We start from the raw sequence: 273,893 nt of genomic DNA on the forward strand, positions 1-273,893 counted from the left end.
TTGCCATCTCCTGTTTGACCACTTCCAATTTACCTTGATTCATGGCCCTAACATTCCAGGTTCCTATGCAATATTGTTCTTTACAGCATCAGACTTTACTTCCATCACCAGTCATATCCACAACTGGGCGTTGTTTTCGCTTTGGCTACTACGGAGGTAGTTTGCCATTCCCTTCTCCAGTGGTACTTTTAAACAGATGCTATCTAATCTGGGGCCACTAATTAGGAGCCCAGATCATTCTTTTTCAAGGGGTGGGAGGCAAGGAATAGAGCCTTTCTTTGGAATGCCAGCACACTAAAAAAATCATGGACTTGTGTCCAAAGAACCATCTTACCTGGTTTTGGAAAGCCCAGATCATTCTACTAGTGATTTTTGATTGAAATAGGATATTTCTTTGGGACTGAGCAATGAGTGGGCTTTAGAATTTCAACCCTAGTATGCACAGAAATTACCATGAGCCTTTGATCATGTTGCAATAGTCATATGAGAATTCCATGGCTTCTAACACCCCTGGGAAACTATTGTGTGTGTGTGCTCAGTCACGTCCGACTCTTTGAGAGTCCATGGACTATAGCCTACCAGGCTCCTCTTGTCCATGGAATTTTTCAGGCAAAGAAAGATATTGGAATGGTTTGCCATTTTCCTTCTCTAGAGGATCTTCTCAACCCAGTGATGGAAAGTGCACCTGCATCTCTTGCATCAACTGCATTGGCAGGTCGATTATTTACCACTAGCGCTACCTGGGAAGCCTGTTGCAGCTCCTGGGAAACTGCTGGTTTATTGCTAAAAGTAAGTAACTCACTCAGTTGTTCACTTGCATCAGACTCTTTTGCCACTCCGTGGACTGTATCCCACCAGGCTCCTCTGTCTGTGGGATTCTCTAGGCAAGAATACTAGAGTGGGTAGCTATTCCCTTCTCCAGGGGACCTTCCCAACACAGAGATTGAACCTGCGTCTCCTGCATTGCAGGCAGATTTTTTACCACGTGAGCCATCAGGAAAGCCCAGCTGACCCCTATTGGAACCAATCTTAAATATGTGTTTGAATATTTACCTTAGCTGTGTTTGAAAGCTTCAGACCTTTTTTAAGAACATACAATATCTCTTTTTGAATAAAACCTTCTAATCTGTTGTGTCAATGTGATGTGCTCAGAAATAGGATGCTCCAGATGGCAGCAGTCTTTGGAACATGATGGTTGACACAGGTGACATTGTAAGAGTCAAGATTTTGAAAGGGGGCCTTTGGAAATCTCCCAGATTACATAGCTCACTGGGAACCTACCATATGGAATTTATGAGCCTCTGTCCTACACAGATGTTTTCCAGCTGGGATAGCTGTGACAAGGAAATGCACCCAAATGTTCCTAATGGACAGATATCTGCACACACACACTCACTCACTCACTCCTACAGACACAGAGCTTTTGAAGAATTGAAAATATTTGGATGGCTTAAAAACACCCATTGCTTAAAATTAAAACTTCCATCATCAGTCACCACTGGTTCATCTTTTATTTGAAATACTAAGAAAGTTGGAGACAATTTTGTATTTAATGCTATTTATTTATTTTTAAATTTTTATTGGAGTATAACTGTTTTACAATGTTGTTAATTTCAGGTGTACAGCAGAGTGATTCAGTTATATATATTCTTCTTTTTCAGTCTTTACCCATATAGGTTAGTGCAGAATACTGAATAGAGTTCCCTGTGCTATACTTACCATAGATCCTTGTTGATTACGTATTATATATATAGGTGTGTGTGTATGTTAATCCCAAGCTCCTAATTTAGTTGATGAGCAGACATAAGGAAAACTTTACTTCTTGTCAGCATCAAATCCCCCATCATCTGTGAGAGTCTTTGAGACTAATGAATTAATTTCAATTGCAACCAAGTCAGTGGGTTTCCCAGAGGACTCAATGGTAAAGAATTCACCTGCCCATGCAGGAGACATGGGTTCCATCCTCAGGTCGGGAAGATTCTGTGGAAGAGGGCATGGCAACCCACTCCAGTATTCTTGCCTAGAAAATTCCATGGACAGAGGAGCCTGGTGGGCTACAGTCCATGGGGTCACAAAGAGTCAGACACAGTTGAGCTCGCACACAACTGGTCAACGTCATCCTTGAAGTTGTTTCGATAGTAGCTTCTGTTTGCACAGTATCTTAAGAATACCAGTTCGGTAGCCTCTAACTTCTGGAGCTTTCGACATTTAGCCACCAGAGGCTGCTCTGAGATCATTATCCTCCTTGCTCTCTTGGGCCAATCCCAATGGGTAGACTCATAAAGACAGGTTTGGCTTCCATTGTTCTGAATTGTTCTCACTCAGCACAATTTCCTGGTGGCCAGCTGTTGGTGTAGGTGATTACTGACAGTAAAGAAGAGACACTAAGGAAGACAAAAACTCTGCATTACTGTTTCATCTTTCTATTTTTAAATTCTTTTTTATATATTCAGAAAATCTTGTTCTTTTTCAAGTAAAAGAGAACTGGGCAAGGCTTTCCTACTGACTTTTGCTAATTTTTCATCATTTCCCCCCGTTACCATCTTTTCAAAGTAGGTTTCTGAAGATTAAAAAAAAAACTTTATTCCACAATACTTACTTCCATGTGGTTTCTATTCTACATTTTTACCAGCATTTTATAGTGGCTTTCATGCTGTTCCATCTGTTTTATTTTTTAAATCTTTGTCTTTCTCCTGTAAGTCATTTTCTTTATCTAACAGAACAAACCAAAAATTAAACATTGGTGTATGTGTCATTTAGTAAGATGATTAAAAATGGTTTTGGTGCCTGTAATGTATGTTGTCTGTAATCTCAGACAACTGAGCACTGATTTCAGTTGTTAATTGAAGAATGACACTAGTTTCTTCATGTAAAATTGCTTTCAGTCTTCTTGAGGAAAGGCCCAATTGTGGTAGACAACCATCAGCCCGTGGAGAGCAACGGTTTTATGTCATCTTTACCTGTCACCCTAATTAGTATACTCCCATGAGAATAAGTTACTACACAAAGATGTAAGGTTTTACAGCCAGCACAAATACCAAATTAATAGTTCTGTGGCAGGCAAAGTCATCAGTACATAGATGATCTGGACAATTTCAACACCACAGTTCTTTAATACTAGACTCTCTTGGGGGCGGGGGCACAAAATTCTATGTCTGATTGAAAAGGGTGTCATTTAAGTATGTGTCTTCTCACATTTAAGTATGTGCTTCACTTTCTATAGATTACAGAGAAGAACTTACTACACTGAAGGAAAATGAATATGTATTTTATTAATTTCTATTTTTAGTAACAGATGAAAGTTTCAAGATTTCTTTTGCTCTGAAAAGAAATTCTTGCAATACCAGGTGACATTCCTGAATGTTTGGTGCCATTGAATATTCATAGAAATGTTTGCTATTTCCCTTCTATGTAATCATAATGGTAGAGATCCTTACTTAATAAATTCATGACTAACAAAGGATACATCGTTACTTATATTTTCAGGTAGAATAATGACAGCCACCATATGTAAACTGGGGCCAATTTCACTAAATGTTTTGCATCTTGTCTCAACTCGGGAGAGAACCAAAAGTTTTTTGCCCACGAGTAGAGCCTTATTAAACTGTTATGATTTAATGTGGCATGTTTTTCTCTCAATTTGCATGCCTGACAGTCGACTTCCTAAATGTTACATTCAGGCTGAGCCGCGGAAGAAAAAGAGACCCAGTGAAGTAGCATTAGGTCAGCTTTGTGGGTTGCATTAGTGGCCTGTCTGAACAAAGACGAGGGACTTAGCCACAGAAAACCATCACGTGGCCCTGGGCCTTGGGCGCCTTGCAAATGCATTGCATGACTCATTATTAAACATGCCAAGAACAGACAAATTCCAGGCAAGTGAAACATCCACTGATTCAGCAGCAGTTAGGTGGGTCGTGTGATATTTGTCTTCTTGGCTTTTCCTGTACGAAATCCCACGCCATCTTTCAATCCGTCTTGAACACCACATGTCAAAGGCACAGAGCAGCTGTATTAAGATAAAACTGTGAGCATTAAAGACAGGCACTTAAATTAGTATAACCCTAAGGCCAGGTAGACTTCACTAAATTGCACAGGCTTTAAAATACCAGCACTCAATTAGAAAAAAAAAAAATGTATCCATAGCAACCTCTTTGTCAAGGGAATACTTACCTGAAAGGATACACATCTTTTCAGAGAAACAGGGAGAAATAAAACCATATCTGTTAACTGTGGATGATATTATTTGGATCTAAATTTAATTAGGGGCATGATTCAGGAGAAGGGGCTTTTAAGAAAGTTATACAAAGTAGGTGCTTATTTCTAGCAGAATGTGTTTTCATGTCTTCTTTATCACCAAAGCATTCTTACTTATGGGATTATTTAATTAAAATGCCATGAAATAATTTTAGGTTTCAGATATTTAAGAAGAAATGGCAGTGCTCCTCTTCTTTCTGGCCATAGCATGCCTACCATTTTTAGAAAGACCTTTCATTGAGCATCCACAGTGAATATTTGCCTGAGGTTTTGGCTGCATCTGGATCTTTGGTGGTCATTTCATGGGTGTTTGTAGAGAGGACACAAGATCATGTAAAAGTCTACAATCTTTCTGTTGTGACGTGACCTGACTTAAGCCATCCTGTTTCCAAAAGGCTCTCTCTCATGAAGTAGCCTTTTACTGGGTCACGTTGTATGACATCAGTTGCGAGGAGAAGCCAATGGGCCTTTTGATCATCTCTGGTGACAAAGTGACATAAGGAAAAGGGGTGCTGTAGAAATGAGAGCCTGCTAACTTCACCTTCTCCTGTCTCCTTGGGAAGGAGGGTCAGGAAGGAAAAACTTCCTGTATTCTCTTAGGGGCCTGTGAATTAAACTAGCAAAAGCCAGATTAACAGGATAAACCACACCCAGTGTTAACAGTATTTATGTGCACTGGAGTTCAGAGCAAAGGAGTAAAACTCAAAGACTTGAGGGCTTATGTACTCTTATCACAAGGAAAAGAGGATATGGGCTTCAAAGAACAATAAAATATAAGGAAGTGGCTGAGAGATATATATAGAGGAACTCATAGAAGATAAGGGCTGTTTTACTGCAGTCTGTTTATGCAAACTCATCTTGGTGTTGACACCCTGTTTTCCATGATAAGAGTCGCTCTTCTCTGCATCAGGATTGGAGGAGAGGGTAGAGACCTTACTCAAAGGGAACTTTATGCCCTGATGTTAGACAGATAAGATGGGGGCAGAGAACTCTGCCTACATCTGTTGGTTCTCAATTGTCTTTAACTCAAAATAATTCTGATAGTAAAGTGGTATATTTGGTGGTGGCCTACTTTGATCTGCTTCAGAAGGTAAACACATCAAGCCTGGAGCCTGCAATAGCCAGTGTCATTCAGGGCTGGTTTCGTAAGCAGCAAGACAATCATGAAAGGCCTGAGCTTGGTTTAATGATCTGTGGCTGCCTTCCAGGAAAACTTTATTTATGGACACTGAATATGGGTTTCCTATACTTTTCACCTGACAGGAAATAGAATTCTTTTTATTTTCTTTTCAACCATTTGAAAATGTAGAAAGCCATCCTCAACCATTGGACCATACAAGAATAGGTAGACTGTGGCCTGAGGGCAGGAGTTTGGAGAGGATGCTGACCTAGAGAAAGTGAAAGTCACTCAGTTGTGTCCCACTCTTTCCACAGACTAGTCCATGGAATTCTCCAGGCCAGAATAATGGAGTGGGAAGTCTTTCCCTTCATCAGAGCATCTTCCCAACCCGGGGATCGAACCCAGGTCTCCTGTATTGCAGGTAGATTCCTTACCAGCTGAGCCACAAGGGAAGCCCAAGAATACTGGAATGGTTAGCCTATCCCTTCTCCAGTGGATCTTCCTACTCCAGGAATCAAATCGGGTCTCCTGCATTGCAGGCGGATTCTTTACCAACTGAGCTATGAGGGAAGCCCTTGACCTAGAGAAGTGGTTCCCAAACCAGCAGCATCAGCAGCACATGGCAACTAGTCAGAAATGCAAATTTCCAGGCCCCACCTCAGACTTGCTGAAACTCTGAGGTGGGGCTGGGTAATTGTGCTTTATTAATAAAAATCCCTCAAAGGGATTCTGATGCCTATTTGAATTTGAGAACCTCTGATCTAGACCTCTGGTTCCCGACTGCTCAGTCTAATTCCCTCAGGGAGCTTTTGAACCATCTCCCTGCCCAAGCCCAGCCCAGATCAATTAAATCAGAGTCTCTGCAAGTGAGACCCAGTCACCAATATCTTTTATTTTTTTAGTGAAGTATAGTTGATTTACAATTTTGTGTTAATTACTGCAGTATGGCAAAGTGATTCAATTATATATATACATATACATATATATATATATATATATATATATATATGCATTCTTTGTTTATATTTTCCATTACGGTTTATCATTGTTGTTGTTGTTCAGCCACTGAGTTGTGTTTGACTCTTTGTGATGCCATGGACTATAGCACACCAGGCTTCCTCTTCCTTCACCATCTCCTGGAGTTTGCTCAAACTCACGTTTGTTGAGTCAGTAATGTCATCCAACCATCTCATCCTCTACTGTCCCCTTCTCCTCCTGCCCTCAGTCTTTCCTAGCATCAGGGTCTTTTCCAATGGGTTGACTCTTTGGAGGTGGCCAAAGTATTGGAGCTTCAGCTTCAGCATCAGTTCTCCCAATAAATATTCAGGGTTGATTTCCTTTAGGATTGACTGGTTTGATCTCCTTGCTGTCCAAGGGACTCTCAAGGGTCTTCTCCAGCACCACAATTCAGTTCAGTCACTCAGTCGTGTCTGACTCTTTGCAACCCCATGAATTGCAGCACGCCAGGCCTCCCTGTCCACAATTAGAAATCATTAATTCTTTGGCACTCAGCCTTCATTATGGTTTATCCTAGGATACTGAATATAGTTCCTTGGGCTATAGAGTAGGTCCTTGGTATTTATCCATCCAATATATAAAACATCTGCTAAACACAACCTCCCAGTCTATCCCTCTCCCAACCCCCTCCAACTTGGAAAAACACTAGTCTGTTTTCTATACCTGTAATTCTGTTTCTGTTCAGTAGATAAGTTCCTTTGTGTCATATTTTAAATTCTACATATAAGAGATATCATACGGTATTTGTATGTCCATAGCAGCACTATTCACAATAGCCAAGACATGGAAACAACCTAAATGTTCATCAACAGATGAATGGATAAAAAAGAAGTGGTACATATATACAGTGGAATATTACTCAGCCATAAAAAGGAATGAAATAATGCCATTTGCAGCAACATGGATGCAAATAGAGATTATCTTACTTGTGAAGTAAGTCAGAAAGAGAAAGACAAATACAATATAACTTATATGTGAAATCTAAAATAAGGCACAAATGAATTTATTCACAAAACAGAATCACAATGTGATTTCCATGGGCAGACAAGGTGATTCATGCTTTCATTGTTGAATTAAAGACACTGAAGTTCAGAGAGTTTGACTTGCCTGAGATACACAAGAAACAGGCATGGTGTAGTCCACTTACACTTTTTTAGATGTGTGAGCATTAAAATAGAATATTTGGTAATGGGATGTATTTGCCCGCAGCTTCAGGGATCCTATTGTCTTTTATTAGTTGCACTGATTAATTTAAAAACACATCTGAAAACATGCCATCAATAAAATTAAAACTGGTTTTAGAAACTATAATTGGAAGAAATAAGGTGCAGAGGCATAGGGCAGGCCCATGTGCAAGTATTTTGGGGCGGAGGCCAGACCTCTGAGATTCAGAGAGAGGGCAAGCTCTGAGCACTTCTGAAGGTCATTTGGAGCTACCTGTCACTGTTTCTGAGCCACTGTTTCCTAGTCCATATCTGGAATGCACAAGTAAGTTACAGTCTGGAATGTCATCAATGATAGTGAGAAACCAACATTTGCACACTTGTGATGAGTTTGTTTTGTTTTGTTTTACTTTTAAGGACTCCTCTGCCTTGGATGTTTTGAAAGGCAACTTTTTATTAAACTGAAGTATGGTTGATTTACAATGCTGTGTTAAGTTTAGGTAGACAACAAAGTAATTCAGATTTATTTTTTTCAGAGTATTTTCCATTATAGGTTATTACAAGATACTGAATATTGTTCCCTGTGTTATATAGTAAATCCTTGTTGCTTATCTATTTTATATGTAGTAGTGTGTATCTGTTAATTCCATAGTCCTAACTTATCCCTCCCTTCTCTTTCCCCTTAGGTAACCATAAGTTTGTTTTCTATGTCTGTGACTCTCCTGTTTTGTCTAAAGGTTCATTTGTCTTATTTTTTAGATTCCACATGTAAGTCATATGGTATACTATTTGTCTCTGTCTGGCTTAATCTCTGGAGAAAGAAATGGCAACCCATTCCAGTATTCTTGCCTGGGAAATCCCATGGACAGAGAAGCCTGGAAGGCTACAGTCCATGGGGTCTCAAGAGTTGGACATGACTTAGCAACTAAACCACCACCAGTTTATCTATTAAAAAAATAATAATTTCTTGGTCTATCCATGTTGCTCCATATGGCATTGTTTCATTATTTTTTATGGCTGAGTAATATTCTATTGTATACAGGTACCACATCTTCTTTATCTATGTTGGGGGGAATTAGATTGCTTCCATGTCTTAGCTGTGGTAAATAGTGTGGCACCCCACTCAAGTACTCTTGCCTGGAAAATCCCATGGATGGAGGAGCCTGGAAGGCTGCAGTCCATGGGGTCGCTAAGAGTCAGGCATGACTGAGCAACTTCACTTTCACTTTTCACTTTCATGCATTGGAGAAGGAAATGGCAACCCACTCCAGTGTTCTTGCCTGGAGAATCCCAGGGACGGGGGAGCCTGGTGGGCTGCCGTCTATATGCTCGCACAGAGTCAGACACGACTGAAGCGAGTTAGCATGCATGCATGCATGAACACTGGGGTACATGTATATTTTCAAATTAGAGTTTTCATCTTTTCTGGATATATGCCCAGGGATGGGATTGCTGGATCATACTGTAGCTCTATTTTTACTTTTTTTTTTTTTTAAAGAAACCTGTTTTCCATAGTGGCCACACTAATTTATATTCCTACCAATAATGTCAGAGTAATCTAAAGGGAATTTTCAATTGATGCATCCTTTGTTCTGATTTTCTCAGCAAAGGCTTCAGCATACCTGCACATTCCACAGAAGGAAGAACACAGGCTATGTACCCAAATTAGGGATGGAGAAAGTGAGGCACGGTAGAAACCAAGTCATATGATGTTTACAAGTGGAGTTACACAAGTGACCATTCAGTGTTTTCATTGTTTCAATAGTCATGTCATCATAATACAAGACATGATTTGTTGGTGTTTATTACATGCTGCATTCTCATAGTTCTCTGATTAAGAGCATGTTCTCAGGGGCTAGTCAGCCTAAGTGCATCAACAAGGATCTCTGCCTTCTTAGCTTTGTGACCTTGGCAAGACACTTCTCTTCTCTGTGCCTCAGTTTTCTCTCAGAAAGTGGGGATAGTAACATAAGTGCCTATACTCCTAGGGGCAAAGGATAATTCAGCAGGCTTACAAGTACATGGCATTACCATCTGAGCCACCAGGGAAGTCCAGTGAGTACTTGAAGTGAAGTCACTCAGTCGTGTCCGACTCTTTGCGACCCCATGGACTGTAGCCTACCAGGCTCCTCTGTCCATGGGATTTTCGAGGCAAGAACACTGGAGTGGGTTGCCATTTCCTTCTCCAGGGGATCTTCCCGACCCAGGGATTGAACCTGGGTCTCCCGCATTGTAGGCAGACTCTTTACCGTCTGAGCCACCAGGGAAGCCCTTGTGTGTGTGTATGTAACTGATTCTCTTTCCTGTACACCTGAAAATAACACTCAGATTGTCACACTGAGTGAAGGTGAAAGTGAAAGTTACTCAGTCGTGTCCAACTCTTTGCGACCCCATGGACTATACAGTCCATGGAATTCTCCAGGCAAGAATACTGGAGTGGGTAGCCTTTCCCTTCTCCAAGGGATCTTCCCATCTCAGGGGTCGAACCCAGGGCTCCTGCATTGGGGGTGGATTCTTTACCAGCTGAGCCACCAGGGAAGCCCTTGTGAGTACTTAGTAAAAGTTAAATAACATTAACTGTAAACAAATCACTTCATTCAAACACAACAACTTTGAGGGAGAATAAGCAGATGGGCCATATTCAGTTACTAAGTGTCAGAGTTGATATTTGGACTGAGGCTGTTTCCAGCATCAGTGCTCCTAGCCAGTGTGCTATACTGTGTTGAATGGGATTAATAAGCCAAGTATTTATAGGCAGTGGTTTTTTCCATGTGTAGCATAAGCTTTTTGGCTTTGTTCACATATCCCTGGACCTTCTTTCTTTGTGGACAATGGATATTACACTGCCTCCAGACTTCCTCCTCCCATAGGAGACTGAGGCAGAGGGGTGGCCCCTTCTCCCCACAGCTCCCCGTGACAGCCTTCTGTCATCTCAGTCAATGGTGACTTCATTTTTCTAGTTGTATCAGCAAAGAAGTTGGAAGTCATCCTAGTCTCCTCTATCTGACACATTCACTCTGCAAATCACATTGGCTCGACCTTCACAATCACCATCAAGAGTCTAGCCAGGTCTTCCCCCCTCCACTGCCATACCCATCAAGTTCACCACCATCTCTTACCTCGTTGACCACAAGAGCATCCTCAAGGACTTTGCTTCTGCCAACAGGCTACCATCCTCTCATCAGTCACATTGAATGCTACAAAGTCAGCAGGCTGTCATCACTTCTTGGCTCCAAACCATCCAAGCCTCCCCATCTTTCTCCAAAGGAGACCCACAGCTCTTCCTATGATCTGCTGCTGTGTCGCTTCAGTCATGTCTGACTCTGTGCAACCCCATAGACGGCAGGCCACCAGGCTCCCCCGTCCCTGGGATTCTCCAGGCAAGAACACTGGAGTGGGTTGCCATTTCCTCTGCCAATGCATGAAAGTGAAAACTGAAAGTGAAGTCACTCAGTTGTGTCTGACTCTGATCTACTAGACCCAAAATGACCCACAAACACTACTCTCCCAACACACTTACACATACTCACTCAGACACATTCCTAAAGCCCTAGTTCCTACTGTAGTGGGAAGGGGGACCCCTTTCAGACCCCAAGAGTGGGCTCTTGTCTAACACTCAGAAACAGATTATCTGAGGAGACACATGTGCTGACAAAGAAAGAGACATTACTGGGAAGGGGCACCCAGGTGGAGAGCAGCAGGATAAGGGAAACCATGAGGACTGCTCTGCCACATGGCCCAAAGTCTTGGATTTTATGGTGATAGGGTCAGTTTCTGACTGTCTCTGGACAATCATTCTGACTCAGGTTCCTTCCTGGTGGTGCGCACGTTGCTCAGCCAAGATGGATGCGAGCAAAGAGGCTTCTAGGAGGTGGTAGGACACATGGCGTCTCCTTTTGACCTTTCCTGAACTCTTCCAGTTGGTGGTGGCTTATTAGTACTATGTTCCTTACCAGGACCTCCTGCTGTAAAATAACTCACACAAATGGTTACTATGGAGCCTGAGCAGGCTGGACAATTTCAGTCCATGTTTCCCGGAACACTACTGCTTTCCCCCTTACCCACTCCAGCCACCACAGGCTCCTTGGCTTGGCTTTGCCCTGGCCTCAGAGCTTCTGCACTCAATGTTCCCTCTGCCTGGACAACTCTGCCCCATCCATAGTCATAGCTGAAAGTATTTCTTCCTTTCACTTCCTTAGAACTCTTCTCAAATATCACCCTGTAACATATCAACTTTCCTACACCACCCAACCAGCACTCCCTATCCGCCTTTCCCCATCACCATCAGAGCCACTTTACATTTATTTGTTGATTGATCTCTGTCTCCCTCCACTAGAAGATATGCTCATGAGGGCAGCTTTCAGCCTGTCTGCACCTTTCTGCCTGCCCGTCCACCACTTGGAACAATGTCCGACACACAGTAGGCACTCAATAAATACTTGTTGAGTGGTTGTTTGGCCGTTTGAGCATAAGAAAGGTGTACCAGTGCATGTTTGTTAGCATAAGGTTGATGTGTGCCAACCTCAGCCTCTTTTTCTTATAGGAGGTCCTTGTCTTTACACTTGAGAATTCTGGATGCCCTGAGAGTAATAAAAATCAATTCATAGAGTGCTACAGATACTATATGTTGCTAATGAAATCAATGGTTAAAGCATTGATTGTTAACTTTAACATGGTTAAAGTACAGGTTGACTTTGAATAAGAAAAAAAATGCTTCGTGGACTGCATTCCTAACTATGGAAATGAATCACAGGAATGCATTCCATTGAGAAAGCCATTGGGGAATTCTGAATAGAGAAGGGAAACCTCATTCACAGTTCTAAAGAAATAGCCATTAAATCTACCTACATCCTGCCCTTCATAGCACAACAGCAACATCTTTTTCCATGAGAGATCTCCCACCAGTAGACATATATATGGGTTTTCCCGTAACTTCAAATGTTCAGATGAATACTGTCTAAATTTAGAGAACCATTGACGGTAAATACAAATCATGGAAGTGCTTCCTCCATTTGATTTCAAATGTGATGGTAAACTCCTAGCTTATCTTAAAGGCAGTATGACAGGTGGATCTGGACCAGGGTGGCAGCATTGTGCCAGGAAGAGCACAGGTTTTGGCATCAGAGAGGTGTGTTCCAAATTCCCATATACAACAGTAAACTGGCTTCATCATCAAGAGGGTCTGATGCATCACTGGTCCATGACAGATGAGGGATCCTTTCATTTCCTCCCCTTTCCCTCAGCATAAATACTCATGACATAGCTTGTATCCACTTTTTAATTTAAGATTTAAAGACCTCTTGAGTGTTAAATCACTTCAGTCGTGTCCAACTCTTTTCGACCCCATGGACGGTAGCCTGCGAGGTTCCTCTGTCCATGGGATTCTCCAGGCAAGAATGCTGGAGTGGATTGCCATGCCCTCCTTTAGGGGATCTTCCTGACCCAGGGATCAAACCTGTGTCTCTTATGTCTTCTGAATTGGCCACTAGTGCCACCTGGGAAGGCTGTAAGACCTCTTAGTGTGTGGTCTATCAGCAGGTTTTCAGTTCAGTTCAGTTCAGTCACTCAGTTGTGTCCAACTCTTTGCGACCCCATGAATCACAGCAGGCCAGGCCTCCCTGTCCATCACCAACTCCCGGAGTTCACCCAGACTCACGTCCATCGAGTCAGTGATGCCATCTAGCCATCGCATCCTCTGTTGTCCCCTTCTCCTCTTGCTCCCAATCCCTCCCAGCATCAGAGTCTTTTCCAATGAGACAACTCTTCGCATGAGGTGGCCAAAGTACTGGAGTTTCAGCCTTAGCATCATTCCTTCCAAAGAAATCCCAGGGCTGATCTCCTTCAGAATGGACTGGTTGGATCTCCTTGCAGTCCAAGGGACTCTCAAGAGTCTTCTCCAACACCACAGTTCAAAAGCATCAATTCTTCAGCACTCAGCCTCCTTCACAGTCCAACACTCACATCTATACATGCCCACAGGAAAAACTATAGCCTTGACTAGACAGACCTTTGTTGGCAAAGTAATGTCTCTGCTTTTGAATATGCTATCTAGGTTGGTCATAACTTTCCTTCCAAAGAGTAAGCGTCTTTTAATTTCATGGCTGCAGTCACCATCTGCAGTGATTTTGGAGCCCAAAAATATAAAGTCTGACACTGTTTCCACTGTTTCCCCATCTATTTCCCATGAAGTGATGGGACCAGATGCCATGATCTTCGTTTATTGAATGTTGAGCTTTAAGCCAACTTTTTCACTCTCCACTTTCACTTTCATCAAGAGGCTCTTTAGTTCCTCTTCACTTTCTGCCATAAGGGTGGTGTCATCTGCATATCTGAGGTTATTGATATTTCTCCCAGCAATCTTGATTCCAGCTTGTGCTTCTTCCAGTCCAGCGTTTCTCATGATGTACTTTGCATATAAGTTAAATAAGCAGGGTGACAATATACAGCCTTGACTTACTCCTTTTCCTATTTGGAACCAGTCTGTTGTTCCAGTTCTAACTGTTGCTTCCTGACCTGCATACAGATTTCTCAAGAGGCAGGTCAGGTGGTCTGGTATTCCCATCTCTTGAAGAATTTTCCACAGTTTATTGTGATCCACACAGTCAAAGGCTTTGGCATAGTCAATAAAGCAGAAATAGATGTTTTTCTGGAACTCTTTTGCTTTTTCCATGATCCAGTGGATGTTGGCAATTTGATCTCTGGTTCCTCTGCCTTTTCTAAAACCAGCTGGAACATCAGGAAGTTCATGGTTCACGTATTGCTGAAGCCTGGCTTGGAGAATTTTGAGCATTACTTTACTAGCGTGTGAGATGAGTGCAATTGTGCGGTAGTTTGAGCATTCTTTGGCATTGCCTTTCTTTGGGATTGGAATGAAAACCGACCTTTTCCAATCCTGTGGCCACTGCTGAGATTTCCAGATTTTCTGGCATATTGAGTGCAGCACTTTCACAGCATCATCTTTCAGAATTTGAAATAACTCAACTGCAATTCCATCACCTCCACTAGCTTTGCTTGTAGTGATGCTTTCTAAGGCCCACTTGACTTCACATTCCAGGATGTCTGGCTCTAGGTGAGTGATCACACCATCGTGATTATCTGAGTTGTGAATTTTAAATTCCTTTAATTAGGTTAGATTAATTTGCCAGGTTGAAGAGAAGTGTCACCAGTAGGTTGGTTTCTAAAAGATGCCCATAAGAAAATGATCTTTTCCCCTCATAGAGACAGTTCAGGAAAAATATCAGTAAGTCTTTTTGATACAACATAGATAATACTCCAAACAGGAGTATAGCTATCTTGTTCATTATATTATGTTATTTAAGTCACTCCCATTAAAATGATTTCAAATAACAACACTGTTTACAAAATAGGCAATATAAGTCCTTCTTTTTGTAAATTAATAAGTTAAAGGAGAAATATAATGAAGCCCCATTTGAATGCAGTTTCTTGAACATTTAGAGCTCTTTAATAAATATGGAGAAAGCTAAGGCACTGATACTCAATTTTTTTTTTCTTGCTACAGCTCAATATATTTATCCTGCATCAGAGGATGAGTATAGGAAAGGCTATCTCAGTACGTGTGACTTTTCATAAGTGGTTTCCAGCAGAGGAAAACCTCGTGATAAGCTGTCTAGTTATAAAGAAATAAGGGTAAATATTATTTCCTTGGCTATTAAAATAGAGTAAAAAGATACCCTGATCTGTGTCTAGCAAAGGAAAGAGATATGTAAACCATGATTCTTAAGTAGTTTTCATCTTTACCATCATCTTGAAGCCAGTGTTGATATTATATGTGAAGTGGGAGAGGGCTTTCATCAGTCAGAAAACAATACAGCAATTTTAGCCATCTTTCTGTACATCTGAGAAGTGCCAATCTAAAGGATAATGCATTGTCTTTGTACAAGCAAGGAGCGCAAATCCTGCTCAAAGCTTCTTTTGATTAAAATTTCTATTCGCCTTCTCTCCATGTGATTATCGATAAACCAGCCTGATTTGCCTGCTTCTAACATATGCAAACTGAGATCTGATTCACAAACTTAATTTTTTTTTAATCTCTAAGGTTAATTTAAGAATCAGCCTCTGGCATTAAGATGTTAAAGGTTTGAGAGATTAATCCTTTTCATATATGAGACAAGTAAGAAATCATTTTCATGTATAAGAAAAATAGCAGATAAAAGAATAAGGAATAAAATGGTAATAATAGGAAGAACAGTAGGCAGATATTCCTAGCCATACTTAAGCCCACAAAAAAAAACCAAAAAGGATTTAAATTGAGTGATGCCAATTAGGAGTAAGAAGAAAATGTGGGTTTTAATTAGCCTAATGAATTATTTAGGCATCTGAGTTATAGAATCTTCATTCCTGGAGCTCAAGAAGAATGTTAGTTGAAAACAGTTTAGATTAGGGCTAATATATATGATTCTTGCTACATGTGGCAAATCAGTCATAAACTCTGAGCACATTAAATCTGTGGTGGGAGAAAGAGGAAATGGCAATCAGATCTTATGTGCATCATATGATGACATTGCACCTGGGGTTCAGAATTGGCCAGAGGGTGCGTAACTTCTCTAAAGCTTTACTCTGACTCTGGTCAATTACGGGCTGCTGCTGCTGCTAAGTCACTTCAGTTGTGTCTGACTCTGTGCGACCCCATAGACGGCAGCCCACCAGGCTCCACCATCCCTGGGATTCTCCAGGCAAGAACACTGGAGTGGGTTGCCATTTCCTTCTCCAATGCATGAAAGTGAAAAGTGAAAGTGAAGACGCTCAGTCATGCCTGACTCTTAGTGACCCCATGGACTTCAGCCTACCAGGCTCCTCCATCCATGGGATTTTCCAGGCAAGAGTACTGGAGTGGATTTCCATTGCCTTCTCCCCAACTATGGGCTAGATAATCATAAAATATTGTTAGTTTACAAGAAGTGAATTTGAGGACAAGAAATTGAGTTAATAACCAGTGAGTATCTTTTTGTTTATTTTTAATTAGTTTTAATTTTTATTAAAGTAAGACATGTTCAAAGTATAAATATATTAAAGACTTTAAGTGAAAAACAGCAATTCCTACCCCATCCCACTCCTTTCTAGGAGTAATCACTTTCAATTTGTAAATTTCCTTGGTATGTACTTTCACATTTTCCATTATGTACTTTTACTATTTCTTGGTTTATGAATTTTAGACATTAACATCCTACATACATCAAAAGTGAATTACCTCTCATATATCCCCACCCCAGTCCCTCCTAATATAATCATTTTGGTTAGGGATTTGTGTTCATCTAGTAACACAAATTCCAAAACATTGGCTCAAACAAATTCACAGTTTATTTTTCTCACAGAATATGAAGTTCAGGGCTCATTAGGAGACTCCCAAGATGCAATCAGCAATCCAAGATCCTTCTATCTTTCCTGTTTTCCATGTTTCCCATCTATTGCATCCTCATGTTTACAGAATGGTCCCCCTATGTCAAGCATTGCAGTCCTACTCCTGGTGAGGAAGTCTTGGAAGGGCAAAGGGCATACAGTGTGTGTTTCCTTTAAGGAATTTTCCTAGACGTCTTACACAGCCGCTTCTATTAAAATTCCATAGGCCCTAAAAGTTTCACATGACCACTCACACCTGCAAGGGAGGCTGGGAAATGTTCTTCAGCTGAACACATTTCTGGCCCCAAATACACTGAACTTCTGTTGGAAAGAAACAAGAAGATGAATATTGGATTGATTACCAGTAGTCCCTGCCACATGTAATGCTGTGCTTCCTTTTTTGAGCATTCTTTCGTTTATCCTAGAGTTAATAATGGCCTCACCTTTAGCTTACATTTATAGATACCTGTTGATCTTCAATGTGATCTATCAGTGTCATTTTCTTCCCTGGTAACCTACCTCCAAGAGTCTTCCATCCTCCTAGTACAGTTTATTTACTTATCTATTTTTAAATGTTTTCTTTGGCTCTACCAGGTCTTCCCAGGTGGTTCAGTGGTAAAGAATCTGCCTTCCAGGTTTGATCCCTGGGTTGGGAACATTCCCTGGAGGGGGAAATGGCTACCCACTCCAGTATTCTTGCCTGGAGAATCCCATAAACGGAAGCTTGGAGGGCTACGGTCCATGGGGTCATAAAGATTCGGACACAACTTTTAAACTGACCACCACCCCCCCCCCATACACACACACACTCCAGTCTTAGTTGCAGCACAATTCCGAGAACATTTTCATTGACTAATTGATCCTATCCTCTGTACTAGTTGTTAGAAGGGATATACAACAGGATCTTCATCTTTGTTGCAGCATGCAGGATCTTTACTTGTGGCAAGTGAACTCTTGGTTGCAACATGTAAGATCTAGTTCCTTTACTAGAAATAGAACCTGGGCCCCTGCATTGGGAGTGCTGAGTCTTAGCCACGGGGTCACCAGCCACCAGGGAAGTCCCCTCCTGGTACAGTTTAGCGCTGGGCTTTTCTAAGACTGCTGCATCTATCCTCCTAGACTTTATTGTCTTTGTGTTGGTTTCTGTCTTCTGAGTCCCATTGTCTTATTTTTCTTGGCTATTTCCCTCCTTGTGTGAAAATGTATCTTGGAGTAGATTCCAATGAAAGAATACATGGGATGCAAAAATGTTGAGTCTTTCTATGAAAATAATTGCATTCTATCCTGACATTTGATGAATAGTATAACTTGGTATACAATCATCAGTTGCAAATCATTTTATTACAGAATTGTATAGCTCTTACTTTCTACTGTTGCAGTTGATACATGTATAATAAATGTATTAGAAAATTTAATTATTTAGAAAGAAAAGGGCCTTCTATATTAGTGGTTTTATTTATTTTTAAAATTAATTAATTTATTTTAATTGGAGGCTAATTATTTTAGGATATTGTAGTGGTTTTTGCCAAACATTGACATGAATCAGCCATGGGTGTACATGTGTTCCCCATCTTGGACCCCACTCCCACCTCCCTCCCCATCCCATCCCTCAGGGTCATCCCACTTCTCCGGCCCTGAGCACCCTGTCTCATGCATCAAACCTGGACTTTAAAATTATTATTATTATTACTATTATTAGCAACAATTCCAAGAACATTTTTTATTGACTAATTGATCCTATCCTCTGTACTAGTTGTTAGAAGGGATATACAACAGTCCCTTGGCTAGGCTATAGTACAGTTATTCAGTGAAACAAATCTAGGTGTTGCTATGAAGGTATTTTGTAGACTTAGGTAACATGTATAATTGGTTGACTTTAAGTAAAGGAGATTATCTTTGATAGTGTTGCTGGGCTTCGTCCAATCAGTTGAAGGCTGTAAGAGCAAAACTGAGGTTTCTCCGAGGAAGAAGAAATTTTGCCTGAAAACTGTAAATTCAGCTCCTGTCCACGTGCCCTATGAATGTCAGACTTACCAGTACTCAATCATGTAAGTCTAGTACTTGTAATACATTTTAATATATATGTTAAATATCCCATTGGTTCTGATTCACTGGAGAACTCAGACTGATTAGGACCTCAATGACCTCAGTAACTAGAAAAGGGGTTAATAAGACAAGTCAAAAATACTCTATTACAATAATTTTTCTCTTACAAATTTTAATGTAAGATTATAGTTTAAAAAAAAGTAGATGATTGAGAAATTGAAGAATTACTCTTGAGAAGATATTATGATGTTGACATGAGGCAAAAGGTTGAGTTGGGAGTGTAGAGAATTTTTGACAGTGGGAGGATTACACAAAAACCATTGCTACATTCATACATAAATCTTTATCAGATCACTAAGAGGAAGATAATGACAGATCAGTCTTATTTAATCACCAAAAACTAAACAGTGTCAAAATAGTTCACCTCTAACAGCATAGAATTATTAAATGGTAAGTTATACTTAAAATTTTAAGATAACATGGATTGCTTTAACTCGTTAATTTTCAAGTGATGAAATATCAAAAGCTCAATTTATTCAAAAGCTTGACTGGTGACTATCTGAAAGTCTGCCCTTTAGGATACATTCTCCTAAAAATTTCCTCATGGTGTCTTATTCTGTTCTGTATCCACAGATTTCTCCCTTTCTTTTCAGCCTGTCATCCAAATTCATGCTGTAAGCAATAGTTGCAAAAAACTTTCCCGTATATGTTTTCATTTGTCTTAGTCCATTTGAACTGCTGTAAGAAAGTACCATAGAGTTTGTGGTTTCTAAACAACAGAAATATATTTCTCACAGTTCTAGAGGCGAGGGGTTCCAAGTTCAATGTTCTGACAGATTCTGGTGTCAAAGAAGCCTACTTCCTGCTCCAGATGGCCGCTGTCTTCTGTGTCCTCACATGGTGGAAGGGTCAAGAGACCTCTCTGGGATCTTTTTAATAAGGGCACAAATCCCATGCTTGAGGGTTCCTCTAAGGTTAGGATTTCAACATATGACTTTGTAGAAGGACATGAATATTCAGTCCATAATTTGCCCAACTGTCCTGAAAACCCCTGAGCTCAAAGATGTCATCTGGTTTACCTGACACCTATCAGCCAGTTCTGTGGCCACATGCTTTGTCGCTCAGTCATGTCCAACTCTTTGCAACCCCATAACTGTAGCCCACCAGGCTCCTCTGCCCATGGGATTCTCCAGGCACGAATACTGGAGTGGGTTGCCATTTCCTTCTCCAGGGGATCTTCCCAATCCAGGAATCAAACCGGAGTCTCCTGCATTGCAAACAGATTATTTACCGTTTGAGCCACCAGGGAGGTCAACTCCAAGAATGGATTCCAAATTGTATTTGTAACCCATGCTTTCCTGTAAGAAAGCCTTCTTCAGCAATCAGTGCAAAGAAATAGAGGAAAACAACAGAATGGGAAAGACTAGAGATCTCTTCAAGAAAATTAGAGATACCAAGGGAACATTTCATGCAAAGATGGGCACAATAAAGGACAGAAATGGTATGGACCTAACAGAAGCAGAAGATATTCAGAAGAGGTGACAAGAATACAGAGAAGAACTGTACAAAAAAGATCTTCATGACCAAGATAATCATGATGGTGTGATCACTCACCTAGAGCCAGACATCCTGGAATGTGAAGTCAAGTGGGCCTTAGAAAGCATCACTATGAACAAAGCTAGTGGAGGTGATGGAATTCCAGTGGAGCTATTTCAAATCCTGAAAGATGATGTTGTGAAAGTGCTGCACTCAATATGCCAGCAAATTTGGAAAACTCAGCAGTGGCCACAGGACTGGAAAAGGTCCGTTTTCATTCCAATCCCAAAGAAAGGCAATGCCAAAGAATGCTCAAACTACCACACAATTGCACTCATCTCACACGCTAGTAAAGTAATGCTCAAAATTCTCCAAGCCAGGCTTCAGCAATATGTGAACCGTGAACTTCCAGATGTTCCAGCTGGTTTTAGAAAAGGCAGAGGAACCAGAGATCAAATTGCCAACATCCACTGGATCATGGAAAAAGCAAAAGAGTTCCAGAAAAACATCTATTTCTGCTTTATTGACTATGCCAAAGCCTTTGACTGTGTGGATCACAATAAACTGTGGAAAATTCTTCAAGAGATGGGAATACCAGACCACCTGACCTTCCTCTTGAGAAATCTGTATGCAGGTCAGGAAGCAACAGTTAGAACTGGACATAGAACAACAGACTGGTTCCAAATAGGAAAAGGAGTACGTCAAGGCTGTATATTGTCACCCTGCTTATTTAACTTATATGCAGAGTACGTCATGAGAAACGCTGGACTGGAAGAAGCACAAGCTGGAATCAAGATTGCCAGGAGAAATATTAATAACCTCAGATATGCAGATGATACCACCCTTATGGCAGAAAGTGAAGAGGAACTAAAGAGCCTCTTGATGAAAGTGAAAGTGGAGAGTGAGAAAGTTGGCTTAAAGCTCAACATTCAGAAAACTAAGATCATGGCATCTGGTCCCATCACTTCATGGGAAATAGATGGGAAAACAGTGGAAACAGTGTCAGACTTTATATTTTTGGGCTCGAAAATCACTGCAGATGGTGATTGCAGCCATGAAATTAAAAGATGCTTACTCCTTGGAAAGAAAGTTATGACCAGCCTAGATGGGTTTGGATATTCAAAAGCAGAGACATTACTTTGCCAACAAAGGTCCATGTAGTCAAGGCTATGGTTTTTCCAGTGGTCATGTATGGATGTGAGAGTTGGACTGTGAAGAAAGCTGAGTGCCGAAGAATTGATGCTTTTGAACTGTGGTGTTGGAGAAGACTCTTGAGAGTCCCTTGGACTGCAAGGAGATCCAACCAGTCCATTCTGAAGGAGATCAGCCCTGGATGTTCTTTGGAAGGAATGATGCTGAAGCTGAAACTCCAGTACTTTGGCCACCTGATGCGAAGAGTTGACTCATTGGAAAAGACTCTGATGCTGGGAGGGATTGGGGGCAGAAGGAGAAGGGGATGACAGAGGATGAAATGGCTGGATGGCATCACTGACTCGATGAACGTGAGTCTGAGGGAACTCCAGGAGTTGGTGATGGACAGGGAGGCCTGGCGTGCTGCGATTCATGGGGTCACAGAGTTGGACACGACTGAGGGACTGAACTGAACTGAACCCATGCATGTGGTATGTCACGGTGCTCTGGTTAATCAAGTGACAGAAACTAACTTAATGAATGCTTGTACCCAGTGAGTAGCAACTTGTTTCTTTTTTATGACATCCTAGAAGACCTATAGGTGGGGTTTTCGTTTCTTATTTTTAATTTCTTTTTCTAAGTAGGGACTCGTGTCACTGTCCATGTAAATCACCTTCACTAATCACCTCAACCTTTTCATGGCCACCATAAGTATACAACTGGATTTCTGGAACTTCTGAGGGAGAATAAAATCTTTCCATAGGCCCTCAGGACTGTGCCCTTGCATCAGGCATTTCCCAGGTGACTGAATTAGACACCTTCAGCTAGGTTTTCATTGACTTCTGATGTGTCCTGATACATATTTCAATAAACTAGAGGAAGTTACTAATAGTCGACCATTTTTTACATACACATATTCCCATATCCTTTGACCTAACAGAACACTGAAAGAGGTGGCACCATTACCGCTAATTGTCCTCTCGGGTGTCACCCCAATGTCCATCCATGTCTAGTAGGGCCTGTCCAGGATCACTGGCCCAGGAATTCATGTTGTGTTTGCTGTAGAGGTCTGTTTATATGACCAAACCTGCACTAAACTACACAGGATTACCACCTCAGCTGCTGTCTTAAGAAAGATCTGCTAAGACTACCTCATCCCTTCAGCTGATGTTTGCAAATGCTGTTAATCACAGACCAAGAACAGAACATCCGAACCTTTAGTGAAGTGTGTTTCTTTCTTTGCTTCAATTTACTTGCTTATGCTGTTTCCAATAAGTGGATCTTATGCTCACTTAATGGATGACCCCTAAAGTGCCGTTTATTGGATTTGAAATGTTGAAGAAGTCTGTTTATTGGTAAATGAAAAAGTAGACTTCATTTATTTACATTGTTCCCTTTTCTTAAGAGTTTTAGGGATGATTTCTGGAGATAACATATTTTATAACACAAAGCAGGGTAGGGACTTCCCTGGTGGTCCAGTGGTTAAGCTCTGCGCTTCTAATGCCTGGGGTACAGGCTTGATCCCTGGTCGGGGAACTAAGATCTCTCATGCTGTGCCACGTGGGCAAAACATAAAAAAGAAATTTAAAAAAAAAAACTTTTTTAAAAAAGCAAAGTAATTCTCACTTCAAACACTTAAGTTTAATTCCTGTAGCAATTGGTCCTGATCAGACCTTTGGTTTTTTAACTTTGCTTCAACGATCCTGTCTGTTCTTATATTTTGGTGCAGATGAAATGGTGCATATTTGTAAAGTGCCTGGCAACATGCTTGGCTCATAGTAGATACTTACAAGGAGTGTTTGTTAAAAACACCCCTGTAGGCATTCCTGTCCTTCTGCATAATGAGAAGATGGAAGAGAGAACTAGCAACCCATCATGGTATCTCTTACTGGTGGAAGTGCCCTTTTTTTTGGTTTTTAATTGCTTTACAGTGTTATCTTGGTTTCTGCCATGCATCACCATGAATCAGCCATCAGATCAGATCAGATCAGTCACTCAGTCGTGTCTGACTCTTTGCGACCCCATGAATCGCATCAGCCAGGCCTCCCGGTCCATCACCAACTCCCGGAGTTCACTGAGACTCACGTCCATTGAGTCAGTGATGCCATCCAGCCATCTCATCCTCCGTCGTCCCCTTCTCCTCCTGCCCCCAAATTCCTCCCAGCATCAGAGTCTTTTCCAATGAGTCAACTCTTCACATGAGGTGGCCAAAGTACTGGAGTTTCAGCTTTAACATCATTCCTTCCAAAGAAATCCTAGGGCTGATGTCCTTCAGAATCAGCCATAGGTATACATATGTCCCATCCCTCTTGAACCTCCTTCCCCGCTCCCATCCCATCCGACCCCACTAGGTTGTCACAGAGCACTGGGTTGAGTTCCCTGTGTTATACAGCAACTTCCCATCAGCTGTCTGTTTCACATATGTTCATGTATATACTTCAGTGCTACTCTTGCAATTCCTCACCCCACCCCCCACCGCTGTGTCCCTAAGTCGGTTCTCTGTGTCTGAGTCTCTGTTGAAACTGCCCTTTCATATACCTCCCAGATATTATCGAACACATTTCTCCCAGAGACCTTGTCATCTAGAGCTGATGTTTTTTATGTAGATGCAGAACTGTGTGATGGCTTCATATAAAAATGTAGAAAATAGACTGTCTCACAAATATGTCCATGAAGCTAAGATTCTGTTTTAGGAGGCTCATCTCTTCTCTTGCACTCTGACTTTGGTTGGACATGGGAGTATTAGAATAAAGATGGTATTATGGGGACTTCCCTGGTGGTCCAGTGGTTAGGACTCAGTGCTTTCACTGCCATGGCCGCAAGTTCAATCCCTGGAGAGGGAGCAAGGTACCGCAAGCCACATGGTATGACCAAAAAATAAATTAAAATGGTATTATGCTTATTGTTTTCATAAGTGCAGGACAGATTTTGAATTATGGTAAAAATAAAAGGTAACTGTAATAGTTTAATTTGTCAAGAGATTCTTTTCCCTTTAGTAATGTGGCAGTGGCTGCAGTCCCGTTGATGTCCATAGCTCAGGAAAGCGTTTCATTCCCTTTCCACACACGTTTTGTTTGTTGACTTCCTCCTGTGCCGTTGGTGCATGGGTACAGTGAAAGTATCTGGGGTTACAAAGATGAATAGGACATCACTCTTGCTCCTGAGAGTTTTCTAGTCTCCTAGAAGAGACAGACTGAAGAAGATGTGATTACAGTGCCACATGGAAGTAAAACAGCAGAGATGTAGCATGGTTTGCTCAAGCTGGTGCTTACCGTCTCCTGGCTCAGTGTACCTCCTCTAACCTCTGTGTTTAGGGTCCTTACTGCAGAAAAGGAGGGAATATTTACACTACAAAATTTGGCAAAGGATTCAGACAAGGTGAAAAGTGGTGCTGTCCCATAGAGTAAAAATGCAGCATAATTATAAACTCTAATTTGTGAAAATATAGGCTGCTGCTGCTGCTGCTAAGTCACTTCAGTCATGTCCGACTCTGTGCGACCCCATAGACGGCAGCCCACCAGGCTCCCCCGTTCCTGGGATTCTCCAGGCAAGAACACCGGAGTGGGCTGCCATTTCCTTCTCCAATGCATGAAAGTGAAAAGTGAAAGTGAAGTCGCTCAGTCGTATCCGACCCTCAGCGACCCCATGGACTGCAGCCTTCCAGGCTCCTCCATCCATGGGATTTTCCCCTTTCAAAGCTAAAGTTTAGATCATGACATATGTGCACCATGACTTACTTTAGGATTTTAAAGAAAAAAAATATCTGGGTGTAAGCCTGTTCCTTGGTGGCTCAGATGGTAAAGAATATGCCTGCAAGGCAGGAGACGTGGGTTCGATCCCTGGGTCGGGAAGATCCCTAGAGAAGGAAATGGCAACCCACTCCACTATTCTTGCCTGGAATATCCCATGGACAGAGGAGCCTGGTCGGCTACAGTCCATGGGGTCGCAAAGAGCCAGACACAACTGAGTGGATAAACAACAGCAATGATGACAAATCTTGGCTTCTTTTTGTTTTTTAAAGAGCTGGTTGTTAAACATTTACCAGCATACCACTGAGTGTCTATAAACTACAGAGTGAAGAGAAGGGATTACTTTGTTTTGGGACAATTGGGGAAGCCACAAAATAGTGCTGACATTCTGACCTTGTAGGATGCAGTAGGAATGGGCCAAAGGAGAGGAAAGATGGATGAAACTTTGACAGGGCACAGAGCCTGTGAGAGGAAATCCCAACTCATATTTTCCTTGGAGGTAATGACAGCAGAAGGCAAATGCAGTCGTGAGAAGCTTCTGTTGAAGGTGATAAATAGATATGCCTTGGGACTTCACTCTGGTGATATTTAGAGGCAGCAGCCCTGGGTAATTTCCTGTGTCCTGGGGCTCAGGGTATACCTAGGGAGGGAACAGGTACAGTATTTTTTTGAAGTGAATCAGAGCCCTCTGCACCAGGATAATATGCAGATTCCCAGGCTCCTCCTCAAACCTATTGATCAAATTCCCTTGGAGTCACAGGCCCAGGGACTGACATTTTTCACAATGTCCCCAGAAGTTTCCTGGACAGTTAAGTTGGAGAACCAGTATTTTTGTTTTGTTTTGTTTTGTTTTTGAAAACGAGTATTTCAAAGTCCATCAGTGATTCTCCATTGGGCATGATTTCTCCCTTGGTGTTGTCTGGAGACATTACTGATTGTCATGACTGTGGAAGGGTTCCTTGTATCTGGTGGCCTGAGGCCAGAGACACTGCTCGACATCCCCCAGTGCACAGCACAGCACCCCCCAACAGAGAATGATCTGACCCCAAATGTCAATAGGGTTGAGGCTCAGAAACCCTGGTTTAGGCTCTGTAGTAAATACATGAAGAGGACTGAAGTCTGGTTGTGTCACTGGGTGGTTCCTTACCTTGCTAAGGTGGGGGGCTGGAATGGGGTTATGGACCTCCATGTCCAGATATGGGGCTGCCAAGTTTTCTTGGAACCGGGCAGAGCTGACATCTACTGAATCCATTCAGATGATAGGCTGGAAGCTGCTCATTCATTGATTTGCTAAGGGTTTTGTTTTTTTTTTTTTTTTTCTCCCCTCTGATACCAATTTTTTTTTCTTTATTGAATTATTCTCACAAAATTTTTGCCACTTCTTTGGGAAAAAGCTTTGCTCAGCTTGTGCTGGTTATTTTTCCTTTCCATCCAAAAGACAGAGTGACCTTGAGACCATATTGATTAAGAATTGAAAAGCGTTCCTGTGTATAGAAAATACAGAAAGCAAACTTTGGAAATTCTTTTTCAAAGAATTTACGTTTAAATCACAAACTTAAAACTCCAGGGTTTAAGTGTGTAAGAAGATCTCTTACTGAGATCCTGTCCAGCTTGTCTCTGAATAAGTTCATCAGATCAACCTTGTAGGTAAGGTGAACTTGAGTGAAAGGTAGACACACGTCTTTAATTTTTTTTTTTCTTCTTAACCAAACCTCAGTGCCTATTTTTCTAATAACAGTTTTATTTAAAATTGTGCTTTGGGCCCTTATTGGGTAAAGATTCTCATTCATTTGCCATGTTTCAGCAGACTTGTGTGCCCTTTACCATTAAGATCTGTCTCTTAGACAGATGCACAGTTCATCTATATGGAAGCGAGGTGGATGACATCCTCCGCCCCACCCCGAGTGCTGGTTTCGGTTCAGGTGTTCTGAGTAACAATTAGCTTCCCTCCCCAGTGTTCGGTGCGAGATACCCTTTTCGAAATCCGCCTGGGTCCTGCGTGTGACACTTTTCTGCTTGCAGTCGTTTTGTCCCTCTCAAATGCTTGCGTGCTTTTAGGGAGCTCTTAAAAGGCCAGGCCTTAAACTAGTTAAGCTTTGAGGCGAGCCGGAGCTGTGAGATAAGAATAGAACGCATCTTTTACTCCGGGAGCTGGGGAGGCTGTTTCCAGCTGCTTCCAGTCATTGAAATCCTGAAAGCTCTCTAATCCTCGCGGAGGCAGCCCCTCCGGCTCCCAGGGCCCACCCCCTTCTCCTGATTGGCGAGGCTCCTCCGGGGCCCCCGCCAGCCACCTACGACGTCTCTGAGACCCAATTTGAAATAAGAGCCAGGCGGTCCCCGCTTCCCTGCGCCCGACTTTTCATAGGCTGGGAAGCGAAGCTTGAGAAACTTGACGTTGTCTTGGGCAGAGTGCGTGTAGCAACAGATCAAAGGAAAAAGGGGAAGAAAACGTGTTCTCAGCTGCCTGGCGAACTCGCTGAGTTGCTTTTGTCTTGCGGGCTTCTGCTGGCTTTGGTGTTTCCCCTCGGAAGACCGCGGCGTGGCTTCCAGGCGGCTCGCTCCCTGCTGGATGGGTGATGGAACTCTAAACATGAGGCAGGTGAGCTCCGGGGGCTGCAGGGGCGGGTGGAGAGGGAGGGCGCAGCGTGGGACCCCTGGGATGTGACTCCGGAGGGCTGGCCGGATGAGCAGATGCCTGGCCGAATGATTCCATTTGGCGGAAGAACGAGGCTGCCTTTTCCTAAAGTAACCCGTGAAGCAGATCTCCTGAGGTTCCCCCCACTTCTGCCTCTAATGGGGATTGGCGATGTCAGGCAGTCATTGTAAAAGGCTTAAACGCGGTTCGTAGAACATGTAAATCACTTCCAGTTTGCGGTGGCTGGAAGGTATTGTTCGGGATCCATCTGAAGCTCTGAGCCTCTTTCCTGTGCTTTGGGTGAGAATAAAGACAACGGAATATCCTGAAAAAGAATTGAGGGAGGCCTCTTACCTCGTTTGGGCTCCCCATCCTGAGCACTTACTGTGTTTATGGCTGCGAAGGTGGCACCAGCCCGAAGTGAGCAGACAGTCCTTCCAGGAAAATTGTGTTTTTCTGTTCTAGCAGTTTTGAAACTGTTATTGCTTCTGGACAGGAGAGGACAGCCCTGAGAGTAGTGAGCCGAGAAAGGGCTCGGGGATTACTTCCATGAGTCTTTGAAAAGAATTCTAAACCAGCAGCTTCTTCCGTGGCTGCGGGGCATGATGATAAAATTTCTTATCAGCCTAAGTCGAGGTTTATAGCTCTGCCTGTAAGAAAAGCAAAAAGTGAGTGTGTACAAAGCCAAGAAAAGGGTGTGATTTATAACAACCAAAGTTATAGAAGAATCTTATGTCAATATTTCAGTATCAAGATCTGTACTCATATAAGGGGCAGAGAAACTGGAAAAACATGCTAGTAGGCTGGCAAGGGCAGAAAACTCCAAGAGGAGTGATTGACTTTGCCAGCTCTAAGTAAATGTGGGTGGGAAAAGTTAGCATCCCTGTTACCACTAGGAAAACTCTGCACTTTTTTCTTCTAAGTGGGTTGTGCACTCACCACCCCGTGCGCTTTGGGGTAAATGAGTTGCATTAGGAGCAAACTTTCTGTTTCGGGGCTGGAGTGAGGGGGTTAGAACTTTCCCTTTCCTGTAGTCTAGGGCAGTGAAGCAGAGCCCCCTGTGTACAATCAGGTTTCCATAAGACTCTCTGCCTTCTTGCCTCCTTGTCTGCTCACTAAGCAAGTGGCAGTGAGTGCAGAAAAGTAGGCTTACACTCGCAAGCACTTGTGTGTTTCCAGTGAATTGCTCTTCCTCTTGCTGGAGACTGGGGCGTTGATCAGTTTCAAGTTCTGCAAACTCACGGTTTGACCCCCCTTCTTTTTCTGTTGAGCAGTCCTGCCCGATGGGATGAGGGAAAGAAGCAAGAAGCCTAAATGGAAAGGATTTAGCCAAAGGAAAAAGGAACACAAAACATTTTTGACAAAGGTCCTGGGCTGGAACAAAGAAGTCATTTGATCCGTTGCAGAGCCACCTGTCCTCTTGGTATCTGAACTCACTTTTCAGAATCCCTGTTCCCACACAATTCCTTGATGCCAGAGGCATGCTGTCCGAAGCTTGGCACGGGTTTTCCCATGCCTTGCTCCTTGTGGCATTCACATAAATTGGACTTCAGCCCAGTCATGAAGTTTTAAGGGTACACATGGAGTAACTCAGTCATTTAATGAATGGGCAGCTTTTCATCCCATAACTGTATGTCCAGTAATTTTTTTGGCCTGTTTGGTACTTGAAAAGAGGGTGGATTGGGGTGGGATGACAGGGAGAGAAGTGGGGTGGGGGGTGGAGTCAGGGCTCTTCGGAAGAATCTAGGCAGTTCCAGCGAGTCGGGAATCTGACACATTGTTCTGCAACAGGAATGTGGAGGGGAATGAGATGGTGGAGTTACCGGCTTGGATTAAGCCCAACTCGATTTGAGTTTCTCTTCAGGAGAAACTCGTCCAGGTGGGGTGACTCGCACCCACCCGCAAATTTGTCATCTCAGCCCGGCAGCTCCAGTTGGGCTTGCAGGGTTAACTATCAAAGAGATCCATGTGTCACCAGCTCAGCAACGAAATCCAATCTCTTCCCCGAGGAGTGATCCATCCCCAGGGCTGCACAGACTCTGAACAATGGCGTGGCAGCCAAGAGAACCCCGCCCGTGACTAGCCACAGTGGGTAGCCATAAGTAGCCAGCAGAATTAGAAAGCTGCCTGACTGGCCATGAGATTCAGAGGGGTTTTGCCTTCTGCCAGGTAGGAGGAAGAAGAACTGGTGCAGAGAGATAGTGTTCTTTGAGGATTCCTAAGGTCACACTGAGTTGAGCCAAAAGAAGAGGGTGAACCTGATTTGCCTCTATCAGGAAGTCATTTTAAAGCATGTGCCAACCTTTCTCTGCCCACTGATCATAAATGGGAAACTTCTGAAACTTCCTTGAGCAGGAATTTGCTGTGTTCCCAGGCAAAAAGAAAGGCACGGCCACCTGTTCAAGCAGCCCAGCCAAAAACAACAGGTTTGCCTGTGGCATTCCCACAACTGCAGATGCCCTCCTCAAATGGCACACCACCCATTGTCCCTGCAAATGAGAAGACCAAATAATTGTCTCTCGAGCTAGGGGGAAAAATCAGGTTCTTCAGACAACGTTGCCTACCAGATGTATTTTGGGTTTTTAATACGTGATGATTTTAGGAAACACTCCAAGAAAAGAGGGTGCTCACTCTATTTCTGATGGACTGAAATCATTGCAGTTGCCCGTAGCATGAAGGGAAAGAATGAGGTATTAACCAGCGCTTTAAGCAGCTGCTAAATTCTTGCATGGCTGGGATAGTGCTATTACAAGGAAGTTGTGACTCAGTTTGATCAGTTTTGCATTCTTCAGATTCCAATTAAAATGCCCAAGGACATCTGGTTTAATAATGAGTGTCTTTGTATTAGTCTTTCCTTTGAGGATTAGAGAGTCCTTTACAAACACGATCTATTTATTCTCTGCCATATCCCCAGGAGAGAATGAAATGGCAATTTGATCCTCATAGAAAAAAATGGTGAGGTGAAGGCAGAGAAAGGTGAAGTAGAGAGATACAAGGCAAAGTAGGTACAAGCCTGAGATGAATGCTACCCAGCCGGAAAGACAGACAGCTTGCACAGGCTCAGAATGGCCAGTGAGTGGAGGGATTAAAGGCAACTCTCTTACAGCTTCCCTTTTCTTATTCTATAATCAGCATATATTGTCCCAAGTATGTTTTATGGTTTTCTTCATTTGAAAGTCAAGTCTATAAAAGTGTAAAAGGCATTTCTGTTCTCATTTGTCCCAACATTGACATCACCATTGTCATTTTCATGACATCACCTAGACAGATACTGAAACTAACCAGAATTTAAAGTCTGTATCTGAGACATGGTCCTTTCACCAGATACCATAGGGTTTTTAAGTTTTTGCACATGGTTTGGAGGTCCAGTATCTTCAACACACCTTAGAATTTTCATTTATTCTCTACTGTCTCTCCTTGGCAGGGAATTTTATAATCGTGGCTTGTTGTCAGATTAAAGATCTTTATTGGTTGTGTTGAAATAGTTTTTTCGAGTTGGCTTTTCCTTGCCATTCGTTAGGACCTGTGCTTGTAGTTTGCTTGACTAGGGACTTCATAGGCTGTGAGCAAATCCTTTAATTGATACTTGCATGTTATCCTCAGACATTCCAGCAAGTTTTAAGGCTAAGTGTGTATGTGGATATCTCCTGGCTTTGATCCCTTGTGTGGTAAATAGACATTCAAGGTAGCCATGGCAACCTGGGCTGTGCCTTGGTGAAAGAAGGGGATTTGGTCACTGGACAAAGAGTAATTTGTTTGATTAGAAAAAGGTGGGACCGATCAGGGCATTTTTTTTTTAAACCTGCGTGATTTAGGGATCACAGTTCATCCAAACCATTTAGATTTTTCTCAATAGGCAAAAAGAATGACTGGCTAACTGCGACGAGCGTATGTTGCCGACGTAATTTAAATACTTTTTTATCAAGTGGTTGCTACTTTCAAAAAGCTACTAATAGAATGAAAGGGAAGTCCAAAGTATTATATCAGTTTTCCTGTTGTACATAGTATGAATTTTCAGAGCTTGGTGGAATTTTAAAAAGAAATACCCAAAGCTGATTGGGCAGTGTGCATTTCAGTTATCCACCTGCAGAGGTCAGGCTTGAAGTGTCTATGGTGGAAGGCCAGGCGGTGGACGCTGCTGCTGGGAACTCGGATCAGTCAGAGAGAATTATTCAGCTTTTTTTGAACAGTTAGTTAGCGATTCTTTACTCTTGTGACCAAAGCCACAGATGAAACTGAGTTCCTTCAAGGAGGAGAATATCAAATACACCGTGATTAAAGAAAGGGCTCCAAAAGCCAGGTCAAATGGGAATCTAATCTCCATTAAGATACGGGACAGTTTATCAACACAGTGCTTTTTGGCTCATTATCAACTCCTTTTATTTCACATGAAACCCATCTCCGAGGTTTTGTTGTAGAAGATTGTTTGCCTCGTTTTATGAAGTGGCATAGAAATTCCTTTAAATGGAAGGACAAAATATATTAGGGACTCTTCCAGATCCACATGAACTTTTTTCCCTCCAGGGAAAGATATTTCATTGACATGAGCAGGGAAGTTAATGCCTACAGAAGGTCATGTGATGTTAAAGAGGTCAGAAAATTTGAGGCACGGAAAAAAAAATAATGCTAAGGGAGGACTTGGCTGTAAAACAAAGAAAACCCACAAAACCTTAATAACTTGCGTGCTTTGTGCTATAAAAGAGAAGTTCTCAGTAAAAAGAGCAACAACAACAACAAAAAGGAAGAGGTGCTGTTCATTAGCAGTAGATTTTTATATATAGTCAAATATTTATGATGTTGTTTAATCGCTAAGTTGTGTTTGACTCTTTTGCAACCCCATGGACTGTAGCCCACCAGGCTCCTCTGTCCATGGGATTTCCCACACAAGAATCCTGGAGTGGGTTGCCATTTCCTTCTCCACTATCTATGACGAAATAGTACAAAAAGGAGAAATAATATACAGATTCTCCTTCATTTCTTATATTATTCAAAGACATTTACTGAATACTTACAGAATTAATGTATTCATTAGTTCATTCAGTAAAACTATCCTAAATGATTCCCTGGAGACTCAGAGGTAAAGAATCCACTTGCCAATGCAGGAGACTTGGGTTCCATCTCTGGGTCGGAAAGATCCCCTGGAGGAGGGCATGGCAAACCACTCCAGTATTCTTGCCCAGAAAATCCTATGGACACAGGAGCCCGGTGGGCTATAGTCCATGGGGTCAAGAAACAGTCAGATACAACTTAGTGACTAAATGACAACAATAATAAATGATTATTATATGTCAGGCCACTTTTGGGTTGCAAACATGATTTTGATACAGGCCCTGCACTCAAAGAACTTTTAATTTTATGTCTACTTTATTATACCAATAGCACAGTGTAAGTTATGCATGGGTAAAATGCCTGCTCATTAATAACTATATTTATATGATTAAGAATCCACTTAATAAATTGGTGGTAGCCAAAACTTTACTGAACTGAGAAAGCTTGAGAAAGGATTTGTAATTGTGAGATTTAATTTTTACCCACATATCCATTTGTGGGACTGTATGAAATCCTAGTTTAAATAAATGTATGCTAATTAGTAAAGTCATTTAATTCATTTTTCTCAGTAGAGAAAAATAACTCATAGGTGGTGGTCCCCCAAATCTAGGAATGCGTGATGTTCTCAGAGTTTGTTGTTTGAAACCCAGAACACTTTCCAATGAGAAATGGTGCCTAATTGGGACTAAAATACTATTTTAAAAAATAACCAGTCTGATTAATGACAGATGAAGTTCTGCATTTTGAGGGCACGCCTCCACGTTGTACAGGATGGAACATAGAGAAGGTGTTGTATACTTTCAGTAATAGGCCAGTCTTAAAATACCTGAGGTAGGAAAAGTTTGCACTAGTTTTCACCTTTTCCCACGTTTCTAGTATCCTCTGGGTCGCACTGGGATATCTGTCCCAGACATATCCTAATACCCAATCAACCGAGCTGCCGTCATTGCTTCGTCTTCCCTCGCTCCCCTCCCCAACCTCCAAACCACACTCTTGTTTCCTCTAGACAATGCTCTTGACCAGATGTTGGGAGAAAAGTGATGTGAATGTGCTAAAGCTCATGACTCTTTGCCCTCTAACCCCCAGGATGAATCTTTTTTTTTTTTTTTCTGGACAAATCTTTAATTGGGGACATAGCAGGCTCTAGAGCCTGGAGCTGCAGAAACCACAAATGCCCTTTCCGGGACAATGTTTGTGGGCAGGGTCATGCCTTGGGCAGACAGGACTTGCTGGTGTGTGTGCCCATGGGTCAGACCTCTTCGCTAGTTCTTTTCTTAGCATCCTGCCTGAATTTCTGGACTCCCTGGGGTCTTTGTGAGTGACACCTGGGGGCCAAGTGAGGGGAGTGATGTCATTTGTGGGTTTGTTGTTTGTAAGTACAGGCTTTGTACACTGAGCACTGTCTACTTGGATCAGAGTAAATGGAAAGGATATAGCTGCAACTTTCTCTTATCCACACAAGTATTGGAAAGGGTGTATTTATTTCCAATTATTCCTTTGTCTGCCTATCTTGGGACTGAGTTAGTCAAGAGCATGAGTTAAAATACCTCTTAACACATTATTGACCAGGAGATTTTTTGCAGAAGCTAATGCCTGTGGCCGGTGATTTGTTTTGTAAGTGAATGTTGAAACATCTCAAGTCAATAATGTTTGGGTAACAATAGATGTATTCATACATCTCTGGTCAGTAAGTTGTTCATTACCTTGAAAGCTCAAGTCCAAGCACAGTGCCTGACTCACAATAAGAATCCATAAATATTTTTTTCCATTTGCAGCAACATGGATGAACCTAGGGATTGTCCTATTAAGTGAAGTCAGCCGGACAGAGAAAGAAACATCATGATATTGCTTACATTGTGGAATCTTAAAAAAAAAAAAGAAAGAAAGAAAGAAATTATATACAAAGCCAAAATAGGCCCACAGACATAGGAAACAAACTTACAGTTAGTTACAAAAGAGAAAAGGAGGGGATGAATTAGGAGTTTGGAATGACTGTATACACACTACTATATATAAAATAGATAATCAGCAAGGCCCTACTGTATAGCACAGGGAACTATACTCAATATTTTGTAATAACCTATAAGGGAAAAGAATCTGAAAAAAAAATAGTTGTTTAGTCACTGAGGCATGTCTGACTCTTTGTGACCCTATAGACTGCAGCATACCAGGCTTCCCTGTCCTTCACCATTTCCTGGAGTTTGCTCAAACTCATGTTCATCGAGTCGGTGATGCCATCCAACCATCTCATCCTCTGTCGTCCCTTCTCCTCCTGCCTTCAACTTTCCCCGCATCAGAATCTTTTCCAGTGAGTCAGCTCTTCGCATCAGGTGCGCAAAGTAGTGGAACTTCAGTTTCAGCTGAGTCCCTTCAATGAACATTCAGGATTGATTTCCTTTAGGATTGACTAGTTGGATCTCCTTGCAGTCCAAGGGACATTCAAGAATCTTCTCCAGCACCACAATTCGAAAGCATCAATTTTCTGGAACTCAACCTTCTATGGTCCAACTCTTATATCCATACATGACTACTGGAAAAACCATAGCTTGAACTGTATGGACCTTTGTTGGCAAAGTGATGTCTCTGCTTTTTAATATGATTTCTAGGTTCATTATAGCTTTTCTTCCTGGAAGCAAGTGTCTTTTAATTTCATAGCTGCGGTCACCATCTGCAGTGATTTTGGAGCCCAAGAAAATAAAATTTGTCACTGTTTCCACTGTTTCCCCATCTATTTGCCATGAAATGATGGGACCAGATGCCATGATCTTAGTTTTTTAAATGTTGAGTGTTAAGCCGGCTTTTTCACTCTCCTCTCTCACTTGCATCAAGAAGCTCTTTAGTTCCTCTTTGCTTTCTCCTATTAGAGTAGTGTCGTCTGTATATCTGAGGTTATTGATATTTCTTCAGGCAATCTTGATTTTAGCTTGTGCTTTATCCAGCCCGGCATTTCACATGATGTACTCTGCATATAAGTAAAATAAGCAGGGTGACAGTATACAGCCTTGACATACTCCTTTCCCAGTTTTGAACCAGTCCGTTGTTCCACGTCCTGTTCTAACTGTTGCTTCTTGACCTGTATACAGGTTTCTCAGGAGGCAAGTAAGGTGGTCTGGTATTCCCATCTCTTAAAGAATTTTCCGCAGTTTGCTGTGATCCACACAGTCAAAGGCTTTAGTCAGTGCAGCAGATGTAGATGTTTTTCTGGAATTCCCTTGCTTTTTCTATGATCCAACGGATGTTAGCAATTTGATATCTGGTTCCTCTGCCTTTTCTAAATCCAGCTTGTACATCTGGAAGTTCTTGGTTCATGCACTGCTGAAGCCTAGCTTGAAGGATTTTGAGCATTACCTCAAAAAAAATAGTGATGTGTGTGTGTGTGTGTGTGTATGATTCATTTGACTGTGTGGCTGATACTAACACAACATTGTAAATCAACTATACTTCAATAAAAAATACAATTTTAAAAGTAATCAATAAATATTTTTCAGGTGCATCCTGGGTGAATTTTGACAGGAAAGAAAATGGAAAATGCTCTTTAAGATCAACAGAGTATGAGAAAGAAAGGGCATTAGACAGGTTGGGGGAACAGCATGAACTGAATAGACTGCCGCCAGAGAAAAAGGAAAGTGGTTTGCCATTGCTTAACCATCTAGTCCTCTCGGTTGTGTTCTGCGTGAGGCCACAACTCAGAGTGTGGCAGGTAGCTTGTCTTATGTACTCCATGATGGGGCTACAGAAGTGATTAAGAAAGGGGACATGTCCTCCAACAGCTCAAAGCCTAAAAACAAAGATGGAATCTGCTGCTTGCACTTATTGAGCCAAACCTGATGTTTTAGCCTTTGGTCCACGTGCAGTGGGTTTATTTTGCCAGGTGAGTGGCATGTCCAAGGTGACTCAGCAACTGAGAGCCTATTTCCGGAAGGACTCTGAAGTCTTCCACTTTATCTCATGCATATGGCAGCCACATTTTCTGCAGTGAAGCTTGAGTCATATGCTGGACACATCATTTTCACTGTTTCTGGTGTGACAGACTATCTGAGAGTTATGGTTAAAATGGTGAAATAGAAATTTCTGAGAGATTGAGTGGTTTATGGAGACAACAGGACTAATACATTTTCCAAGGGTCCATATGGTAGACTGTGTTATCTGTATCTATCCAGTTGTGAAGTGTGCCTTCAGTTGTATGTATTTTAAAGTGATCTTCCCTAAACAATTAGGAGAAAAGGAGCTGTTTGACAAATGGAATTCATTGAGTGCCCTGCTGAGTTCCCAGTAGCTAGATGAGTGGCCAGATAAGGCAAAATGTAAATGAAAGACGTCACCCAATATTAGAAGTCTACACAGGATCAAGTCTCCTGTAGGAGATATATTAGGAATTAAGACAAAAAGTGCTGATTAAAAGTTTAGCATTTGTGGGATAAAGTGTTAGCACAGAGGAATGCATTACGTTCTATGAGGGAGCAAAGTTTACATTTAGAATGGGTGTCTCCTAGATTCCCCATCTTATTCTCTATTGACTGTACCACATGCCTTCTAATTTGGATGTTTGGAGATCACGTGCTAATTTAATGTGCTAATAAGTTCCAACAAATTGGCTAATAGGTTGATGGTTTATAATGAGTCAAGAATCAGCAAAGATTATATCACTTTTAGGAGAAAATACTATCCAAAAAATCCAGGTAGTATTGTTCTTTTTTTTTTGACCATGCCACAGGGCATGCGGGGTCTTTGTTCCTAGACCAGGGATCAAACCTGTACCCCCTACACTGGAAGTGCAGAGTCTTAACCACTGGACCACCAGAGTCCCCCAAGTAGTCTTATATTTAATTTTGTGCTATTTTGTCTATATGGTCTTGGCTCTGATTTTTGATACATATGAAAATGTCAGAGAGGAACAACTGGGAGAATTATGTTTCCAAAAGAAGAAAGTTTAAGGAGTGAGATGAGTCCTTGTATGTGTGTGTGTGTGTGTGTTTTAACAAATGAGTCAGCTGAGCTTTGTGGAAATAGTTTAGGAAAGTGAAATGGGAACAATTAGAAGGGAGAAGAAAGTGTGTGTTGTTTCAGTCAACCTATGGGGAAAGTGGAGTAGAAAAATTGTCTATTCAGTAAGTGACTGGGTTTTTTTCATTGGTCAGTGTTTCATGCAGATTTCTAAAGAAATAGTGATGAGGCAGCCCTTTGCGTATGGCTGTGAGCTAAAGAAGGAAACCAAGTTGTAATAACTGATAGAAAGAAGTGTGGCTTTCTGAGTAGAGAAAAACATGATAGTAGACTATTCAGTAATGAATATTTATTGCTTAATGCTTCTTAGCCTGGAGGAGACACTTTCTGAATATTTTGAACAGTTCCCCTTTCTAACATTTAAGCTGTCAGAATTGAATAGTCCACATGTAAACTACATTGTTTTGGTTTAACTAACAAAGAGTGATAAGACGTGAATAGTTTGTGACAGCCCGAACATTGATAACAGAAGACATTAATGCCTGCAGACACAGCCTACATGGTAAGATTCTGGAAGCAAAAATGCTTATTATGTTAGGCCAACGTGCTTTGACCTAGTTTTGCTTTTCTGCTTGGAAATTATGTCAGAATTCGTTACATCATCCCTGTGGATGAGCAATTGCACGTTCTTCTTTATTTCAGCATCATTTTATTCACTTGTGTATTTAGTTCTGACCTCCAAGAAGCCAAACTAATCCTCACTGACTTGCCTTTTCCTTTTGAAATGAGTCTCCTGCATGCTAAAGAGAGAGGATTTTATGTATTAACAAAACAATCTAGGATGCAGTCTTCAAAGATGAATTTCTCTTTGATGGGAGCCCCAACTGCTCTCTTGAAGGCTCTAAAAGGCCAAGTAGTTTTCCTTTCTTTGTCTTATGGGGATGGTTCAGATTACTGTGCCAGAGTTGAATAACAAAAAAATTAAATAAGACAGGGAGGTTGATGGGGTACTTCTCAGCCCATCATCTTTAAGTGTGTCCATTGCATGTTTCTGCTTTCTTCATCCAGTCAAAACTGGCCTCACATATTTTTCCTATTTAACATTTTTATTGAATAATTTTCGAAATGAATTATTTCTTCAGTTGATTTCAAACACATTTCCCCCTTGCCATTTAATACTTTGTATCACGAGGGGAAAGAACCGTTTAATTCTTTCATACATTTATGAATTCCAGTCTTCAAAGAGTGTGAGTTCTTCCACTGATCCATTGACGTCGAATTTACAAGTATAATTTGCTACCAAAAGACCTTGAACGGTTTTTGGTGTGCACGTTTTGGCATTCCTTATTAACAAATGTAATCAGGCAAAAGCCTGCCAGAATATGTATTTGTGGTTCCTCTTGAAAAATCGACCATTTGCTCTTGTTTTCTAATGAAATCCCTTTGTTGTTAGCTCCTTTGCAAATCCGGTGTCTGAAGGCAGAAAACCTAAGAAGGGAGTGTCCCCTTCAAAGCATTCCCAAACCCACCGAATTTTAACCAGGTAAATTGCTGATTAGCTATGGATCATTTAAAGAAACAGTATGAAAGTAATTGGGACAGGCACAAGCTCTAACTGTGATCCCAGGGCGCTTCAGAAGTTGATTGAAACAGTAAATGCAGAGGATTCTTTTCCTCAGCTGGTCCTTAAGCTAATTTGAATACAAGCGTCTTGAAGAAAAACTTCTTTAGAAGATTTCTGGAACCCCTAATTGGTATACAAACACTGTCACTTCTAAGCTACCTAAAATGTGAAATAGACTCTGCAGCTCCTATGGTGATACTCATTTCTAGGTGTGGATGGTATACTCCCAGCATTTTGTTGTTATTATCACAGGCAGATGCAAATATTTCGCTCATCTTACAGAAACAGTGGCCTCTTGTATAGCCTTTGTGCACCCTATTTTTTTCTGCTTTGTAATTTATCCTGGAGATGTTTTCATAACAGTGGACTTCAAAATGCAAGAGACATGGGTTCGATCCCTGAGGTGGGAAGATCCCTGGAGGAGGAAATGGCAACCTGCTCCAGTATTCTTGCCTGGGAAATTACATGGACCGAGGAACCTGGTGGGTTACAGTCCACAGGGTGACAAAGAGTCGGGCACGACTGGGCTCACACACATGCACACACATACTTGTTTTACAGTGTTGTGTTGGTTTCTGCTGTACAACAGTGTGAACCAGCCATAAGAAGGCATATAACCCCTCCCTCTTGAGCCTCCTTCCTACCCACCCCACCCTCCCGCCATCCCACCCCTCTAGGTTGTCACAGAGCAGCGAGCTGAGTTTCCTGTGTTATGCAGCAGCTTCCCACTAGCTAGCTATTTCACACATGGTAGTGTATATATGTCGGTGCTACTCTCTTGGTAGCACCTTCTCCTTCTGCGCTGTGTCCACAGATCCATTCTCTACATCTGCATCTCTATTCCTGTCCTGCGGATGGGTTCATCAGTACCATTTTTGTAGATTCCAGTGTGTCCAGTCTTTTGCCATGAAAACAGTATATACAGAAAAGCCTCATGCAGTGGTCAGTTTGTGTGGGACAGATGTATCTGTATTATAAATCCCTAGAAATGGAATTTCTGGGTCAAAGGCTACATTGCAGTTTCTAATTTTGATCAGTCAGTGAAGTTGCCTACTCAGGGTACGCGCGTGCTTCCTCAGGGCCTGCTCAGGACAGTGCGTTGTCCGCCTTGGGCATCTTTGTCTGTTTGCTACTGGAAAAGAGGTCATGCTGTGTACATTTCTCTTCTGAGTGATGTTGAGCATCTTTGCATATACTTCAGCACTATTTGCATTTCTTGTGCGATGTCTGTTCACGCCTTCCACTTCAGATTGGTTTTGATGTTCATTTTTCAGGCTACGTACCTTTGTTGTCATTCACCAAGGAGATCTAGCTTGTTGACTTTCTCCGAGTATGTTTGAAATAAGCCAAAAGGGGATCCTGTAGTCATGTAGCTAATTCTAATGATTTTCTCTGAATGGAAGTGGGGCTGGTTCACAGCAAACATTCATCCGAGAGTCTGGATTTCTAGGCCTGTTGGTCACTTCCTCTTCCACTCTGTAGCCAGCCACTGTCAAGAGGCTGAACTTTGTAAAGCAGAGATAACCTCCAACATGTGGAAAGCTTGCTACTGAGGGTCTACTTTGGGGAGGATGCGTCTGTCGTTGGTACTCAGTTTGTTGGAATTGTGACCATTTTCCAAGGAAATGAGGGCTTCCACTTGCAATACTTAAGACCTTGGAAAGTCTTTAAGGAAATAGTCTCCACTTTTCCTGTCAGATTGCTAAATGTCAAGATGCATCACTGATAAGAATGGTTTTACTATTTCTGCGCGGCGTTGTTCTGTACCACCCATTTTGAAGACTGGGGCTTTATAATTTAGACCAACGAGAGAACTTTTGCGCTGGTCTGAGATTTCAGTGTATGTTTTTTCATTTAGTACAGAAGATTATTTAGTGCTTAGAAATATGGACAAAAAGTCTTTATCACTTTATGGAAATGATCCTACTATTCAATCATGTGTGATTGCCGTTACCGCCCCTGTAAAATGGAAATAAAATACAAGCAATAATTACAATACCTATAAGTTTGTTGTAAAGATTGAGTTGCTATTCATTTACCACTTAGAATAGCACCTGATACAGAGTCAGTACTATATGTATGTGTGTAGTTTTGAAAAAAATATTTATTATTTATATGGCTACGCTGGGTCTTTGTTGTGGCATGCGGGATCTTTAGTTGCAGATGCAAACACTTAGTTGTGGCTTGTGGGGTCTAGTTCTATGACGAGGGATCAAACCTGGGCCCCCTGCATCGGGAGTGTGGAGTCTTAGTCACTGGACTACCAGGGAAGTCCCACGTGTTTGTTAACTAAAGTTAAAGAATGGTGGTTGTCAAGAATCGTGAAGAGTCTGAGACGTTATCGCACTTGCCCACCAGCACCTTAGCCTGCCACTGTTTCTTGGTTTTTGGCAGAAAACTCCTGGGTCAGAGACAGTGGACTTACTACTCACAGCACAGCAAGTGGTATGAGTGTCGTGTTCATGTCCTTGCCCCGCAAGTTTCTCAGAACAGGACAGAGGACCCCAGATGGATGTCCTGTGCACGGAAGAATTGCCTCCCAGATGGGGCTCCTGAGCGGAGGAACTCTGGATTTCTTGTGATTGATAGGAAGCACACGCCTGCCCATTGCTCTGGGAGCAGACATGACCTCTGCGTCCCTGGGTCATTAGATAAAAGATGTTGAAAAGATCATCTGGAACAAAAGCCAGCAGCAGCGCCTTTGCTCCTAAGATGTGCAAAACGCAAGGGAGCCCTGGAAATTTTTTTCCCAAAAGCAGTCCAGTGAAGTATCTGGATTTTTGCTTCTCAGAGCCCTGAGAGTTCTGCAGAACTACCCAGAGCTGGAAGAGGGAAGAGGTACAAGAGCAAGAGCCATCCTCTAGTTCCCTGCTTTTCCAGTAAGAAGAGCTTGGATGTGTTCTTCTGCTTTTCTCCTCTCCCACAATGTTGGGCTTCCGGTTAAGACTTCCTTGGAACAAAGGGATCTTTCTTTAGCGGGGGAAACAAAAGAAAAAGAAAATGCCAGGTCCAGTACAGTGGTGTTTGACATTTTGACAGCAATAAAGTCATCGAGAGAATCACTCCAGGCAGCAGATTGGGAAGCACAGTATCAGAGATCCTTCGGGTTGCCCCTGATGTACCACTTCCTAGCTCTGTGACCTTGGGCTGATGGCTTAAGCCTCCCAAGTTTCCTTACATATAAAATGGAGATGCTATTACCATCTCCTGGGGTTTATGTAATAACTAAGTGAAAAATGATATATAAAAATGAAGTATAAAGCACTTACAGTCTCTATTTGTTATATATCAGGCATTTAAGAAACATTCGGTTACTTTTTCTTTTGGTGGAAACAAAGAGGGTTTCAGAGGAGTCTTAGTTTTATGGACATTTCCACTGGCTTAGCCATGGAATGAATACATACCTAGCCACACAGAGACATGCATATGTAGACACATGTACAGGCAGTAAGGTAGTGTGTTATATGGATGTAATAATGCTCTCAAGGCATCTCTTCAGGCAAGTATCTACCTCTGTGTGTGCATACATATATAAAAATATCCCTTTAAAGTGTGAGGAAACTCATTTCTTGCTGAAAAATATTCCATTGTAGGACCAACTGTCCTAATATGCTAAAATAATACCAAATCTCATTGATGAACGTGATCAATCATCATTAGTTTTCATAGGTTAAAGAAAATTACTCTAACATTTGTTAAAACAGTAAGGAAGACTTTATTCAGGACTATTGCAATAGCTGTAGGGGAGGCAAATCGGAATTCAACTCTGAATACAGCAGAGACAACTGGGAATTCATAGCCAATGAGCAGAGCAGAGGGATCAGTGGATGGAAAGGTGACTAAGAGGGGACATCAAGGGTAGGGGGATTCCTGCTAAACCAACTTAACAGGGTTCTTATTGAAGGCAGGCCATGGTGATCTGGTCTCAAGGGTAGGGGGTTACCTCTACATGGACTTAGCACAGGATCCTTGCTAACACTTGTGACGTACAGGCCCAGCCAGGACAGAGGTCAAGGTTGAGGCTTAGTCAAGAGGAGGGCTCAGTGGAGGCTGACTAAAGTTTGGTTGAGGAAAACCTTTGTCACAAAGTATCATCTAAGAAAGCTTTTCTTCCTCATCTTTTCTATTCTTAACAGTGGTTAGATTCTTTTGTGTATTATACATCTTATATTTAAAACTATCTCAGAAATGAAATACTAACACTCCTGTTTATGTAGTTATGTCCTGAAAACAAAAGTGAAATACTGAGTGGAATAGTAAATACAAAAGGTAGAAATGGAAAAGAATATATTTTACAGGGCAGGGTGCCTAGAATTACCACAAATTAGAGCTGAGACTCAGACACTGATCAACCCTACAATTGTGAATGTGGTTTTTGAATGCTCTTGCTTCCCAGGGCTTTGTTGATAAGGAAGATAGTTTTAAGGTTTTTTTCTGTTTTAAAATAATTCTAGAGCCATAGGAAATTGCAAAACAATATACAAGGAAGTTCTATGCACTCTTCCCCCACCTCATCCTCCATCTTTAACCTCTGGCAACCAATAATCTGTTCTCCATCTCTCTAATTTTGACCTTTCAAGAATATTATATAGATATAATTGTATATAAGATTGGCTTTTTTTCACTCAGCATAATTCTCCAGAGGTTCATCCAAGTTGTTGTGTCTGTCAGTGGTTGTGGTTTAGTCGCTGAATCATGTCCAGCTCTTTGCAACCCCATGGACTGTAGTCTGCCAGGTTCCTTTGTCCATGGGCTTCTCCAGGCAAGAATACTGGAGTGGGTTGCCATTTCCTTCTGCAGGGGATCTTCCCAGCCCTGGGATCGAACCAGGTCTCCTGCATTGCAGGCAGATTCTTTACCCTTTGAGCCACCAGAGAAGCCCTGTTTACTCATTTATTTATATGGCTGTGCCAGGTTTTAGTTGTGGTGCAAGATCTGGATCTAGTTCCCTGATCAGGAATCAAACTGGCTATTTTTATTTTAGCCATTCTAGTAGATATATAGTAGTATCTCACTTGTGTTTGTTTTTTTAAAGGTGAAGAAATATGTCATAATCTAGTGTAGGTGTGTTCGTGTCTCCCAGGTAAAATTCTCACACCCAAATGGGCCTATTTCCCAGGTTTGGCTGTCCATTTGGGCACTGCTGCTAACTACTAATCTCTTCAAATGTATTTTTTCCACATTATGGTGGAAGATTAGTGCTTCGTGGAGAAATATAACAGCCCTTGTTTCTTAAGTAGCTTATACTCAGTGCTTTAAAATATGAATTGAACACACAAAATGAAGTCAGACTTCATCGTGTGGTTTTTGTTTTACTTTGTATTGATGTTTTATCACTTATGCTGATTATCATGATTATTTAACAGATATACAATCGAACAGATAATAAAATATCTTATAAAATGAGTTATATCTGTAAGTGCATAGAAAATTTTACTGAGCAATTAATTTGAGTTTCTGCTTTGACTTGTTTCTCTTAATTCTCTAATAGAGGTTTTAAGGCATTTAAAGAACTTTAAAGCAGGCAAGAGAAAATGAAGTTGGTTTTTAAAATCTGAATCATACTTACATGGTAAAAAACAATTTATTATTTACCATACTCCATTACAACTATGTACTTGTTTCTATTTTACTAACTTTTGGCTGTGCTGGGTCTTTGCTGCTGTGCATGGCTTTCCCTAGTTGTGGAGACTGGGTGCACTCTCCAGTTGCGGTCCCCGGGCTTCTTACTCTGGTGACTTCGCTTTCTGTGGAGCACAGGCTCTAGGGCTCACGGGCTCCGGTAGTTGTGGCACACTGGGCTTAGTCGCTTGGCATCATGTGGAATCTTCCCAGACCAGAGGTTGAACCCATGTGCCCCGCGTTGCAAGGTGGATTGTTAACCTCCAGGGAAGCCCATACTCCATTTTTTCCCCTTTAAATTACATTTATAAGGCACAAGTATGCTTTATGCTTATTATATCTTAATATATTACATAAATCTATTTTTCTATTTTAGAATTAAAGGATAATAAAAATGATTATTGTATGAAATACTATGAATGGTAGATTCTTAGTATTAGAATTAAAATATATATTTATATATACGTATAAATTACAGGGGACCTTAGAATAGGATAAACTATAACCACCTGTGAAAATTAAATGTTCCTCTATCAGTTATACCATTTCAATTCAACTTCATTCTTCACCCTTCCTTAATTTTATTGGGCTTCTCTAGTGGCTCAGATGGTAAAGAATGTGCCTGTAGGAGACTTGGGTTTGATTCCTGGATCAGAAAGATCCCCTGGAGAAGGAAATGGCAACCCACTCCAGTATTCTTGCCTGGAGAATTCCATGGAGAGAGGAGTCTGGTGGGCTTCAGTCCATGGGGTCACAAAGAGTGAGACATGACTGAGTGACTTTCACTTTCATTTTATTAGTAATAGAATATAAGTTGTTGCAGTGTGCTTAAGAATTTGGACCACAGTCCAGTTCAGTTCAGTCACTCAGTTGTGTCTGACTCTTTGTGACCCCATGAACTGCAGCACACCAGACCTCCCTGTCCATGACCAACTCCCAGAGTCCACCCAAACTCATGTCCATTGAGTCAGTGATGCCATCCAACCATCTCATTCTCTGTCGTCCCCTTCTCCTCCTGCCCTCAATCTTTCCCAGCATCAGGGTCTTTTCCAATGAGTCAGCTCTTCGCATCAGGTGGCCAAAGTGTTGGCGTTTCAGCTTCAACATCAGTCCTTCCAGCCCAGGACAGATCTCCTTCAGGATGGACTGGTTGGATCTCCTTGCAGTCCAAGGGACTCTCAAGAGTCTTCTTCAACACCACAGTTCAAAAGCATCAATTCTTCTGTGTTCAGCTTTCTTCATAGTCTAACTCTCACATCCATACATGACCACTGGAAAAACCATAACCTTGATTAGACGGACCTTTGTTGGCAAAGTAATGTCTGTTTTTTAATATGCTGTCTAGGTTGGTCATAACTTTCCTTTCAAGGAGTAAGTGTCTTTTAATTTCATGGCTGCAATCACCATTTGCAGTGATTTTGGAGCCCAGAAAAATAAAGTCAGCCAGTGTTTCCACTGTTTCCCCATCTATTTGCCATGAAGTGGACCACTGCTGCTGCTGCTAAGTCGCTTCAGTCGTGTCCGACTCTGTGCGACCCCATAGACGGAAGCCCACCAGGATCCCCTGTCCCTGGGATTCTCCAGACAAGAACACTGGAGTGGGTTGCCATTTCCTTCTCTAATGCATGAAAGTGAAAAGTGAAAGGGAAGTCGCTCAGTCGTGTCCAACTCTTAGCGACCCCATGGACTACAGCCTACCAGGCTCCTCTGTCCATGGGATTTTCCAGGCAAGAGTACTGGAGTGGGGTGCCATTGCCACAATTAACATTAATTCATAGCTACTGTGGCTGTGCCTGTAAATGATGCCACTGAGCTATATGGTAATACAAATCCCTCAGAAATGGTGCAGCCTTCCTTTCTCAGGAATAGAGATTTATAAACTGCCTGGGGATATCGCTATTTGTAGTGAAGGCTTGGCCTGAAGTGTTCTTGTTCTTTTCTGTGCTCTTGTGTTCCCCGCAGACTAAACTCAAGTGACACTTAAATACTGCAGAGGCTCTTGGGGGAGTGTATGAGTAGTTTTTAATTATTTATTTTTAATTGGAAGATAATTGCTTTACAATATTGTATTGGTTTTTTGCCATGTATCAACATGAATCAGCCCTAGGTATATGTATGTCCCCTCCTTCAGTGTATGAGTTTTAACAAGAAAATTTACCAAGAAAATATACAAGTAAAAGCACATTGACCATTGACTCCCCAAATAATAGAATACATTTGCAAATGTATTTGTTTCATAGTATGACAAATTATACGCAAAAATACTTGAAGATGCTTTACTCTATTTAAAACCTGCTCAAAGGGCTTTGTAGATTATGTTGAGAGAAGGCTTTGGAAGAAGCAATATATCTGCATGAGCCAAGAAAGTGAACCTCCTTGGTTTATAGGATTATAGAGAGGAATTTTTACACCTAAAGAGAGAATACAAATTCTATGTAGGCCAAAATCGCCCACCTTGTAGAAAGTCGTGCCAGTGTTCTTTATGTGTTATTCTTTCAGTGAGTGTCTTTAAAGTTACAACATTATAACTTCTGGTGTCCTTCATTTAACTTTATTTAAGATCTATATTATGATAACTTCACGCACACTTCCTTTCCTATACAGTCCTTATGAATAGAGCAAGAGATTCATTTATTTTGGGAGTTACATAGCAAAGAGTTGCTGAATCCAAAATAACATCCCTATAATTTCCAATATTTTCTGGCAAGCTCTATTTTAAACATATGATGCCATGGGATAAACCTAATCATGTGACCTTGGTCCCCAGCATTCTCATGTTTGCCTTCCCTTCTTTTATGTGACTTCCCTGGTAGCTCAGATGGTAAAGAGTCTGCCTGCAATGCAGGAGACTAGGGTTCAATTCCTGTGTCAGAAAGATCCCCTGGAGAAGGAAATGGCAACCCACTCCAGTACTCTTGCCTGGAGAATCCCATGGACAGAGGAACCTGGCGGGCTACAGTCCATGGAGTCACAAAGAGTCAGACACGACTGAGTGATTTCACTTTAACTTCTTTTATATACATGAAGTGTGTAAGGTGACTTTTTAGGGTTACATTATGTTCTTCAGTCAGTCAGATCAGTCGCTCAGTCATGTCTGACTCTTTGCGACCCCATGAATTGCAGCACACCAGGCCTCCCTGTCCATCACCAACTCCCGGAGTTCACCCAAAGTCATGTCCATCGAGTCGGTGATGCCATCCAGCCGTCTCATCCTCTGTCGTCCCCTTCTCCTTCTGCCCCCAATCCCTCCCAGCATCAGGGTCTTTTCCAATGAGTCAACTCTTCGCATCAGGTGGCCAAAGTATTGGAGTTTCAGCTTTAGCATCATTCCTTCCAAAGAACACCCAGGACTGATCTCCTTTAGGATTGACTGGTTGGATCTTCTTGCAGTCCAAGGGACTCTCAAGAGTCTTCTCCAACACCACAGTTCAAAAGCATCAATTCTTCGGTGCTCAGCTTTCTTCACAGTCCAACTCTCACATCCATACATGACCACTGGAAAAACCATAGTCTTGACTAGACAGACCTTTTTTGGCAAAGTAATGTCTCTTCTTTGTATTATGCTATCTAGGTTGGTTATAACTTTCCTTCCAAGGAGTAAGCGTCTTTTAATTTCATGGCTGCAGTCACCATCTGCAGTGATTTTGGAGCCCAAAAAAATAAAGTCGGCCAGTGTTTCCACTGTTTCCCCATCTATTTGCCATGAAGTGATGGGACCAGATGCCATGATCTTAGTTTTCTGAATGTTGAGCTTTAAGCCAACTTTTTCACTCTGCTCTTTCACTTTCATCAAGAGGCTTTTTATTTCCTTTTCACTTTCTGCCATAAGGGTGGTGTCATCTGCATATCTGAGGTTATTTATATTTCTCCCGGCAATCTTGATTCCAGCTTGTGCTTCTTCCAGCCCAGCATTTCTCATGATGTACTCTGCATAGAAGTTAAATAAATAAGCAAGGTGACAATACACAGCCTTGATGTACTCCTTTTCCTATTTGGAACCAGTCTGTTGTTCCATGTCCAGTTTTAACTGCTGCTTCCTGACCTGCATACAGACTTAGGAGGCAGGTCAGGTGGTCTGGTATTCCCATCTCTTTCAGAATTTTCCACAATTTATTGTGATCCACACAGTCAAAGGCTTTGGCATAGTCAATAAAGCAGAAATAGATGTTTTTCTGGAATTCTCTTGCTTTTTCCATGATCCAGCAGATGTTGGCAATTTCATCTTTGGTTCCTCTGCCTTTTCTAAAAGCAGCTTGAACATCTGGAAGTTCACGGTTCACGTATTGCTGAAGCCTGGCTTGGAGAATTTTGAGCATTACTTTGCTAGTGTGTGAGATGAGTGCAATTGTGTGGTAGTTTGAGCATTCTTTGGCATTGCCTTTCTTTGGGATTGGAATGAAAACGGACCTTTTCCAGTCTTGTGGCCACTGCTGAGTTTTCCAAATTTGCTGGCATATTGAGTGCAGCACTTTCACAGCATCATCTTTCAGGAATAAAAATAGCTCAACTGGAATTCCATCACCTCCACTAGCTTTGTTCATAGTGATGCTTTCTAAGGCCCACTTGACTTCACATTCCAGGATGTCTGGCTCTGGGTGAGTGATCACACCATCGTGATTATCTTGGTCATGAAGATCTTTTCTGTATAGTTCTTCTCTGTATTCTTGCCACCTCTTCTTAATATCTTCTGCTTCTGTTAGGTCCATACCATTTCTGTCCTTTATCGAGCCCATCTTTGCATGAAATGTTCCCTTGATATCTCGAATTTTCTTGAAGAGATCTCTAGTGTTTCTCATTCTGTTGTTTTCTTCTATTTCTTTGTATTGATCGCTGAGGAAGGCTTTCTTATCACGCCTTGCTATTCTTTGGAACTCTGCACTCAGATGCTCATATCTTTCCTTTTCTCCTTTGCTTTTCGGTTCTCTTCTTTTCACAGCTATTTGTAAGGCCTCCCCAGACAGCCATTTTGCTGTTTTGCATTTCTTTTCCATGGGGATGGTCTTGAACCATTATCTTCTTACAGATTGTGATTAATTTGCAGAGGTGATCACAGCAGCTGAACATTTACTCAGATCCTTAAAATGTCAGTAAAGAAAAGAAACCTTCAATTTTTGGCAATTCTTTAAACAGCTTTTTGCATTGAGTCCTTGAAATCTGTACAGTAGAATTTTCCCCAATGTTAGCCTGAAGCTTATTTGCCTGTTGAATAGATGGATTACTGAATTAATTAATGGAAAGTAAATTGTTTAAATGTAAAGTATTGGTTATTTGGAATAAAGTCTCACTATTGTTGTTCAGTCGCTCAGTCTTGTCCAACTCTTTGCGACCCCATGGACTGCAGCACACCAGGCTTCCCTGTCCTTCACTATCTCCCGGAGTTTGCTCAAACTCATGTCCATTGATGCATCTAAAGGGTATAAAGGGAATATTCCCACAACTGTAGAGAATGGAGGTCAACTCTACTATTGGGTACTTTCTTCCTTCCTCATTCTCCCCAGATTAGGAAATGTGTGAATGTGTAAAAGTTAACAAGGGCAGTAGTGCTCAGAGCTAGGTCATGAGACTTCCAAGATCTATGGACAACCCCAGAATCCTAGGGGAGCAGAGTTTTGAAGTGTTTGCATCATCTTCATACCACCTAAATCTAGGCCAGGGATCAGCAAACTTGTTCATAAAGGCTGGATAGTAAATATTCTGGGCTTTGTGGGCCATGCAGTCTTTGTGTCAAAACTACTCAACTCAGCCATAAACAGTCGGTAAGCAATCGGAGGTGATTGTGCTCCAGAAAAGCTTAATGTTGTTGACTCTGACATTTGACTTTCATATCATTTTCCTGGATCACAAAATATTAGTGTTTTTGATTTTTTTTAACCATCTCAAAATGTAAAGACCATCTGTAGCTTCTAGGATACAGAGAACAAGCTGAGGGCTAGACTTGGCCTCTGGTGGGCCTCTGGTCATCCTCTGGTCATGGTAATGCAGAGTCTAGGGTAATGGGTTAGAAAGCAGTTTGTTGTGAAGCATGTTAAATTCCTTAAGCCAGTGTACATCTTAGAGCAACAAATAATGCCATGTGATTGAAGGTTGAAATATTAAGAGACTTAATTGTCACAGTCAGCTTGTTAGCAAATGAAGAAAAATCAGCAAATAGGATCTTTACTGAAGTGTGTTAAGACTATACTAATGCTGTGTTGTGCGGTTTTGAGATTTTTATTTTAAAGTCAGAGAAGGTATGGATATCTTGAATGCAGGCCGTTAAGAAGTCTGCCAAGGCCATGAATTTAAAGTCCTAGGAATTTTTCATTGTCCCTGGCTGCTGAATTGTAACAGCAGTTATTCATTAAGTTCACATTTTAAAAAATGTCAACAATGCTTCTTTATAGTTTATCTGCATTTGATACACTTCCAGAAAGATGATCCTTAATTTGGCTAATGAGTACATCCATTGTTATTTTAATGACAAGTAATTTACAGAAAGAATAGCTCTTCAGCAAGTATCCTTAAATCTGGAAGTAAAAGTCCCCAGTTTTCCAGTCCAAGAAGGAGCAGTTGGTGTTAGATGGCTCCTGTAGGATGTGGCCACTGGAAATACTTCCTGAGTAATGAACCGGAAATGCAAAAGGAAGAAAACAACTTGAAATATGTTGGACATTTTATATCATAATTTTTGAGTTTATTTTCTGATTTGAGCACAAGTCACAAGTTGCAGAACATGGAGATTTGGGGGAGGTCTGGCCCATTTCCTGCAACCCCATATAACCCTCCTTGGTTCTGTCATAGAAGTTTTTAGATCTATTAATTTGAAGAAAATTGAAACCCATATTCACTAGGATTGTAAATAGAAAATTCAGGAAAATAATCAGTTTTTGAGCTCACCACAGTTTTCTGCAGAAATTTCACTCTTTAACTGAATTTTTTTGTGCATAAATAAGTCCCCACTGAGGCCAGAGTTCTAAGCAGACCTTATAGATATCTAAGATGAAGTGAACATGGGTTCTGTCCTCAGGGGGCTTGTGGTTCACTGAACCAACAGAAATATCCTAACAAATATACCAACTGCAGAACTTTCTTCCTAATCCTAGAACTCTTTTGTTGTTATTGGTTGGAGTAATGAATGTGGCATCCTAAGGTCAAATGTAATGATTGCCACATCCTACCATGCTCTGTTGCATGCTCTGTTGTCAAGGCTGTTAGTCACTCAGTCATGTCTGACTCTTTGTGACCCTATGGACTGTAGCCCAACAGGTTCCTCTGTCCATGTGATTCTCCAGGCAAGAATGTTGGAGTGGGTTGCCATTTCCTCCTCCAGGCAATCTTCCCAACCCAGGGATCGAACCACAGTTTCCCACATTGCAGGCAGCTTCTGAGCCTCTAGGGAAACCCATTGTCAAGGCTAAAGTCTGTTTTAAAGAAGGTTAACTATGGCTTTGTTCTTGTGGTAATAGAAGAGATAAAGAGATCATTTACAAAGCTACCTCCTCAAAAATTGAAAGTATCTCATGCCAGCCATTGCCTGAGTTCATCTCACAGTGATTTTCAGCTGTTTGCAGAATCCAGTTTCTGTTATTTCGGCTGTCACTGTTTTTTTTTTTTTTTTTTCTTTCTTTCTTGAAGCTTCATGAATTAAATATTACTATTGTGTGCTGAGTCACCTCAGTCATGTTAGACTTTTGCAACCCCATGGACTGTAGTCTGCCAGGCTTCTATGTCCATGAGATTCTCCAGGCAAGAATACTGTAGTGGGTTGCCATGCCCTTCTCCAGGGTGTCTTCCCGACCTCAGGATGGAACTCATGTCTCTTAGGTCTCTTGCATTGGTAGACAGGTTCTTTACCAGTAGCGCCACCTATTACTCTTTTACAAATGGGTAAAATGAAGCTTCTGAAGATTAAAACATACAACAAGTACAAAGGTGATAAAAGTACTGTCAGCATTCACTTATCTGGCTTCCATGGGTTCAGCCAACTGCTGATTGAAAATATGCTGGAAAAAGAAAATTCCAGTAAGTTCCAAAAAAGCAAAACCTGAATTTTCCAGGCAGGCAACTGTTTACATAACATTTACATTGTATTTTCGATTATTTGCATATCATTTGCATTCTATTAGTTATTATAAGTAATCTGCTGTTGCTGCTGCTAAATCGCTTCAGTCGTATCCAACTCTGTGCGACTCCAGAGACGGCAGCCCACCAGGCTTCCCCATCCCTGGGATTCTCCAGGCAAGAACACTGGAGTGGGTTGCCATTTCCTTCTCCAATGCAGGAAAGTGAAAAGTGAAAGTGAAGTTGCTCAGTCATGTCCGACTCCTAGCCACCCCATGGACTGCAGCCTACCAGGCTCCTCCGTCCATGGGATTTTCCAGGCAAGAGTACTGCAGTGGGGTGCCAGTGCCTTCTCCGTATAAGTAATCTAGAGATGATTTAAAGTATATCATAGGTCGTACAGTAGGTTATGTGCAAAAAATTGGTGTTTAGAGGCTTGAGCGTCTGTGGATTCTAGTGTCTGCCAGAGCCCTAGAACCAGTCCCCCTCAGATAATGAGGGCTGTCTGTACTGGGAGAGCTTCAAGTTCAGACACTAATGTTGCCTAATCTCTTTCCTTCTCTTTGTAGCTTAGCATATGACTTAACAGTCACTGCTTCTGTTTTTCCTACAGAAAATTTAGGCAAATGAAGGCATTGACGAGTATTCTGACTTCCACTTAACTTCTTATATAATCCTTTGAGCAACCCATTATAGGAGAATGAAGTCATTGGGGACTTAGCGAGATAGATGAAACATTCTAGATATAGGAAAAAAAGTTCTAAGCAGCTAAAAGACAATTGGAGTGAAATACATCAGATGGATGCATGAGATGGCGAAGATGCTGAGCATTTAGTTAACCAGGTAGTAGAGGGTAGGAAGACAGGTGAGCACTGAGAACTTGATACTTGATCATTATCTGGAAGGTAATGAAAATCTTCCTAAAGGACAGTTGATCAGAGCAGGGATCAAGAGCTAAGACTTGAGTCGCAGGATTGATTCTCAGAGGGTTGAGATGGTCGGCATGAGACCCAAGATTGGAAGCTGTATTTGAAATGGTTGTTATTGACCAGGGTCTGTGACCTAGGAGACAATTGTTGCAAGGATGCCATTTGTTGGTATGATTGTAGAGAAAAGTGTATTAGCTTACTATGGCTGTGTAACAAATTACCACAAATTTAAGGGTTAAAATCACACCTATTTGTTAGCTCTTGGTTTTGTAGGTCACAGGTCTGGATGGCCTGCTGTGTTCTCTGCTCAGGGTCTCATGAAGCTGAAATCAAGGTGTTGGCCATGCTAGGCTCTCATCTGGAGGCCCTGGGGAAGAATCTCCTGCCAGGGTCACTCCGGTTGTTGGTAGAATTCATTTTCTTGCAGCTGAAGAACTGAACTCTCCATTTCCTTGACAGCTGTCAGGTGGGGTCCACTCTTTCTTCCTAGGGGGCACCTATGTTCCTTCTCACATGGCCACTCATTCTCAAAGCAGCAATGGCACTGTTAATCTTTCACATACTTAGGATCTCTCTAAATTCCTCTTCCACTCTTGAGTTGAAAAATCTCTCAGCTTTTAAGGGCCCGTGTGGTCAGGTCAGGCCCATCTGGATCATCTCCTTCCCCTGATGTCAACTGTGCTTATAACACAACACAACCAGGGGAGAGATATCTCATGGCCCTAGGTTCTGGGGATTAAGGCAGACATCTTTGGCCACCATTTCCAGCATTCTGCCTCCCACAGAAAATGACGAAGGTTTTCATCTCCTACTTTACTCCTTTGTAAGCTGTGCCAAAGAATTGATGCTTTTGAACTGTGGTGTTAGAGAAGACTCTTGAGAGTCCCTTGGACTGCAAGGAGATCCGACCAGTCTATCCTAAAGGAGATCAATCCTGGGTGTTTGATTGGAAGGACTGATGCTGAAGTTGAAACTCCAGTACTTTGGCTACTTGATGCGAAGAGCTGACTCATTGGAAAAGACCCTGATGCTGGGAGGGATTGGGGGCAGGAGGAGAAGGGGACGGCAGAGGATGAGATGGCTGGATGGCATCACCAACTCGATGGATATGAGTTTGGGTAAACTCCTGGAGTTGGTGATGGACAGGGAGGCCTGGCGTGCTGCGATTCATGGGGTTGCAAAGAGTTGGACACGACTGAGCAACTGAACTGAACTGAACTGAACTGAAGCTGTGTTGCCTCTGATAAAAGTCAGTCTACTCTCTCCCAGGGTTAAAGGGCAGGTGAGAAGCACTGTAACTTTTCCTTCCATCCCAACACTTGCTTCTTCCTGCATGGAAATCTATGTCTTTGAGCGTTCTTTGTATGACTGCCTCCTGGATGTGGGTGCCATGAAACACCCAGAGGGTCCATCAGTTTGGTGCATCTCAGGGTTGTTGGGAAGAGACGTATTGGAGGCCCAGATAGCACAAGAGGGCAGCACAGAGCAAGAGCTCATAAATGTTGAAATGCAGACTCCTCTGATCCTAGGCCTTTCAGATGTGATATGTCCTGCTGCTGCTGCTAAGTCGCTTCAGTCGTGTCTGACTCTGTGCGACCCCATAGACAGCAGCCCACCAGGCTCCCCTGTTCTTGGGATTCTCCAGGCAAGAATTCTGGAGTGGGTTGCCATTTCCTTCTCCATCTGTCTTCAAAGCATCATGTCCCCCAACATGGCACATATAACATGAGCTGACCATAAGTGTACCCCAAAAATCAGCTCTCAAAAAATCTGCTTCTTGGAACCTCGTTTTCTCCAACTTAGAAATGGGCAGATTTCATTCAAGGGTGAGACCTTTAAAATGGAAAAATTCATTTTTTGAATTCCAGCTATGTAAAGGTCCCCATTTACAAGCCTGATGGTGTGGTACAGTGTTTCACAACCTCTTTTCATTACTAATCCACCATGGAGCCTTTTCAAGCATGTTTTCCTAATTTCCCCCTCCGTGGAATTTTAACACTACAACTATACTGTATGTCTATTTACATATCTGTGATTTGTCCATAAAAAGTAGAAGATTTTTTGCTGCTAAGAACTAATTTTCTTTCCCTGGGGACAGTACCTCTCTCGCTGACAGTGCATGTTGTAATGGGAAAAAGGAAATTGCTCAGTTTTTAATATTTATTAAATCTTCAGTATTCATGGTCTATTTGAGTTGGCATTTGGCAATAATACTAAAACATACTTAAGATTAATCCTGAGGAATCATAAGAATCTCTAAACATGAAAAGTCACCCAATATTTTATATTTAATGTAACAACTTGCAAAATCAAATGTGAAGTATGATTCCATTTTTGTGGATAAGATGTATAGAAAACTGGCTGGGGAGATTGATCTACCAAATGCCACTTCTTAGTGGTTACATTCTCCTCCAGGCATTTTGCTTTGGGGGAATTTTATAAATGAATTCATCTCACAGTTGTGTCAAGAAAAGTATTATTAGAGAAGGGTTCACCCTTCTTTTTTTTTTTTTCTTTTCTTTCAACATTTAAAGTGAGTGGGCAGGATCATCCACATGTTAGCAGAAAGAAAAATTTTTTGCATGGTCCACATGACTCCTTTAGCTCTCAAGAGGGCCTTGTGCCTCCAAGTTGATTGTTGTATTCTTCTTATTTCTGCTTGAATGCATGTACATTATTTTCTGCAGAGAAATACCACCTACAAGGGAGTATTTCTTCTCTCCTCACCAGGTTTTGGTATCCCCAGAGTCCCCTTAGTCCTGTTTGTTTTAGGTGTTTCAGGACTTACTGTAGGATTATATGTGGTGAGTTTTTAAGCCCTCTTTTTAAAGTCATCAACTGCTCCTAATCTTAGCAAAATGTCAGGTTAAACTTTTGACAGGTTTGGGAACTTGATATTTTGTAGCCCACTTGGAGTTATAGGCTGCTTCCATTCTGAGCACCTTGTTCCAATTTACATCAGAGGGAATTATGTGCAGGTCAGGGCTGAGAGTAGGTTATAATTAATGGGATGGACAAGTGGGTTTTTTGTGTTTCATAAAATAAAATGGAAATCACATGTGCTTAGAACATTTGCGTGTTTTTATATATTTACATTTATTCTAGTAAACATTAATTATAACTGATATATTTCTCCTGTGAACTTGATAACTGGGAGGTCAAAGCCATTGTTCACTGCTTAGAAAGGATGGATGACAAGCTGGTTATACATTAGAAATGAGTAGTTGGGGAGATACTGGTGAGCGAGCTGGTGGAAGTAATTCAGTGTTAGGTTTTTGTCCTAATTTTCTCTCATGTTTAAAGCATCCACTTGCCAATATGATCCAGATGTCAGTCCTTCTCAGGGAGACTAGGGAGTGCTTAGCTTGTGAAATTGGTGAGGACACATGACCACTGCATAAGTATTAGTCTTCTTTTGTTTAAGTTCAGAAGTAGTTGAAGCACTACCCGAATTTACAGCATCCAAATTTTCTTTATATTTATACATCAGAAACTTCCAACTCCTGGTGGATGTAGCAGTAGTATGTTCCTGAGGAAAGCAGTCTTTTGAGTCAGAAAAATCCAGATTCTAAACTGGACTCTGCCCTCTGCCAGCTGTGTGGCCCCAGGCTGTGTGCTGTGTGCTTAGTCACTCAGGCATGTCCGGCTCTTTGCGACCCTGTACTCTGTAGCCCGCCAGGCACCTCTGTCCGTGGGGATTCTCCAGGCAAGAATACTGGAGTGCATTCCCCTCCTCCAGGGGTGGCCTGGGGCAAGACGCCATAATTCTGAGCCTCAGTTTCCCCATCTGCAAAATGGGGGAAATGATACAGACTATTTAGGGATTAGAGACACTTTATATAAAGTATTAGTCATTCAGTCATGTCCGATTCTTTGTGACCCCATGGACTATAGCCTGCCAGGCTCCTCTGTCCATGGGACGCTCCAGGCAAAAATACTGGAGTGGGTTGCCATTCCCTTCTCCAAGAGATCTTTCCAACCCTGGGATTGAACCTAAGTCTCCTCCATTGCAGGCAGATTCTTTACTGTCTGAACTATAAAACATGCCAGTAATGTGTATGTGAGGGAATGGAAGAAAAAAGGAAGCTCAACAGAAACCCTCTGTAAATTGCATTACCTGTCAGACATTTGGGTGTTAGGTGTATTAATGCATTCTTTATTATTGTCTTGAAGTCTCCAGCCCCCCCACATAAATGTTATTTCATTAAGTTATTTCCTTTTACAGATGTTCTTTGTACAGAGGAATCAGTACAAGGACCCTGTCCATCAGGGTTTGGTGTTGTTCAGTTGCTCAGTCATGTCCTACTCTTTACAACCCCATGGACTGCAGCATGAGTCCTTCACCATGAGTTTGCTCAAACTCATGTCCATTTTATCAAGTTTGCTCAGACTCATGTCCACTGAGTTGGTGATGCCACCCCGCCATCTCATCCTTTGCTGCCCCCTTCTCCTCTTGCCCTCAATCTTTCTCAGCATCAGGGTCTTCTCCAGTGAGTCGGCTCCTTCATCAGGTTCCCAAAATATCAGGGTATAATAAAATAGCTAAGTAAGGCATCATGAAACCTTTCTGCCCTGGTCTAAGGAAGCCATTTAAGTATTTAATGAAAGAATAACTTTGCGTGTAGATGCATGGTAACAATCTACAGGATTTCCTGATGCCGCTTCCACAAATGAGCTGGAAGAGTGTTTGTCGGTTTTAAATGCAATGAGCCGAATTGCCCTCGGGTTCCTTAACACTGCTTTTGAGTATCCCAGTTTACTTTTTCTTTTTGGAGTTTAATTGTTGTACAAACATCCCAGTTTAGAAAGTTTCTGCAGAGCTCTCCAAGGTTTTAGGTCTGTAGTATTCCTTGAGGGGCCCTTGGGGGACGGGAATGTTCTTAGGTTTTGGGTATTAGTACCCTTCTTCAATGCAAGCCTTGGTAAAAAGATACTGAGAGAAGACAGTATAGATAGAAAGGCAAAATGAGCAAGAAGAAAATCCCACTGATCATGGGCAAAGTCTCCACTGAGTTGCAGGTTGGGATCTAAAATACATTTACTCAGTGTACATGTCCTCAGTATATACTCAATATATTTGTGCCAAAGACATATTAGTTGGTAAAAGTAACACGTAAATGAGTATATTTATGCCTTACAGTAAACTCTTTTAGGGTTTAATGACTATACCATTTTCAAAACACTGTCACTATTTTGGCATCATTGATCTACCTATAAGGATATGTTCTGTAGCTCCATGAGTGAGGTGTGGCTGATCTCTTCAGCTTCATTCAGTCCTTTATAGAAACCTTTACAAAAATCATTGTGTGATTGACATGTATATGGTACTATGTATAAAATAGATAAATAATAATAGCCTTCTGTAGAGCACAGGGAACTCTACTCAGTGATCTTTGGTGACCTAAATGGGAAGGAAGTCCAAAAAAGAGGAGATATATGTGTATGTATAGCTGATTCACTTTGCTGTACAGCAAAAACTGATACAACATTGTAAAGCAACTCTACTCCAATAAAAATTAATGGAAAAAACACCCTATGAGCCCAGTAATTAACAGAGTTTCTGACAAATAATAGGATGTCAGTATGCTTTAGGTTTTGCCTAGTGCTGCTTTGACAATAAGTGCATGATAACGCCTCTTCCTTCTCCCCAAAGGTGTGAGGTCAGAGAAAGAAAAGGAGAGGGAAGGGGAGAGGGAGGGAGGAGCATGAGCCCAGTCTTATCTTCCCACTCAGTGTAGAGCATCTGGAATTGGAAATGATCTTAGCTGACATTTTCTAATCTCCTACGCAATGCAGGAAAATTCCTTCTAAGATAATTTCAACAAAGGGCAGGAAGCCTGATGTAAGACGAGAGGTCTCTTTCTGTAGGGTGGTGATTTGGTTCAGTATGGTGGTATTATTTGTAGGTTGAGGTGGCGTGCTGTAGAGTTGGTGTGGGAAATTGGGGTGAGGCCTGGACTGGTGGTGACCACATTGTGGAGGGCCGTTTGGGACCAGTTTTGAGCTGCCATTTTGTTCCATTGTGGAACCTAAATCCTAGTGCTTTCTCAGTGAGTTTAAATATATCCATCAAAGGAATTTATGTGGTCTTTTAATATATGTTAATAAAATTGATTGAAAGCATTATATTAAAATTATTTTTTATACTTATTGAACATCAGGGAGAGAAGGAAGAATTTTTGCCAGTTTCCTTTGGCACAAAAACATGCAAAAACCTTAACTTACCCGAATTTTGCCAAAGGAATTCAACCTATTAACCACAATTTTCTATATTATACTTTTCCAAGAGATCCAAAGAAAAAAAAGCAACATTTTGGATTAATGTGAAAATTGATTGTCTTGGATACAAATATACATTCAACTTTGATCTCTTAAATCTTCTCTATTTACTATTAAAGGGGAAAAAAGATCTTTTTATAATAATAATCATAAGGAACAATGAAATTTGGGATTACCTAAGAATCTTCCAATTAGATTCAGGATACAGTTTGTAAGTTATGCAAGTAAAGTGGACTCAAGCATTTTAGGAATGTTTCGACAAGGACTTTTTTCTAAAAAAGGTTTCTGTTTGGAGTTCAGTTAACCAGAAAATTAAATTAACTGGAACTCTTCTATTTCCAGAGAATTTCAATTACTTGGAGTTTGACTGTACTTTTATTGTAGTCTTGCTTCCCATGCAGATGTGAATTCCATGTTCTTTTTTTAAAATGTGTTTTATTGAAATATAGTTGATTTCCAATGTTGTGTTAATTTCTGCTGTAAAACACAGTGATTGTTATTTATTTATACTTTCTTTTTCATATCCTTTTTCATTATAATTTATCACGGAATACTGGATGTAGTTGCCTGTGCTGTGCAGTAGGACCTGGTTGTTTATCTCTTCTATATATGGTGGCTTGCACCTTCCATTTTCTGATTTATTTCTTGCAGAGTGCTTAAGGACAATGAGTACTCGAATGAGCAGGATAGTGGTGGCTTTTTGGTTTGGGATTTTAATTACTACTATTAATATCTATCCATCTACATTGATATCTATAATCTGTATGTAGAGAGATAGAAGCAGAGCTCCCTGGCAGCACTGTTTATGTTTAGAGAAATATTAGTAGATAATACTTTCACTATGACTTGACTTCGATCTTTCTCTCCCAAGTATACTTTTTCCCTTTCAAACCTGCCATTTAGAACCGAGGAGTATTTTTTTTCGAGACAGAACAATGTTTTCATCTCTGTTTCTTGAAGTAGTACACAGAAGGAAATGGCATCATGGTAAAAAGAATTTATAAGTGAAATTGGAATGTTTTGCTAAAGATAACCAGGAAATAAGGAGTGAAAGCCCTCAAGTAGCACAGAGGCCAGATGGTCTTTTTTTTTACTGCAGTCACTAAGCAGGAAATTCTGCTTGATTAAGAAGACGCTGGTCTTGATTTTCATTCACTGATTTTGAGGTCCCTTTTTTTTAATGGGTATATGTGTACACACACAAAACCCACAGATTTTATTCAGCCAGTTGATTGTTGGTGTCATTGTTAGCAGGACTCTTCTGATGAGAATGCGAAGTCTTAATGATAAAGAGGGAAATGGGTTCCCAAGTCTCAGCTCTGAAAGAACTTGGGATTGACACACTCTACCCCAAACAAGCCATCATTACCATCTCCAGCAAATTGTTGTAGGGTCTGGTGTTTTGTTGTGTTTTCTTTTGATAACCCAGAATGAGAAAAGCTGCATACCACAGTGGCTAAGTAGGGTTTTGTGAGATACAGGGTAGACTCAGGGGAGAAAAATAGAGGTTTTGGGGTTCAACACTCCAGGGGGCTAATGTGCATAAAGGACCTGAGTTTAATCCTCAGAGCTGCCAGTCAGGATCATGATGAAGAAGCACCCATGCAAAGAATTGCCTCTGGATGCTGCTAGGCTGGGGTGGGCACGGGATGCTGGGCACCTCTCTTTGGACTGTGATGTTTTAGCCATTGATATTGAGGGGAGCTTGCCTGGCATTGACTCGGACACAACAAAGCACCCTTCTGAAAAGTCACCCTGCCCTCGCCTTACACCTATTGCTCAGCACCCCAGGAGTGAGCAATTTTCCAATCTGTAGTCTAAGGAAGAAAATGAATAGAGTTGCGAAATGGAATACTTGCATCCATTCACCAGGGAGAGTCACTTGGTGGAATTTGTAATGGAATGAATAGATGTAGACAACAGGCAGAACTGTTTGGAGCCGTGCCCTGAATCCGGTGTCTGTTGATTTAAATAAGGAAACTACGTAACAAGCCAGCAGTCCTTACCATAAAGCTGATAAATCAGACAGCAAAAATTATTTTGTATTTATTTTCAAAAGAAATATATCACCACTTGAAGATAGCTTAGCCACCTGGAAAGGTCACTGTTCTCAAAGCTAGACATTTTTTCATAAGTGAATTTTTAAGCCCTAGGTTGCACCTCAAGTACTGACCCCTTGAAATGTCACCTTATCTTATATTCAAAAAGCCAGCTTCTTAGAAAATTTGATCCAATGAAAAGATAAAATGTGCAAGATGAAATGCACACTTACTAGCTTAAAATGGACCTTTTTCCCCCCCTTTAAGAGTCACATAATCCTAAAGCACAAACAAACAAGACCCTAAGATCACAGCATTTGACATTATTTCCAGGGTAATATAGTGAGTTCCCATTTTATAAATCACATTTATCATCTCTCTCTGAAATAGGACAAGGAAACCTATTTTGATAATGCAAGAAAAATCTCAGAGTTTCACCGGCCTTGAGAGAATTTTGGAAGAGTTGTTAGAAGCCTGATAGCATTTATAGGATTTGTTTTCATATGGATCACAAATATGTATATACTTTACATAATTTTGTGCACAACTATCAAGCTGTAAAGAGTTTAAATCTTGGCTTTTAGGCCAAAAAGTCTTTGGGGTGGGGATAACACACTGAGAATTGCTGGCTACATAACCCCCTCTCTGCCCGCCACTCTGTCCTCTCCTAAACCTTGTGTGCTTCCAGGTAGAGTGGTCTGCACCCACCACCCAGACTCCCCAGACCCTTGCCTTGGTTTCTGCTGCAGCCACAGTAGCAGCTCTTTTTTTCTCTCATGGGAGTTCCGTCTGTAGTCATCTCCCTTCTGGCCTCTTCTTGAAGAGATGAGCTCTGATGATCATGATCTGATGGCCATTCCAATTCTCCCTAGCCAGTGAGTTTCTTTCTGTTGAGATGCCTTTTGTTAATGCCCTTATTGTCAGCAAGACCCCAACAGAGCTCTCAGGCACTGGGACCATTTAGTATTAATTCATCTTTGATCCTTCAGTCATGAAGCCCTGGCTGTTCATTTCCCCTGTGCTGTTTGTCTACTTCTTTCCTTTCCTTTTTGAAATTTCTTCTCCTAGAGAGACAAAAACAGGTAAGACCAGAGAAAACCAATGAGTCTTGAAATGTCTCAATTTCCTTCACACCCTTTTGTGAAACCCTAACTGCGTGTCCATGGTTCCTTTCAACTTTGAGTTAATATCCTGCCACTAAATATTCAGATATTCAGGGAATTCTAAGTACTGTAGTTCCTGTTATTGGGTTTTTTTTTTTTTTTTGGTCCACTGTGTGATGGCGACTTTCCTCTCTCAAATGGCCTTGCCCAAGTAAACAAAGAGGTCACTGATTCCCATAATTTATCATTTTGTCTTTTTATGTTAGAAATAGTCAAATTTGGACTTTAATGTCCTTGAAGAAGAGATCATTCCTTAAGGAAATCTGAAACTAAATATTTAACAGCCTGAGAGACTGAATCATAAGTCTCTGGTCAAACGCTGGAAAGTTTTATCCTGAAATCAAGATGTTCTTTGCTTGTTTACTGGCAGAGGAAAAAGACAAAATATCAGCCAAAAGCCTCCACAGATCTGAGCAGAAATAACTCCTTAGCTAAAGCTGACCTGCACTCACCCCTCTGCCTTCTAGCAAGTCATCCTTTCCGTTTCCTTTGTTTTATGTATGGTTCCTTGAAATTACCAGGTTTTCTCACCAGTTTCCCAGTTTATTTTAAGTCTACCTCATTAAAATTCAGCTTCTTCCAGGGTATACCTTTGGTGCCACATTCACTAGTGCATTCCCAGGGCCCCATCAGTGCCTAGTACACAGCAAAACCTCAGAAATACCCATTGATGAAAAAAATAATCAGAGAAATGACTTTCTCTCTGGGTGTGCTACAAAATCATTTTAAAAGAATTTTTTTTAATGCTTAAAGAAAGCCAAGTGAATGTACATAAAGGATTCCTAATGTCATAAAAGTATAAAACTAGCTTACTCTTCCAATCTCTTAAAATGAGTTTAGGTTAAGAGTAGGGAAGAGTTGAAGTTCTAGACCAGTTAAAGGCTGATTTGGGATAAATGAGGAAGTTATTAAGGATTAATGAAAAAGTCTGTTTGGGCTTCCCAGGTCCTGCAGTGGTAAAGAATCCACCTGCCAATGCAGAAGAGACACAAGAGACACTGGCTTCAGTCCTTGGGTTGGGAAGATCCCCTGGAGTAGGAAATGGCAACCTGCTCCAGTATTCTTGCCCGGAAGACTCCATGGACAGAGGAGCCTGACAGGCTACAGTCCATGGGTCTCAAAGAGTCAGTCACAACTGAGTATGCTCACACACACTGGGCAAAACCTATAGGTGGGGCTTACCTGCTCTCTGCCAGTTTTCCTGGTGTCAGCTGACCTTAGAGGATGGTGGGGATAAAAGACATGGAACACTGTCTTGTGAGCTCTTCTTACTTCTGGTCTTCCATGGTACAGGAGTCATTTGTGTCAAGTTAGCTGGCTAGAGAGGACAAGATGGTTGGATGACATCTCTGATTCAATGGACATGAACTTGGGCAAACTCCAGGAGTTGGTGCGGAACAGGGAAGCCTGGCGTGCTGCAGTCCATGAAATTGCAGGGTCGGACATGACTTGGTGACTGAAGAGCAGCAATCGCTGCCTCTGCCATCACTGCTAGAAGGCCCAGTGGTGATCTCAATTCTTGGGACCACTACTGACCACATCTCCAGGAGGAGATGGAAGCGTTTCTTGAGGAATAATTCTTCATGGCTTTCTTATGGTTCTGTACCCCTCGTTAGCTGAGGTGCTGACTGCCTTTGTTCCAGGCTATCTTTCTAAGGATTTTTGTACAATGAATAGCCTTCAAAGGTTGAAAGAAAACATCTCCCCCCAGGGTAGAAAGCAGGATTGTTGCCCATTGTAATAAAGAACATGACACCCTCCAGGGCAGATGCTGGGCTTGTTTGCTTGCAGTCCATTATCAAAGATGCAGGTTTCCAAAGCTTGGGCTTGCTCAGCTGAAATGTAAACCCTTGTGTGTGTCACTTATGCCTAGGCTGCCGCTCCATGGGACTTGGTGACTTGTGAACAGGAAACACACGCTGCTCCCTGGGCCCTGACTCAGAAATGTTGTTTGTCTAATTCGGGACTCTCGTGTCTTCTGCCAGTGCTTGTCAGGAGGCTAACTGACTAGCTTGCAGGTAGCTTGAAACCCTTCACTGTTCTTGATGGTCCCCCATGCCCCACCCTGTGCCAAGGTCCTTTATTTCCTGCAAAATCAAAAATTCTGGCAAGGGATTCATGTGGGACATAGAACCCTTCCCTGAGGAGCAGAGAACTGCAGCCTCAAGACCGTGGTAGGCAATCCAGTGGTGATAAATAGAGGTACGTCCAAGTCTAGGAAATCGACATTGTCTGTATGAAGATGATTACAGAGTGACTACTGTAATAATAGGAATGCTAATTTATTACTCATAGACTCTTCCTTCATGTAAGATACTCTATGAATGTTATTCAATGAATAAATGAATCAGTAGCCTTCCTGCTTCCAAACATGGTTTGAAGAGATTTCCAATGGGAAAAAAAAAAAAAAAAAGATCATTTGTGTATTGAAAGAAGAATGGGAAGAGGTGATTCAGGACAAGAAGGGGAGGAGGGTATGAAAGGTACAGTTTTGCCAGGCACTTTTAAGACTTTGTTTCACTTAATTCTCAAAGGACCCTTCAATAAGGAAGCTCTAGAAAAATATGAAACGGCTCTGTGAATGTAAGGTCCATTGGGTAGCTGGCTCCTATCTACCTCTGCTAGGAAATGGTGCATGCAGAGTTTGAACTCAGGTTTATCGGATTTTGAGGGACCCATTTCTCTGTACAACATCACACCGATGGCCTCATCCCAAACTGGGGCTTGCTGACAGCTCATCAAAGAGAAAGGTGGATGAAATGCATGGTCTAAAAGAGGAAAGCCTATTAGGTTCCTCTTTCATGGGTTTGCAAAGAGGTGAACATGACTTAGCAACTGAACAACAACAACTCATCTCACAATAGAAGGAAAGAATGGGGAAAGGGAAAAAGAAGAATACAAGGCACATGTAGAGAAGAGGAAAAAAAGCCTGCAATTTTAGCTACAATGTCAGATAGGATATATTATTTACTGTTCTGAACCCCTTCAGCTTAGAAACTGCAATAATAACAATAATCAATCTTATTATGTAAGTCCATTAAACTAAACACCAATGATCTTATTAAGTGTATCGTTCTACTAGCGTCTTTAGCAGAATTTGCATTGGAAGAAAAGTATAAGATGATAAAAGCATGACTTGACAAAACCTGGCTGTTCTGTTAATGCTAGCGAGTTGGCTGCAGCAATTGTTACTCAGAGTAGAACCTTAGCTTCTCTGGGAGTTCTGGAAAGCTCTATGTAAAGGTTATCTTTAAAGTGTAAGAGCATGCTCTGAATGCAGACTTTTTTCTTTTTTTTTTTTTTTTGGTAAGAAAAAATTGATTTTCTTAGGAATATATGCTGTTAGCTCAGCTATCTAACAACAAAAAAAGAATATTTTGTTTCAGATGGGGCAAAACATAGATCTAAAAATTTTAAGTGGATCATGGTTTGAAAGGGGAGTGATTAGTGTGATTTTAAAGCAGTTTTAATTTTATACTTTAAAACTGTGTGTGTGTGTGTGTGTGTGTGTGTGTGTGTGTGTATTAATGATAACCTAATTTTACTGCCCCAGACTTAAAGATTTCTTGCTGCCTGGAAAACTAGTTCATCCATTAGTACTGAAATTGATTCAAGGTATTTGTGCTCAAATTTCTCCCAAGAAGCTTCCCGCCTTTGTTCTGTAGGGACACCCAGTTCCGACACTGTTCTTAATATCCTGTTTTCGTTTGTCAGCCCTCTTGTCCTTTTCAATGCCCTGTTCCCATGTTCCCTGTCTGTCTCGTGTGGTGCTTTACAATAACAATTCAGAACAAAAGAGTCCCTCCTCTTTCTGTTGCCTTAAAAAAAAAAAAAAAAAAAAAGACTTCATTCCCTGACTGTAGGGCTTGAGTGATCACGGGAAGTATTGAAAACATGTTCTTCATAAGAGTTAACCAGGAGTTGTAAAGGAGGGTTACTTTTCTTTATTTTTTAAGATCGCAAAGTGGCTTCAGGGTCTTGTGAACACAAGGATTTTGTGGATGGCTGACTTTGAAGTGGAGAGTAAAAGCAATTTCCCTGGGAGTTGGTGAATGACAGGGAGGCTCTTTTATGCAAAGAGTCAAACATCACTTAGTGCCTGAAGAGCAACAAGGAATAACCGTTGCAAGTCCAGCCAAAAGCCACCGAAGGTGTTAAAACGACCGGTCGCTGTGTTGACAGAGAAACTGAGAGAAGTTCCATCTAAGGACAGACTGTGTGGTTGTGAAAACTGTCCTTGAGGAGAGGGAATGGTTTGGGGAGGCTGATTCCTGGGGTCCGTTTCTAAGGCAGATGCCCGTAGCATCCATTTCCCTCCAGCTGTGACCATGAGAAATAAGTAGTCCAGAATAGAGTGAAGCCAGCCAGAAAGACTAAAACAAATATTGTCTATGAACACAGGTATCTGGAATCTAGAAAAACGGTACAGAGGAACCTATTTGCAGGGCAGAAGTAGAGACGAAGGCATAGAGAACGGAGTTGTGGACTGAGTGGGAGAAGGAGAGGGTGGGATGGATTAAGAGTGTGGCACTGACCTATGTATACCACTGGGTGTGAAATGTGGGTTTGAGCTGCTTTTTCCTTCTGCGGCTGGACGGTTCTCCTGTGACCGTGATTCAGTTCCTTTTTTGGCCTTTGGCGTGAAAACCTTGTACAAGGAAGATACAAACCTACTCTGATAACTTCAGCGCCACATGCTCTGAGTCTGTGGAAGGTTTTTGCATCCTCGCCCCATGCCTGCTCGCTTTTGAAGGCAGCAACAGGGCAGTTGAAATTAAACCCAGGGTTAGAGACAGTGTCTGTCTGCAACAGTCCCTGAAAGGCAGCAAGATTATCCATTTTGGGTCAAGGCATTGTAAATATAAGCAGTCTCTTAAGAGTGATTGTGCTGTGCTTAGTCACTCAGTCGTGTCCAACTCTTTGAGACCCCATGGACTGTAGCCCGCCAGTCTAATCTGTCCACGGGATTCTCCAGGCAACAATACTGGAGTGGGTTGCCATGCCCTCCTCCAGCGGATCCTTCCAACCCAGGGATCAAATCTGGGTCTCCCACACTGTAGGTGGATTGTTTAACGTTTGAGCCACCAGGGAAGACCCTTAGAGACTGGGACACTCAAATAAATGAAGCTGTGCTGAGGAGTCAATTGTGACGTCAGCTTCAATGAGCCCTGTTATTTCTTCCTGTACATAATAATGTGTGTATCACTAAATCTATGAGGTTCAAGGTGAAACTGGCCAAATACCTCATTTACTTTGATGTGGACACTTATTGCTTTACCCTACATGTACCGTGGAGCAGGAAATGGCAACTCACTCCGGTGTGTTCTGCCTGGAAAATATCATGGACAGAGGAGCCTGGTGGGCTACAGTGCAAAGGGTTGCAAAGAGCTGGACACAACTGAGCGACTGAGGAGCAAACGTGTACCAATATTCAAAACATTAGGACGTTTAATCAATTGTGAAAACATTGGGGTCATTACTTATAATGAATGGAAAAATGTTCCTGGGTGAAAACAGCGTGAAATCTGGGTTGGGAGTCATGGCATATGTAATATTACGGCATGAATTGCTATGATACAGGCAGTGTTGGAAGTGTTAGTCACTCATTCATGTATGACTATGTGACCCCATGGACTGTAGCCCGCCAGGCTCTTCTGTCCATGGTATTCTTCAGGCAAGAATACTGGAGTGGGTTGCCATTTCCTTCTCCAGGGGATCTTTCTGACCCAGGGATCAAACCTCAGTCTGCTGCACTGCAGGCAGACGCTTTACCATCTGAGCCACCAGGGCTGATACTATGATACAATGTATATCTAAAATATATGTATTTCTTTGGAAGGAATAATGCTAAAGCTGAAACTCCAGTGCTTTGGCCACATCATGCTAAGAGTTGACTCATTGGAAAAGAATCTGATGCTGGGAAGGATTGAGGGCAGGAAGAGAAGGGGATGACAGAGGATGAGATGGCTGGATGGTATCACCGACTCGATGGACGTGAGTCTGAGTGAACTCCGGGAGTTGGTGATGGACAGGGAGGCCTGGCGTGCTGCGATTCATGGGGTCACAAAGAGTCGGACACGACTGAGTGACTGAACTGAACTGAACTGATGGGAAAGTAAATGGCAACCCACTCCAGTATTCTTGCCTTGGTAAAATTCCATGGACAGAGGAACCTGGCAAGCTACAGTCCACAGAGTTGCCAAGAGTGAGACACCACTGAGCAACTAAATCATGACCACGTGTATTACTGTGATACAACATACACCTAAAGAGGTTCAAGTAATCTTCTTTGTCTAAAATTGGATCAAGAATACTAGCGTAATTCCTGGCAAAAATTGATTCTGTTTCTTTTCATACGAAATAGAACGCTTGCTGCTCAGCCGCTCAGTCGTGTCCAACTCTTTGCCACCCTTTGGATGGTAACCAACCAGGCTCCTCTGTCCATAAATATTTTCCAGGTGAAAATACTGGAGTGGGTTGCCATTTCCTCCTTCGTGGTACACATATAATAAAGCAGTATGTGTCCACAGTGAAAGTAAATGAGGTATCTGGCAGTCCAGTTTCACCTTGATAAATTTAACACACCAACTCTTTCCTGTTTATATACAAGAACCACTCATTATCATGGGCTTACTCAGTGGCTCAGTGATAAAGAATCTGCTTGCGATGCAGAAAACACAGGAGACAGGGGTTCCATTCCTGGGTTGGGAAGATCCCATGGAGAAGGGAATGGCAACCCACTGAAGAATTTTTGCCTGGAGAATCCCATGGATAGAGGAGGCTGATGGGCTGCAGTCCAAAGGGTCACAAAGAGTTGATCAAGACTGAAGTGACTTAGCACGCACACACACACACACACACACACACATTCATGCTACTAGTAATATTCCAATTTGTAGATGAGGAACTTGAATCTCACAGCTTAACATTTTCATCTAGCTGCTGCTGCTGGACTACAGCCCACCAGGCTCCTCCATCCATGGGATTTTCCAGGCAAGAGTACTGGAGTGGGGTGCCATTGCCTTCTCCGTTTCATCTAGCTAGTAAGTGATATCTCAGTGCAGGAGTTCTTACCAAGAATTCTGTGTTTTGACAAGAATTACATACTGAGTTACATATTAAATGACAGAGTTAATTATACATTCTTAAAATTCATTATGCTGACAATGAAATGATGCTTTTGAACTGTGGTGTTGGAGAAGACTCTTGAATAGTCCCTTGGATGGCAAGGAAATCCAACCAGTCCATCCTACAGGAAATCAGTCCAGAATATTCACTGGCAGGACTGCTATTGAAGCTGAAACTCCAATCCTTTAGCCTCCTGATGCTAAGAGCTGACTCATTGGAAAAGACCCTGATGCTGGGAAAGATTGAAGGCAGGAAGAGAAGGGGATGACAGAGGATGAGATGGTTGGATGGCATCACCAGTCCAATGGACATGAGTGTGAGTAAAGTCCGGGAGTTGGTGATGGACAGAGAGGCCTAGCATGCTACAGTCCATGGGGTCACAAAGAGTCAGACACGACTGAGAGACTGAACTGAACTGACTGAATGCTAACTATGGATCTTGCGGCCATTAGAACTTCTCCGTGGGAACTATACTTTTAATAAACTGGTACTCTTAGACAACGTGATTTAAGAAGTTAATCCAGGCCTCCCCTGGTGGCTCAGGGGTAAAGAATCTTCCTGCAAATCCTGCAACTAGAGAGTAGCTCCCATGGAGCAACAAAGACCCAGTGTTAAGAAAAGCTAATCCAATCAATCCTAACAATTAAAAAAAAAAAAAAAGATGCAATCCTCTTTCTACTATCATGGAAGGGAATTCCACTGTCTTCCCAAGTTAAGACACCAACAACGCAAAAACTTCAGCAAAGGGAAAAGACTGGAATTGAGTCCATGACTATTTGCCCTCCAGTGGACACGGCTGGCCGTTGGCAGTGCGGAAGTCTTAGGTTCTACCCGAGCCATTTTCAGCCACAAAGCAATTCTTGGCCAACGTTCCAGAGTCCAGTTTTCTGACAAAGTTCAGGAATAACCAGTCATTTTCCCCTTTGTATTAAATTTATCTTCAGTGCCATTTTACTATGTAGGGTTCACTGGTAGCTCAGAGGGTAAAGAATCTGCCAGCAATGCTGGAGACCGTGATTTGATGCCTGGGGTCAGGAAGATCCCCTAGAGAAGGGCACAGCATCAACTCCAGTATTCTTAGTGCTGCCCTGGTGGCTCAGTCAGTAAAGAATCTGCTTCCCATGCAGGAGACTCAGGTTTGATCCATGGGTGGGGAAGATCCCCTGGAGAAGGAAATGGCAACCCACTCCAGTATTCTTGCCTGGAAAAATCCCAAGGACACAGGAGCCTGGTGGGCTATGGTCCATGGGGTCGCAAGAGTCGGACATGCCTTTGAGACTAAACCACCAGCACCAGCACCAGCACCAGCACCAGTAGTTTTGCCTGAGAAATCTCACGGACAGAGGAGCCTGGTGGGCTACAGTCCTTATGGTCCCCAGAGTCCGACACGACTGAGCGACTTTCACTTCAAGCACTGTCATAGATAGTGGGTGGGAAATGCAATCTTTACAAGGAGCTTAAAATCAACCTCTTATAAAAGCAAACTAAACAAACTGGAATATCACATGGTCATGATCTTTACCACTGTGTCTTCAAGGCCATGGCCATCTAGTCCCAAGCACCGTGCAAGGCGCGGTTTAAGGAAAGCGTCGTACAAAAGAATGCCAAAGGGGAATGATATTCCAAAATACAAGCTGAGTCTTCCAAAAATCATGTCAACACTCCCAGATTGCATTTCTTCTGACAACCATGTTTTTCTTTTCTCTCTGTCTCACTTGCTTTCTCTGCCTGCTTCCTTGCATCTCTCAAAGACTCTCTTTCTCGATCTTTCCTAAATGGAGCACTTAGCGATCTTTCCTCGGAGAAGGCGATGGCACCCCACTCCAGTACTCTTGCCTGGAAAATCCCATGGACAGAGGAGCCTGGTAGGCTGCAGTCCATGGGGTTGCTAAGAGTCGGACATGACTGAGCGACTTCACTTTCACTTTTCACTTTCATGCATTGGAGAAGGAAATGGCAACCCACTCCAGTGTTCTTGCTTGGAGAATCCCAGGGACGGGGGAGCCTGGTGGGCTGCCGTCTCTGGGGTCGCACAGAGTCAGACATGACTGAAGCAACTTAGCAGCAGCAGCAGCGATCTTTCCTAAATAGAGCACTTAGCGACATTCTCTGTGATTGTCGGCCTCATTCTTTACAGACTCTGCTCAGAACACCTACCCATCAGTCACAGAAAGTGTGCTTGGCACTTCCCTGGTGGTTCAGCGGCTAAGATTGTACACTCCGAGCACAGGGGGCCCAGGTTCGCTCCCTTGTTGGAGAACTAGATCCTACACCCTGCAACTAAAGCTTCTACATGCTGCAACAAAGACTCAGCTCAGCCAAATAAATATTTAAAAAAAGAAAAGAAAATGGGGGTGCTGGGCAAGCCAGTTCTTTCCTCCATGGATGTAATCCAAGCTGCACGAGACACAGAGTCAACACAGTCTGCCCTGAGACATCTCTAACATAGCTATCCCTTCATCCCCCAGTGCAGCAGTATTGGGGTGTTCTTATAAACTGATTAGGGTTTCTGGGTCAGGAAGAGCCCCTGGAGGAGAAAATGGTAAACCGCTCCAGTATCCTTGCCTGGAGAATTCTATGGACAGAGGAGCCTGGCGGGATTCAGTCCCAAAGAGTTGGACACGACTGAAATGATTTAGCATGCATGGATGCGAACACGACTTCACAATTCAGACTCTGGCATCTAGCGGGCTTCTGCTGGACCACCATGCGAGTTCCTTTAACACCCAAGTGCGTTCCCTTTCACGTTTTACTGGAGGAAGCGAAGCCCACACACTCTCCATACATCCTTCATATTTACCCACTGTCCCCTTTGTGACCCAGGACCCTCTTCAGAACACCACATTACCTTTAGTCACCATTGCTCCTGAGGCTCCTCTTGGCCATAACAATCTCTCAGAGCTTCCTTTGTTTTTGGAGATCTTGAGACTGAAGAAGGACCTGGCAAATATTTTGTAGAATGTCTGTTCCTACTGGGATGTGTTTGAGGTTATTCTCACGACTAGATTGGGTTATAGCCTTTTTTTTTTTGGAAGGAAGGAAGGAAGAATTCAAAGGCACCACATTCTATCAAGGGAATATATGACCTATAGATCTTCCACTGGGGATACTGACTGAAGTCTTAGCTCTTAAGTTTCCTAGCTCTTAAGTTACTTCCTAACTGCTTTCCTTGTTTTAACCACTGGAAGAGACTCACTCACCACAGCCTGTAAGTAAGGAGTTAGAAATTCTATACCACATCTTCAAGTGGGAAGTCATTACATAAATTACTGGGAATTCTGTGCCTCTGTGTTGGAGCTTCACTAATCATACCATGAGATGAGATGGTTGGATGGCATCACTGACTCGATGGACATGAGTTTGGGTAAGCTCCGGGAGTTGGTGATAGACAGGGAGGCCTGGCATGATGCAGTCCATGGGGTTACAGAGTCGGACATGACTGAGTGACTCAAATGATACCCATCTTTTATTGCCAATAATAGCATTACTGGACATCCCCTGGTGGGTCCAGTGATTGAGAATTCGCCTGCCAGGGCGGGGGACACAGGTTCAGTCCCTGGTCTGGGAAGATCACACATGCTGAGAAGCAACTAAGCCTGTGTACCACAATTACTAAAGCTTTGCTCTACATCCTGGGAGCCACTACAAGAGAAGCCTCTGGAATGAGAAGCCTACATTTTGCAACTAGACAATAGCCCCTGCTCGCCGCAACTAGAGAAAGTCCACACGCAGCAATGAAGACCCATAGCAGTCAAAAAAAAATTTTTTTAATAAATTAATTTTAAAAATAACCTTGCTATACAGAAAAGGATCAGTGCTTTTCTAAACAAAGGAGGAATCTGCTTTCTCCTATGAAACACTGCTGCCTGAAAGAACAAGGCTAATAATTAGACATTTCTGAAATAGTTTCATGGCAGTCATTTGTATAATAAATGACTTCCCTAGCTATTGAAAAATTACATTAAGCAGTTCAATAAGCTAAAATGCCAAGGAATTTTGCAAATATTTAGTTTGTGCATTGTATCTGCCAAACACTGGGTTAACACCTCAGAGACCAAAAAAAAAAAAAAAAGCAATAATCTATCCTAGGGGACTTCCCTGGAGACAGTGGCTAAAATTCCATGCTCCCAATGCAGGTGGCTGGGATTCGATCCGTGATCAAGGAACTAGATCCTACATGCTGCAAGTAAGACCAGCACAGTCAAATAAATAGATAAAAATAAATATTAATTTAAAACAAAACAATCTATCCTATTTTATTCTAAGATGGCTTCTGATGTTCTCCAAATTTTTGTCATCAATGAGAATTAAAGCTCAAGTTTTGCCCAACAGAGCCTATGAAGCCAATCCTCAAATCAAGTGTACCACATCATTTGGAGGGAGCTGAAATTTAAGGGAAGTTTAATTGCCTGTTTTCCAAAGAATACATTTCTCTTGGGGCAGGATCACTCTCACTTAGGTGGGAAGGAAAACAGAGTGGAATGTAATCTCTGAAGGACTTCCCTGGGGGCTCAGAGGGTAAAGAATCTGCCTGCAATGCACGAGACCTGGGTTCAATACCTGGGTCAAAAGGAGGGCATGCCAACCCACTCCAGGATTCTTACCTGGAAAATCCCATGGACCGAGAAGCCTGGTAGGCTACAGGCCATGGGTTCGCAGAGTTGGACACGACTGAACAACTTCACTTTCACTTTTCAGTTAGAATATTTACATCCCTTTAAAAAGTCCTCTTGTGCCCATATTCAGGCAACTGCACTTTCAACTCAGGCAACTGCTATTCTCTAGGGAAAAAAATAAAAATGCCTTTGCCTACATGTCAAATGAATGGAATCATACCCTTTATTTTTTGCTTAGCATACTGTTTTTATAGTTCATTCAGCTGTAACATGTCCCTGTGACTTGCTCCTTTCTTTGAGGAATAGGATTCATTTAGATGGATATACCACAGTGTATTTATCTATTCATGCAGTGATGGGCATTTGGGATTTTTTCCAGGTTCTAGCTGATTTCTTTGGAAGGAATGATGCCAAAGCTGAAACTCCAGTACTTTGGCCACCTCATGTAAAGAGTTGACTCATTGGAAAAGACTCTGATGCTGGGAAGGATTGGGGGCAGGAGGAGAAGAGGACGACAGAGGATGAGATGGCTGGATGGCATCACTGACTCGATGGACGTGAGTCTGAGTGAACTCTGGGAGTTGGTGATGGACAGGGAGGTCTGGCGTGCTGTGATTCATGGGGTCTCAAAGAGTCGGACACGACTGAGCAACTGATCTCTCTCTCTCTCTAGCTGTCAAGAAGAATGCTTTGTTTGAACATTGGTCAAAGAGTATAAATAGGCAGTTAGGAGAAGGCAATGGCAACCCACTCCAGTACTCTTGCCTGGAAAGTCCCATGGACGGAGGAGCCTGGTGGGCTCCAGTCTGTGGGGTTGCGAAGAGTCGGACACGACTGAGCAACTTCACTTTCACTTTTCACTTTCTTGCATTCGAGAAGGAAATGGCAACCCATTCCAGTGCTCTTGCCTGGAGAATCCCAGGGACAGGGGAGCCTGGCGAGCTGCTGTCTATGGGGTCACAGAGTCGAACATGACTGAAGCGACTTAGCAGCAGCAGCAGGCGATGAGTAAGTTCTGGGAAACTGATGCTCAGTGCGGGGCTGAGAGCAACCAACACTGTATTGTATTACTTGAAAGCTACTACAGAGTTGCTGTTGTTCAACTGCCAGGCTTCCCTGTCCTTCACCATCACCCAGGGCTATCTTTAAAAAAAAATAAATGGAGGTGGTGGAGGGCTTAGATAATGCTATCTAATGCAAATCCTTTTGCAACGTATAAATGTATCAAATCATTAAACTGTGCAACTTAACTTCACACAATGTGGCATGTCGGACATATCACAAAAGTTAACGCTCATGTGTCAATGCAAACATCCATGGACAATGCATGCATGAATGAGTGTGGCTCTGTTCTAATAAAACTTTATTTGCAAAAGCGAGACAGGGGCCATATTTGTCCAAAGAGCTGTAACTGTCTGGCCCCTAGCTGTTACCCACATTCTTGAGTGCCTGGAAATAGGAAGCCTTACAGCCAAGCCATATGCATTTATCTGTTAATGCCTCTCTCTTCACATAACCTTGAACCGTGTTGGGGCAAGATAGTGTTTTGCTGGATACTTTTCTAATGCCTTGCAGGTTCCTAACACAACAGGCATGGAATAAATAGCTGTTAAATGCATGCTTGGGTTGGCTCAGTTGTGTCCGACTCTTTGCGACCCCATGGACTGTAGCCCGCCAGGCTCCTCTGTCCATGGGGATCCTTCAGGCAAGAATACTGGAGTGGGTTGCCATTCCCTTCTCCAGGGGATCTTCCCAACCCAGGGATTGAACCCAGGTCTTCCTCATTACAGGGAGGTTCTTTACTGCCTGAACAACCAGGGAAGCCCCAATAACTGAATAAGTCATACTCATGAAGCCCAAGAAATGGAACTATGCCTAATTATCAGAATTTGATTCAACACTCATGACGGCAGTACTCTGAAGATAAAACAATCGACGACACAAGAGGATTCTTCTTTTTGAGCTATGTTTTTTTCACAAGGATTTAGAGTCATTCAATACGATTCAGTTGGTGAATTATATCTCTCCAATGTAAAGGTTTTCTGCTTTTTGTTCAGTGACTAAGTCATGTCAGACTCTTTGCAACCCCATGGATTGTGGCAGCCAAACTCTTAAATTTTCCACAGTTACTCTAAGGCATTCTAGAAAATCATTTGCATGTTCAGAACATCATCAGAAAAGAAATACTGTTAAAACTATCTTGATGTTTACAAGGAATAGATAACAGGAATGCCACTGGGTTTAAATGACATTTTCCCAGGAACTTACGAGATGATGAAGGCAATGAATTTAAGCATCAACTGTCATTATTAACATACACTTCATCTCTAATATGGTTAATTTAGGGACGTTCTACAGCGACGTATTCCCAAGCCAAAACAATTTCTTTTTAAGAATATACTCCAAATGCCAGATGCATAATTCTTTTTTGGAAATATACTCCTGACAAAGCAACAGAATGCTCTTGCCATTCTGAATAGCTTTTGAAACCTCAGCGCAGACCTTAAAAGGACTGACTCATGGCTCAGAAAAACGCAATAAAACTGAATTGAATTAACAAAATGATACCCAGAAGGGAAAATAAGGCTGCCTGTGAGTAAGTGTATGTTACACAGTAGGTGATTCTTGGTCAAGAAGTATAATTTATACTCTGTATCGACTTGCTTTTATGGCGTTTTTTAAAGTTCAAGGTTACAGGCAGATTCCTACATAAGCAGCCCAAATTCTCCATCCTTTCTAATCCATGCTATCATGCTAATAATTCATGGCAATATTCGGAATGAAGGTCTTTATTTTGAGGTATGAATAGGTTGATGACATAATTTAGCAGTCATTCTGGGACAGGTCTGTGGGTGGAAGGAATGAGTAATAATTGTATGGAGCACTTATCATAATTTATGATCTGCAAGAATGAAGGTTTACTGTTAAGTAAAACCAACCTGTCCTCAGTTTAGAAAGCTATGAATATGATAATAAACTGGTATTACATAAAATAACACGTGTGTGCTCAGCCATGTCTCTTTGTCAACTCATGGACTGTAGCTCTCCAAGCTCCTGTGTCCGTGAGATTTTTCAGGCAAGAGTGCTGGAGTGGGTTGCCATTTCCTCCTCCAGGGGAATCTTCCCAACCCAGGGATCAAACCCGGGTTGTGTCAATTGCATTGCAGGCGAATTCTTTACCCACTGAGCCACTGGGGAAGCCTACATAAAATAATGCCTCCAGAAGAGCACCGAGAAGTTTAGGGAAAAGAAACAAAAAACAAAAAGGGTGTTTGGGGAAGAATGGATATGTGTATAGGTATGGTTGAGTTCCTTCAGAGGTCAGCTGAAACCATCACAACATTGCTGACCAGCTGTTTCTTAGTCGCTTGGTTGTGTCTGACTCTTTGCAACCCCATGGGCTGTAGCCCACCAGCCTCCCCTGCCCATGGGATTTCCCAGGCAAGGATACTGGATCAGGTTGCCACTCCTTTCTCTATTGCTGCTACTATAATATATAAGACAGATAACTAGTAAGGACCTCCTGTACAGTGCAGGGAACTCTACTGTATACTCTGTAATGACCTATATGGGAAATGAATCTGGAAAAGAGGGAATAAATGTATATAGATATATAAAACGGATTCACTTTGCTGTATAGCTGAAACTAACACGATGTTGTAAATCAACTATACTCCAATAAATATTAAAAAATAAAAATAAAGAAGAGACATGCCTTTTGGAAGGAGAAAATTTACAGCATCAGACCTACCAGAGGTGTGCTGTCTCATACTATGAGGACTACACCGTTTATTAGAATGAAACGCAGAGAAAACGCCATGTGCAAATGTGGGTTTCAAGTGCACTCGTAAGTTAAAGAGCGCTCCGTGGCAAGAATAACAGTGACCATCTTTATTTGAACAGTGACAACGGCTCTTTGAGACCGACATAATCTGCCCCTGGCCATCTGTTCCTCTCTAATGGCCCGATTCATCACTTCCCAAAGAAAAGCCACAGAGAAGATATTTCTTCAATGAATCCTCAGTTCAAAAAAAAAAAAAAAATCACAAAGAAAACTGTTGATAAATTTTAAAGGGTGTGGGGCTTCCTTTGACAAGCATGGAATTTTCTTTCTTTGTGGGTCAGATGATTCCTTTGGCGAGGCACCATGGTTCACCCTGTATGAAGTACAGAAACGTGCATGCATTTCTACACAAGAGTCTCCTGTCAGAATGGGGAATGGTGTCCAATTTCACAGGATCTCTAGTTTCCACTAAGAAGGTTCTGGAAAGAGCTCACGGGCAGTGACCTCAATCAATATGATCTCAACAGGCGGCCTGGCCATCAGTCACCGGCATCTGATAAGAGCAGTCAGCCAGAGGATGATCATCAGAGAGAAGGAAGCTATAAAGAGATGAAATGCCCGAGTCACTCCAGAGGGAGAATTAACTGCCCAAGACAACACCATCTTACAGTTCATCTAGACTTCATTTACGTTCCTCAGGTGGACTGGAGGGTTCCTATATAAGAAGAGAAGATAAAATACCCTCACTTTTTTTATTGTCTCATATCTTTCTATTATTATGCTACCTGAGTAAATCTTCTTACCAAGTGGCAGGCTTCATATTATTTCTACCACGTATGGTATTTTATGCTTCTGTTTATGCTATCGTGACTTCACAATGTCTTGAGTGATAGTGCAACGTGTTAGCTCAATTTAAAAGGCAGTATATGTGCAGCTCAGTTGACTCAATATGAAAAAACAAGTCTGTTAAAAATTGGGGCTTTCCTCAGAGCTCAGTTGGTAAAGAATCTGCCTGCAATGCAGGAGACCCCAGCTTGATTCCTGGGTCCAGAAGAGCCGCTGGAGAAGGGATAGGCTACCCACTCCAGGATTCCTGGGCTTCCCTGGTGGTGGGCAAAACACCTAAATAGACGTTTCTCCAAAGAAGACATACAGATGGACACAGGTACATGAAAAGATGCTTCGAATCACTAGTTATTAGAGAAACGCAAATCAAAACAATAATGAAGTTATCACCTCCCACAGGTCAGAATGGCCATCATCCAAAAATCTACAAACAATTAATGCTGGAGAGCGTGTGGAGAAAAGGGAAGCCTCCTACACTGTTGGTGGGAAAGTGAATTGAGGCAGCCGCTATGGAGCACAGCAGAGGTTCCTTTAAAAACCCAGCTAGCATGTGATTCAACAATCTACTCCTGGACATATATCCAGACAATAATATAAACCAAAGCGATACAGGCACCCCATGTTCATAGCAGCACTGTTCACAATAGCCAGGACGTGGGAACAACCTGAATGTCTACTGACTGATGAATGCCCAAAGAAGACATGCTACATGTACACACTGGGATACTACTCGGCCATAAACAAGACTGAGATAATGCCATCTGCAACAGCATGGACTTCAAGACTGTCACACTGAGTGAAGTCAGTCACAGAGAGATAGACAAGTATATAATACCACCTATACGTGAACGGCACCCCACTCCAGTACTCTTGCCTGGAAAATCCCACAGCGGAGGAGCCCGGTAGGCTGCAGTCCATGGGGTGGCTAAGAGTCGGACACGACTGAGTGACTGAATGGAACTGATTATAATACTCGAATCTGGAACGTCCCTCGTGGTCCAAGGGCTGAGACCCAGAGTGCCCAATACATGTGGCCCGGGCTCCATCCCTGCTCGGGGAAATAGATCCCAGATGACGCAACTAAGAGTGTGCATGTCACAAAAGAATCAAATAAATAAATGCCAAAATAGCAGCATCTGAACTGTCTTTACAGTTATCACTGGATCCAAGTTAACTCCTTAGGTTTTATAAATGGCACCAGGATTAAGTAAAGGGTATAATTCAAGAAAGCTCAGTGAAAGCAAACTCCCATTACCCCGTTTCCTGTCAAAAATCCACACAATCCAAAAAACAAAACAAAAACAAAAAAAGACAATTTAAAAAGTCTCTTTAGAAAACAGAGTTACCTGTGCTTGGTGCAATTTCTGAGATCTGTTTATCTTTGCAAAGATCCATGTTTTCTATCTTGGCACCAATACCAGGCTGATAATTTTAAGTTAAACCATGGCTGAGGACTGGGAATTCAAGTCTATTTAAACACTTTGTCTTCTGTACACCACAAACATCCTGACACTGGCTGGTTAACTGGTTTTCTCGCCAGCTTGAACAGCACACACGTTACTAACATCATGACCTATCCAAAAAAGCAAAACAAAAGAAAGTTAAAAAAAAAAAAAAAACCAAAGCACCACAACAGAAGGTTTTAAATTAGGAGGGGGAAAAAAAAAATCAAGAAACTGTAAACTCCCATTCCATCAAGGAAAGCCTGATCATTTTACCATGCAAAGTGGATCTAAACAGTGAATATGAACCGCTTGTTTTCATGAAGAGTAATGAAACTCTTTAAATTCAGATTTATGGAATCGTGTGGAAAATGTGTCCTTGCCTTCATCTCATGTGACGGCAATCACCATTTTTCATGGTTAAAAAAAAAAAAAATATATATATATATATATATATATATATATATGGTTGTGATCAGTCTTAATTCAACACAGAGATGGCGGGAAGGTATTCAGCCTCTGGGTACTTCCATAAATGTGAATGGCCACTTCCTGTTATGCACATTTTTATGAAAATCAGTAGAGCTTGGATAAGATGAGAAAAGGAAATAGAATGAAGTTGCACCAGACACAATCTTGACCTTGGGATGCCCAGGGTCCTCAACATTTCCAGTGTTCATCCGTTATTATAAACACTGGTCACCATTCCACATTTTCATCCATAAATAAAAAGTCAGCATTTTTCCCTTTCACACTGAATGCATTACTATGTTCCTTTTTTTTTTCCTGTGCTTTTAGAATTTCACTCCTGTGCATGACTGTAATTTTTATTCCTCAGGAGACAAAGAATGAGTTTATTGCATACTCAGGTTTTTTTTTTTTTTTTTTTCTACACCTGAGACTCAGTCAAGGAATACATATATTAAAGTATCCAATAAGGTAAATAAAGTATCCAATAATGTCAAAAACCCTGGAAAATCTTTGGCAACAATTTCTGCTCCTGAGAAACATTGGAGAGGTAAGCAGTCTGCTCTTTGAGAACTTATCCTGACCAGGATAAAGAGAACCTCAGAAGGTGAGTATGGTTTTCCCAGTAGTCATATAAGGATGTGAGAGTTGGACTATAAAGAAAGCTGGGCACTGAAGAATTGATGCTTTTGAACTGTGGTGTTGGAAAAGACTCTTGGGAGTCCCTTGGACTGCAAGGAGAACCAGCCAGTCCATCCTAAAGGAGATCAGTCCTGGGTGTTCATTGGAAGGACTGATTCTGAAGCTGAAGCTCCAATACTTTGGCCACCTGATGTGAAGAACTGACTCACTGGGAAAGACCCTGATGCTGGGAAAGATTGAAGGCGGGAGAAGGGGACGACAGAGGATGAGATGGTTGGATGGCATCACTGACTCAATGGACATGAGTTTGAGTAAACTCCAGGAGTTGGTGATGGACAGGGAGGCCTGGCATGCTTCAGTCCATGGAGTCACAAAGAGTTGGACATGACTGAGTGACTGAACAACAATCAGGTAGAATTTAAGGCATATTCACAAAAAGTAGCAACCCCAATAAATTGAACCTCAATAACAGAATTTATCAAGCCTCCAACGTTGTACAGATATGATTGAAAGGAATGTGTTCAATATAACGGGAGGTATTATGCCTTAGTGAATTTAATGCTATAAAATATAAGGAGAAATTGAAGATTCTAAGCTCTCACACAATGATGAGAGAATCTGAGAGGTGGTGAATTCACCTTTCTCCTACTTGCTTATCTATCTAGATTCTGACTTTGCTATTTTCTACTCCTATTTATTAGAGGACACTGTGGGTCTTATGGAGAAGACAATGGCACCCCACTCCAGTACTCTTGACTGGAAAGTCCCATGGACAGAGGAGCCTGGTGGGCTGCAGTCCATGGGGTCGATAAGAGTCGGATACGACTGAGCGTCTTCACTTTCACTTTTCACTTTCATGCATTGGAGAAGGAAATGGCAACCCACTCCAGTGTTCTTGCCTAGAGAATCCCAGGGACGGGGGAGCCTCGTGGGCTGCCGTCTATGGGGTCACACAGAGTCGGACACGACTGCAGTGACTTAGCAGCAGTAGCAGCAGCAGTGGGTCTTAGCTCAGACATGAGATATTTTAAAGCCATACAAAACTGAGGGCTTCCCTGGTGGCTCAGTGATAAAGAATCCGTCTGCCAATGCAGGAGACACAGGTTTGATCCCTGGAAGATCCCCTGAAGAAGGAAATAGCAACCCACTCCAGTATTCTTGCCTGGAGAATCCCATGGACAGAGGAGCCTGGAGGGCTACAGTCCATGGGGTCATGACTCAGCGACATTTTTCATTGTAAGAACCACCTAGAGAGTCATAAATCAATGATAGAATTGCCCTTTTTCTGACGTAGCCAAATTCCTGAAAGGAAAATGTTAGTCGCTCAGTCGTATCCGACTCTTTGGGACCCCATGGACTGCAGCCCACCAGGCTCCTTTGTCCATAGAATTCTCCAGGCAAGAATACTGGAGTGGGTTGTCATTCCCTTCTCCAGGGAACCAAATTCTTAGGCATTTCTAATTCTCCTCTCTTTGTCAGATGGTTTCGTTCAAGCTCTTTGTTTCTGTCCTGGGAGATAAGGTTCTGCTACAAGCGGTACTGTTATCTCGTGGCCACTAAAATTTCCTGTGGAATTAAAGGGAACACAATTTCCGTGGAGGATAGCATTTTGATGTGCAATTTAGGAGACAACGTTCTCTGCTGCTACACACTGGGGATATATATATATATTTTTTTTTATCAAATGTCTTCATTCTTTCTACAAATTTAGATTTTTCTTTGAGCAAAACTTCATAAAATAAAGTCTATTTTATGGAAAAATGGACTTTTGATTGTGAAAAGTCTCAACCTCTATGGAAGCTAAATTTTTTAAAGATACTTTTATTTTTTTGGCTGCACCACATGGCACATGGGAATCTTTAGTTCACTAACAGAGATGGAACCCTAGCCCTTCGGGAAGTGCAAGTGTTAGTCACTCAGTCGTGTCCAACTCTCTGCGACCTCATGGGCTGTAGCCCACCAGGCTCCTCTATCCATGGGATTCTCCAGGCAAGAATACTGGAGTGGGCTGCCGTTCCCTTCTCCAGGGGATCTTCCCAACACAGGGATTGAACCCAGGTCTCTGGCACTGCAGGCATATTCTTTACTGTCTAAGCCACGATGGAAGCCTGAGCCCCTTGGAATCACTACTGCTCAATCTGTGTATGATGGGCGTATCCTGCTGCTGCTACTGCTGCTGCTAAGTCACTTCAGTCATGTCCGACTCTTTGTGACCCCATAGACGGCAGCACACTAGGCTCCGCCATCCCTGGGATTCTCCAGGCAAGAACACTGGAGTGGGTTGCCATTTCCTTCTCCAATGCATGAAAGTGAAAAGTCAAAGTGAAGTCGCTCAGTCGTGTCTGACTCTTTGCAACCACATGGACTGCAGCCTACCAGGCTCCTCCATCCATGGGATTTTCCAGGCAAGAGTACTGGAGTGGGGTGCCATTGCCTTCTCCGGGGCATATCCTAGGAAACTGCAAACACAGAGTCTTAACCACTGGACCACCTGCAAAGCCCCTAGCATACTTCTAAGATGGGTTCTTTATCTTGAGTTCATGGCTACCAAAGACCACACTCGCTGTCCCTGCCAAATTCCAGCAAAGAAATGTTTATCTTCTTATAAACCTGAATAGTTTTTGCTGGAGGCAGCTGCAAGAATTCATGGAGCCTCAAACACAACAAGAAGACTACTTAAAAGGAAGACACAATGCATTACCCAAGGACAGCAACCACTAGCTCCTTGAACTGAACGTTCATCACCAAAATTTTCTCCCCTTTCTAACTGACAGGAAGTTTCATTATCTGAAAACACTCTCTGTTTGTAAGGTGGACTGTACTGTATTATCAATTAAAGGGACTGATGGAAAGCTAAACTGGCCTATAACCCGCAGATGGCTAAAAACTTGTTTTTCATATAAAACCATTGTGTGCAAACTAAATTTAATTTCCCTAGTTCAACACAGGATGGATTTTTGTCTTCTCAGGGGCACAGACATTGTGATGACCCCCGCTGTCTTTTGAGTCTGGGCTTCAGCCATTTATTTCTCCATCACTTCCTTTCTTAGCAGCCAGATTTCACAGTAAAAGAGTTAATGTTCCCTGAATTCAAAAACGAGACTCTGAAAGCATCCATCAGAGTTTTGGTGGGGGATGGGGTGAGGGATAACATGAAAGAGCTAAACCGCCAGTCATTCCAGATGATGCTCCATGGGTCAGAGTGTTACTGTTGTCGTTTAGTCGCTCAGTCATGTCCGACTCTTTGCGATCCCATGGACTGTAGCCCACCAGGCCCCTCTGTCCATGGGATTCTCCAGGCAAGAATACTGGAGTGGGTGGCCATGCCCTCCTCCAGGGGATCTTCCCGACCCAAGGATCAAACCCTGGTCTCCTGCAACGGCAGGTGGGTTCTTTATGATTAAGACACCAGGGAAGCCCAGAGTTATTAACACAAGTTAAATGCAGAACATTCTAGTGGAAGGAAGGTTAAGGTCACCCTCTCCTTTCAACTGAGAGCCGAAGAATTGATGCTTTTGAACTGTGGTGTTGGAGAAGACTCTGAGAGTCCCTTGGACTGCCAGGAGATCCAGCCAGTCCATCCTAAAGGAAATCAGTCCTGAATATTCATTGGAAGGACAGATGCTGATGCTGAAACTCCAATACTTTGGCCACTTCATGCGAAGAGTTGACTCATTGGAAAAGACCCTGATGCTGGGAAAGATTGAAGGCGGGAGGAGTAGGGGACGATAGAGGATGAGATGGCTGGATGGCATCACTAGCTCGATAGATGTGAGTCTGAATGAACTCCAGGAGTTGGTGATGGATAGGGAGGCCTGGCGAGCTGCAGTCCAAGGGGTCACAGAGCTGGACACGACTTAGGGACCGAACAACACAACTTCTTTCAATAATGGATTTCTGTCATCAGTGGGAGGTACACACTCATTCCCATCTTTCCAAGTTCCTTTATGTATTCTGCTTTGTTATACATTTGAACATTTCAGACCTTCCCCAAGACACTTTGCAGGATTTCTGTTCCTGTCCATCCCAAAATAATAAAGTTACTTTCAAACATTTTTTTAGGAAATTTGGTTGAATGCTTTTATTTAATTTGTTTGTTTTTTGGTGATTCAGCTTCTCTGCAGTAGCCTTGAAACAAAGTCTCAGCTTCTGATTTCAATTGTCAATTTTTGTTCCCACCCCAGGATGAGAAGCAAGACATTAATGGGAAAATATATATATATATAAATAATGCCAAAGATGCAGTCATGGTTTCCAGGGTACCAAGCAACTATTGTATCTAAAGTTTTGAGAAGTCCAGAGAATGTCCTGACCAAGGGCTCTTGGGTTTATTAGGGGACAAGGTTACAGGTGAAGGCCAGGGTTCCCTGTAAATGCAGAAAGAGAGATGTTCCCAGCATCGCTTTTCTTTTTTTTAATTTATTATTTTTTTAATTGAAGGATAATGGCTTTACAGAATTTTGCTGTTTTCTGTCAAACCTCAACATGAGTCAGCCATAGGTATACATATCTCCCCTCCCTTTTGAACCTCCCTCCACATCCCACTCCTCTAGGTTGACACAGAGCCCCTGTTTGAGTTCCCTGAGACACAGAGCAAATTCCCGTTGGCTCTCTCTGTTACATATGGTGATGGAAGTTTCCAGGTTGCTCTTTCCATACATCTCACCCTCTCCTCAGGTCCATAAGTCTATTCTCCTACCAAGCATGCTGCTAAGTTGCTTCAGTCATATCTGACTCTGTGTGACCCCATAGACGGCAGCCCACCAGGCTCCCCAGTCCCTGGGATTCTCCAGGCAAGAGTACTGGAATGGGGTGCCATTGCCTTCTCCACCTACCAAGCATAGCTTTTTGTAAAAAATTATTTTAATATTTTTTGTAATGGGGTGAGGGAGAGAAAAGAGAAAGACAAACACCACATCACTCATGTGCAGAATCTAAAATATGACACAAATGAACTTATTTACAAAATACAAAGACTGAGACATAGAGAACAGGCTCTATGGTCACCAGAGGATAAAGGGCAGGGCAGGGGTAAGCCAGGAGCTTGGAATTCATAAATATAAAACTACTATACTTATTCATAAATATAAAATATAGTAATTTATATAATCATGTAATACTATGTAATAATAATGTAATATAATATCATATATAATAATATATAATCAACAAGGAGTTACTCTGTAGCAAAGGAAACTCTACTCAGGATCTTGTAATGACCTATAAAAGATGAGAATTTTAAAAAAGAATATATTTGTGTATATACACATATGTGTGTATATAACAGAATCACTTTGCTGTGTACCAGAAACAAAATGTTGTAAACCAACTGTAATTTTTTTTTTTAAAAGATACATGTACCTCAGTGTTCATAGCAGCACCGTTTACAGTAGGCAAGGCAGGGAATATATGGCTCATTCATGTGGATATCAAAAGGAAGGAGACATAAATAATAGTATATTTATGGCTGCCTCCTGTTGGTGTATCACAAAAACTAACACAAGATCATAAAGCAATTATCCTCCAATTAAAAATATTTTAAAAATGTAAAGTATTTTTTTTGAGGTGGACCATTTTTAAAGTCCTGATTAAATCTTGTATAACACGGCTTCTGTTTTCTCTTTTGGTTTATGGCTGCACATCATGTGGCATCTTAGCTCCCCAACCAGGGACTGAACCTGGAATGTCTGAATTGGAAACTGAAAATCACTCAGTCTGTCCAAGTCGCTGCAACCCCATGGACTGTACAGTGCATGGAATACGACGCCCCCCCCCCAACCCCCGGCCCAGGGATCAGACCCAGGTCTCCCACATTCTTTACCAGCTGAGCTACAAGGGAAGCCCTCTGAATTGGAAGGTGAACTTGTAACCACTGGACTACCACAGGAGACCCCTGAGCATGGTGTTTAAAATCTGCTCTGCCTGTTATTCTGGATAATAACCATTGTCCTGCATGGTGCTATATGCTAGGATCACCAAAACTTCTAGAATGGGAGCTGGAGGAAACCACTTTCTCTTTGTCCAGCTGTCCTCCTCAACTTCTTGTCCAAGCTGGTCACTCTGCTGAGAAGAGAACCTCAGGAGAGTCGCCTCTTTAAAGTGTGGTCGTTTGCTGACTTGTCAGGTGAAATCCAAGGGGAGGACCCCCGCTGTTGAATTGACAGCAGATGAAAAGGGTCAACTGGTCTACAGGAAGGTCTTCTACAATCCGGCAATTGACCTGGTGGGTCACAGTAGGGTTTGACCTTCCGTTTCTCCTCATGTTACAGGAGGGTTGGGACTAACAGGAGCCTGAAACTGGGAGAAGAAAGCAAGAGGCATCTCTCTTCCACTTTGCTGCCCCAGCGTGGACGTTGTTTCTGGTGGGTCTGGCTTCCTCGGACACATCTATCACGCAACTCACATACACCAGGAGTGCCAGCCAAGAGTTTCCTTGAGCCCCTCCTTCGGGTCTGTCCTTGTCCTGGGAATGGCAGCATTTCCCTGTGGATGTTGGCCCACACTTCTGTGATCTCAAATCAGTGCTTTCAGCTATGGAGCATCTCTCTGATCAGTACGTTTTTTTAAAACTCAAATCCCTCTACTGAAATCCCCGATGGCTCAGCAGGTAAAGAAGCAGCTTACCAACGCAGGAGACTGAGGACATGTTGGTGTGATCCCAGGGTTGGAAAGATACACTGGAGAAGGGAATGGCAACCCATGCCAGTATTCTTTCCTGAAGAATCCCAAGGACAGAGAAGCCTGGCAGGATACAGTCCACGGGGTTGCAAAGACTTGGACACCACTTAGTGGTCATGCAGCTATGGAAATGCACAGTGGGGATTTTCAAATCCTGGACTTTTACTGATGCCTTGAAAGGTAAGTTACCAATACAAGTGCTGTAAGTGCTTCAAGAACTATTATACTTGTTGGTAAGTATGTCAGTAAGATTTTATATATACATATACATATAGCCTGTATAAATTGCATATACATATATATATATCTGTCTGCTGCTGCTGTTGCTGCTAAGTCGCTTCAGTCGTGTCCGACTCTGTGCGACCCCATAGATGGCAGCCCACCAGGCTCCGCCATCCCTGGGATTCTTCAGGCAAGAACACTGGAGTGGGTTGCCATTTCCTTCTCCAATGCATGAAAGTGAAAAGTCAAAGTGAAGTCGCTCAGTCGTATCCAACTTTTGGGACCCCATGGACTGCAGCCTACCAGGCTCCTCCATCCACGGGATTTTCCAGGCAAGAGTACCGGAGTGGGGTGCCACTGCCTTCTCTGATATATCTCTCTACATATATGCAAATTGCAACTCAAATTTCTTTTTTAAAGACTATTCACGGACATTTTCCCCAAAGAATACAGATAGTGAACATGTATCTTCAAGAAGAATTACACAAGCATGTCAGTAGGATTTTATACACACACACACACATATATGCAATTTATACAGGCTGTATCTGTTTGTCTACATATATGTAAATTGCAATTCAAAAATTTCTTTTTAAAAAACTATTCATGGACATTTATTTTCTAAAGACGACATACAGATAGCTAACATGGACAGGAAAGGACACTCACCACCACTAGTCATCAGGGAAATACAAATCAGAACCACACCTGTCAGAACGGCCATCATCAAAAAGACCACAGATAAGTGTCAGAAAGTATGTGGAGTAAGGGAACCCTTGTACACCATGGAGGTTCCTCAAAAAACTAAAAATGAAGCTACAACATGATTCAATAATTTGACTTCTGGGTATTTATGCAAAGAAAAACAAAAACTTACTCAAAAAGATACATGTACCCCAATGTTCAAAGCAACACCATTCACAATAGGTAAGATTTGGAATTAACCCAAATGTCCACTGACAGATGTTGCATAAGGAAGATGTGGTTCGTATACACAAGGGAATATTACTCAGCCTTAAAAAAGAATGCCATTTGCAGCAGCATGATAGACATAGAGACCATCATACTAAGTGAAGTAAGTCGGACAGAAAGACAAACACCATATGATGTCATTTAGATGGAATCTAAAATAGGACTCAAATGAACTTATTTACAAAGCAGAGACTCAGAGACACAGAAAATAAAACTTATTGTAACCAAGGGAGAGAAGAAGAGGGAGGGATAAATTGGGAGTTTGGGATGGACATATACTTGCTGCTGCCGCTGCTGCTGCTAAGTTGCTTCAGTCGTGTCCGACTCTGTGCAACCCCATAGACGGCAGCCCACCAGGCTCCCCCACCCCTGGGATTCTCCAAGCAAGAACACTGGAGTGGGTTGCCATTTCCTTCTCCAAGGCATGAAAGTGAAAAGTGAAAGTGAAGTTGCTCAGTCGTGTCCAACCCTCAGTGACTCCATGGACTTCAGCCTTCCAGGCTCCTCCGTCCATGGGATTTTCCAGGCAAGAGTACTGGAGTGGGGTGCCATCGCCTTCTCTGCATGTACACACTACTATATATAAATTAGGTAATCAACAAGCATCTGTTATACAGCACAAGTAATGGTAATATACTGTAATAACCTATATGGGAAGAGAATCTGAAGCAGAATAGTTCCATGTATGTGTATAACTGAATCACTTGGCTGTACAGTTGGAACTAAGACAACAGTGTAAATCAACTATACTTCAAATTTTTTTTTAAAAGATGCATGCACTTCAATGTCCACAGCAGCACTATTAAGAGTAGGTAAGACGTGGAAACAAAGCACCTGTCTTATCAAGAGTGGAATGGATCGAGACGTGGTGCGCATATGCCATGGAATACTACTCAGCCGTAAAAAAGAACAAAATTTTGCCACTTTCAGCAGCCTGTGTCTACTTGGGGGCCATTATGCTTCGTGAAGTAAGTCCAAGAGAAAGACAAATACTGTATATGATATCGCGTAAATGTGGAATCTAAAAAATTCAACAATCCAGTGAATTTCACAAAAAAAGAAGCAGACTTCACAGATATAGAGAAACTACTGGATCCCAGTATGGAGAGGGAGGGAGCAGGCAATAGATGGGTGGGGATTAAAAGATATAGACTAATACATATGAAATAAATAAGCTACAAGGCTATATTGTATGGCACAGGGGATGTAGCCAATATTTTACATTAAATATGCTGCTGCTGCTGCTAAGTCGCTTCAGTCGTGTCCAACTCTTAGCGACCCCATGGACTGCAGCCCACCAGGCCCTTCCATCCATGGGATTTTTGCAGGCAAGAGTACTGGAGTGGGGTGTCATCGCCTTCTCCGTACATTAAATATAAATTACTATATTACTATTAGTAACATATTCTTACTATATATACTTACAAGTATACATATACTTACTATATAGTAGTATATACATTACTATAGTATACATTACTCTCTATATGTATGTGCACATACATATACATGTATGTGCACATACATGTATACATACATGTATATGTGTGTACATACATACATATACATGTGTATATATACTATAGTATACATTACTATAAATATAGGTTGATATTAACTATAAATATATTAAAACTGTGAATCACTATGTCGTCCATGTGACACATATTGATAATATTGTAAATCAATTTATAATTTTTTTTTTTACAAAAAAGTAAAGTAAGAAAGTTAAGGGTCAGATTACAAAGCTGAGAATTCACAGTATGGATATTGTTCACAGATTTCAAGTTTGCATGGACTTACATCCAGATGAGTAGGAAAAGAAACAGATTAAATACAAACAAATATTTGAAAAAAATCTTAATGAGTACAGTGCAATAGATACATGAGAATCAATATTGGTAAATTTGTCTAGAGCAATATAGAAAGCCAATAAAACTGAGCTGAATCAACATAACTAAATCAAGACTATTTATGCTTATACCAGTTTGCTGCTGCTGCTGCTGCTGCTGCTAAGTCACTTCTGACTCTGTGCGACCCCATAGATGGCAGCCCACAAAACTAAAAGGAACAAAGTTGAAGGTTTTCAGTTAATTTTAAGACTTACTTTGGGGACTTCTCTGGTGGTGCAGTGGCTAAGAATCCACCTGCCAATGCAGGGGACACAGGTTTGATCCCCAGTCCAAAGATTCCACATGTCTTGGAACAAGGAAGGCCACGTCACACAGCTCCTGGTGCCCGCGCTTCGCAGCAAGAGAAGTCACCACGATGAGAAGGTCGCAGGCCGCAATGACAGAGTCGTCTGTATGCTTGTAGTCTGTTCTCTACAACTCTGCACTGCCCGCCACTGGAGAAAGACCACATGCAGAAATAAAGACCCAGCCCCGCCAAAAACAAATTTGTACAGAGACTTAGAGTAATCAGGGTGTTTGCACGGAGAGCTCAGGGAGGGAGCCACGCCATTCATGGGCTCACTCCTCTTCCACAAAGGCACTGAACCAGGTTCATGGAGAAACATCCTTTATGAAAATACAAATAGATAAAACATTTTATACATATGTAAAGGCGCTTAATGTATATTTGTATCTTCACTAAGAAGTATCCACGAACATGGATGAATGAACGAATGAGGTTTTCACCCATTCCATTTCATTGATGGAAATCTCCTGTTGCAGGACCAGGGATGGAAGAACATTGAAGGGTGCGTGCTCTCTCTGATCGAGACCTGTTGTTCCAGAAAGGGAGTCGAACACCCAACCCAGGAGTCTCTGCTGGGGACCCAGGGGCAAGACCAGGGCCCCTGGGCTGGGGGGAGAGCCACTTTGAGAAGACTGGTGGGGGAGGGTTAATGCAGAAGGCATGCTGAACTTGGTGTTGGTGCTGAACTTGGCATCCTGACATAGTGACCAGATTCAGTGTTCAATACACTTCCTGTGGGGACTTGCCTGGTGGCTCAGGGGTAGAGAGTCTGCCTGCAATGCAGGAGGCCCAGAGGTGGGAAGATCCCCTGGAAGAGGGCATGACAACCCACTCCAGTACTCTTGTCTGGAGAGTCCCATGGACAGAGGAACCTGGCAGGCAATAGTTTGTGGGGTTGCAAAGAGTCAGACACAACTTAGGGACCAAATAACAATACTTTTTGTAGCAAAGCAACAGTTGCTCAAAGCTGAAATCAAAATCTGCTTTCTATTTGTCATGTAGAAGGAGAGGGAACCTCATTTTCCATTTCTATTTTTTGTGGAACAGTTTTAGGGTTATGGCAACACTGAGAGGAAAGTATAAAGAATCCCATATAATCCCATCTGCCCCCACACAAGCAGTCTCCCCCCATTATCAACACTCCCCCTTCAGATGAAACATTTATTACAATGGATGAGCGTACATTAACATGCTATCATAACCTAGAGTCCACAGTTTACATTAGGCTTTGGTCTTAATGTTGTCCATTCTATGGGTTTAGGCAAATTTATAACAGCATGTATTTGCACCTGTAGTATTGGGCAGACCTGTTCGTGAGAAGCCATGAAGAGCTGTTATAAAGGAGATCTAAGTGGAAAGGATAAAACATCCTGCTAGCAGGTCTAAGGGCTTCCCTGGTGGCTCAGCTGGTAAAGAATCCCCTGCAATGCAGGAGGCCTGGGTTTGATTCCCTGGGTTGGGAAGATCCCCTGGAGAAAGGATGGGGTACCCACTCCAGTATTCTGGCCTGGAGAATTCCATGGACTGTATAGTTCACGGGGTCGCAAAGAGTCGGACACGACTGAGTGACTGAAATGAACTGAATATTTATATATGGACTCTCAGCTCAGTTCAGTCATTCATCCGTGTCTGACTCTGCAACCCCATGAATCGCAGCATGCCAGCCTTCCCTGTCCATCACCAACTCCCAGAGTTTAATCAAACTCATGTCCATGGAGTTGATGATGCCATCCAGCCATCTCATCCTCTGTCGTCCCCTTCTCCTCTTGCCCCCAATCCCTCCCAGCATCAGAGTCTTTTCCAATGATTCAACTCTTCGCATGAGGTGGCCAAAGTACTGGAGTTTCAGCTTTAGCATCATTCCTTCCAAAGAAATTCCAGGACTGACCTCCTTTAGAATGGACTGGTTGGATCTCCTTGCAGTCCAAGGGACTCTCAGGAGTCTTCTCCAACACCACAGTTCAAAAGCATCAATTCTTCGGCGCTCAGCCTTCTTCACAGTCCAACTCTTACATCCATACATGACCACTGGAAAAACCATAGCCTTGACTAAACGGACCTTTGTTGGCAAAGTAATGTCTCTGCTTTTCAATATGCTATCTAGATTGGTCTTAACTTTCCTTCCAAGGAGTAAGCGTCTTTTAATTTCATAGCTGAAGTCACCATCTGCAGTGATTTTGGAGCCCAAAAGAATAGTCTGACACTGTTTCCACTGTTTCTCCATCTATTTCCCATGAAGTGATGGGACCAGATGCCATGATCTTAGAAAGATGTTACTGATGAATCTATTTGCAGGGCAGCAGCAGAGATGCAGACTTAGAGATCAGACTTGTAGACACAGCAGGAGGAGGAGAGGGTGTGACGTGGGGACAAAGTTGCATGTAAACATACAGACCAACATCTGTAAAATAGACAGCCAGGGGGGAATTTGCTGTGTGACAGAGGAAACTCAACCCTGGGCTCCATGACCACCTAGAGGGGTGGGCTGGGGTGAGAGGTGGGAGGGGGTTCAAGAAGAAGGGGAACATGTATATACCTATGGCTGATGCATGTGGATGGATGGCAGACACCAACACATTAATGTCAAGCCATTATCCTTCAATTACAACATAAGTGAATTAATTAAAAAGATGGTGAAACAAGCCAGGCATGTGAAAGTGGTCACTACAAAAAAAAAAAAAAACTTTTTTATATTTGCTCCAATATTTTGAAAATTTAAAATAATCTTCATTACATTTACCCAAACACACACCTCTCTAATTTCATAATTTCTGTTATAATGGGACCACCCCCATCTTCTAGAGAAGGAAACAGCAACGCACTCCAGGATTCTTGCCTGGAAACTTCCACAGATAGAGGAGCCCGGTGGAGGCTACAGTCCACAGGGTTGCAGATAGTCAGCCATGACAGAGCACCCCATGTTGGTCAAAGCTTTGAAAATTATGTAATGCTCTTTTCTATTTCTGCATTTTTCTAACATCCATTTAATAAACATATATAGGCTCTCAAAGAAATTACTGAGAAGGAAAGAGTAATTAGTTCTCACCTAATTGCACTGAATCCACCACCCATCATGGTCTAGAAAGTGGCCACAGGGTGGGAGAAACCCTAACAAACAAAACCACGACCTAGAAATGGAGAACGATTTATATAACATTCCCAAACTGACTAGAGATATACACAGGACAAGTTTTGGTCAAAAATAGGCAGATGTAAAAGGCAATGGCACCCCACTCCAGTACTCTTGCCTGGAAAATCCCATGGACGGAGGAGCCTGGAAGGCTGCAGTCCATGGGTTGCTGAAGGTCGGACATGACTGAACAACTTCATTTTCACTTTTCACTTTCTTGCATTGGAGAAGGAAATGGCAACCCACTCCAGTGTTCTTCCCTGGAGAATCCCAGGGACGGGGAGCCTGGTGGGCTGCCATATATGGGGTTGCACAGAGTTGGACATGACTGAAGCGACTTAGCAGCAGCAACCTTTCCATTCTAAACCCACTTCAGGGAGTCCTCCTCAGCTCCAGGAGGGGCTCTCACCGCCCCACAACTGCCTCTCAGATAAAAGTCGATTTGCAAACTGTTGTACAGAGTTTTTTCACATGTGTGCTAAGGATGGAATTTTTATGAAGCAGGCTAGCATATTTAAAGATATAAGAGTTCCCCAAAGGTCATAAATAACTACACCAATCTACAACTCTATTTTCCACAGGAAGGAAGAACCCCTATCTGTACACATTACAGAAATCCCAAATTGCTAACTGCTTTGCTGTTCCCTGGCCACACAGAATGAAGTTGCCTCCATGTAGCACAGGATAAGGCTTTGAGTGGAGACCAAACACAGCGATCTGCATTTGCAGTCACTGTTTCACTGACTTGAAGAAGAAAACGAAAAAGGTTGAAAATATCCCACTTACATGTGGATCTAAAAAGATGACACAAATGAACTTATTTACAAGACAGAAACAGACTCACAGACTTTGAAAACAAACTTATGGTTACCAAAGGGGAAAGGTGAGGGGGAGGGATAAATGAGGAGTTTGGGACTAACATATACACATTTCTATAATGTAGATAATCAACAAGGACCTACTGTATAGTGCTGGGAACTCTACTCAATATTCTGTAATCACCTGTATGGGGAAAGAATCTGGAAAAGAATGGGTATATGTACATGTTTAACTAAACCACTGTGCTGTACATCTGAAATACAATATTGCAAATCAACTCTACCCCAATGTAAAATACAAATAAAATTACAAAAAATAAAAAAATTTGATAGTTCTCTCTCAGAACATAGAATGCTCTTACTTTATGTCTTTTTATTTTGCAAAAACTAATTCACCTTATTTCTTCCAGTCTGATTGGAAAAAGATTTAAACATTGGTCCTGGAAAATTAAGTTCCAGAAAGCAGTAGTATCAAAGGTGAGAATGTTAACTGCCAAGTTCTAAACTTCTCAGGAGTCCACACTGCTACCCAGCTTTTCGCACTGCCATCCCCTCACCCAACTGACTCCTGAAAGGTCCTAAGAGGCTGCTGTCGGGAGGCCATTCTCCATGGGTCTCATGTGTTTCTGCCCATTTTCCATACAAAGGCGTTGGCAGCTTTTGTTCTGTGCTGTCTTATCAAGGAGGGTGATGGGGCACACAGCCTGGGAGAATAGAGACAGTATCTTATTTCTTGAGAGCAGATTTGTTTCCTGACAAAGCCAAAAAAAACAGTATCCTTCTAGGGCAAAGTTTGGGCAGGTGGGCTAGTGGTCCCCTTATAAGTGTGGGGCTTTCCTTAACTCAGGACTCCTCAACTGGGACACAAACTCACCCTGTACCTGGCATCCCTCTGGATGCGCCTCTTTGATGGTCCACCCCCTGGGTGACTCGGGGTGAGAGGTAAGGGGCCGTGGACTGACCGAGGCCCATGCTGCCTGTTGTCCCATGAGAAATAAAGTCTGTCTCTGACCCAGGAGGCTTGTCTTTTCTACTGATACCTAACAAAACTGTGACAGGTCAACTTACTAGCTTTGCAAGTAGGGCTACGGTTCTTGACATCTGAAAACAACTTCAGGTAAAAGTATTCCAGAGTATACTGTATTGGTGTTTTTCTTTCTGGCTTACTTCACTCTGTATAATAGGCTCCAGTTTCATCCACCTCATTAGAATTGATTCAAATGTATTCTTTTTAATGGCTGAGTAATACTCCATTGTGTATATGTACCACAGCTTTCTTATCCATTCATCTGCTGATGGACATCTAGGTTGCTTCCATGTCCTGGCTATTATAAACAGTGCTGCGATGAACATTGGGGTACACGTGTCTCTTTCAATTCTGGTTTCCTCAGTGTGTATGCCCAGCAGTGGAGAGGGAGAAGGTGGGATGATTTGGGAGAATGGCATTGAAATACGTATAATATCATATATGAAACGAGTCGCCAGTCCAGGTTCAATGCATGATACTGGATGCTTGGGGCTGGTGCACTAGGACGACCCAGAGGGATGGTATGGGGAGGGAGGAGGGAGGAGGGAGGAGGGTACATCAGGGGTTAATATTGTTGCTAAATCCCCTCACTGGTTCTGCTTTTCTCCTAGCCTGGGTGAGGCCCCCCTGAGGGGGTTTTCTCTAAGGAGCATGCTCTGCATATTGTGCACACAGTCTGTTTTAAAAGCTCCACTGTTCAAAAAACTTTTTGTCTTCCTCAGGCTTAGGCAATGCTTTAGGAGGCTTTGGGGGCAAAGTGGGGAACTCCTGGGTCCTGGGAGGCACAAACGGAGGCGGTGGCGATCACCTTAAATCAGAAAGTGGTGGATAAGTTTTTTAAAAGTTTGTGCAGAGGGGGAGGAAGCTCTCCAGGGCGCTCGGCCACAGCGTCCTGTAAGTCCTCTCCTTCCTCAGGAGGTAGAGCACTTTCTCCCTCCTTTTTTTTTTTTTCAATAGCAGAAATTATGATCTGTGCAGAAAGTGGAGACTCACCACCATCCACCACTATAGCCTCCCCCACAGGCTATCTAACAGCCTCATGACAGAGGTCCAGGACATGTCTAATCATATTCCACAGAGCCAATAAACATTTGTCTATTCTTAGATGCAGATAAACCCATTTTTTTTGAGAATATTTTTATTTATTTTGTACCCTCTTTACCCTGTCTAAACTGCAGAGGGGACTAGGAAACAAGCCTCAAGGTAAGGATCAAATTCATCCTCGGGACTAGAGAAAACCCTTCTCTGGGAAACTCCTAGCAGAGGCCCCTTACCCCCACATGGAGGAGGAGGCATGGGGGGATGGGAGTGTCCTGTATTTCTCCTCTCCTGTTGCGGAGATCCTTTGACTGTTTGGTGACTAAATCTTACAGAGTGTCTGATGGGGGATGTTTCCCTCAAGCTCCTAGGAGTGGATGGTCTGATTAGGGATGTTTTTCTTAAACTTTTAGGAGCATCTTTAGCTAAAAAAGACCAATCCTCATCAGAATGGTATCGAGCTGCTGTTTCCTCTAAATCTTCCTCATCCTGAGGGGAGAGCTGATCTTTCTTCTCATCCCTATCTTCTACATGCTCATTGGCAGTCATAGTGGCTAGCCATTTGTTTAGCTGCCGACAGCTAGGTATAGCCTCTTCATTTTCACTTTTCTTTATAACAGGTACGTTTTCAGATTCGCTTTTCTGTTTAACAGGTACTTTTCCAACTTCACTTTCCTCTTCAACAGGTACCTTTTCAAATTTATGAGCTAGATCTAAAGCATCTCTAATCATATTCCACAGAGGAAAGGTGTAAGTAGGGATTTTTTCCAAGCTGTGATGAGCACAATAAGCTCTTAGCTGTTTCCCTAGTTTTCCCCAGATATCTAGGTTAACAGTGCCCTGTTGTAGAAACCAAGGGCAGTGCTCTTGTACAAATGTAAAAAATGATTGAATGGTAGATTTTTTAACTTTGATTCCTCTTTTATTTAATAACTGTAAAATTACTCCTATAAAGAGCTGTCTTTCATTTGATTCAGCGTTACCCATGTCAGAAAATTAAGTATAATAGAAAATAAAGCTTTTAGCTTTCAAAAGATCAGGCTTTTCTTTGGCCTTTTAACTTCAGAAACCGTTTTTTCTCTCTAAGTCTAACTCTTTAACACTTTCAACACTTCCCACTCCTCTCCCCCTGTCTATTCTACAGGGGGGTCCACAGCACCCTGAGTGGGGTCCTAGCCATCCCGAACACTGGGGGAACAATAGGGCTGTTGACCCTAATTGTTCTGAGGGAGGAGCAGTAGGGCTGATGACCCAAACTGTTCCGAGGGAGGAGCAGTAGGGCTGATGACCCAAACTGTTCCGAGGAGGGGGAACAATAGGGCTGATGACCCTAATCGTTCTGAGGGAGGAGCAGTAGGGCTGATGACCCAAACTGTTCTGAGGAGGGGGGCAATAGGGCTGATGACCCTAATTGCTTTGGGGAGCTTACCTTCGAATAGCCTGTCTCGGGCGCCACCTGCCGAGGTCCAGCCCCAGCTGATCCAGGGTATTCGAAGGAGAGACAGCATCGGCGATTTATCTAAATATTAATTAGAGATATAAAGAGTAATAGGATGAGGATAGCTCAGTAGGAAAATTCAGTGGAGAAAAGAGGCTGAGTAGCTTGGTTTATGCCTAAAATCAATATAATCCGTGACACCAGGTTAGCTTTGACCACGGAGGCCGCAGGCGCCCTCTCAAATAGCGGAAGGTGCCCCACCTTAGACACCTTCTCCAGTGGGTCTTAGAAGCCCAGGCAAATAAATGGTCGCAGAGGACCTCCGCACTCCAGATGGAGACTCAGCTGAAAATTGAGAAGAAAGAATGACATGGGGAGACCAAGCTTTGGTGAGCAAGGCCCGTAGCTTTATTTTCAACAGGGGCTTTTATACCCTAAGTTACACATAGAGGATAATAGGGGATGTGAAATCATGCAAAGTCAGCAGTCTTTGATCCTTATCAAAAACTAGGGTTTCTTTCCTGCAAATTTATCGTATACAAATGGTTTAGGTGAGTTACATCACCTTCTGGCCAGAAGGCCTATTAACATTTTATGACTCTTCACAAAGGTTTGTCAACTGTAAGACTTATTTTCTCTAAGAGTAATTATTTTTAGGTTTGGCGCCATCTTCTCAAGGTGTTAGATAAAATTGCATTCCTATAGGGCAGAGGTGTAATGGGTTTACAACAAAGGAAAGAATTTATTACCTTAAGGGTCTAAAGTTGCTAACACCAAGGCCACTACTTATTTTTTCTACATACCAACTATATTAATTAATACACATTCAAGGATACAATACAGGGGATGTGGAAACGTGGCAGCAAGCATTGGCTCATCAATGAAATCTTTTACTAGTTTTATTCTGACAGTTTCTAACTCTCTGAGAGGCTCTAAGCTATTTGAATATCCTAAGCTTCCCATGCCTCTCGAGGCTGGGAGACTGTAAACAATTGTATACATAGCTGTAGGAGTCCGGGTAAACTTGTCAGGAGAGTTAGAGAGCTATTTGAGGGGTTTGGATTTAAACACTCCTAATTGCCCAGGAACTTTATTAATTGGAGCTGTAAGTTAACTCTTTGTCAGAGAGAGCGAGATGGTGGTGGGAGACAGCCCCCAGTAAAGTCAGAGGTGAGAGCACAAAGCAATAAAGTAGGCAGACTCTGGTTCTTAGGGGGTAGATGCTCCAGAATATCCAGGGGGACTCCTGAGGCTCGATCCCACCTTTGCGTATGCCGAGCCTCCTTCCTCATGAACTTTGTCAAGAGTGGAGTGCCTCTTGCTGGCCCCCAGCAGTACTCAACGAGTCAAAATAAATTCTGGGCTCCCATCCATTTTTGACATACAGAGTCCAAGTCCAGCAGGCCCAGGGATGCCCCCAAAACATCTCACTTTCCTGGACGTGTAGGCATCTGAGAACCCAATCCAAAATGCTCAAGCTATCAAGTGTATCCCAGTGTGTGTTGATGCATCTTCAAATTTCCCATGCCAGGAGTATACAAAACTTGGAACTCTTCACTGCTTCTTCTATTCCTCTCACTTATTCTTAATCCAATGGAGAGTTGCTGGGAGGTTTTAAGGAGAGGGCTGACCTGACCTAATTTATTCTCAAGGAGAAAACTCTAAGACATGGACTAGAGGGGACAAAAGAAGAAGCTAGTGGAAGCTCTTGGGGGGGGGTGGTTCTGGTGAGAGAGGATGGTTATAGGGCTGGATGGTGGCAGGCAGGAGGGAGAGAAGGAGACGGACTTGACACATGGTCTAGAGTAGGACTTAGCACCTGACTGCACATAAGTGTGGAGGAAGAGGGAGTGGTCAGGAACAACACCCAGGTTTTCAACACTAATCAGTCTGGACACTCCTGGAACAGGGGGAATGGATGAGAAGCAGGGAATGAGTTTTGGAGAGCTGACCAAGAGTTCGGTTTTAGATATCCTAAGCTCAGTGAGACATCCCGATGGATAGGGCAAGAATTGACAAGCGATTAATCTCCAAAATATATAAATAGCTCATGCAGCTCAATATCAAGAATACAAACACCCCAATCAAAAAATGGGTGGAAGACCTAAGTAGACACTTCTTCAAAGAAGACACTCAGATGGCTAAAAAGCACATGAAAAGATGGTCAGTATCACTAATTATGAGAGAAATGCAAATCAAAACTACAGTGAGGTATCACCTCATACCAGTCAGAATGGCCATCATTAAAAAAGTCTACAAACAATAAGAGAGGGTATGGAGAAGAGCGAACCCTACTACACTGTCAGTGGGAACATAAATTGGTACAGCCACTATGGAGAACAGTATGGAGGTTCCTTAAAAAAAACAAAAATAGAGCTACCATATGATCCAGCAATCCCACTCCTGGGCATATATCTGGAGAAAATTATAATTCAGAAAGATACATGCACCCCTGTGTTCATTGCAGCACTATTTACAATAGCCAAGACATGGAAACAACCTAAATGTCCATCAATAGAGGAATGGATAAAGCAGAAGTGGTACATATACACAATGGAATATTATTCAGCTATAAAAATGAATGAAATAATGCCATCTGCCACAACATGGAGAGATCTAGAGATTGTTGTACTGAGTGAAGTGTCAGAGAAAGACAAACACCATATGGCATCACTTATATGTGGAATCTAAAAAAAGGGAGGGTACAAATAAACTTACCTACAAAATAGCAATAGAGTCACAGATGTAGAAAATAAACTTGTGGTTACCAGGGGGTAAAGAAGGGGTAAGGGATAAGGTCTCTGCCCTTCCCCCGAGGCAGGTCATAAGACCCTCAGGTTACAGGTGCCCCTCACCCCCATACCCGAGGAGAGGAGCATTCCTTTCTCTGCAGATGGAGTGATGCTGGAGAGAATCTGAAGGAACTGTCCTTGCTGGGTTACCCCCAGTTGAAACTTCCCATGCCTTTCCACCCTTCATCAGACCTAGTATAGAAACACTCAGGGGTAACCGTTTCTTTGAGTCTTCATTTCCTTATGAAGCTTCCCAGATTGGATAAAATTTATATTACAGAAATGTGTGTACTTTCTTCCTTTTTTTTCCTTTAATTTATATTGGAGTATAGTCAATTTACAATGTTGTGTTAGTTTCAGGTGTAGAGCAAAGTGGATTGATTATACATACACATATATCTACTCTTTTTTAAGATTCTTTTCCCATATAGGTCGTTACAGACAATTGAGTAGAGTTCCCTGTGGTACAGAGTAGGTCCTTGTTGGTTATCTATTTCATATACTGTGGTGTGTGTATGTCCATTCCAATGTCCCAATTTACCCTCCCCCACATCCCCTAACCACCTGGTAACCATAAGTTTGTTTTCTCCATCTGTAACTCAGTTTCTGTTTTGTAGATAAGTTAATTTGTATCTTTTTTTAAAAAAATCCACATAAAAGCAATATCATATATTTGTCTTTCCCTGTCTGACTAACTTCACTTAGTCTGACAATCTCCAGGTCCATCCATGATGCTGCAAATGGCATTATTGCATTCTTCTTATGACTAATACTCCTTAGTATATGTGTAGCACATCTTCTTTATTCTTTCCTCTGCTGATGGCTATTTAGATTGTTTCCATGTCTTGGCTATTGTAAATACTGCTATGAGTATAGTGGTTCATGTATCTTTTCAAATTACAGTTTTCTCTGGATATATGCCCAGGATTGCTGGATCATGTGCTAGCTCTGGTTTTTAGTTTTTTAAGGAACCTCCACACTGTTTTCCATAGTGGCTGTCTGTACCAGTTTATATTCCCAGTAACAGTGTAGGAGGGTTCCCTTTTCTCCACATTCTCTCCAGCATTTATTGTTTGTACATTTTTTTAATGATGACCATTGATACCTCCAGAGAAGGCAATGGCACCCCTCTCCAGTACTCTTGCCTGGAAAATCCTATGGATGGAGGAGCCTGGTAGGCTGCATTCCATGGGGTGGCTACGAGTCGGACACGACTGAGTGACTTCACTATCACTTTTCACTTTCACTCATTGGAGAAGGAAATGGCAACCCACTCCAGTGTTCTTACCTGGAGAATCCCAGAGATGGCAGAGCCTGGTGGGGTGCCATCTATGGGGTCGCACAGAGTTGGACATGACTGAAGTGACTTAGCAACAACAGCATTGGTACCTCATTGTAGCTCTGATTTGCATTTTTGTAATAATTAGTGATATTGAGCATATTTTCATGTGCCTCTTGGCCATCTGTATGTCTTCTTTGGAGAAATGTCTATGTAGATCTTCCGCCCATCTTTTGATTGAGTTGTTTTCCTTATTTTTGATATTGAGCTGCATGAACTGTTTGTATATTTTGGAGATTAAGCCCTTGTTGGTTGCTTCATTTGCAAGTATTTTCTCCCATTCTGAGAGTTCTCTTTTCATTTTATTCATGGTTTCCTTTACTGTGCAAAAGCTTTTAAGTTTAATTACATCCCATGTGTTTATTTTTTGTTTTTATTTTCGTTACTCTAGAAGATGGAACAAAAACAATCTTCCTGCTATTTATGGCAAAATGTGTTCTGCTGATGTTTTCCTCTAATAGAGTTTTATAGTAACCAGCCTTACATTTAAGTCTTTAATCCATTTTCAGTTTATTTTTGTGTACGGTGTTAGGGGGTGTTCTAATTTCATTCATTTACATGTATCTGTCCAGTTTCCCCAACTGTGTGTACTTTCTTTTTATTAATCTGTCTTTTGTTTCTTAAGTTATTTTTATTAGAAAAATGAACGTTTTCTGTTTTCAGGTGCAAAATACTGATCTAGTACATCCCCAGGCCCCCGAGGAAGCCAGCTGTGCTTAACAACTCCCCCAGAGGAAACCCAGAAGACATGGCTGAGGAAGGCTTCTTATAGCACAAATTGTTTCCATGTCTTGGCTATTATAAGTAGTGTTGCTATGAACTAGCATGTATCTTTTAGAATTATATTTTTTCCAGATACATGCCCAGGAGTGGGATTCCTGGATCATATGGCAACTCTATTTTTAGTTTTTTTGAGGAATCATTTGAAATTTCATGTGTGCGTTCCCAAGGCCTTTTGTGCCCCACCTCAGAGGTCTGATGGCTTAGGAGCACTTGCGCACATGCTTGTTGGGGCCTGGAGCTTTCTCTGAAGATAAGCCCTAGACTCTGTTCATTTCCCTTCTGTATCCTTGCCACCAACAGGATGCAATGGGATTTCTGCTTTAAACCATGACCTTGGATCCCAATCTTGGCAGGACCTTTAAGAATATAAGGTGACTGAGGAATCTGAGCACATTGGGGGCTCCCCATTATTAATCAGAATGTGTGAGGTAATTCTTTGGAGAAAAGTTAATAAATACATACATTGGCTTCTCCAGTGGCTTAGTGGTAAAGAATTTGCTTGTAACACAGGAGAGGCAGGAGACCCAGATTAGATCCCTGGGTTGGGAAGATCCCCTGGAGGAGGGCATGGAAACCCACTCCAGGATTCTTGCCTGGAGAATCCCATGGGCAGAGGAGCCTGGTGGGCTACAGTCCATGGGGTCGCAGAGTCAGACACAACTGAGGGAGCATGTAGGAGTTGATGGCACTACACAAATGCACTGATGTGCTCAGGGCAACAGAACTTTCTGGTGCTTTTTACTCTTCCTGTAGCATCCTCAGCTGACACTGACTTTCTAGTTGAAAGCACCTCCAGTTGTCACCCATTGCCCACTCCCCTTTCCACAGGCCCAAATTAAGAGGATCCAAGTTCCCAGGGGGACAATGAATAATCCTGCTGAATCAGATATTTCTCATAGCACATTTCAGAGTGTGCGCTCTACCAAGCACAGAGGCAAGGCTTTCTGAGAACCATGTTACATGTTCACGAGCTTTCTCTGAGGTTCTTGCACGGCATCTAAGGGCTTATGGGCCCACCGTGAAGGTTGTGAAGGCTGGATGGATGATGATGTGTTTATGCGCATAAACCTAAATAACAAAAATCATTTAAAAGGTAAGTAGAGCACCGAACCATACTAAGTCTTTAAAGCTTATTTTAGGTGCATGGAGTCAATATCACACAAAAATGAACAATATCCATCTATTTTGTGATTACAGCAGTTGATGGCAAGTAAGTCAAATCCTTAGCTGACCTTGCCAATCTCAGGAGGTTGTGTGCTGCTACCATGCACTTGTCACAGTGGCAGAATCTCCTATACACAGAAGTGCTAATTTACACAAAGTGACAAGTCTCAATGTGTCATATCTGAAAATTAAAAAAGCTTATCTTTTAGGAGATAAAGTAGGTATTTGTACTCATTGTGCTTTCAGATGCCCCATTATAACCAAGATGGTTTTGCACAATCACAGGATCTTCATATTGACTGCTGGCAGGGCCTAGAAATCCTTCCCTTTCTGGGATAAATCCACCCCTGTCCCTAACCATGCCCCACACCATCCCAGCAGAGTAAGTGAAGGGGCTCCTTAGCCTGACGGTTCTCACTATGGGCTTAGTCGACTGCAGGGGCATTGCTCGAAAGTTCTGAGGTGCATTTCTGTCCTTTGGTACAATTTGGGGGGTACTAAGTTTTTTCTTTTAGTCCCTGTGTGATAGTCTTTACCACCTCCTATACCTTGTTCTGAACCCTCATCTTTAGTTTTTCAGGCAGTCTTCCACCAGATCATATCCCTTGAAACTATTCCTCACCTCCACTGTACAATTATAAGGAACTTGATTTAGGTCATATCAGAATGGCCTAGTGATTTTCTCTACTTTCTTCAACTTAAGTCTGTATTTTGCCATAAGGAGCTTATGATCTGAGCCAGAGTGAGCTCCGGGTCATGTTTATGCAGACTATGTAGAGCTTCTCCATTTTCAGCTGCAAGTTATTCCTTTACTTCCTACTTTTCCATTTCAGTCCCCTATTATGAAAAGGACATTTTGGGGGGATGGTAGTTCTAGGCTGTGATGTACATCTTCATAGCACCACTGGACTCTAGCTTCTTTGGCATCAGTGGTTGGAGCATAGACTTGGATTACTGTGATGCTGAATGCTTTGCCTTGGAAATGAACCAAGAACATTGTGTCCTTGTGCACACTACACCCAGTACCTGCAGTTTCGCACTCTTTTTGACTATGAGACTGCTCCATTTCTTCTAATGGATTTTTGCCCACAGATACAATGGTAATCTCAATTAAATTCACCCATTCCTGTCCATGTTAGTTGTCTGATTTCTAAAATGTTGACGGTCACTCTTGCCATCTCCTGCTTGACCAATTTCCATTGATTCATGGACCTAACATTCAAGGTCCCTATGTAGTACTGTTCTTTACAGCATCGGACTTTACTTTTACCACCAGACACATCCACAACTAAGCGTCGTTTTGACTTTGGCCCAGTCTCTTCATTCTTTCTGGAGCTATTTCTGGGCTCTTCCCCAATAGCATATTAGACACCTACTGACCTGGGGGGCTCAGGTATCTCCCCCTGGTATGATCTCCTGGTATCATATCTTTTTGACTTTTCATGATGTTCATGGGGTTCTCAAGGAAAGGATACTGAAGTGGTTTGGTATTCTCTTCTCCAGTGGACGCATTTTGTTAGAATTCTCCACCATGACCCGTCCACCTTGGGTGGCCCTGCAAAGCCTGGCCTGTAGCTTTTGAGTTACAAAAGGTGTGATCCACGTGATCATTTAGGTTAGCTTAGTGTGATTGTGGTTTTCGTTCTAGAGGATAGGGCATTGTAGTTCTTCTGTCTGCCCTCTGAAGAATGGGTTTAAGAGGCTTGTGGAAGCTTGCTCATGGGAGGGACCGGCTATGAGGAAACCTGGCTCTTGCTCTATTGGGTGGGGTAATGCTCAGTAAATAAATAAATAAAAATTAAAAAAGCATAAAGAAATATGTAATTATATCAATATGAGTAAAATCATTAATGATATTTATAGCCATTAGTTTGTTATTGAATACCTCATTAAGGATTTTGAACACAGAGAGAAATCTGTGAGATGTAGCTAATATGGAGGAGGATGAAACTTCCCTCTGCCCTTCTAGGTTTTTGTGGGTGGTCAAAGAATTAAACTGATGTCAGATAGATTAATAGGATAAAATAAAAGTATAATAACACATAGCCGTGAGAGAGACCCAGGAAAACTGAATATTCATCAACATGGCCAAAGCCCAGAGCCAAAGAGAAAAGATCATTTTAATGGTAGTTCTTTGGGACTTGAAAGGATAGGAAGGCAGTTCACATGGAAATGGGAAAGGGAATGTTGGTAAACAAATATTTTCTGTGCCAGGCAGAGACCCCGGGCCACAGAGTGGACTCTCATCTTTACGCCCTGCCAAGATTTCGCCACCACACCTTGCCCATAATCTTTGCCGCTGTCTCTGGTCATAGTTCTCTCCAGGGAACAGGACCTTTGTCTACGTTCTTTCAGGCAGTTAGGCCAAAGGTCAGGTTCCTTTCTGAATCTTTTGGCCTTGATTGTTTTCAGTTAGAATAATCTGTGTATCAAAAGAGACATTTTGAGATGGCATGTTTTGCTTCCCCATACTAACTAGGATAGTAAAACCAATTACAGTAAAGAAGAGAAATTTAAAAAGTTATTAATCCTAGTTTCCTTTGTATAACATTTACATTTTGAAAGATACATGTTAACATATAAAAACACTCTGTGAAATAACAGCCTATGAAGGAAAAATCTGATTTACTTTGCATTGTTCTTTGGAAAATCCAGGCAAGAGTACAGGAGTGAGGTGCCATTGCCTACTCCGTCGGAAAGTCAAGGAATGTTTAAATAAAAGTACATTTACAGTCACTGTTTAGAGTCAATGGCAGCAAATATTTCTTGCAGTATGTTGCTTTACAATGTTGTGTTAGCTTCTATTCCACACTAAATAATCAGACATACATATGCATATATCCTCTCACTTTGGATTTCCCTCGCATTGAGGACATCCCAGTGAATTAAGGAGAGTTCCCTGTGCTATACAGTATATTCCCAACGGTTGTCTATTTTATACATAGTATCAATAGTGTGTATGTGTCAATCCCAATATTCTAATTCCTCCCACCCTAACCCTTTCCCCCCTTGGTACCATGCATTTGGTCTCTATATCACTGTCTTCTTTTCTGCTTTGCAAATAGGGTCACCTATGCCATTCTTCTCGATCCGACATATATACGTTAATATTCAATCTTTGTTTTTCTCTTTCTGACTTCCTTCTCTGTATGACACTCTCTAGGTCCATCCACCTCTCTAACAATGACACAGTTTTGTTCATTTTTATGGCTGAGTAATATTCCACTGGGCTACCCTGGTGGGTCAATGGTAAAAAATCTGCCTGCCAATGGAGGAGCCGTGGGTTCAATCTCTGGGTCAGGAAGATACCCTGAAGAAGTAAGTGGCAACACACCCAGTATTTTTACCTGGGAAATCCCAAGGACAGAGGATTCTGGTGAGCTACAGTCCTTGGGGTCTGAGAAGAATCGGATACAACTTAGTGACAAAATAACAAGAACAATATTCCATCGCATATGCCTCCACAGCTTCTTTATACTTACATCTGTCAATGTACATCTATGTTTCTTCCATGTGCTGGTTGTTGTAAACAGTCCTGCAGTGAACATTAGAGTGCTTGTCTCTTTTTGAATTATGGGTCTGTGTTCTCTATGGCAGAGTTAATGCTGACCTGTAAGAAGGCTTACGCCAAGGAGGACCTCTAGGACTGCTTCTGCCAGTGCCCCCATCCCTGTGGTGAGCCCCAGCTGATCCATGCCTCCACAGGAGACTGTCGAACACTTGGAGGTAGGTCTGATTCAGTCTCCTGTGGAGTAAATGCTCCTTTTCTCTGGGTCTTGGTGCATGTGAGACTTTGTTTGTGCCCTCCAAGAGTGGTGTGTCTGTTTCCCCTACTTGTCTGGGAGTCCTATAATCAAATCCCACTGCCCTTCAAGGTCAGATGACCAGGGAATTCCAAGTCCCTTTGTGAGAACCGCAGGCTGGGTTCCTTGATGTGAGGTGCAGAACTTTCACAATCGTGGGAGAACTTCTTTGGTATTTTTGTTCTCTAGTTACCTACTCAGGGGTATGGGATTTGAATTCATTGTGATTGTACCCCTCCTATTATCTTGTTGTGACTTCCACTTTTTCTTTGAACGTGGGGTATCATTTTCGGTGTGTTCCAGTGTCCTCCTGTTGATAGTTGTTCAACAGCCAGTTGCAGTTATGGTGCAGGAGGAGACAAACAGACATCCTCCTACACCACCGTCTTGAAACAGAAACCTCTGAAATACACTTTGGAGTAGTGAGATGACAGGAGAACTGAAGGACACTAGGTCTGCCTCAGGCTGGGAGGAGTGGAACAGTGTGGCCTCTCGACAGATGCAGACCAAATGTCTATTTCCAGCTCTGTCACAAGTCTTGTGAACTTGAGAATATTACCAAATTCATAATCTGCAAAGTGAGTCTTCTAAACCCTATTTTGTAGAACTATTGTAATGTATGTGATATTTATAAAGTTCTTGCAATAATGGATTTCAAAGAATGACATTTATTCCTCTGATAATTATGACCACAGACCATCGTATCAACTGTTTGTGAATTTTTTTTTTTTACTTGCATGAGATATCAGAAATATGTGGCACTTTTGGAATGAACCAAGTTCTGCTTAGTAAAACTAAATAAAATTTCCCCATTTGTAAATATACCTTTTGAATGTAGAGGAATCTCCCCTGCCTGTATGCTACTCAGAACTTCTAGAATTTGTGTCAAGGACAAAGATCTTCCCTTCCAGTTGCCTTTTCATCCATACCACCACCCCCTATTTTCATTAATTTCACCAGCACCAAAAGTGTAGCCTTCATTTGAAGTTCCCCAAATTATGCTTAAAATAGGTAGTAGAACATTTCTGTAACATAGTGGCCTCTGACCCCAGTGTGGAGAGTGCTGTTACAGTGGGTATTAGATATCTCAGTTCAAGGAAATACCATCCTTTTTTCTGGCAAACACCCTGGAGGCAGTGGGGTTAAATCCCCAGTTTGTGCACTGTGTTTCCCTATACTGGGGCAGGAGCACAGAACCCATTTTATTCCTGTCCCAGGTGGAGAGTCTCTCTGTTTTACCCACAGTCTCAAAGTAAGAATCAAGGGTAATCTTCCATTCCATTCTTCAACTTCTCAACTTAAACCCCGCATTTGAGGGTCACCCCCTGCCCTCAATTCACTCAGCCTCATTTAGCCCACCAACCCACCTAACTTCAAATTACATCCTCAAGGGAACTGCAGTGTTCCAAAGCGCCCACATTTGTCTCCTCAAAGCATTTACTTTTGACTTGCTCTAATCTGAAACCTCCTCTTGTTCTCATCCCTTGTTTCAACTTGTCATATGTTTAGGTCGCAAAGGGTATCTCCCCATCTGCTTGATATGGTGGCAACTTATAGACACTTACCTTCTATGGACAGTGGCTCAGGCTTCTTTTTATTACTATCCCCAGTTCTGCCATGGAGCATTCCAAGGAGTAGATACTCAATTAGTGGTTGGAAATACGAGTGACAATGGTAAAGTTGTCTACTGTATTACTATTTAATTTCTCCCACAATCTTGAATAAACTCAGGAAATACTTTTACTAAAAAGGAGTATGAAAAGAATTTAACAAAACCAAAAACTTAACAAAATTTACTTTTTCTTTTCTTTTTTACTTGATCTAAGTTATTTTACCACAGAGTCTCTTCAAATTTGCATGAAAATCCCTCTTCCATTGCTGTGTTTTCTTGTTCTAGATCACACAGCAATCAAAAGTTTCTAAGTCTGCATTATAAAATATAAAAACTTTAACTGGAACCTGATAAACAGTAATAAATATGTGATCCATATTTTCACCAGCGGAATACTGATTTCCTGTTTTTGTCCTCCCGAAGAGAAAGAATTTATTGGAGAGACAGGGCAGTTTTAAGTAGCAGTTTTATTAAGCAGAGCAAAATTACACTCCTGAGAAGGATGAGAGCAGGCTGTCTGGAAACCAGAAGCGGTCCTGCCATGTGGTAGGGTCATGTGTGTCTTGTGACATTTGACTGACAAGTTGATGGACAGCTTTAGGTTATATAAGTTTTCTCCTAGTGTGCAGGCAGTTACTCAAGAGTACCCAAGCAAAATCCATGGAGTGGGAGGGAAGACAGAAACCACAGTGCTATTTTTATAAATATGGCATCATGAACCCTGGGTTACATTAGTCGCACCTGTGACACCCCGTGCTGGCAGTTTTGTCTTGCTTGGTCCTGGCATGGCTGGAAGCCAGTGGTGGTCATTGGCCAGAACAGGGAGCCTTTCTGGGTGTGCTCTGATCACCAGTGTTCAGGTGGGGAAGAGGAAGACAAAGCATCCCTGGCTGCTAACCTGGCTCAAGTATTATACTCCCAATTAGATTCTGAACAGGGAACAGCCATCGTTCCCATGGGAAATGGTTGGGAGTTTGTCATGTGATAGCTGTCTCCCAGCTGAGTGCTGAATCTGTATATAGTTGTCCTTTCTGCCTGAGAGGGTGTCTGAGCAAGGATGATATAAATGTCCTTCTGGGTTAATTCAAAAGTCATAGATGTCTAAACTTGTCTAGATATTTTTTGGGGTCATCTGAGAATTGTCCCTAATCTTGTTTTATCCAACTGAGATCCTGCATGGAGAGGGGAACTCAGATTCTTATGGAAGTCTGGTGGGCCCTATGACTTCCTGAGGTGGATAGAGTTTAAGGAGTTCTGGAGTCCCAGGTTAGAGGGCAAAGCATTGGTGATGGGGGCCGGGAGTAGTGGTGTTCAATGCTGAGTACAAATGAAGAAGAGGTCTGTGGTCCAAGAGACTCCTTCTTTTGTCCAGAAAGAGTTCCTGTGAACAGGGCTCAGTGGCTGGCTGATGGTTAGTATCATCTGGAGAAGGGAAAAGGCTTTTGTAGGCAAATTTAGCATTGCCAAGCCAGCAGAGTCTACCTGGCAAGTCTTTCAAAGTTCAGAGTTTTTCCTAAAGGCAAGGAAGACTTGGACCTCGCTGGAATCCTAAGGGCAAGTCTTCAGCGATGGACAGTCAGTTACCCATCTGAAAAGGAAATGACGAATGCTCATAAGGGGCTTCGGGTGTCACTGAATTCCCTTATGGACTTTTCATGGCTGTGGCATCCCTCACCTGTGATCTTGCTGGGCAGAATGTGGTTCAGTTCTCGCCCCAGGGGCCGTTGTGTCTTCCCTGAGTATTTTTTTAAGAAATTATTTATGTATTTCATTTTGGTTGTGCTGGCTCTTCCTTGCTGCGTGTGTGTTCTCTAGTTTCGAGGAGCAGGGGCTACCCTTCATTGGGGTGCACTGGCTTCTCATTGTGGTGGCTTCTCTTACTGTGGAGCACAGGCTCTAGGACGCATAGGCTTCACTAGTTGCAGCAAGAAGAGGTAAAGTAGAAGAAGTGTTAGGAGATTGCTGTTGTTGTTCAGTCTCTAAGTCATGTCTGACTCATTGTGACCCCATGGATTGTAGCCCTCCAGGATCCCTGTCCATGGGATTCTCTGGGCAGGAATACTGGAGTGGGTTGCCATTCCCTTCTCCAGGGGGACTTCCCAATCCAGGGATCGAACCCCGGTCTCCTGCCATTTCAGGTAGATTCTTTACCGTCTGAGGCACCAGGACAGCCATATTTCAGAAGGTAGCCAGAAAATTTTTAGCTCAATGTCTTTTCTTTTCTTTTGTTTGTCCATTCTCACCCTATCCTGTAGACACTCTCAGCTTGAATTTTATAAACAGAAAATGGAGGCATTCATGGCATACAGTGTCTGGATTTGGACACCAAAGGCAAAGATACTGGGAGTCTAGGTGCAGAGAAATGCAGAAGAAAGTGACTTTCATTCTAGCCCTATGAGCCAGTTTAACAGGCCATAGTTTAAAATTTTCAAAGGGGTGGCATGGAGACCTCCTCTAGCTGAAACCTATCACATCAGGTTTTGACTCAAATCCACATGGCCAGGACTCCAACCCCCAAAAATCCAGTTTGGGACTTGAACCATGGTCTTTTAATTAGAATCACTCACCTGGTAGCTGGTCTTAGGGCAGCTCAGGTTGTTTGTGTCTCAGCACAGAAGGAATTCAGCAAGAGGCAAAGTGTTAGGCAAGAAATAGATTAATATAGGATGCTTGTAAGAGATGCAAGCAGTCAGGTGACGGAACTCTGCCTGGACGATTAAGTGGAATACATTCTATAGTCAATGGAAAGTGGAGGACTAGGAAAGACTGCCTTCTTTGAGTACAGGTCAGGCTTACATCACTGCCTCCCAATTCATTTGGAGCAGGAGAGTGTCTGACCTTATGAGGTCAAACTTGGATTATTGTAGAACTTCTTCAAATGGATAGAAGGGTCGTGACATTCCTCTTTTACCTAAAGGCCTGGGGAACATCTCATGTATTATTTATGGCTTTATATTTAAACAAACCTGCCTTCTTCCACTACATTCTGATACCTTTCTTGAACGATGTTAACTTACAATGGTCTACCAATTGTTCCTATGTTTCTCTACCTCTATTTGCCTCCTAGACTTCTAGATCTTCCAGTCTGTCTGTCTGTGGTCAAGGCCTCATTCTTGTCTGACTCTTTGCAACCCCATGAACTGCAGCACTCCAGGCTCTCTGTCCATGGGATTCTCCAGGCAGGAATACTGGAATGGGTAGCCACTTCCTCCTCCAGGAGATATTCCAGAACAGGAATCAAACCTTCATCTCCTGCATTGCATGTGGATTCTTTTCCACAGAATCACCTGGGACAGCTACCTGTATCCTATGCTATTCTATCCCTGTCATATGGAGGCAGGCTCCCGGAGCCAAGAGTTGTCGATTCTCCTGGTGGGAGCCTTCTAATGAAGGTCTCTAGCTTGGACTATTGTCTGGAATTTAGTGAGCAATTTTCTTCCCAACAAGTGGAAGGGGCAGCTATGCATGTGCAGAAACATCAAAGGTAAACTTTCCTAGCAAGGACTTGAGGGGAGGAGCATGCCACTTGGTTTGAAGCCTTCCTTCAATTCCCTTTATCATGGAGGATTGGAAGGACAAATGCCCAGGGAAATCAGTCTGCACAGAGTAGCTGACCCACGTATGAAAGAACTGTCTTCCCTGCCACATCAAGGGTTACCTGAAGCTCCTCTGGAGAAATGACCAGGGGTCCTCTGGGAACTGTTGGGAGGTCTTGAAGTTCCTATTTACCTGAGGACATGTGCTCAGAGTAAGCCCCCCAACTCTCTGAGACCGAATAGAAGAAAGTAGAGGTTGCCTAACTTACCACATCTACCTGTGGTCTCTCAGGACAGAAAGCTGTGACTGGAAATTGAGGCCTTCTGAATGCTGGCTGCACCTGTCCTCAGTCAGGCTCCTAGGAAGACCTGTATTTCCTCCTTCTCTTCACTATTACTGTCCTCTCTCCAGGTCCCCACACTGACTTCCCATCTCCTAACGAGGCCTGTCCTCTCATGCTACAGCCTTAAATTCCCTGAGACCTCCTCAGAGGATGTGAGGGCTGCCAACCTGTGGTCACTCATGGCTGACCCGAGGGGAGGGATTCTATAAAAGTAGTATAGTGTGAGTGGTTCCTTTAGTCCCCATGGTCCTCCATTTGACTCTTGGCATGACCTGGAATTCGTCCTGAGGTTGACCCCTGAGCCCCAACACCTCACCTCCTGAGATGCTCTAAAAAGAAATGTGTGGGGTGCATCATGCCCACATTCCCAAATTTGCCAGTGTGAGGGGTAGAGGGGCAGGGCTGTGTTCTAGGTGCAGTCCCTTTATTCTCACTTGGAGTCAGTAGCTTCCACTCTGTACTGAAGTGAGGCTTCTCCCAGTAGACTAAGGCTCTCACCTCCCTGAGACCACTCCAGAGGAAAGAGAACATTTCAGCCAGAAAGCTTTCTCCTGGGTCTCATAGGACTGATATCAGGGGTGGGCCTCCACACTCTCCCCTGTTCTGGGCTGAGTGGTCCTCTTGCCCCTCATTCAGGGACCTCATCCTCACTCCTGACCAGACCCAGACTGCAGCCTCCACTCACCTGAGGCTGTGCTCCTCAGAACAAAGGCATTACTTTCTTGGAAGTTCTGGATTGGAAGACAGGATGAACCAGATGTGTGCAAAGCTACTGGGGCCTTCTGAGGAGGAGAACATTCTAGGGCCCCCCTCTCTTCTGGAGTCAAGTGGTCCCCCTGTCTTAGATCAGGTTTCTTATCTTGACTTCTAGTAGCAAATGGGAATCCACCCTCTCTACTGGCTGAATCAGCTGGCCTGTGGCCAAGGCTTTTGCCTTCTTGAGACAACAGAAGCAGGCGTGAGAGAGCTACTCCCTGGCTACCCTTGCCTGTTCCTCCGTGCCATCCCCCTTGGTATGGGTGGGGGGGGGTCCACTCATCAGCACCCAGTGTCCTCACTGTAAATCCTATGAAGGCCTGTTAGGATCTCCTACTTGGGCAGAATTGGAGCTGCTGCCAAAAGACCAAGATGCTCAACTCCCTGAAAACCCCTCCACCTTTGCCCTGCAGGAAAGGAAGGCATACCTCAGACAGACTGCTCTCCCCATGGCCACACAAGGCAAGAAGCAGGATATAGTTTGTGGGACCCCTAGTGTCCTAAAATCTTCCCCTTGATAAATATCAGAGGCTGGGACTCTTCCATCCATTGACCTGAGGACACAGTGCTTAAGCTAAGGCTTCTATGTCCCTGAGAATCAAGAAGGATAAATGAGGGCATATTGATCTTTTCAGGGTATCTGACATTGCATGTGTTCATGACCACATTGTCCCTGAGTAGTTTTGTCTTCTTTCATACCATTCATTTATCAGCATTTTCTAAACTTTATTCCAAAACAGTTCTTTGGGACAGGGCCCCATGTATCCAACAAGACACATTTTTTGGAGTGTTTAGAGGAAAAATGAATGAAACAATATGCCTGGCTTAGGCTGGGAGAAGTGACACATTGTGGGCTCTGCACCAATCCAGGTCGGGGGACTAGTCCTAGGAAGGTCACTTCATCAGTTTGTGAACTTGAAAATTTGCAAGTTATCCATGCATAAATGGAGTCTGCTAAATCTGATCCTGCATGAATGCTGGAATGCATGTTCTACATATAAAGCAGTGGCATACTGATTAAGTATTGGTTTGTAATAAGTGGAAGTTATGATTACTATGAACCCCTCAAATACCACCTTCCCATCTGAGTTTACTTTTAATCCAGGAGACAGCAGAGAATATGCAGTGAATTAGGACAAAAGAAACAAATATTCTTAAATGAGCTAAATAAGTCAAAGTATTTTTTTATTTTTACTAAAAGAAAGTTTAAAAGAAAGGTAAACCACAACTTAAAGACTTTTTACTGTATTCTTTTCTCCATTTTCTTTTTGATTCTCAAAAGTTTCTGTGGTCTTCTTTCACATTAGCATGAAAATCACTCTTGCAGTGCTATGTGACCTACTTTCAGATCATAAAGACAATACAGATGGATCCTGAATTTCTTTTATATCTACCAAAACTGTACCTTTAAAACTTTTAAAACAGCAGTGAATATAACAGCAGTATCATTACCAAATTAATACTCTGAGGAAAAACAACCTCTTAGAAGTAAAAATATTGGGGAAAAAAAACAAAAAAACTAAACAAATAATATGTAGAAGTTACTCATGTGAAACAGAAAGAGAAATGTGATCGAAAGAAATGTGATCTAACCCCCACTACCATGCACACTTTAGAAGCTTCACTACTCTTCAAGAAAAGTTCTCTTCTAATGTCATGTTATCTTGTTTGCATTGTGAACAATATATTCAGTACTTTCAGTGTGTTTTACAAATACCCAAACTTTTAAAACATTAAAACAGCTGGAAACTATGATTTATATGATTCATACATATTTGAATTCTTAAGCACAATAAACCTTATCAAAAGTAAGAACATTTGAAAATACTAAACACCTCCTTCACCTCTTTACATTTCTAATTTAAATCATTGTTCATTAGGTATTTCTCATGTGAATACAAGAAAACAGATATATATTTTGTTAAAAGAAACTAGACCTAAACTCGCTTACCATTTAAACTGTAAGATATGGGCTTTGTTCCCTCCACCCCTAAGACTCTGCACTACTTAGGAGGTTGACTGCTCTCTTCCAACACAAAGGGAACAAAGTGCCCTGCCCCCCTCCCTAAATGTGGGAGGAGCTGCAGGACTTGGCCCTGGAAGGGGCACTGGCCTCAGCCATGGTGGGAGCCCTGGCCGCACCTCTCTGCCCTGCTCTCTCCACCTGATCTCTCAGAGCCTCGTCATAAAGGTCTGGGAAGGAACTAGGGACCCTACCATGGAACTTGGCTAGAACCTCCAGTACCTTCATCTTGCTGGTCTCAGCACAAGCTCTTGGGCCCCAAAGGAACTCGTAGCGTGGAAGATCACTATTGGGTACCTGGCGGTAGTTCAGGTACTCCTTCTGCACTAGATCTTTGGTGATGAGCCTTCTGGGCTCCCCAAAGATGCAGTGCCTCCTCCCAGCATAGATCCCCAACATACTGAGGAATTCCCAGATCTCCTCCTCAGTGGCGCGGTTACCATTCATGAAGATGACCCCCAGGAGCACCATGAGGAGACGGGACTTGGGCAGCGCCCCCTCATCACGCCGACAATCGTTTCCCCTGAGGTTGAGCTTCCTGATGAGGGTGTAGATGTTCCCTCTACGGTCGATTTCCTTCATCTCCAGGCCAAAGACCAGCTCCACGCGCTCACGGGCTGTACTGAAGATCTCAGGGAAGTGCTGCCTGTACTTCCTGCTGACGATTTTCATCAGGGCATTCTGTGTGATGGGCTCCTGCTTGGTGTACTTCTCCAGCAGGAACTCCACGAGTTTCCTGGCCTTCCTGGCCAGAGGATCTTTGCGAGTGCTCTGAGTGGAAGGGGCTGCCTGGGAGGCACCTGAACTTTCCTCCTCAGGGCCCTGGGCACCTTCATCAGATCCTGCACATGAAGGCCCTGCATCAGGAGAGCTAGGGGCCATGGCTCCCTGAAGCTCCTGGCCATCGCCAGCAGCAGGGGAGCTCGGGGGAGAACCCTGAGGGACAGAAGAGTGGGAGGAGGGGCACTCCTCCTTTGGGGCTGCAGCAGCACTGGCCTGGGCCTCCTGAGTGTCCCCTTGAACCTCGTGGCGTTTCCTGCGGGCATGGGACTTGCTCTTCTGCCTCTGAGGCATGGTGACAGCAGGTCAGGGACCGCAGGTGGGAGTGCGGGCAGGAAAGCAGGCAGGAAGGCACCTGGAGGAGGGACAAGGACATGCTGTGAGAACCTTCAGCAAGGAGAGTCCTCCCTGGCTTGAATGGAAGCCACCTCTGGGGGATCCTCGAGGCCAGTGCTCTAGGACCCACGGGCTCCTGTTCTCCTGGTCAGCCTATCCCCTGAAACCACTGAGTAGCAAGGCAGAGTGAGACCTGGGGCACAGCAGACAGTCCTGCCTGGGCGTTAAAAGGGGGACCAGTGGGGGCTGGCAGAGGAGGCAGGTCCTCTCAGCTGACATTCAGAGTCAGGATGAAAATTGGTGCGAGACACCCCCATATCGAATGCCCCCTTTCCCGTACCCAGCCCGTTCCCTCTCCTGTCTGAAATTGACGGTGCCACCTTCCCTGTCACCCCAGACGAGGAGAGGAGGGCATACTCAGCCCCCCACTGAAGGGTCCCAGGACCTGCCCTTCTGCTGTCTCGTGGCTGCCCCTTCACAACCAGGCTCCAAGCTCCCCTCTCAGACCGCTGCCCCACTTCCCGATGTTTGGCCGGGGGGTAGCGCTGAGCACAGGGGAGGGTCCTGAGTCGCCTGTTTGTCAGGGAAGATGGCCCTCATCCTGAATCTTCCCGAACCCTGACATCCTCCCTCTACTGACCAGTTGCCAGCCCCTCAGACCAAAGTCCCCTCTTCTTCGAGTGTCCTGTGTCCGAGGTCGCAGTGAGGGAGCCCCCCAGCCTTTACAGCTGCCCGGCGGCTGCCCGGATAATCCGCAGCCAAATGGCGGTGAGTGGGGGTTACACATGGCTGCCGTTCTGGTGTATGGAGACCCTCAGTCCCCCCGGGGGTCCCTCCTTCACTCCACAGGGCTCGTCGCTCTTTCTCTACTGAACGGAGCTGGGGTCCAGCAGAGCCTGACCGAGGCATTCTTTCCCGAGACCCCCTAGGGGTTAGTGGATAGTCTTGGGGCCTGAGAGCTAGGCCGGATCCTCTGGTCTGAGTGCAGGGGTAGGGCGGCCGGAGGCTGTGTGGCCCCCTCTTTTCAGAGGGAAAAGGGAATGGGGGTACAGAGACTTGTCCCTGCACTCGTAACTCACGTCACCTCCGATCTTGACACCCGATGACACTTGGGACTGCTCCCTCTGGCCACCGTCAACGGCAGCTCTCAGAGATAGCGGCACTGTCAAGGATGGCGTCGCTCCCCCAGCATGCTTAGGAGGACGTCACTTCCTGTCATGCGCATCTGGGCTCCAGGAGGACAGCAGGGGCGGGACCTGGACAGGCGGGGTTCCGGGGGAGCTTCTCACAGGATTGGCACATGGACTTTCGCTTGACTCTTAAGGGGTCCTGGGACGTCCCTGTCCTGAACTGTCAGCTGGCTCACTCCATGCCTCTCACTCGTGTCAGCACTCCCAACAGGAAGAATTGGGGAGCCCAAGCCTAACAGCCTTCCTGGAGCCCATAAGACCAACACCGAAGGCTCTCTTGGCCTCTCTCTTCTATAGTAAGCGATGCTCTGTCATTTTCCATGGCTTCCCTTAACCCCTGTAGATTCTGGGCTACGTCCCGTCTGCTGACCTGAGGCCAAGGCCTCATGTTGAAGATGTGAACCCTCGAGTCTCCTGGTATGAAGTGCACATACGTCTCATCTCACCATTTCTACCCGAGGATTCCTGGAAATGGCTGCTACAGGTAAGATGAGCTGAGAGGGAGGGATAGGAGACTGTCTTCTGTGGTGTGGAACCCCTCACATCTCACTCAGAAACTTCATTCATATTGACTGCTGACAGGGCCTGGAAATCCTTCCCTTTCTGGTATAAGTCCACCCCTGTCCCCAACCATGCTCATACAATTCCAGAAGAGTAAGTGAAGGGGCTCCTTAGCCTGACAGTTCTCACTGTGGGCTCTCAGTCGACTGCAGGGTCATTGCTCAAAAGTTCTGAGATGGTCATTTTGTACAATTACTGTGATACTAACTTTTCCGTTTTAGTCCCTGGGTGATAATCTCTTAAGGTGATCATTTAAAAGGGCCAGTTCTCATCGACTAGCATTCCCTGGTGGCTCAGACCATAAAGAATCTGCCTGTGGTGCGGGAGACCTGGGTTCAATCCTTGGGTTGGGAAGACCCCTCTGGAGGAGAACACGGCAACCCACTCTGGAAGTCTTGCCTGGAGTTTCCCCTTGGACAGAGGAGCCTGGTGGGCTACAGTGCATGGGGTCGCAGAGAGTCAGACACAACTGAGTGGCTAAGCACACACACAACAAACTTTGTGCTGGTTATTTCATGATCTGGGCCGTACTGCCACATCCAAGCCAAACTTTGGTGCCCCATGGTCCTGGCGCGGGGCCTCGGAGATGCTGCCTCAGATTCCTTCAGTGAAGCAGTGGAGATTCATGATCCCAGGGCAGAGTGGAAGAATCCAGGGCTCAAGTTAAAAGCCTTTTGCAGCTGATCCTGTTGTCTGCTTCCCTTGCAGCCTGCACATCTGTGCCAGTCTCTTAAGTACTCCCCACTGGGCACACATAGGGTCAAGTTCAGTGGAGACTTACTGTCCATCAGGGATTATTTATGTTTTCACTTTTGTTAATAGTTTTCTTTATTCCTTCCATAAGATTTCCGTGGTTACTTCTGGGTACAAAAAGCAGAAGACAGTGTTTCATTGTGGTCTCAGCTACTCTGAATGTGGTACTAAATCTGTAAAGGAGTTACAGAAATTTGACAGTCTTACAATATCTGTTCTTCATGAGTATACATAACATACTATTCTGTTTGAGCCTTCTTTTTCCTAAGACTCTCAGGAAATTCTTCTTGTTGCCTCCATGAAGACTGTATACATTTTTCTAAAGTTTCTTTGTAGGTAATTTTTTTCTATGGTTGCTTCTGTTTATGGTGTATTTTCTGTTGCTTGGTGTAAGTAACTGTTTGTTCTTCCAGACCAACTGGATGATTTTGCTGCCGTGATCTTTTTTTTATTCCAGATTTTTGAAGTCTCTTACATGTTTGAATATTTCCTGTCCTGTTTTCTAAGATTTTTAGTTCGAGAATCAAGTTATTACTGTGATCTTTTGCTTTTCATTACTTCTGACTTTTATTCATTTGGCATTGTTGTATATAACTCTAGTGGTTATATGTACTTCTCTAGATTTTTTTCCTAGTTTTTAAATTCATAGATTTTTAACAACTATTTTTAATTAGAAGATAATTAAATGGTATGTCAGGTTCTCTTGTATGAAGCAGCTATAAGTATACATATATCTCCTCCCTCATGATCCTCCCTCCCACCCCTGACCTCACCCCTCTAGGTTGTCACAGAGCTGACTCCTTGTGTCACCCAGCAACTTTCCCCTCATGCCTGTCGTCCACATGGTAGTGCATATTTGTCCACGCCACTCTCTCAATTCGTCTCACTGTCTGCTTCCCCCGATGTGTCCACATGCCCGTTCTCTACATCTGTGTCTCCATTCTTGCCCTGAAAATAGATTTATAACTACCCTTTTGTGGCCTTTCTTTCTCATTCTCTTATCAGTATATTTTGCAGATAGAAGTTTTTAATATTAACAAGGTTCAGCTTATTATTTTCTTTCATGGACTGTGCTTTTGGTGTTGTGCCTAAAATCTCATTACCAAACTCAAGTTTTGCCCCCGTGTTATCTTCTAGATTTTCTTGCCTATTGCATATGGCATGTAGAATCCTAGTCCCTGACCAGCAATCAAACCTCTTCCCCCAGCAGTGGAAGTGTTGATTCTTAAACACTGGACTGCCAGGGATGTCCCTGCAATTTTTTATAAATAGCGAGTTTTTCATTTAGGTCTGTGATTCCCTTTGAGTTAATTATTTTGAGAGGTTTAGAGTTTGTATTTGGATTCATTTTTCTTAGATATGGATGTCTAGTTATCCCAGGACTGTAAGTTTCAAAGACTGTCCTTTTCCATTGAATTGCCTTTGCGCCTTTGTTAAAGGTTGGTTGAGTGTTTGGGGTGTCTGTTTCTAGATTTTCTGTTCTGTGGCATTGATCTGTCTATTATTCTGTTAATAGCATACAGTCTTGAGTATTGTAGCTTTAAAGTAAGTTTTGAAATCCAGTAATATCAATTCTCTAACTTTGACTTTTAATATTGACTTCAGTGGGTATTATGGATCATTTCATTTTTGACATAAAATTTAAATTGTTGGCTTCTATCTACAAGCTATCTTGCTGGGATTTTAAACAGAATTGCATTAAGTATCTAGGTTAAGTTGGAAATAAGTGACATCTCAACAATATAGCATCTCCCTATCTATGAACATGGCGTGTCTATTTATATAGATCTTCTTTAATTTTTTTCAGTGCAGTTTATGAGTTTTACTCATGTAAATCTTATACATATTTTTTTAAAGAATTATTCCTAATATATTTTGATGCTAATGTAAATGGTATTAGGTTTTTAATTGCAAGTTCCATCTCTTTATTGGAAAAGAATTGACTATTATGTATTAACTTTATTAATATGTTAATTCTATAGTAGATTAACTTTATTAATATATTAATTATATAGTAGTTATATATTTATAATATGCTAACCTTATTAACATATACTCCTGGCTTATTAATGCCAGGAGTTTTCTTATTGTTGATGATTATAATTCCATTTTTCCCTTTCAAATATCTGTATCTTTTGCTTCCTTCCCATATCTCATTGCATTGACTAGAACTTTCAGTACAGTGTTGAATAGGCATGGTGAGAAGGGATATCCTCACCTTAGTGTGACAGCATCTGTCTTCTCACTATAAAGTATGATGTTTTACCTGTATTTCTTTTCAGATGTTGTATATGAAGCTGAGGAAATGCCTGTCTGTATCTAGTTTGCTGAGAATTTTTATGATGAATGGGTGTTGGATTTTATCAGATGATTTTTTTCCTTCATCTGTTGATCTCATCTTGTGATTATCTTCCTTAGACTATTGTTATTATGATTTATGATTACTGATTTTCAAATGTTGCACATCTGAAATGCATCCTACTTAGATATAGTATGTAATTCCTGCTATGGATTGTTAGGTTTCTTTTCTTATATTTTGTTGGGAATTTGGCTTCTATGTTTATGAGAGATATTTGTGTTCAATTTTTTTCTCTTAATTTCTTCATCTGATTTTGATATTCGAGTGTAATACTCACCTCACAGAAAAGGAATTAGGAGGTGTTCCTTTTGTTTCTATGTTCTGGGAGAAATTGTAGAGAATTGTCATTTCTTCCTTAAATTTTTGTTAGAATTCATCAGTGGAAACATCTGGATCTGTTACTGTCTTTATTGGAAGCTTATGAGTTACAGATTAAATTTCTTTAATAGATACAGACCTATGCCTAGTATCTATTTTTCTTTGTGAAAGTGGTGCTAAGTTGTACCTTCAAGCAGTTTCTCAATGGAACCGTTCCTTTTTGTAGGCACAGAGTTGTTTATAATATTCACTCATTATCCTTTTAATGTCCATGGAATCAGTAGTAATGGCCCCTCCTTCATTTCTACTATTAGTAATTTAATTTGTGTTTTCTCTCTTTGTTCTTGTTTAGCCTGGGGAGAATTTTATCTTCTTTTTATTTTGGATCTTTAAAGAAACTTCTTTGGGTTTTGTTTTTTTCTGCATTACCTTCCTTTTTTCAGTGTCATTGGTTTCCACTTTGATTTATTCTTCCTCTGCTTTTTCTTTTCTTTCACAAGTTTACTAGTATAGAAGCTTAAGTTATTAATTGTAGGGGTTTTTTTTTGTTATAGGCACTCAATGCTGTGTATACCTCTACTGATTTTGCTGTATCACACACCTTCTGATAAGCTGTAATTTTGTTTTCATTTTTTAAAAATATTTTAAAATTGCTCATTAGATTTTCTCTTTGGGTCATGTGTTATTTAGATGTTTATTGTTTAGTCTGAAAATCATCTTTAATTTTCCTGCTGTCTTTTTGATATCAATTTCTAGTTTATTTCCATCACACTTTTCTTGTAATCGTGAGGGGTTTTTGTTTTGTTTTGTTTTTGATCTTTGTTTTAAATAGACACTCTCAGTAAAGGAAGATGAGGGGCTTATGTCAGATGTTGGCTGGAACAGATTCCTTTGGTAGCCTTGAACTTTTCTAAACAGGAACTCAGGGGTAGCCGAGTTGTCGTAGTACGTGGCCTTAGGTTGCTGCTAGAAGCCATGCTAGAGGTCAGTCAAGGTTCTTAATGTAGAGGTTTGGACAGAGTTGTTCATGCCAATAGTTTTTGCAGTTCTCTGTTCCTAACCTCAGCTTGCAGTTCCAGGACACATTGCCCTTTTTATAGGTAAAGTCTGCTTGAGATCCCCAGAAGGGAGGGGATCACCCACAGTGTAAGGTCAGGGTGTGGTGAGTTATGCCAAAAATCTAGAGAAGGATGCAGAGTCCCCCAGTTTTGGCCCCTGATGCAGTTCTGGTTCCGGGACCACACTGGGATTAAGCTCGAGGACTTACAGAGAAGAAACTCACCCAGTCAAGTCCCTGATTATTTGTTTGGTCTTAATTTGAACATCATGCAGTCTTCTCGGTTAAACTTCTCACCTCAAAATGGGTAGAGCCATAGAGGAAATGACAAAGACTGAGAGGAGAAAAGTCTTGGCCTCAGCAGGTGCCTTCACCATTGGAAATTCTGTGTCTACCAGGCCTAAGACAGTATCAACTGCCACTCAAGTGTTCTTTGGGTATGCACAGCCTGGGCGTACTCCTCACAGCTCTTAATTGAGAGGAGCCATGACACAGTGAGCTGACCCAGATCTTGCCCTGTGGGTCATGGAAAGAGAACAAAGCAGAGAGTGACAGCAAGCAAATTTTCATGGGAGAGATAGAGCAAAAGTCAGGGGTCTCCAGCCAGCAGTTTGGGCAAGACCACTGGAGTTCACCGTGGCAGCAGTCCTAGTCACGGTACCAAATATGTCACTGGTGAAAAGAGATTTCCTCAGTGCTTGCTCTTGCAAAGAAAGGGAAGGACTCTGGACTAGTGCACATCAGGGGACTTGTCTGATGAAGGTCACTTTATCAGTCTTGTGAACTTGAGACAATTGCAAGTTATCCATCTATAAATGGAGTCTGCTAAATCCTATCCTGCATGAATGCTGGAATGCATGTACTACATATAAAGCAGAGTCATACTGAATAAGAAACACGGGTCTTTAACTTAATGGAAGTTATGATTATTATGAACATCCAAAATACCACCTTCCTATCTGAGGTTATTTTTATCCAGTAGATAGCAGAGACTATGCAGTGCACTGGGACAAAAGAAATAAATACTCTTAAATGAGCCAAATTAAGGCAAAGTACATTTTATTTTTAACAAAAAAATGGTTAGAGGAAATAAGGCAAACTACAAATTAACAGCTTTTTCCTTTATATTTGCTTAATTGCTTTTTGGTTTCTCAATATTTTCTGTGGTCATGTTTCACATTACCATGAAAATCTCTCTTTCAGCAACATATTACCTACTTCCAGATCATAAAGACAATACAAATGGTTCATGAATTTCTTTTCAGTTCAGTTCAGTTCAGTCACTCAGTCGTGTCAAACTCTTTGCGACCCCATGAATCACAGCACACCAGGCCTCCCTGTCCATCACCAACTCCCGGAGTTCACTCAGACTCATATCCATTGAGTCAGCGATGGCATCCAGCCATCTCATCCTCTGTCGTCCCTTTCTCCTCCTGCCCCCAATCCCTCCCAGCATCAGAGTCTTTTCCAGTGAGTCAACTCTTTGCATCAGGTGGCCAAATTACTGGAGTTTCAGCTTTAGCATCATTCCTTCCAAAGAAATCCCAGGGCTGATCTCCTTTAGAATGGACTGGTTGGATCTCCACACAGTCCAAGGGATTCTCAAGAGTCTTCTCCAGCACCACAGTTCAAAAGCATCAATTCTTCAGTGCTCTGCTTTCCTCATAGTCCAGCTCTCACATCCATACATGACCACAGGAAAAACCATAGCCTTGACTAGATGGACCTTTTTTGGCAAAGTAATGTCTCTGCTTTTCAATATGCTATCTAGGTTGGTCATAACTTTTCTTCCGAGGAGTAAGCGTCTTTTAATTCATGGCTGCAGTCACCATCTGCAGTGATTTTGGAGCCCAGAGAAATAAAGTCTGACTCTGTTTCCACTGTTTCCCCATTTATTTCCCAGGAAGTGATGGGACCAGATGCCATGATCTTCGTTTTCTGAATGTTGAGTTTTAAGCCAACTTTTTCACTCTCCTCTTTCACCTTCAGCAAGAGGCATTTTAGTTCCTCTTCACTTTCTGCCATCAGGGTGGTGTCATCTGCATATCTGAGGTTATTGATATTTCTCCCAGCAATCTTGATTCCAGCTTGTGCTTCTTCCAGCCCAGCGTTTCTCATGAGGTACTCTGCATATAAGGTAATAAGTAAATAAGCAGGTTGACAATATACAGCCTTGACGTACTCCTTTTCCTATTTGGAACCAGTCTGTTGTTCCATGTCCATTCTAACTGTTGCTTCATGACCTGCATACAAATTTCTCAAGAGGCATGTCAGGTTTCTTTTACATCTACCAAAACCGTAACTTTAAAATCCTAAAACAGCAATAAATAAAACTGGAATGTCATTACCAAATCAGTATTCTGAAGAAAAGGAATCTGGTTGAAGTAAAAATATTTGATAAAAATGAAACAAATAATTTGCAGAAGTTACCAGTTTAAATCAGGAAGAAAATAGAGATCTAAACTTGGTTTGCTTGACCCCTACTAACCTGCACTATCTAGGAGCTTGACTACTCTTTGAGAAAACTTTGTTCCAGTGTCATCTTACCTTGTTTAGATGGTGAACAACATATTCAATATGTTCATTGTGTTTTACATATACCCAACCTGTGGCTTTCAAAACTTTAAAACAGCAAACAATGTGATTTATATGATTAATACATTTGTATTCTGAAGCACAGTAAAACTTATGAAAAGTAATTAACATTTGAAAATACTGAACTCCTCCCTCATCTCCTTAATCTAATCAACTTTCACTGGATATTTCTCCTATGTATAAAGGAAAAATGATATATATTTTTAAAAAATGAGTTGTACGTAAACTCCCTTACTACATAAAACAGTAAAGAACATACAAGTTTTGTTCCCTCCACCCTACTACTCTGTACTGTTTAGGATCTTGACAGCTGTGTTCCAACACAAAAGGGAAGAAAGTGTCTGGGCCTCCCTCCCTAGATGTGGGAGGAGCTGTAGGACTTGGCCCTGGAAGGGGCACTGGCTTCAGCCATTGTTGGAGCCCTGGCCGTGCCTCTCAGCCCTGATCTCTGCGCCTGATCTCTCAGAGCCTCGTCATAGAGGTCTGGGAAGGAAGTCCAGATGGTATCGTGGATCTTGGCCAGCACCTCCAACACCTTCATCTTATTGGTTTCAAACAAGCTCTCGGGCCCCACAGGAACTCCTAGTGTGGAGGATCGCCATTGGGCACCTGTCGGTACTTCAGGTACTTCTTCTGCATCAGATCTTTGGTGATGAGCCTTCTGGGCTCCCCAGAGATCCAGTGCCTCCTCCCAGTATAGACCCCCAACACACTGAGGAATTCCCTGACCTCCTCCCTGCTGGAGAGGTTACCCTTCATGAAGATAATGCCCAGGAGCACCATGAGGAAACCAGACTTGGGAAGACCCCCCCTCATCACTCAGACCTTCATCGCCCCTGAGGTTGAGCTTGTTGATGAGGGTGTAGATGTTCCTGCTATGGTCAACTTCCGTCAGCTCAAGGCCAAATACCAGCTCCATGTGCTTAGAAGCTCTCGTGAGGATCTCAGGGATGTGCTGCCTATACTTGCTGCCAATGACCTTCAGCAGGGCGTGCTGCGAGATGGGCTCCTTCTTGGTGTACTTCTCCAGCAGGAACTCCAGCAGCATGCTGGCCTTCCTGGTCAGAGGATCTATGCAAGGGCTCTGAGTGGCAGGGGCTGCCTGGGAGGCACCTGCACTTTCCTCTTCTGGGCCCTGGGCACCTTCATCAGATCCTGCACAGGAAGGCCATGCATCAGGAGAGCTAGGGGCCATGGCTCCCTGAAGCTCCTGGTGATCTCCAGTAGCAGGGGAGCTCGGGGCAGAACCCTGAGGGACAGAAGAGGGGGAGGAGGGGCACTCCTCTTTGGGGGCTACAGCAGCACTGAACTGGGCCTCCTGGGGACAATGAGTGTCCCCCTGGACCTGGTGGCATTTCACATGGGCATGGTACTTGTTCCTGTGCCTCTGAGGCATGGTGACACAGGTTATGGATCACAGACGCATGCAGCAGGGTGGCAGGCAAGGAGGGCACCTAGAGGAAGGACAAGCAGATGTTGTGAGCAACTGCAGTGAGGAGATTCCTGGCCGGCTTGAACCAAAGCCGCCTCTGAGGGGTCCTTGAAGCCAGTGCTCTAGGACCCACAAGTCTTGTGTTTTCCTGGTGAGCTCCTTTCTTGAGACGACTGAGTAGGAAGTGAGAGTGATCGCTGGGGCACAGTCAGACAGACCTGCCTGGGCTTTAGAGGGAGGCCTGTGGGGGCTGGCAGGGGAGGCAGATCCTTTCAGTTCACATTTCAGAGTCATGATGAAAACTGGGGAAAGACTCCCTCATATCCCCTGCCCCCAAACCCACCCAACCTGTTCCCTCTCTTGCTTTGAAGTTGACGCTGCCACCTTCCCTGTCACCCCAGACGATGAGAGGAGGGAATGTTCAGGACTCCAATGAAGGGAGCCAGGACCCACCTTCTGCTGTCTCGAGGCTGCCCCTTCACAACCAAGCTGCAACCTCCCCTGACAGACCACCGCCCCCATCCCCGTGTTTGGCTGGGAGGAAGTGCTGGCCACAGGGGAGGGTCCTGAGTCGGCCATGTGATGGGAAGGATGGTCATTACCCTGACTCCTCCCGAGCCCTGACATCCTCCCTCTGCTGACCTGCTGCCAGCCCTTCGGAACGAGGTCCCCTCTTCCCCGAGTGTCCCGTGTCAGTGATGGCAGTCAGGGAGCCCCTCAGCCTTTAGAACTGCCCAGATGCTGACCAGTTGCTTTCTGGCCAAGTCACGCTGGGTAAGGGGTTAGGCGTGGCCACCAATCTGGGGTGTGGAGACACTCAGTCCTCCCGCAGGTTCCTCCTTTACTCCACAGAATCCCGGACTTCCCTCTACTGAACAGAGCCAGGGTCCAGCAACCCCGCACCCAGATCCACCACCCCTGCACCCAGGTTATGTCCCGAGAATCCACGTGCGTAGCCGATGGACATGGGACCTAAGAGCCAGGTCTGAGCCTCTGGGCGTAGAGTAGGTGCAGGGTTGCCGGGGGGCTGTGAAGTCCCCTCTTTTCGAATGGAAAAGGTGTTGGGAGTGCCAGGGCATATCTTTGTACCTATCCAGTGCACTTGTAACTCATGTCACCTCCGACTTGGACCCCTGATGAGACCTCAGACTCTTCCCTCTGGTCACAGCTACAGCAGCTCTCAAAGATAGCAGCCCTCTCAAAGATGGCATGGCACCCCAGCATGGATAGGGGGCTGTCACTTCCTATCATGTGCATCTGGGCTCCAGGAGGACAGCAGGGGCGGGGCCTGGGTGGGCGGGGTTCTGGGGGAGTTTCCGGCAAGAGGGGGGATGTGGTCCCTTCTTCGACTCATAGTGGGTCCTGGGATGTCCCTGCTGATCTCAGTCAACTGGCCTCACTCCTTGCCTCTCACTTCTCTCAGTAAACCAAGCAGGAAGAATTTGGGAGTCCGAGCCTGACAGCCTTCCTGGAGCTGCTGAGGCAGACAGTGAGGGCACTCTGGGGCTCCTTCTTGTGTGCTGAGTGATCCTCTCTGTCCTCTATCCCTGCCTTCCTCTGACCATAATGCTGCTTTATGTCCCGTCTGCTGACCTGAGGGCAAGACCTCACCTGGAAGATGTCAAATCCACAGACGCCTGGTGAGAAGTGCACCGGCATCTCATCTGGACGATTCTGCCTAAGGCTTCCTGGAAATGGCTGCTGCAGGTAAGATAAGCGAGAGGGAAGGATGGGTGAATGCTGTCTGTGGTGTGAAATCCCTCACATCTCACTCAGGATCTTCATATTGACTGCAGGCGGAGCCTGGAAACCCTTCCCTTTCTGGTATAAAACGACCCCTGTCCCCAACCATGCCCCACACAATCCCAGCAGAGAAAGTGAAGGGGCTCCTTAGCCTGACGGTTCTCACTGCGGGCTCTTAGTCGACTGCAGGGGCATTGCTTGAAAGTTCTGAGATGAATTTCAGTCCTTTTGTACAATTACTGTGATACAGGCTTTTCTCTTTTAGTGCACGTGTGACAGTCTCTTAAGCTCATCATTTACAAGGGCCAGTTGTCGTCCACTAACAAAGTTTGTGCTGGTTATTGCATGACCTCTGGGCCATACTGCCATGTCCATCCCAAACGTTGGTGCCCCATGATCCTGGCATGGGGCTCTGAGATGCTGCCTCAGGTTCCTTCAGTGAAGCAGTGAAGGTTCATGGTCCCACGGCCCAGTGGAAGAATCAACCGCTCCAGTTTAAAGCCTTTTCCATCTGATCCTGTTGTCTGTTTCCTTTGTGGCCTGCACACCTGTGTCAGCTTCAGAGTACTCCCCGACCTGGGCACTCGTTGGGTCAAGTTCAAAGGAGACTTATTGTTCCTCAGGGATTATTTAGTTTTGTGTTCTTGCTTTTGTTAGTAGTTGTCTTTATTCCTTGTATAATTTTCCATGGTTTGTTCTGGGTACAGGAAACAGCTGCCCACGTGTGACTCAGCTACTCTGGATGTGGTACTAAATCTGTAAAGGATTTAAGGAAATCAACAGTCTTACAATATGTCCTCAGGAATACACAAAAGATACTCTTCTGTTTGAGACTTCTTTTTCCTGAGGCACTCAGGAAATTCTTCTTGTTGCCTTCGTGTAGACTGCATACATTTTTCTAAGGTTTCTTTGTAACTACATTTTTCGTATTGTTGCTTTCACTTATGGTGTGTTTTCTATTATATGGTTTGAGTATTGTCGATTCTTCCAGACCATTCTCTTGATTTTGCTGTGTTGGTCATTTTATGCCAGATTTCTGAAGTTAGTTATATGTGTCAATGTTTTCTGTGCCTGTTTCCTAAGAATTTAATTTGAGGATCACATTCTTACTGTGATACTTTGTTTTTCATTATTGCTGACTTTTATTCATTTTGCATTGGTGCATGTAACTCCGTACTGGCTATGTGTTCTTATCCATATTTTTTCTAGTTTTTAAATTAGTGGACTTTTAAAAGTTGTTTTAATCGACAGATCCTTGCTTTATAATGTTGTGTTGTTTCTGCTATACAACAGGATGAATCAGCTCTCCTATACATATTCCTCCTGCCTGATGAGACTTCCTCCCACCCCCTCATCTCACCCCTCTAGGCTGTCACACAGCACCAGGCTGAGCTCCCTGTACTATATAGCAATTTCCCGCCAGCTATCTTTTGTACACATGGGACTCTATATTTGTCAGTGGCAGGCTCTCAATTCGTCCTACACACGCCTTCCCTTGCTGTGTCCACAGGTCCATTCTCCACATCTGTGTCACTATTCCTGCCCTTCAAATAGGTTCGTGAGTACCATTCCTACTTTCCATGTATATGCGTTAATGTACGTTACTTTTCTGTTTCTAAATTACTTCGCTCTGTAAACAGGGTCTAGGTGCATCCAACTCACTACAAGTGACGTAAATTAGTTCCTTTTTATGGCTAATATTCCATTGTATGTGGCTACCACAACTTCGTTATCCAGTCATCGGTCAGTTGAAGTCTGCTTTGCTTCCACGTCCTGTCTATTGTAAGCAGTGCTGCAGTGAACACTGGATACAGGTGTCTTTTCAACTCTTCTTTTCTCAGTGTATATGCCCAGTATTTCTATTGCTGGGTCATATGGTAGTTTTAATTCTAGTTTTAAAGGAATCTCCCCAGTGTTCGCCACAGTGGCTATATCAATTTCCATTCCCACCTTTTCTCTAAACTCTCCCCAGCATTTACTGCTTGTACAATTTTTGATGATGGCTATTCTGACCTGTATGAGGTGACACCTCATTGTAATTTTGATGTGCATTTCTCTCATGATGAGTGATGTAGCTCCTCTTTTCATGTGTTTATGAGTTTGTTGCCCCTCTGTATTTCTTTTTTAAAATAACAGATTTAGGACTGGAGGAAATTCACCAGATAGAACAGAGAGGTCCCATACAGCCACTCTCTTCCTCCACTTGGTATCTTCTATTATTAACATCTTGTATTGGTTCAATGGATACAAGTTCATTTTTTACAGTTGATCAACTAATGTCAATATGTTATTATTAACTATTGTCCATTGTTTACAATACATTTTACTTTTTTTGTTTTACAGTTCTTTAGTGTTTGACAGATGCATGATAGTATCAACTCAGCTCTTTGTGAATGCCCTGTGGATCTCCCATGCTCCATCTGTTCATCCCTCAAAACCTCACTTGGAACCCCTGACAACTACTGAACGTTTTACTCTTTCTAAAGATTTGCATTTTCCAGACTGTAACACTGATGGACTCATACAGTATGTAGGCTTTTTGTACTGGCTCCTTCTACTAATCAATGTACTTTGAATTTTCTCTATAACTTGTTACGGTTTGAAATGTTTTCTTCCAGGACTGAATAGCATTCCATGTACCTTACTGTAGTTTGTTTACCCACTCGTGTACTGAAGGTCATCTTTGGTGATTTCAGTTTTTGGCAGCTATGACTTATTCTGCTATTAAAATTTGGTTGAAGGTTTTTGGATGGGCTTAAGGTTTTGGCTCTTTTGAGTAAATACCTTAACGCTCATTTGCTAGATCATATGATAAGACTATATTTAGCTTCAAAGAACTTGTCAGACAGTTTTGAAAGTATCAGTATCACTGCATTCCCTTTAGCAATGAATTCATTTTCAGGTAGTTTGCCTGTTTCCTCTTCATTTATTTGGACTTCTGTGTTTCTGGTTTGTTCCTTCATTTGTGTAGTATTTCTTTTCCTTTTTAATTATTATTATTATTATTATTTTAATTATCATGATTGAGGTCTCCTTTTCCCAGGCTTCAAGGTTGAATTCTTTCTTCCTTTTTGTTTCTGCCCTCTAAGGTTGTTCCAGTGGTTTGTGTAAGCTTCTTATAGAATGAGATTTGTGCTGAGTTTTTGTTTGTTTGTTTGCTTTTTCCTCTGATGGGCAAGGCTGAGTAAGGTGGTATTTCTGTCTGCCGATGATCGGGTTTGTATTTTTGTTGTCTTTGTGGTTTAGATGAGGCGTCCTGCACAGGGTGCTATCAGTGGTTTGGTGATGCCGGGTCTTGTATTCCTGTGGTTTCCTTTGTGTCAGTTCTCACTATTTGATATCCTAGGGTTAGTTCTCTGCTAGTCTAGGATCTTGGAGCCAGTGGATCCACTCTAAAGGCTCAGGGCTTGACCTTGAGTTTTGCGTGGGTCTATACATTCTTTTCTGCTGGTCATGTACTCCTGTCCACTTTCAGCTGGTACTCTGCATGAACTTCTGTGTCTGAAGGTGTATTCCTGATGTATCTGTGGAGAGAGATGTATTCCACATCCACCAACTCCTCTTGCCATTTTGTTCCTCCTGGGGAAGATTCGTGAGAGTCCCTTGGACTTCAAGGAGATCTAACCAGTCAATTCTAAAGCACATCACTCCTGAATATTCATTGGAAGGACTGATGCTGAAGCTGAAACGCCAGTATTTTGGCGACCTGATGTGAAGAACTGACTCATTGGAAAAGACACTGATGCTGGGAAAGATGGAAGGCAGGAAGAGAAGGGGGTGACAGAGGATGAAATGGTTGGCATCACCTACTCAGTGGACATGAGTTTGAGCAAGCTCTGGGAATAGGTGATGCACAGGGAAGCCTGGCGTGCTGCAGACCATGGGGTTGCAAAGAGTCAGACACGACCGAGAGACTGAACAGAACAGATGAATCATCAAAATATTCTTGTCATTCCTATATTTTCTGGATGAGTTGAAGCCTTCCCTTGCTGCAAGGCTGATTCCCTTATGGTGGCAAAGAAGTGTGAGAAAATGTGTTCTCTGCTTGGTTTAGCAAGTGTGATCCAGGCACACATTTCCCTGGGCAAATTATACAAGCTTTAACCAAAACCTTGCAGGCTTCTTGAAATTATCATTGTCCCTATGAGCCACAAACTTCAGGGAGGATTGACAGAAACAATACAAAAACTGGACTCTGGCAATATAAGAATTAGGAACATAGGGCTTAATGAATTACAAATATGATAATTTTCCTGATTTTTTTGAAAGATTACTGTCTTTTAAAAATCTTTCATTTTCTAGATATAAGGAAATTTTTTAACACAGCAATTTGATAAATTGTACCTTTGTCATTAGAATTGAAACATTAATTTTTCTCTCCCTACCATATCACTCCAGAAATTAGAAATTCTCAGTGTTCTTCTTTTCTTAGGAAAATTGTTATTTTTCAAAAGTTCAGTGAGAATCTGTTCTTGTAGCGGGACACAAGTGGAAACATTGATTACACTGCCGAGACTTTGACTGGAATGTCATATTTGACAGACACAGGTAGACTTGGATATGACCAGATAACTTGAGGAAACTAAGGTTAACCATAGGGAGCCATAAAAACCCTTTGGAAAAACAGCCTGGGACCTTGCTGACAGAATTCCCATCAGCCTTACCAGGTGAGTAATGAAGATCACTTCTGGCAGGCACAGGAACTTTAGGATGTATTGGGGACTTCAGGAAGAGAGGAATTCATCCAGATCTCTAGGTTTGACAACAAGTCTTTGCTGTGGCTTCCTAGCCTCAAGAGGCTATTAAAATTTCCTTCTGGAGACTCCTTATGAACCATTCCAGCAAAGCAGATTTAAAAGCGCCTATTGGCAAATTGTTATTCTTACTGTACTTAGATAAATAATCAGGCCAAGTTTATTGAATTTAGACTTCCTTTGCAAACAAATTAGGTCTTAGTTTTCCTGTCTTCAGTAGAAATGAGGGAGATGATAGACATAAAAAATTGGTTCGATAGAAAGTGTACTACACATGTGTGGGTATTAGGTTCTAGTGGTATTACATTTCCTTGAAGTTTTATTATTTACCTGCAAACTGGGTTGGATCCTGAATTTTTCTAGTGTCCACCCGTATCTAGCTGCAAGTTTCTTACTAAAATTCCCTATTTCTCCCATCCTTTTGATGTGTCTGTGGGAAGACGGTAAGCTCCAAGCGATACACCTCTGCCATCTTGATCCACTCACTCTCCCATTCTTTTGACTTGAATCACTGAGAACTAACATTGCCATTTTCCTGAAGTCCTGCAACGTGAAGCTAGATGACTTGATGCAAAGATCAGAGAAATTGTCACAACACCTTATGTTCAAATAGACTTCATGCCTGTTGCTGTATGAGCCACTCAGAAAGTTAACCTGATCACCCAGAGATATTGCTAACTGTGATAGAGACATTTCAAACTGCAATAGTTGCTTTGATCCTGACACCTAGAAAACCTCTTGACAGACTACTCCCTGGGCTCAGAAACTGGTTTATAACCAGCTCCAATCATTACTGTCTGCTTTTCTTTTGTTTCCTTAGAAATGCCTCTTATTAATAACTACCTGATACCGCTTGCACCCTAGCCCTAGCTTTGGGAGCCCACCTGCATCACCACCTATTGAAATGAGATACCACTCTTTAAATGAACTGACCTGTTCTCAGAATTATGCAACTGCTGCCATGAAATGGAGGACTCCACTAATCCATTCTCTCTCTCCACAGTGACCAGATCAGCTTTTACCATGTGAGACTTGCAGGCAAGTTTCAGAAGAGGGACCTGCCAAGGCTTAGGGCACTCTGCCCCCAAGTATACCACAGTGGCATATTGATTATTTTGAACTCAAGCTACTTAAGAAACATCCAAGGAGGGACATTCCACCGCCCCCTGATATCTGCCTCCCTGAGAGCAGGAAATACATCTCATATGAAGGATGTACTGCCTGCATCTGGAGGCAGAGAGAAACTCTTCTAAGCAGAAATAGACAGTTCAAGCAGAGAAGCCTGTATACACACACCTTGTTAAGTCTTTCATTTACTACCCTGGGTACAGATTCAGTTTAGATTCCTTACTAGTTGAGTACCTAAAACCTAAGTTGATTTGTCCTGTCGATTCCTCACAAATTGTTTTGTTGTCCACAAAATAAAGAAGCTGCCTGCTTTGCCCACTTCTTAGGTCCCATTTCTATGACACTTCTTGTGCACGTGAATTGCAGTTTGTCTCTTTTTCTCCTGTTACCCTGTCTTGTGTCAAGTTTACTAGTAGTCTAACCACAAGAATTCAAAAGGGGTAAAGGGAGGAATGTCCTTCTTCCCTAAACACCTCAAGGGAGTTCACCCTTACATCTCAGAAACTCCCTGGAGACGATGTGTGTAGAATACCAGTCTGTGCACTGGAATCTCCTACATTGAGATTTCTGTCTGTTAGGGGCCAAATTGTGTCCCCTCCACAAATGCATATTGAAGGCATAACTCGGAGTACTTCAGAATGCAACTGTAGTTAGAAATAAGGTCTTTAAAGCGATGGTTGAGTTAAAATGAAGTCATTAGGATGGGCCATAACCCAGTGTGACTATAAGAAGAAATTGAGACACAAAAGGAGGCACCAGGGATATATGCACTGAAAAGGAATGCCAAGTGAAGAGGGTGGCCACCCGGCAGCCAAGGGGAGAGGCCTCAGGGTAAACCAGCCCTCATCTTGGACTTGCAGCCTCTAGAACTCTGAGAAAATAAATTTCCGTTATTTCAGCCACCCATTCTGTGGGGTTTTGTTGTGGAAAGCCTAACAAATCAGTACGTTACCCCAGGTAGAGATTTCTTCCTGGATAGTCTTTTTACTTTCCTGCCATTCCTAAAGGCTATCTCAAGATCTTGCTTATGTGATTGCAGCTCCTTGTTTCTAAAGTTGATGGGCATAGGGGAGGTCTTGATCTTAGCCTCACCAGAACTAGCATAGAGCCTTTCAAAGAGCAGATGCTCAAAAAATAAGTGAAGACAGTAAGAGGTCTAACTTGTTAAGATTTAATACCTTCTGCATCTTTCAAGAAGCATATCGAGGTATAAATTATTTAATTTTACAAAACAGAAGACAGAAAAGATGGAGAACAATCAAGGTTGATCATGTTTTGAAATTTTTTTCATTTTATTTTTTCATTCCATTGTCCCAGCAGTATTATTGTGGGATTGCTTCCCATTTCGGCAAAAGTCCCTATTTTGATGTCAAATTTTCTTATCTGGATGATTTTTTAAGTCTTGGTCTTCAATAGGGGTGGGAGAAGCTGCTGGACGTGGCCGTGGAACATGCCTGGTGGTGCCAGGCCTGGCTGGAACTGTGGCTCGAGCTCTCTCCTCCTCATCTTGCAAAGCTTCTTCATATTGTGATGAGAAGGCACTGGGGACTGTATCATTGACTTTTGCCAAAAATTCCAAGACTTTCATTTTGCTGGTTTCAGCATGGGCTCGTGGGCCCCACAGGAACTCATAACGTGGAGGATCGCTGTTGGCAACCTGGCGGTACTCCAGGTACTTCATCGTCACAAAGTCTTTGGTGATGAGCTTCCTGGGCTCTCCGTAGATGAAGTGTTTTCTCCCAGCATATACTCGCATCATATTCAAGAATTTCCAGATATCTTCCTCAGCGGCACAGTTGCCCTTCACGAAGACCACACCCAGAACTGTCATCAAGAGACCGGTCTTAGGTAAGCCCCTACCATCCCACACTCTCCCATTGTTGGGCAGGTTCAGTTTGCTGACAAGGTCATAGGAGTGGGTGGTTGAATCGACTTCCTTCAAGTCAACTGCAAAGACAGCCTCGTGTTCAGAGGCTCTCTTGAGAATCTCGGCAAATCGGTTATGGTATCTTGGGTGGATAATCTTCACCATGTTTTCCTTCATGATGGGCTGCTTCATTTTATATTTATGCAGAAGAACTGTTCCAACAAACTTGTCATGCTGTTCAGAGTATCACTGTAGGTGTTCTTGGTAGAAGATGAGACATCGGAGGAACCCGAATCTTCCTCATCTTGACTGGTATCTTCTTCATCAGATTTTGTGTCAGAAGTAGTTGAAAAAGTGCTGGTAGTAGATGGGGCTTCTGAAGACCCCTGGGAAGTGCTATTTGACACAGTAGCTGATGAGCTCTGTAAATTATCTTCTAAAAGAGAAGAGGTAGAGAGAAGCTCTTCCATTACTGCAGCAGGCTGAACTCCCTTTTGACTCTGGGGCTCATATCGGGCCTGGTGGCATTTCTCATGGATGCAGAGCTTATGATTCTGACCCCGAGGCATGATGACTGCACTGGGGGACAATGATTAGAAGTGTGAGTAGGAGGGTAGGTGATAAGGGCACACAGGAAGACAAAGGTTGTGTGTGAAGCTGCAGCAGGGAAATACCACCTTGATTATCAGGAAGGCTACATTTGTGGTTTTCTTGAGGGCACTGTTCTGAAAACCCCCAGGGTTCCTATTCTCCTAATCAGCTGTCCTTTGGGAAACATATTGAAGGAAATTAAAGTGATCTTTAGGCTTCATCCTGCTACCCCTGCCTCAGGCACGCTGGGGTGACAGAAAGGGCTGGTAGCCTCCTACACAGAGGCATCTGTTATTTCACATTCAAGACCACCACCCAACTAGTGGCCAGTCATAGGACCCATTCCCTCTGCTGTTCTCTAGTTGGCATCACAAAGCTCCCTGGGATTTCTGAGAAATGAAGAGGTCCTCAGCTTATCACCCCTGTCAGTAGTTATCACCCAGTACTGAGTGCTCAGGGGGAAGTTTTCTGTCCTGGCCTCTGGAGTCCTCAACATGAATTAAGAGTGCTTCCTTTGGTTCCCCATAGGGCCTGGTGTCCCCACCCCTTTCTTGGAATAGTATCTGCACCTTCATACTAAGGGTTTCATTTCCTACACACCTGATATAAATAAATTTTGGTGGAGCTTCAGCTTGATAGCTCTGCCCTGGTTCTTCAAGGGCTACAAGGAACAGGGCTGGATTCATTATCACTTCTTTTTATTGGTAGATGATCCCTCAGTCCTTGCTTTCGCCTCTGTTGTGGCCTAAAAGTCTACCCTCCCTTGGGTCCACCCCGTCTACTACTATACTTTCTTATAGTAGGGCAAGCATCTCCATGAGACCCCTAGGAAAAAGTAGGATTCTCCTCATCCGTCCATACCTGTCCTTGGTCTTCTGAGGCACAGAGGATGAGATGAATCAGATGGTTATGGGGTGTGTGGTTCCCTTCGTCTTCAGGGTATTCAGTTGGTTTCTGGAACACCTGGAAATAATCTCACTGCTGGCCCTAGGCTATACCCCTTGGACCATGTCCCAACCCCACTTGTGACTTCATAGAAGGAAATGGGCATGTCATGTCAACAATGAGCAGGTATCCCAGGGATGCCAGGAAGGGCAGGGTTCTGTGCAGTTTCCTCAGAGTTCTGAGGTCAGAGGGTTTTGTAAGTCCAAAGCTTGACTCCTGGCAGGGTGTGGGGCTCCTTTCTCTTTTTACATAAGGGAGCTCTCTCAGACTAAGGTCCTCACTCCCTGTGGTGCCAGAGAGGGAAAATCTGGGAATGACTAATGTTCAGAAAGAGGAAGTGACCCAAGATTGGCCTCATCCTGGAGGAGTGGCACAGTATGGGCTCTGGAGGAATTCAGTGCTGGGGTTCAGTCCAGCTCCTATCATTTATGAGCTTTGAATTTGAGCTTATTTATTCCAGCTTCTTCATCTGCAAATTGTGTTTGGACGAGTCTATAGTGTAGGACCACAGACATGTGTGATGTATGTAAATCACCTGGCACAGTATGAGACAAGCTTTGGTACTTTGAATGAATGGCAGTTATTACAAAGGTGATTTTGACCCCGAATGATAACAGACTTCCATCACATAATTTTATTTCCAGGCTAGATAATATGCAACTCCAAACAATAATCAAACCCACATCAGCACTAATGCTCCCAAGCAAGTAAAACTAAGCAGTATTTCCCTATTTGAGCACCTGTTTTAATATGAGTTTGGGGTTGTCTTCTCCACATGGATGTAAGGACAAGTTCATTTGTCTCAAGGACCAGCAACTTCCCTCTCAGGTGCTTGTTTTTGTCCAAACCACCCCTAATTTAATCCCACTGACAGTAAAAATTGAGCCCTCCCTTAAAGTTTGCCAAATTACACTAAACAACCTAATTAAACTGCCCATTTAACAGAGCAAGTTCTGGTGCTCCCATCCCAGAAAAAGAGAGACAGTCCAGTGATGTCTTGGCATTTCGCTTCAGTGGGTATCACCCTTATTTCTCAGAAACTCTCTGGACAGCTTTTGATGAAAATGTGTATTTTGAGTGTTCACTTGCCCTGCCTCAAGTGCACAGGGCCCCTTCCATTCCCTATGGTTTTCGGATATCCCCAGATAATGGTGAACATGTGGTTTAGATATATTCCAGGTTTACAGACTCACCTCTGAGAACCATCATATGAGTGTCTGGCATCACTCCCACAGCTTCATCTAGCCCATCATGCATCTGGACTGAAAATGACCTCCCACCGAGGAACTAGACGTTTCCCAAGACCCAATGCCGCCTTAATCAGGTAACTTCGACTTGCTTGCTCTCATCTGGAACCTCCTCTTCCACACCTCCCCCATTTAAATTTATGATTTGTTTATTCCTTAGAGTTAGCTCACCACCTTCCTTATATGGGACCTGCTGCTAGCCTCAAAATTCCATGGGCAGTGGCTTGGGCTTCATTTTCTTACCCACCCAGTACTATAAGACAGCCTTCTAAACAGAAGATGGTCAATTAATTTGGGAGAAAAGGAAATAATGAGCAAAGATTCTCTTTTATTATGATTTAAGTGTCATACAGTTTGAATAAACTAAGCAAATCTAGGTCCATGTTATTAACTTTTATAAGGAAAGAGGACAGATAAGAAGACAAAGAATAAACCAGCGTTTACTCTGAAAGCTCTGTGATCCCAAATACTTATCTCTAGGATTCTTACACATTTCCAAGTAAAATTCTATTCCAATGTTATGTTACCTTGTTCTGGACCATAAAGAAAATATTGAAGTCTTTTCAACTTGTTTACAAATAATGAACTCCTAGTCTTAAACCTAACAGCAATAAACATGACATCCATGACATTAATAAACCTAGGTTCTGAAGCAAAATAAACCTTATGAAGGTTTATTTAAACATTTAAAAATACAAAACACCTCTACCTCCCTAACTAAATCATCTATTTTTGAGAGATATTATTCATATGGATAAAAGGAAAACATGCATATTTTGTTAAAACTGTACCTAAACTCCCATACTACTTAAAACTGTGAAGAACATATGGGTTTTGTTCCCCCCACCCCTACTACCCCGCGCTATTTAAGAGCTGGACTGTTCTGTTCCAACACAAAGGGAACAAAGTGTGCTGACCCCTCCCTAGATGTGGGAGGAGCTGTAGGACTTGGCCCTGGAAGATGCACTGGCCTCAGCCATAGCTGGAGAAATGGGAATGCCTCTCAGCCCTGCTCTCTCCACCTGTTCTCTCAGAGCCTCGTCATAGAGGTCTGGGAAGGAACTCGGGACCGTATCCTGGATCTTGGCCAGAACTTCCAACACCTTCATCTTATTGGTCTCAGCATAAGCTCTCAGGCCCCACAGGAACTCATAGCCCGGAGGATCACTATTGGGCACCTGGCGGTAGTTGAGGTACCCCTTCTGCACCAGATCTTGGGTGATGAGCTTTCTGGGCTCCCCAAAGATGGAGTCGTCCAACACACTCTCGTGCCCACACCCAGAGCGCACAGCACACACACACACGTGTGGTTTCTTCACTGGAAACTGATTATTCTGCTACCAATGTCCTATCCTCCGGGAAGAGTTCTGGATCCGTGAGGCACATTCACTGGATTTCTATCACTTTCTACAGCTTATTTTAGAAATATTATCTTGCTGTAATGGCGTTACTTCTATTCACATTTTCTCTTTCATTAGGCCCTGCCTTTTCTGGGGCAGGGAACATACGGCTGGCAGTTGGTACACAGACACTCCATTTTGCTGAAGGAATTAATATTCTTTCAGCTATGGATATTGCATGGCAAACCTACTACACAAACATTCAAAGCTTGCATTTTACGAAATAATTTTTTCATTAGCAACCGCCTCCAAATCCTGTCATATTGTCCCAAATCATAGAAACATGGTTTTTAAAGAATGTACTGATACATAAATTGTGGGTCAAGTGGAATGAAGCCATGATGCAACTTAGGAGACAAGAGGCTTCCTTCCTTTGCTACCATGGAAAGTCACATCACAGAGGGGCTGACAGCTGTGCTGACCAAACCATTAAGACTCAGACTTTGCCTTAACTTTCAGATGTCAAATCAAGTAAATTTGGAACCATCATTATTTTGAAACAGTGGTTAAACAAGAAATTTGGTGCTGGCTTATTGTTCTTTTTGCATTCTTGATATAATTAACAAGTAAGTGTTGGATTGACCAAAATTATTTTTCAGGGATCACTTTCATGTACATCAAGTTTCTCCTCCAATACAAATGGCACTCGACAAATCAAAGAGGTGGGTGAACACTTGGATTCATTTGGTCAAGAATTAGCCTTGACATAAATCTGATTTTACTGAAGAGCACTAAACCCTGTGAATTGAATTAAATGATTGCCTGCTCTCAAAGAGCAGAACCAAAATTTTAATTTATACAGACTTCTATTAAAGTGGTTAACTGATTTAGGATCTATTTGAGTGAGATTTCTAAATGTGGTTTATCAAGTTATGTATCAATACATTTATGGTAAATAAACACCAACCACCTCAACTGAAAAATATTTCTATTGTAGTCCAGAAGTTAGAATATCAAATCATAGTGCTATTTGCTTGCTTCCATCAAAAAATATTAACAACTCTTTCAACATTCTGTTTGGTTTGACATCCCATATTAATGCTATGTGTTAACTTGGTCATAATATTATCTATCTTTAGTGCAATATAGTTAAATACACTAAGAGTATATACAACTTGGTAGTTGAAGTAAAAAGTGCAGGGTAAATATACAAAAATAAAATTACTTGTATCTTTTTCCATTATGGCATCAGGCAACCCAACAAATTATAGAAAAGTGTTTCCTCTAGCACAGCAAAGTGCATCTAGAACGTTCGTGCTATAAATGTTGTCATGGAAATGGACATAAATCTGTCATTTCAGGAATTTTCGATGTCTAGTCAACAAGTAGGTTGTGACAGATGAAAAAGGAGGAATGGAGTAAAGGGAGAAGTCAGGGGAGGAGGTAGCTCCAGATACTCCACCTAGACACGCTCTTCCATTGGGGGCCAAGCGGAGGCCTGGAGACGGACACAGACAGCGTGGCCCCTCTTCTGTGTCTTTACAGCTGTACTGGCAGTTGGTCATGGCACACGTCCTAGAGTCTGTGAAAAGAGGCACGGGTTAGCCTTTTCCCCAGGAGATGATAAAAAATGCTCACTAAAGAATGGTCCCTGAGACATGAAATGTAACACGTGGAATGGTATCAGAGGATAAGCTTCATCATCTGAGTCCCAGATGGAGATCCAAATGGAATCTGTTGGGTGGTGTCTTGTTGGCCCCCTGGTTGATTCTGTTGGCCACTGCATTGCACCTGACAGTCTTTAGGCAGAGCATGCACCCCTCAGTCACCAAAGACGTCATCTCTGTCTCTTCCTATACAAGATCCTTTACGTCACCTGACTGGTCTCTACTATTGGCTGAAATGCAACCTCTGATAGAGATGATTCATTTGAATAAATAGGGTAAAAAATGCAAATTCTACCCATCTGTCCATTCATATCTAGCCTCCTTGAGAGTCACTGAAATCATTAAACCTTGTCTTTTAGGTGCATGTATTAAAACATGCAGCAGATAAGGCTGATCAGCTACCCAAAAGCCATTCCTATTACTGAGGCTGAAAAGCCTGTTACACATCTTTTTCCTAGCTTCCCATGCAGCAACAAGGGAGTGGCCATATGATTCGGTTATAGCCAAAGAGATATTAAGATAAGTCTGCTGGAGTTTCTGGAAAAGATGCTGCTGCATGACAAAACGATGGACACAAAAGAGGCATTTGTTTCCTGGCATCGCTCCTTTTCCCTTTGTCTTGCCTACCTTTGATGTGTGTGTGATATCTGGAGCTAGGGCAGCCATATTGTGACCACAAGGCCACAAGCATGAGGATGAAATCAATACCCTGAAGATGGCAGAGGCGGAGTCCTTGCTGACCTGTTCTGGAACTGTTTGCCTCCAGCTTTTAAAAGTAAAGATAATTTAGTTCGATTTTTCTGTCACTCATTGCTAAATAGACCGTGTCTCACAGAAACACATATCCCGAGTAGGGTTCCAGTATATATGGATCAAAAGTGCCTATAACAGGGGAGCACAGTGAATATCCTCTCTTTATACACCCGCATCTATAACATGCCAGTCAACCAGCTGGACGAAAGAGACTGCAAAGGGCTGGGTAAGTAAAATCAGCATCTGTGAGAGACATTCAGGGCCACCTGGCCACTGGAAGCTATAAACAGGGAGGCAGAGGCAACCCTCACATGTATAGTAATAGACAAAGAGGGCACCAGGACAGACACCCAGGCAACAGTAATGCAGCAAACACTGACCAATGGTTATATTTCTAGTTTATTCCTTTTCTCTTTAGTTGTCTCCTTTCAAAATTAATCTTCAAAATTTACCGATTTTATTCTTCCATTTGGAGAAAGACATCTTTTTTGGCACTAAAAAGGCTTTCATGGAATGTTTCAGAAACATCCATTAGCATATATCTTTTAAAAAATGTTACGTGATGACTAGAAAACCGTGGACAGTTGTTCCCAAGGGGCTGGGGGGTGAAGGGGGTAGTTCTGGCAAAGTTCTATTTGTTAGGGGTTACATGGATGCTGGCTTTATGAGAATTCATTATGCTACGTGTTTGTTTCTTGGGGGTTTCTGTTTAATGTATAATAAATATTTTTTAAAAATACCCAAAAAATTTAAACAAAAACTCTCTGAATTCCTGCTTTATCTCTTAAACATGCTTGCTAATGGAGACTCTAGTGGTGTTGGGGCATTCTGCCAAGTGGAGCCAGCAGCTCAAGGGTGAGGCAGGGGTGGGGGAAGTGAGCTATGCAAGAGCCCAGATTTTACAACCAATGGAGGGAGAGCCCAGGATAGGCTAGGGAGTCAGAGGACCCTGCATCCATGGGAAGCTAGCAGAAGGCACAAGCTGCAGGCTTGTTGGGGGTGGCAGGGCTGATGGATTTGCTTTTCAGCTGCAACATAAAACCTGAAAAGCCTTCCTTCTCAATAAATGAATGGATATAGACATTTAGGCCCCACAGGACATGGGTTCTCTTTATCAGAGAAGGGCTTTTCTTTCCAGGAATGTGAACTGGAATGGACTTCGAACAAGTGTCACTAATCTTTGAGCATGGGACGTGAGAAAGATAGCTGGTGGGAAGAACTGATGTCCTGAGATGGAACTGAGATTTATCACCTTCCTGAAACAATATGCTTATATTTTCAGTATGCTTATTTTTTCATGAAGAATTCTAATTCATCTGTGAATATATAGAGAGACTCAATGTATCTTTCCCCTCAGTTAGTCTTTTTATTTAAAAACAATGAGGCCAGAACAGGCAAATCCAGAGAGATAGAATGCAGGGCTGGGGTGGAGGAGAAGATGAGTGGAGAGTGACTGCTAATGGGGACAGGGTTTCCTTTTGGGGTGATGGAGATATTCTGGAGAGCAGTGATGGTTTGCACAACATTGTGAATGTACAAATGAAATTAAAAGACGCTTACTACTTGGAAGGAAAGTTATGACCAACCTAGATAGCATATTCAAAAGCAGAGACATTACTTTGCCAACAAAGGTTCATCTAGTCAAGGCTATGGTTTTTCTTGTGGTCATGTATGGATGTGAGAGTTGGACTGTGAAGAAGGCTGAGTGCCGAAGAATTGATGCTTTTGAACTGTGGTGCTGGAGAAGACTCTTGAGAGTCCCTTAGACTGCAAGGAGATCCAACCAGTCCATTCTGAAGGAGATCAGCCCTGGGATCTCTTTGGAAGGAATGATGCTAAAGCTGAAAGTCCAGTACTTTGGCCACCTCATGCGAAGAGTTGACTCACTGGAAAAGACTCTGATGCTGGGAGGGATGGGGGGCAAGAGGAGAAGGGGATGACAGAGGATGAGATGGCTGGATGGCATCACCGACTCGATGGACATGAGTCTGGGTGAACTCTGGGAGTTGGTGATGTACAGGGAGGCCTGGCGTGCTGCGATTCATGGGGTCGCAAAGAGTCGGACACGACTGAGCGACTGATCTGATCTGATCTGTGAATGTATAAAATGCCTGAAGTACACTTAAAATTGTCAAAATGGTGAATTGCACAATATACATATTTTACTACAGTTAAAAATAAGTCCTAGAGAGAGGGAACATATATATATATATATATATATATATATATATATATATATGGCTGATTCATGTTGATGTTTGGCAGAAATCAATACAATTCTGCAAATTAATTATCCTTCAATTAAAAAATAAATAAATTGAAAAAAATACGTGCGCAAAGATGTTTTAGTCTAGGGTGATGTGAGAGCCTTTGGGGTGGATGTTTCCCCTCCAATAACTTAATTTAACTTTGCCCCAAGCATTAAATGGCAAAGGTCAAGCCTCTGGATTGACTGAGAGCAGGCCAGCTGCTGAAACTTACTGGAACATGAGGCGTTTGGCAGGAGCATGTGGCCGCTGAGGCAAAAGCACTTGTAGCTACCGTGTGTATTCACACATCTGTGTTGGCACGGCCGGGGTTTGAATCCACACTCATTCACATCTGCAGGGGGCAGTCAAGAAATGGAGAAAGGTGAACTGAAGGAGGAAACACCCAGATGTGGAATGGGGTTGGCCTACCCTGGACGCCAGCTGTGGAGGTAGGTACAAATGGTGGTGACTCGCCTCTTCTCTGACCATCATTAAAGCGTTGGTGAGGATGTGGACCAAACTGAATCATCTTACACTGCTGAAGGGAATGCAAATATAGGCATGACCACTCTGGAAAACTGTGTGGCAGCTAGATACAGACACTCGTGAGCCAGCCATTCCACTCCTGGGCAAATGTCCAACAGAAACATGGGTACATGCCCACCAGACTTCCCTGGTGGCTCAGTCAGTAAAGAATCCACCTGCAATGCAGGAGACCCGGGTCCGATCCCTGGGTCAGGAAGATCTCCTGGAAAAGGAATGGCAGCCCACTCCAGTATTCTTGCCTGGAGAATCCCATGGACAGAGGAGCGTGGCCGGCTATCGCAAAGAGTTGGACATGACTGAGCAACTAAACCACCAAAAAATCTCATGCTAAAATGATCACAGTAGCACTATTCTGAATTGCCTCAAACCAGGAAGAATCCAAATCTCTCCTCTGAAAAGGATGGATAAATGACTTGTACACTCATGCAATGGAACACTGTACAGCAGTGAGGCTGAGCAAACCACAAGTACAAACAACTGTGGATGAAACTCACAAACATGATCCTGACTGGGAGAAGCTGGACACAAATGCGCACACTGAAAACCAGGCATGAGTGAAAGAAACAAAACAATCCAGGCACAGTGACTCTGGTGTGAGAGACAAGGTACAGTCCCTTGTTGGGGGCTGGGGGCAAGTGATGGAGGGGAGCATGAGGGGTCTTCAGGGAGGCTAAGTTTCCATTTCTTGATCTGAATGCCAGCTCCATGGGTGTTCTTGAGCATTCATGCAGTTGTACATTGTTGTCAGGTGTACAATTTTGTGTTTCCTACTTGAATAAAAAGGTAAAACATAATCTAGATACTGCTGCCTTTAAAGCTCTTCCAGATAGTCTGTGACAGATGCCAACAGAACAGTCTCCTTTCAATTATTATTTTGAGCGGCCTCATGATGGCCAAATGGCCTTGTCTCACACCTTTCCTGAGGGAGCCCTGCTAGGCAGCTATTACTAGTGGTCAGGTCACAGGACAGTATTTAATCCCATATCAAGGTGCTCAGAGGACGCTGATACACAAAAAGGTTACAAAAATATGTATATAGATAACACATTTTTAAAATAAGCATAGGAAAAATTGCCTAGGGAAATTCCCTGGCATTCCAGTGGTTAAAACTCAGCATTTTCACAGCTGGGGTCTGCATTCTATCCCTGGTTGGGCAACTAAGATCCTGCAAGCAATGTGGCACAGGCAGGGGAAAAAAACCTTGGGAGACCAGGCTCTACACGTTTATAATGGTTACCTCCTGGGAAGATTGAGAGGGGCTTTCTTCTCTGAGCTTTTCAGGGTTTAAAACATGAAACATTAAGAATGAAGTAGCTTTTATTAAAATAAAAAGTGATACATAAGGAAAAAACTTGTAAAGCCATCATGCGTTTCGTCTTTGGGCACGTGGTGATGTGGGTGCCACATGTCATAACTCTCCCAAGGCAGATATAGAAAGGAGAAAAGAACCAAATTCCATGTAAGACCAAAATTCCGCACAGTAACAGGCAAAGGCCATTCTGGAAAATAAGTAAGTGGCTGCTTTCACCTCTGAAAAGAACCTTACATGGAGATTTTTCCAGCACATTAGATGGACACTTAAACCCCTTTCTCCACTGCCAGTCCCCTGTACACTACCATCTCCTGTATGGATCCTAACTGCTTCAAATGCATGAATTAAATAATGCTGGTTGGACATAACAGGAAAGCCAGGGATAGTCCATCACTTGGCGCTTAGTCAGAGGCGTCTCTTGCAAGAAGCATTTTGGGGAAAGACATCAGTTGGGTTGAGGCCTGTGGCCATCAGTGGATATACATGGACTTTGATCAGGCGGCCCTGGGGCAGGGAGGCTGTGGGGAAAAGCCAGACAGCCCCACATCTGAGCCACTGGACACTCCTTCAAAGTGAAAACTTTGCCGGGACTTGAAAAGCAGCATAAAAAAACACCTTTTCCATTCCAACTCTCTTGAGAAGGTATCTTGGTACAGAATCCAAGACATATGGAAAACCAGGTCTTCTGGTGGGAAAAGCTCTGCTAAGGGACATGGTTGAATTATTACTTCTGAGAGCATGGCTCCTGCTGCACTTCCCTCAAGCCTTCTGGACATGGTTCTAAGGAGCCCCTTGGCAGTGATGGCCCCCGTCCTAAGGTAGGGACAGGAGAGCTAGAGGCTCTTCCCTGAGCCTGCAGGTCTGCCAGCACAGAGAAAGGCTATGTGAGCATGTGGCCTTGGCAGTGAGCTGGGGGTGGTGGGGACAGAGTGGGGCAGACCCCTGGCTTCCTCTGGAATTCCATTCTCCCTTCTAGAACCCTGGAAGGGCTCTTTCCCTAAGGGCAGCTGAACTGGATTTTCTGCTCTTTGCTCAACTGTGTTATAGAACTGGGGACCCTTTCTTAATTAGTGCAGGTTTCTTGGTGGCTGGGCTCCTCCACACTGTGGACATCTGGGGCCAGATCACCCTTAGCGGGGGGCTGCCCTGTGCACTATAGATGTTCAGCTGGGCTCTACCCACCAGATGCCAGTAGTAACCCCTCCGAATGTCTCCAGGCACCTCCAGATAACCTCGGGGGTAAGACTTCCAGATTTATCAAATAAAAATACAAGATGCTTGGGTAAATGTGAATTTCGGAAAAATGACTAATATTTGTTCAGTGTGCATATGTCCCATACAATATTTGCAACATACATACACTATAAAATTATTTGTTTTTTATGTGAAATTGCATTTGAAAATAAGATTTAAATCTAACTAGGGATATGTATTGTATCTGGCAAGTCTTCCTAGGGGACAAAACTGGCCACCTTAAGAACCACTGTTCTTAATATTATAACTGGTTTAATATCTTCAGATAAACAGCCTATGACAAAAATCATAAATTGCCTTTTAAAATATATAAATTACAATAAAAATATGCATGTCATTCAACCCAACAATTCCATTTTTAGACATTCACCCTATAAAAATACTCAAAGGTGCAAGGATATGCATAGGATAATGACTGATATAGCGCTATTTGTAGTGGCAAAACGTTGGGGACAACTTCTATAATAGTGGTTAAAGTATTTTTATGTAAATGACACAAGCATTTGATCTAGAGATTAGGATACAGCCTTAAAAATTATGAGACAGCTCTCTGTGTGCTGACATGCAAAAATGCCCTTGAGAAATATCCATATTTGTAAGTATAACAGAAAAGAAACTGCAGAGATTGAGGTCAAACTCTTAGCTATGGGTGGAGGATGGACTGTGGGTGTTCACATTCACTTTTTAATTTCTATCCTTTTGTTTTGTTGGATTTTCTTACATAAAATATATGCATTGCTTCCTCAGCTTAAAAAAACAATAAACATTATTGTTCATAGGGAAAATAATGTTTTTCATCTGGCATCCTAACAAAAGCATCAGAATGACTTTGACGTTTTTCTAGAAGAGATTGATTGAAAAATCTCATTCTGAAACCACTTTTGTTTAAAGATCGGAGTTACAAACTACAGAATCCTGAGTGCTATACTGTGTCCCAAACACCACTGCACTGCCTGAGTTGATTCTGAAAGCCCTGGGGTAGGTCTGTATCACCACCATGGTCTATAGTACTGACCTTGGCTGCAGGTTTCCCCCGTGAATCTTGGAAAGCATCTACATTTGTTTTGGTCCCACACACTCACCAAACTTGCATCCAGGTTCACACATAGCTGTCGAAAGAAAAGGTATTTTGACAATTAAAGAATAGGAGCCAATAGGTATATGAGAAGATGTTCAACATGGCTAATGATCAGAGAAAGGCAAATCAAAACTACAATGAGGTATCATCTCACACCAGGCGGAATGGCCGTCATCAAAAAGTCTACAAATAATAAATGCTGGAAAGAGTATATAGGAAAGGGAACCCTCCTACACTGTGGGTGGGAATGTAAATTGGTGCAGCCACTAGAGAGAACAGTATGGAAGTTCCTCAAAAAAGCTAAAATAGAATTGCAATCCCACTATTGGGCATTTATCTGAACAAAAGTTTAATTTGGAAGGATACATACAGGCACTATCAACAGTGGCCAAGACATGGAAATAACCAAAATATCCACTGAAAGGTAAAAGGTGAAAAAGACATGATAGATATATACAATGGACTATTACTCAGCCATGAAAAAGAATACAATAATACCATTTGTAGCAACATGGATGGACCTAGAGAGATTATCATACTAATTAAAGTAAGTCAGGAAGAGAAAGACAAACACCTTATGATACCACTTACATGTGGAATCTGAGATATGAGACATATAAACTTATCTGCAAAACAGAAATGGACTCACACACATAGACAACAGACTTGTGGTTGCCAGTGGTAAGGGAGGATGAGAGAGGGCAGGACTGGGCGTTTGGGAGTAGCAGCTGCAAGCTAGTATATATAGGATGAATAAACAATAAGGTCCTACAGTAGAGCACAGGGAACTATATTCAATATTGGGTGATAAACCATAATAGAAAAGAATATTAAAAAGGAATACAAATATATATATAACTGAATCACTTTGCTGTGGAGCAGAAATCAACACAACATTGTAAGTCAACTATATTTCAATAAACAAAAAGAACAGTCAGCCCAGTGAAATGCACACGTGTTGAACTTAAACGCCTTCTGTATGGCAGAGAAATCCATGGTGACATACAAGACAGAGGGTGATCTGCTTCCTCTCCAGTTTATTTTCACCTTGAAAATACTGAGTAGTGCTTCGCTTCTGAACGACATCACCGGCCCCCATCTCCTCACCCCCTTCACCCCACAAGTACAAGTTGACCATGACTTTGCCTAGCACTGCCACACCTCCAGTGGCATTCAAAGAAAAAAAAAAAAAAAAAAACCCTCCTACATCGCAATTAGCCAGTTTTGTATGTAAACACAAAAGATTTAACAAAAGGAATATGATTTGTGAGCTGGAAGAAACTCCATAGTTATACTGGGCCAAGGTCCTTCTCCCTCTTTCTACTGTTTTTTTTTTTTTTTTTCTCTTCTGTAGTATTTCCCCATTTCTCTTTTGAATGATCAAAATTTTTACATTCTGTGTGTTATCAGCCAAAATGAACAAAGCACAGGTTGGAGGCAGGGAGATGCTGCCTCCGGTCCCAAGGATGGGAACCACAAGCATGATGGTGATGGCGATAGTGGTGGTCATGGAGGCATGCCAAAGGCAGGATTTAGTTTTCTGTTTTATCTGCTTCTGTATCCAGATATCTGACACACACTAGGAACTCAATAAATATTTGTTGGATGACTGAAGTGGCAGGAGAAACAAGGATGGGATGGGTAACAGATTGCATTAGGCAAGAAAGCGTAGTCAAAGATGGTGGAAAGTTTGAGTCTGGCTCATGAGGAGACAGGGAGAAAACGCTGTGGATAGGAAGAAAGGAAAATGGGAGAGCCCAAAGACATGAATGGGAATGAGAGAAAAAGCAATGAATGAGAGAGAAACTAGGCAGGTAGGGAATCATGGACTCTCACATTTTCTGGATCTACTAGGAGTCCCAGAAACAGCCAGCATATGAAAGGGTGACTCAGCAATTGCCAGAAATGCTTGCTTACTTCTCTGCACATTGATTCTCTGGCTCATAGAAGGTCCAGCCCTAGGCAAGCCTGTTCCTAAAGACTCCGGCATGTTCCCATTTGACACACCCCTACCTTTGCTAACGTCACCATTCATCTCCCAGCTACCTGGACTCAAAATCTCAGCTGTCTCTATTTATTCTTATTCTCCAAACAATCACTCAGAGTATCCTACCCCTCTATCCCTGTTTCTACCACCAATTTCCTTGAGTAAGTATTGGGTTGGCCCAAAAAGTCTCTTTGGGTTTCTCTACAGTCACTTATAGAAAAACCCAAATGAACTTTTTGGCCAAGCCAATATTAATCCAGCTACTGGGAACCACTTTGCCCATAGATGTCTGGGAGATTTGTCGCATGCCTCTCTCTCTTCGCTTTCCTCACCTCAGTCTGTGACCAGGGCTTGGCTGACGCACGGGTCTAACAGCCTAGCCCCTGGCTTCTGGGCAGGACAAATGCTGCAGTGCAATTAACACTCCAGAGCTCACTGTGGGATCAGGATGAAGCCAAACTTCTCTTGAAGCCACATCTTTGCCTTGCTTCTTCCCCAGCTCCCTCACGCCCTTACAGATTTCTCCCAAGTGCCTCTCAACAGGACATTTGTGTAAGAATCACATTCACAGGTACTGCTCCTAGGATATCGATGTCCGATGTGACATTAAAGGGATATTCCGGAAGTATAGCTCTGATCATGCCATGCATTGCCTCAGTTCAGTTCAGTTCAATGGCTCAGTCGTGGCCATATCTGCGACCCCATGGCCTGCAGCACACCAGGCTTCCCTGTCCATAACCAACTCCCGGAGCTTACTCAAACTCATGTCCATCAAGTTGGTGATGCCATCCAACCATCTCATCCTCTGTCATCCCCTTCTCCTCCCGCCTTCAATCTTTCCCAGCATCAGGATCTTTTCCAATGAGTCAGTTCTTTGCATCAGGTGGCCAAAGTATTGGAGTTTCAGCTTCAGTGTCAGTCCTTCCAATGAATATTCAGGACTGAATTCATTGCCTGGTGCTGCTAAGTCGCTTCAGTCGTGTCCGATTCTGTGCGACCACATAGAACATAGCCCACCAGGCTCCCCCGTCCCTAGGTTTCTCCAGGCAAGAACACTGGAGTGGGTTGCCATTTCCTTCTCCAATGCAGATTTCATTGTCTAGAAGTCATCAAATAATCTCTGTTGGGTCCTGAATCCAGGACAGGGGTCATAACCATGATGTGGCCTCTGCCTTTTTTTAGTCTTACTCTGTTCCCTGAACCCAGGCAACGATGAGGTCAAACCAGACTGCCTGCTCTTCTCTGACGTACTCCACACTTTTTACCCCTTCTCTATTGTTACCCCACCCTGCCGCACCCCTCCCCACCACTCCAATGGTTAATATCCTAACAATCCTTCAAGGAGTACCTTGTAGGGCCCCTCCTTCCAGAAGCTTGTACAGATTTCTCCAGCCACATGTGAACTTCTGCTCATCTCTGAGAACTCCACAGAACTCTGGCAGGCTTCTCCCACGAAACTGATATCTGCATCTTATTCAGTAACTAGCCAGATATTTCGCTTCTATGTTTGACTTCTATCTACTATCTGATGCTAAGTGCCTTCAGAACAGGGATATAAACGCTCACCTTTGTTTCTCCTCCTGCGTTTAATAGTGTGAACTGAAATAGTTTTGAATGACAAAGCAGTAAATGTAGAACTTTGAACAGGGAAACATTTCAAGGGTTGAAGTAGATCGTAAGTGAGAGAAGGTAGGGGAAAACACGCTTCTCACCAAAGTTCTTCTACTTTTGGAGGCAAATGAGATAGAATTGGATCTCCAGGGTCTATTTTGTTATGGTTATGTTCTTGGACATGCAGCTTTAACTCTAAATGTTAGAAAAATAAACCTTTTTTTAAGCCCCCAAGACCTCTGATTGCTCCCTGGAAAGTTATTTTCAATGTAGTCCAGACAGGAAAGCCCAGGATAAATGCCAAAGAGTAGAGAGGAGAAGTGGTGAATGTTAATACCCTTGCTGTTTGGAGGACAGCACTCCAGAAAGACGTTTTTGATTTAGGGTAATATTGGATCTGTGATGGGAACAGCCAATCTATGGCATAGGGAAATTCCGTTTGTCTAAAATGGCCAGAGATTTAAGTGTGCTTTAGATAAAGGAAGCTCTCTTGTTTAATTTCCCTGCAAACTCCTCCATCTTTCTGGAGTGTTTATCCACTCTTTCTGGCTCTTTCTCCCATATCTCACTAAGTGACCCATATCTGAAGGCTAACGGTAATGAGTGAAGCAGACCCTGCCCTGGGAACAGATTTAAGCAGGGCAGAGGCTGAGATCTAGAAAGCTCTGGCATAGAGACAGGGCCTCTGAAGGACTGAGGGCTGATCAGTCAATGGAGGTGAAGGCTGGGGCAGACTGCACCCTCACAGGCTGGAGCCTGGCTCTGCCTGTTCAGGCAAGTTGGCATGAGTTCCTGTCTCATCACCATGCACTCCACAGCTTAGAACTCAGAGGCCTGGTGATCAGGGACTAAGCAGCCTGTTACATGGTGCTTCGAGGAGCATATGACTTTACCATCAAGAAGGACCATGCCGATTGGATGTAATATGATACAGATCATAGATACAAAAATCATTGCCATTTACTGGGTCAACATTTGACAGGGGCAGAGTGTGGGGTGACCATCTCTTCGGATTGCCAAACATGCAGTGGGAGTGGTGTGTTGGAATGCCCTTCAGCATCTGGCTTTCAATTCTTTTCAGGCCTCTGGTTTGAATATTGGCCACAAAAGTGGTGAGAATGTGATTGGCTGTGTGCACTATGGTCAGACTGCTCCAATCTAGTTATAGAATAGCCCCTCCAGGAAAGCAAAGCTCACCCTCATTTATACACCAGAGACACGCAAGTTTTATGGCCGGAGGTCCTGAGGTTCGTGTGACTGTAAGAGACATTCCAAATCAGATATCCCATGTGGTTTTTGACCCTTTCCACCTGATGACTTCAAAGAAAAATGTATCATGTTGTGTTTAGAAGGAGAAAAAAGCAACATTGAACCCCCTTATCATCTGCTGCTTTGACAGACAGAAGTCTGCAAGGAAGGAAATGGAGCCTGAGCAAGCTTATCTACCTTGCCCAAGGTCACCCACGGCAGTCTGGTTCTCAAGACAATGCCCTTGATCATGACCCACCTGACCAGTGTGAGTACCACCCTTTTCAACTGACAAAGCCCCAGGGGAATGTTCTAACTTTCTTTTGCTAGGCAGGCAGTGATGACCTTCAAACATTTCTTCTACTATCTTCCCACTCTTGTCATCTCCTCATAAGGAAACTGCGACAGTGCAGGATTTTACATAATATCCAACATGTGGGGGGATTCCCTGGTGGCTCAGACGGTAAAGCGTCTGCCCGCAATGCGGGAGACCGGGGTTCGATTCCTGGGTCGGGAAGATCTGCTGGAGAAGGAAATGGCAACCCACTCCAGCACTCTTGCCTAGAAAATTCCATGGATGGAGGAACCTGGTGGGCTACAGTCCATGGGGTTGCAAAGAGTCAGAAACGACTGAGCGACTTCACTAAACATGTGAGAGCAAGATCAACGTCTTCCAATGTTTCATGGATTTTGGACATGATCAAGTTCTGCCCGCAGCTACAGTATGCCCACATTATTTTTTAAACCAGCTAAATCAAAGAAGAGGAGGTTGGGGCAGGGAAAAAGAAGAAAAAGAATGTAGACTTATTACTCTTTAAAATTGCTAACACTCTTGGGCTTTACAGTTTATAATCCAATATGATCCATACCAGTGCCCAAAGTACTGCATGCACATGTCTGTTCATCCCACTTAACAGATTAAGGATTCAGGTTCTATGCCACCTACTAGATACACAAGGCACTGAGACCAGATTCCTGCCCTGAAAGTATGTACCCCTGGTTAGCCAGCTATGAAGAATACAGATTTGATTCTTTTACACTGCGACTGTTGATTATTATAGAAATTTACATGAAAAACAATGCAACACGAAACTCTGTGCTCATCCCTAGCCTCCCCAACTCTTTTCAAACTGTCAGAGGCCTCTCTCGGAGTTCCTAACACTGGTCTGAGAAATGATGTCAAAAGCAATTTATGGAAACTTAGTTTGAAATGTACACAGCAGAACCATGCATATCTTGCATATATATGCATGTATCCCTTGAAATCATCTAGAAATAGGCACGATGAACTTGGAAAATGTGAGTAACCAAACTACAAAGTAAATGGGTAACCTTCTTATTTGTGACCAAAGCCTACTGGTTGGGTGATTCATAATCAAAAAGTGGAATTCATTAGAAGTCGGTTGGAAAAATTATAATTAGAATGAGGTATTTCTTGACCTGTTTTTGCCTAACTCAGTTTCTCTAGGTTAACACAAAAACAGCCATACTGACTAAGAGAACAGCAGAAAGAATTGATGAAACAGGGCTCCTAAAACAAACACATCATATCCAGGGTGATGGTGTCAGCCATATTTTGAATGGGAAGAGATCTCACAAGCACTCAGACCTTGGGTGTCAGTTAGGACTATGTCCCTGCTCTGGGAAAGCCACTGGCAACCTGGTGACAGGTTATGGTGTCACAGAGAAAAACTGCAGGACCCAGGCCAACCACCTGAGCACTGGGTGGTCTGAGTTTTTACAAAAGTACCTTCACAGACTCCCTTGCTGCTCCCTCTCCAGCCATAGCAGCAGGCCAGTATGGTTCCATAGTGACAGACACCAGGCTGGAGCGACGATGCCGACAACTCGTGATCCCTTGGACTGTGGATAAAGAGCCACATGTTAGAACTGAGAAAACAGGAAACACCACAGAGACTCTATGGACATGAGAGTTACCTGGTCAATTGCCACAAACCTGCTGGAAGTGCTAGATCAGACTTTGAAAACCTGAATTTCAGATTGCCAGCCTCTGCTATCATGCCTTGCAAGCCTTCACCAATAATTGTGCTAAGTCACCTCAGGCATGTCCGACTCTTTGCGACCCCATGGACTATAGCCCACCAGGCTCCTCTGTCCATGGGATTCTCCAGGGAAGAATACTGGAGTGGGTTGCCATGCCCTTCTCCAGGTCCCCAATATTTAGCATCAGCCATTTCCTTCTTCCCCAGGGTTAAAAGAATTGGATTATGTGGGACTTCCCTGGGGGTTCAGTGGATAAGAATCCACCTGCCAGGGCAGGCGACAGAGGTTTGATCCCTGGTCTGAGAGGGTCCTACATGCCGTGGGGCAATTAAGCCCATGCACCATAGTTAGTGAGCCCCTGCTCTGCAACAAGAGAAGCCAGTGCAATGAGAAGCCCGTGTACCGCCACTGTAGAGTAGCCCCCACTCTCTGCAACTAGGGAAAAGCCCGCACAGTAACGAAGACCCAGCGCAGCCATTAAATACAGAAATAAACAGAACTGGGTTACATATAATCTATGAAACTAGGACACATGAAAGTGGCCGAAATCATCTGCTTCTGAACCCTGGAGGGGGCCAGTTTTCAGATCTGCTCTGTCCAGACACACTGGCTCCCCAGTTCTGTGTCCAGCTAGGTGCCCTGTGTGCTCATGTAACTCCCTGGTCCCCGTGGCTTTGTTTCAGACAAGAGCGCTGCCCCTCTGCCCCACTGGCCGCCTGGGGGCCACTGAACACACTGGAATCTTGATACACTAGAGACAGTCAAAGCTGGAAAGACGCTATAGAGAGACTTCATGCAAGCCGTCTCCTGTTACAGATGAGGCAGCTCCAGCCCGAAGGAGCAGTCACAACCCAGCAGAGCCCTGTCAGTGGTTCCAGCCCAGGGCGCCCTCCTCACTCCTGGAAACACAATTCACTCAACTCTTCATCTGTAGAGCAGAGGTTGGCAGATAGTTTAGGCTCTGTGGGCCACGGGGTCTTTGTCCCAGTGCAAAAGCAGCTGCAAGCAACAGTAGATAGATGGCCATGGCCGTGTTCAGTACATATTTATGGACACTGAAACATTTGAATTTCATAAGCTTTCCACATGTCATGCAATAATATTCTTTTTTTGGTTTAGTTTTAACTGTTTTTAAAGTAAAAGCCATTCTTAGCTCAAGAGCCACATAGAAACAGAGGGCCACCTAGCCTTGGCCTGAGGGCTGCAGTTTGCTGACCTTGACCTAGAGGCCGGAAAGAGTGGGCCCCGACCCCAAGTGCCAAGGTGGTAGCTCGCCGTGCATTCCATGATTGGATAGGGTTACCAGCAGATTCTGGAAGAAAAGGCTTCAGTTGTATATTTGGTGGGTTGGCTGGGGTTGTTTCCTCTTGCATAGTAAATACCTGATAAAATGCATGCATATTAAACCCCTGGGCACGTCAACAGACAAGGAATGTACATTTGACCATGCGCTTGCTGCAGCTGTCACCACCAATTCCAGGACACACCTAACAGCACTTGGTCCCAATTCTCCCCTCCCTCCATTCCCTGCCAACCACAAATTTACATTCTGTCTCTAGATTTGCCTATTCCGGACATTTCACAGAAGTGTAATCATATCTTCTATGGTCTGTTTGTGTCTGACCTGTTTCATTTAGCAGGTTTTCAAGGTTCATTTATCTCGTGGCACATAAGAGTAGTTCTTATTTATTGATGAATAATATTCTATTGTATGAATAGACCACATTTATCCGTTTGTCAGTTGATGGACATTTGGGGTGTCTCTACCTTTTGGCTATTAAGAATAATGCTGCTATGAACACTGTGTATTAGCTTTTGTATAAACACATGTTTTCGTTTTTCTTGGGTATATACCTAAGAGTGAAATTGCTGGATCATAGGCACTCTATGTTTAACTTTTTGAAGAACTGACGCACTGTTTTCCTTCCTTTTCTCCTTTGCCTTTTGCTTCTCTTCTTTTCTCAGCTATGTGTAAGTCCTCTTCTGTCAATCATTCTGCCTTTTTGCATTTCAGGAAATGAATGGAAGCCTGGCTGCAGTCCATGCAGTAACAAAGAGTCGGATATAACTGAGTGACTGAACAACAACAAAACACTGTTTTCAAGATAGCTGTATCATTTCACACCTCCACCAACAGTGTATGAGGACTGCAACTCGTCCACGTTCTCACCAGCACTTGTTAGTGTCCATTTTTTAATTACAGCTGTTCTAGTGGTTGAGAAGTAGTACTGTGCTTCGATTTGTATTTCCCAGATGGCTAATGATGTCGAGCAATTTTTATGTGTTTATTGGCTCTTTGTGTATCTTCTTTGGAGAAAGGTCTATTCAGGTCCTTTCCCCATTTTCCAATTGGGTTATTTGTCTTGATATCCCTAGGAATGAAACACAAAGATGAAAACTAATTGGTAAAAACAGCTGTCCCCATGCCCCAATGAATAAGGTAATGTAATTTTACCTCACCCTGAGAAAAAAATCTTCTATCTAGATCCTCAAAGAGTCAGTTTTTTTACCATGTTTGTACTGAACTTTGACAAAGTGCCCACATCTGTTTTCTCCTCCTTTAACAACATGGAGCTGAGTCTGGGGAGCAGAGTGGAGGGAGAAACTGACTCTGCCCAGAAAAGAAGATGTCCCATTTCAGGTGGAGTTACAAAGAACACATGACAAAGAAGAAACCTATAGAGGGGGATATTATGCCTGTGGGAATTTAATTCCATAGTTTTATAAGGAATGTGTAATTCATTTAGTGAGATTTCATTCTATCAACAAATCGTGGGGCTGACCTGTAAATTTATTTTTTTAATATTTTTATTTTGTATTGGAGTATAGCTGATTTACAATGTTGTATATTTTCAGGTGTACAGCAAAGTGATTCAGTTATACATATACATATATTGATTCTTTTAAAATTCTTTTCCCATTTAGGTTATTACAGACCATTGAGTAGAATTCCCTGTGCTATAGAGTAGGTCCTTGCTTATTATCTATTCTAAATATAGCAGTGTGCACAGGTCAATCCCAAACTCATAAAATATCCCTCTCTCTTACCTTTCCTCTTTTCCCACTTTTCCCCTTCTTGACCTCAGATTTGCAAGCATTAAGTGCCCCAGCTCCAATAGGAAGGGCCTTACCTATTCCCTGATGCCCAAAAACCCAGCTTCATCCTCAAAAGGAGCCATAAAGAACATGAGGAGTCAGTGGCCTGTAAATTGGAGCAGAGAAAGTGTGTGGCTCAGGGGAGTGAGAAGGGAAGCAGACAGAACAGTGGGAGGGAGAAGGAGCAGGAGATAAACGTGGGCCAGAAAGGAAGGGCCTGTGTCCACATGAAACGTTTGACCCATCCTACAGGCGCCAGAGAGTTATACAGAAGTTTCATGCAGTTGGAAATAGCAAGGATTTTGCAAGACACAAAGCAGCTTCCATAGAAGTGAGGTGAACTCAACAGGCGCCAGTAAGATTATTGAAACATTACACCAAAAGCAAAGGCAAGAAAAGCAAAAGCAAACAAGTAGGAACTACTTCAAACTAAAAAGCTCTGCACAGCAAAGGAAACCAACAGAATGAAAAGGCAACCTACCAAATGGAAGACAATATTTGCAAGTCATGTATCTGAAAGGGACTAATACCCAAATATAAAATATAATATAAATGCAACTCAAACAACTCATTTCAAAAAAAAAAAAAAAACCACTCTGATTTTTAAATGGGTAGAAAATGTGAAGTGACATTTTTTCAAAGAAAGACATTCAGATGGCCAACGCACATACGAAAAGGTGCTCAACATCAACTACTCATCAGGAAAATGCAAATCAAAACCACAATGAGGCATCACCTTACACCTGCCAAAATGGCTATCATCAAAAGACAACAAAAAACTAGTGTCAGTGAGGATATGAAGAACAGGAACCGTCCTACACTGTTGTTGGGAATAAATATTGGTACAGCCACTCTGGAAAACAGCGTGGAGGCTCCTCAAAACTTTAAAACAAAACAAAACAACCATACAACCTAGCAGTTACATTTCTGGGTATTTATCCAAAGAAAATCTATATGCTCCCCTATGTTCACTGCAGCATTATTTACAATAGCCAATATATGGAAACAACCTAAGTGTCTATCAGTGAGTGAATGGATGGGGAAAAAAAAGTGGTATGTATATACAATGGAATATTATTCAGCCATGCTAAAGAATGAAATCTTGCCATTTCAGCAACACTGATGGACCTTGAGGGCATTATGCTACCTGAAAGACAGATTCTGTATGACCTCACTTATATATACCTAAATGTGGAATCTAAAAAACAGACCAAAAAGCCACCCCAAGCTCAAAGATACAGAGAAGAGACCTGCGATTGCTGGCAGGGGCCACAAAACAGGTAAAGGGGATCAAAAGGCACAAACTTCCAGTTATACAACAAATGAGTCCTGGGGATGTAACATATAGCATGGCCATTATAGTTAATTGTGCGTGCTCATGCTCAATTGCTAAGTCGTGTCTGACCCTTTGTGACCCCACGGACTGTAGCCCGCCAGGCTCCTCTGTCCATGGGATTCCCAGGCAAGAATACTGGAGTGGGTTGCCATGCCCTCCTCCAGAAGATCTTCCCCACCCAGGGATTGAACTCGAGTCTCCTGCAGTGGCAGGCAGATCTTTACTACTGAGCCACCAGGAAAGCCCCATTGTTAATAATACTGTAATGCATATTTTAAAGTTGCTAAGATAGTAAATCTTAAAAGTTGCCATCACAAGGAAAAAAATGCTGTAACTATGTATGGTTTAGAGATGGTAACTAGACTTATTGTCATGATCATTTTGCAGTATATACAAGTATTGAATCACTGTGTTGTACATCTGAAATTAACATGTTTTATGATAATTATACAAAAAAAGATTACTGAAACTGTGAGATGTGAAATTAAAAAGAACCAAATTGAAATGTTGAAATATGATTTAAGAAAAAAAAAAAAAAAGCTTACTTAGAAACTTTGGTGAAAAAGCCCAGGGTTCCTGGTACAGGTGGTCAAACCCATTTCATATGTATTTGTCAAAGTCAATTAGTTTTGATTGTGCAGAATACTGCCTGGTGTTAACTAAGAGAAGAAAGTTACCAGAAGGTAAAATTCATATACTGTTTGTACATTAACAGCACTTTACAGAGAAATCTGCTTTCTCGAGTTTTATTGCTTTCACATGTTTGCCTTTAGGTGAAAAGGTGAAACTGAGAAATCTGAGGTGTATTAATTCCTTCCAAGACATCATTTTTGACACTGTACCAAAAGTATCACTTGTAAAACTCTCCAAAATGTTAATGATGAATACTTAAGCCATCAAAAACTTGTTAAGGAAGTCAGATTTCTTATCCACTATCAGGGATTCCTTCCCGGGTCACAAATACATTTTAGTATTACAGCTCTGTTGGAAGACATCATAAATTCGACATTACATCTAGCCTTCTTACTTTTTTTAAAACATGAAAAGAACAACTAAGACTCAACTCATGACTGAGAAATAAACAATGGATTCTGGATGTTCAGGCAACTACACAAATCATAAAACATCGCTTTGGTCTCCAGCTGCTCTATGGATGCAGAGACACGTTCTGTGTATATTTCCTATAGGAGAGCAAGCACCTTGAAAGAACTCTGTAGAAAAAGCCATCAGAGAACCATGGGAGTCCATAAATGAGCGACGTGCCTTGTAATTAATGAGTGTGCAGTCCATGTAGTCACCCAGTTTTGAGAAACAGCTTCAAAGGGATAGCCGCAAATGGGATTTTACTGGTTTAATCATCAGATTCACATCTGGTCAGGAAAGTGTGAAAACAGTTTAAAAGAGGGAAATCACTAGTGGATAGAATGGCTAATAATTACTTTCTGATTTGTAGATGCTGGAGGAAATTTATTTATTACACCAAGAATCAAGTTCTGCATTCTATGCTTGATACTTTTTTTAATTCACATATGGCAGCTATTTAAAATTATGGATAAAAAGAAAATTATTTAAAGTGTTTCTGATTAAGCTGAAACAATATTATTGAGGGGAAGAGAGAATCTACCACAGGCAAGCACAGTATTAATGATAACAGTGGGACACACTATCTTATAACATCTTTCTAAAAACTGCTTAAAAATAAAAAAGCTTTAACTTTTTGTTTCTTTAACTTCATAGTTCTCAAAGGACACCGCAAGTAAATGTTAGTAAGTAATTCAGATTACTTTCCCAGCATCGTCTCCTACCTGCCTTTTGCACTAATTCCAGGCCCAATCACTAACTTTCCCACCACTAATTTGACCACTCTTTAAATATCTAGTTGTGAGTACTCTGGATAAGAAATACAAACTATTAGGTGAAACCATATGAAACTATTATTTTAGAAGTTAAAAATGTCCAAATATCTGTATATCATATGTTACAGTTTAACGATCATGGAAGAGAAGGCTAGTTCAGTTCAGTTCAGTCGCTCAGTTGTGTCTGACTCTTCGCGACCCCATGAATCGCAGCACGCCAGGCCTCCCTGTCCATCACCAACTCCTGGAGTTCACTCAGACTCACGTCCATCGAATCAGCGATACCATCCAGCCATCTCATTCTCTGTCGTCCCCTTCTCCTCCTGCCCCCAATCCCTCCCAGCATCAGAGTCTTTTCCAATGAGTTAACTCTTTGCATGAGGTGGCCAAAGTACTGGAGTTTCAGCTTCAGCATCATTCCCTCCAAAGAAATCCCAAGGCTGATCTTCCGAATGGACTGGCTGGATCTCCTTGCAGTCCAAGGGACTCTCAAGAGTCTTCTCCAACACCACAGTTCAAAAGCATCAATTCTTCAGTGCTCAGCCTTCTTCACAGTCCAACTCTCACATCCATACATGATCACAGGAAAAACCATAGCCTTGACTAGATGGACCTTTGTTGGCAAAGTAATGTCTCTGCTTTTGAATATGCTGTCTAGGTTGGACATAACTTTCCTTCCAAGGAGTAAGCGTCTTTTAATTTCATGGCTGCAGTCACCATCTGCAGTGATTTTGGAGCCCCCAAAAAATAAAGTCTGACACTCTTTCCACTGTTTCCCCATCCATTTCCCATGAAGTGACGGGACCAGATGCCATGATCTTCGTTTTCTGAATGTTGAGCTTTAAGCCAACATTTTCACTCTCCACTTTCACTTTCATCAAGAGGCTTTTTAGTTCCTCTTCACCTTCTGCCATAAGGGTGGTGTCATCTGCATATCTGAGGTTATTGATATTTCTCCCGGCAGTCTTGATTCCAGCTTGTGTTTCTTCCAGTCCAGCGTTTCTCATGATGTACTCTGCATATAAGTTAAATAAGCAGGGTGATAATATACATCCTTGACGTACTCCTTTTCCTATTTGGAACCAGCCTGTTGTTCCATGTCCAGTTCTAACTGTTGCTTCCTGACCTACATACAGATTTCTCAAGAGGCAGGTCAGGTGCTCTGGTATTCCCATCTCTTTCAGAATTTTCCACAGTTTCTTGTGATCCACACAGTCAAAGGCTTTGGCATAGTCAACAAAACAGAAATAGATGTTTTTCTGGAATTCTCTTGTCTTTTCTATGATCTAGCAGATGTTGGCAATTGGATCTCTGGTTCCTCTGCCTTTTCTAAAACCAGCTTGAACAGCAGGAAGTTCATGGTTCATGTATTGCTGAAGCCTGGCTTGGAGAATTTTGAGCATTACTTTACTAGCGTGTGAGATGAATGCAATTGTGTGGTAGTTTGAGCATTCTTTGGCATTGCCTTTCTTTAGGATTGGAATGAAAACTGACCTTTTCCAGTCCTGTGGCCACTGCTGAGTTTTCTAAATTTGCTGGCACATTGAGTGCAGCACTTTCACAGCATCATCTTTCAGGATTTGAAATAGCTCCACTGGAATTCCATCACCTCCACTAGCTTTGTTCATAGTGATGCTTTCTAAGGCCCACTTGACTTCACATTCCAGGATGTCTGGCTCTAGGTGAGTGATCATACCATTGTGATTGTCTGGGTCGTGAAGATCTTTTTTGTACAGTTCTTCTGTGTATTCTTGCCACTTCTTCTTAATATCTTCTGCTTCTGTTAGGTCCATACCATTTTTGTCCTTTATCGAGCCCATCTTTGCATGAAATGTCCCCTTGCTATCTCTAATTTTCTTGAAGAGATCTCTAGTCTTTCCCATTCTGTTGCTTTCCTCTATTTCTTTGCATTGATCGCTGAGGAAGGCTTTCTTATCTCTTCTTGCTCTTCTTTGGAACTCTGCATTTAGATGCTTATAGAAGGCTAAGTGCTCAGTAAATCCATTTCTGTGTCTTCTGGGCACAAAGCTACACTATACTTCCCAGCCAGCCTGCTGGTTAGGTGGGGCGACATGACTGGTTTTGGCCAACAGAATGGGGGTAGACCGTCTCCAAGCCTGTGCACAAAGCCTCCTGTGGGATCCTCGACTCCGTTTCCATCAGCCCATATAGAGGACACTGGGGCCCTGGCCAAAGATGGCACCTCAAGATGGATGGAACCTGGTCCCATGTGAAAGCACGTAGCAGACTCTCTCAAATGTGTGTTGGAAATGAAGGCAGGCAAAGAAATGAACTTCTACTGTGTTCAGCCACTCTGATTTTGGGATGGTTTGACACATAAAGTTAGCCCACCTTGATGAAGAGAGTAATATTCCAAGACCATTTCTTTTCCTAAAGTCTAGTACACATGATATTTTCCTCCTGTGTGAATCCACTGAAACAAGAAACAAAAACTTAGAAAGCTATCAGTGTGATTTGCATTTAGTTTCATATTTAGCAAAGCATTTTTTTTAATGTAGAAAATTGGCACAGTGCATGCTGGGAGATCAAGAATGCATGGTTAAGGCATTCTTAGTCCTGAATTTAAGAGACATCTGAGTATCACGAGCTCATATGCATTTGGCTGGATTAACCCAACTCTATGGAACCTGGTAAACGTGGGGTGATCAATAAAAAAGGAGTTCCTGAAAGAGAAAGACAAAGCTAGAAAGAGAATTCTTGGTCTTGGACTGAAAGGATCCCACCAACATTCGCTGCCACCCTGGGAAGTCTGACCAGGCTAGACAGCTGCTTGTGCATGTGTGCTGTGCGCTCTGCCTTTGATCTCTCTTCCTAAACAACACTGGACATATAGAAGGCTCAAGGCACCCAGTCCTGAGGGCAGGGAAGTGGCTCTGTAGGTGAACAGTCTCTGTGGGGAGGAGGCCCTGAGCTGTGGCTGTCTGAGCTACATGCTGAATTGCCCAGAGCTCCTTTCACGAATTACAGCTTGCTGTCTACATTGATCAGATTAATCACAAATCGCCATCTCCACAGCTGAAGTTAATGTTTTTTAAAACATTCCAGAGATTGTGTAAGTCATATAGTGTTTCTTCATGGGATTTCTCATTTTCTGTGCAAATACACTTTGCCAGAATTGTTAGTATGCCTGTTTATGGTCAGGTTCCAGGAAACTTTATGATATTCTCCAAGACAAATTGAGAAGTTAAAACTTTTTTGCTGATGTTTTTACATTTAAATATTGCCAAACGAAAGAAATGAAGTGTTTTCTAAATACGGACAACAAGATCTAGCCAGAAGAGATTTGTTTTTGCTTTCTCCTGTTTTTATCATACCTTCCAGCACGACAAGTCCATAGTACCCAACTAATTAAAATAAATTTTGGGCTCCCATCCATTTTTGACATACAGAGTCCAAGTCCTGCAGGCCCAGGGATGCCCCCCAAACATCTCTCTTTCCTGGACGTGTAGGCATCTGAGAACCCAATCCAAAATGCTCAAGCTATCAAGTGTATCCCAGTGTGTGTTGATGCATCTTCAAATTTCCCATGCCAGGAGTATACAAAACTTGGAACTCTTCACTGCTTCTTCTATTTCTCTCACTTATTCTTAATCCAATGGAGAGTTGCTGGGAGGTTTTAAGGAGAGAGCTGACCTGACCTAATTTATTCTCAAGGAGAAAACTCTAAGACATGGACTAGAGGGGACAAAAGAAGAAGCTAGGGGAAGCTCTTGGCAGGGGGGTGGTGGGGGTTCTGGTGAGAGAGGATGGTTATAGGGCTGGATGGTGGAAGGCAGGAGGGAGAGAAGGAGACGGACTTGACACACGGTCTGGAGTAGGACTTAGCACCTGACTGCACATAAGTGGGGAGGAAGAGCGAGTGGTCAGGAGCAACACCCAGGTTTTCAACACTAATCAGTCTGGACACTCCTGAAACAGGGGGAATGGATGATAAGCAGGAAATGAGTTTTGGAGAGCTGACCAAGAGTTCAGTTTTGGATGTCCTAAGCTCAGTGAGACATCCTGATGGATAGGGCAGGAATTGACAAGGGATTAATCTCTAAAATACATAAACAGCTCATGTAGCTCAATATCAAGAATACAAACACCCCAATCAAAAAGTGGGTGGAAGATCTAAGTAGACACTTCTTCAAAGAAGACATTCAGATGGCTACAAAGCACATGAAAAGATGGTCAGTATTACTAATTATGAGAGAAATGCAAATCAAAACTACAATGAAGTATCACCTCACACCAGTCAGAATGGCCATCATCAAAAAGTCTACAAACAATAAGAGAGGGTATGGAGAAAAGCGAACCCTACTACACTGTCAGTGGGAACATAAACTGGTACAGCCACTATGGAGAACAGTATCAGTTCAGTTCAGTTGCTCAGTCGTGTCCGACTCTTTGTGACCCCATGAATCACAGCACGCCAGGCCTCCCTATCCGTCACCAACTCTCAGAGTTCACTCAGACTCACGTCCATCGAGTCAGTGATGCCATCCAGCCATCTCATCCTCTGTCGACCCCTTCTCCTCCTGCCCCCAATCCCTCCCAGCATCAGAGTCTTTTCCAATGAGTCAACTCTTCACATGAGGTATGGAGGTTCCTTAAAAAACTAAAAATAGAGCTACCATATGATCCAGCAATCCCACTCCTGGGCATGTATCTGGAGAAAATTATAATTCAGAAAGATACATGCACCCCTGTGTTCATTGCAGCACTATTTACAATAGCCAAGACATGGAAACAACCTAAATGGCCACCAATGGAGAAATGGATAAAGCAGATGTGGTACATATACACAATGGAATATTATTCAGCTATAAAAATGAATGAAATAATGCCATCTGCCACAACATGGAGAGATTTGCAGATTGTTATACTGAGTGAAGTGTCAGAGACAGACAAACACCATATGGCATCACTTATATGTGGAGTCTAAAAAAGGGGGTGTGGTAAAAATAAACTTATATACAAAATAGCAATAGAGTCACAGATGTAGAAAATAAACCTGTGGCTACCAGGGGGTAAAGAGGGGGTAAGAGTTTTATAGTATCCAGCCTTACATTTAAGTCTTTAATCCATTTTGAGTTTATTTTTGTGTATGGTGTTAGGGGGTGTTCTTATTTCATTCATTTACATGTATCTGTCCAGTTTTCCCAACCGTGTGTACTTTCTTTTTATTAATCTGTCTTTTGTTTCTTAAGTTATTTTTATTAGAAAAATTAACATTGTCTGTTTTCAGGTGCACAATACTGATCTAGTACATCCCCAAGCCCCCAAGGAAGCCAGCTGTGCTTAACAACTCCCCCAGAGGAAACCCAGAAGACATGGCTGAGGAAGGCTTCTTATAGCACAAATTGTTTCCATGTCTTGGCTATTGTAAGTAGTGTTGCTATGAACTAGCATATATCTTTTAGAATTATATTTTTGTCCAGATACATGCCCAGGAGTGGGACTGCTGGATCATATGGCAACTTTATTTTTAGTTTTTTTGAGAAATCATTTGAAATTTCATGTGTGCGTTCCCAAGGCCTTTTCTGCCCTGTCTCAGAGGTCTGATGGCTTAGGAGAACTTGTGCACATGCTTGTTGGGGCCTGGAGCTTTCTCTGAAGATAAGCCCTAGACTCTGCCCATTTCCCTTCTGTGTCATGTCCTTGCCACCAACAGGCTGAAATGGGATTTCTGCTTTAAACCATGACCTTGGATCCCAATCTTGGCAGGACCTTTAAGAATATAAGGTGACTGAGGAATCTGAGCACATTGGGGGCTCCCCATTATTAATCAGAGTGTGTGGGGTAATTCTTTGGAGAAAAGTTAATAAGTACATACACGGGCTTCTCCAGTGGCTTAGTGGTAAAGAATTTGCTTGTAACACAGGAGAGGTAGGAAACCCAGATTTGATCCCTGGGTTGGGAAGATCCCCTAGAGGAGGGCATGGAAACCCACTCCAGGATTCTTGCCTGGAGCATCCCATGGGCAGAGGAGCCTCGTGGGCTACAGTCCATGGGGTCACAGAGTCAGACACAACTGAGCGAGCATGCAGGAGTTGATGGCGCTACACAAATGCACTGATGTGCTCAAGGCAACAGAACTTTCTGGTGCTTTTTACTCTTCCTGTAGCATCCTCAGCTCACACTGACTTTCTAGTTGCAAGTGCCTCCATTTGTCACCCGTTGCCCACTCCCCTTTCCACAGGCCCAAATTAAGAGGATCCAAGTTCCCAGGAGGACAATTGCTGGGGACCAGCCCTGGCTGATCCAGGGTATTCGAAGGAGAGACGGCATAGGCGAGGATCAGGATACAATAGCTTCAATTAGATATTAATTAAAGATATAAAGAGTAATAGAATAAGGATAGCTCAGTAGGAAAATTCAGTGGAGAAAAGAGGCTGAGTAGCTTGGTTTACGCGGGAGACCAATAAAACTTCAAGACAAGAAGTTTGCACCACTTACGTAGGCCACAGGCGTCCTTCCGTTCTCCCGAAGGAGAGGAGACACTGAGGCCTCCCCGGTCGGATCTTAGAAGCCCAGGCATAATTAGTAAGCATGGTGGGTTCCGCGCTCCAGATGGAGACTCAGCCAGAGTGAGAGAGAGAGCGACATGGGGAGACCAGTATTTCGAGAAACTGATCCCAATTCTTTATTTTCCAGAGTCTGTTTTTATACACTGAGATGTTATACAAAAGTCACGTGGGGACAGCAGTCCTGACTTATTAAAGTCAGGTGCTTCACACAAATGTATACAGAGGTCTTAGGGGTGTTACATCATCTTCTGGGCAGGGGGGCCTGCTGACAATTTACGACCCTCTCCTTGTGACAGTGGTCAGTCAATCAGGACACTTATTTCTCCAGGGTTGATTATTCTCAAAACAGACGCCACCCAAATAAAGTTACATTCCTACAGGGTGAGGGTGTAGTGGGTTTTAGTTAAGGAAAGAATTTACTTAGCCTAAGGTCTAACGTGATTAATATCAAAGGTTAATTCTATATATTCATTAATGTGTGTAAGGGCAGGGGATATGGAGACTTAGCAACAAACATTGGCTCAACAAATGAAAAACCCTTCACCAACACAATTTCTAATTAGCCCATTATACTTATACTAATAGTTTCCTAACTTTTCTAAGGAACCTGGTTTTAGAAGGTTTAAAGCATCTCGTGCCTCTCACGGTTGGGAGGCTGTGAGCAATCACATGTGGCTGGACAAGCCTGTCAGGCAGGCTAGAGAACCTTCAGAGGAGTTTGTAGGTTAAAACACTCTTATCACGCCCAGGAATTATTATTAACTGGAACTCTAGGTTAACTCCTTCTCTGAAAGAGGTGGTGGGGGACAGCCCCCCGTAAAGTCAGAGATGTAGGTGAGAGCACAAAGTAGTAAAGTAGGCAGGCTCTGGTAATGGGGGTAGATGCTCGAGGAGTTCCAGGGGGACTCCTGAGGCTCGATCCCGCCTTTGCGTATGTCGAGCCTCCTTCCTCATGACCTTTGTCATGGGCGGAGTACCTCACTCTGGCCCCCAACAGACAATGAATAATCCTGCTGAATCCGATATTTCTCATAGCACATTTCAGAGTGTGTGCTCTTCCAAGCACAGAGGCGAGGCTTTGTGAGAACCACGTTACATGTTCACGAGCTTTCTCTGAGGCTCTCAGGCAGCATCTAAGGGCTGATGTGCCCACCCTGAAAGCTGTGAAGGCTGGATGGATGATGATGTGTTTATGCACATAAACCTAAATAACAAAACTCATTTAAAAGGTAAATAGAGCATCGAACCATACTAAGTCTTTAAAGCCTATTTTACATGCATGGAGTCAATATCACACAAGAATGAACAATATCCATCTATTTTGTGATTACAGCAGTTGATGGCAAGTAAGTCAAATCCTCAGCTGACCTTGCCAATCTCAGGAGGTTGTGTGCTGCTACCATGCCCTCATCACAGTGGCAGAATCTCCTATACGCAGAAGTGCTAACTTACACAAAGTGACAAGTCTCAATGTGTCATATCTGAAAATTAAAAAAGCTTATCTTTTAGGACATAAAGTAGGTATTTGTACTCATTGTGCTTTCAGATGCCCCATTATAACCAAGATGGTTTTGCACAATCAAAATAATGTTACAGTGCTAGAAGCTTCAATAGCACATATACTAATACTCGAATAATACAGAGATTAGCATGGCCCCTGCACAAGGATGACACACAAATTTGGAGACGTGTTCCATATTTCTTATAGTTTTGAGCATTAAAAAATAATATTATGAATAGGATTCACAGAATATTTTTAAAGTTTACAAAAAAAAAAAAAAAAACCTTAAGATTACCTTCAACTTGCAATTTTTTATTTGCATTCTTGACTGCTTTAGGTATTAAAAAATAGGACTCTGCATGTGCTTCTATAGTGTGAGTTATTTGGTATGTTGCTCTTTCTGGTAGAATTTCCCACCATTTTAAAGTAAAGGTACACATATTTCAACCCTGAAATTAGGTGCATTCAATTTTAACAAATTATTTTTGAGTTTTAAAAAATATGTGGTAGAAATTTTGATATAGTTAATGCAATCAATTAGTTTCATTAGGAGAAGACAGACTATTTTCATGAATGATTAGTTCATGAAAGTATCCATCTATGTTGATAAGAAGAAAATAAAATGACAAAATGCATGTTACAGTGCCCCCAAAGATGCTTGGAAAACTAGTAAGTTATAGCAGATGATGTATATATTCATGAAGCTTTAATTTCATGCAGTTATGCATTTCTCACAAATCACTTTGGTTATGTGATCTTCACACTGAGGGATGTGTTTAGATAAACCCACTGATGATTTCAGTTGTTAAACTACAATATTTTATAGCATTTACTCAGTGCATCCTGATTTCTTTAAGGTTTAAATGTTACCGTTTTTCCTGAAAACTAAAATGTCTCTCCTGGTATAAAGGACCTGTCAGCTCCTATTGTTAGAACTGAAACTGCCCTGAGATAGTCTTGAGTTTTAAGAACACATTTTACTTTCACTGTCAGGTCAGTTCAGTTCAGTTCAGTCGCTCAGTCATGTCCTACTCTTTGCAACCTCATGAATCACAGCATGCCAGGCCTCCCTGTCCATCACCAACTCCCAGAGTTCACTCAGACTCATGTCCAGCGAGTCAGTGATGCCATCCAGCCATCTCATCCTCTGTTGTCCCCTTCTCCTCCTGCCCCCAATCCCTCCCAGCATCAGGGTCTTTTCCAGTGAGTCAACACTTCGCATGAGGTGGCCAAAGTACTGGAGTTTCACCTTCAGCATCAGTCCTTTCAATGAACACCCAGGACTTATCTCCTTTAGGATGGACTGGTTGGATCTCCTTGCAGTCCAAGGGACTCTCAAGAGTCTTCTCCAACATCACAGTTCAAAAGCATCAATTCTTCAGCGCTCAGCTTTCTTTATAGTCCAACTCTCACATCCATACATGACCACAGGAAAAACCACAGCCTTGACTAGACAGACCACTGTAGACTTCTCAAATTTAGTAACCTGTCCTTCATTATAAAAGATCACCATAACCAAGTCACCATCTTTTTTTTTGGTTGGGTTGGCTTCACTCAGCTTGTAGGATCTTAATTCCCCCAGAAGGGATTGAACCCGCTCTCTCGACACTGAAAGCACGGAATCCTAACCACCAGAGATTTCGCTCCATACAGTCCTTTACTTTAAATGTGTTGTAGGGTTTTCACCTCCTCCAGTCGTGATGATAAATATTGATCCATCTTGTTCTTTTCTGATAACCATGATGAGCAATGACTATATTTTTGCAGGCTAAAGCAAGACTAACCAGCCCCTCTAAGAATTAAGCCTGTTCTCAATAACGCTTTTCGGGGCAGGGCGGGGCGGGGTGGGGTGGGTAGCTGATATAGTGTGTCCACTCTTTGCAACCCCATATAGACATTGATTCGATTCACAATAATGGAGGATTTTCGTGACTACGACTCAAGTATCCAAGTTATAATCACGATAATAATCATTCAGACCATAATATTCTCCACCATTACTGTACTCCAGCAATACAAAAATCCAGATACAGCAAAATGGCCACATCACTGGACAGTTTTCACTCTGTCATGGCGACTTACTGCAGAGTATAAATGTGATGTGGACTGGGCTAAATCCTATGCCTCTGCCAAATGAGTGTGGCACGAAAATACTATGTTAATGCCGCTGTGTGCTTCATTACTCAGACTAACAGAAGACATACTTGTGAAATTAAAGCATGAAAATAGACACTATTCAGAATCTAGACAACACACAAAAGTAACTGCATAACAAGAACACGGGATGGATTACGGTCCAAATATTGCCATGCTGTTACAAACGAGCTAAACCAGTGAGCTGCTTAGCAGAAAACAGTGACTCTGCACTCCAGAACCACTTAAGAGCTTTAAAAATGCTGATGCCCAATCCCCACACACAGAGAGAAAAATTTAATTGGCCCAGGGTGGAGTCCTGGGCATAGGATTTTTAGAAACTCCCTGATGCCTTTGGTGGACTGCCAGGATTGTGAAGCGCTGGGCCCTGAACAAAGAGGCCCCGGGGGAAATGAGAGGCCTCAGACTGCTTTGGGCAAGATATTCCAGTAGGGGGCGCTCAGCTGATTCCATGTTTCTTAACAACCATCCGTGTCCCAAATGTTAACCTATTTTCGGAGAGGCCTTTCCAACATAGATGCTACTCTAATTATTTTCAAAGTTTTCAAAAAGTAACGGGAATTCCCTGATGGTCCAGTGGTTGTGACTCCACTGCAGGGGCAGAGGCTCAACCCCTGATTGGGGAACTAAGGTCTCCCAAACCCTATGCTGCTGCTGCTAAGTCGCTTCAGTCGTGTCCGACTCTGTGGGACCCCATAGACGGCAGCCCACCAGGCTTCCCCATCCCTGGGATTCTAGCGCAGCCAAATAATAATAACTACAATGATAATAAAATCTACAGTATCTTCAGCTTTCAGATTGAATATGGCAGATTAAATATATCCATTTATCTCTACTCTGTCCACAAAACCCCACTAAATGACAGTAAAGGAATAAAAAGAAAAGATATGTCCTTGTTGACAAAACAGGAGAGCAGGTAACAGCATCCAAGTGCGGACAAGGACATTTTAATGCTTCAGAACCCTGGAAAGCTCAGGAATTGTAAGCTATCTCTGAAGGTTGAGGAAAAATTGATATCAGAGTGGGCATCTACCCTGTCTGCTACAGTTTAAAACAAAATGAAGAAAGAGCTGTATAAGCATACTATGAGTTATAGAAGCAAACAGATTAAACTGCTAAGGATTGAAAATGGTTGTTTCTGGGAAGTGGGCACTGGGTTGGGAAAAAGCAATTCTTGGTTTTGCTCTTCTGAGAGCCCTGTGTCATTTGGCCTTTAAAATTAAATCCTGAAAGCAATTATCCTTCAATTAAAAAATAAATGTAAAAAAAAAACAAAAAAAGAAAATATTAAGCATACACAAAACTTAGATTTTTTTTAAAAGCTGCTTTTGAAATGCATTTGGGAGTAAAGGTATGCAAATACTGTAGATATGAATGTAAAATTGTAAAATCTTTCCAGGTGACAGGTGGGTAATATGGATCAAAACTTTCAATGTGTGGAACATTTAGTCCAGAATTTTCACTCTTGAATTTTGTCCAAGGAAGTAATTGGACAACCACTGCTTTGAGTATAAAATAAAAAATTGGAAACTCTCTTACATGCCCTACACCAGAATTTTGATTTGAACAAGTGATGGCTCCTCCATACAGTGAAATTATATGTAAATACTTTAAATGATGGGTTGCATACCTCCCAGACAATCAAAAATTCTAAAAGCCTGAAAACAAAATTTTCTGGGCATGTGAAACCTCGAAATGTTAATATAATGCTGTTGAGTGTGCACTGGTACACTGTCTTTGGAGGACAAGCAAAAATTGGCATTACATAAATGAAAAGTTAGATATACACTTTGATCAGCAATCCTCATAGGGAGTCTAAACTGACTCCCATGAACTGTACGGTGCATGGAATTCTCCAGCCCAGAATATTGGAGTGGGTAGCTGTTCTATTCTCCAGGGGATCTTCCCAACCCAGGAATCGAACCTAGGTCTCCTGCATGGAAGAGGGATTCTTTACCAGCTGAGCTACCAGGGAAGCCTGAGACCTTCTATGGATTTCTACAAATATTACATCCTGGAGTGGGATGGGGGAGAAGAGAACGAACACACCTACCACATAAGTTTACACCTACCTACATAAGTTTATGAACAAAGAAAACGAACCTATATGAATAATGCAGCTATGAAAGTTGACTACCACTAAATCCAGTAGTAATAACTGTGGATTAGAAAAGAAAATGGTGACTCACATGGTAAACAATTCACCTGCAATGCAGGAGACCTGGGTTCCATCTCTGGGTCAGGAAGAGTCCCTGGAGAAGGGAATGGAAACTCACGCCAGTATTCTGACCTGGAGAATTCCATGGACAGAGGAGTCTGGCAGGTTACAGTCCATAGGGTGGCTAACAGTCCCACAGGACTGAGTGACTGACACTACAGAAAACAAAGCACAGCCCAAAAGACAATTACACCTGTGGCAGAAACGTGGGATCACCCAAAAAGAGTTCTTTTCCCAGGTGGCTCTCTCTCTGAAGGTTGCTCAGTTGTGTCCGACCAGAAACTGTCTGGCTCCTCTGTCCATGGGATTCACCAGGCAAGACTACTGCAGTGGGTAGCCATTCTCTTTTCAGGAGAACCTTCCCCAGGAACTGAGCCTGGGTCTACCACATTGAAAGCAGGCTCTCTAAGCCACCAGGGAAACTCTAATCAGCAGAAGGAAAAAAGAAAAAAAGCCATTGCCAGTATTACAAGGCCTGGGTTCCGGTCGTGGGTAGTGAAAAATCTGTCTGGTTTCTTTGCTCAGTTGTGTCTGATCGGCCATCCTGTCTTCACTTGGAAAAGCCCATTGTGGCTTTATGGATATTGGGTTTCCCTTGTATCTCAGCTGGAAAAGAATTCGCCTACAGTGCAGGAGACCTGCGTTCCACCCCTGGGTTAGGATGATCCCTGCAAAAGGGGGAGACTACTGGAAAATCCCATGGACGGAGGAGCCTGGTAGGCTGCACTCCATGGGGTCGCTAAGAGTCGGACACGACTGAGCAACGTCACTTTCACTTTTCACTTTCATGCATTGGAGGAGGAAATGGCAACCCACTCCAGTGTTCTTGCCTAGAGAATCCCAGGGATGGTGGGGCCTGGTGGGCTGCCGTCTATGGGGTCACACAGAGTTGGACACGACTGAAGCAACTTAGCAGCAGCAGCAGCAACCCACTCCAGTATCATGGCCTGGAGCATTGCATGGACTGCATAGTGCACGCGGTCACAAAAAGTCAGACACGACTAAACGTCTTTCATCTTAAACTCACTGAAAATCAAACCCGCAAACTGAAATGATACACAAAGCAAGCTTCAAGGGTCTAAAAAAACTGCCCGAAATCGTTTATTTTTCAACCTCTTCTTTCCTACACAAGAATATTGGTCTTGTTTAGTCTCACAAGACCTCCAAAAATTGTCTGGTAATGGAAGTACTATTCCTTTTCTGGCCCTACTTGACCTAGTCTCCACCTCAACACAAGAGACTATGTTCAAGCAGGAGCAAGAAATGGAGTATGGGTACTGCACTGTGCCTGGGCCATATGCATTAGAGGGAGCTTACTCCTAATACACTGAGGATGAGAAGCAAAAAAAAAGGGTAAACTTCTGTGAAGAGGTTGTAGCAGATCTTTCAACGTAAAGGGACAAAGGCTCATTCTTCGAGAACTACATTTAAAAGAAATCTACGATAAACTGAAATAATAAATTGGACGTATTGTGCGCAGTGCATTCTGGTTATGCAAATAAATGCTGAGTCCCCGCCCCCAAGATTCGCCCCTTTCCCGGCCCAGGTCCCGCGAAGCTGGCTTCCAATCTGTTGTTCCCAGGCCCCTGACTCCATGTGTTCTCTTCAATGCTCTGCGTCTGATTTCTTTCGAATAAAGGCTTTTGTTGACGGCTTAAGAAACTGATATAGGAGCGCTGCATTTGACACGAAGAAGGTTCACTATAATGTCACATGAAACAGAGTGCCCTGAGTGCACAGGCCTGCCAAACTATTTGCGACCCCATGGACTGTCCATGGAATTCTCCAGGCAAGAATAATGTAGTGGGTAGCCATTCCCTTATCCAGGAGATTCTTCCCCAGGAGCAAACCTCCATCTCCCACATTGAAAGCAGAGTCTTCACTTTCTAAGCCACCACGGTGACTCTAATCACTAATTAAAAAAAACAAACAAACAAAACTGTCTACCAATATAGGAGGAGCCAGTTCCATCCCTGGGTCATAAAAATTAGGATTATGAAAATCTTACTAAAAATCAAGAACATGATTTCACGTGATAAATACACATCAAACTCTTAACTGCTGCAGGTGTAGAAAAACTGCCCAAAGCCCTCCACGTTTCAAATTCTATTCTTCCACACAACAATATTGGCCTTGTTTATCTCACAAAGCCTCCAAAAATTATCGGAAGCTTGCCTTATCCCTACTTGGGCCTACCTCACTGAATCCTCAGTGAGACAAAAGACTCAGTTAGAGTAGGACAAGAGTAAACATACCATAAAGAGCCTGTGAACATACTGATGAGGTGATGCTCACTCCTAACACAGTGAGGCTGAGGAGCATCAAGGGTAAGTCCAGGTCAAGAGTTTGCAGCAGATCTTTGTGCCTAAGAGGATGAAGGCTCATTCTTCAAAATACTACATTTAAAAAAAATTATGATAAATTGAAATAATAAATAGAAACTATATTGCGTGCATTGCATTCTGGTTATGCAAATGAACACTGATCCGTGCCGCTGAGATTTGCACCTTTCCCTGCCCCAGCTCCTGTGAAGCCCGCTTCCAGCCCCTTGTTCCCAGGCCCCTGACTCCATGTCTTCTCCTCGATGTTCTGAGTCTGATTTGTGTCAAATAAAGGATGTTGTTGACAGCTTAAGAAAATGATGTAGGAGTGCTGCATTTGACACACAGAAGGTTCACTATAATGTCAAATGAAATAGAGTACCGTGTGTGTTCAGTCCTGCCCAGACAATTTGCGATCCCATGGACTGTAGCCCTCTAGGCTCCTCTGTCCATGGAATTCTCCAGGCAAGCATACTGCAGTGTGTAGCCATTCCCTTCTCCAGGAGAAGCTTCCCCAGGATCGAATCTGGGTCTCCCGCTTTGTAAGCAGACTCTTTACTGTCTCAGCCATCAGAGTGACTCTAGTCACTATTTAACAAACAAACAAAAAACAAACCAACAACAACAACAACAACAACAAAAAAAAAAAAACCAAAAAAAGTGCCAAAATAGGAGGGCCCAGTTCCATCCCTGGGTCAAGAAAATTGTCCAGTTCATTTGCTCAGTTCTGTCCGACCAGCTTTCTCATTTGCTCAGTTCTGTCCGACCAGCTTTCCTATCCGTCACTAACTCCTGGGGCATGCTCAAACAAATGTCCACCAAATTGGTGATGCTATCTAATGGTTTCCCCCAATGTCGTCCCTTTCTCTTCCCATCTTCAATCTTTCCCAGCACCAGAAAAATCTCCTGGAAAGCGCATTCATGATTATGAGAACCATACTGGCCAAAGACCAAGCAATTTTACTGACCAATCAACCTGACCTGCCCCCTGAGAAACCTGTATGCAGGTCAAGAAGCAACAGTTAGAACCGGACATTGAAACCCAGACTGGTTCCAAATTCGGAAAGGAGTACCTCAAGGCTGCATATTGTCACCCTTCTTATCTAAGTTGAATGCAGAGTACATCATGCAAAATGCCATGCTGGATGAAGCACAAGCTGGAATCAACAGTGAGGGGAGTAGCATCAATAACCTCAAATATGCAGATGACATAACCCTTATGGCAAAGCAAAGAACTAAAGACCCTGTTGATGAAAGTGAAAGAGGAGAGTGAAAAAGTTGGCTTAAAACTGAAAATTCAGAAAAGGAAGATTATGGCATCAATTTGCTTCATGGCAAATAGATGGGGAAATGATGAAACAGTGACTGACCTTACTTTCTTGGCCACTAAAATGACTGAGAACGGTGACTTCAACCATGAAATTAAAAGACACTTATTTGCTCCTTGGAAGAAAAGCTATGATCAACCAAGACAGTGTATTAAAAAGCAGAGACATTACCTGGCCAAGAAGGGTCCGTCCACTCAAAGCTATGGTTTTTCCAGTCCTCATGTATGGATGTGAGAGTTGCACTGTAAAGAAAGCTGAAAGCCAAAGAACTGAGGCTGTTGGACTGTGGTCTTGGAGTAGATGCTTGAGAGTCCCTCCGACTGCAAGAAGATTGGAAGAACTGATGCTGACACTGAAATTCCAATACTTTGGCCACCTGATGCAAAAAACTGACTTGATGGAAAAAACCTTGATGCTAGAAAGGACTAAATGTCGGAGAAACAAAAAGACGACAGAAAATGAGATTTCTAGATAGCACTATGGATTTGCAGGGCATGAGTAAGCTCAGAGAACGAATGACAGGGAAACCCAAAAGACTGCAGTCCATGGGGTTACAAAATAAGAGAACACGACTGAGACAATCAACTGAGCAGAAGAAAACCTAACACACTAAACAAACATAGAAACCTGTTACGTATAACAGCCCCAGAAAAGATAACTCCTGTTTCAAAACTTTCGTCTGTTTTTGTATACAATGTTATTGGCTTTGTTCATTTCACAAAGCCTCCAAAAATTATGAGCAGCACAGCCTATATTTCTTCCGAGGCTTAGCCAGAAACCAACAAAAAGACCCACCTTGAGTAAGAGCACTCCTAACACACTTAGGGTGAGGAGTGTCAAGGGTAAGTCTGGGTCAAGAATTTGCGGCAGATCTTTTCATTTAAGTGCGTGAAGGTTCACTCATCAAAATATTATGTTTAAAAGAAATCTATGATGAATTAAAAGAGTAAATTCAATCTATATTGCGTGCAGTGCATGCTGGTTATGCAAATGAATGCTGAGTCTCCGCCCCCGAGATTCACGCCTTTCTCCGCCCCAGCTCCCAGGAAGCCAGCTTCCGGTCCCTTGTTCCCAGGCCTCTGACTCCATGTTTTCTCCTCCTCAACACTCTGAGTCTGATTTCTTCTCAATAAGGATTTTGTTGACAGCTTAAGATAATGATATATGGGTGCTGGATTTGAGACAGAGAAGGTTCACTATAATGTTGAATCAAAGAGAGTGCTGAACCTCCTCAGTCGTGCCCAGACTATTTGCGACCCCATGTACTATAGCCCTCAGGGCTCCTCTGTCCATGGAATTCTCCAGGCAAGTGGGTAGCCATTCCCTTCTCCAGGGGAAGCTTCCCCAGTATCAAATCTGGGTCTCCCGCTTTGTAAGCAGACTCTTTACTATATAAGCCATCAGGATGACTCTAATCATTATTTAAAAAAAAAAAAAGTGACTGCCAAAATAGAAGAACTGAATCATCAGAAAAGACCCTGATGCTGGGAAAGATGGAAGGCTTGAGGAGAAGGGGACAATAGAGAATGAGATGGTTGGATGGCATCACCACCTTGATGTACATGAGTTTGAGCAAGTTCCAGGAGTTGGTGATGAACAGGGACCCTGGCGTGCTCCAGTCCATGGGGTCGCAAAGAGTCGGACACAACTCAGGGACTGAACTGAACTGAACAGGGCATGGCTCATAGTTTCATTGAGTTAGACAAGGCTGTAGTCCATGTGATCAGTTTGAGAAGTTTTCTTTGACACTGGTTTTAATTCTGTCTGCCCTCTGACAGATAAGGATAAGAGGCTTATGGAAGCTTCCTGCTGGGAGAGACTGACTGTGGGGAAACTGGGTCTTGTTCTGATGGGCAGGACCATGCTCAGTAAATGCTTAATCCAATTTTCTGTTGATAGGTGGGTCTGTCTTCCCTCCCTGTTGTTTGACCTGAGCCCAAACTAAGGTGGAGGTAATGAAGATAATGGCCACCTCCTTCCAAAGGTCCCAGGCAGGCACTGCTGCACTCAGTGCCCCCAACCCTGCAGCAGTACACTGCCGACCCATGCCTCCACCAGGGACTCCTGGACACCCACGGGCAAGTCTGGGTCAGTGCCTTGTGGGGTCCCTGCTCCTTTCTCCCGGGTCCTGGTGTGCACAAGGTTTTGTTTGTGCCCTCCAAGAGTCTGTTTCCCCAGTCCTGTGTAAGTTCTGTAATCAAATCCCACTGGCCTCCACAGTCAAATTCCTTGGGGGTTCTCAGTTCCCTTGCCAGATCCCCAGGTTGGTAAATCTGTTGTGAGTCCCAGAACTTCCTTAACAGTGCAAGAATTTCTTTGGTATGATTGTTCTGCAGTTTGTGGGTCATCTGTTCGGTGGCTCTATGGTTGGGGTTAATGGTGACCTCCTTCAAGATGGCTTATGCCACAGGCTGGGTGACCAGGGTTCCTGAACCCAGAGCCCCTGCCCCTGAGGCAGGCCACTGCTGACCCACCGTCCCTCCACAGGAGACACTCAAACACATTTCTGGCTCAGTCTCTGTGGGGTTTCTGAGCTCTGCTGTGTGCAAGGTTTTCTTTGAGCCCTCCAAGTGTCACTGGCGGGTATGGGATTTGATTCTAGACGAAATTTCACCCCTCCTACTATCTTGATTGGGCTTCTCTTTTGCCCTTGGACGTGGGGTATCTTTCTTTGGTGGGATCCAACATTCTCTTGTTGATAGTTGTTCAGCACCGAGTTGTAATTTTGGACTTCTCCCAGGAGAAGATGAGGGCATGACCTTCTACTCCTCCATCTTGTAAGGGAATCTTTGCTCAGATTCCCATAATACTGAATGGGGATATCCAAGAGATTTTGTGGTGCCGGGAAAGATTGAAAGCAGGTGGGGAAAGCAACCACATTGCAAAAAGCAATTAGATGGCATCACCAACTGAATGGATATGAGTTTGAGCAAGCACGAGTGTTGGTGACAGACAGGAAGGCTGGTCAGATAAGACTCAGCAAATGAATTGCACAATTTTCATGAACCAGGGATGGAACTGGGCCCTCCTATATTGGCAGTCACTTTTTTTTTTTTCTTTTTTAATAGTGATTAGAATCACCCTGATGGCTGAGACAGTAAAGAGTCTGTTCACAAAGTCGGGTTCCCAGGATCGATCCTGGGGAGCTTCTCCTGGAGAAGGGAATAGCTACCCACTGCAGTATTGTTGACTGGCGGTCCACGGACAGAGGAGCCTGGAGGGCTATATTCCATGGGGTCGCATATAGTCTGGGCACGACTGAGGAGGTTCGGCACTCTATTTCATTTGACATTATAGTTAACCTTCTCTGTGTCAAATGCACTGCCCATATATCTTTATCTTAAGCTGTCAAAAAAATCCTTATTGAGAAGAAATCAGACTCAGAGTTTCAAGGAGAAGAAAACATGGAGTCAGAGGCCTGGGAACAAGGGACTGGAAGGTGGCTTCCCGGGAGCTGGTGCAGGGAAAGGCATGAATCTCGGGGGCGGGTACTCAGCGAATATTTGCATAACCAGAATTCACTGCTTGTGATATAGTTTCAATTTACTATTTCAATTTATCGAAGATTTCTTTTAAACATAGTATTTTGATGAATGAGCCTTAACCCACTTAAGAGAAAAGATCTGCTGCAAACTCTTGACCCGGACTTACATTTGATGCCCCTCTGCCTCACTGTGTTAGAAATGCATGTTCCCTCATCTATATGTGCACAGGCACACTGAAGCATTCTTATGCTTATTCTTGCTCGTCCTCAAGCTGAGTCTTTTGTCTTGTTCTTAAGATTTGGTTAGTTAGGCCTGAGGAGGAATATAAGCCCAGTGACACCATCTTTGGAGGCCTTGTGAGATAAACAAGGCTAACATCGTTGTATGCAAAAACAGACCTTATGAAGGGGAAGTTTTGAGGCAGGCTTTTTTTTTCTCGGGTTGTTGTACTTAAGAGCTATCTGTGTGTTTATCATGTGAAATTCTGAGGCTAGGCTTTGGTCTGCTCAGTTGACTCTCTCAGTCGTGTGCGACTATTTTGTAACCCCGTGGACTGCGGCACTTCAGGTTTCCCTGTCACCCATTCTCGGAGCTTACTCATACTCATGCCCTGTGAATCAATGGTGCTATCTAAACATCTCATTTTCTGTCGTCTCCTTTCTCCTCCCACCTTTAGTCGATTCCAGCATCAGGGATTTTTCCAGTAAGTCAGTTCTTTGCATCAGGTGGCCAAAGTATTGAAATTTCAGTGTCAGCGTCAGTTCTTCCAATGACTATTCAGGACTGATTTCCTTTAGGATGGACTGGTTGGATCTCCTTGTAGTCCAAGGGACTCTCAAGCGTCTTCTCCAAGACCACAGTCCAACAGCCTCAGTTCTTCGGCCTTCAGCTTTCTTTACAGTGCAAATGTCACATCCATACATGAGTACTGGAAAAACCATAGCTTTAACTGGACAGAATTTTTTGGCCAAGTAATATCTCTGCTTTTTAATACACTGTCTTGGTTGGTCATAGCTTTTCTTCCAAGGAGCAAGCGTCTTAATTTCATGGCTGCAGTCACCATCCACAGTGATTTTAAAGCTGATGAAAATAAAGTCTGTCACTGTTTCCATCGTTTCCCCATCTATTTTCCATGAAGTGATGGGAATGGATGCCATGATCTTTGTTTTCTGAATTTTGAGTTTTAAGCCAACATTTTCACTCTCCTCTTTCACTTTCATCAAGAGGCTCTTTAGTTCTTTTTTGCTGTCAGCCATGAAGGTGGTGTCATTGGCATTTCTGAGGTTATTGATGTTTCTCCCAGCAATGTTGATTCCAGCTTGTGCTTCATGCAGCATGGCATTTCAGATGCTATAATCACATATAAGTTAAATAAGCAGGGTGACCATATGCAGCCTTGATGTACTCCTTTCCAGATTTTCAACCAGCCTGTTTTTCAATGTCAAGTTCTAACTGGTGCTTCTTGACCTGCATAGAGATTTCTCACGGGGCAGGTCAGGTTGCTCAATCAGCAAGATTGCTTGGTCTTTGCTCAGTAAGGTTCTCATAACTGTGGATGGGTTTTCCTGGAGATTTTTCTGGTGCCGGGAAAGATCAAAGATGGGAGGAGAAAGGGACGACATTTGGGGAAAATGCTTAGATAGCATCACTGAGGTGGACATGGGTTTGAGCAATCCCTGAGAGTTAGTGACAGATAGGAAAGTTGGTCAGAGAGAACTGAGCAAATGTACTAGACAATTTTCAAGACACAGGGATGGAACCAGGCCCTCCTATTTTGGCAGACATCTTTTTTTTTTTTTTTTTAATAGTGATTAAAGTCACCCTGATGGCTTAAACAGTAAAGAGTCTGCTTACAAAGTGGGAGACCCAGATTGAATCCTGGGGAAGAATCTCCTGGAGAAGGGAATGGCTACCCACTGCAGTATTCTTGCCTGGAGAATTCCATGGACAGAGAGGATCCTGTGGGGCTACAGTCCAGGAGCTCACAGAGTCTGACAGGACTGAAAGAATAACACTATTCAGATGCTAACAACAACCAAGAGCCTGAGGCCCAAAGTTATCAGGATAATAAGCTCAATGATGTTCCCAGCAATTTGTCTGGTTAAAAGATCAACTTGCAGGATTCTGTTGGCCTTGCAGCCAGGATCAGGGAACTGGAACCCTCAGAGTTCATAGCTGGATACAGAGCTATTTAGAGGTTTGGCCTGTAGTATTACTCCTTAGGGAACAGTCTTCAGATGGCTAGGTTCTCATACCCTGTAAATGCAAGGTTGAAGAGACTCACAAATTTTAAGCAATGCACATGTCTTGGGTATTATTAATTTCACTACTGTTAGCCCATTACTGACACACATCATACTGGCGAACATGTTACTAATTTCACCAGTGAAAATTCATTTCTAACCTTCATTTCCCTACTTAGCAAAGTCTCTGCTGTTGATTGAGCTATGGCTAACAGAAACATTTGCAGTAGCTAGAAGCTGTGATACAAACTCCCTGATTAATATAGCCAACTACCCCTGGTGTGTGACATCCTGAGTGGGGTCATTGCTAGCTCTTAGTTTTACGCAACACACACACACAAGCTACTACTACGACACTGTATTTGCTGGCAGTAAATTAGAAGACTTTGTCATACTCTATAATATGGTCAAAGGTACTGACAAATCTCAAGAAGCTATATATATCTTATTAGAAGAGTGGAAACCTAGGAAAGAGGAGTCAGTGAGGCCAGGTTGGCAAAGCCCATTCAACAGGAAAGAGAGAAGCTTGGTCAAAAAAGAGAAGTTCAAAACTAACGGCTCCATCTCCAAGGCTGTCCCTCGTGTGAGGACAGAAGCCCCAACATTCAAATCTAATGTCTCTTAACAGGGAAAATTGTTTTGATTTCTTGCTCACCAAACAACCTTTCCATTAGAATCTGTCTCCCCGTGTGAATCTGACTCCAGAGAGAGACAGAATGGAGACGTGTGTAGTCCACTGAGAAGACAAAGGCAAACCTAATTGTGGCATCTCAGTTCCCCAACCAGGGACCAAACCCCAGTCCTGTCAGTGAAAGTGCAGAATCCTAACCATTAGGCAGCCAGAGAACTCCCCCAAATTATGTTTTATTTGGCAAACTCACTGAGGACTTGAGCCCGGGATGCAGTCTCTTAGTTCTCAGAGACTGCTCCAAAAAGGTAAGGGGGCAGGGGAGTTACCTGGCGGGCCAGTGGTTGGGACTCCATGCTTCCACTGCAGGGGGCACAGGTTCAATCTCTGCTTGGAGAACAATGGGATCTAAGGGAACTAAGATCCTGCAAGCTACTCAGTTTGGCAAAAAAAGAGGTAAGGGAGGAGCCAGAATATATAGGAAGTTCTTTGCTGAGAAAAAAAAAAAATATGTAGTCAACCATCAGAACATGAAAAGATTACTGCTAATCACAAAAACACACATCTCAAGTTAATGATTTTAGTATGGGAAGATGCAAGAGTCTGGGCCCATTGAAATCATTCCTTTGATATACACTTTATCTAGGGGAACTATCCTATTTTTCTCCATCCTGAATCCACTCAGGGCCCACCCTCAGGGTGACAGCAGTGCCTGGTAGCTTTATGGTCTCAACATCCTTTGTTTACTGAAATGGCAGGCAACATTCTCTGTCCACAGCGTACATTTGCATTCAGTGAGATGCTCCCATTGCTCATTATTAATAAAGGGACATTTTGACTTTGTCAATCAGGCCTGAGAGCCATATTCTGGAGACAGTGCCTTCTGGGAGTGTGTTTGGAAGCCCCTGAGTGCTCAAAATATTTTGGGTGCTGTACTTCCCATACCAAGCCAGTCCTACTTTCCAGTACAAGCAGCTTGGTTTTTGTCTTGTTTTGTGTTTTGGCTTGCGGGCTCTCCGTTCCCCTGCCAGGAATTGAACCTGGGCCCCAGCAGTGAAAGCCTAGAATCATAACTAACCACTAGACCACCAGGGAACTCCCTTGAGTTGTTTCCTTTTAGGGCTTGTTGAATGGATTCCCCCCAGCCAAGCAGTAAATGAAGTGAAGACAGGGGCTGTGCTCATGAAACTCCTATATTCTCAGCACCCAGCAGAATGCCAGGCTCAGAGAAAGCCCTCAATACATACTTTTTGAGAAAAAGAGCCTCTGAATGGTGAAAATGCACTGACCACTCGGTTTTCTGAATCTATACAGATGAGGGCCAAACCTCCAATTGCCCAGGTGATATCCTTTCTTGCGACCTCTCAGAGAGTTTCCTGTACTGAGAAGACCTCAGACAGCCACAGGACCAAGATCATCCCAGGGTAAACTTGGTGGCAACAGAAAATTTTCATTCATCAGTTAAACATTTACTGAGTGCCTACTACATTCTACTACATTGCGTAAATGCTCAGTCGCTAAGTCTTGTTCGACTCTTTGCAACCCCATGCACTGTAGCCTGCCAGGTTCTTCTGTCCATGGGATTTTCTGGGCAAGAATACTGGAGTGGGTTGCCATTTCCTTCTCCAGGGGATCTTCCCGGCTCAGGGATGGAACTTGCATCTCCTGTGTCTCCTGCATTTGCAGGTGGATTCTTTACCACTCAGTCACCTGGGAAGCCCACCTACTACATTCTGAGCCCTTAATTAGACACCAGGCATATCACAGTTTAGAATAAGGGCTCTCAGGCCAACAATGGAGAGTGATAACAAACAGTAAAATAATTCATCTGGAATAATCTATATGGAATAGAATCTTAAAAAAAGTGGATATATGTATATGTAAACTGATGCAATGTACAGCACAAACTAACACAACATTGTAAATCAACTGTATTCCAATAAATAAAATTGAAATAAAAACTAACATAACTCAGAAGATAGAGGTATTATTGCAAAGTAACATCTTGAGCATTATTTTCTACTGGTGGAGGGGAAGTTTAAGGAAGGTTTAAAGTGACATCTGAGCCATGTCTTGAAGGATCAACAGGTGATAAAGTAATCATTCTAGTTTGACTTGTCTACCTCAGAGTATTTTCAGAGAAAGGAAAGCTCCTACCAACCTTTAAAATAGCCAAGGGTATTATTTCAATGAAAGAGTCGAATTTCATGTTTCTTGCACACTATTGGGGTTGCAGGTAGTGCAAAAGAGTATTGCCTTTCTGTAGAACAAAGAGGTGATTGTTTGATTCGATTACCCAATGCTGTCCTTGGGTGCTCACCCTGATTTTAGTCTTTATAGGAATTTGGCCAGTTCCATGTTTCTGGCAGACACTGTAAGATTTTAGAAATGATTATTATGGCCAGCTTGCTCAGGCATACTGATGGCTGGCTGTGGAGGGTACGATTAGATTGGCACATGCTGGGGTGCCAGCACCAGAAGGAACAGGATACTTCACATAGAAATGCTTGTCCTGTCTGGAATATTGGGAGAGAGTACATGCATTTCAAAAATTCAAATACCCATGTTGTATATACAGGCTTCACGAATTTTTTTCTGATTTATTTCCATAAGTCTCAGCCAGAATTGGAGAAAGCAATGGTACCCCACTCCAGTACTCTTGCCTGGAAAATCCCATGGATGGAGGAGCCTGGTAGGCTGCAGTCCATGGGGTTGCTACGAGTTGGACACAACTGAGCGACTTCACTTTGACTTTTCACTTTCATGCATTGGAGAAAGAAATGGCAACCCACTCCAGTATTCTTGCCTAGAGAATCCCAGGGATGGGGGCGCCTGGTGGGCTGCCATCTATGGGGCCTCACAGAGTCAGACACGACTGAAGAGACTTAGCAGCAGCAGAAGCCAGAATTACAGACTTTCAAGGAAATGTGTATAAAGACAATGGTAAAGACAAATACAAAATACTTGTGAGATTAGGCGCTAGGGAAGGTCTTGATATAAAATGTCCTGGAATCTCCACACTGTTCTCCATAGTGGCTGTACTAGAGATTCCTTAAAAAACTGGAAATAGAACTGCCTTATGATCCAGCAATCCCACTGCTGGGCATACACACTGAGGAAACCAGAAGGGAAAGAGACACGTGTACGCCAATGTTCATCGCAGCACTGTTTATAATAGCCAAGACATGGAAGCAACCTAGATGTCCATCAGCAGATGAATGGATAAGAAAGCTGTGGTACATATACACAATGGAGTATTACTCAGCCATTAAAAAGAATACATTTGAATCAGTTCTAATGAGGTGGATGAAACTGGAGCCTATTATACAGAGTGAAGTAAGCCAGAAGGAAAAACATAAATACAGTATACTAACGCATATATATGGAATTTAGAAAGATGGTAACAATAACCCGGTGTACGAGACAGCAAAAGAGACACTGATGTATAGAACAGTCTTATGGACTCTGTGGGAGAGGGAGAGGGTGGGAAGATTTGGGAGAATGGCAATGAAACATGTAAAATATCATGTAGGAAACGAGTTGCCAGTCCAGGTTCGATGCACGATGCTGGATGCTTGGGGCTGGTGCACTGGGACGGCCCAGAGGGATGGTATGGGGAGGGAGGAGGGAGGAGGGTTCGGGATGGGGAGCACATGTATACCTGTGGCGGATTCATTTTGATATTTGGCAAAACTAATACAATTATGTAAAGTTTAAAAATAAAATAAAATTAGAAAAAAAATGTCCTGGAGAAAATATTTATGACTTGAAAAACTATCCTTCTTCATCAGTGTTTTCTAAAGTTGGTCCAAAACCACAGTTTCAAACTCTAGTAAGATGATAAAATGCAGATTCCAGGCCTCCTTCTAAGATCTAATTTGGAGAAGATTGGCATATTTAAGGATATTTGCTTCCCATCCATGAATGTATTAGTATAGTATATCTTTCTTTTATTTCAGTTCAGTTCAGTCACTTAGTCATGTATGAGTCTTTGCAACCCCATGAATTGCAGCATGCCAGGCTTCCCAGTCCATCACCAACTCTTGGAGTTCACTCAAACTCACCACCATCAAGTCAGTGATGCCACCCAGCCATCTCATCCTCTGTCATCCCCTTCTCCTCCTGCCCCCAATCCCTCCCAGCATCAGAGTCTTTTACAATGAGTCAACTCTTCGCATGAGGTGGCCAAAGTACTGGAGTTTCAGCTTTAGCATCATTTCTTCCAAAGAACACCCAGGACTGATCTCCTGCAGAATAGACTGGTTGGATCCCCTTGTGGTCCAAGGGACTCTCAAGAGTCTTCTCCAACACCACAGTTCAAAAGCATCAATTCTTCAGTGCTCAGCTTTCTTCACAGTCCAACTCTCACATCCATACATGACTACTGGAAAAACCATAGTCTTGACTAGACGGAACTTTGTTGGCAAAGTAATGCCTCTGCTTTTGAATATACTATCTAGGTTGGTCATAACTTTCCTTCCAAGGAGTAAGCGTCTTTTAATTTCATGGCTGCAATCACCACCTATATGCAGGTCAGGAAGCAACAGTTAGAACTGGACATGTAACAACAGACTGGTTCAAAATAAGAAAAGGAGTACGTCAAGGATGTATATTGTCACCCTGCTTATTTAACGTATATGCAGTGCACATCATGAGAAATGCTGGGCTGGAAGAAGCACAAGCTGAAATCAAGATTGCTGGGAGAAATATCAATAACCTCAGATATGCATATGACACCACCCTTATGGCAGAAAGTGAAGAGGAACTAAAAAGCCTCTTGATGAAAGTGAAAGAGGAGAATGAAAAAGTTGGCTTAAAGCTCAACATTCAGAAAATTAAGATCACAGCATCTGGTCTCATCACTTCATGGGAAATAGATGGGGAAACAGTGGAAACAGTGTCAGACTTTATTTTGGGGGGCTCCAAAATCACTGCAGATGGTGATTGCAGCCATGAAATTGAAAGACGCTTACTCCTTGGAAGGAAAGTTATGACCAACCCCTTTTATTTAGGTGCTCTTTAATATTTCCTTCTATGGCATATACATCTTTTGTCAGGTTTATTCCTAGCTACCTTATATTTTTTGCATGCTAAGTTGCTTCAGTCATGTCCAACTCTTTGTGACCCTATGAACTGTAGCCCACCAGGCTCCTCTAGTAAAATAAAAATATTAGAATGAAAGATTTCATTAAGATTTCAAGAAGCTATAAAGCAAATACAATGAATAATTAACTGTAGTTGATGTATCAATCATGTCATGTCAAAAGGCAGAAATAAAATTATTTTCATAGGCAAAATTTTATATAAAGAATGGTTAACCCATGTATTGGAGAGCTGAAAAGGCAAAATGAAAACCCTAAGATAGCATTGCTAAAAATCAGCTATGGCCTCTAGAACTGGATGAAAAAAGAGAAGTTGGTATTAAGAATGACAACAAACAAACAAACAAAGATATGCCATATAGCACAGGAAACTATATTCAGTATCTTGTCAGAAACTATAATGGAACAGAGTCAGAAAAAAGAGAATTTAAATATATACATATATATGCATAACCAGGCTAGGCTTCAGCAGTATGTGAGCTGAGAACTTTCAGATGTACACGCTGGAATTCCAAAGGCAGAGAAACCAGAGACAAAATTGCCAACATCCGTTGGATCATAGAGAAAGCAAGGGAATTGCACAAAAACATCTACTTCTGCTTCATTGATTGTGCTAAAGCCTTTGACTATGTAGATCACAACAAACTGTGGGAAATTCTTAAAGAGATGGGAATAGCAGACCATCATGAGAAGCCTGTATGCAGATCAAGAAGCAACAGTTATAACTGGACATGGAAGGGTTCAAAATTGGAAAAGGAATACGACAAGGCTGTATATTGTCACCCTGCTTATTGTACTTATATGCAGAATACACCGTGCGAAATGCCAGGCTGGATAAAGCACAAGCTTGAATCAAGATTGCTGGGAGAAATATCAACCACCTTAGATATGATATTCAGGTGACACCACTCTAATGACAGAAAGTAAAGAGGAACTAAAGAGTCTCTTAATGAAAGTGAAAGAAGAGAGTGAAAATGCTGGCTTAAAACTCAACATTCAAAAAACTAAGATCATGCCATCTGATCCCATCACGTCATGGAAAATAGATAGGGAAACAATAGAAACAGTGACAGACTTTACTTTCTTGGGCTCCAAAATCACTGCAGATGGTGACTGCAGCCATGAAATTAAAAGACGCTTGCTCTTTGGAAGAAAAGCTATGACCAACCAAGACAGCATATTAAAAGGCAGAGATATTACTTGGCCGAAAAAGATCCGTCCACTCAAAGCTATGGTTTTTCCAGTACTCATGTATGGATGTGAGAGTTGTACTGTGAAGAAAGCTGAAAGCCAAAGAACTGAGGCTGTTGGACTGTGGTCTTGGAGAAGGCACTTGAGAGTCCCTTGGACTGCAAGGAGACCCACCAGTCCATCCTAAAGGAAATCAGTCCTGAATAGTCATTGGAAGAACTGATACTGACACTGAAATTCCAATACTTTGGCCACCTGATGTAAAGAACTGACTTACTGGAAAAGATCCTCCTGCTGCTGCTGCTGCTAAGTCGCTTCAGTCGTGTCCGACTCTGTGTGACCCCCTAGATGGCAGCCCACCAGGCTCCCCCGTCCCTGGGATTCTCCAGGCAAGAACACTGGAGTGGGTTGCCATTTCCTTCTCCTGATGCTAGGAAGGACTAAAGGTTGGAGGAAAGAAGATAACAGATAATGAGATGGTTAAATAGCACCATGGATTCGAAGGGCATATGAGTATGAATAAGCTCTGAGAATGGGTGATAAGAAACCCTAAAGACAGCAGTTCGCGGATTTACTAAGAAATTGGACACGACTGAGAAAGTCAACTGAAAAAATGGCAGTCTAACAGAGTAAACAAACACACAAAAACCTATTTAAGTATAGCAACCCCAGGGAAAAAAAAAAAAACAAAAAAACACCTGTCCCAAAAGTTTCATTTCACAAGGTCTGTTTTTGTATACAACCAAATTGGCTTTGTGTAGCTCACAAAGCCTCGAAAAATTGTGAAAGACCCAGTTCATATCCTTTTCTATAAGCCTAGCTGTATACTAAATGCAACACAAAAGACCCACCTTGAGAAAGAGCACTCCTAACACACTTAGGGTGAGGCGCGTCAAGGGTAAGTCTGGGTTAAGAGTTTGCGGCAGATCTTTTTACTTAAGTGCATGAAGGTGCATTCATCGAAATATTACGTTTAAAAGTAGGGAAAGTTTCTATTTACAGAAATATTTCAGGTAATAAATTATTAAAGGAGATTAAAACATCAAAAAAAAAAAAGAAAGAAAGAAATCTATGATGAATTAAAAGAGTAAATTCAAGCTATATTGCGTACAGGGCATGCTGGTTATGCAAATGAATGCTGAGTCTCCACTCCCGAGATTCACGCCTTTCTCCGCCCCAGCTCCCGGGAAGCCAGCTTCCAGTCCCTTGTTCCCAGGCCCCTGACTCCATGTTTTCTCCTCTTCGACACTCTGAGTCTGATTTCTTCTCAATAAGGATTTTGTTGACAGCTTAAGATAATGATATATGGGTGCTGGATTTGACACAGAAAAGGTTCACTATAATGTCGAATTAAATAGAATGCTGAACCTCCTCAGTCATGCCCAGACTATTTGTGACCCCATGGACTATAGTCCTCCAGGCTCCTCTGTCCATAGAAATCTCCACGCAAGAATACTGCAGGGGGTAGCCATTCCCTTTTCCGGGAGAAGCTTCCCCAGGATCGAATCTGGGTTTCCCACTTTGTAAGCAGACTCTTTACTGTATAAGCCATCAGGGTGACTCTAATCACTATTTTTAAAAAAAGTGACTGCCAAAATAGGAGAACTGAATCATCAGAAAAGACCCTGATGCTGGGAAAAATGGAAGGCTTGAGCAGAAGGGGACAACTGAGAATGAGATGGTTGGATGGCATCACCACCTTGATGTACATGAGTTTGAGCAAGTTCCAGGAGTTGGTGATGAACAGGGACCCTGGCGTGCTCCAGTCCATGGGGTCGCAAAGAGTCGGACACAACTCAGGGACTGAACTGAACTGAACAGGGCATGGCTCATAGTTTCATTGAGTTAGACAAGGCTGTAGTCCATGTGATCGGTTTGAGAAGTTTTCTTTGACACTGGTTTTAATTCTGTCTGCCCTCTGACAGATAAGGATAAGAGGCTTATGGAAGCTTCCTGCTGGGAGAGACTGACTGTGGGGAGTCAGTCAGTCAATGTAAACTGCCTAGGACAAAGGACTGTGGCAGCATATTCATGTGCTCATTCACTAATTAAGTATTTATTGAGCACCTATTATGTTACATGTGCCCATTTCTGATGGGCGGGACCATGCTCAGTAAATGCTTAATCCAATTTTCTGTTGATAGGTGGGGCTGTCTTCCCTCCCTGTTGTTTGACCTGAGCCCAAACTAAGATGGAGGTAATGAAGATAATGGCCACCTCCTTCCAAAGGTTCCAGGCAGGCACTGCTGCACTCAGTGCCCCCAACCCTGCAGCAGTACACTGCCGACCCACGCCTCCACCAGGGACTCCTGGACACCCACGGGCAAGTCTGGGTCAGTCCCTTGTGGGGTCCCTGCTCCTTTCTCCCGGGTCCTGGTGCACACAAGGTTTTGTTTGTGCCCTCCAAGAGTCTGTTTCCCCAGTCCTGTGTAAGTTCTGTAATCAAATCCCACTGGCCTCCACAGTCAAATTCCTTGGGGGTTCTCAGTTCCCTTGCCAGATCCCCAGGTTGGTAAATCTGTTGTGGGTCCTAGAACCTTCTTAACAGTGTGAGAATTTCTTTGGTATGATCGTTCTGCAGTTTGTGGGCCATCTGTTCGGTGGCTCTATGGTTGGGGTTAATGGTGACCTCCTTCAAGAGGGCTTATGCCACAGGCTGGGTGACCAGGGCTCCTGAACCCAGAGCCCCTGCCCCTGAGGCAACCACTGCTGACCCACCGTCCCTCCACAGGAGACACTCAAACACAGTTCTGGCTCAGTCTCTGTGGGGTTTCTGAGCTCTGCTGTGTGCAAGGTTTTCTTTGAGCCCTCCAAGTGTCACTGGCGGGTATGGGATTTGATTCTAAACAAAATTTCACCCCTCCTACTATTTTGTTTGGTCTTTTCCTTTGCCTTTGGACGTGGGATATCTTTTTTTGGTGGGATCCAACATTCTCCTGTTGATGGTTGTTCAGCACCGAGTTGTAATTTTGGACTTCTCCCAGGAGAAGATGAGGGCACGTCCTTTTCCTCCTCCATCTTGTAAGGGAATCTTCGGTCAAATTCCCATAACACTGAATGGAGTTTTCCAAGAGATATTTTGGTGCCAGGAAAGATTGAAAGTAGGTGGGGAAAGCAACCACATTGCAAAAAGCAATTAGATGGCATCACCAACTGAATGGACATGAGTTTGAGCAAGCACGGGTGTTGGTGACAGATAGGAAGGCCGATTGGATAAGACACAGCAAATGAACTGAAAATTTTTCACAACCCATGGATGGAACTGGGTCCTCCTATATTGGAATACACTTTTTTTTTTTTTCTTTTAACTGATTAGGGCCACTCTGATGGCTTAGACAGTAAAGAGTCTGCTTACAATAAGGGAGACCCAGGTATGATCCTAGGGAAGCTTCTCCTGGAGAAGTGAATGGCTACCCACTGCAGTATTCTTGCCTGGAGAACTCCATGGACAGAGGAGCCTGGAGGGCTCTAGTCCATGGGATCACAAAGAATCGGACATGACTGAAGCGACTCAGCACAGCACACAGCACACATGGTACTGTTATTCAGTGTAAACTGCCTAGGACAAAGGACTGTGGCAGCATATTCATGTGCTCATTCACTAATTAAGTATTTATTGAGCACCTATTATGTTACATGTGCAACATTTTAAAACCCTGTTGGTACAACAGGGACAAAACAGATGATGCCCTGCTCTCATGGGGTTTGCATTCTAGTGGAAAAAACATATAACAAATAGTAATGCAATATATTAGGATGCCATGTGTGCTATTGGTCTGCACCGCACAGGCCTGCAAACCTTGAAGTTGCTCAGAGACAGTGACAGAGACATTGGTGGTTTATTGGACAGGGGATCTTAAGCAAAGTGCCCTGAAGTAACACCCTACTGTTTGTGGCAGGTAGCAACCGGGATGTGGCAGCAGTCTTCACTAACTCAGGGTAGTCAGAGGCTACTGTTCATAGGGGGCAACTGATGTCAAGTGGGCTCATCAGTAACCAGGGGCTAATAAGCTCTGTAATGAAGAGGATTGGGTAGTCATGTGAGTGAAGCAGGGACTGGTGGGGAAGGGGGTATATAGAGAGCAAGAGAACAGCTACCTTGAATCGCCTGACCATAAAGGCACTTTCAGATCAGATCACATCAGTCGCTCAGTCACTATATAGAAATGTAAAATAGCAGCAGCGGTACCAAGTGACTTGTACCAAGTGACATCTGAGCAGACAGCTGAATAGAGACAGTGGCGTTGGGGGCAAGTCTCTACAGGTCTCTTGCATTTCTGCCCCACTTTTAAGCAAAGGCATTGACAGCTTTTGTCCCAGATTATCTTTCCAAGGATGTCTGTAGAGCAAACTGCCCTTGGTGTATAGAGATGATCTCGCCCTCTGAGGCTAAGGGCAGATTTATTTCCTGACCAACTAATAAAGATAATGTCCCCCTCCAGGGCAAAGTTTGGGCAGATTCGCTTGCAGCCTAGTTAAGCGATTGGGGATTTCCTAAACTTAGTTCCTCAGCTTTGACACAGAGCCTCTATGTTACAGTGGGCCTTTGGGCCCACTTCCTTATCACCTCGTGGAACTTGAGAAACAGGAAGCTCCCACTGCTGGCTGTGTTTGTCTCTGTTCTGCCCACCTCTGGGAAACTGGCGGCCAACTTGGTGGCTTATAAGTAGGGTATTTCTTAGACTACTCAGTTTTTTTGGGGGGGGGAACATTGCAATTTTATTCTATTTTTCTTGTCATTGTTGTTCTTTAGTTGCCAAATTGTATCTGATTCTTTTTACGACCCCATGGACTGTAGCCTGCCAGGCTCTTTCCATGGGATTCTCCAGGCAAGAATACTGAGCGGGTTGCCATTCCCTTTCCAGGGGATCTTCATGACCCAGAGATCGAACCTGTATCTTCTGGCAGATGGATTCTTTACCATCTGAGCTATCAGGGATGCCCCTTTTATTTTTTAGTGAAGTATAATTGATTTACAATATTATATTAGTTTCAGGTGTATACCATAGTGATTCAATATTTTTATAGATGATACTCCATTTAAATTTATTGTGAAATAATGGTTATATTTCTCTGTACTGTACAATATATTCTTGTTGCTTCTTTATTTCATATGTAGTAGTTTGTATCTCTAAATTCCATACTCTTATCTGGTGGTGTTTTTTTTTAATTGAAGCATACTTGATGTACAATGTCGTGTTAGTTTCAGGTGTACAACACAGTGACTCAGTTACACATACATTTGGCCACTCAGTTTTGACAATTAATTTGGTCTCATAGACACTGCAGGAGGCCCTTGGTTATTAGGAGCCCCTACCAAACCATTATTTCAGCACATGCTCAAGATCGCCATCTTGGTGAGATTAAAATCAAGAGTGCTTTGAAACAGAAACAACTGAGTTTAAAAAAAAAATTCTTCCAGCTATTACTAAACACTTCAAAGCACTCTTGATTTGAGGGAAGGCAAGCATTAAGCATCATCTAAATAGATGGTAAAGAGTTCACCTGCAGTGCAGGAGACCCAGGTTCTATCCCTGAGTTGGGAAGATGCCCTGGGGAAGGAAATGGCAAGCCACTCCAGTATTCTTGCCTGGAGAATCCCATAGACAGAGGAGCCTGCCAGGCTACAGTCCATGGGGTCACAAAAGAGTCGGACATGACTAAGCAACGAACACTTTCAAACATCTGCTGGGTTAAATAAAGGATGTGCCATGGGGTCCCACAGAAGGCTTAAAACTACTTATCTTATCAAATGTTGTTATTAGCTATGAAATGAGTTCCAGCACATATTCTTTGCTATTAGCAACAGTTACTGTTTTTAACAACAGAGGGACAATATAATGAGATTTAACCATCAGAATTTTCCCCAGGTCTTTCCAAATTCGTAACAGGTTCAGCTGTATCTACTTGGCACACCTCCAAAGGGGAATAGGATTAAGATAGCCTTGTGTATCAGACACATTACAACTCTCTATGGACACAGTGCTCTCTTTCCAGGAAAGCCCAGCATTTTCCTGTAGTTTTAAACTCAAAATCCAGCCCCAATAATGAGGAAGAGATGTTGTTATACAGTTGTACAATCGCATAGAATATATCACACCAAGAGTGAATGCTAATGTAATCTATGGACTTTGGGTGATTATGATGTGTCAATATAGGTTCATCAATTGTAGCAGATGTCCCACTCTGGTGGGGGTGTTGATAATGGGGAGGACACGCATGTGTGTAGCCAGGGAGTGTATGGAGCCCTCTATACCTTCCTCTGCGAACCTACAACTGCTGTTTAAAAAACTGTCTTAAAAAAAATCCAGCCCTACATGGAAGAGGGGCTAGACCAAGTGAGCAATGATTTGGCCAACTCTGAATTAAAGACTCAAAGAGAAGGCAAATCAGCTTGCAGCTTATTTTCCAGTCCTCATCTTATTGGTCCAGTAAGCTCATAACAATGATTATGGTAGCACCAGGGTGCTGGAAATTCACACTATACCACATTAACTGGCATCAGAGACATGTCTCCAGTGCCTACCCCTCCCCTGCACACCCCAAATCACCCTGCATTCACTGTGTGCATTTTACAAATTAAGGGTGATGATCAAGAGGCAAAAGGGCAGGCAGCTAGAAGGGCTGGAGTGAGCCACAGCAATGTCACTGAGCCCCAGAGGAAGCCTTTGTGATGTTCCTGATGGAGTGAGGCAGTGTGAATGTTTAACAGTTCTATTGAGGTATAATTTCAGAAATACCATCAGCTTCTCCCATTTGGAATGTACATGTAATGACCTTTGGGAGCCATCCTGAGTTGGGCTACCATCCCCACAGTCCTGTTTAGGGACACTTGCGTCACCCTGCAGAGACCCCTGATACCCATTTCTGGTCACCCCACGCCCAGCCCTGTCTCTGTAGATTTGCCTTTCTGGATGTTTCACACAAATGGAATCATATAATATGAGCTCTTTGTATCTGGCTTCTTTCAGTGAGCATAATGATTTTAAGGTTCATCCAAGGCAAAGTAACATTTTGCTACAAGGAATTTTATGTCCAATCCTTAGGGTTCTTAACAAAATTCATAAACCACAGACCATGCAGCTCATGAGAAGCAGAGTTTGGATTATTCTCCTTTCCTTTTGTTTTCTATTCCATAAAATTCCTTAATAGCTCAGAAACCGTGGGGACATGATCACAACCTAAAGTTCAAGGATCTTATTACAGAGTTGGTGCCATCACATACGAGGGCCAAAGAGTGTGTGTCAGAGTGAGTGATGTAGTGATCTATGTCTTCCTGATACAGAAGTGCCTTCATCCCAGAAGATACCTTGGTAAGAATGGGTTTTGAGTGATCATCCCCTAGATACCACTATCCTCTGATTCCATTTTAGTTAAGTGATTGGATTCTTTCTTCAGGATAAATTGTAGTATAAATCCTACTGGATTTCACAATCATTTACATGGACAAAATAATGCTTTCCCCTTACACTCACATACAGCCTTTTCCACTATGGATTGTTTCACTTTTTTGTAGTTGTAGCCATGCCACCCCGCTTCCCTAACCCCGACCTGCCCACACTCCCACATTGCATTCCTCTCTTGTCATCTTGGTTAAGCTGGGTGTTAAGAGTCTCAGTGACTTACTTATGGTAGGCTAACAGATTACATGCATGTACATTGTATCTTATTTTTAAAGAACTTTCCTTCTAAAACTGAAATCTGTCTTATGTATCTATACATTTTATACACCAACCAAGTGGCAGATCTGGATAATTCTTACTGTAGTCGGATCCAGCTTTTTGTATCCCCTTCCTACTTCGATACATAGAACACCAAGGAAGAGAGCATCACCCTGTGTTCATGAGGACCCTTGATTGTCAGAGAGGGTAGCTATGAAAGAACCTATAATAGTCAGCTGAGGTCTAAGGAATCCCAAGGAAAACAATTTGTTACCCTTGTGTTGTCCTGTAGGTAGGGCCAACAGCCAGCCAGTCTATATAAATAACAACCAGGAAGACAAGAAATCAATCCATTCTGGATTGATTTATTGTCTGGAATTTACTGTCTGGAATGTTTCTCTGTCTGTCACATTGGCCTGAGTTAGCCTTAGAAGATGGGAGATGTGGCCATCTTGGAATGACGACATGAGGTCTGATTTAGATGCCAGTGTGGGTAATTGTCTATGCAAGCAAATTCAGGAGCTGGCAAGAGGCACAGAGAGGTGGCATAACTTGTCCAAGGTCACACAAATGGTTGGGATTCAAATCCATGACAGGGAAGAGCTACAGGCCATTCATTCAAGGATAGTCCTATCTCTCTGCATTGCTAAAGGGGTGACACAGAGGCCAGAAGGGCAGAAGCCACCAAGATGGACCAGCAGAAGATCAAGGCTCAGAGTAGCAATTCCAAGGAGAACTCAGGATGTTGGGAGGGTCAGAAAGAGCGTGAAGAAGGGCTCCTAGCTAAAGCAAGAAGAAAATGCTACAATGGACCCTCCAGAAATTGACTGATTTCTCTTGAGGGAAATTTCAAAAGCCAGGGCAAGTGAGGGAGAGGAGAAAGGGTTGGCCAAGCTGTGGTCCAGGCCAGCACTTGGGTGACTCCTAGGAACAGGGATGTTGACTGGGCCAGAGCTTCTCAATCTGTAACATGCACCAGAATCACTGGGGGATCTCTAGTGCAGATTCCAGTCCAGTGGGGCCCAAGAGTCTGCACTTGTAACACGCTCCAAGGTGGTGCTTGTCCATGTACTGAACTGAGGAGCAAAGGACTAGGCTGATAGAAACTTGTTGTTCAGTCGCTCAGTCATGTCCAACTCTGTGACCCCATGGACTGTAGCACACTAGGCTTCCCTGTCCTCCCCTATCTCCTAGAATTTGTTCAAACTCATGTCCAGCGAGTCCGTGATGCCATCCAAACATCTCTTCCTCTGTCATCCCCTTTGCCTCCTGCCATCAAATTTTCCCAGCATCAGGGTCTTTCCAAATGAGTCAGCTCCCAGGTGTATTTCCAGCTCCGAGCTTGGGACCTGGCATACAGTAACCACTATCCCTGTTCTTCAATCATTGTGTTTCTAGATACACTTGCTTGTTTTTCACGCATTTTGGGTTGAGTTTTCATTTGCTACCATCAGGTGTGGGGCTTTGCTGGCCCTGCTGTGATCCAGATTAGCACTGTAAAATGTGGTCAGGCGCGTTCACCACAGTTCATGTTCTGGGCCAAGTTCCTTAACTGGGCTTAAGACCACCAGAGTTCCCGTTTGTGAGGCATTAAAGTGACTTAGTGAGCAAGCCCATTTGAGGGTCCTGTCTTGATTTTCAGCCATCACACAACCTGGCTCAAGTGCAATCAGAAGTAACAGTTGTCAAGCTCACAATTTGTTCAGGCTCTTGCTCTTGTCACTGACCTACATTCCTCATCTGGAAGTGGTTTAATTTCACCTGACATTTGTTTGGAGGAGGTAGCCGAGTGGTGTCAAGGCAGATGGCTCCAGCCCTGTGCTGGAGAACTCTAAACAGATCCGCCCTGAGGGACTTGTTCTCAGCCTTTTGAATTAAGCTTTGGGGTCGAGTGCTAGGAGACAGCCCTGTCCTCTGGCATTGTGTGCAAGAAACAGGCTGGGGAGGAAGAAACCATGTTTATTTGCAAATGAGGAAGCAATAGCAAGAATGACAGAGATAGACAAGCCGGAGTGCAGACACGGTCATTGTGACCTCAGGGCCCACAGCCTTAGAGACAGAAAGTAGCTAAGAATTACAGACTGAACAGGCCGAGCGTTTTGCACGTCGGTGAGCCAAATCATACTCCATTATCCTCATGAAACTGTCTAATCCAGTAGCCACTACCCACATGTGGCAATTTAAATTTCAGTGAATTAAAGTGAAATAAAGGTATCTGGTTCTCATGTCGCACTAGCAACGTTTCAAGGGTTTCATAGCCACAGGTGGCTGGTGTCGTCCATGTTGGATGGCATGGACATAGAATGTCTGCCTCATTGCACAGACTTCTGTTATCCAGCAGACGTCTAAGTATGCAGCAAAGTGGTGTCTGTGCTCTCTTCTTTAAATATGCCCCTGGAGCCTTCTTTCTGGTCATTTTCCAAACACTCTGGGGGCACCTTGCCAACTGAGCTCAGCTCTCTGAACGGAATGGAAGGGAGCCAGAAACAGCTAAGCCAACAATGACCGTCAAGTGCAAGCTCATTATTTTCCATGTCTTTTATTTTCAGCCACCCCCTGCTGCCCTTGCCACCTGCTCACAGGGTGTCAGTAGCCCCGAGCAGCTCACATGCTGTTTCCACCAGGACACTTCACATACTTGAAAGCAGGACTTCCAGACTGAAAGAGAACCGAACACTTCTGTGATGAGGTTTTAACAGCTTCTCCATATGTGAGGCTCAGGCCATTCCTCTGGGGCCTGGCCTCAGATGTTATAGTTTCCAGAGTTTTGAAGCAGTTTATGGTGTATTATAAAGGATCTCACCAGAGCAAAGAAGAAAATGTGCCCAGATTCAAAGCAGTTATTTATAGAATGGCCATTCTCTTATTTTTAAAGAAAATACATGTGCCATATGAAATACATACCACCATGGTCAGGAAATAGGAATAAGAAGAAGGAACAGAAGAATTGATAAAGAAGAATTGTTCCTTTTTAAATGTTATTTTTCTTAAAATATACTTTATATAACATATAACATGCATATGTGTATATATATGTATGTATGTGTGTTTGGTGTATGCAAAAAATTGTTTGTGTCTGGGTTCCCCGTTAATATCAAGAAGACCCTAGAGACAATCACGAATCAGACATCCACAGGGACCCTGGAAATCTAGAAAGGATCATCAGTTTGGATGTAGCTGAGAAAACAGCCCTGTTATTCCAGTTTCCCCAAGTGATTCCATTTTGGAAGGCCCTAGATGAAAACCATGTGGAAGAGACACTGACAAGTAAACTGTAGTCTGCCTATGGTCTCCACTTCCCCCGCTAACAGTCAGCCGTATTCCTATTAAATTACCAAATATTTCAGCAGTATATCCAGGAAGCAGTAGTGTCTGTCTGTTGTTTTGTTTGTTTATAGCAGGCTATCCTTCAAGAATGGATCTAAGACAAATACAAAACATGACATACTCTTGAAACTTATCATTATAAATCTACTGTTCACTAGTATACTTGTTATACATTGTGTTAAATGTATTGATTGTTATATCTCAGAAGAATCCATTGAACAGTGTTTAAACATAAGAGACAAAGTTCACTTTAAAAATAAGTGGAGAGACTTCCTGGTGATCTGGTAGTTGGGACTTCACCTTCCAATGAGGGTGGTGTCAACAACAACAACAACAAATGCACAATGTGAGTGTTGCGAGTTAAGTTTTATTTGCAGTAAAATGAGAACTGTAGCCCAGGAGACAGCATCTCAGATAGCTCTGAGAAACTGCTCCAAAGGAGCAGGGTGAAAGGTCAGTGTATATGTGATTTTGGTGAAGGTGGAATACATACAATCGAGCACATATTTTTCCAGAAGCTTTCTGCTAGTCATGAGAAACAGTCATGACCATGAAGGATTTCATACCTTTCTAGATATGAGGATGTCGACCTAAAAGAAAAAAATGCACTATGTGAGAGTTGGAAGTTAAGTTTTATTTGGGGCAAAATGGAGACTGCAGCCCTGGAGCCAGCGCCTCAGATAGCTCTGAGAAACTGCTCCAAAGAGGCAGGGGAGAAGGACAGTATATATGTGATTTTTGGTGAAGGGGAAATCCATGCCATGAAACACTTTTTCCAGAAGGCTTCTGCTAGTCTTGTGAAATCTTCACTAGTCACGAGGAACAGTGTCACCATGAAGGATTTTAGTGGTTTTCTAGATATGAGGAGATGCAAGAATTGGGCTCATAAAATCAGCTCCTGAGAATATCTAACTATCTGAAGACCTGTCCAGCCACTTTTCCCAGAGCACAGAGGGCCTCATTTCTGCTTTCCACCCTGAACCTTTTCGAGGGTGTTAGAGGTCAGCAGCTGCAGTAGCATGATCTAATCCTTGTAGAGATAGATGGCAAGCACCCATGGCAAGTGCCAATTTGTAGTTGACAGGGATGTGGGCTTGATCTCTGTTCAGGGCTGGGATCCCCTGTGCCTTGAAGCCAAAAAAACTGGAACAGAAACAACAGAAGCAAACTTGCAACAAATTCAATAAAGACTTTGGAAATAGTCCACATTAAAAAAAGATTTTAAAAAAGAAGTAAGTGAAGAAATTGGGCAAAAGCAAATAGAGTGAACTGCTCAACATAATTAGTTCTAAACTTCCAAACAGCCAAGACAAGAAGAGAAACACAGGCAGTTACATGATCCAGCATTCATAAAGCATAAACTAACTCTTAAGGTGTTCTCTTCTCCCCAGTCCTAGCAAAGAGAACAGTATAACAGTGAAGAAGGACCTTATCAATGACTTCATGAAAAAAATTATTTAGTATTTTTGTTCTTCTAGTAGGCCAATGGAAATAAAAAAGCAATTCTGAGGCAAAGAGCTTAGGTATCAAAACACTTTTGTCTGGATGAGAATCTTTCTTACGGATCCTTTTGTCCAAGGATAAATGGTAGAGGTGTGGTTCTTAGAATAATTGGGAAAATGATCCAGCTGTTGGAATCAGCTGGGGATCTTTTCAAACTCCATAAGCACTTCCCTATTGCCATCCTCTCTGAGATTTACTAGGACTCTTGGATTGTTTTTAATTGAAATAATATCAATTTACAATGTTGTATTAGTTTCAGGTGTACAGAAGAGTGATTCAGATATATACTCTCTTTTTACATACTCTTCCAGTATAGAACTCTAGGATGTTTGTCCTGAAATTTACTAAAAATGAGCCTGAAGTGTATCATTCCTGTGTGTTGGGGCAGGAACCTCATGAAGAATGGAGGTTGTGGTGAGAGGGTCATCCGGAGCAGACACAAAACCACCTAGGGAGCGTTCTCCATGAACTGCCTTGATGTCACCCTAGACCTGGGAATCTGTGTCCCAGATGGAGCCATGCCCATGTGTTCTTAACTCCCTTACCACGTGGTTCTCATGCAAAACTCCCTTGAGAAGTGCCAACTAGAGCAATGGATGGAACATGTAGTGTTTGAACAAGCTCCCCTAAATACTTTTTCCTCAAGAAAAATTTTTATAAAGACTGAATTCCAAGTTATACTCCCTAGTAAACATACCCAGAGTGCCACTCCTCTGTCATTTCAGTTGAGCAGTCCTGTGATGGATTTACCAGTTAGCTCATCCCAACATGGAGGAGGCATCCGCTGATTAAAGCAGAGGATACCAACAGAGGGGCATTCCTAACAGGCAGTCTTCCTCCTCTGCCTACTCATGTGTCTCTGAACACAGGTAAGATAGTCTATGGGTCAGAATCCAGATTCCATCTGTTTCTTTAGATCCTTAACCTTTGGAGGTGCCCTGTGGTATGCGAACCTACTTCTGTACCTCCAGGCCTTGCTCAAAATGCCACTGATGGAAAGACATGATATTGATATTGTATATTTGATGCCTGAAAAGAAAAAATCTGATATCTAAAATATTTTCAGCGTTCACCGAATTGATTTAAATTAACTTTATATATAACAGTGATGTGAATGACATTCACTGTTCTCAGACAATACAGATAGAGGAACTACCCATCTGGCCCAAATAATTTGATATGCCTTAAGATTCCTAAACCAACATGTTTGAGAAGAGTCAATGTCATTCACATCACCATTATTATATATAAACATTATTACAAAATATTACATATCTTATTATATATTATATGTTTTATATTACATATATTATTATAAAAAGTATATGTAATTATATACATATGTATTAAATTTTATTAAAATTTAATTTCTAAACTATAAAAAGAAGAGGATGAGGAGAAAAACAGCACAGGAGCGGCAGCTGTGGTGGCGCAGGGGCGACTGAAAGGAGCTACCCCATGTCCAAGGTAAGGAGCAGTGGCTGCACTTTGCTGGAGCAGCCGTGAAGAGATACCCCACGTCCGAGATAAGAGAAGCCCAAGTAAGTTATGACCAACCTAGACACCATATTAAAAAGCAGAGACATTACTTTGTTAACAAAGGTCCGTCTAGTCAAGGCTATAGTTTTTCCAGTGGTTGTATGATGTGAGAGTTGGACTATAAAGAAAGCTGAGTGCCAAAGAATTGATGCTTTTGAACTGTGGTGTTGCAGAAGACTCTTGAGAGTCCTTTGGACTGCAAGGAGATCCAACCAGTCCATCCTAAAGGAGATCAGTCCTGGGTGTTCATTGGAAGGACTGGACTGATGTTGAAGCTGAAACTCCAATACTTTGGCCACCTGATGCAAAAAGCTGACTCATTTGGAAAGACCTTGATGCTGGGAAAGATTGAGGGAAGGAGGTGAAGGGGATGACGGAGGATGAGATGGTTGGATGGCCTCACCAACTCAATGGACATAGGTTTGGGTGGACTCCGGGAGTTGGTGATGGAAAGGTATGCCTGGCGTGCTGCGGTTCATGAGGTCGCAAAGAGTCGGACATGACTGAGTGACTGAACTGAACTGAACTGAGGAGAAAAAGAGTAAAGGAGAGAAAAAAGGACAGAAAAGCCCTCAGTTTGCTGTGGAGGCAATGCAAGCTTGGCCCATTCCTGACAGACACATGAAAAACTCCAGATATTTCTTCTACTCTGCCCCAGTCCGTGAGCGTCCCAGAAAGACTTTCATTAGGGCTCTTCTTCCCTTTTTGGTACCCAGTTTATAAAAACATTCCTGAAAATGAGAGTAGGGCATACATAACAGGGAGGTAAGCACAATGGAAATTCAGCTCACTGTGACTGGGTGAAGGGACTTTGATCAGAAACTGGTTTCTTGCCACCAATAATGAGCGGCCCTGAAATTGTAACAAACAGCCTTTAGAAAACTAAAAAATACCCAGTGGAAACAGTTCACTCAGCCACTGACCAGTAAAATTTACCTGGTTTTCACTGCAAAATCATTTTCACTTAAGAAAAAAGATGGATCTGATTGGGTTTGCCTTTCTATTTTAGTTCCAATAGCTAAGTAATATCTTGAGATTAGAGTAGTATGTTTTCTTTTTTCTTTTTCTCAGGCTTTATAAGGAACTATGAGAACCTACATCGTTAGCTGGGAGGTTATTTCTTTTAATATTTTCATTGCAGGCAGATTCTTTACTGTCTGAGCCACCAGGGAAGCCCCCGATATTTTTGATGCATGCTAAGTTGCTCAGTTGTGTCCAGCTCTTTGCAATCCCATGGGTTGTAGCCCGCCAGGCTCCTCTGCCCATGAGATTCTCCAGGCAAGAATACTGGAGTGGGTAGCCATGCCCTCCTCAAGGGGATCTTCCTAACCCAGGGCTCGAACCCACGTCTCTTGCATCTCCTGCATTGGGAGGTGGGTTTTTTTTACCACTAGGGCTACCTGGTAATTCCAGCTTATTGACAGAGGAGGTAAGGGGAGATGGATTTCATTCTTTTATTCAAAAGGCAGGCCTGGGATACTGGTGCTACTTGCATTGAATATTCCTGTCCTGAAAGGTGGATGGAAGGACATTCCATCACGTTCAATTTCCTATTTCCATTTCAAATACAATGATCTGGTTTTGATGGAAGACAGAATAATTGTGCTTATACCGTTCGTTAGGAGTTATCTGAAATTTCTTATTTTTACTACCTTGAAAATTGGAAGGAAAAAAAACTGTAGGAATGTTATAAATATGTTGGCATGCTTGCATCTGCTTTTGTACTTTTGAAAATTTTCATTAAAAAAAAAAAAGACTTGTGGGGAGTTTCATGGTGGTCCAGTGACTAAAGACTCCACACTCCTGATGCAGGGGGCCGGTGTTCGATTTCCGGTCAGGGAGCTAGATGTCGCATGCCACAACTAAGAGTGTGCATGCTGCAAGTAAAGACTTCATGTGCCTCAACTAAGATTTAGTGCAGCTAAATAGGTAAATGGGTGGATAGATAGTCAGACTTCTGTTCTGGCCTCCTACTTTCTAATATTGCAAGGAACTGTGACTTTTGCACAAAGTTCAATAAATATCTTTAAGAAGATTTAACAGTATACCTCCAGGGCTAGGATTTCTATTTTTAAAAAATTTTATTGTAAGATAAAGCATAAACACAAGAAGTCACATAGAGCAAACATATGTCTTAGTGAAGTAGTCTAAGTCAAGCACCCTTGTGCTTATAACCATTACCACATCCAGAAAGATTTTTGCGAGCCAACCCAAAAGCCCCTCTTTGTACCCAGTCCTCATCTCTTCCCACCCATTCCCCATAAGAAACCATTTTGGCTTTTCTAGTAATCACTTCCTTGCAATTTTTAATAGTTTTGTTATCCAGATACATGTACCTAGATATTATATAGTTTTGCTAACATTTTAAAATTTGATGGCTTTTGTATCTCTTTCAGTCTATAAGTTCCCTGCTCATTCTTTCTTTTGCTTATAATTTATCTGATGAAGTTCATAGACTATTTGAACAGTCGTGTTTTGACAGCATGGCATTTGCTGATGGCATACTCATGGTTTCCAGCTTTCCAGAGGGGTGCCAATCACCCACACTTCCTGTCATTCATACACTTGTATAGTCCCATCCTACATGGCATCAGGGTTGGTCTGTGTGACCAACAGAATACAGCCAAAGTGATAGTGTGTGGCTTCTAAGGTTTTGCCATCAGTGACATTGTGCTGTGTCTGTTTTTCTCCTTTAGATTACTCAGCAGGAAATCAGCTACCACGTCATGAGGACCTTTAAGCAGCCTGGGAGTGGCCCATATGAGGAGGAGCTGAGGCATCCCACCTACAGCCAGAATTAACTTAGCTGCCATGTGAATGACCCACCTTGGAGGCAGGTATTCCAGCACTGGTCAGGCCTTCAGATTACATCTGCCTCAGCTAACATCTTGACTGTGACCTCAATGTGTGACCCTGAGCCAGAACCACCCTGCAAAAACACTCTAGAATTCCTGATGCAAGGAAACTGTGAGTATAAATGTGAATTGTTGTCTTAAGCCACTATGTTTTGGGGTCATTTGTTACACAGCAGTAAATAACTAACACAGCACTCTTGACTCACACAGCTCAATATATTCCTCTGTCTTCCATATTTCTGCAATTCAGCGTCTGGATCCTGAGATTTGTTAGACTCAAGTCACTTCTCTTTGGCCCAAACTATAGGATGGAGAGGTGTTTTCCTGTCAGGAGGCCCATAGTGTCTGTCTCTGTTTTGATGACATAACCAGCCATTGATGTCTAACACCTATACATTATCTGTGTATTCATCAGGGGTTGCAAAATGGTTATTTTTTAACTTTATCCATTCTTTTTCACTTATTAGCTGGAATACATTTACAGAGAAAGATTTTCCTCATTTACTCTCTGTTACCTACTGGTATAGTTCATAGATGTTTACTCTTTGGAAGAAAAGTTATGACCAACCTAGACAGCATATTAAAAAACAGAGACATGACTTTGCCAACAAACATCTGTCTAGTCAAGACTATGGTTTTTCCAGTAGTCAAATATAGATGTGAGAGTTGGACTATAAAGAAGGATGAGCACTGAAGAATTGATGCTTTTGAACTGTGGTGTTGGAAAAGATTCTTGAGAGTCCCTTGGACTGCAAGGAGATCCAACCAGTCCATCCTAAAGGAAATCAGTCCTGAATATTCATTGGAAGGACTAATGTTGAAGCTGAAACTCCAACCCTTTGGCAACCTGATGCGAAGAGCCAACTCATTTCAAAAGACCCTGATGCTGGGAAAGATTGAGGGCAAGAGGAGAAGGGGATGACAGAGGATGAGATGGTTGGATGGCATCACTGACTCAATGGACATGAGTCAGAGTAAACTTCGTGAGTTGGTGATGGACAGGGAGGCCTGGCGTGCTGCAGTCCAAGGGGTTGCAAAGAGTCAGACAGGACTGAGCAACTGAACTGAACTGAACTGAAAAGTTCATAGAGGCAAGGTCAGATAAATCTCTGATTCACTTCATTTATCATTTTTAAGACTACGAATTAGTGTCCTATCCTCCTATAAAGGTGGAAATCATCATCATCATCATTCTGAATATTATGAACTCATGTATTTAAATATTTGATGGATTTCAGTCCATGGCAATTAGTATTATTCTAGAGCTTATATTTGGCCAGTGGGAGCCTCATCAAGTTGATTTCTAAGTCGTCTGATATGATCCTGGATGCTTTTGAGAGTGTCCTTGCTATCTGGTGTCAGAAGATGTTCCAGACTCTGTTCTGTCATGTCAGCCTTTTGATAGAGATGCTATTGTCCAGAAACACCTGAAGCTCTCACCTGGGCCCCCAATACCTGTGGCAGCCCCCATAGACACTTCCCAAACCAGAGCCAATAGTGGGGCTGGACCAGGCTTTGTGGTTCTTATGATTATGAAATGTACCTTAGCACCAAGCCTCAGGGAACTTTGAAGAATGTAATTTATTACTCACAAATCTGGGAAGGGACCTGACATGCCCAAGGACCATACAGCCAGATCACAGGTAGAGAGAGGAGGGGGAGGGGGTGCAGACCTGGGGCTCTCCCTTTATTAGGGTCTGAGGGTAGGGATCTAGGGTTTCAGGGATTCACTCTTCAGTGGCAGATGGAAAGCATAAGAGTGGCAGTGAGGGAGTGTGAAGGGAGAAACGGGGTCACTCAAGTGGTCAGTTGTCTAGGCCACCCAGGGCCTTTCTAAAAGGTGAACTTCACGGGTTGGGGGTGGCCTGACTCCTTGTCTAATTGGTTTATTAGTAGCTTGTGTCATTCAACTGGCACTGTGTTTATTTGAGATGGTGGTCTTTTTTTTTTTTTTTTTATTGGAGAATAATTGCTTTACAATGTTGTGTTGGTTTCTGCCATGAAAGTGAAAAGTGAAAATGAAAGCCGCTCAGTTGTGTCTGACTCTTTGTGACCCTATGGACTATACAGTCCTTGGAATTCTCCAGGAATAGTGGAGTGGGTAGCCGGTCCCTTCTGCAGGGGATCTTCCTAACCCAGGGATCAAACCCAGGGATCAGGTCTCCTGCTTGGGAGGAAGATTTTTTACCACTGAGCCACCTCCAAAGCCCCAGTTTCTGCCATAGATCAACATGAATAAGCCATAGGTATACATGTGTCCCCTCCCTCTTGAACCTTCCTCCCACCCCATCCCACCACTCTAGGTTGTCACAGAACACCAGGTTTGAGCCTCCTGCGCTATGCAGCAAATTCCCACTGTCTATCGATTTTACATATGGTAATATGTATGTTTCAGTGCTACTCTCTCATTGCTTCCCACGCTCTCCTTCCCTCATCATGTCCGTAAGTCCATTCTCTATGTCTGTGTCTCTATTCTTACCCTGCATATAGGTTTATCAATACCATTTTTCTGGATACCATATATATAGGTTAATACATGATGTTTTCTTTTCTCTTTCTCATTTACTTTGTATAACAGGCTCTAGGTTCATCCCACTCACTAGAACTGACTCAAATTTGTTCTTTTTTATGGCTGAGTAATATTCTGTTGTATATATGTACCACAACTTCTTTATCCATTGAGATAGCTGTCTTTGAAATGGGTACCTTGACAATCAAGAGCCTTATGTCAGGCAGTTATCGTACAGGTTCATCTTGTTTATTTCCTGGACCAGACTTGGAGTCAGTAGTTTCTCCAGGAAGTCCTAGGGTTTTTTTAATGAGAAATAATTAATTAGTCTAGTCTGGTCACTGGGGATATTCATTGCTACGGAGTCAGTCACTGTTTCAGTCCATTTCAGTGACTCAAGCCTGGGAGTAGGATGGGGTAATCCATACATGTGCACACACACAGAAAATCTCATGAGCTCATAATGATACTTCCAATTCAGATATAAGAATACAGAACTTTGACATAAGCATTTCTAGATTACATTTATAACTCCTTTCTTCCACACCAAGCATCCTGGTTTTCCAAGACTAGGACATAATGGAATTAGAATACCCCAAATGTAATCTGTAATCGTTTGCTTTATCTCCTATTATACATCAAATGACCTCAAAATAACAGTCCTCACACACCCACCAATATGATTATTGAAACATTAAAAAAAACCACAAATGCTGTCTCCATTTTCTCCCAATTAAAAAAATAGTTGTGCTGTACCTTGTCAGAGCATGCAGGCCTTACATACAATACTCTGTCACTCCATCACATTAGCTCTCCTTTGATCGGCTTTGTCTAACATAGGAATCAGTAATTATGTGGCTGTTAGATACTAAAAATGTGAGACTAAAGAATGGAATTTTATTTTACTTTATTTTATTTTAATTAATTTTAACTTAACCTTTTGGCTTTGAGCGTGTGAAACATTGCTAGTGAAACTGATGAAATAAATTTCTTCTTTTATTTTCATTTAAATTACAATTTTATGTGCAGCTAGTAGCTACCATATTGCACAGCACAGATCTAGAGAGAGAAAGAGATGAACAAGTCTACAAGGGTATCAAAATAAAATAAAAACTATAAAGATAAATCAGTCCATCCCAAAGAACTCACAAGTGAGTTTGAGCTGGAATGAAGTGGTGCTCAATTCTCTGAAATAGTTGATGACCTGAGATGCCCAGAGCCTGCCCAAAAGTAGTCTCATTCAATTGGTCCAGTGGGAGTCAAGGGACTCTTCCAAACTTGGTGGGAATTTTTTAAAGGTTATTGAGATATTAAGTGCAGAAATATTGACAGGAGTGAAACAAAAAACAGAAAGGGAAAAACCACAGGACTCATTTCAGCAAAGTGGAAATCGTTAGATGGTTGCTAAAAACGGGGGTGAATAAAAGAGACAGAGATGCAGTTAAAACAAAAGTTTTCATACAGCATTACCAAAGGTCGTGCAGGCCAAAAGGACCCCCTCTTAGTCCGCCAACATTAAATTACCTGATTCCAGTCTCTGGCTGAATGAGGACCACTGCTCTGGGGGCAGTTTCTCAAGCCTGAAGGAGCAGGCAGATCACCTGGGGCTTTGGTAAAAGGCAAACCCTGATTCAGTAAATCTGAGCAGAGACCTGAGATTCTGCTTTTCTTTTTTTGGTCAGTGGAATGTAAATTGACACTTTGGGCTTACTAGAATAATCCAGCACAAGCTACGAAAATTAAAAATATCTCTTTGCCTGACCCAGAATTCCCCCAAAGTTATTATTGCCTGAAAACTGGGTTCCCCTCTCAGTGGGTATCAAAAGGCACAACCAAGCCAAAGATCAGGAGAAGGATTTATTCATTGCAGCAAGTAAGGAGAACGCCAGGGACCTTTCCCAAAGCAGTGTCTCCCCAACAGCAAAACTGGGGCAATTTTAAGCCAAGGGTTCATGTGTATTCATGAAGGGGCTTTGGGCAGTCAACAGAGTTCAAGCTTGATTGAAGTCATGAGGGTCACACAGGTCAACATTATCATACCTTAGATTCCAATTGATCTGGTGGTTGAGTGCTTCAGGCTACCCTTCACTATTGAAGCAGAACTGGGGATCTTTACAATGATTTTTAAAAATACTTTTTTAATTGTCGTACAGTTGAGAGTCCCTTGGACGACAAGGAGATCAAACCAGTCAATTGTAAAGGAAATTAAACCAGAATATTCATTGGAAGGACTGGTGTTGAAGCTGAAGCTCCAATCCTTTGGCCACCTGATGCAAAGAGTTGACTTATTGGAGAAGACCTTGACACTGGGAAGGATTGAGGGAAGGAGGAGAAAGGGGCAGCAGAGGATGAGATGGTTGGATGACATCACCGACTCAATGGACATGAGTTGGAACAAGCTCTGGGAAATGGTGAAGGACAGGGAAGCCTGGCGTCCTGCAGTCCATGGGGTTATAAAGAGTCAGACACAACTGAGTGACTTCACTTTCACTTTTCACTTTCATGCATTGGAGAAGGAAATGGCAACCCACTCCAGTGTTCTTGCTTGGAGAATCCCAGGGACGGGGGAGCCTGGTGCGCTGCTATCTATGGGGTCGCACAGAGTCAGACACGACTGAAGTGACTTAGCAGCAGCAGCAGCATGGACTTCCCTGGTAGTCCAGTAGTCAAGACTGTGCTTCTACTGCAGCGGGCACAGGTTTGATTCCCGATCAGGGAAGTTCTATATGCCACGTTGTGTGGCAAAAAAAAAAAAAAAAAAGAAGTTTAAACAAATACAAAATTTAAAAATAAACTTTAAATAAGAGAAGACCAAAAATTCCAGAAACCTCTTTCTTGGGCACTGTTTCTTTTCTCTTTTAAAACTTTTTATTTTATACTGACGTATAGCAGATTAACCGTGTGGCAGTTTCAGGTGAACAGTGAAGGCACTCAGCCATGTATATAAGCATGTGTTTATTCTCCTCCAAAATCCTGTGCCACCCAGGATGCCACATGACTTTGAGCACACTTCCCTGTGCTCTACAGTAGGTCCTTCTTGGTTATCCATTTTAAACACAGCATTGTATATGTGTCCATCCCCAACTCCCAAACTATCCCTTTTCCTCACTCTTCCCCCCTGGTTACCATAAGTTCAATCTCTAAGTCTGTGAGTCTGTTCCTATTTTGTAAATAAGTTCATTTGTATAATTTCATTTTAGATTCCACATATATGGGATATCATACGATATTACTCCTTCTCTATCTGACTTAATTCACTCAGTATGATGATATCTAGGTGCATCCATGTTGCTACAAATGGCATTCTTTCATTCTTTTTTACGACCGAATAGTATTTCATTGTGTGTGTGGGTGTATGTGTGTATCCACCTCATCTTCTTTATCCATTCGCCTGTCAATGGACGTTTAGGTTGTTTCCATGTCCTGGCTATTGTAAATAGTGCTGCAGTGAATACCAGGGTGCATGTATCTGTGGCCAGTGTTTCTTAGAACTTTGATGAAAGCACTGAGGTTAGAAACTTCCCAGTATTTTGAGGGCTCAGTTCTGAGTTTCCCTACTACACATGGGACGGGTGCTGTGTGGTGAAGGTGGCACACTGCTGGGTGCAGAATCCACCCTCTCTCTTTGGGTTTGATTGTACAGATAGGCATCCTACTCCGCACGAGTGTGCCGAGTTTTCTTTTCTTATCTCCACTTCATACACAAGAACAAATCGTGAAAGAGGAGACAAACTGTAGCCCAAGTATGTGTGAATAGAGCATTCCTGGTCCTCTGTTGAAAGGGATTTTGCTGAAGCCCTGTGGTTTCACATGGCGCCCTTGTGAAGCTGACTGGAGGCAATTTGGCAGAGTTGGAGTATTTTCTCTCCCCCCTGGGGACTAATCTTTTTGAAATCTTCAGTTTTGACCTCAGCCAGAAGTCTTGCCATGCCCTCGTCAGTGTGTCAGTGTTCCAGCCGACAGGTGCATAGGCAGTATTTGCATTCCTAAAGATGCTGGTCTTGCCAGGATCCAGGTTGTATAGAGCGTTTGTTCACTTGATCTACCTCTTCTGAGCACCAGAAACTTGATATCAGTCACCAGTTAAAGCTCACCAGCCCAGTTGTCTTAACAATACTTTAAAAGTTTCTTTTACTAAAGATACCATAATAGCTGAATAAATAAACCTACTCTCAGGACATGAACTCTGTACAGCTTTGTAAATACAGGTTTCCCTCAGTATCTGCAGGAAATTGGTTCTAGGACATCCCACCCCCAACCCTTCAGATACCAAGATCCATGGATCCCCAAGTCCCTTATATAAAATAGGGCAGAACTATGAAAGGAAAATCAAAGTGGAGTCAGTCTTGCTAAGTGTGTGTGTGTGTATGCTCAGTCGTGGCCAACTCTCTGCAACCCCATGGACTGGAGCCTGCCAGGCTCCTCTGTCCATGAGACTTCCCAGGGAAAAATACTGGAGTGGGTTGCCATTTCCTTCTCCTGGGGATCTTCCTGACCCTGGGTTCGAACCCATATCTCCTGCCATCTCCTGCACTGGGAGGTGGATTCTTTACCACTGTGTCAACTGGGAAGCCCAGTATTGGTAAGAGAGCTGTCTAAAATGGGGCCAGGAGGCCACTGAGGAGGTGGTTTTACATCTCAGCCCAGATGGAATCTGAACTTTTGACCACTTTCTGTCTTAAAGGAAGCATCTAGAACATCTGCACAATGTTCCAGAAATTTCAGATACTTATGGGATCCTTATCCTAAATAACTTGTGACAGCCTAGCCCTTAAGGACAAATACATCCTTTTTGTATCAGAACCAATCATAATTCTTGCAGGACAACTTTAATAACCTCGTGACTTTTGCCTTTCTCTTCCCCAGGTCAGTCTTTGTTTTATCTGAATATGTGTCTCCTGAATTGACATTTCTTACACCCCAAGTCTTCTCTTGGAGCAGAAAATGGAAATGCACTCCAATATTCTTGCCTGAGGGATCTCATGGGCTGAGGAGTCTAGCATGCTGCAGTCCATGGAATCATAGAGAGTCAGACGTGACTTAGGAACTAAACAAGAAGTAAAGCTTTGTTCTTTGCAGCTTTGATACTGATTATGGTTCAATAGCATTTGCGTATAACCTACTCAATCCTTCCATAAAGTTTAAATCATCTCTAGATTACTTATAATACTAACACAATGGAAAATGCTGCAGAAATAGTTGCCAGACTGTGGCAAATTCAAGTTTGGCTTCTTGGAACTTTCAGGAATTTTTTTGTCTGAGTATTTTTAACCCATGGTTGGTTGAATCCATGGATTTGGACCCTGTGGATGCAGAGAGTTGATTGTAGTGGGCTTGGGCAGTTAGAGATTGATCAGAACAAGGCTGGAGACGGACTAGTGCATACGTGTGCTCAGTTGCTTCAGTTGTGTCCGACTCTTGTGACTCCATGGACCATAGCCCGTCAGGCTCCTCTGTCCACGGGATTTCCCAGGCCGGAATACTGGAGTGGGTTGCCATGACCCCTCCAGGGGATCGTCTCTACCCAGGGGTCCAACCTGCAGGAGATGGACTAGTTGTGACATCAACTCCCAAGTCAGCTTTAGATGGGACTGTTGATCTGACACAGAAGGGCCTGAGAATGTCATAAGCATGGGCCTTGCTGACCTCTACCTGCAGGAGCATAGTTAACTAAGGCCCCAGCGGCTGTGCTCTGAACACCATCTCAGCATCTGTGTTGAGGCCGTGCCTCCTGGGCAGGGCTCCCCACCAGTGGCCAAGTGTGACAGGACCCTGAGGCAGCCTGTTAACGGAGACACACTTTCCTCTGTTGGTGGACTTGGGCTCCAAGACACCCGAGCAGCTTGGGTGACCCTTTCTTAGTCTGCACAGGAGTCTAGGGAGCTTCCACCAGCCTGCCCTCCTGCTCCCCTTCATCCTCCATCAATGACTGAAGTGGCTCCAGCCTTCCCCAGTGTCCTTCTCAACTTCTACCACAGGCGTTTGCCCTCATAAAATCCTCACATGTTTAAGCCCATCGAGAACGCTTCCACAGAGGACCTACACTAACACAGGGCCCCACCCAGATTCTTGGTTCTGCTTGTGGTCCTTGGGCCTCATGTCCCCACACTGGGGGGTGTTTTGTGCCAGCCTCACCTGTATGGTTTCTTTTATTTAAATGCTCTGTCTCAATTATAAGGGCCCCTGGTGGCCCAGACGGTAAACAATCTGCCTGCCATGCTGGAAAGCTGGGTGTGATCCCTGGATTGGGAAAATTCCCTGGAGAAGGGAATGGCAACCCACTCCAGAATTCTTGCTTGGAGAATCCCCATGGACAGAGGAGCCTGGTGGGCTTCAGTCCATGGGTTGGCAAAGAAGCAGACATGACTGATAACAAGCCTTAGTCTGTGATTTCTTTTCAGAGAGTGTACATCCTTTATTGGTTGTGCTTTTAAGATTTAGATTCTGCTGTTCCTAGCTGTTATGGCACAGATTTGAGAAATTCCAGCACATTACGTCTCAACTTTGATACAGGCTGGAAAACACTGGCTGCCATTCCCCAGTGACTTAGCAGGTCTTTTGTTTGTCTCAGGACATTCTGGGCTTTGCCTTTCTAAGTTGGACTGAAGCTGTTGAAGTGGGTTAAAATGGTAGGAGTTTTTGGTGCACGTGAGAGCAAATTACAGATTGAAAATGACCCCCGAAGTTTCCCCTGGCCCAGAAGTCACTGACTAGGTGATAATTCAGGTGTCTGATTCCCGTGTACTCACTGACTGGTTTACTACTTAACCTTACTACTACTTAAACTGACTACTTTACAGTCATTGTGGGGCTACATCCATTCAGGTCATATCGTTTCAGTTCACTGCAAATTATGTTGTTTGAGTGGAATTTTGCTACATTGAATATTGAATAATATTAATGGAAAACAGTTTGAGTTCAAGAACATGTTCATTTTGAAAATGAGTCATTTGTACGTAGGAAACGGTAATACTATCTCCAGGAAGGGATATTGAGTGATGAGAGGACACGGGCAAAGGGGAGGCTGACTTTTGGCTTAAAGAGTCTTTAAAGAGTCCATATGTATGTATAGGGGCTTCCCAGGTGGCTCAGTGTGTAAAAAATCTGCCTGCAAGGCAGGAGATGAAGGAGACGTGGGTTTGATCCCTGAGTTGGGTAGATCCCCTGGAGGAGGAAATGGCAACCCACTCCAGTATTCTTGCATGGAGAACCTCCATGGACAGAGGAGGCTGGTGGGCTACAGTCCAGGGGGTCGCCAAATATTAGACACAGCTGAAGCGACTGAGCACACATGCATATATGTACAGGCATGAAAGTACCTCAGAGAGAAGGTAACTATCTGTAACATGACAGTGTTCTTCCCACTGAAAAAGTGAACTATCCCTATGTCTTTAAAAGCTGTTGGCATTTGAGAGGGGGACAGCTGCTAACAGAGAGGTACAGCATTTCTAAACTAACATGTGGAAAGCATTATTGACCAGGAAGTGAAAGAGTCCTGAATTACACCCAGGAGATCTCCCTGGTTACAATTATAAACACAAAATCATAGATGTATAAATGCAGCAATACGAAGCCCTCAGCTCTTGGCCAGAGGTCAGCAAAGATTTTTTTTTTTCCATTCCAAAGCCAATGACTTATATTTATAACACTTCCAAGTTGAAACTAGCATTCTCATTACATTTATTCATAAAAATGATAAATGGGCCATTTCCTGATGAATGAGCAGATTTCCTAGTTTCAATGGAAAATAAAGTACAAAAGAGGGAAAATGTCACTGAGCAAAGACCTATGTTCCTTTTCTTTCTGGACTGACAACTCAAAGGGACATGAAAAATGGGTATGGGGCACACATTTCAGGGCTCCTCAGGGTAGAGTTTCAAGTGTGGCAAAGTGCACTAAACCGCTGCATTTAACTTTCTGATTGGAGGCCGAGCCAGCCCTTTGAGGACAGGAGCAGCGACCCGGTCTGGAATAATAATACCAGACCCTGGAACACATGAGGCAGTGCCTAGGAGGTTGCCAGCCCATGACACTGTGATAGGAACTGCCGCTGTCAGATGTGAAGGCATAGCAGAGGTCAATCAGCCACTCTTTCTGGGTTGCTAGCTCAGTTTAGGGTTGGTCCTCGTAAAGTGAGTTGCCTTTCCAAACCTGTAGTTCTTCATCGTTATCAGTGCTCCTTTTGTATTTCTCCAGCTTCCACAATTCCTTGTCTCTCTCAATTCTTCATTCTCTTCCAGAGTTCTCCATTCCCTCCCCCAGTTTCCTATATTTCCTATAATTCTTGATCTCTCCATGATTCTTTTTGCTCTTTTATAATCCTCTTTTCCCCCATTTCCTACTCACTCCCCCATCACTACTTCTCCCGTAATTCCTCATTCTCTGGCCCAAATCCAGGCAGCCCCTACGATTCCCTATTTTTCCTCAGTTCCACAAAGCCTTCTCTCTCACTCATCACTGTTCCCCTACAATCCCCAGTGGCCCCTATAATACTTATCACTCCCACAATTCTGTGTACCCTCCACTATTCCCCACAGCCCCCACAATCCCCCAATTGCCCCAACAACTCCATGCAACCTCTCCACATAAGTTTCTCCCACAATGCCATCTAGCCCCCACAATCCCTTACTTGTGTCCTCAAACCCTCATTGTCTCCACAAGTCACTGTTTCTCCCCAAATTTCTCATTCTCTCCCACAATTCCATGTTTTCTCTCCCATTTTTTCATGTCAGGCCGTTCTCTATTCTCTTTCCCAGTTATCTATTCTCTAGCAATTCTTCATTCTTTCTCACAATTCCCAACTCTCACAAGTCCCTATTTTTTTCCACAGTTCCATACAGCTCCTTCAGTCTCCATTCACTTCCACGGTTCCATATTTTGTCTATAATCCTCTATCCTAAAAGCCTCCGTGTTCTCTTGGGATTTTCCCATTTTCCCACACAGTTCTCCATTTTTCTCTCACAATTCTGTTTCCTCTTCATATTCTCCATTTACTCTCACACTTCTGTTTCTCTGTGTTGGTTCTCCATTCTCTTTTAAAATTCTGTTTTCTCCCTCAGCTCTCACAATTTTCCATTCTTTCCCACAATTCCTTATTACTCCCACAATTCCGTGTTTTCTCCCACAACTGTTTATTATACAACTTGACACAGAATTTGGTAATTGTGTCTTAAACTGTGTATTTCTCCTACCTATGAGTTTTCTGAAGTCAGAAAACATATTTCATTAGTTGTGTAACCCCCGTGTCTGTGCTGGTCACAGTGCATCCTGAACACAGGCACCAGTGCACACACTGCTTTATGAGATAAGCCTGTGCTAGAATGGAGCGCAATTTCTTTCGTCAATAAAATCTTATTCCAAAAAAAATAAGTCATCCTGATAAACACTGTGCTGAGTGGCATATCAGATGTACATTTTGGTATAAGCTTTGTGTCTCAGCTTAGACCAGTAACTCACACTTTCCGGACTGGCAATCGGGTAGCACTGCCCCCTATCACTTATAGCCTAGATCCTATGGTGTGAAGGAGCAGTCACTGAAGCAGTAAGGGGCAGTAAAGGGATAAAGGAATTACTCTTGAAAAGCCTCATTCATTCACCTGTGCTTATGGAGCATCTGTGACCTGCCAAGTTCTGTGTTAAGTGCTAGGAATACAGAAGTGAACACGCTGAACAGAGTCCCCATGTGAGGGCCAGTGCTCTTTACCAGGGCCCAGGATCCCTATCTCCTTGCTCAGAACTGTGTCTGCACTGACCATGGCCACCTTCTGGTGCTCAATACTGAAGCCGGGGCATCCACTGTGGGCCTGGACACATGAAAGTCTCCCGCCGGCAAAGTCAAGGAGCCTGTGAAGGAGGCCATTGGTGCAGGAAACCACCACGTTGACTGTGCCTGTGTCTTATCAGAAGAAGAATAAGATGGCGGAAGCCATCTGAGAGAAGGGTGTGAAGCACGGGGACCTCTTCCTCATGAACAAGTTATGGTCCATCTTCTTTGAGAGAAGCTGGTGAAGGAAACCTGTCAGAAGATCCTTAAGGACTGAAAACTGGACCATCTGGACATTTATCTGAATGGCTGGGATTCCATCCCAGGGAAGACTTTTCCCCAAACACAAGAAAGGTGATGTCCTCACCAGTAAAATAGCATTCTTAGAAGCCTGAGAGACCATGGTAGGGCTGGTGGGTGAGGGGATTGGTGAAAGCCATTGGAATCTCCAACTTCAGCGACTTCCAGGTCAAAGGACTCTTTGCTGCTGCTGCTGCTAAGTCACTTCAGTAGTGTCCAACTCTGTGCAACCCCATAGACGGCAGCCCACCAGGCTCCTCCGTCCATGGGATTCTCCAGGCAAGAACACTGGAGTGGGCTGCCATTGCCTTCTCCAGAAAGGATTCTTTATTTAACTAAGAAAAAATCTTTTTAAAATTGAAGTATAGGGACTTTCCTGGTGGTTGAGTGGCTAAGACTCCACACTCCCAATGCAGGGTGCCCGGGGTTGATCCCTGATAAAGGAACTAGATCCTACATGCCACAACGAAGAGTTCACATGCTGCAACTAAGAACCAGCACAGCCAGATAAATAAATTAAAAAAAATTTTAATGAAATATGCTTGACCTACAATGTTGTGTTAATTTCTGCTGTAAAGCAAAGTGGTTCATATATATATATATATATATATATTCACAAATATACATATTAATATATATATATACACACACATACTCACACATCTTTTCTTAAACATTTCTTTTCCATTATGACTTACAGGGTATTGCATATGTTCTCTGTACTCTACAGTACTGGAGGCCCTGCACCATGAATCCTCTGCTCCATTTGGAGGATTTTCCCTTCAGTGCAGAATACTGCAGCTGAATCTCCCCCCAAAATTGCCCAGCAGATGTTCTATGTTCACTGAAGTCGCACTCTCCCCACCAGAGTCTTCATTTAGCTGAGCTAATCAGAGATCATAGTGAGCCTGGCTCCGCTGAGGCCAGAATCTAGGCAGTGCTGTATCTAGTATGTTCCACTGGGAGCAGATTATCACAAGGAGATAGGATTCAGATAAGCAGATTACAATTTTTTTTCCACTTACTTGATTTGAACACCAGGGGAACTCTGCTAATGCTGAGAATACAAAGATTAAAGAATAAGGAAGAATCGTGTGAAAAAAAGTCCCTGCTCTTATGCTCTTATGGAAGTTACTAGTAGACGAATAGATCAGCCCACTCATGAACAATCCAGTACACAAACAGATAAGTAATTTCAAAATGTGAAGCATCATGAGAAAAATGAAACAGGTAGTGTGACAGAGATGAAGGGGTGGTCCTACCCAGCTCCTGGGATCTTGTTAGAAATGCTCTCCCCGCATTACCCCCAGTTTGTCCTCCACCACCCCCACCCCCACCCCGGACCACTGACTGAGTCCCAGTCTGCCTTGTAACAGGCTCCCAGATCGGCTTGCACAGGACAGATTGAGATCCTAAATACAGCCTCAGCTATGGACATCAGGAAGACCTCTCTCTAAGTGGTTGGGGCGGGGAGGGCTATTTTAGAGGAGACCTGAATGATGAGAAGGACCCAGCATATAAAGATCAGGACAAAGAGCAGTGCAGACAACGGTAACAGTAAAGGAGAGCGTCCTGTGATTGGAGTGAACAGCAGAAGGCCAGGGGGGCGGCCCGGGGTGAGTGAGGGCAGAACTAGGAGAGGACGAAGCTGCTGGAGCTCTCTGGGCGGGGGGTGTATTTTCTTCTAAGTGAGATGTGAAGCTGGAGGAGGGTTTTACGAAGAATTACTCACCTGACAACAGGGAGAAGTTTGCTTTTCTCAACTTCACTCTTCACCGCTCTGCAGTAAGGTCCAGGGACCTTCCCTTGGCAGCACTGCCCATGACCTTCACGGTCTTTGCTGGGGCCTGAATACACGAGGGCAAGTTGCTAAGACAGAGCTGGTGAGCGTCCTTGTAGCTCAGGGCTGCACGGGTCTGCCTGGATTCACCAGGACTCGCCACATCTGTGCTCAGAGGGACCATGTCCACATCATGTCTGTCCCAGGGGCCAGGGCTGCCTCACACTCTCTGAGATCAGTGCCCGTTTTCATCAAAAGAATTTGTTGCCAGTAAAATTCAATTACTGGAGGTTATGATTCTGCTTAATATTTTAATACTATTGTAATAACTTCAGAGACTATATTATCGCTAATAAGTTCCAGGCCTTGTGTGTGTGTGTGTATGTGTTTAGTTTTTATGAGACCAGGGTCTCTTAACATAAACCTCTAAAAAGTTAATTAATTCACTGATTATAGATAACCACCTTTTACCGTGGGTCACTCCCGACTTATCTGAATTCTACTTCCATGTGTCCATATGTACACAGGGCATCACTGTTTGAAAAAGTTTCTGTCATTTATAGCAGAACTTATTTAAGACTGAACTCTCCTTGATACCTACCTGGGAGGGCATTGACAGGCCTGCCATGGGACCAGTTCAAAAAACTGAAGGCTGTCCTCTGATGAATGCTGATGGGGAGATGCCCAGCCTTTTACTGTGTTTGGGACTCCATCATGTATGAGGTTTGATAGGAGGCAGGGCCTTGCTTCCATTTACAGCAGTGCTTCTCCAGTGGAGATGGGGTTTTATTGCCCTCATCCCATCCAGTTGGAAATGTCTGGAACCGTTTTTGGTTGTCACACTAGAGGTAGAGATTTGAGAGAGTCAATTCGTAGGCAGATTGATAAGAAGTCTGGGGGTCCCCAAGGAGAGAGGTCTGGGGTTCTCGAGGAGCAGATAGGGGTCTGGAGTTCTCAAGGAGGAGGAAAGGACAAACTTTTTTTTTTCCCCTCTACATTCCTTAGTTTTAGTCACATAAAACATTTTTTTTCTTTAAGCCTCAAACTGATGATTACATAATAAACAACTCAGTTTAAACTCTGTACTAGGGATTATATAACAATAATGTATCCTGCTTGAGGACAGTTTCTCCTTCCTGAAAACCTTCTGGCTAATCCTGATATTTTAGAATGTATATCATGGGAGTGGGTCTGGTAGGATCTTTCTATTGTTAAATTCTAATCCTGTTATCCTAAAATGTAAATTGTGGGAGTGGGCCTGGTAAAATTTTTACAACCTTGAGACATTCTTTTGATTAATTGCAATAACCAGTTAAAAAAATATGCAACTCCCTTGCTAACACCAGCAAGGGGGGCATTCTTCAGCCCCCTTCTGATGTCTATGTCAGAAGCGTTCTCTGTCCCTTTTCTTACTTTAATAAAACTCTGCTACACAAAAGCTCCTGAGTGATCAAGCCTGGTCCCTGGTCCTGAAGTTAAATCTTCTTGGAGATCACAAATCCAACACCGTTTACTGTAAACTATCAGACTGCCATTGGCATCTAGTGGATCTAAGCCAAGGATGCTGCTAAACATCCTAAAATGTCCAGGACAGCTCTCACAGCAAGGAATTATCCAGACCCGTGGCAATAGTGCCAAGGTTAAGAAACTTTGTTCTTGGCAAACCAAAGGCCAGAAACGTGCTGTCCTTGATACCTGGCAGCTAGAGCAGGGGCTCCTATCTCCTCAACTTGGGCAGTATACAATATAGATATACATGTACTTGTGCATGTATGTGTGTGTGCGTGTACACTCAGTACTGTAACTGCATTGGGACAATTTAACTGAATTCCTCTTCTTTCTACCCCAGTTATTCTTTTTTTAATTAAAAATGTTTTACATTTAACTTTTTGATTAAAAATGAAGTACAGTAGATTTACGATGTTGTGTTAGTTTCAGGTGTACAGTAAAGTGATTCAGATATATATATATATATATATATATATATATATGTATATGTATAGAGTTTTCCAGAATCCTTTTCATTATAGGGTATTATAAGGTATTGAGTATAGTTCCCAGTGCTGTACAGTATATCCTTGTTGGTTATCTATTTTCGCCCAATTATTCTGAAGCTGAAATGGTGGGAAAAGCTAGCGTTTAGTGGCAAACTTGTTATTATGATTATGTTACTGTGATGAAATTATTAAGCCAGTTGCTGTCACATCATAAGTGGGCCATTACTGGTGATCAGATTTAACATGGTGGACTGGAAGTGATGGGAGCAGCACTGGTCGTGATGGGTGAAATGCACATCGCTCTGGAGACGAGCTTTGCAGAGCAATGTGACTTACCACCCTCCTAGGCAGGAAACATCAGGATAGTCTTGCTTGGAGGAGTGGGAGATTTCATCCTTCCTTCCCTGTGGAAATAATTGGTATGGATCTAGTTTACTAATAATTGCATGTATGTGTGTGCTCAGTCGCTCAGTTATGTCCAACTCTTTGTGACCCCGTGGACTGTAGCCCTTTAGGCTCCTCTGTCTATGGGATTTTCCAAGCAAGTATACTGAAGTGGGTTGCCACTTCCTACTCCAGGTGATCTTCCTAATCTCAGAATGAAATCTGCATTTTGTGTGTCTCCGGCATTAACAGGTGGTTTCTTTACCACTAGATAATAATTACCACAAAGAAAAATGGAGCAATAATCAGTTCAATTCAGTTCAGTTGCTCAGTCATGTCCAACTCTTTGTGACCCCATGGACTACAGTACACCAGGCCTCCCTGTCCATCATCAACTCCCAGAGCTTACTCAAACTCACATCCATTGAGTCAGTGATGCCATCCAACCATCTCATCCTCTGTCATCCCCTTCTCTCCTGCCTTCAACTTTCCCAGCATCAGGGTCTCTTCCAATCAGTCAGTTCTTCGCATCAGGTGGCTAAAGTACTGGAGCTTCATCTTCAGTATCAGTCCTTCCAAAGAATATTCAGGACCGATTTCCTTTAGGATGGACTGGTTAGATCTCTTTGTAGTCCAAGGGACTCTCAAGAGACTTCTCCAACACCACAGTTCAAAAGCATCAATTCTTTGGCACTCAGCTTTCTTTATAGTACAACTCTCACATCCATACATGACTACTGGAAAAACCAAAGCTTTGACTAGACAGGCCTTTGTTGGCAAAGTAATGTCTCTGCTTTTTAATGTACTATCTAGGTTGCGCATAACTTTTCTTCCAAGGAACAGGCGTCTTTTAATTTCATGGCTGCAGTCACTATCTGCAGTGATTTTGAAGCCCCCAAAATAAAAAGTCTCTCACTGGTTCCATTGTTTCTTCATCCATTTGCTATGAAGTGATGGGACCAGATGCCATGATCTTAGTTTTCTGAATGTTGAGTTTTAAGCCAACTTTTTCACTCTCCTCTTTCACCTTCATCAAGAGGCTCTTTAGTTCTTCTTCGCTTTCTGCCATAAGGGTGGTGTCATCTGCATCTCTGAGGTGATTGATATTTCTCCTGGCAATCTTGATTCCAGCTTGTGCTTCATCCAGTCCAGCATTTCTCATGATGTACTCTGCAGATAAGTTAAATAAACAGGGTGACAATATACAGCCTTGACGTACTCCTTTCCCCATTTGGAACCAGTCTGTTGTTCCATGTCTAGTTCTAACTGTTGCTTCCTGACCTGCATATAGGTTTCTCAAGAGGCAGGTCAGGTGGTCTGGTATTCCCATCTCTTTCAGAATTTTCCACAGTTTGTTGTGATCCACACAGTCAAAAGCTTTGGCATAGTCAATAAAGCAGAAATAGATGTTTTTCTGGAACTCTCTTGCTTTTTCAATGATCCAGCGGATGTTCGCAATTTGATCTCCGGTTCCTGTGCCTTTTCTAAATCCAACTCGAACACCTGGAAGTTCACGGTTCATGTACTGTTGACGCCTGGCTTGGAGGATTTTGAGCATTACTTTGCTAGTGTGTAAGATGAGTGCAATTGTACGGTAGTTTGAGCACTCTTTGGCATTGCCTTTCTTTGTGATTGGAATTAAAACTGACATTTTCCAGTCTTGTGGCCACTGTTGATTTTTCCAAATTTGCTGGCATATTGAGTGCAGCACTTTCACAGCATCACCTTTTAGAATTTGAAATAGCTCAACTGGAATGCCATCACCTCCACTAGCTTTGTTCATAGTGATGCTTCCTAAGGCCCACTTGACTTCACATTCCAGGAGCAATAATAGGGTTCTGTTAATGAAATTTCCTGCAGGTGTTGGATTTGCTGTCCACTTCTAAAGTATAAACTATAGCCAAGGACCATCTAACATAATTTTTCTTTTGAAGGGGAACAACAATATGGTAGGCTATGTCTGAAATTACCAATTTACTGTGTAAAGAGAAAGCTAAGCGTAAGAAGGTAAGATGAGAGGGAGTATCAGAAATGGCTGCTGATTTTGAGAAATATGTAGGTTTCAGGGCAAGATGAGTTCAGTGTTGGACACACTGCCATTGTGATGACAATGGCTATGAGCAGTGAAATCCAAAAAGCAATTCGGAGTGTAGAACTGAAACTCAGGAAAGTAAGTGCTGGTTGCAAATAAAGAACTGTAAGTCATCTGGTGTGGTTGGCTGGTAAAACCACAAATGTGAGTGGTGGTAGTCTTCAAGGCTTTTTTCTTTGCTATCATTCCATATTTACTAAAGAGCCTTCAGACTAGCTGAGCTTCCCTACTCAGAAGGGCATGCTTGGCTCAACCGCCTAGACATATTCCTGCCTCTTCATCAGTTTTATTTGTTATTGTAAGCATTATGAATTAATAAATTGGAGAGAAGAAAAGTAAAAATGGAAGGAAAGTCAAGAAGGTAAGTTATAAGCGGCTATAGGAGAAGGACTGGGAAGGCTCTCTCAAGTGGTTTGGATTCACTGGAAAGTGGGGATAAGGAATTAAAGGCAGAGAAGACAAGTTGACAAACCAGTCTTCTACCACCACCACATCAGACACAGTTTTCCAAGAAATATGCTTCAGGGGATATTAAAATTCATGTTTTATCTCTTGAATCCTAGATACAGATGTTTGTGATATTATTTTATTGCATGATCTCCTTATACAATAAAAACCAAAGATATGCTGGCTCTAAGTGCAGAGTTATTGGTACACATATTTGGAAGATATAATCAGAATATAGCAAAGATTTGGATTTTTTCTCCTTTCTCTTTCTCTTTCTCTTTCTCTCTCTCTCTGTCTGTCTCTCTGTCTTTTCTCTCCAGCGATGGCAATTTAAGGCTTTATAGCCAAAGAAATATACTATAAATTATAAGGGGCTTCCCATGTGGCTTTTGTTCCCCTGGAGTAGGAAATGGCAATCTACTCTAGTATTCTTGCCTGGGAAATCCCATGGACAAAAGAGCCTGTTAGGCAATAAATTGTCAACATAAATGCTAAAATATAATACTCTTGCTCCTCTTCTCTGGAGCCTCTCTACTAATTTGCTCAAGGTTCCTCTTCAGCCGCACTTTCCTTGATGTTACATCAGAAGCAGAGGCAGCCATGTTAGTAGGAAGCCTAATGCATGAGGTTATCTGAGGAGTTCTCTTTTGCCCCAAATCAGGGTTCTCCAAAGAAACAGAACCAATAAGAGGTATAACTAGCTAGATCCTTAGAAATGTGAGGACTGACAAATCTTAAATTTGCAGGGCAGGCCAGCAGGCTGGACACTCAGCAGAAGTTGACGTTGTAGGCTTGAGTCTGAAATCAGCAAAGGAAATATTTCCTGAACTGTTACCACATGCTGGATATGGGGCCAGTCTTGGAGGCCATGGGATGGGTGGGACACGTTCCCTGCCACCTCACCAGTACTCTAGGTGCTGAGACAGACACATCCTCAGGTGATTTCATTCATTGTGGTTACTTTATAAGCTTACTGTGGGAGTATAAAGAAAATGTGTTTAGCGTGGTGGCTCAGACAGTAAAGCATCCGCCTACAATGCGGGAGACCCGGGTTTGATCCCTGGGTCAGGAAGATCCTCTGGAGAAGGAAATGACAACCCACTCCAGTACTCTTGCCTGGAAAATCCCATGGATGGAGGACCCTGGTAGGCTACAGTCCATGGGGTCACAAAGAGTTGGACACGACTGAGTGACTTCATTTTATTGCCTTTACTCTGGAGGAGATGACCTCTGAATTGTCTTTTTGAAAGCCATTTTGGGTGTTTTTAAGTAAGTGTACAATTTAGCGGCATTAAATACATTTATAATGTACAAACATCACCATGAATTGATCTTTAAAGGCTAATTAGGGGTTATTGCAATGTATCAGACCTGTTAGATGCAATATTACACCTATTCTCTTTTTCCTTCAGTTAAGATATCTTGGAGGTTTTCCATATTGATGTTAAAGTGTTCCCTTTTGTTTTTATTTAACAGTTGTACACTCTTCCATTGTATAGATTAATATACTTTACGTAACCGGTCTCTTACTGGTGAACAACAAATTAGATTGTTTCTAATACTTTCCCATTACTAACAGTGCTGCATTGAGTAATATTGTATTTACACATTGTTTCTCACATGTGAGCACATCTATGGAATAAACACCTAGAATCAAAATGACTGGGTCAAGAGGAAGTTGCTTTTATCTTTGATAGGTATTTCCAAATTATCATCAATAGGTGGTTATACCAGTTGACCTGTCCCTCTTGGAATGCATGTGTTTCCCCACACCTTCATCAATACAATGTATTGCTCTTTTTGTTACTGATTTTGTAGAAATTATTTATATAGTAAAGAAATTAGCTCTTTTTCTAAAGTGTGAGTGTATTAGTCTGCTTGAGTTGCCAAACAGAATAATACAGACTGAAGGGCTTAAACAACAGAAACTTGTTTTGTTCCGGAGGTCAGAGCTTTAGATCAAGGTGCTATCAGGGTTGGTCTCTGGTTTGCTGGCTTGGAGACAGCTGCTATCTTGGCCTCTTCTCCATGCATGTGCAGAGAGGGAGCTCTCTGGTGTCTCTTCCTTTGAGGACACCAGTCCTTTCAGATTAGGGCTGTGCCCTTATGACCTAATTGACTTTGATTACCTCCCGGAAGACCCAAACACCAAATATAGTCATATTTGGGTTAGAGCTTTGACACGTGAATTTGGAGGGGAAATACACAATTCAGTTCACAATGATGAACTAGACATATTTTCTCAGTTGGTCATTTTTCTTTTGTTTTTGTTTGTGGTGAATTTTGCTTTGAGTAATTTTTGTGTACCTTAATTTCACAGCCTTTTCTTTTATGATTTCTAGGTGTGGGGCATGGTTGGAAGTACTTTGAGTCCTAAATGAATTCTTCTGTTTTTTCAAGTTAAAAAAATTTCACCTGTTTACTTTAAACCCTTAATATGTTTGAAATTTATTCTGGTGTAAGGAATGAAGTACAGCTCTAATCTCCCCTCTATCTTTTTCATTTACTCAATTGTCTCAGAGCTAGTTTTTCAATAAATCATCCCCCTATATCCCCTTACATACAGTGATTTGAGACATCATTGATCCCTGGGTCGGGAAGAACTGCAGGAGGAGAAAATGGCAACCTGCTTCAGTATTCTTGCCTGGGAATATCCCATGGACAGAGGAATTTGGCCGGCTATAGTCCATAGGGTTGCAAAGAGTTGGACACGACTGAGCAACAGAGCACGCATGCATACTCATTATTAAGACACTAAATTCCCATGTGTATGTGGATCTATTTTGGACTTTGTACTCTGAACCATTATGTCCACAAACACACCAATACTATATTAGTTTAAGTATTGGGACCATCTGGCATCATTCTCCTCATTATTCTTTTTCAGAATTTTTCTTGATACTTTGCTTGTTTATTTTTGAATGAAATTTGGAGTTGGCTGGTCAAGGTTGTTTGTTGTTGAAAATCTGGATGGTAATTTACTGGGATTATGTTAAGTTTCTATATTTAGGAAAACTGGAACTCTTTAGAAAAATGTGTCATCCTATACATGAACATGCAGTACCTTTCCAAATGTTCAAGTCTTCTTTTGTGACCCTTACTACAATTTTAAAGTGTTTCTTAAAATCATTTAAAAATGTTGAGTTTATTACTTGTTATTTAAACTTTGTTTTTGTAATGACTGGGAGATCTTTTCCTCTTTTTATATCTTCAAATTTATTGTTGGTATATTTATGAAAGCTTTTGACTACATTTGCCTTATGTTTTGCAAAGTTTTGAATTCACAGGTTGTTGTTAGTCTTACTTTTTGTTTATTATCTTTGATTTTCCAGATTTTCCAGGGATTCTGTCATATAATTTCAACTTATAATAATTTTACCTCCTTATTTCTAACTATAATGCCTGTAATTTTTTCTGATTATGTGGGTTAGGACTTTACAGCAAAATAAAAATATTAACTCAGGAAAGTGGCTATGGATATTCCTAATTTTGAAGGGGTGGGGGCAGTGTGTCTAGTGTTATTTATCCATTACCCATTGGGTTAACTTTTTAGATTGGCATATAGTTTTTTTTTGAATAATGTTCATAAAATATCCAAGTAGCTGTGTTTTATTCTGAGTTTTAACAAAATCAACAAAAGCTTTGGCAAATGGATTTCTGTACAAGATGATAGAAGGGTTGATTTTTTTCATCTGGGTCAATGTGAACTCAGTCAGCCCAGGTAGAAAGAGGAGTCCAGAGGCAGAGGTGACCATAGGAACATAGATCTCTGAGAAGCACCATGTAACTTAGGGAAACTTGATCTTCCCAGGACCTAGAGATTCAGGTGACTCAGATGTTGAGCCCTGGGGGGATAGGAAGGCCAGGCCTAGCTGATGAAGGCTTATACTTTGCTTAAGGGTGATACTATTAAATAAGTATCGTACAAAATATGAGTTGATAATAAAACATTCTATGGTCTTAAAGTTATATGTGTGTGTCTGTGTATCTATACAATTGCTTTTTTTAAAAAAATATTTTTAATTGGAGGATAATTGCTTTACAATGTTGTGTTGTGTTGGTTTCTGCCATACGTCAACATGAATCAGCCATCGGTATACACATGTCCCCTTCCTCTTGAGCCTTCCTCCCACCTCCCAAACCATCCCACCCCTCTAGGTTGTCACAGCACACCGGTTTGAATTCCCTGAGTGATGTACAATTACCTTGGATTTTCTAGTTTAGATCAGTGCATCTCACATTTTACTGGGTGTACATATCCTTCAGAGAGGCTGTTAAAATGCAGGTGCTGATTCCATTAGTCTGGATGGGGTGTGAGAGTCTACGTTTGTATTTCTCACAAGCACCCAAGTGATGCCAGTGCTCCTGGTCCAAGGAACATACTTTGACAGTAAGACTTTCAATTCCCCTATGTGTTGTCTTTGGAAAGAAGAACATAAATTGAAAGCCAGCATTTAGAAAAACTTGGATAGCCATTTAAGAGAATCACTTTATATCTCATGAATCTGATAACAAAGAACTTTGGGGTGCATTTTGTATGTTTGCATTTTGTTTCATCCCATTAGTACTGTTTTGGTTTTTGTTTTTAACCAAAATATTGGTTGGAAATTGATTAGAAATTAAAAAAAAAAAAAAACTAGTCCTTCACTGTAGATAGTTCAAGAAGCATTACTTGAAAGTACCTCCTGGTGAGGGAAAATTGCTTAGGTCTCATCTCACATGGAAGCAGGACATTTGCCTAAAGTTTTGCATTACCCCCAATTAATTCAGCTTTATAATATATATAGTAAGTAGATGAGATGAATATGACTATTCTACCATTTATTGATACAATCATTATTTAATTAGCCCCTAGCTTTATCAAAATAAGTTCAAAAGTAATTATCTGTGAAAATAATGTAGTTGATACATTTTTTTAAATTCCTTTATAATTTCTCATACTGGCCTTATACTCAATTCCATTACTTTTTGCAGGGTAGTAGCACTCAGCACTGGGCCCTCTGAGGTGAGAAAGGATCAGGCGGCACTCATGTAGCTTGAGGATCCCCTCCGAGGTCTCGCCCGTCCAGATATATTTAACTCAGGTGAGTCTGCTATGGTGCTGGAAATTCTACCACCAAAAAGTGGCTACTAGGAAAAAAATGGGCTACTACTCCTCGGGAAACAGCATGAAATATATCTTTCATTGTATCACGCAGATGCCAGAAATGATTGTATATTATACTGGTGGTTAAATGCTTAAGGGAAATTCCATTTCTGGGAACAGCTTTGAATTTTGTGTTGTTGTGCATTCACGTGCTTTGCTCTCTTCAAACACTTCGACTATGTAGGTAAGAATTGTGTGGTAGGAAAAGGGCTACATTGAAGAATGTTCTATCTGCTACTTTAAAGATTTCCTGAAAATTGTGTGTGTTAGGGGGCTGGCGTTGCATTGTTTTATTTTAACAGAGAACAGGTCAGTCTTTACCCCAAAGGACTACAAGAAAACACTGAAAAGCATCACTTTAAAGTATTAACTCTAAGAGATTACATTTGTGTAAAGTCAAATCACTGAAAAAAACTTCAAAAGTTTGCTTAGGACATTCATTAAGAAAAAGTGGGTCTTTAATTGGTGGGTGGTGCTTATTAGAGAGATAACTTGTTATTGTTTAGTTGCTAAGTCATATCCAACTCTTTCGCCACCCTGTGGACTGTAGCCCACCAGGCTTCTGTCCATGGGATTCTCCAAGCAAGAATACTGGAGTGGGTTGCCATTTCCTTCTCCAGAGGATCTTCCTGAACCAGGGATCGAACCCGCATCTCCTGCATTGGAAGGTGGATTCTTTACCACTGAGCCAGCAGGGGAGCCCAGAGAGATAGTAGGTCCTTGTAAAAGAATGCTTTACTCTCCCTTTCATTTCTTTCTTTATTATTTTCTCTTCTCCCTCACTCTCTCTCTTCCTTCTGTCTTTCCTCCTTCCTTCTGCCTTTCTCCCCCTGCTATTCCCCCTTCCCTTGCTTTTAACAAATTATTAAGCACCTACTATGTGCAGGGGGCTTCCGTGATGGCTCAGATGGTAAAGAATATGTAGTGCAGGAGTGAAAGTGAAAGTTCCTCAGTCGTGTCCGACTCTTTGTGACCCCATGGACTGTATAATCCATGGAATCCTCCAGGCCAGAATACTGGAGTGGGTAGCCTTTCCCTTCTCCAGGGGATCTTCCCAATCCACGGATCGAACCCTAGTCTTCCACATTGCAGATGAATTCCTTACCAGCTGAGCCACAAGGGAAGCCCAAGAATACTGGAGTGAGTAGCTGATCCCTTCACCAGCAGATCTTCCCGACCCAGGAATCGAACTGGGGTCCCCTGCATTGCAGGCAGATTCTTTACCAACTGAGCTATCAGGTAAGCCCAGTGACCTGGGTTCAATCCCTGGGTTGGGAAGATCCCCTGGAAAAGGGAATGGGAACCCACTGCAGTATTCTGGCCTGGAGAATTCCATGGACAGAGGAGCCTGGTGGGCTATAGTCCATGGGGTTGCAAAGAGTTGGACACAGCTGAGTGTAACACACACACACGTGCAAGATATTATGCTAGACATGAAAAAGGAAGAAATGATAGACTTTGGCACTAACAATGAGGCCCTTAGATCACCAGGATTCAGGATACTTGAGCAAAAGAGATTTGATGAAATTAATCCTGTAAAGGTGAGGGAAGCAGGTGGCCAGAGGAGGAGAATGTTCTGGCCGGAAAGAAGTCAGGATCTGAGTAAAGGAAGCTGAAGGGCACACACTTCCACTCCGGATTTAGGAGTGGCAGGAATGCTTGATGTGTAGGGGGTCAGCACAAGGTCAGTATTATTTAAAGGACTATAAACCCGGCTTCTAATTTAAAAGCAGAGTGGGGGTGGGGTCTAGCAGGTGGTGAACCCAAAGAATTTACTGTGATTGGGAAAAATAAGCCGAAGTAATAACTCCACTGCTAAGGTAGGGAGGCAAGAACCTTCCCTTTTATGAGTTGAAAATAAGCCTCTTCAGTCTGGACTTGGTTTCTGAAATTCCACTTCCCCCTTTGCTCAAACATGAGGTGAAAAAAAAAAAAAAAAAAAACACTTTATACCAGCCATCAAAAAGCATTGACTGTATTTGACATGAGGCTGTGAGCTTATGATGCCATAAAAATATTCTTCAGCTGTTCCATACATATACTTGCTCTCTATCTCAAAATAGTTTGTGTTTTTAGAATCCCACAGAGCCTACATTTTGTTCTTCAGAGAAAACATTCAGTGGCTATGGAGGGCAGAGTTCTCATCTCTAACCCACGCAGTCAAGGCTGACTAGATCTCTAGGCTTCTTGATGCTACCTGCTCAAGGTCTTTTCAAAAGGTATTAGTTTGGTGCTGGTTATTTCCACCTTCTCTGAGAATGAAGCCTTAGAATAAAGACCATATTGAAAAAAATCTTGAAAGTCTCATTTGCTTTGAAAACCATGACAGCAGGTAGTACATCTTATCCATCTTCTCGCCTTGGTACGTCACAGAACATCTGGCACATACCTAATCTATAGATGGTTGGATGGAGGTAATCAGGAAAGAGAAACAAAGCCCACAGCACATGACCAAGTGGATACAAAGTTATTCTTGCAGTGAAGAAACACTTTTTTCTCTTTTGTTTTCCACACAGTATCTTTCTAAACCTGTCTGAATGGATGAATGGGGGGATGGACTGATGGGTCGGTGGGTAAATGGATAAGGGGATGGGGTGATGGGTGGGTGGATGGGGGTAGATGGATTAAATGTGCCTACTGACCATGGAGACTCTTCAGGATCATTAAACTTCTCTATGCAATGACCCAGGGCAACTCTGTCACCTATTGCTGAGTTTCATCTGGTTGAGGTTTGAAATCACTAAAACTTTTTTATTCCTTTGATTCTGCTACTTCGTGTCTTAATTCATCTGCTACAGGTCTTGACAACCTGATAGTGATAATTTCTAGTTATTTGTATGGGTTTGAGGTTGGCTTTTACAAAGTTTATATATATATATATATATATATATATATATATATATATAGTTCCAAAACCTTCATAGTTTTTGGCTTTAAATGTTTTCTCACCTTCTCAGACAATCTTACAAAACATTTTATGGTGGAAAAGTTTACAAAGGGATAGCATGAGTTTAGAAATCATAATGACAGTGTTTTAATTGACTCAGAAAAGTGGAAACCCAAATATGGATCCTCTCAATTAAAAAAAAAAAACTCATTTGGGGTAATCACTTTAATATTGGACTCTACAGCTGTGATAGGTAAGAATTTTTTCCTAAGGGCGTCCTAATTGGTGAGATCTGTCAATTGCATGATTCTTGTCAATTGCATGAATCTATGACCCTGTGAAACAGCAGCTATAAACTCGACATTACTAACACATCTCCACACAAACATTTGAAAATCTGCAGTATGAGATTAAAAAAAAAAAAAATTTGTTTTTAGATGACTTTGGAGGGAAAAGGCATAACCTAAATTCTTCTGAGTAACTAACACAAAGATTTAAGAAATTGCCACTGGGGGGTGATGGAAGTTCAGAAACTGCCTGCTAGTCCCTGGGGCAACCCAGCACTTCAGCTGGTTTATATATTCAAAGCTGGAATTTGGACCAGTGAACCACCAAGCTCAGGGAAATTCCTGGATGAGGAACACAGTCCTGGGAAAAACCTACCAAAGATGGAATTAGCACCTTGGCGGACCGCCTTTAACCTAAAGAGTTTTCCCTTCCCCATGCGTTTTAAAAACTGACTTTAGTTCTATCAGTTTGAAACAGAGGAAGCCAAGGTAAACTGCAAAGAAACAAGACAACAAAGAAGGGTACTTATTTATCATGACCTGCAAACACATGTAAGTGCCCAATATCACTGGCATTTAGGTAACTGCCAGTCACTTGGATCAGAATTTTGGCTGGTGTGGATGGGCCTCGGTCAGGAACTTTCCTGGGGGAGGAGGGAGGTTGTAGAGTTTATCTCCAGAAACGGAGTCATAGCTAACACTTCAGGCGACAGTTAAAGAATCTAGTGAGGCAGACTTTAGATGGGTTTAGAAACTTATCTTCTGGAAAACAAAGGAGAAAAACATGGGTCTTCACTGAAGGGGTAATTTTGCAGCCACTTGGTGGTGGACTGTGAGTTTTATCTCTCCTTCCTGGTTACCTCTGTGGTGGGTGGGACCACTGGTAGGATTGGCATCCAACCCCGGCCCCAGACGTTAGCCTGACCACTCTGTCAAGCATTATCAATGTTGGGGGTCCAGCCACTCACCTACTTGGTCTTCCCTTCTTTCCCAAGATTGATACCATCAGTGTTACATGCTCATGGATTTTGTCCGGCTTCCACGCCAAGAAGGGCCAAAGGTCAGGGAGAAATGGAATTTAAGAAAGCAAGTCCAGAATGCACTTTTGTGCATAAGAGAAGGCATAAATACTGGGTTGGCTAAAAAGTTCATTCAGGTGTTATTGTTATTGTTCAGTTGCTCAGTCCTGTCCGACTCTTTGCGACCCCATGGACTGCAGCACGCCAGGCTTTCCTGTCCTTCACCATCCTCCCGGAGCTTGCTCAAATTCATGTCTATCGAGTCAGTGATGCCATCCAACCATCTCATCCTCTGTCATCCCCTTCTCTTCCTGCCCTCAATCTCTCCCAGCATCAGGGTCTTTTCTAATAAGTTGGCTCCTTGCATCAGGTGGCCAAAGTATTGGAGCTTCAGCTTCAGCATCAGTCCTTCCAATAAATATTTAGGGTTAATTTCCTTTAGCATTGACTGGTTTGATCTCCTTGTTACAAAAACCCAAACAAACTTTTGGCCAACCCAATATACCCAAGAAACTGGGTTGCATCCCATGTCCCATAGGTTCTCCATTTCTAAAGCCCCTGAAGCTGGCAGAGGGAAGGCCTGGGAGTTCTAAGGCTGCAGCTGGGATTAGGACTCATGGATCCCAGTGCTCAGTGCCCTGCACCCTCTGAAAGTTGCGATGCATATTCCTGAGAATACTTAAAAGTCTATCTGGAAGTGTGTTATATCAGTGAGGACATTTGGGGCTTTGAGTGAGAAGCCCAACTGGAATTAGTCAAACAGAAAAAAGAATTTAGTGGTCCACATCCCTAGGAAGTCCAGGGCTGGGTAAGGCTTCAGGAAGGGCTGGATCTGGGGACTCTGCCTCCCTCTCTCAGCCTGGTGTCCTTCTGTGTGACAGCCTCTCTCAGAGCTTCTTTAACATCCTGGTTAATCAGCTCCTATCAAGTCACATACTTTCTTTTGGATCGATGACTATGTCGAGGGGGTAGAACAGGGTAATATGATTTGCGGGCAGCCTGGAGTGTTGCAATTGATTACAACCACATGCAATGGGAGACAGGATGTCCCTCAGAGCAAGTGATACTGGACAGACTAAAGCAGCAGGAATCTACATGCAAATGATCTGTCTGTATGGACAGGAAGATCAATAAGTCAAATAATAACAAGATCCACTTGCCAACAGTGTAATTAATCCCAATTGTAGTTTTGCCTCCTTAAATTCTACCACAGGCCTAATGAGAAGGCTCTGGATTCTTGAGTAAATAATTTGGGGAATGTCTCTACTAATTCAAAGAGGATCTAAGAACTGTTTTCTATTGACAAATGTCTCTATAAAAAGGAACCCGGGTTATAATCAATACAGTAAGGAAAACACCATGACTTCAATATCAGATGCTGAAAAGAAAAGGGAACATACTGTCTAATAATGAAAAGGACCCACAATTGCATCTGGGACTAACAGTCCCGAGATTTTCCCTGGAAACCCCTTAAGGTCTCCGTAATTATTTGCAAGGCTCCCTTAATTCAAGTGATCTGCTTTCTATGGAAACCCTAATCATACAAAACACATGCAAAACTGAAACAAAGTAAAATTTCAAGAAACTGAACGCCTACAATAACTCACAGCCAGCACTGATAGGGTGTGACTGGAAACAGCCGTGGCATTTGGGGCCTGAGCGGCAAGAGTCTGTAAGGATGAGAGAGTTGTCGGAAGCCACAGTGCTGAGGGCTGATACCAACACACAGTTCCAAGGTCTAAGAGAAAAGCCCTAGGCCCTGCGGTGGGGTGGCCTGGAAGTCTTTTCCAGTCTCGTGAACCTTCTGTGCCCTCGATCGAGTTCTTCTCTTGAGCTTCGTGCCTGCGGGCTGTGACTCTGGAAGGCACTTCTGCTCCCAGTGAACTGGCGGGATTACTGATCTAAGGAGGCATCTTGCAGATGGCACCAACTATCACAGATTGGTCTAACCCAGGAGCTGGTGCACTTTTTCTTTAAAGGACAGGAAAGCTCATATTTGGGTCTTCAGGAGCCCTTAGTCTACTCAGCCAGCCTAGCGGGAAAGCAGCCCTGGGCAAAATGCAGATGAATGGGCATGATGGAGGTCCAATAAAAGCTTCTTGACTTAACAAAGATGACCTTTGAATTTGACCCGATGGCCAGAGTGAGCTGACCTCTAGTCCAATTGGTTGTTCTTCCCGTCCTCTAAGAGTTAGCTCATCCCTGTCATCCAATGAATTCTTCTGTCCCTTGTCAGAGAGCACCCTTTTATGGATGGAATTGAGTTTGGGGGGTACCCTTCCCTACCCGCCAGGCTTCCCTGGTGGCTCAGACGGTAAAGAATCTGCCGGCAGTGCTGGAGACCCGTGTTTGATCCCTGGGTAAGGATGATCCCCTGGAGAAGGACGTGGCAACCCACTCCTGTATTCTTGCCTGGGAAATCCCATGGACAGAGGAGTCTGGTGGGCTACAGTCCATGGGGTCGCAAAGAGTCAGACATGACTGAGAGACTAACACACCTACACACCCGCACCCTCCCTCCCCCACCCCGGCCAAATTCAATGGTGAAGTCCTAGGTTCAGCTGTGACTGCCTTTGGAGAAGGGTTTTTCCTTTTTTTTTTTTTTTTTGAGAAGGTAATTAAAGTTAAGTGAGGTCAGCTGAGAGAGGTGCTAATTTGCTAGTCCTGGTGTTCTTGGAAGAGGAAGAAGAAACCCAGCCCCTTCCTTCTCCACCAGAGAGGATGCAGCAAAAGTGGCCATCTGCCGCCAGGAAGAGAGTTTGTACCAGAAACCCACCCCGACGGCCCCTTGCTTTGGGACTTGCAGACTTCAGAACTGTGAGGAAACCAATTTCTGTTGTTTAAGCCCCCTAGCCCGTGATATTTTATAAGGGCAGCCCCAATAGCTTAATACAGAGACCCACAAATTAACTGTATGAATCAGCTTGTCTCCTGAAATTTCTTTCTTCCCGCCCTCCCTTCCTTCCTTCCTTTCTCTGGAAAAATTTTTACATCACTCAAATGGGGGTAAAAACATCTGCCCTGCCTATCTAACAGCTTTTTTTTTCCTGAAGCTTAAATGAAATCGGAAACACAAGGTCCAGTATAGTCCAAGTGAATATATTAAAGTATTCGTTTAAGCTCTACCACCTGTATTTGCAAGTATAACGGGACCCCGAGGGTGAGGCCTTCCCCGCCCCCACCAAGCGAGGTTACTCGGTCAGTGGAGTGGTGGTATTTGCATTTATTGGCTTGTGTGCTTTTATTTTTTGAGAGGTAGAGGAGCTGCAAGGAGGCTTGGAGGAGAAAACATGGCTGAAAAGGGTTCTGCTTCTGTGAAGTGAAAGTATTAGTTGCTTAGCCATGCCAGGCTCCTCTGTCCATGGGATTTCTCAGGCAACAATACTGGAATGTGTTGCCTTTTCCTTCTCCAGGGGATCTTCTTTTACCAGGGATCGAACCTGGGTCTCCTGCATTACAGACAGATTCTTTACCATCTGAGACACCTCTGGCTAGTCCATAGTGGTTTTCCTCTACTCTTTGATGCTGACCCTCTAGCTGGCATGTGTGTGCACAGGCAGAGGGGTACAGGAGTTTGGGCTCAGAACTGGGAACATTTGAGTGAAGAAAGTAATGACAGCCTCTGAGCAATATCAGGGAGAAAAGCAGCAGGGTCCTGTGACAGGAGTTACAGGCCGGGGACTGGCTGTAGATGACAGAAGCCATCTTTATGGCTTCTGCATATTCCCTCTCATCTTCTCTCAACCCATCTCTGAGGTTTCAAGCTCCTAGTTTCTCATGAAAATGTTGGATCAAGATGCTTGTTTTTCCTTTGGTATCATCCATAATAGGGCTTCCCAGGTGGCTCAGTGGTAAAGAACCCACCTGCCAATGCAGGAAATGTGGGTTCGATTCCTGGGTGGGGAAGATCCCCTGGAGGAGGAAATGGCAACCCTCTCCAGTATTCTTGCCTGGAGAATCTCATGGACAGAGGAGCCTGGCCAGCTACCGTCCATGGGGTCACAAACAAGTCAGACACTGCTGAGCAACTAAGTGCACACATGCACACACACACACACACACACATCATCCATCATGTATAGTTCACAATAATAGTGACTATGGTTAACTGTGTAATTCTGACCTGTGTGCTACCATGCTAGGCATTTTTTTTTTTTTATAATAAACCTTTAAAATTAGAGTTGTTTTAGATCTACTGAAAAGTTGTAAAGGCATACAGAGTTCCCATAGCGGCACACTCAGTTTGTCCTATTCTTGTCTCCCATGAGTATAGTGCATTTGTCACAAGAAGTAAACCAATTTTGATACATTAATATTAACATTCATTCTTGATTTGAATTTTTTTTGTTTCCAAATAAGGCTTTCCTCTTCGTATTCCTTTTATTTATATATTTGAATCTTTTGGCGGCACAGTGAGGCATGTGGGATCTTAGTTCCCCAACCAGGGATTGAACCCACCCCCCTGCACTGGAAGGTGAAGTCTTAACCACTGAAACTCCAGGGATGTCCCGGAAGTTTGTTAGTTTTTATCTAATGTCCTTTTTCTGTTCCAGAGTGCCATCCAGGATGCCACATGACAGTAGATCATCCTGTCCCCTGGAGCTTCCCTTGGCTGTGACGGTTGGTCGGGCTCTCCTTGCTTTTCAAGACCTTCACAGTTTGGAGGAGAACTGGTCAGGTATGTTGTAGAATGTCCCTCGACTGGAATATGTCTGCCCCACGCATTGTTTTTTACTCTCATGGCTAAGCTTCACTGTTGGTATGAATGACTCATTTCGTCATCCCAGATGAAAACAGTCAGGCACAGAGAGGTCAAGGAACTTCACCAAAGTCACACAGCTAGCAAATGACAGAAGCAGTGATCAAACTTCAGGTTGACATGCCTTCATGCCATACACTGACTTGGCCTCCCCAGCTCCTAGCTGCTGAATTCTTGACACTGAAATCATTCCCTTTAAAGCTATCAGGGTGACCTCTTTGGTGGCTGCTCTTGCATACAGGTTTACATAATTTACTGATAAATTTCATTAGGTGAGAGCTTTTCTCCAGTAGTTATTTGCTGAACTATTTGTGTCCCTTCAATGGCTGCTTTTTAGGGCAGTTGGTTAATCCAGAAAGGATGTCACTAGAAAATATTCAACAACCCATGTTTCTCAGCATGGTTCTCCAACTGCACACTTGGTGTCTACAGTGGTCACTTGGACCACTTGTTACACACGCACTACGCCGGGGTAGGATGTCCTTCTGGGCTGGTTGGCCCAGGATGTGGTGCTAGAAACCCAAATGGGACAGTCTGGGCAATCCTGGGTGGTTTGTCACCCTACCGCAGAGTTCTGGGACTCACTCAGGGCCAGAAATTCTGCTTTTAAACAAACTATGCAAGGAATTATTCTAAGCACAGAGAAGTCGGAGACCCAGTGCATTGGATATGGAAACGAATTGCTGGAATTGCCGGAGATGGATTTCTGGAGATAACTGAGAGGACCTCGATTTTCGTGTCTTTTGGTTTGTCTGATTCTGCCTGGAGTTGAGGTAGAATAATCTCATCCAGCCTCTGGCCCTGATAACACCCGTGGGGATGCTTTTGCCCTCCAGGTAAAAAATAGGCAGTACAGTTCTTCTCCAGTTCCACCTTTGAGTTGAGGAATGATGGAAGCTCTTAGAAGACATAAGGTCCTTAGGAGGTCATTATTTATCAGTTAGGATTAATGAATCTATATTAACTTGGGGTGGTGGTTCTCAATCTTGGCAGCTCAATAGAATCACCAGCGAGCATTTAAAAATTCTAACGCCAGACCAATTTCACCAGACCAATTTCACCAGAATCTCTGGGATTGAAACCCAGGCAGCAGTAGTTTTAGAGTTTGAGACCCGTGGATCCAAAGCAGTACTGTCCAGTAGAAATAATACCTGAGGCATTATATTCCAGTAGTCATATTTTTAAAAGTAAAAGAGAAGCATGTGAACTTTTTAACTCAACATATCTGAAATTGTATTTTAACCTCGAATCATTCTAGAAAACGTGACCCATGTTGCATACATTTTTTCATGCTAGGTCTTTGAAATCTGGTGTGTATTTTACATTTAGAGCACTTTCTCAATTCAGATACTAAGTTTTCATCGGAAATACTTGATCTGTATTTAGATTCATGTATCAGAGTTGTTCCCAACATATTTAGAAGTATTCCAGTAATGGAATAAAGTATTATATTTTAGATTTATATTTTAATAATTATAATAAGGCAGTTTCTCGGTCTCACCAATCACATGTCAGTTGAATAGACAAGTGGCTCATCACCGCTTGTACTGGGTAGCGTGGATCTAGGGCAGTCCTTCTCAGACTTGAATTTGTACATACAGACCACCAGGGAATCTGGTTAAAATCTTGGTATTGATTCACGAGATCTGGGGTGCAGTCTGAGACTCTGCATCTCTAACAAGCTCCCAGGTGGTGCTACTGATGTAGGGACCACACTTGGAGTAGGCAGGGACGAGAGTCGTCATGCAGGAGGGCTGCCTCAGCTGATTTCTTCACTTGCTTAGTGGTGGTATTCACCCATTTCAAAGGCTAGGAAATGTGTGTTGGTACGAATAAATCAGTAAATGAAACAGACAGGTAGACAACACAACATAACACACATGAGTATGTATCTGAAGTGTGTGTGTGTATAAAATGTCTGATCATGTCTAGACACATGAGTAAGCTCTGCAGATAGAACTGTTGAGTACTACGTGTGTTATTTATCTTCTTCACTTTCTTTCAAATTCAACTGGCTCTTCTTCGGTTCACTGGAAGGGAACAACAGCTGAGTGTTTAATCTTGATTTAAGTCCCTGTGTTCCCTTGTTTGCTTTTTTAAATGAGTGCAGTAGGTTTCTGCATTGTGTTTCAGTGTTTGAAGGTTTTTAAAAAGTATTTGATGACCCAGGCTCTCTGTGGTTTGTGTACAGTTCAGAGTAAATCCCAGTTCCTTTTGTTGCCCTTGTACTCCTCTGTGGAAATTGCGTGCCCCAGTGCTTGTGTTTATTTTTATAGATGCTTTTTTATTCTTCTCTCGACATCACTATGGAAAGGTTATGTGTTGCTTCTGAAGTGTTGTTTCAACACTTATAGAATTACTCAGTTCAGTTGGTTCCTCTGAGCCAAAGCTGGTTTAACTCCTATGCCAAGTTCTAAAAAATGGATAAACAAACAAACAAAAAATTCGAAAAACAGAAACTAAAAATGATCTGAGTTTGCTTTTTGAGGATTTATAATTTGAAAAAGCCGTTTGTGTATGAAAGGCAACCAAAATCATAGTGAAATTAGAGGAACTGGCTTTTTTTGTGTGAGCAAACACCATTATTTTTGGCAATTACGGAATGAAATCAGACAAAAGAAGATAGGGATGTAGCCATTAAAAACTTATGGGGGAAAAGCCAGAGAAAATAACCCACTAAAATTGAAGGAAATAAAATGAGGAATAATAATTGGGTATATCAAAGGAGGATGGAGAAGAAAAATTATTTTTACTTTAATCCCAACTTTAATTTTATTATCTACTATTGACCAGGTGAAGTGGGGAAATTCTTTTTCTTTGTGGAACAGATTCTTTATTCTATACACAGTTGTAGAGCCACCCAATTATAAGGGCTGGCATCATCCATGAAAATGGCTTTTAGTTCAAAAGTTTAATTCACTGGGCTAGATTCTAGAGGATTCAAAAGTCCCAAGGGAGATCAAGGTGAAGCTGAATATTAAATGAATATTTTCTTTATTTTTGTTTTAACTGCATAGGTATCTCTGGGAGAAGTTAATATGCTACATTTTTTATTTCCTGTGCATCATACTGCATTTAATTACAGCTAATAATAATAGTTAATATTCATTAACTGCTTAAAATATCAGGGCCTTATTAATTGCTTTTTTGCATTATTTTATTTAATTCTCATAACAACTTCATGACATAGGTACTATTGGCGTGTAATTTTTAAAGTGCTAAAAACAGGAGTCTCACACAAATAGAGAATGAATGCCTGTGAAGAATTTATTCAGCTCATTAATGATGGGAACCCTAAGAGGGTTATGATGATGCCATGGGCATTTTGAAGAATTCAATATTTATAGACATTTTGAGGGGAAAATAGCATGATAGAATAATATTGCTAGGGTAGATTCAAAACTGGTTAAAATCCTACAGGGCAATAAAACCATAACCTTTGAGGTTATCTTTACCACTGGATAAAAATCGATGTATTAATATATGACTTCAGAGCATGTGAATTCTAATCAAATAAAAGAAAGTCAAACAGACATATGTTCCCTAGATAATTAACTCTTCAGTAGGCAGGTTAGTGCTCCAGTAAGATTTTAAAAGGTCACGCCACAGCCCATTTCACCTCATTCAAAGTTGGTGATAATTTTCTTCAGAAAATTAAAATTATCCACGCTTTACTAATGGAGAAAATTGATGCTTACAGATGTTAAATAACATGATAAGGGAATCACAGTAAGGGCAGAGCAAGACTGGAACTCGGGTCCTTCTGACCCTTTAACCAACCCTTATACTAGTTGAAATCCATTTGACCTGTCTTCCATAATTCTTTGATTATTGTGTGTGTGCCCACGTGTGGGTGTGTATATGGGGGTACACACATGTGGGGAGGGAGGGTGGAAAGAATGAGAGAGGATTTGGAAACTGGTATTCTTAACTGGATATTGTGGGGGCTTTTATTGGCAAAGCTTTTTCAGATGATATTAACCTTTTGACCTTTATTTCCTTTTTTTTTTTAAAGGAAAACCTCATTATCCCTTGCCCATTAAAACACCTGTAATTAAGGAGAAGGTGTCTCTCTCAGTTTCTTAGGGCTGGGGGTAGCGCCTGCACTGAACCATCACACACATTATCCTTGCCCTTGACCACCAGCACACATTTGAGAGCTGGCTGGCTAGGGGAGTTAGACTTTGAAGTTCTGAAATAGGCTTTTCCTTGGTACAAAGCAAAATGTGTTCATGCCGAATCTAAATCCACGAACCCCAGTCTGTAATCAACTCAGCTACCCAGCTTAGATCAAAGAGAGTTAATCCATGCCTTTTAGGTGTAATTTAATGAAGATACACTCTCTAAAATCTAGCAGGTTTCAGAGAAAGAGAGGGGAGAGAGGGGAAGAAGGGAAGAGAGGAAAAGAGAAAGAAAGAGATGATAGTAACTGAAGGTGAAGTTCACTTTTGTACCCATCTAGAAGACCAGAGCAGAGAAGGTGATGGCACCCCACTCCAGTACTCTTACCTGGAAAATCCCATGGACAGAGGAGCCTGGTAGGCTGCAAGTCCATGGGGTCGCAAAGAGTCGGACACGACTGAGCGACTTCACTTTCCCCTTTCATGCGTTGGAGAAGGAAATGGCAACCCACTCCAGTGTTCTTGCCTGGAAAATCCCAGGGGGAGCCTGCTGGGCTGCTCTCTATGGGGTTGCAAAGAGTCGGACACGACTGAAGCGACTTAGCAGCAGCAGCAGCAGAAGACCAGAGACCAGATTTAAAGGTTAAAACATGGGGGTAGGAGGAGCATGTGCATTTAGAAACATGGCAGCCTGGATGGGCTTTGCTCCTTTCCTTGGCTCACCGAGTTCTAATCTCTTTGCCTCCCTTGAGCCGGGGAGTTGCCAAAAAGTGGGTCACTAGCGAGGGTGAGACTGTGGGCTCTGTTGTGGGGGGAGCCCAGGAGCTGGAGAAACCAAGGCTGGACTCATGCACAAGGCAAGGCAGGCACCTGATGATGGCGGGTGGGTGGCAGATTCTAGCTAAGAAGAAGAAGTGAAGTCACCCAGTCATGTCTGACTCTTTGCGACCCCATGGACTGTAACCTACCAGGCTCCTCCTTCCATGGGATTCTCCAGGCAAGAGTACTGGAGTGTGTTGCCATTTCCTTCTCCAGGGGATCTTCCCGACCCAGGGATCAAACCAGTGTCTCCCACATTCCAGGCAGACGCTTTAACCTCTGAGCCACCAGGGAAGCCCAAGATCCCAGCTGGATTTCCTTAATCTATGGTGATGCTACTTGAGTATTCTGGGTGTATGCCACTCCCTGTGAGTAATAAAAGAGACAGGTGTAAGAACTAAGAGTGGCCATGTGACCAGTTGTAGAAATGAGGGTTGTATTAAGGCATTTTTCTTCCTGTTTTGATAGGGATATATCTGTATATATCAATAAAATCCATCCTCCTTCCCACTGTTATGGAATAAGGAGTGAGTGAAACCCATATTTCAGTTTTTACATTGCCCAGTGAAGGTGTTAGTCACTCCATCGTGTCTGACTCGTTGAGACCCCATGGACTGCCGCCCATCAGGCTCCTCTGTGCATGGGACTTCCCAGGCAAGAATATTGGAGTGGGTTGCCATTTCCTCCTTCGGGGGATCTGCCTGCCCCAGAGATTGCACCCAGGGTCTTCTGCATTGCGGGCCAATTCTTGACCATCTGAGCCACCAGGGAAAGAGCTATTGTGATTAAACTAAAGGACAGTCATCAACTGTTTATGGATAAAATAACAAACAGGACTTGGTGGCTCCATTTGTGGGGGACGCTTGAGTGAGTTTGGGGCAGATAGGAAATCCCTGCAACAAGTAGGACAGAAGCACTATGTTGTTTATTTCATTTGAAAGTTAAAAAGGGGTAATGGGAGATGGAGGGATGCTGCCTTGACCAAGGAGAGGAATGTGGTGGCCTAGCCATTGTCAAGTAGGTATGATTGCTGCTGCTGCTAAGTCACTTCAGTCGTGTCCGATTCTGTGTGACCCCATAGACATCAGCCCCCTCTAAAGATCGCTTCTACGCTGCTGAAGAGCAGGTGGGCACAGCATCCCTTCCAATTCTCTTCCCTGTATGATCTGGAGTTCATATCAGTCGCTTACTCGTGTCTGACTCTTTGTGACCCTATGAATCGCAGCACACCAGGCCTCCCTGTCCATCACCAACTCCTGGAGTTCATTGAGACTCACGTCATCGAGTCAGTGATGCCATCCAGCCATCTCATCCTCTGTCATCCCCTTCTCCTCTTGCCCCCAATCCCTCCCAGCATCACAGTCTTTTCCAACAAGTCAACTCTTCGCATGAGGTGGCCAAAGTATTTGAGTTTCAGCTTTAGCATCATTCCTTCTAAAGAAATCCTTGAGAATGGACTGGTTGGATCTCCTTGCAGTCCAAGGGACTCTCCAGAGTCTTCTCCAACACCACAGTTCAAAAGCATCAATTCTTTGGTGCTCAGCCTTCTTCCCAGTCCAACTCACATCCATACATGACCACAGAAAAAACCATAGCCTTGACTAGACAAACCTTTGTTGGAAAGTAATGTCTCTGCTTTTGAATATGCTATCTAGGTTGCGCATAACTTTGCTTCCAAGGAGTAAGCGTCTTTTAATTTCATGGCTGCAGTCACCATCTGCAGTGATTTCAGAGCCCAGAAAAATAAAGTCTGACACTGTTTCCACTGTTTCCCCATCTATTTCCCCTGAAGTGATGGGACCGGATGCCAGGATCTTCGTTTTCTGAATGTTGAGCTTTAAGCCAGCTTTTTCACTCTCCACTTTCACTTTCATCAAGAGGCTTTTTAGTTCCTCTTCACTTTCTGCCATAAGGGTGGTGTCATCTGCATATCTGAGGTTATTGATATTTCTCCCAGCAATCTTGATTCCAGCTTGTGTTTCTTCCAGTCCAGCGTTTCTCATGATGTACTCTGCATATAAGTTAAATAAACAGGGTGACAATATACAGCCTTGACGTACTCCTTTTCCTATTTGGAACCAGTCTGTTGTTCCATGTCCAGTTCTAACTGTTGCTTTCTGATCTGCATACAGGTTTCTCAAGAGGCAGATCAGGTGGTCTGGTATTCCCATCTCTTCCAGAATTTTCCACAGTTTATTGTGATCCACACAGTCAAAGGCTTTGGCATAGTTAAAAAAGCAGAAATAGATGCTTTTCTGGAACTCTCTTGCTTTTTCCATGATCCAGCGGATGTTGGCAATTTTATCTCTGGTTCTTCTTCCTTTTCTAAAACCAGCTTGAACATCAGGAAGTTCACGGTTCACATATTGCTGAAGCCTGGCTTGGAGAATTTTAAGCGTTACTTTACTAGCGTGTGAGATGAGTGCAATTGTGCGGTAGTTTGAGCATTCTTTGACATTGCCTTTTTTTGGGATTGGAATGAAAACTGACCTTTTCCAGTCCTGTGGCCACTGCTGAGTTTTCCAAATTTGCTGGCATATTGAGTGCAGCACTTTCACAGCATCATCTTTCAGGATTTGGAATAGCTCAACTGGAATTCTATCACCTCCACTAGCTTTGCTTGTAGTGATGCTTTCTAAGGCCCACTTGACTTCACATTCCAGGATGTCTGGCTCTAGGTCAGTGATCACACCATCATGATTATCTGGGTCATGAAGATCTTTTTTGTACAGTTCTTCTGTGTATTCTTGCCATCTCTTCTTAATATCTTCTGCTTCTGTTAGGTCCGGAGTTAGAGTCTGCCAAAGAGAGTAACGTGAGCTTTGTTCAGATGAAAGAAATAGAAGTTATTATGATCAGGGGTGATTGCAGCTGCGTGTTGGGCAGGAAGATGACTCACGGTGGCTTTTTAGGGAGTGTTGAAGACCAAGATGCTTTGGTGGTGTAGACAGAGATAGTTGCTGGGGGGAGCCGGGGGTGTTCATAAATTCTTGGATATTGGAGGAGAGGTCTGTAGAGCTTTTGGTAACCACCCATATTACTGGGATGGGCTGGTGGAGTCAAGTGTCTACTTTCCTGCATTTTGGTAGTGATTTTCTTTTTTTTTTTCCATTTTGGTATCGGCCTGCTTGACCTCTAGATATTCCAAACCTGATATAAGCCCTAATACTTCTTTATTGCTGGGATGGTTAGAATAACTTTATTTTTTTGGTCGAATCTAAGCTTATGCAGATAGTTTGAGAAGTGCATCTCTGATTTATTTAAGAAACATGCTATTGGAAGATGGTGAAGATGCACTGAAGAAACGTAGGTGGTGCTGAGCGTGGTTTAAAAGTACAGGGCATGAGAAGCACTGTAATTTTCAATGGGACCTTAAGTTTGGCATCTTCAGTCTGTTTTGGAGAGACATCCACGTTTTTTTCCCAGGGGTCAGCAAACTCTGGCTTGTGAGCTAAATCCATCCTGTCATGTCACCTACCTTTGTAAAGTTTTATTGAAACACAGCTCTGCCTTTTTTTTTTTTTGACCATGACTGCTTTCCCCATCTGGAGAAGGAAATGGTACCCCACTCCAGTACTCTTTCCTGGGAAATCCCACGGATGGAGGAGCCTGGTAGGCTGCAGTCCATGGGGTCGCTAAGAGTTGGACATGACTGAGCGACTTCACTTTCACTTTCATGCACTGGAGAAGGAAATGGCAACCCACTCCAGTGTTCTTGCCTGGAGAACCCCAGGGACAGTGAAGCCTGGTGGGCTGCTGTCTATGGGGTCGAACAGAGTTGGACACAACTGAAGCGACTTAGCAGCAGCTTTCCCCATCGTGATAGTTATCTGCAGCAAAGGTCCTGTGGCACACAGAACCAACAACATTTGCTCTTTGGCCCTTTACAGAAAGTTTGCTGACCCCTATATTCTTGAAATTCCTACTTTCTTCAAAAATGGAAGCTTCCTTTCTCTGTCATCAACTTGGTTCACTTGCTGGGATTAGACTACATAAAAATACTCAATTTTATTTGACAGAGAGATGGAGAATGCCTATAAGACTCTTTCATCTGGCTCCAAGTACTCACTTACTAACACTTTGAACATGGCATTACAACGGGTTATTTTTTTAAATTAATTTTTATTTTAAACTTTTTAAAAATATTGGCATATGGTTGACAAATAATGTGATAGTTTCAGGTGACCAGCAAAGTGACTGAGTTATTTATATACACGTATCTATTCTTTTTCAAGTTCTTTTTTCATTTAGATTGCTATGTAATGCTGAGTAGATTTCCCTGTGCTATACAGTAGGTCCTTGTTGATTATCCATTTTAAATATAGCAGCATATACATGTCCATCCCAAACTCCTCCCTCTTCCCCTCATAAGTATCCTTCCTCACTTCCCCCCATTCCATTTTGTAAGTAAGTTCCTTTGTATAATTTCTTTTTAGATTCACTGTATAAGGGATATTGTACAATATTTCTCTGTCTGACTTCACTTAGTATGATAATCTCTAAGTCCATCTGTGTTGCTGCAAATGGCATTATTTCATTCTTTTTTTATGGCTGAGTAATACTCCATTGTGTATATATACCTCATCTTCTATGGTTTCCCTGATAGTTCAGTTGGTAAAGAATCTGCCTGCAATGCAGGGGATGCCGGTTCGATTCCTAGGTCAGGAAGATCTGCTGGAGAAGGGATTGGCTACCCATTCCAGTATTCTTGGGCTTCTCTCGTGACTCTACTGGTAAAGAATCTGCCTGCAATGCAAGAGACCTGGGTTTGATCCCTGGGTTGGGAAGAGCCATAGGAGAAGGGAATGGCTACTGACTCTAGTATTCTGGCCTGGAGAATTCCATGGACTGTATAGTCCATGGGGTCGCAAAGAGACACGACTGAGTGACTTTCACTTTCATTTAATCTTCTCTATCCATTCCTTTGTTGATAGACTGCTTCAATGTCTTGGCTACTGTAAACAGTGCTGCAGTGAACATTGAGGTTCATGTGTCCTTTTGAACCATCAATGTGTCATTTTTAGTAAGCTGAGTTCCTTAATTATTTTGGCTCCCTTTGCAGTGTGTCTCTCCCTGCATTGCTTAAGGTAGACAGATAGGCTTTTGCTGCCTTACTGGCTCCCAGAAATCTCATCAGCACAAGGAATTTTCTGAAGGATAGTTCCAGTCTCTAATTGGAATTGTGACTGTCACAAATGCAAGGAGGATTGCTCCCTTCTCTCATAATCTTCAAATAATAACAAGAAGGGTTGAGATGTAGAAGTGGAGTATTTCACATCTTAAAATTCAACATGTTAGGAGCAGTTGAAAAGGTTTGATGCAGAAAGAAATGGCAACCCACTCCAGTATTCTTGCCTGGAGAATCCCATGGACAGAGGAGCCTGGCAGGCTATAGTCCATGGGGTCACAAGGAGTCAGACATGACTGAAATGACTAAGCATGCACATGATACATTATTGGAAATAGAGAGGAATAGTGATTAAAATGCTTTAAAAGCAAAACCCTCAGTGAGTCTGTTGAAATTATTCATTTTTTACTGACTGGTCTTGCTGATCCCGTCCCTTTATTAAATAACAAAATGAAGTTTCTTTTCTCTTCTTAAAAGTGTTGCTGTTAAAAAGAAACTTCTGGGGGCTTCCCTGGTGGTCCAGTGGTTAAGCATCCACCTGCCAATGCAGGGGACATGGGTTTGATCCCTGGGCTGGGAAGATTCCACATGCTGCTGGGCAACTAAGCCTGTGTACCACAGCTACTGAGCCTGAGCACCTAGAGCCTGTACTCTGCAACAAGAGAAGCCACCACAATGAGGAGTGCACACAGCAGCAAAAAGCCTATGCGCCACATGACAGACCAGCACAGCCAAAAATAAATAAATAATTGTTTTAAAAATAAAGAAACTCTGGAGAGGTATTGTTCAGTACACGTTACAGCCATGTTTTAACATTCAGAAAAGATTCTTTAACTTTTGTGATACTGCCTCTGCTGTAATCCATTGAGCCTGTAAATATGTAAGGTAATTAATCTATTGATAAATATAATCCATGTGCACATGTCTTTCATGAAGTCCAGCCCATGCTCATTTAGTTCATTTAAATGTGTGTGTGTGTGTGTGTGTGTGTGTGTGTGTGTGTGTGTGTGTACATACGTACTTAGTTCCTACTATAATGCAGGTTTTGCTTTAGTTCTGGGCTTGTGAGGACAGGAATCAAATAATGAGAGAAAGGAAAGTTCTGGAAACTTCTCTTGCACTCATCCTTTTATATTTTAGAGAAATAGCTCAGGGTTATACAAACCCTGTGTTTGTGGCTATGGAACTATCAGCTCTCACGTGGCTTAGTCAGGCAGCCCCCTCCACACTTACCCCTGGCATGTATCCTCTTCTCTGCCTTAGCTCTGCTCAGGGGAACTGCAAAAGCACAGAGGAAGGTCACTTTGAATGGATGTTTTTGTGAAGAGTCAACTCTAAAGTTTGTATTGGACCCAAGTTAAGATGGAGCAGCAGGAAGCCTCTTGCACTTGGCCTTCCAACTCCATAGTCTGATATTTATTCTTCTTGACAGGAAGATAGACTGCCAACTTTGTTTTTAATTATTTGAGTAAAATTACATACATCAGTCTCGCTTTTCTCACGCCTTCCTCTGAAATCCCATCTTCTGTGTAGCTGATGCTGATGAAATTGCCGGTTTGGGCATTAGTGCTTCTGTCAGCCAAGGGAGATGAAGTGAGTTAATATCCACACCCTGACATGAAGCCAGGAACGTTTACCCCAGCTTATCCCTCACTCCCTGCCTCCTTACCTGCCACCCTGTGGACGTACTGCATGTCGAGATCGCATCTAACCTGGCACCTGAATAAACACTTTCCAGTATGTTCTAATTCCCTACCTCCCCCCTCCCCCATTCATTCTTTTCTTTCTTTTTTTTTTAACAAAATAGTTGAATCTTCTTTTTGTATTTTAGTGTAAACATGGAACAAAGTGTAACTCATCATAACGGACATCTGTTACATGAATAGTGGCGAGCTCGTATCTTCAAGATTAATCACTGTTTCTATTCATTTGGAGTTAGCAATCTGTGACTTCAAGTAACTCCCTGATGAAACAGAACACACATTCTTTTCGCAGATGTATAGAAAGAGGAATAAATCTGCAATTTGGCAAGTGCTCCAGGTGCAGGACACAGTGCACGCTTATAATAAGAAAATATAATAACTGTCTTAGACTAATACAGGGTAAGTCTGACAAAGAGGAATTTATATAGTCGAAACTTCTTGAAAGCGGCCTCACCTGCATAGGTGTTTTCTAAACTCTAGCCCTGGGGGCCTGGAGTTTCCTGACCAAGTTTTCTCCTGTTATTTGTCCTCCTTGGAGACTTGAAATTCCTCATCACTTAGAAGCAAGATAGAAATTTGGAGGCTCTGAGGCATAACGGAATTATCGTCTGTAGGAGCCAGGGTCTTACTGGCTACCCTTCTTTGTCAAGGGATGTTTTCAGAAAGAGTGCGTTTCTGTGTGCTAGGACTGTGTATCCAAGACATCTGTCATACACGGCCCATTGAGTAATTGAGTCTGCATACGCTAATGATTCACAGTTGTATCCCCCTGCACATTGAGACAGACTCTTGCCCTGTAACCAGAATAAGGAGTCAACGGTGTCAAGTATTTGCTGAGTTCATTTATGCTATGAAATCATGCCAGCATTCATAACAAGGTCATTTATTCATTCAGTAATCATTTGTTGAGAACCTACTGTCCTGATCTTCGCACTGTTCTCATTTGGGGGATAAAGACATAACCTTTTTTCTTAAAAAAAGAATCATGTAATGCAGGAGACAGATATGTCTACACATGAGGCTGAATCTGTGGCAGATCCTTGAATGGGCATCTGTGCCATGGAATGGCACTCTCTCTCCATTGGCCTGTAGGCAGTGAGAATAAATTCAGCAGAAAACCAGAGGGTTGTTTGTCTGGGTCCTTGGTGAGCGTATTGGACATAGCATAGGGACAGAGTGGGAATGTTCTTGTCTTCCATAGGTTCCATTCTGCTTCTTTTCTGCTTCCAGAAGCAAACTTGGTGAGTAGAAGATAGAAGCTGGAAAATTATATAGCAGGGTCAAGGTTTGAGAGCAAGAGATGAGGGACAGCTTTGGCCACTTAACAGGTGTCATGATTGGATGGTAGGAGAAACATCAAATAATTCACCTCTGATTTCCTGCAGTTGACTGTGTTGAGGACAAACAAGATTGTCTGAAAATGGTAGATTGAAAGTTGTCAAAAGTTGGTAGTTTCCTTAGGTTCAGTCTATTAGCTCTAACATTCATGTACCTGATACAAAAATCCCCCAAAACAAGAGAATGAAAAATATGTGTCAGTTCTGGCCTTTGCCGGTCCATTTCCCTCAGGGAAGACCACCGCTGGAATTCTTTGAGAAGGTAATCTTACATATTCAAGCGTTTCTGTAATGTTCCATGTTGTTAAAATGGGGCCCTTCCAGGGGCACTTGTGGCTGAGGAGCAATGACGAGGGACACCGCATTCCAAGAGCCCACCAGGCCCTTCATTCTGAGTAAGCCAAAGAAACCCGGAGCAGAGGAGTCACTGACGTGGAAGATGAGTCAGGAGGATAGAGGAGAAAGATACATTTGTGAGGGAGTGTTTTTTTTTTTGAGGAAGTAGCACCGAGAGTCCTACCGTTCCTAACCCCAAGAATGAAGGCAGGGGACTTCTCCCCCTAACCCCGTCACAGCGAGGAGCACACGTCTGGGCCTCATGCTGAGACCCGTGAGGTCTGTTCTTGCATCCTAGGACCCCACAGGGCTGGAGCTGGTACCTGACTCAACTGCAGAAGCCCACATGGCTTATGGCGGATGGAGAGGGCTCCATCTGGAGCAACTGTTGATTCATGTAGTCCGTAGAGCTCAGCCCCCGGGGGTACAGAGCCAGGCTCCAACAGTGCAACGTGTGCATCTTCTCTTGTCCGACTGGCTCCCGGATGGGGTCCAAAACTGTCAGCAGGCAGATGAGATTAGAAGAAAGGAGAGGAAGGAGAAGGGAGGGAGGGATGGAAGGAGGGACACGGCCTGCCCTTCGATCACCTTGCATGTCTCTAAAATACGCCAGCCAGAGGTCATAGTACATAAGTACAACTTCTTAGTTGAGACACAGAATGGAGTGAAATTCTCAGATCTGGCGGAATCATAAAATGGATGGGAGGAGGTGAGAGTCATCAGTTCCTTGGCATTTGCTCTGGGGAGGATGTGGGTCCCCTGTATGGATCCTCCCCTCCCTCATGTCAAGGCTGCTTTTTGCCTGCTAGATCATGAGCTTGGGGACAGCTTCTCTTTCTCAGAGACTTCTGAATCTAGATGAAAGACAGTTCCAGAATTTTAACCCTGGGCCTTAATTGAAGAAATTAGTCCTGGGATATTTGAGCCTTGGGAGAAAAAGACATGCTAGTGTTGAAATTTCTGTGGTTTATTTTGTTGCTGGAGATGAATGGTTGATTCCACTTTGAGGATGATTGCTCCTCAGTTGTGGCAAGAAAAATACCCACAGTAAACTTTTTGGTTATGCCAAAGGGAAGCTGTAACTGTGAGCCATGTGCATAATAATTCTTCATAGCAGGCTGGAGTTGAACCCTCACAGGAAGGGAACCTGAGACTGGTAATCAAGGATAAACTAGCGTTTCCTCTCTCTAAGTCCCAGGAGAGTTGGGGTATGGGGGAGACAACAGTCAAAACCCCTCCCAGGATGAGTGGGTAATGGGAGGTGGGCTCTACTCCATAACATGGTGGATACCAGGAGCTGCACTAGTTCCCATCTGATTTCCTAGTAGCCTCATGTAGTCAGTAAAATTTGATTAACTTCTAGAGCCTGGTCTTAGCCATGCTTTGTGAAATTAAAGGAGGGATAGGGTCCCTGTTGGGCTTCCCTGGTGGCTCAGCTGGTCAAGAATCCACCTGTACTGCGGGAGACCTGGGTTCAATCCCTGGGTTGAGGAGATCCCCTGGAGAAGGGAAAGGCTGCCCACTCCAGTATTCTGGCCTGGAAAATTCCACAGACTGTTTAGTCCATGGGGTCACAAAGAGTCGGACATGACTGAGTGACTTTCACTTTAAAGTGAAAGTTGGGGGCAAAACTGTGAGAAGAGTTACTGTAACCTTCTGGGAAAGACTAGGAAATCGTCGGGCACTGAATTCCAGGACTGGCTGTAGGCCCCCAAGGGCACCAGGGTGAACTGAGGGATAGTTAACACACCATTAGGCATCTTGATTCATGGACCTGACATTTGAAGTTCCTATGCAATATTGTCCTTGAGAGTATCAGACTTTACTTTCACTACCAGACACATCCACAACTGGGCCTGCTTTCTGCTTTGGCTCAGCCTCTTCATTCCTTCTGGAACCATTTCTCCACTCTTATCCAGTAGCATATTGGACACCTGCTAACCTGGGGGGTTTATCTTTCACTGTCTTTTCCTATTTTTTTCCATCTTTTTGTCTTTTCCTACTGTTCATGGGGTTCTCAAGGCAAGAATGCTGAAGTGGTTTGCCATTCCCTTCTCCAGAGATGCCTGAGCTCAGGAACATTCTGTCAGGAGCGGGCATTTGAGCACTATTACAGGAAGGTGGCACTAGTGGTAGAGAACCTGCTGCCCCTGCAGGAGACATAAGAGGTGCAGGTTCCATCCCTGGGTCGGGAAGATCCCCTGGAAGAAGGCGTGGCAACCCACTCTAATATTCTTGCCTGAAGAATTCCATGGATAGAGGAGCCTGGTGGGCTACAGTCCATGGGGTCGCAGGACTTGGACGTGACTGAGAGACTTAGCACAAGCATCAGATCAGTTCAGTCACTCAGTTGTGTCTGACTCTTTGTGACCCCATGAGCTGCAGCATGCCAGGCCTCCCTGTCCATCACCAATTCCCAGAGCCTACCCAAACTCATGTCCAAGCACAAGGATACGCAGGGACATTAAAGGGAATTGTCACCATGAGGTACATCTGGACATCAGTATTGGAAGGACTTGAGTCATTTCTCTAATACTCCATCTTACCCAGCCACTGTTTGGGTGTCTGTAGTCATTCTTTGGTAACTTTGCATGGAGTTACTTAGTAGAAAATCCTTTCCCAATGAAGAGTGCATTCAGGCTTCCTTACTTGCCTCTTTCTAGCTGTCTCTTATGCTCCTCACTTCTGCACTTGTCTCTTCAGTTAAGCATTCTTTGGTCGAGGAGCATGGTGTATGGTAGGAGCATCACTTTGAAGTCATGAAAACTGTCAGCATCAACTTCACTTCTCATTGGCTGAATATTCTTGGACAAAGTATCTCATTTCCCCCAGCCTGTGTTTCTACAGTTAATACTTAGAAAGTGTGGATACTGAACTGTAGCCACTGTTTGCTCAGATGTTCATAGATTTGACCTAGTAGGAGCCTCTTTAAGGTGGTTCCACTGTCCCTTTGAAATGATTCTATTTGTCTTTGAAATCTTCCTTGATTTCTGGCACTACAAAAATCCTGGGTTCATCTTGTATCTTCCCTGCCACTGAACCAGATCTTGAATTGGCCATTTCTCCAAGAAACTCTGATCCATTTCAGAAGGGGGGATAAAATTAAAGGCCAGAACCTAAAGGTTTGGACGTTATTTCTACTGGTCATTTTACTCATCAAAACCAGACAGTACATATTTTTTAAATGTATGACTTCATATTAATAATACATATTTCCAACTCAAATTAACAATACTAGTTTGCTGCTAAGTCACTTCAGTCATGTCCAACTCTGTGAGACCCCATAGATGGCAGCCCACTAGGCTCCCCCATCCCTGGGATTCTCCAGGCAAGAACACTGGAGTAGGTTGCCATTTCCTTCTCCAATGCATGAAAGTGAAAAGTGAAAGTGAAGTTGCTCAGTCGTGTCCGACTCTTATCGACCCCATGGACTGCGGCCCACCAGGCTCCTCCATCCATGGGATTTTCCAGGCAAGAGTGCTGGAGTGGGGTGCCATTTCCTTCTCCAACTAGTTTGCTACTTTAATTTTATAATCATAACTGTATTCTCTTAAATGGAAAATCTTTTTGTTTTACTAATAGCATGCTACAAGAAAAATTCAAAATAACAACACAAATATTGCCACAAAAATAAAACAAACAATACAAAGAAGTACAAATATTACTACAAAAAATAAAAACAGAATGAACAGTACCCAGCACAGGAAGCTACTAATTGAAAAATACCAAAATCATGGGGTTGTGATGAGGATGTAATGATGTATGTCAGTTTCTGAGAATAACACTTTGGACAACAGTCAGTACCGGATAAATATTAGCCTTCTACCCTTGCTCTGCTAATTCCCTGTCTATTTCAAACTTTTTCTTAGGAATCTTTTTTTTCCCAAAACTTATTTATTTTTAATTGAAGGAAAATTGCTTCATAATATTGTGTTGCCCTGTGCCATACATCAACATGAGTCAGCCATAGATACACATGTCCCCTCCCTCTTTAACCTGCCCCCAACCCCCCACCCCTCTAGCTTGTTACAGAGTCCTGGGTTGAGTTCCCTGAGTCATGTAACTGTTGGATAAAGCCTAAATATAGCCTGGCATTTTGGCCTTCTGCAAACCTCCTATGTGCTTTCCCTAATGCCCAACTACTCTCTTGTATTCCTGCTGGAGTTCATTGAATTCTTTCAACATGGCATATGTACATCTGCATTTCAGTTTCCTTTCAGTGTTCCATTCCCCTTCTTCCTTCCCTTCCTTTCAAATGCATTGCATATTCTTGCCCTTTGTAATTGAAACAATCACTTGAACAGACATTACATTCTTACATGTTTATTTGAACCTCTTTGTCTTTTCTCATGTTAATGCCATACCCTTTTATGATAGTAACTTTATTACATGTTTTAAAACAATGTTTTTTAATTTATTTATTTTAATTGGAGGCTAAGTACTTTACAATATTGTAGTGGCTTTCGCCATACATTGACATGAATCAGCCACAGGTGTACATGTGTTCCCCATCCTGAACCCCCTTCTCACCTCCATCCCCATCCCATCCCTCAGGATCATCCCAGTACACCAGCCCTGAGCACCCTGTCTCATGCATCAAACCTGGACTGGCAATCTATTTCACATATGGTAATGTACATGTTTCAATGCTATTCTCTCACATCGTCCCACCCTCTCCTTCTCCCACAGAGTCCAAAAGACTGTTCTTTATCTCAGTGTCTCTTTGGCTGTCTCACATATAGGGTCATCATTACCATCTTTCTAAATTCCATATATATGCATTAATATACTGTATTGGTGATTTTCTTTCTGACTTACTTCACTCTGTATAATAGGCTCTAGTTTCATCTACTTCATTAGAACTGATTCAAATGCATTCTTTTTAGTAGTTGAGTAATATTCCATTGTGGATATGTACCACAGCTTTTTTATCCATTCATCTGCTGATGGACATCTGGGTTGCTTCCATGTCCTAGCTATTGTAAACAGTGCTATGATGTTTAGCAAATCTATCTTCATTATTACATTTCAAAAATTTCTTGTAATTTTCATAAAACTTTATAACCCTTTTCACCTGATTCTTCACCTCCATGCCAAAGAAAATAATCCCACAGTCCAAATGAAGTTCACTTGGATTCTTGGGGAAATAGCATTAAACCGATAGATTGACCTTTTTTATTCAGTCTTCCAGAAAAGGACCCTGGTATTTCCCTACCTTTTAGAAGATCTTATTTTAATAATTTTAATATAATTTTGTATATAAATAATGGAGTAATACTAATGATTTAGGAATAAGGAGATGTGGTTCTAGAACTTTTTTGAAAGCCCTTGTGACTAATATTTTGGAAAAGGTCTTTTCTCTGATATAGTTTGTTCTGTTTATTCTCTATGAACATTTCACTGCTATGTTAACATAGTCCCCTTTATGGTGGTATGGCCATCTTCTTTCAGTTGGAGATAGCATGGCAGAGTGAAAACTGCACAGGCTTTGGCGTTAGATCTGCATTTAAACGCAGCCTTAGTCAAGTTAGCCAACACCTCAGGGACTTGCTTTCTCATCTATTAAATGCAGATGAAAACATAGTCTCAAGGATAAAATTAGATACTGTGTGAAGTGACTAGTTAACTGTTTAATAAATGATAGTTATTAACATACGTATGCAGCAGTTTTACAGTTCTCAGCTTCTGAAAGAGTGAACCAATGAAGGGATACAAGGAAATAGTTGCATAAATGAGATTTAAAAGCTGCAGAAAGGAAATTCAGACTCTGGCCTTGAATTAAAATGAATTTTTAGTTTATTTTTAATGTTTATATAAATTTTCAAAGTTGCAGCCCATTTACAGTCATTACAAAATATCGACTATATTGCCTGTGTTGTATAATACGTCTTTGTAGCGTATCTTTCACTGAGTAGTTTTTGCCTCCTACTTCTCCACCTCTCTGTTGCCCCTCCCCTTTCCCCCTGGTAACCACTAGTAATATGGATTTTTAATAAAGAATCCAACTCCTTGTAATACATTTAATTATTCAGTATTTTAAGTAAGCCCTCAAATTTATTATAGAACTGTATAAACAATTCTTTATAACTCGTTCATACTTTGACCAAAACAGAATAGATCTTTCTCTAACAGATTCAATTAAATTATTTGTTACCAATTCACAGGAAATTCTGTTTGAAGAAAACACTTAAAATTTGAGGATATCGTTCATTGGAATGCCACAAAAGTAGAGCACAGATTAGAGAAACAGTTTCCAAACCAACGTCTGGGATTTTGTTTGGAATTATCCTCAAAACCCCAATCCTGGAGCTTAGCTGGTAATATCAAATGACTTGCCATGTCAATTATTCCTCCTATCCCCTCCTTGTACCTCTTTTCTGCCAAATAGCTTTTTCCCTCTATGGCATTATTCATTCAGCTAAACCTCTGTGAATGTGAAACGAACTGAAAATTCACATGGTGTCAGAAGTGGAAATAGCAGCTCATATTTTTGATTGTGTTATAATGAGATATGGACTATCCTTTGTCGGCCATTCCTGTTGCTTCCTCGGCCAGCAGTGCCTTCCCAGAGTTGGAAATGTGACATATTTCAAGAAGCAGTTCTTTGTGCTACTATTTGGAAGGCAAGCTCCTTTGTGTGGTGTCCCACCCCACCCCATTACTGGTATGAAGCTACATATTTCAAAAATGTCTTGCTTATGAATACCAGGCAGAAAAAGCAACCACGTCAGCATTTAGAGAAGAAAGAAACATACTAAACTGGATGAAGAGCAGCATAAATGAAGTTTGGAAACCCCATTTGTTTTTCGAAAGGAGTTTCCTTTGTTCCTTTGCTCTCTTTTCCTTCCAGTCCTTATGGAGCTGTTCCAGGGCTGGGGGAGAAAAAGGAAAGAAGAGAAACGTTGGATAAAAAAATTCCATAATGTCACAGTATTCTTTTTCTATCTTTGTGTTTTTCTTTTCATGTGGAACAGAGACTAGTTTGTTATATTTTGCCTAATTTCCTTTTGAATTTGCATTTGTCGTGCTTGGCCACTGTGAAGACTTCTTTTTTATTTTTTAATATAAATTTATTTATTTTAATTGGAGGCTAATTACTTTACAATATTGTATTGGTTTTGCCATACATTGACATGAATCTAAAAATTAATTAATTTTAATTGGAGGATAATTACTTTACAATATTTTGATGGTTTTTGCCATACATCAGTAATAAATCAGCCACAAGTATACATGTGTCCTCCCCATCCTGAACCCCCCTCCCACCTCCCTCCCCACCCTATCCCTCTGGGTTGTCCCAGAGCACCAGCTGTGGGTGTCCTGCTTCATCCTTCGAACTTGCACAGGTCATCTATTTTACGTATGGTAATGTACATGTTTCCATGTTATTCTCTCAAATCATCCCACCCTCACCTTCTCCCACTCAGTCCAAAAGTCTGTTCTTTACATCTGTGTCTCATTTGCTGCCCTGAATGTAGGATTGTCAGTACCATCTTTCTAAATTCCATATATATACATTAATATATAGCATTTGTCTTTCTCTTTCTGACTTACTTCACTCTGTATAATAGGCTCCAGTTCATCTACCTCATTAGAACTGACTCAAATGTGTTCCTTTTTATAGCTGAGTAATATTCCATTGTGTATATGTACCACAACTTCCTTATCCATTCATCTATCAATGGACATCTAGGTTGCTTCCATGTCCTAGCTATTGTAAATAGTGCTGCAATGAACATTGGGGTACACGTGTCTCTTTCACTTCTGGTTTCCTCAGGATGTACACCCAGCAGTGGGATTTCTGGGTTGTATGGCAGTTCTCTTCCCAGTTTTTTAAGGATCTCCACACTGTTCCCCATAGTGGCTGTATCAGTTTGCATTCCCATCAGCAGTGTAAGAGGGTTCCCTTTTCTCCACGTCCTCTCCAGTGTTTATTATTTGTAAACTTCTTGATGATGGCCATTCTGACTGATATGATATGATATCTCATTGTGGTTTTGATTTGCATTTCTCTAATAATGAGTGGAGAAATGCAAGCTCCAGTACTTTGGCCACCTGATGCAAAGAGCCAACTCATAGGAAAATACCTTGATGCTGGGAAAGACTAAAGGCAGAAGGAGAAGGGGACAACAGAGGATGAGATGGTTGGATGGCATCACTGACTGAATGGACGTGAGTTTGAGCAAACTCTGGGAGATGGTGAAGGACAGGGAGGCCTGGGGTGCTGCAGTCCATGGGGTCGCAAAGAGTTGGACACAACTGAGTGACTGAACAAATAATGACTGATGTTGAGTATCTTTTCATGTGTTTATTAGCCATCTGTATGTCTTCTCAAAATGGATTAAAGACCTAAATGTAAGACCAGAAACTACAAAATTCCTAGAGGAAAACATTGGCAGAATACTCTCTGACATAAATCACAGCCAAATCCTCTATAACCCACTCCCAGAGTAGTGGAAATAAAAACAAAAATAAACAAATGGGACCTAATTAAGCTTAAGAGCTTTTGCGCAACAAAAGAAACTATAAGCAAGGTGAAAAGAGAGCCTTCATATGGGAGATAATAGCAAGTAAAATAACTGACAAAGAATTAATCTCCAAAATATGCAAGCAGCTCATGAAGCTCAATTGCAGAAAAACTCACAACCCAATGAAAAAGTGGGCAAAAGACCTAAACAGACATTTCTCCAAAGAAGACATACTGATGGCTAGTAAACGCAAAGATGTCTAAAGCAATGTAATCTCTTACTGATATTTGGGTTTTGCCTATTGCAGTCTCTAGGGTCTTCCAGTTTACGCTCAATGTGCTTTCCCTTTCCTTACTCCACACAAGGAAACCTCTTCTTCCTTTCTTGCCTGTCCCGAAGACCATTGCATTTCTAAGATTTTCATCACACTTATTACTGATTTTGGAATCCTTCACAGTTTTGTTGTTCCCCTCTCCTAATGAAGTCTAAGAAATTCTACAATAAATAATACTTTTAATCTTATAGCTTGTCTCTTTGCAAACAGTTTTATTTTCTTTTTTGCTTCATTTAAAGTCATATTAAGAGCAGGATTACAGGCAAGTTAGTCAGGTTTGCCATATGTGAGAAAGGAGGAACTGTTGGATTCAAAGTATAATTGTTCCCATGAATTTAAGGTCTAAAATTACCCATCTCGTTTTGCACATATTCCATTATTTTTTATCTTGCTATATTTATGTTGTCTGTTGGTAAATTTATGTGAAGACAGAAATACAAAATTACATGAAAAGATAAACACAAGGAAAGGGGTTCTCTTTCTCCTCCTCCCCTTCTTCCTTGCCACTGAGGATTTGTCAGTTTCCTTACTGAAGAGCGAAATGTGATATCAAGGCAGAATACTTACTTGTCTTTACAAAAAAGGAGGGGTCTCCAGTTTCCTCCAGGAATGGATGGTGACTCTGAATGGGAGCACTCACTCTCCAGGTCAGAATGATCGCTTAAAATGGGAGAATTATTTTGCCTTCGGATCTTGGATCATTTCTCTTCTGCTTTGTAGTAAAAAATCATTTTTGAATGTCCACTTTCTCATTGTTGTGGACTCTTTTTTTCCTTTGTATCCTCTTCATCATGTTACCCAGTTCTCCTTAGCCCATTAACCAGAGGAGAGATGTATCTGGAAAAAATTGGGTTGGGATAGACCTTGTATCAAGCAGTGAACAGAAATTAAAAGATTGTCATGTTTATTCAAGCTATTACCAGCTCCTCAATAGCCTGCACACAAGCTCAATTAGGATAAGATTGGAATGATTGCCTGTAGATAGCAGAGTTGTTTTTTTAAAGAAAGGTTTAGAACCCGAGTGGATTTGGAGATCAAACATTTTTCCTTTCTGACCATACACTGTTATGCTTGATCTAGGATTATTTCAATTCCCAGTGACAGAAAACCAATTCAAACAAGACAAATAAAAAATAGAATACACTGATTTATAAAACTAAGGAATAAAATAATTAGGTCTGACTTTGGGCATGGTGGGATCCAGGAAGTCAAACAATGTCATTGGGAGATATATGTGTCTTTCTGTCTGTATGTCTAATCTTTTTTTTTTATCTCAATGGTTTTCTGGTTTTTAAAATGTTTTGTGATAAAATGCATATAAAATATACTGTCTTCACCATTTTATTATGTTATTCATAATACATTCATTATGTATTCATTATGTAATACATATTCATAATACAAAAACACAGTATGTTATTCAGTGGTATTACCTACCTTAACAATGTGTACAAACATCATCACTATTTGCTCCAAAAGCTTCTCCATCACCTTAAACAAGCCCTGTTATCATGAAGCAGTAACTCCCCTTTCCCCTCACCTGTGGTAACCTCTAATATACTTTCTGTCTTCATAAAATTACCTATTGTAGATATTTCATATAAGTGAAACTATACAATATTTATCTCTTTGTATCTGGCTTATTTTACATGATGTAATGCTTTCCAGGTTCATCCATTTTATTGCAAGTATCAGTACCTTATTTCTTTTTATGGCTGAATAATATTCCATTGCATGATATACCATAGTTTGTTTATCCACTCATCTATTCATGGATAAGCATTTCCATCTTTTGGCTGTTTTGAATAATGCTAAACAAACATTGGTGTATAACTATCTGTTCCAACCCCTGTCTTCAGTTCTTGTGGATCTATACCTAGGAGAGGAATTTCTATCTAATCTTGATTCCTCTTTCTTCTTTGTTCATTTATCCACAGGCAGACAAAGACAGCTTATTCCTTCTCACGTTATTTAAAATCTCGAGTAAGCTTGAGATTTTCTCTCATTGCCCATGAGAAATTCTGGTTGTTTCTATTTTGGTCTCTATCTGTGATGGGTCATTCTACATAGAGAGAAGCTCCTTTGTGACTGTGACTAACAACTCAGAGTGGGAGGGCAGTTCTCTGTAGAAAAGAGAGATTCTGTTTCTAGAAATAGGGGATGCTAGTGGGCAGAGGCGGAGAAGGCAATGGCACCCCACTCCAGTGTTCTTGCCTGGAGAATCCCAGGGACAGTGGAGCCTGGTGGGCTGCCGTCTATGGGGTTGCACAGAGTCGGACACGACTGAAGCGACTTAGCAGCAGCGGCAGCAGTGGGCAGAGGTAGAGGTAAATCTGTCCACTGTCATCTCATTCTAGCTGTGAGCAGGAAACTCATCTTGGCTGTTGATCAGGGATCCTTGGATGAGTGGAATAACTTAAGAATGACATAGTTGGAGTCTTGCCAAAATGAGGGAAAACAGAAACTGTCAGTGCTTCTGATCAGAATACTTATTGCGATCCCCTCTTGGGAGAGTGTTTTGATGTTATCTAGCAGGGGTGGAAGTGTGCAGACACTCTGACGTTCTGTCCTTGATGAAGTCCAATACAGCCTCTAGAAACATGAAGGAGACGCAGCATTGTTTGTAATTGTCTAAAATGGACAACACTTGAAGCTTTTATCAGCTGGCTAAATACATATTGTAGTGTGTTTATAGAAGGGGAAGCTGATGCTGCCTTTAAAAATGACCTCGGTCTCTATGTATAGACAGGCTCAAAAGTATAACACTGAATGAAAAAAAATCAAGTTTCAGTATCATATTGATAGCAGCTACACAGATATTGGGATTCCCTGGTGGCTCAGACGGTGAAGAATCTGTCTGCAATGCAGGAGACCTGGGTTTGATCCCTGGATCAGGAAGATCCCCTGGAGAAGAGAATGGCCACCCACTGCAGTATTCTTGCCTGGAGAATCCCATGGACAGAGGAGCCTGGTGGGCGATAATCCATGGGTTCATGAGTAACAGTTTCTTATAGATATTAGAAAACATATAACACTATATTCAGCATTGTTCTAGAATATATGTATATAAAATAAAAGGACAAAGCCCTGTATAGGGAAGACTCCCAACAAATTTGATAATGAGAGGTAAATAGGACAAGGGGAAAAATCAAGGGGATTTCAAGGTTTCTCTGTATTCCTTTTTTTCATCCTAAAATTAGCTCTGTTAGATTGGAATTGACCCACACTGCTGTATATAAAATAGATAACTAATAGGAACTTACTGTATAGTGCATGGAACTCTACTCAATACTCCGTAATGACCTATATGAGAAAAGAATCTAAAAAGAGTGGATATGTGTGTATGCATAAGTGATTCACTGTTCTGCACAGCAGAAACTAACACAACATTGTAAACCAACTATACTCCTATTTTTAAAAAATAGCTCTGTTAAATTGACTAAAAGTCAGTTATTTCAGGCTGTTTGATACTGTATTTTCCCCTCAGTGTCCTATATCCATTTTTTCAGGCTTTTCACAATTAAAAAGTAGCACATAGTTAGAGTTCAAATGGAATACAAGTTTTTTCTTTCATCTTAAAATTATGGAATACATATGCATAGAGAGAAAAGGATACTTGATTAGTTAGTAGATGAAATAGTGTATTTTTTTTAACTTGGTGTTTTTTCAAGTAACCCTAAGAATAGGCTCTTGGCAGCATCTCCCTGCTGTGCTGTACTTCTTCACACCATTTTCTATCATTTATGCGTTAGAGAGCGTTTTGTCCTTAATCTTCCCTGTGCCGTGGTATTCCCCTAACTAGCAAAATGCCCAGTGTGTTTCCTATTAACCTCAAAATTCCTACCAGGATTTAGTCCTAGAGCCCTGAAATGCCTCCTATAATTTTAGCAAACAATCAGACTGCTCCCTGCACGTCAAAAGCTGGCAGAAATAAACTACCCAAATTGGTATTCCTGGGAGAAGAAAGTCCTGGGAGGTGAAGATAGATTGCAGAAATCCTATTCATACCAGGAGGGAAAAGTCATTAAATAATTGCGCATGAGGCAGTTGATGACAGCCTTGTCTCTTTTGCTTTTGTAAAAACACTAACAGAGATTTGCAACCTCTTGCCCGATTCTGAAGTGGTTAACATTTTATAACAGGAACCTTAACGGCCAGGAAAAGAATCTCAGAAAGAGCGTTGCTCGCTTGGCCCTGACATCACTCTATGGGAATGAGTATTGTCTTACACGATGGAATGTTCTCTATCCGTCCTCCGAGAGGGAATCTGGCTTGGTATGCAAATTAAAATATTGTTTGGAAAAATCTGTTGCCTCAAACGACAGAAAATTTTTTTTTTTTGTCTAATCCAGCTCTTTGGTCCTTTGTTGGCCACGCAGTTGACAGCAGGCTCAGCCCAGCAGTTGGTCTGGGCCACGCTCTTGCATTTTGTGACGGAGCACAGTCCTGGCTTTTTGTGATGGCAAAGAGGCAAAAAGCCCTACATTCTTGAGACCTAAAACAAAGGAAGGGATCATGGACTTGAAATACTTGTACGCCCTTAAAAGTGTTTAGAATTTGAGTGTGACTTTGTTCTCTCTGTTGGCAAGTCGGTGCGTGAGGTAGTGAGAAGCCGGCTTATTTGGATAGGTGGCCTTTCTCATCTCCCTTCAAGCTTCCTTGAAGGGGGTCTACCCCCAAATGAAGTCATCTAGTCTCAAGTTCTGCAGGCTGGAAATAATTTGAAGTTATTCAGAAATGTCATACATTTCGCATGCTCTGCTCTCTATTGTTTGACTGGGGTTGAGCCTGAGTTCACGGGTGCGGATTCAAGGAGAGGCTAATGCTGTCACTTGCAGGCATGACTCCTGCATCCCTCAGGCAGTGGTTCTCTGAGAGGAGTCCTGAACACCATCTTGAGCATCATTTGGGAGCTTGTTAGAACTATAGAGTCCACCTTAAATCTACTGGGAGTGAGACCCAGAGATCTGTGATGTAACACACTCAGGGTATGGCAATCCACTCCAGTACTCTTACCTGGAGAATCCCTTGGAACAGAGGAGCCTGGCAGGCTACAGTCCATGGGGTCATGAAAAGTTGGACCTGACTGAAGCGACTTAGCAGCAGCAGCAGCCAGGTGACTCAGATACACACTCAAGGGTGAGAACCACTGCTTGAGGTAAATCTGTCTACTTGGATGGAGAGAAGCCCAACTCTGAGCCCTTTAGCTCTTCCCTTCCCCACTGTGGCTAAAATCAAACTGCCAAATTTGTCATCAGATTATTTACAGTGGAGTAATTTTAAGTTGCCATCATGTGCAAAGGACTTGAGGCGTTACTGCTTTGAAATTGGCAAGAAGATGTCTTTCCTGAGAAAGTAAATGTCTCCTCCTTAGTTGTCAGAGGGAAATGGGAGTCTGGGGTTAGTGCCCTTACAAAAGGGGCCGGGGAGACCTGGCTCCCTCTTCCTTTCTGCCACATGAGGTAATAGTGTCCAGTTAGCACCCATGTGGTGATCCCTTTGTGCATCAAGAGATAAACTTGAAATTAATATTAGGAAAGTCTTTTCTTGATGGTGTATCTCCTCTAATGACTTCTATTACTTAATTGTGTTGCTTTGTACAGGACTCTTTGAGGTGAAAGTCACTCAGTCATGTCCAACTCTTTGCAACCCATGGACTATATATTCCATGGAATTCTCCAGGCCAGAATACTGGAGTGGGTGAAAGTGAAAGTAAAGTCGCTCAGTCGTGTCCGACTCTTTGCGACCCCATGGACAGTAGCCTACCAGGCTCCTCGGTCCATGGGATTTTCCAGGCAAGAATACTGGAGTGGACTGCCATTTCCTTCTCCAGGGGATCTGCCCAACCCAGGGATCGAACCCGGGTCTCCTGCATTGCAGACAGACACTTTACCATCTGAACCACTAGGCAGCCTTTCCCTTCTCCAGTGGATCTTCCTGACCCAGGAATTAAACCAAGGTCTCCTGCATTGCAGGCGGACAGAAACAGGACTCTGCAGAAACCAATTTGGCATTTCAGACAAATGATGACATTTCTGGTTGCAGAATATACATATATTATGTACATGAACGTGAACGTGAAGTTTCTCAGTCGTGTCCGACTCTTTGCGACCCCATGGACCATAGCCTACCAGGCTCCTCTGTCCATGGGATTTTCCAGGCAATAGTACTGGAGTGGATTGCCATTTCCTTCTCCAAGGGATCTTCCCAACCCAGAGATTGAACCCGGGTCTCCCACATCGTAGACAGACGCTTTACCGTCTGAGCCACCAGGGAAGTCCATAGGAATATCTAAATGCAAGAAATGGAGAACTATATGTTTTACAGCTCCTACTTTTCCTGGTGTCTATCTTTTAAAAGGCTCAATATGGAAATAATGCCATAATTATTGATGGAAGTGATTGAGAACAAAAACTGACATTGACCAAGAACTTAGAATAAGTGAAGTGCTTACCGTACGCTATCTTATTTAGTGTACCAAGCAGTTCTGAGAATAAGTCATTTGCCCCAATTTACAGATGAACAAACTGAATCTTTAGATACTTATTGTAGCAGTTCATCAGCTGTTCAGTGTGTGCATGCATGTGTGCTCAGTCTGTCCAGGTGTTTGCAATCCCCTGGACTGTAGCCCACCAGGCCCCTCTGTCCATGGGATTATCCAGGCAAGAATACTAGAGTGTGTTGCCATTTCCTCCTCCAGGGGCTCTTCCTGACCCAGGGATGGAACCTGTGTCTCCAGCATCTCCTTCATTGGAAGGTGGATTCTTTACCAATGAGCCACCTGAGAAGCCTGGCTGTTCAGTGGTGGTTTCTTTATTATTCTTTTGTTAACAGAGGAATCCAGAATTATTGTGGGCAGTGTGTAGTTATGTGCTCAGGCACAGAGGGCTCAGTCTCAGGATATGAACTATGTTTGAGCTTAAGTCAAACATTATTCTCTTTCCCAGTGATTCACTTGAAGGTAGCTATGTGACCTGGTTCTGGCCAATTAAATGTAAGGGGAAAATGTGGGAACTGCTGTGAAAACCTATCCTCCCTAATAAGGTAGAGACCTGCATATATAAAAGACCTCGTTCCTTCTTACTTGGACTGCTGTCTTATAAGGATGTGGTGTTTTGTTGGAGCTGCAGCAGCCATATTGCAACTATGAGGTAAAAGCCAGGGGAGAACTGTTAAAGTTTTCTTCCTTGGCAGTGTTCTGTTTCTGGGTTTCTGGTTGTGAGTGAACAAACCCTTGTTGTTTAAGTCACTTTTTGTTAGGCATCATGTTGCTGGCTACTTAAAGTATACATTCTAAGGACATATGTGTTTATCAGGTACCAAAATAGGGATTAAAACCCACATTTAACTGATGGTAAGCACCATCCTGGTGTGTTCTTTCTCTTACCACTTGCCTTC

At 42.6% G+C, this 273,893-nt stretch overlaps 1 protein-coding gene, 1 long non-coding RNA gene, 1 other non-coding gene and 1 pseudogene across 5 annotated transcripts; 2 read left to right on the top strand and 2 right to left on the bottom strand.

Moving 5' to 3' along the window:
• The first annotated feature begins 27,138 nt into the window (after positions 1–27,138).
• Positions 27,139–165,127, top strand: LOC139181273 (uncharacterized). Of its 2 annotated transcripts, none has more exons than XR_011565279.1 (12): positions 27,139–27,972; positions 75,821–75,998; positions 88,893–89,481; positions 93,171–97,119; positions 109,821–109,949; positions 120,947–121,087; positions 127,555–127,788; positions 131,102–131,385; positions 141,875–142,030; positions 143,953–144,015; positions 157,150–157,266; positions 161,017–165,127. It is a non-coding gene; the product is annotated as an uncharacterized lncRNA (long non-coding RNA). The 2 variants fall into 2 exon arrangements; XR_011565280.1 differs by having other exon boundaries at positions 141,942–142,030.
• LOC139181272 (melanoma-associated antigen B4-like) lies at positions 117,446–120,598 on the bottom strand. 2 transcript variants are annotated; one of them, XM_070784194.1, is made up of 2 exons: positions 120,498–120,598; positions 117,446–119,432 (listed from the first exon to the last, which is right to left on the bottom strand). In XM_070784194.1, exon 2 carries the CDS (start codon positions 119,369–119,371, stop codon positions 118,340–118,342), a length of 1,032 nt encoding a protein of 343 aa, XP_070640295.1. In that variant the 5' UTR covers positions 119,372–119,432; positions 120,498–120,598; the 3' UTR covers positions 117,446–118,339. The 2 variants fall into 2 exon arrangements, with proteins under 2 accessions (XP_070640295.1, XP_070640294.1); XM_070784193.1 differs by having other exon boundaries at positions 120,493–120,592.
• On the bottom strand, positions 138,673–139,877 carry LOC139181202 (melanoma-associated antigen B5-like; annotated as a pseudogene).
• An 8,291-nt stretch (positions 165,128–173,418) lies between the features above and the next one.
• Positions 173,419–173,526, top strand: LOC139181765 (U6 spliceosomal RNA). Its single transcript, XR_011565508.1, has one exon. It is a non-coding gene; the product is annotated as a U6 spliceosomal RNA (small nuclear RNA).
• The last annotated feature ends 100,367 nt before the right edge of the window (positions 173,527–273,893 follow it).

Source organism: Bos indicus, chromosome X, assembly GCF_029378745.1.
Source record: "Bos indicus isolate NIAB-ARS_2022 breed Sahiwal x Tharparkar chromosome X, NIAB-ARS_B.indTharparkar_mat_pri_1.0, whole genome shotgun sequence".
NCBI lineage: Eukaryota > Metazoa > Chordata > Mammalia > Artiodactyla > Bovidae > Bos > Bos indicus.

What these genes read in the sequence shown, in the direction of transcription:
- LOC139181272 (XM_070784194.1), bottom strand. Translation starts at nt 119,371, where the DNA reads ATGCCTCAGAGGCAGAAGAGCAAGTCCCATGCCCGCAGGAAACGCCAC.